Below are 202972 nucleotides of genomic sequence, written 5' to 3'. Positions count from 1 at the left end.
CATCTAATATTTTCATAAGAGTAACAAGTTTCTTTAAACAAAGATTTTAAAAAATTAGGCCCGTAAATATGCATTAAGTGTTTTAGCTACCTATTACGTCATTGTGCAAGAAATATATTTGTTAGTGGTTAGTAAACTACTGAAACAATATTGATGACTATATTAAATACTATTAAGGGCAAGAGTAGCTCGAAGTAAAATTTAAATTTATATTAATTCTCATCTATGATATAAAATGTTTGTTTGTATTTCATACATAGTTTATTGGTTTTATCATCTATCTCAGAATGTAAACAAATATGTAAATAATCGATAGTAAATATCGATTAAGTATCAACAAATCGGTATGAAATAATATTCAACGAACAAGGAACTTGTGATTAATGTGAATGACATTGAAAGGTAATGGGGGTATTAAAACCTACATAATTAATTAAATTGTATGTATAATATCTATTCGATCAATTCTACTGGAAGATAGCTAATGTGTGCGGGAATAACTTAAGCTTTTTTTATTCCGCGCCGACGAAGTCGTGGGCAGTCGCTAGTCTTAACATAATAATGTATGACAGCAAGTTAAGAGGTTATTTCGTAATTATAAAGGAATTTTAATTGTTACACTAACAATAACTTCAATTCATTGATTTAACAATAAAATAACTAACCTAGAACTTAAGACATCAATGATTCTAAACTATAAACATTATTGAAAAATAGTCTAAAATAATTTCGCTAAAGGTCATTACTACTAAACCATTGTTTGACTTCTTGGAATTTTTTTCTTGATATTGATTTTATCAATGTCTGTAGCTTGCTTGTATAGAGTCAAATATTATTATTAAACGCATTAATTTACCCATGTTAAATTCATGCGTATTTTGGATTAAATTATAAATTTTCCGTCACGTATATTACTAATATTTGTCGCAATTACATGAATATTTAATAAGTATTGGCAAAATCTTTGTTTAAAATATGCTCCTACTAGTAATAAATCAACATAGGTACTTAATTGATTGGTCAGCACCGCAAAAATGAACCTACTTCAATTTACCCCATGTATAAAATGCTATTACGATAAAGCTAATATTAACTTATTCATTCTTTATATTCAATAATCAAAACATAAAAGTATAACTTAATTATTAAAGTAACGATTTTGTCAATATCAATACGTAATATAATATCTGAAGTTATGTTTTATTGAAAGCGAAGTATTCAAATTCGATTTCTATGCAATGAGGTGGCGGTATCGAACTCAAGGTCATGTAAAGTCGGTGTGTAAGTGTTTGGGTATAGAGTTATTACCATACAAACAATGATTGCGGTAAGATTAGACAAGCTGTGGAGCCGCCCGGCGTGTGCGTACGGTGCGGTGCGGTGAGCCCGCGTCGGTGTCGATTCGTCCTTCCCCCACGACTCGATGACTCGATTGTAAAAACACCATGTATGTCGAGATTATAGGAATATTACTTTAACACATTCCGTGGTGGCATTGCGATTTTTATTTGAGAATGAACTCATCAGGCGTGTGTACCGATACTTCGAAAGCCAGGCATTAGATTGGCAGATTTATGTAAAATGCGTCAAGTTGAAACGCTTTTGTGAAAGATTATGTATTTTACTTTCTCTTTTAAAGAAAATAAAAGAAGCCAAAGATACACGCACTTTTATTTAGTAATTTTAACAAACTGGAAATCTAATTTGCCAATGTGACGAAGCTTCTGAAACGACGCAGCATTCGTATAGACGTCTAACAAGATCAACAACTCCGGAGTCCATTGGTTAAGAGCAGCGTGGGACCAATCTTAGGAGCAATTCATAGAGTAGGCCATTAGTAGACTTTAGCATGTTAAGTAAATGATTATAATTTTTTTAATGTCCTGGACAGTCTACTGATATCCGGTAGCGTGGTGACCGTATTAGCGAGAGAACGCACGCGGAGCGAGTGCGAGGCACTGACTGCGGCGGCAGGCGGCCGCGGCTCCAGCGGTTAGCTCAGCTAGTGTCAGAGAGGTCGCACTAACGTGAACATCTCGCCGACGCGCTCTCAAATATACACATTACGAAAAAAATCACTCTACCTTTTTTGGCGGGTAATTTTCAACAATGTCGGCCACCGACGAACTGAGCGGCATTCTCTCGAGGCGACAAGAGATAAACGAAAAACTCGAAGAAGGGCTCGAAGTTAAACCTAAATATAAATTTGTGAATGTTTTTACGGAGTTTCATGAATTCTCCAGGAAGGAAATTAAACAGTACGAGGAGACCTTTAACAAGTGAGTGACCTTTTGTGAAATTGATTTATAAGCGTTTTCTGACAGAAAATACTGCATTATGTATTCTTTTTTATAATAATAATTAAGGACTGGTATTTTATTATAAGACCATATTCTACCCTACTTTATAAGAATTCAATAACAAACAGTTGTGGTAAAATTAGCAAAATAAGATATCCACGTAGTGTTTTTATCAGGTTTTACGTTTATTTGTATGTGAACGGTATGTGTTCTGTAGATGTTTATTACTTTTTTCATTATATGGCATGTGTTCTGAACAATTCATTTCCTTAATTCGCAAATATTTTAATGGAATTTAAATAGAAAATGTAGGTATGTAAGTAAAATTACAAAACACATTTATTCGCCAGTATCTAACCATAATCAAATATATTTTTTTTAATTATAATTATTATTTTTTATATATTAGTGAAAGTTACACTGAACATTACCTAATATGAAATTAGTGCAAGTTTAAGACATCATTGTGAAGCGTGGCCGTCGTGGGAGACAAAATGAATACTGAATAGGAGTCTTGTTCATCAGAGAAAAGTGTTATCTCATTAAAAACTTTCATTTATCTATCTTATGAGATTACTCAGGATTCACACGCAGATTGTCACTATTTTACGTAACTGTGTCTTTTCTCAATTATAACTCGTCGAAACACGTGGTTCCCTATCTTAACCTAGAGGGTCTTCAGTATGAAAACATTACACCTATATTTTACTGGAATGTTATTCAAAACTGAAAAAGTATTAAATTATAATTATTGATTACATTATTAAAAATCATTACCATGTAATTGTAATACTATTCGAAATCTATATACATAAAAGAAAGTCGTGTTAGTTACACCATTTATAACTCAAGAACGGCTGAATCGATTTGACTGAAAATTGGTGGGCAGGTAGCTTAGAACCAGGAAACGGACATAGGATAATTTTTACCCCGTGTTCTATTTATTTACTTTTTATTCCGCGCGTACGGAGTCGCGGGAAAAAGCTAGTAAATAATAGTATCAATAAAAAAACATTGAAAAATATCCATAAACAAGTAACCAACTACCCGCATATTTTTTATCTATATCGATTTTGAGTCAGTAAGTTTACTTTTACAACTAAACAATGAATGAAACTGTTTACAAATCGTTAACTATAATAATAATAACAACGATTCAATAAATAAGTATGCGTAACTACCGCGTAATGATTTGTATTGATGAACATTTCCGTCTTAGAACGTGGCTACCATAAAGACATGAATGAAAAGGTGATAAACAACTGAGTATTATTTTACGACCACATTAGATAATTCATGGGACTTTATTAAATCACTATTACTTGATTCGAAACACCCTCTCCGGCTTGGTTCAGGTAAAGCGGAAAAAATGTTTGCGTCTAAATTGTTTTACTCGCCGATAAAAGAGCTTTTAGAGCAAAAAGAAAAATTAGTCACTAATACAGGGTGTCCGCCGGCAGATTTTATACTTAAAGAATGAAAATAAAATAAACCATGAGAACTATCAAAGTTATTTATTGATCATATTACAGAAGAATAACGCGGATTTTATTTTTTAAAGATAACTCCACTTAAATGACGTCCTTCTCGCTGCGCACACTCTTGCAATCTTTCCTTCATGTTGGTGAAAACTCGCTTGCAAAGTTCTGGACTGATAGCCGCAATCTCGCGTTCGATATTGGCTTGTAGGGCCTGTATTGTTGATGGCGAATCACTGTATACGCGAGATTTTAAATATCCCCACAAAAAAAAGTCGCAAGGACTGAGATCGGGAGATCTAGGGGGCCAGGGTATGTCACCAAATCGACTAATTAATTTTCCGGGAAAAAGCTCTTTCACCTTAGTCATTGTGACCCTAGCGGTGTGTGCGGTAGCCCCATCCTGCTGAAAATGAGTCCTATTATTGTAACTGACATGTTGATGCAGCTCCGGTGTAAAAAAGTTGTCCAACATCGCGCAGTAACGTTCAGCGTTGACAGTTTCACCTCTACCGAAAAAATAAGGCCCAATAATCCCATTACCAGAAATGGCGCACCAAACTGTAGTCTTTGGGCAGTGAAGGGGCCTTTCATGGATCTCTTTAGGATTGTATGCGCTCCAATATCGCATATTCTGCTTATTTACGTACCCACCAATATGAAAGTGCGCCTCATCGCTAAAAAAGATGTTACATAATCGAGTAGGAGTGGAAAATCGTTCCAGAATGACTTCAGCATAATTCTTCCTTTTAATGAAATCATCTTCTTTCAACTGCTGGGTAACTTGAAGCTTGTATGGATGGAATTTTAATTGTTTACGAATAATTTTATGAACTGAAGTCTTTTTCACACCCGTTGATGCTGCAATCTTCCGAATAGACTTACGCGGGTTCTGCAAAATTTCCCTTCTTACAAGTTCTGCGTTTTCAGGACTAGTAACAGACGTTGAAGGTCCAGCTCGAGGCTTATTTTGCACTGATCCAGTTTTTCGAAACTTCTTTACCCACGCCCAAATCAATTGGTTCGATGGGCCATCGTTTAATCGTCGGATATCGAAGTGAGAACAAAACTTACGTCTAGCCACATTGACGGAATTATTGTTTGCGAAATACGCCTCGACCGCAAAGGCGCGATGCGCTACTGTTCACTGACTCATGGCTACTAAACAACCCGCAACAATGCCGCGTCGAACGATACCCCTCTCCCCGCTCCACCGCCTTCCCACTCGGCGAAACCGAAATCCAAAGTATAAACTCTTCCGGCGGACACCCTGTATTTGAGTTTATCTTCATTAAGAAAGATCTTTAAAACAAGAGACATAACATTCTCTTTATTATTTTTGTATAGAAGACTGGCTGTCTGAGGGCGACCTCAACTCCGTCATATGTGTTCTTCCAAACTGTGTTCTACATCTATACTATATTTCATCGAGATCCATGCAGCTGTTCCAGAGATACCTTGTAACATAGATCCATATTCCATTCACCTAAGCATTCGCATTTATAATATTAGTAAGAAGTAAGATAAAAAATGCTGAACATCTGATGTATGACTTAAGTTACCGGATATTATTCACACAATCATCATTACCAATGACTAATTGATCAGTAATATGTTTGACAAGTAACTTAATAGTCACATGTATTCAATAACATCAATTCGTGTTAAAATACAACAGTTCGTGTTAAAATTAAATTGACAATGAGTCAACAAAGGGGTAACCCTTGTGACTAATTTACATTACTTTGTTTATTACATTTAATTGCTTTTGCGTTTCTATTTAGCTATTAATTATTTTAGGGCGCAGTTAACAAACGAGGGCCTTTTATTAATTTTACATGCTGGCATACAAAATTTAATTTACTAAAATGTTTCAAAAAATTTCGCGTCATTTAACTGTTTTTAGAATAGCAATTGCATTCCGAGTTATAGAACCTTGACTACAATTTTTATTTGTGGTCGGTAAAATCTTTTAAAATACCGTATCGTATTTCCGACAGGACATATAAGTTTGAATCTTGTTGGTTTGACGAACATTAGGTCTGCACTTTTCACTGTGTTCGAAAGTGTTTTGTAAAAAAGTTGTTTGAGATATTTTAAATACCCTTTTGCCGCTGAATGTAACGTATTAAGGCTTTACAATCGTTATTTCCTTAATTTGTAATTTAATTACATCAAATACATGTAACATGGACCGATTTAAACATAATTATACCTGCAATTTGTATACTTTGATCTATAATACAGAAAGATGACTTTTAATGTAAAAATAAAACGTGTTATATTGAAAAGCGAGTTTTGAAAGTTGTTTTGAGATTATATAATATACAGTATGTTAGTGAATCATTCCTAGGAAGTTACGATAAGGATACGTGCAACAATATGTTGGACATTGCCTGCGTTTTGTTTGGCAGGAAGTGCAATGTTCAGTACAGATATCGCGCGACAAAATCAATGTCCCTTCGACTGAGAGATGAGTCAACGAACTCTACTAACAAGGTATAAAATTTTCTGTCGCGAAACTTTTCTGATTTTCCTACCGGGTAATTTAAAATTCTAATTCTGATTCATATTACTCACCATTATACGTAAATGGCATAAAATATTTTTATATGACGCGTGCAAACATGGTTCGCTGAATCATTCCGTTTTCTTTATGAATCAACACATAAGAACAAATTTAGGATAACTCTGTAATCTTATATACTTATATATTAAACTGGCAAAGATATTTTATTAAAACAGATGACAAAAAACAAAGAAAGGCGTTCCAGATTTGAATTTTCATTCCATTCATTCACTGTAGAAAAGAGGCTACACAACATTTCAATGAAATTATAGAGATGTTCCCTTAATTACTCAACTTATGTACTCAGGTGTACATTCTTGAGCGCTCACCTCGTAAAGGCGTTATCGTTCACACACTAATCTTATCTCTGACATAACGTAAATAATACGGCCATTACAATGTACTGACAAAATTTCGACGAATTTGTTATTTTACGCCTTAGTGTTGTATGTCCACTTATCACTAAATTATAATAAGTGTGACAAATTATTTTAAACGGAAATCGTTAACTATTTTGAAACCACATTGTGCCACATTGACAGTCAATAAGTAACCGAATGGTGGGTTACCAATTCCTACCCTCGTCTTCCACTACTGAAACATCTGCGTCATACAAGATTACAATTTGGGAGATCTTTCTTCTGGTGGGGCCACGTTTCCGCAGTAATTTCGCATAGGTTTCCAAAGACTAGACGTCTAAAAACCTAGAAACTCTTAATGCTGGAGGTGTACAAACCACATTTTGAGGGCTGTGAAAACATAAATTTTTCTTGCATGTCTGTCATGTCAAAAATTTTAAAGAAATACCTTACATTACAATTAAAAAATATGCAAAAGTGCAATATATTTAGCAAGAATAATATGACTGAATTATTGAATTGTTATCAAATACACGTTATTTTACTATATCTGGATTTGTACATTGAAATATGAATAAAAATAATTAGAACTGACTATATTGTTATCGGTTTTTTATCGCCTCGTAGGAAAAAGTTCCACTAGTTAGAATATGCCACGCAATATATTTTTAGGGAAAAAATGTGAGATATTAATTGATCTCAATTGGGTTTTAATAATTACAAATTACTTAGTTTTCAGTGATCCATACTAAAATACTTTACCATCTATTTTTTTTTTCAGACAGAATGAGAGAGATGGTCTCATATAGTCTCTCTCTTCTTGAATTGTTATAGGTTATGATATGGACTATACAACTAATTAAACATTATTTAATGTAACGGAATGTAGAAAGCAAACACCATGAATGTTGGAATTTTTATGTTTTATTTCTTTATGGGAACTGTATTGTCTTGGGGTACCATCACAACAACAAAATTACGTGATTGCTAGATTATTGTATGCAATAAAATGTCTACCGTAATTATACCTTTGTTACAAGATATTCTTTGATCGAACCGTAAATTAGCATCGTTGTGGTTAACTACTACCCTTAAACACAATCCCACCTGATGTAGTCCCATCTGTGCGTATACTTATTATGTCTTGGTCTTATTGTTGAAGGAAACTTTTTATCGTCTACCAGTACCTACATAAAAATTATTTCAAACAAAAAGGACCAAAAACCACTACACCATAATTATTCTCACATACAGAATAAGTTTAAAAAATTGGAGAACGGAAGAAAAGATAGAATGGCAAGGAGGTATTGGGGGTGTTCAAGCCTCTACATAATATCAGGTCTCTTATGTATATAAATACTGTTCGTATTTAAAAAAAATACACATAAATTGTAGATGTAAGAGCGTCGGTGCCGTACTTGTTAAGAGGTTTACTGGTCCAAAATTTATAAAGATTTTCGAATTTCATATTATGTACATTTATTCGATGTTCTGACGGGAAAGGAAAAAATCGTAATGCAGCCTGCACATATAAACGAATAAATTCAAAGATATGTGTAAAGTCAACCAACCCGCACTGGACCAGCCTATTTAACTATGGTTAAACTTAACTTGGGTAGGCCCCGCGCCCCTCGGTACATATTATATGAGCTGACAGACAGACTTTGTAGTGGTGTTATAGTGTACCAATTTATGCAACGATATTTAATCAATGGTGGACAGATCGATGATTGAAGGAGTTAGTCACACGGTACCCAGTCGCAAATTGTTGAAACGTAAATTATTCTGAGTACGTTACATTAGGTGGCGCGTTTATTTCGCCTTCCGTTCGCGTCGCGTTGACCGCGCTCTTATTTTAAGCGACCCCCTCGATCATGACGGAACTGCGACATTGCCACTTTATTAATACAGTCACGTGCAGTTATGTTATAAACGATTTCTATTATTTTGATGAAGGCTACTTAGGTTTGACGAATTTATTTATGAAAATTCCTTTACTTCTTTGCTTATAATAATAGATTTTCTAAAAGTCAATTTTCTGGATATTTTTCCCATTGATCAATTTTATACTTTAAAAAAAGGGCTGAATAAAATCTGTATTCTGCAGGAGTCAAGTCCTTGTTAGTCAACCGCAATCATGTTGTTGGCTACCGTTAGGCTATTGTGACTTCTTGCGGTATCGTCTGTATTACTCACCAGGAATCAGTATTCTTAGTCAATATGTCTACGAGTTTATTTACTAAGTTTATAGTCCAACGTGTATTTGAGGTTCCTTTGTTATAATATTTTTACACAAGAAAATGTAAATATGGAAATCTCTTGATAAATAAATGGACATTAAAATATAATAAACTCATCGGTTGAGTGGCGTGAAAAGATAATGGTCTATTAATGTAACCAAGGGCAAAATTGTTTACTTACAATAATGAAATGTAAGAGATTATCAGGTCAAATATGCGACTCTGATAACTCTATCAGTGTAATGTAAATATCGAAATCTTCCCCAATTCGAATAACCGACTATTGTGCAGAAAATACATCTTACTTCACTAAAGTGAAGCAAAACATGTTATGAGTGTGAAAATGTATTTACCCAGTACAAGTCAATAATTAATAGTCTATTTAAATAAAACAAATGAATTCAACAAATATTGAAGTTCCCACGGCCTCCTAACATTAATTTGTACGCCAGAGATAACAATAAGTTGACTCAACTTCAAATTACCAGTCCTCTTTATGGTATTTTTTTATTATTTAAGGCACTGAAAACAGTCAAGAACAGGGACAATCAGACAACTAAATCCTATACATTTTTTCCAGAATTTATTATGTTTCAGAAAGTGTAAAATGCAATACGGAGGTATTGCTCAACATGACATTTTTAATTATTCACCTAATAAAGAAGGTCAAAATTTGTTTAAAACATCGATAGGCGAAAACCGAAACCATAGATTTAATTAATACGGCTACGCCTTAAATAATGTCGTTGTAATGTAATGTCATAGGAATAATTAATTGAATATTTAGTTACTGCCGGCGAAAGTCATGTAGGTAGGTCGGAATAAAAAGTAGAATTTGGACACGATTATATCATGTTGGATTACGAAATCGGATAGGCGTGTGCTTTGAATGTTATCAATGAAAACATTGCAATGTCTAGATGGGTAACGCTACATCTATTTGTTCCCAGGAGTAAGCAAACATCACAATGTCTTTGAAGACATTATGATAGGAATTCTTGAGTTAGCTTTTAACATTTATACTTTGTTTTGTTTTCATGAGCTCACTAATTTAATATTAGATTAAATAAAAAGGTTTGAAACGATTAAGTTTTTAGTTTCTGAATAAGTATGACTCTAGACTTGATTTCAAACGTGTTTGTAGTATAAAATTTGTCACATATTTTGTTAATTTTTAAAACTTACAGTTTTATGATTACGCTTACAATATTTTTATTGGAAACAACTTATGCAATTTTAATTTGCATTAATTTCTAATGAATCATATCTAATAATGTGTAAAATTTAACAAACTATATTTAAAGAATGACATATCCGAGTTACGTAAATAAAATATCGGGCTTGTTAAAGTATGTGACTGTTCAATTTTTATTTTATTATATGTCACAACACTTGATATTTGACTGTAGATCAGAGTTACTAAAAATTCATTAGAATTCAACATTAAAACTTAAAATTCAATGCTATTACGATAGCTTATTAATTTATCTGCAAGTGTAAGAAGTAAAGATGCGATTTTGATTTGTTAATTTTATAACATTTAGGCAATTTCTTACGAAATAGCACCCAGTAACATTTATTACCAGATTGTATTTCGTTACAAGAAGTGATACTTATATTTTTTATGATACAATAATCTAAAAAGGACTTACCTTCACTGATTTAAAGGTGATCGGGTATAGGTTAGTGGGCGGACAATGCAACGTCGCAACATTTTTAAATACAAAGAATAAAGAATCTAGATTATATACAGATGTACATTTGAAAAACTTTGCTGTCTAAAAATGTTTTAAATGTTCATTAATATTTTGCACACCTTGACATGATTATACAGAAAAGAGATTTGCAAAACAAGCTGAGCACTTTTGAGAGTCTCTCAAACTGTCATGGGTTCAAGTACTGCTTCTGGTGTAGCTTGGTGTCATCCGTGCGGCCTAATTCTTTATCAATTTTTATTATGAGTTAATCTGGCTAACTATATGCTTTAAAATATTCCCAACCTTCTCCTTATCAGATTCGAAAAACATAACCATAAGATGTTGTTCTAGTTACATTTATTAATAAAAAACTAAATTGTATTGCATCATCATGGATTCACTGACAATTAAAACCTAATTTAAAAAGCTTAGTTCAATTAGTGTCTATGACAGATGGTCGAAGGAGCAAAGGTGACGTAGTTTGTTCTGCGATGTTAGTAGGGCGAGGCGTTGCTATTTCATTATCACTGACCTCAATTTACTGCCATTTTATAGACGTGAATTCGAGTTTAGGTCGAACATTAATAAAATAGAACGAGGCATATTAAAAGTTTTATGACTTATCTTGTCTGGAAACAGAATCTGAACACTAAATCGCATAGCTTAAGCCGGGATCGTATAAGGAGTGGTTGGGTTAGGTTTTGTAAAGCGCAAACAACTCTCACTGCGAAAGAAATTGACGGTATACCTTTCCGCATTTTATTGATCGTAACTTGATCCGGTGGCTAGGATGTATATTATTTTTAAGTTATCTTCCTACTATTTATAGTGATATCAGAAATTCCAAATAACTAGACACTCCCATAGACATAGGAATACTAGGAATTAGGAATACATCTGCTATCCGTCCATAATACTCCTTTACAAAATTCCAAAAAGTTGGCACACGTCATAATGAAAAAGTTGAACTTGACGCTGGACAAATTAATATAACTGCTACCATATTAGGTTACGAATACTTTCGGAGGTGAGATTTAGCAGCGATATAACGCCTACACAACAAAATGGATGAAATAAAACAAGAAAAGTTTTAAAAGTAAAGTAACCTTGATAATTTCAAAACCTTTTAACAAATAATTTAATTTTACAATAAAATTCGTACATTATAATTTAAAATTATAATATAATCAGTTTTGCACTAAATCTTGGCTTTAAGTATTAAAAATCAACTTTGTTAATGGAATAAAAATAAACAGAGCGATACTTGAAAATATTAACTCTCGCCTTTTAGGATTATTTCATAAATAAAATATGAATTGCAAGTATATGAAAAAACAAAGCAGTTTAAATGCGCATCGTATTTGATACATGCATAATCTTACTAATATCTTATCTTACTAATATTATAAATGCGAAAGTGTGGTTGGATGGATGGATGTTTGTTTGAAGATATCTTCGGAATGACCAAACGAATCTTGATGAAATGGCACTTACGTTTTTTTTTAATTCCGCGCCGACGGAGTCTCGGGCGACAGCTAGTTTTTACTACAATGCACCTCGGAGAATATAATCCAATTGACGTGAGCTGTAACCCGCGTTCGGTTAACGTAACTCTAAACTCCGTGCCATGCGTGTAATTGTATTTTTTAATTTAAAACAGACCATAAAGCAGGTTTCTAGGCGATTGGCTAAACATTACAGAATACAATGTTCTATTCAATTTCCAGGTCGGAAGTCAGACTTAGTCTCGAAACAATAAAATTTGCTAACCCTAGTTTACTTGCTATGGTGACTGGTGTTACATGTTTTTGCCAGTGAATGCATTTCAATAGCGTATAGTTTGTCGAGGCGTATACCTCTTGAATAGGATGTTGACACCGTACTGAGTATAACTTTACTTTGGATTACAATAGAACCGTTTTGTACTCGTAAAGTTACCCTAAAAGGATGCGATAATATTGTTTGCTATATTTCCTGCGATCAAAGATATCAAAGCCGTGGCGTAGCCCTAACGGATAGAGGGGGATATGTACACGACTAGTTTTAATAAAGATAGACGTGCATAGAAATGTTTTATACAGGATACGTTTCAATACGCTGTAAATATCTTATCAAATAAACTTTGAACACTCAGTGTGATAGTAGGTAGCAATGAGAGATATGTTTATTTTACACTCTTTCGAAATGTATAATTTTAAATAGAAAATGTTACCTAGGTACTGTAAGTTATTTCAGAACTAAATTCTTATTTTGTAGTTACTTAACCGACAGTATCTACGTTGTAAAAACTAAGGAAAACGAGCCATTTGCGTAGACACAGATATTGTTTTAAGAAAAATAAGTAACACATTTGACTTGCAAATTAGCTGTTATGAATCTTCAAGGATACGAGCTTGCTACAAGTAATATGCTACCGCTACTTAGATATTTAGAAATCTTAGTGATTATGTCTTGGTAATTACATTTTTTATGAAACGATGAACCTCTTGATGGTACATAGTAATAAGATATCCATTAGAAGATATGATGATAGCGAGAAAGTGCACTCAAATGCGTTATAATATTTGCATTAAATGTGCAGACACTTTCTTTATGAAACTAAATAACTTCTTATGTAACGGTCCTTCTCACCTCGCAGGCGTCACTAGGCCTATATAATATTGGCTTTATGTACCTAACGTGGACTTATGTGTGAATTCAAAGTCTATGCACATACGTTAACACAGTTATGTACTGTTTTACTTTCTATGTAGGTTGTTCTACGCTTGTACTTCAAAAATGTACCTATTGTACTCTAACGATAATTTATGTAATTGTGGCTCTCACTTAAATCGTAACTAAGGGAGTTGCTTATTATGGTTTTAGTAAAAGAAATCTGCACTAAGCAAAGTAATCTTTAAACGTCTACAGTTAGTAATTCAAAAGAATATCTTTTTCCGTCAAAAATTCATAGTTTTTCGCATAAATATGAAGTCGTCTATTATTTTTCGCTTTTAAAGGAACAGCCTTTTTTTGCTGTGTTCCGACAATTGTAATATATTACGGGCTTTTAAATTAAAGACAAGCCTATTTCCCGCCGAATTTCTACGCACTTCCTAAAGATATTAACGCAACTTTGTCGAAATGATTTCAACACAATACCAGTCGTGAGAGCCGAATATTATATTATTGTTCATTCATGATGATTATCATTTAATTTTATGGATTCTTTTTAAAACTAAACTTTCATAAACATATTCAATGCAAAATATTTCCTGCATATAATTATAAATGAATAATAGTTTTGTCAATTTTTTTATATTTTATTTTTTTATATTAATTAAAAAAAAACCTTTTGTACAATAAACGCAGAGTTTTATATGAAGTTGAAACTTACAATTTAAGCAGTTTTCAAAATATAAATGGTTGATATATTACGCAAGACGAATTTGCTATTAGTGCCTTCTATTAGTAGTTAATCTGTTCAACAATTTTCCGTGAAAGATGATGTTATATCATATTGTAGCCTACACTACGAGATAACCCTAATAGTCCATAGAAAAACAACGATGAATTAGAAGAGATGTTATCAAAAGTGATCCTAAAGGCAAAGATAACAATGTATTTAGATTATGTTTAGTTACTTATTAATAGATCGGTATAAATATAGCAACACCGGCTTTACGGGTTGTTGATGTGCATTACATGTTAACTTGTAACCGGTCTTAATTAACTTAAATACGTCATGTAGCCTCAAGCGCATTTTGTTCTGTTCTTATTTCAAACACTTTTTTTTTCTTCGAACAATGCTTGTTTGTTTTTGGATATAAAATGCTTGAACACAGATTATAAATATTAGTTTACAAAGAAAATTTTAAGGTACAAACTTTCTCTGGAGTTCTAAGAAAATTCTATTAAAGTTTAATCAAAATGCGACCAAAAAAGTATAGGAAGGTTTAAGAGACAAACTTACCTATTTCATTTATACAGATGGCTACTTCGAACACTAAAGGACTAAAAAGATAATTTCTACAAAATAAAGTCTGCAAACTTGTTTTTTGTTATTTTTATGTAACTTAACAAGAACTAATCCTCACAAAACATGAAAATGATGACAAGCATGAAAATAAACTTCAATCTAAAAGTATATTGTTCACCAGGCGTATTTCTTGTTTCATTTTTATGCTTTGTATAGACTATCCAGATAATCTTAGTTATTACAATGTGTTTTAGAAAAACAAGTACATAAAAGCAACATGTTTTGATTTCCAGGTTCGATGAGGGTCGCGATGGTTTCCTCGACCTGACGGAAGTGAAGCGGATGATGGAGCGACTGGGCGCGCCGCAGACGCACCTCGGCCTCAAGGCTATGATCACCGAAGTCGACGAAGACGGCGACAACAAGATCAGCTTTAGAGAATTCTTACTTATATACCGGTTAGTGTGCGTTAGTGTCTGGTTCACACGAGGGCATTACAGTGAGGTAGAACAGTGGGTCTACGACTGTTTGTGACAATCGCCATCGGATGGTTATTGACTATGCGCCTATCGGTCGCAAAGTACACCAAAAACCTTATACTAATTTTGACGTAATTGACGATGATACGAAGGCGAGTGTCCCAAACATTCGTGCTAGGCCCACAGTACTTTTTGGCAGTAAGTATGCGTTTAAACAATAGTAGTACTGCACTGTCTACTACTCTACCTTGGTGTGAACCTAGCATTAAGATTTTATTTCAATGCTAAAAGAAAGCACACGGACCATATTAAGTTTGAATCGAATTTTATACCTGCAATATACATTTATTTGGAATAAAAACTTACTAACATATTATGGAAACCATTTATGTCGAAACTGCAAAACAATAAAGAATTGATTGATGGATGTCGACAATTAATAAAAATCTAGTAGTATGACTTGTGTTACTATTTAAACAGTAGAAACGGTTGATCTTGAGAATAAAATAAACATCTAATTGCCTACCATTTAGCGAGTATTGCGTGACGCTTGGCAATTTATTGATCTTAACTAACACGACACTTCCTTAACCTATTATTTATACCAGCCTCCCGCTTGGTTTGTAAAACGAGTACCTACTTTTATTTTTAAAACTATTTTTTTCTATTGTATTTTTTAAGAGAAAAGCTATTATCTTTATCAAAAGCTATCTCATTTAACTATAATTCTTCGCAAGATTAGAACTACCAAATTCGCTCTTATCTTAAGGTGCCCATGCTCAAATTAAGATACCGCTACATAGAATTAAATTGCAGCTAAATTTGAAATTTATTTTGTTTGTAGGAAGGCTCGATTAGGCGAACTCGAAATGGACTCCGGTTTAGAAGCACTGGCAAGACTAACAGAGATCAACGTCGACCAAGTCGGTGTTAATGGGGCAAAGAATTTCTTCGAAGCCAAAATTGAAGAATTGTCAAAGAAAAACAAATTCCACGATGAAATTATTCAAGAACAGGAAGAGAAACGTCGCGAAGCTGAAGAAAAAGCTCTACGGAGACAACGGTTTAAAGAAAAAACTGCAATCTTTCAACATTGATTTATTTACGGATCGTTTATGTATCTAGTCTGTAAGCTGTTACCTTATGGCTTGGTGTAATACTTATTGTTTACATTGTCGAAACAAGCACATACTAAACATGTTTTATGAGAATGTTTCGAAGCGCGAATTTACACTTAAGCAAATCGCAACATCGAGATTTTAACATCTTTGAATAATTATGGGTTTATTTTAATAATTTTAAGTAAGTTTTAATAGGCCTAGTATAAGTGCGGAGTTATGAAATATAGATAATCTAAGTTTTAATATAATTGATTTATATTTTAGTTATCATTATACGTAATGTTATGATTATGGTATGTTGCAGTTAAATAAAATTATTGATAAAATACATTTTTTTATAAAGTATGTTTGAATTTGTGAATTTAGGTTAGATAATGATCATGTAATGTCATTTTCTTTTTTCAGATATCTTTGATGTTAATGTAATTTAAAAGTCTATAAGCAAATATATAAATATAATAAAATTTAAATGAAACCTGCATTAAAAGGAATTCGCAGGGTATTTTATTTTATTATTATTAATGTGTAAGGCCTTCATATTTATGTTTATGGCACGCATTAAATAACATAATAATAAAAAAAAACAATTTAGAAAAGCAATGTTTTTTTATATAATTTTACAATGAACGGATTTTAAACTTTTTAATATTCAATACTATATAGTTCCTGTCCATTTTTTTTTTTTTGTATTTTAAACAATTGAATTATCTATCATGTTAAACATGTTGCAGATAATGTGATGTGTAATTTTGTTAAGTAGTGTAAAATATATATAAAAATAAAACCTCCATGAAAACTACTTTTCCTTCTTTTATTCAAAACATTAACAGTTATGATATTTTACAACATTATACTATTTGGTCTTCTTAGGGTTTCTTTTAGTTGTGTATAGGCAAAGCTTTTACAACCTCAAGGGTATTTATACTCTGAAACAATTTGATATAATTTTATACAACAATAAATTTGTAAATTTATTCCCATTCAAACATGTAGACCCCATTTAAAATTCCAAATTATAATTATGTCTGTTTATTTTTAAAGCTATGGATTCAAGCTTATTTCACAGCTCAAGGTTAGTGGTTCATTCCACAATGCCATCCCCCGCATCTGTTGACACACCTAAAATTGGATGGCTTTAAACAGGCCTATTCAGTGGAATGAAATGGCAGATTGGCCTAAGGCCTTGTCTAGAGATGCCAGATATTATTAACGGAAGCTGGCTAAATATGTTTAGTGTTATTGTTAACAGACTGAATGTTTATTTAAAATCAGCATTGTAATTTTCAGTTAAATTGTATAGTTGTCAGTTTTTCATGCAGCCATATGTTTTAACTGAACAGTTTGATTATGTGGTTAAAACTGATAGTAAGTTGCTGCCTTTAGAGATCTCAGTAGTACATTATGAATGCAAGAGTTGTGTTGTGATGACTATAAATACCTGAATAATGCTTGCTTCAAGTTCTCCACCAGGTTTAGTAAACTCCTTGAGTTGTAAAATTTGAGCGTGTCTGAAAAAATAAAGTACTTATTATCTATTTCCTAATTTATAAAAACAGAATTTGTACTTAATTAAAATATGGACATGTTAGAAGTATCTTTACTAGTACGCCGAATGGATTGATATTTGTAGAGGCAGAAGCCACTACTTTTGTAAGAACCCTAAAAATATATATATTTTTTAATTCAACTATCAGAAATGATGATTTTTACAAACTTATATATTCAAAATAAATTAAAAAAAAAACCTGCAATAGTACATACAATTCCCACAAGTTTTGACTTGCGGCAGTTAATTCATTTTGTAATTCTTGTTTCAGATTTTGTTGTTGTTGTTGCCCTGTAAAACCAGTTGAAGACATTTTAAAATTCTATTCAGTTGGCTTAAAATTTGAAATACTTTCACAGGTTCTTGATTATTAAACCGTGATAAGCAAATTCAATTGGTTAAATTAACTTCAGTTAATCAGTTATGGACTTTTAATATTAAACAAAATAATAATTTAATTGTTTTTTTATTTAAAAATTAAAAACAACCACAAATCTATTCAGTGCTGCCACCGTTTCAATTTACAGTCAAATACATGATTGCGTTCCGTTCCGCTTTTCGTGTAATGGACAAATTTGTCTTAAAATTTTTGTATTTAAAACGACATGAATTGTTATTCATGTTAGCCTTACTAATTCGGACTAGGAAAAAAGTAATTAAAACTTTTTCATTCATCAACTAATCAAAATTGCGGTTTGATTTATGTTTAGAGATCGACTTCTTCTTCAATCTATCTTATCTGTGGTCTTTGTATTTGAAAACTTGCCTTTGGAAAATAAAAATGGAAGAAAGCGTTGCTGTCAAACACGAAGGCAAAAATATTGATATAAAACAGGAAAAGCAGGACAATCTTGAAAGTTTCAAATATGAGTTTGACTCTGGAAGTCAGGATAGCAGCAAAAGTGGAAGTGGAGGTTATCAGCGTTGGGCACCTAATTTGAATGGTGTACGAAAAAGTGCATTTACGCCATATAAATCTGCTCAGTGTACTGCACTAACTAATTTACAGAGAGGTAATTAATACTTATACTTCTAGTGTTCAAGAGCTTAGGAATCTACTCTATTGATTATATATCAATTTCTTGTTGAATAAGTTTGAAGTGTTCAAGGTCACGATTGTAGGTAATACGCAGGCGCGAGTCCTCGAATTGCCTCAACCCGATTCTAGCTTTCACGCAAAGGCTGGGCGCGGAGAAATAACTCGTGAAGACGTGAAACTGGAGCAATATGTTGATATTACTGATGAACATGGGCTCACTGCATTACATTGGGCCGCAAGCTACGGCCAGTTAAATAGTTGTCAGGACCTTGTTTGGTAAAATTGTCATGTTCTAGTTTCCTTTGTTCTTAAATCTATTCGATTTTCTTTATGCTCCTTATAAGATTATTGACGTCTTTTACTATTATATTTGCTCTTTTTGTTCTTTTCAAAGTTGAATTGATATAATATTCTGTTCATAAATTTGTTTTAAGTGATATTGAGTGTTTAGAAGATTAATTACGAAATATGTCACGACTAATAAACTAATTAATAATTTAGTTTTATTATTTTTATTTTGAAGTATAAAATATTAAAAAACACTCATGGTAATCATTAATTATATTTATAATGTAAATGTGATTGATAGGAGTGGTGCCAATGTTAACATGCGGGGTCCGGAGGGGGAGACGGCATTACACCTGGCTGCAGCCGGGGGGCACCACGAGGTTGTGAAATTTCTTTTGAATGAAGGTGCTGACGCTGACATACAGGATGATGTGAGAAATTTTAATTCTTGTTTATATTCCATCCATCTTGCCACTGAATGTTTGTTTCTCTTAATACAAAACTAAAAAGGATATTCGTTTAACATGAATTTTTAAAAATACAATCTACTTGTAAGTTTTAAATGATTACTCATGTGCACTATGCCTACAGTAATATTTAAAATTGTGAGTGATATCCTAAAATTGAAAAGAAATATTATAGATTCTTATTTGTGTGTAATAAATTATTTACTTTACAGTCTGGTAGTACAGCTCTCATGTATGCAGCGGCAGCAGACTTTCCCTACACTTGCAATGAACTCCTCATCCGAGGTGCTGACCTCACTCTTACCAATGATTATGATCAAGATGCTTACACCTTAACCATTACCAACAACTGCAAACTGGGTATGTAGGTTAATATTTAATTAAATACTGAAAAAAAAAAAATGCTTTGTAAAAATTTACTACTTATGTTCGGAATCAATAAGTACACAATAATTTAAGGTTTAAGTTTTTTACATTAGCTTAACCAAAGTATGTGTTCTTCCAGACTATGTTCTACATCTATGCCAAATTTCAGTGAGATCCATGAAGCCGTTCCGGAGATACCTTCAAACAAACATGCACCCATCTAAACATTTTCATTTATAATATTATTAAGATTTGTTTTATTGTAAAAAAAAAAACTCTTATTGTTTCAGCACAAACTGTGATAGAGAATTTTTTGATTGGATGTCTCAGCAAGATATGAAACCACAACAATGTTAATTTGCTTTGGACAGACAACACAGCAGATTAATTTGCTAACAGAGTTAAAATAATAATACAGGGATTTAGTTTATAAATTGTATTTAATAAATATTTTTAAGTTCACCATATACATACATGTGATGTGACATAAGTAATTCAATTACAGACAATATCAACAAATATACCTGTTTTTTATTTTAAAATATCCCGCTTCCAACAAAAATAATTTTAGAAAAGTAAATAAAAAATTAATTGAAAACAACTTCGCACCAAAAATGTTTTTTATTTCTAAAAGTTGCAGTCATTGAGAAAACTTGAATGAATTAGGAACATCTTTTTCTTTAATAAATGATTACAATTCTAAGGTTTTAAAACCCCATGTTTTTCTAATTCATAATAATATTTCTTCATATTTAAGATAAATCGTATTTCTTCAAAAATATGTGTAAAATATTACGGATCAAAAATTCTTATTTTGCTAATCCCAAATACCCAAAATACCTTTCTCAAATTGTGCAAATTATGTCATTTATCTTTGTCAACAAAAATATCTAGAAATTAAAACAGAAAATATGTTTATAACATTCATATAAAACTTTCTGCTTACAAAAATAATATAAAATTTAGTAAAAAATTATCACAGTTTAGACTCGGTGAGCCAATTAAAAGTTTGTGGCTTCCTGTTGGACTGCGGATTTATCAGGATATTAATGATACTCGGCTTGTCAACTACTGACACAGCTTTTTTGATAGCTGACTCAATTTCTTCCACCGTGCGACAAAGATGTCCTGTCTCTCCGAACATTTCCATCATTTTCTCATAGCGCACTTCAGGACTTAACGCTGTAGGAGGAGTGCTGTAATAATAAACATTAAATTCCAATATCATATATATAAAAAAATAGCTATCGCTTGCAACTTTAGGATGAAATAAAAATATAGCCTATGTTACTCTTGCTTAATACATAAGCTACTTTCCATTAAAAGTCCTGTCAAAATCTATTACAAAGGACAAACAAGGAACTTGCGGGATACCACCAATTTTATTTTTCCTTCTATCTAATACTAGCTTTTACCCGCGACTCCGTCCGCGCGGAAAATAAAATAGAAAACGGGGTAAAAATTATCCTATGTCCTATTCCTGGTTCTAAGCTACCTGCCCACCAATTTTCAGTCAAATCGATTCAGCCGTTCTTGAGTTGTAAATAGTGTAACTAACACGACTTTCTTTTATATATATAGATTTATGTTTTTCCCAAAAGATTAATATGTATGGGTGAGACAGTATCTAATCAGGTCTAATTTTAGTCATCTTTCTCTTTCCACCCCTTTTCTTATAAGGAAAGGATGGGAAGGGGAGGTGGATTTAATGGAGGAGATGCATAGGAAGGTTAAATATTCTCTTTTTGTGCGTCTCCTCCTTCGTCGATTGAGGGTAGGCAACGCATCTGCAATTGTAAATGTCAATGGGCAGCGGTCGCTTCGCCATTTCGGCGAACTCATGTGGCCGCTTGCTCGTTGCCACCTTGTAATATAAAAAAAGTATGTTTTTACAAGTTCTTGGACGTTAAAATAATAAATTTACCTCTGCGTAACATCGCCGTAAGACTGAAATTCTTTCATCGTGTTTTTGTCGAAGCCGCTGTAAATGCCGTTATTGTTCACAATAATTATTATCACCGGTAATTTGTAACGGAACATTGTCTCGATTTCCATACCTATAACAAGAAAGTGCTTTGGTATTGTATAAATCTAAAACAAATTATCAGATTATCAATTTGAAACTTATACTGACCAGAAAATCCAAAAGCCGAGTCTCCCTCTACACAGATGACTCTCTTGTTGGGCGCATGGTCCCGGCACCACATGGCCGCCGCCACCGCGAACCCGGGACCCACCTGAATTATACAATTACATTTCATAAAATATTTACTTTATAATACAAATCAAAAAATCATATTCATAACCACAAAATATCAAAGGCTTGCTACGGTAAAACATGCGGACTTGCCTTGGTAAAACAATACGAACATGACTTTGTAAAACAGTATGGACTTGCCTTTGTAAAATAGTACTAGACTTGTCAGTGTAAAGCAATATGGACTTGCCATGTTAAAACAATACGAACTTGACTTTGTAAAACAGTATGGACTTGCCGTTCTAATACAGTGCGGACTTGCCATTGTAAAACAGCGCGGGCTTGCCTTTGTAAAACAGTATGGACTTACCATTGTAAAACAGCGCGGGCTTGCCTTTGTAAAACAGTATGGACTTACCATTGTAAAACAGCGCGGGCTTGCCTTTGTAAAACAGTATGGACTTACCATTGTAAAACAGCGCGGGCTTGCCTTTGTAAAACAGTATGGACTTACCATTGTAAAACAGCGCGGACTTGCCTTTGTAAAACAGTATGGACTTACCATTGTAAAACAGCGCGGGCTTGCCTTTGTAAAACAGTATGGACTTACCATTGTAAAACAGCGCGGGCTTGCCTTTGTAAAACAGTATGGACTTACCATTGTAAAACAGCGCGGGCTTGCCTTTGTAAAACAGTATGGACTTACCATTGTAAAACAGCGCGGGCTTGCCTTTGTAAAACAGTATGGACTTACCATTGTAAAACAGCGCGGGCTTGCCTTTGTAAAACAGTATGGACTTACCATTGTAAAACAGCGCGGGCTTGCCTTTGTAAAACAGTATGGACTTACCATTGTAAAACAGCGCGGGCTTGCCTTTGTAAAACAGTATGGACTTACCATTGTAAAACAGCGCGGGCTTGCCTTTGTAAAACAGTATGGACTTACCATTGTAAAACAGCGCGGGCTTGCCTTTGTAAAACAGTATGGACTTACCATTGTAAAACAGCGCGGGCTTGCCTTTGTAAAACAGTATGGACTTACCATTGTAAAACAGCGCGGGCTTGCCTTTGTAAAACAGTATGGACTTACCATTGTAAAACAGCGCGGGCTTGCCTTTGTAAAACAGTATGGACTTACCATTGTAAAACAGCGCGGGCTTGCCTTTGTAAAACAGTATGGACTTACCATTGTAAAACAGCGCGGACTTGCCTTTGTAAAACAGTATGGACTTACCATTGTAAAACAGTATTTATAATACTTACGCCCATAGTTCCGAATGTGCCGGCGTCCAGCCGATGTCTGGGCTGATTGTTGAGCAATATCCCGCGTCCGATGTCCATAGTGTTGGCGCCCTCGCTCACTATCACAGAATCTTTGGGAATGTTCGCTTGCACGGTCTTAAACACTGCGTAATAGTTCAGAGGCACTGACTTATCGTTCGCCTGGGCCTGGAAAGATAATATACATGTATTTCTATCTTAAAATAATAGCGTTACATTATATGTATATAAATAATATTACAAATAAGCAATATCTTTAGACCATGTTAAAATTTACCGTAGGTTTCCGTCGACGAATACGGTTATAAAAACATTTAGTCAAATCTGTAATTCTCGGAATTAAAGGAATATAATAGAAATAGAAAGAATGCTTATGTTTCGGTTGTTAAGACATAGGATTGTATGTTACCTCAACAAACTGTGTGTTTTTCTTCTGTTTGTCTTGCAGCGTTTGCCACCATTTGTTCCCAGCTGGCTGCAGGCTGAACTTCTTTTCAGACAACTTCTTTGTTAGTGCTTCAGTGAAGGGCTTGATATCGGAATGTACCGCCACCTCGGATTTTATAGAGTTGTTTAATTCTTCCGCTGATATATCCACCTGGTGAAAAAACATCATAGATTTAAATATACAATCGAAGAAGAAAAATTTAGTAAATTTCGTTTTTTTTTAAATAAAGTCTTTTTATTCTGGTCATTTCAAGCATAGGGAATGAAATATTTAAATTACCCTTTAAACCAAGTTAAGTTTTATTTCTTAACCAATCAATTTCTGGTAAATTTGGCATACTTCGTGAACATTCAATGTTATTGTTTAACATCGCGGCTATTAAAAGTCGAAGTGCAAAGAATTCAATTCGAATTATTACGTGAAAAATACCAGAAACACTTTTTTATTTTATTTAAGACTTTTATCATTCATATTTAACTAGTAAAATATTCAAAATTTATAAAATTAAAAACGTGAGGTACATAATGATATACATATTATGTCCTTGTGACCTAACACCTGCTAAACATTTAACTTGTACTTGAAATAAAATTAAAATAAAAAAAAAACATGAAAGATCATGAAAGTGTATCTCTCTCGCTCTTGTCTTGTGGTAGGAGAAGAGAGAAAGAGAGGGACTATGTAGTACATACCTGTATGACTTTAACATTGGGCGCATACCGCGGCTGCTGTCCGAAGTGCAGCATCCAGTTGAGTCGAGCTCCCAACAACAATATCACATCTGCTTGCAGAAGTGCCTGTGTTCTTGCGGCAGACACACACCACTGCGAGTCATCAGGAACTACGCCCTTACCTAGCAACGAATAAGGCTCAAAATGTCATGCATACCTAAACTAATAGTCGGTCGAAATAAGATGATAAATAATATTTTGATGTGAAACATCTATAGGCTCACTTGTAAACTGAATTGTTGGCGTGGCAAGGCTTGCCGTGGCGACGAGTCGCCATGCTATACTAAGGTATACATATATATATTTCATGTGTAGTAGAGTGTACGGTGTGGCGACGGGTCGCCACGCTATACTGAGGTATACATATATATTTTATTTTAATAATATTATCTTTTATGCATATTACTTGTACACACACGATGTTTCACATCTGCCAGGAGTCCCATGACGGCTCACATTTTTTTTTATTAATAATAGTTTTATGCACTTTTTCTTCACATAACTTTAATTTAGCCATTTCATGTTCATCCGTTTGCGTAATTTCCTTAAAAATTGGTACAAAGATATATTTACTATTCAAGGCTACTTGTAGATATTATGCATTAATGTTTTTTGTATTACTAGTTTTGCATATTTAGTATGTAACTTTAAGTTACTTCGAAGATAGTAAATTTAAAGCGGATACTTTGAAATTAAAATATGTGAGAAAAACTAGAGAATATATAAACTATAAACCTGTAGCCAGTAATTAGAAGCGAACTAAAAAAAATATTACAAAGAGTTATAACCTCGTGTGTATTGTATTTAACCATGAACATTTTAATTTTATTAGGCAACAAATATTCATATCAGATTCCAGTATGAATATTAATAGATTTCTTTTAATTAAATGATATTATGAAGTTCAAAGTACATGCCAAATCCTGATATTTACATAATTCAAGTTTTTTTTTGGATTTATCGCTGTTTGTGTATTTAACAACATGATGTTATGTTACTACATAAAAAATTTAATTAATATCCGTTGAGCCGTTCCGGAGATTCGCATTTATAATATTAGTATATTTCAAATCTTATCATTGTTAAATCCTGTCTTATCTTTATGTATTGATAAATAACTTAGAGAAGATTGATTAAGTGATATTTCGTACTTTATTACTGTCTTAAGAATTAATATCCTCCATTTTTTACTGTCGTTCATTAAAGCCACAACACATATAGAGATTGAGTTTTTGCAACATAAATAAATCATTGTTTATTTAATTCAAGATTAAAAATTATTTTAATTTAACCTTTTTTGTGATTCATAAAATTGCAAGCTTTATCAATACATCTACACATATTAAAAAAAGGAATGTCAGTAACGTCGAAAAAAAATCGTACACATGATGTTTTACGCTATTGATAAGGAAAAACAATTTTTTTTTTTCTGTCTGTCCACTAATCTAATATCCGAAACGGTTGTGCAGATTTTGAGGTAATTCTCGAGTAACTGATGCATGCGGGCATGTTGTAAACTACTTTTTTATTTGTCTGCGTTGACGAAGTCGCGGTCGACCAATAATTGAAAATAATATCAAACTCGACTTATTGCGCCTCATGATACTCCGAAAAGGAATTGCAAAAAAAAAATCTCTAGTTCACTATGGAAAAGAAATGGTTAATACATACATATCTTATAATAAACAGGGTAAAAAAGTCATACATTCTTACCCATTGGAGTAGGCAGGAACGGTATTCTAGTATTATCGACAAGTTGTCTGACAGCTTCCTCCGCTCTGGCGGAGGCTGCTCCCTTGCCCACAATGACTAGTGGTCGTTCAGCTCTGACCAGCAAGTCCGCCGCCTGCTCCACCAATGCTGGGTCAGGGTGGGCAGGCTTTATAGCACCAGCGGTGTAATAGTCTAGTGGGACTTTGTCTTCCTCGGCTTCTGCCTATAACATATTTTAGAGCTATTGAAGTCTCTTGTAACTTTAATTCGGTTTTATTAATATATGCGAAATCAAAATAATTACATATAACAGGGTTTAAAATTACGTATCAACAAAATATATATTATCGTACATATTTTTTGTTATCGTAGCTTGATAATTTTTTTTACTTAATTATGTAACAGAAATATATTGCATATTTATGAATTATGATATCGGCTTAAATCGCCCAAATCATGAAAATTATTTCATAATAAATTTATTTAATATCTGATATCTAAACTGTGTGATTTTCAGCTAAAACATCGTAACGAGGCTTAAGCCCCCTTAACATGGTACAAGCCCATAATATGGTTCCAGTAGTAAATATAGATTTACTGTGAGCAGTGTTGCGGGCATGTCGAGGTAGGAGACGCCGGGCCGGCCTGAGCTGGCCAGCCGCACCGCTTTCTCCACGTGCTGTGGGATGAGGCGCCCAGAGGGTGGCCGTGCCGCGTACTTGCAGTACATACGGCTCGACTCCACCTATATTTAAAAAACTAACCATGTTACAATTCATAATACGAGTGGTAAGAAACCACGATTGGCCTTTTTGATGATAGTTGTTTAACTTATTTGATGTATCTTACCATTCTTAGTCACATTTAGAACTGCTTTGGCATTTCATTAATGCAAATATGAATTTAATTTAACAATTTATTATGGAAAAGTGTGGAAAAAATCATGTTTTTGAAACAATTATTTATCATTTTAGTAAAACATATCAAATGTGCTTATTTGAGTTATCTATATTCGAAAATAAACTGTTTATCCACATTGTAATAACAGTGAACAGGTATCAAAAGTGCTTATCTAATCTTTTAAATGTAGATATAGGTATAAAGTTACATGGATTAAATGTTTGCTAGTGACCTTTTACTTACGATCAATAAGATATTGAAGCCATTTGATCTATCTATCTTTTTTTATTTAAAAAAAATAAATAACATATAATAAAATGGCTTATACTTCCCAATTATTAATTCCCAGAATGCCGAAAATTGTTTAAACAAAGGTGAGAAAGATTTAAAATGTGAGAAAATTAAAGACAATAGAGTATCAAGTTGTTGAAAACATATTTTTGTGGCTTTTAAAGTGTAAATAATAATACCTGAAGCCACTCCTGGAAACCGCCTATACCCTCATGATCTTCTGGGCAAGAGCCAGCAATGACAAGTAACGGCCAACAGTTCACTTGGGCATTTGCCATACCACCAATGCAGTGAAGGAGACCAGGTCCAGATACCACCAGGCAAACCCCAGGTTTACCTGAACAATTAAATGTGAAGCTGAGGATTTATACTAACTGTTTTTGTAACTAATTACAGCCTAAACTCCTTATGTAACATCAAACTCCTAACAACGTAGAAGTTGGCTAACTTTGATTTGTTTACACTCTAAATAATGATGCAAACATTAATCAGATTGCAGTAGAAAATGATTTGAAATGAAGATTTGGTTAATTATTTGTTATAATTATTTCCTACTAAAGGAAAGGCATGACTGTGGAACTACAAATCGAACAATCCTCTCATAATGGCCACATTAATTTTTTTTTTATATAGTTATAATTACCAGTGAGATATCCTACAGCCTGAGCTGCGTAACAAGCTGCTTGTTCATTGCGCATCCCTATGTATTTGAGACCAGCAGCTTGAAACGCTAAAGATGTTTCAATGACTGGTATACCAACAATACCAAAAACATATTCAACACCCTGAAAATACATTTATTATTATTCTAGATTTTGTCCCACGACTCTATCAGTGTAGAATTGTAATTAAAGTTAATTGATAGACCATGTGTTCTTCCAAACTATGTTCTACATCTATGCCAAATTTCAGCAAGATCCATGTAGCCATTCTGGATATACCTTCTAACAAACATCCATCCATCCATTCATCTATACATCCATCAAACATTCACATTTATAAGATATATATTTCTTTAGTATCCTCCTTCAATAAACTCCTTTTTTATTTACTTAACCATTTTCAACTTTAAATATTTGTATTTAGGTGAATAACATTATAAGAGAAACTTTTAAATTAAAATTCAATAAAATTAAAGTTTTCCACTAATTAATTTAGGTTTCAGGTTTAAAAATAATTGCTTACCTGTTTTTTTAAACTCTCCGCCAATATGTTATTGCCGTCTATCCCCATGGCTTGATTTAATTTTGAAGATACGTGAAAAGATCTTCTAAAAGGTAATCGAGCAAGATTTCTTAATAACATTTCTTAAATTACACTTAACAAGTATCAAATACTTATCAACAAACACAATACAATCACAATATTAAATACGTTCAACTTTATCAGAGAACCAGATAAATTACGATAAAACTTTTACAGCTCAAAACTTACTCCAAAGACAATTTGATACTGAAGAAATTCTGTATAATGCTAAGACGAGTATTAAATTATCAATGTCAATGTAACTTTATTAAAGTCATGTATAAATGTTGCTAAAAGATATTAATTCTTCTCACTAACTTCACTGCACGAAGTTACAATTGCTTTTGATAAGTTTTGGGCCGCTTTATTTGTTATCCTATCAAGCTATCAACGTACTTTGACATTTGAACTTTGGAACTGACAAAACATCACAGGGTTGCAAACACCAAAAATGAAAGAAACTGAAAGCGCCAAACAAGCCATCTCGTACCCATAGAGCCATCCTAATATGACTAGAAGACCTACAACTTTTACATACGTCCAAGTATTAAATACTGGATTAGTAATTTTCATTGACTGATAAAGAAGATCGTGGACATTTTTTTCTGTCTTAGTATACTGTACAAAGTATATATAAACTTTCAAAATGTCTATTTTGCTATTTTTATTGAGTAGGAGATTGGGCTGTTAATGTAAATTGTAAAATAAATGGAGTTAGACTAACTCCATTCCTCCCGGTTTGGGGTTTTACGCATATGTACATGCAAGGAGATTCGTTAATAAAGGTTAAATTTGTTAAAATCTTTAACGAGACAGAGAAATAATATGAATGTGTTTTCACACGCATCGCTATTTGTTATTAGTTCCAGAGTGGGTCTTAGCCTCAAAAAATTAAAATTTCCACTTTCCTCGGCCCTATTCTGTCTGAACCCAGTATTACTCGAATTAGTTTGTTATATGTACATTTTTAGCTTAGAATTTATAGATATGTTTCTTTTAAACTAAAAATAAACCTGTTCAATTGTTTCGAACTAAATTAATAGCTCGTTGTATTTTAACCGCAACAAATAGTCTATTCATCTGCCACAACGAGAACAATGTTTAACTGGCACTGGCACCTTCGATCATATGCCAAAATATCATATTCATAATAAGAAACATCTTGTTTTTGCAAGTGACCCGTTTTACGCAGGTAACAGTTAGTCCTCCAAGGCTTTTAAAATACATTACTACATGCTACTTGAATACAAGTATATCTTTGGTGGACTCGACTAATAGAGTTTGTTTTTATTCATGTGGGTTCGTATGAATGTAAATTCCATTATGACGGATTAGAGCCGGAATGACAGAACAGATTTTCACGAGTGAGGTATTATTCGATACGCCTTCTTCCCCGGAATATCATGACAAAAAGTGGCTCACTAGTCTTTGCTTTTTTTAAAATCTATTTTTGGATATTTTCGAGTATGTTCTAAAATGAGTTTTAGAGTGGTAGATCCCGCAACAATAATATTTGTTGGGTGCACGAATTGACCGGGTCGACCGGTGCAATACCACGACCACACAGAAGACAGGCGTGAAGTGGAAGCAATTCCGCGTTTCGTCTGATGAGTGTGGTACCGGAGGCCTAATTTTAGTCCTCTTTCGGAGTCGGAAGTGGATTTGGCGGAAGAGGGGACGCATAGGAAGGAGAAATATCCTCTTTCTGTGCGTCCCCTTCTCCGTTAATTAAAGGTAGGCAAAGCATCTGCATTTGCGGATGTCTATGGGCAACGGTCGCCTCGCTATTGCGGCGAATCCAGGTGGCCGTTTGCTCGTTTGCCACCTTATGATATAAAAAAATGAAAAAGTTTTACGGAGATAACGTTAGAGTTTATTTGGTTTAAATTTTAAAACATTTTAAAATATTTAAGCCACGGCTAATTGGATTTTTGATTTTTTAAATTAAGGTTACGTTATCCTTTGAATGAATCACTATTCTATAATATTCCTCACTATGAGACTAGATTGTGATCAGTATTTTTTCCTAAATATACTTATTTTCTGTTTCTTTGTCTTAAAATATAATTTTTATTCAAGTTAAAAGATACTTAGGCAGCATTCTGTCGCGTCTTCTGTACTTTTAACAATGTGTGTCCAAATGTCATTACGACAGTGTAATTAAGGCATGAAAGTTTAACAATGAAAATAAGTATATGTAAATATGTAAATGTAATTAGTATTACGCCATATGGTGGACTAAATAGATAGATAAATGAAAAAAATAATTAACATAGGTTATTTGCCGACAGATGAGCGAGATGGGCATTCGACACTGGCGAAACAATCTGTGGCCAGTTGGCACACCTAAAAGCCACTGCTTGGAAATTGAATTGAATTGAGATGGGCATTTGACGAGATTTTAAAACAGTTTTTGTTTTTATCGTATAAAAAAATAAAACTTTTTTGTTTTAATAGTATGTAAAACATGTAAGATTAGATTTAGTGACGTGGCGTATGGAGAAAACTTTACATTGATGTAAATCTCTGCCTTAATACAGTAACCCATGTTCGTATGAAGGCAAGGTCTAGTTGTATCATAATAATTGTTTACGTTACTACGTCCGCCGCGGCTGGCTGCAGTGGCTGCTATAGTCGTGGGTTACTCTGGCTCTGCATTCAGTCACCAACTGTCCACGCGTGTTAACTATTCGTTCGATTTAAAAATGAACGCGATATGAGCTGCGTGTAAAACGAGTTAAATTTGCGAACGAATAAAGAAAATCGTTCGAAAATGGCTGTGATTGATTTAAAAGTTTTTGGTAAGTAATTTTTTTTTCGGTTTTTGAATATGGTTATTCGGTTTTTGAGAAATTTTAAACCGATTTAATTGTATTGGTGGTAGTAATTTTATGCGTACCCACAGAATTGTAGACTTAAAATAAAGTGTTTATTGTAAATTTTTCATTTTTAAGTACTAAAGTATTTAAAAGAGAATTTTTGATTTAAGTTTAAAAGTATAAAATTAAAAACGTAAGCAAATGGGGTGAATGAAAATAAATGTACGTTTTTAAAGTCTTACGATTATAGCTTATGTATAAGGAACAGTGCAGTTTTTATAATACGAAGGAAAAATTATTACTTAAATATTTAACGATAAATTTTTAACTCATTTTAAAAGTATAAAACTAAAGCAAATGGAGATTCTAATAAAATAGGTTTACGTTTTTAAAGATTTACAATTATAGCTTTTTTATGGAGGTAAAATATAGTTATAATATAAAAGGAAAGTGCAGTTTTATTTTTAATAAAACGAATGTAAAAAAGTTGAAGTCATTAGTCCCTTCAATAAGTGGCAGTAATTAAAATAAACGTGTCAAGGGAAATTATGGTAGAATTTTATTATATTTTTCATAATTACTTATAGAAAAAAAATGTTTACTTGTAGATAAAGTGAATTCAAATACTTATGAAACGTATAGATAAGAATTCTTAATACACAATAATATGTGAAGCAAAGTCTGGCGACAGAGTTAATTATTCGTAACAATTTTTCTATAGTGTAATCGTGTAAAAGAAAAATTTACCGTTCTTTTAACAAATTAGGTACCATGTCGTAGTTTGGGATAGAATACTTTCCGTTATAATATTGAGTTTAACAGTTACCGTGCATTTCTGATACGCTTGTACAAAAAGATATTGCCATCCCTATCATTATTTTTGAAAATACTGAGATAATTATGCTTTTGTATGTGTTTTTCGGTAGTAAACCTCATTAGTTAGTTGAATATACTGGACTTCATTATCAATGACTGCAATTCAAACATATTCGATCGTCAATTCTTTGTCTTACAGTGGTATCAATCCCCTTGTCTTTAAAAGTCCTACGTACACAAGACAACGTAAATCTTCGACACCCTGCGATTTTAGTCGCTAAGCGATTTACGCAATAATATGTCAGAGTTTCGTACTTAGGCACGCGTCGCCTACATTTTGTTCTTTACTAGCAAAAACTAGTCGCTCGCAATCTGTTTGTTAAAATCGTCGTGAGAAAAGTATTAACTGCGATTTTCAAGATGGCGGACCAAATCTATAAAACAGTTATCATGTAGTCGCTATACTGACCGAATAGACGACTCGAGTCGCCGACTTAACGTTGTGTATAGAGAGCGCGCGCAACTTGACGCACCTGCGATGCAAGGATACAGTGTTAGTTTTGAAAATTTAATTTACTTGTGTACGAAGGGGCTAACTCTAGATTTCGCCTGTAGTGTCCCTTGTGTTAATACATATTGTCTCTGTTTCGTCAAAGAGAATGTGAGATGACAATATTTTTTTTATAGAAGTGACACAGCAGTAGAGTTTTAACGTTATAGGGAAAACTTGCATCTGTAATAAATGCACCTTAACAGGATTATAAGTAACGGAAATCTGACACGGTAAAAAAACCCCGCATTTTACCACGATTTTATATTAAAATTGAATATAGGCAGGCAAGTTTCTATACTGAACCTTTTTATAGGGGACGAGGACGTGTATTCGACGTCATTCTTCTATAAACATAATATTATGTGTTAAAAATAAGGTCATAGGAAAGTTCCTATACAAGCATTATTTACGTAGAAATATAAATAAGTAACATTTCTGTCTTAATCACTTGTTACTGGTACAAAATAAAATATAAATAATGTAATCTATATAAATTTGCTGAGATTTTCGCATCAAGGAGATGTCAATGTATGTAAGTCTAATTTAAGGTATGAATTTGATAGCCTTGATTTTTTTGTATTGGAATTTATATGACGCAAAATGGCACGTCTTTTAGAATAAGATATCTTTAGTTAAACTCTCTACTATCTGTGGTTACGGATTCAATACGAGAGGTGTAGATTTGTAAATTATAGTACTCATCCACTCAGCTGTCGAAACTATTTATAGATTGGGTAAACACGTTATAAAAGTAAGTACTTTATTGTTCATTTGATATTTACTATATCAAGGCTGCCTTTTTAAGTATATTTGTTTAAAGTTTTTATATGTCCCATCACAATTAAATTGTGCGTAATTTTACATCATAATATATCTAGATATCTTTCATATATATATGGATATGTATGGTAATGTTAATGTCAAATTCTGTTATTGGCTAACTAGTTTTGACGATATTAAAAACTGTATGTTCCAATGTTTATTGTTTTAATTTATTAATTAACATACAACAATATTTAGCAAGACTAAAACTAACAAACTAATAACTTTATTTTACTTAGTTTTAAATAAATCTATATTGATTTTATTTTATTTAATTTTTTTGGAAAAACTGGAATGATCGGTTTGTTTCCTCGTATAATTAATGATACCTAGTTTTTCGCCTTGACTGCTTATTTATTTTAATACCGATAATAATATTTATCGATAAATATTTTTCGTAAAAATCCGGTAATCTGTGCCCTTATTCGATGATACGATTTATCAAGACCGTTATTCTCGAACCTAACGGGTAAGGCGATTAATAATCTCAACAGGATAACTGACACACAAATTTAATTCGAAGACCTCTAAATATTTTTTGCAATATTCAAATTCGGTAATTCAAACACTGAATAAATAAAAAAGGAGAGTTAGGTAATGTTTATTATTACGAAGTAAGTAAGGATAAGTTAGAGGATTTTAGTCGTGTAAGAAATTAAATAAGTAGCTTAAACGGTTTTAGTACATTTTATCCCTTTAATCAATCACGAATAAAATTAACACCCAAAACTGAATGGCAGTGTTGGTTGGGGTTGACCCAACAGCTAGACTCTTTGATTGATTTGTCCAGATTAATAAAACATTTAAGAAGGGCGGTATTAAGAGCGACCGAAACCTACATGCATACCTCTTGGGTTACGGGCGTTGGTTTTTGTTATTTTTTAAAGAAGTTCTCAACGTATCGCAAACTTTACAACACACATGATATTTTTGAAAGAAAAAAAGTTGAATTGGGATGTGTATTCTTAAATAAATATAAAATTAAGACATTTCAACAAAGACTCGTGAGTTTAAACTTCGGTTAGAATGTAAATTTTAAACAGAGATGTTTTTAATGTTTTAAGAATTCGACAAACTGGTATTACATGTTTTAAAAGACGTTTTTTATTTTAACAAATATAAAGTAATTAATTACATTAATGTATCAACATAAAGTAATAATAATTCTATAGTATTAACAGCGAAGTGTTATTGACCTAGACGAGGCAGTACCTATTCTTTTATTTTCTTTTTATCAAGATACTTAAGTATAGTTGGTTTTCGCGTTTCTATTTCTTACGATCTATTTTTGTATTACCTACAAACATGTTTGACGGGTTATTAGGGCTTTTAGTTTCTTCTCTTTGCATACTGAGTTTAATGTTTATACTCATATACCGTGTGATAACGGCGCGGCGTTCAAATAAATTGCTGTCTAAGGAAGGAATTTGTATTTTATTCAAATTAAAATTAGGTTTAGTTAATATACTAAAAAATTATAATTTTTCTGTCTATACTAAAGTATAAAAAGTGTCTATTTTTCTGAACTTTTCGTTAGCGAACAGCTTAAACTATTTTTATTGCTAAAACACGTGGTTTGATAAAAAAAAAACTTTCATGCAAATTAATTCAATAGTATGTTGATAACATTTAAAATGAGGAAGACATTTAAAAAGCTATTAATGTGTTTGTTTTTGAAGATGATAAATGATTATAACTGCCTTAAAGAGGTTTTTAATGTACACTAGGTTTAAGTTAAGCTCGCATATTGATGGAGAATTTTTGGCTTTATATATAGTTACTGACTAGCGGTCGCCTGCAACTTTGACAGCGTTACCTTCCAGTACGAATGAAATATGTTTTTTTTTTTAATATTACATACGGCCACAAATTTTTTAAATTGTATAGATTGTAAGTTTTTTCGAGTTCTTCATTTCATGTACTTTTCTAGTAAATTATAAATTATATTGTTAAATAGGAAAAACTATTAATTTTATGTCGTATTTTTTGTCAAGTAATGTCATGTAATGAGTATGCTGGTTTTTGTATCTAAATCTATTGTGCTGGTATAAGTTGTTCCGAGAATTTGATACTTTTTGATCGTGTTTTTTGCAGCATGAGATAAATTGAATATGAATGTTGATCCTCCTTAAAGTCTAACCTCCTTTGAGTTGAAAAATCCAATGTACGCAGCTGTGATAGACGAACAGACCAGAGAACCGGACATGAAGCGAAGTTTGGAAGACAGGAAACTGTCATGGATTTGTTTCGTTTCAGCCAACAGTGCACTAGACACTACGCGAAGCCGAAGTTAATATTTTGTATGAAATTTTCCGTTTCCTCTTTGTTTTCATGTCTCAATTGTCTTGTAGCACACAAGCGTTACGCTTCGCTCTGATTCCGGTTTGCTTTCGCGACTGTGTTACACAGGACTCCTAAACTTTAATTAGTAATCTTTCAAGCCTCTAAATTCTAATACTTCCTGAATCAAAGCCAATGATTAAATATTTATTAATTATGCACTGCTGAAGTTTTGGTTTAGAATTCATCGCAATTGATATTGCCGACTAAAAGAATTGTTATGTGTTTGGGAAACCTGACCGTTTCGTTTCCACCGGCGAGTTTTAACGTCAACAGTTGACGTTGTAACAGTGAAGCAACGGGGTGTTATTAAATACTGGCCGTTGTTGACGCTCGCCGCTGCCACGAAGCGCCGATAAAAGAATGCACAACTCAGTTTCAGTTCGACTTGTACGTGATTTTTATTGGATTCTTATCTCGGTTTGCGTTCAGTATTTGATTTGTTTGCATTTCTTCGATATCATTAATTTCTTTCACGTATTTCTTAGTACTTTATAATGCCTTTATTACTTGGATACATTGAAATTACTTGTAATTTATTATTACAATTTGTCAACAAATAAAAAATGTAAACTAATCGAATTAGCTCAAATTATCAATTTACTAAATTATTATTTATTTAATTCAAAAGTATAACAACTTGATGGGTTTGCCAACGTCGTTCGGTTTACATACGCTTTTCTAAGTTTCTTTTAAACTTAAGATTGCCGTCATCTTATTTAAGTAAACTATTCAACGAAGCATAACTAAAAGGATATCGTATTTAAATTACCACTTTCCGCTTGCTCTTTATTATTAAAATAATAATAATCCTTTATTTTGAAATATCATAGAGAACATTACATCATATGAAGTTACTGAACTTGAATATCTTACTAATATTATAAACACGAAAGTTTGGATGGATGGATGTTCGTAAGAAGGTATCTCCAGAATGGCTTAACGGGTCTTGACGAAATTTGGCATGGATGTAGAACATAGTCTAGAAGAACAAGTAGGATACTAGTAAAGTTTTTCTTTTTAAATTCCGGAGTCACGGCCGATTGCTTATAGTTATAGAAAAAATTCAAAAATTATTGTTTGTTGGGTTGTTAATATATTTTTATATTATATCAAAAAATATCAGATATGCCCGGATGTCCGAGTCAGTTATATGTTATATTTATAATATTAAGTAAGGATTAAATCAGCAAATGGTTCATATCAGATGAATATATCTACGACATGGATTACGTTAATCTATAAAAAATGGGTTTGAAATAATCATCCTCATACCTATCGATTTCAATTGAAGTGACCCTTCTATTAATACATATGGTTGTCTCTGTATTTTAAAATAGAACGTAAGGGATGATAATATGTATCAATGCAAATGTCAGTGCAGTGGAGTTCTGGGGTCACTATGACAATTTTCCGAACAGCTAAACTGAGCACAATGATTTAAACGAGAAGTCGTAGTCGTACTCAAGGTCGTTCTAAAACGTCCCGACAATGAACTATTGTGTTTTGAACACTCATTTCCTCAATAGCAAACGTAAATTTAGTATAAATTGATAATATAAACGCAATTTGTGGTAACGTTTCATAATAATAATATAAAGTTACTATAATAGATTTTATACGTAATTTGTATGAGGTAATGTACGTAGATAGTAAGTAGGTTGTATAACTTATTTCCCTAGTAAATTCCATCCAACTTCTTCAGATTTAACATTACGGTTTTAGTAGGAAATTCATTAGATACGTTTGGATATATTTTTGAAATCATGCGTTTGATTTTTTATCACATAAACAAAAAAAGTAATGAATGTGTATGGCTACAAAGGTAGAAGAAGACCAAAGAAAGTATGGATGAATTTTGTGAAAGAGGATATGCGTAGATGGTACATAGGAAGCTAGGTATAAGGGCAGGTTGATAATGATTGTTTCCATCTAACATTAGCAGAAATATCAATTAAAATTCAATTAGTCATTGCTAATTGTTTCAACATTGTCCAACTAAAGAGATTTAAGAAAATCTTAATATTTTTTTGGTCAAAAAATGTAACTGGTTATCCAATTTTTCAAAACGAGTTCGAAAACTACGCCATCTTATAAGCTATATGTAGCTACCACCAGCAATGATTAAAGTTGTACTGCGCCCTGGGCGAGATTTTCCCGGCACCTTCCTTTTTTACCATGCCTTTGGGAGAAGGGGAGATCAGTAGGGTTATGTACTTCGTAGGAGACTTGTAGCGCCCATTTCTGCTAGCGCCTCTAGTCGGTCGCCCAATCACGCCCTACCCTAACGCAGGCACTGTCAACGACCTCACAAAGAGGCTTGAAAACCTATTTCTGTTCACATTGTAGTGGATTTGGACAGTGATAGATTTAATTATTTTCATTAAGTTATCATCGAAGAGTTGTATCTATATTCCAGTATCTATTGAACACAACGTGATTGTGCGATGATAAACAGTATTCATTTGTGTAACATCACTGTCACGTCTGTACGCGTACGTGTTTACTCTGATTGAATATCGTTTGCAATTAAATTGTTGGTAATACAATTATATATTTAGAAATTTAGATAAAATTTGAATAATATCAAATTAATTAATTAGATTTTAATAGGCATAGGATAGGCTCGCCAGCAAGTGTCAGAAAATATCGTTTGTTTTTGGGATTTTCTTAATCTTTTTCTTATTTAATGTTCTAAAAATATTGCTATCCTAAAATTGTAAATTTTTCTTCACAAGTTATACAAAAAACGAAAAATAATCTCTAATGTCTCTTCATAATAATTTACGTTTTTTGTATTAGTTATGAAGACTAGAAGTATAATGTCCGTACAAACAATAGGAAAAAATGATTCTGAAAACCGCCATAATATTGCAGTGGAACTGTCGAATCAACTATGAAATTATATTGTCATGTCTGTCATTCATTTAAAAAACAGAGGTAAAATATGTCTTTGTACAGGTGATTCGACAGTGGAAACTTACGGTTATATTACGTAGATTTGTGAAGTATTAGGTGCGGTTGGACGATTGACATAATGTGCACTCGCATTATAGTATTTTATAAGATAACGTCACAATAGATTACATGTACGTGACAAGACGATGTACATCTTACAACGGAGGATGTAATTTATTTCATTAAAACGATAGAAAAATAATTATTTTAAAATAACTGTAATTATATCAATTGCAATTTTAATTTTTGAAACATATTTTATTTGATATGGAAACTTGAGAGGTGTCAAGGGACACCCGGATGGAACGAAGTTCCTTTCGATTAATTAGTGAAGGAACCAATGTTTATTCTATGAATAAAAAACTTAAGTCTTCACAAGAAGTACATTTTATTTCTATGAATTTTCGTTATATATTGTCACGTCGTTGCCATGGTGAAGTAGCGCTCATTCGTCGTTAACATACTAACTATAGCAAAAAGTGTCGTGACAACTTTTCGTAAGAATTTTTTCCGTCTAGCCCCCTTTCACAACGCGCGATAAGGAACTTCGTTCCAAAAATCATCTTGGAAAGTAATGAGTTATCCCAATGAACACTTTATATAACTACTTCAACTACTATTTGCCCACTTTTCGTTTGCGAACGAAAAAGAAGTAGTTGAAGGATATTATGTGTTTAATTGTATAATACCTATCGTCCGGGATTTTGTTAACGTGCCGTTTTAGAGTTTATCTGAAACAAACTCGGACTTGCATATAGATATAAGAAAAAATAAAAAAATGATTTTTCGTTATAAGTAACGCAAAAATATAATATGATTTTTTTTTTCAATTTAAACACAGACACTCCATCTTTATTAACAGTTTAGATCAACTATTATCATGATTTCCATAGATTCATTTGAAAAATTATCTTCGCTTCGGGATTTTTTTGATATTTAATTTACATATTTTATTTGTTTGTTTTCAGACGTGATCCCGGCGAGATTGAACTTGGGCTTAATGATATTTACAAGCTGCTGGGTCGTGTACATGCTGCGTGTTAACATGAGTTTAAATCTCATAGCCATGGTGCCACCGACACCAAGAAATGTCTCGTGAGTGTACATACATCTCTAACCTAATATATTTATTTTTTAACTAAAAGATTAAATCGATAGCACTTAATTTGCTAACATTCGTCTCCGATATGGGATAATCTTTGAATTGTGTGATTCGAACCCACAACCGCGAGATCTGTAGACCCGTGCCGTACTCCTAACCATTCGGCTATTACCGTTTAAGAAAAATTATGTTAATAGTAAAAATAAAAAGCAGTTGATATTATGGCTAATATGTCTCTATTAGGTTTCCAAATATTTCACAATTTTACGTCCTTATTATTATGAGTAATGCAGAAAATCTCAAGCTATGACAATTTTTACGTCGTTAAAATTTAAATAGATAAAAAATGGACATAGAAAAACGCTTAACAAATTCATGCGGGTATAAATATTTCGGCGTAAGCTTTGTGCTGAGTAAATGAGGAAAACAAATCGTTTAAAGATAACATAATGATGTATGGTACTTAGAATAGTAGACGCTTCTAATAGTATTTTAATTTATACTGATATTATCGCAAAAACAGGCGTAGAGCTTCCTATTTAAAGGTGAAGGCATTATTGCTTTGACTAAAGAGGTGATTGACTTGCAAGTGGCTTTTTCAACTTTCGCTTATTTTACTTAAGTCTTCTTAACGGCACCGTATCATAAATAAATAACTTGAGCCTGTTATGTATCTGGATATCTGAATGAATCAGATATATATAAAAAGGTATCCGTATACTTAGTTTTAATAGAAAACGCAATGCAGACATAAGTGTAAAATTTTATGCGTAAGGAAAATTCAAAAGCGAATGAGGAAAGTGAAACGAGGAAAAATATATAGTAAAAAATAATCGTGCTATGGGGATGTCCTATTTGGATATTTCTTATTGTAAACAAAGCAAAATTTCTATACTTAGTTGACATACTTATTTTAAGGTAACAAAGAAGAGAAAAATTTTCACATCCGTTTCTGAAATCGCATTTTTCAAGTACCTTTTTATGGGTACGATTAGACTACGACACTATACAAAGTTCACTCAGTGTACTCAGTATACATCGAATATCTCTGTATGAACTCGAGAGTCTATGATTAAAAAAAAATTCCGACACAATAATTAGTATTGCGTCAGCCGCTGTGTAAATATTCGTACAAATGTAAACAGTACGGACATTAATGTCGGACATTTATGTCGGAATTTATGTCGTAGTGTCAACGTACCTTTAGAACTTTAGATAATAATTTAATCTATTGTGGTTATGACTTTTGGATCCTACCTTCTATTAGAGTAGATACAATTAAAAAGTTAAACAACACAAGTTAACCATCGTTAAATTTTAACGGTAATATTAAGCTCTAAGATAATGATTTAGTAATTGTTTTTTGTCTGTAAATAACAGGGTACAATCGCAGTGCGGTTCAAATGACGATGTAATGGTAAACAAGACTATACATAATGAGGACATCGCAGAAATAAGGGAAGCTCCAAGACAGGTATTAATTTAGAACTACTTATGATATGTACTAATGTGTGTACTAACTGACCAATGCGATGCAATGTCAATATCAAAATAACATAAAAATTTTAAAGGTGAATTTCAAATAATATGATAGAGCAAGCAAAATTATCATAAATTATAGATTTAAGTTACTATTAAGTTATGGATAAGTCTCAGACGAAGCATTGTTGAGTGTTGGTCACATAACACCCGATTGTATCGTATATTAAAAGTAAACAGTATACATTTCTTAAAAACTGGATGACTATTTATAGCAGTGGCTATAGAAATTGTTATCAGAAATGAGAGGTAAGAAAATCAATTCCATTTGTGAAATCATGAAATGGCTATCATTTTGCATTAATGACTTAAAACATTAACTGTCGGACTCAAAGACGTAAATTGGTCACTTAGTCTAGATCCCTCACACTTCACTTAAGCGTATCCCTTATACGCTTAGAAGAAGTGAAGTGATACGCTAAGAAGTGCGGCGGTAACTAAATTTTAACACCTAATAAACCTTTACTCAAAAAAACTAATTTAGATTTATTTAAGCATATTTTTCTATTGGCGATATCTCAGCTCGGCACAAAAACAGTTCATAATCCGGTTATCAGTTTTGTGAACTTAAAGCTCACAAGAACTTTGTTTGACTATACATAATATATTTGTGCATCTGATTTGAAGTCAAACCTCACCTTGTTATATATTTGGTAATGTATATGTTTAAGTTTACTTTTAAATATATGTTATTATTATCCGAGTTTTTTTTAATACTGTATAATATTTAAGTACTAGTTATTACGTTATTTAATTGTCGCTGAATTACCACATATGAAATATGACGAATGATATTTTCATTACGTAATGCTGGTAACATATTTATTTATTAGTCAATGTACTATCCCGCGGCTTCGTCTGCGTGGAGGATAAATTTATACTAAGTAATGTTTATATTAATCTTCAAGTGATACTATTAAAGAAAAAATTTTCACACAAACTTTCACTTTTCCACTTGTGACCTTTAGGGAGTGATTTACGAAAATTCCTTTCTTAGTGCTCCCCTATGTAATATTTGGATACTTATAAAGACGTTACCTATATTATAAAACAATTTTACACTTAATATGTTATTAACAAACACCTTCAATTAATTATAAAAATTATAACAACGTAAACAATCTATCAATATAATTTATTTACGTCGTTGAATCCAGATTAAGTGTAAATTGCCCTTTAATAATAATAGAGTCATGATCGTCTGTAACTAACAATATTGCTCGCAGAATCAATATAATGCGTCGTAATTGAATTTCACATACCGTGAAAATGATTAAACTACAATATTGTAGGAATGTTTATAAATTGTTACTCTCACAAAATATGATAATGTATTTGTAGGAAATCACTGCGTAATTTAAGTATCCAAATCATTCGAATAAATTATGTAAATTATTCGTTATGTAATAAATAAATACATTACGTACACTTGTTATATGCTTCGATAATTTAAAGTAGATTTTAAACAAATTTAGCAAGCATTTAGCTAGCATTTTCTTTTGAACTTAGCCGTACATACATCTTAAAAACCCTCTACTGCTATACTATTTCGTTCTGAACCTTTTCCTTCTGTATTCTGCTTTACAGTAAAACCATAACGTTAATTATTGTTAACGTTATAAAAAAAAACAATGAAATGTTTAGGATGTGATCTGTAAATCAATGAGAAAATTAAATTTAAATTATGTTTAGTTTTCCGCCAGTTTGATCCTATTTTCTTTTAAATCATTTAACCACAGGTGGGCACAGTTAATCGAAAAGTTAACTTCGTTAATCGTTAATTCGTTAATTAAAAAATTAACTTCGTTAATCGTTAAAGCGTTAAATTCTCGAAAATTTAACGCAAGTTAAAGTTAATCGTTAACAGTTAATCATACCAAAATTTTACATACTAATTTCACACTTCTGTGGCGACACTTGTTTAAAATAGTATTTTGACTATATATTCTATAATACATTAGTATTAGAGATAAGTATGAATGCATTATAGTATATTTCATTACGAGTGCGGAAAGCCTGTCATTGCAAAGAGTTCCGACAAATGTCTACCCCAGCCGAGGCGCAGCCGATGGTGAGGGTTGACAGTTGGAACAAGTTCTAATGACAGTTCCGCACATGCACTGAACAACTATTTTTAATACAGTTGCGAAAAAATGAAGCAATTTAATAGAATAATAAAAACACAATAAACTCAACTAACTAAAATGTTTGAAAAATGGCGCCAACCGTAAAAGAATACAAACAGAGATTTTTTTTGTTTTCTTCACCCATTCTGGGTAGGCAAAGGGAACTATGCCCAAACGGCCAAGTTTTCAGTAGATTATTTTTATTGATATGCAATGAAAATGAAATTTAATGAGATGAAATAAAATGAAAACTAACCTAATTCATTGAATACAATCATTAAATCTGATATTGTAACAAATTAGGAGCTTCTTTTTAGCAATATTTGCATGAATCATAAAAACTTCAATGATTTTTTTTTTATAAAAACTTCGTGGTTGGTTTTTTCTTTTTAATAAACATTATTTTGACAGTTGGGAAAGAGAACGCACGAGTTTGAAAAAGCTAAAGAAAAAGCACGAGTAAAAAAATGTTTTAATACAGTTGCTCAAAAAGGGATTGGAGGGTATTGCAGGGACGAAGAGCGTTCGGAATGTGGGGTATTACATACTCTTGCTTTTATATACTCGTAATGAAATATACTATTTCGAACCTTTTGATTTTGTCCTGTTGTTCACGTCTTTCACGGACGCTCTGATGCATCATACTTGCACGCAAATTTCACATATATCAATTATCAACTCGTTCGTTCACCATTCGAGTCGCTGACAGTCGCTCAACATAATTCAACTTACGAGCGTGGCGTGGCACGTAATTTAAACAAAATGACAGCACATCTCCAAGTTTCTAATTTAACGATTAACGGACTTTTATTAACGGAAGTTGAGTTTAACGGAAGTTAACAAAAGCGTTAACACTTTTTGAAGTTAACTTAAAAGTTAATCCGTTAAGCAAAATGTTAACTTCGTTAATTAACGATTAACGGATTAACGAGTTAATGCCCAGCTCTGCATTTAACTGTATAACTAGTTAATAACATTATGAAGATTTCATTGCAGCGACTCCTAGACTAGACTCCTAGACCTAGCGACATTAAATTCATGCAATTAAATTCACAGGACAACGGACGCGCACAATTTAATTGGTCTACAGACCAGCAAGCAATGATCCTAGGCGCTTACTTCTGGTGCTACCCTATCACCTCTTTAGTCGGGGGCATGGCTGCAGAACGCTGGGGACCAAGATATGTAGTACTTATCTCCTCACTCGCCAGTGCAATACTCACAGCTCTCGGACCTGTGGCTGCTAGATATGACTACATAGCACTTATCGTCACGAGATTCTTTCTTGGATTTGCTGGTGTAAGTTTATAATTTTAGTTGTGAATAACAGACTTGTAAACAGCTCAATGCAATTAGACAAGATTTACATAGCTATTCTAATGTCGTCTAGATTCTTTGTACGAATATATATATGTATAAAGATTGGGGCTAGTGTGCTCTTTAGGATTCCAAAGGACCACGTTAGCAGTATATGTATAACCACCGAAGGCATGGGCGTCGCCAGACGGTGATCTAGGCTAGCTCTAGAGAGGGGGGGGGCAGCTAACATTATTATGGTCTTATTCGAAGTACTTTTTTTTATTCCTTTTTGCAAATGGCCCCCCCTACACCCTCTGGAGACGCCTATGACCGACGGTATACATCTCTTGTATGCAGGACAGACGACAACGTAGGATAGGTGTGTGTGTGTGTGTGTGTGTGTGTGTGTGTGTGTGTGTATTTAGAGAATATGGAATTCCCCCGATGAAATATGGAAGATTTCCCCTTGCGCAAAAAGGTGATACTGTACATACTGTAAAGGTAGAATCTTTGTCAGTATAACTTGTTCATTTGCAAATATTCATGAAGACTTATTGACGTGACGTCATAACTGTTTGCTCCATAACTTAGCGCTGAGCGAATTGATACAAGCATTGTTTAATGTTAGAGTACTATATTATATGTTCTTCAATGCGGTAATATTCGTCATAAAATGTAATTTTGTTATCAAAATTATAGGTGGGTAAATACTTAAAATCTTTATATTTATATTCGATAGTGTAGCCCATTTTAAAACTCTGCCAGCACGATTTGCCGCTAGTTAAGATCGAACTCAAACTAATTATTTAATAAGCTACATTATTTACCTGGAAACTAATAAAGAATGCCTTCTCACAAGTATTGATCCTAACCTATAAAAAATTTAATCCTTAATTCATGAGACAAACAAGTATTTCTTAATTTATTCATATAAATAATTACCGGTAAGCTTTTATATATAGCCATTAGCTTTATTTTATTATAATTTGATTTTATGATGACAATTCTATGATCAATTTACATTCGTCAAAAGAGACTGTTTTCATACGCTAAGGCATTTTAGTTGGCGAGTAAGTGGCATTTTAAAACATCCTAAAATAAGTTTCCACTTTTTTATCATCATCTTTAAAACATGACAGACACTTGCATTATATATGTGTTCATTACGTCTATGAAGCATGGAAAAATACGGTATGTACATAAAAAGAGCGGGTTATTTTTTCTGTATAAAAATCTAGAACTTGTATTTTTGAATTCGATATTACACTCAGGGCTACTAAAGCTTTAATAAATAATCATTAATAAGGTATTGTGGATACTGATACATATTGGTGTCCATTTAACTACAGGCAAGCTGTTTATTCGGTTATTGCCATCTACCGTATAAATTGAGAACAAGATGAATTAAGCCATATTTTTTTTTGGGATCTCGAGTCCTACTTGAGGATTTTTATTGTATGTCGAAGCGGAGATACTAATTGTACCTACACATGTAATAGGTTACTTAAATTACATTATAGTTCGTGTAGGAAAAATCGTGCTCTGACAGAATCATGATATTCATAATAATACTGTCAGTTAAGGAAATTATTATTGCATTCAGTTTTTTTAGGCGTAGCATTCTAAATGCAAGTTATATTCATGCAGAAATGTGAATATGAAAATTGAACTAAAATAATAATGCAGACTCGTAAGTTTTCTGTTCGTTAATGTACATTCTCGGATTTGACGACGAAATGAGACTATTTAACGACACAACTCACGCCTGTAATCCAGTGGGGTTGGCAGAGATTACAGACCTCCATTTGGTGTGGCCAAAAAAACCTCCGCAATCCATTTTCGCCATTACGGGAGATGGAATGTGACAGGTAGCGAGCCGCGTCGCCGTCTTTCTTTACAACTATTTAACGAATTGTATATATTCAGATAATCGAACACATAGAGATGAGGTATTTGTGAATTACAAATTAAATTATACATTTCCTAATTTCAGGGCTTTATATACCCAGCCTTACATGTTCTTGTGGCGCGTTGGGCACCACCTGCCGAGAAGGGAAAATTTGTTAGCGCTATGATGGGAGGTACTCTTGGCACGGTCGTCACCTGGTCATTAACAGGACCATTGCTAGAGAAGTTCGGATGGGCATCAGCATTTTATGTACCCGCAGCTTTAACTATAATATGGTGCGCTTTCTGGTGGTATTTGGTAGCCGACACACCGAATGAGCATCCGAGAATCTCGGACCAAGAAAGGAAATACATTTTAGATGCCCTCGGAGACAGGGTCACGAATGCGAAGGTTAGTTAAACATTTGATACACATATGAATAAGTATATTTACTATAACAGTGTGGTGCTAATTTTTTAAGTATCTAAACTTATGCTAGGAGTCTAAGCATTAGAATTGAAATGATATTATTGCAGATAATTTTATTTTCATTGATTGTATTAGATTTATATTTTTATATTGTGCCTTAATCGTTGTATAATTAATTCTATGTTACCTAGGTCACTATTTATCTCCAACGCAGTATGCATTCTACGACATATATTGCTATGTTTCTAAGTAATTGATCGAATGACCATAAAATCTTTTTATAATATAGTAGCATGTTTTACGTAATCAGCATTATGTATGTTATAAAATGCCTCTTAGTCCTTGAACGTTGTTAAAAATTAATAAGTTCGGATCAAATTGATATGAGTAAAAAAAACTATTAGCAAATTCGATTTGGTTTTGGCCTTTTGGCACAATTTGAATAAATTCTCTCTTTTAGGAAATTAATATTTGCATAATAGTGTGATTATTATACTATATTGTATTTTTCCTATATTTATTACTTAGGCAATATTTATTATGTTTATATTATCTTATTATTTGAATATCATAATAAAAATACGTAAGCCATTACTTTTGTTTTCCCAAAAAACGTTTCGCCCAATGTGAAGTGATCACTGCCATTTGTCTTGCTGCTTTTTTCTTATTACTGTTTGGATATCTCGGTGCTAATAACATAAAGATAATATTTAAAATACATCTTTTCAGGGTTTGCCGCCATTTAAGAGCATCGTGACGTCATTTCCGTTCTTAGCGATGACAGTCCTCCACTACGGTAACCTGTGGGGTTTATACTTCATTATGACAGTTGGACCAAAGTTCGTATCCAGTGTTCTTGGTTTCGAACTATCTGCAGCTGGAATTATATCTGCATTACCATACCTCGCGAGGTTGTTCTCTGCAACTATCTTCGGGGCAGTTGGTGATTGTATACTTTCGAAAAAATTAATGACCACAACGGCTATAAGGAAATTCTTCTGTTTGTTCTCGCATATTCTGCCAGGGGTTTTACTTATTCTTCTCGTCTACACCGGGTGTTCCACTGCATTGTCTGTGACAATGATAACTATGTCGATGGGTTTCAATGGCGCCGCGACGCTAACCAACCTTCAGAACCATCAAGACTTGGCACCGAATTTCGCTGGGACTTTGTACGGAATCGCAAATTTCGTCGGCAGCACGGCCGGGTTCTTCACACCAATGATTACTGCCTATTTCACAAGGAGCGGGGTAAATATCATTCTTAGGTTTTGTAGAATTTATTTTCCTTTTGACGATTAATGAAGAATTGTTTAATTTTTAAATTTGTGCACATTGCTCATCAAATGAATGGCAAAAGACTATAAAGTACTCAAGAGGAGGCTATATTTAACTTCTAGAATGGTGTTCCTATGTGTCCACTTCTTTTGCTTATAAGGAAAGGGCAGGTAGGAAATAAGGTCTAAAATTAGTCTTGTCTAAAGACGAAGTTGATAAGCCCGGCCCCTATCGCCCAAAAGTGGGTAATCATTAGTAATCATTAGACTCAGGAACTGTCTTTTGATACTAAATATTTTTCTCGTTACAGAATAGCTTCGATCAATGGAGACCGGTATTCTTCGTGGGAGCGTCCGTTTATATCATATCAGCTGTATTCTTCATAGCTTTCGGCACTGGCAATATACAACCTTGGAACTTCATTGATGATGACAAAGAGAAAAATAAATCTAAACCGAACGAAACGAAGGAGATGAATGAAATGACAATTAAAAATGAAAATTATCGAGAACGTAAGGAAACGAGCTTGAGTGTCGTAACATAATTACGCAGTTCACTGTATTACAAGATGTCCATATAAAATTGTTTATCTTTATATCAAGTTCGTTTCTATTTAAGTAGGAATGTTTTAGGTGTAAAGAAAAAAATATATCAATTTGTTTTTCATAAGATTTAACTTAAAATTTAATGTAATTCTAAATGGGTTAAATATGTATTGCAAATATTAGTTTTTGACCAAATTGACAATTTTATTGATGATATTAAATAGTTAGGATAATATATTTTTGCATATTTATGTCACTGTGATTGAGATTACCAAATAAATTGAAATTATAAATCATTTAATTTTTTATCTAGAATACGGCGTTAAAGTTAAATGTTTTAGCTTAAAGTTAAAAGTTAAATCTACGTCCGTCCATTGTAATATTTATAATTTTTACGATAATTAATAGGATTGTATTTTAAATGTTTATATTCTGCAGACTGACAAATAAAACTTAGTTTATTTTATGTAGGTTAATAACTGACTATAATGTTACCTATTTTAATTTTTTTTAGACTAATTCATTATCTGACATTACCTAAATTTATCATATTAATTGTCCCCGAAATAGATAAACCGTTGCCATCAATATTTGTTAAATAAGATTTTTTTTTAATATGATTATCCAAATTAGGTTGACAATCGATGGCCAAAATGAAAACAGTCAGCGATTCTCAAACTTTAGCATTATTTTTATGTTTAAAATCATTTCTATTCCTATATTTTATGTTTTGAATTTTTTTTTATCTCGAGACGAGTGTGTTAGTTAGATATTTCAATGTGTTTAAGAATCATTTTAGTGTAGAAGAAATAATAAACATTGTTAAACTGTGAAATGTTTTTTTTTAAATCAACCGACAAATTTACTAAATCAATGTCCTAAATCAGTGCGGCCGTGACTTGACAAAATTGGACCCTTACTCAAATCAATTTCTTAAAATGCTTAAAATCAGGATACGTGCAATAGTAAGTAATAATCAATCTTGAAATTAATGGTCAATTTAAAAAGAATAGTAGTTGAAGTTGTTTGAAGGTTGGCATTATGATATTTTTAGGTTACTTCTTGATATACGTTGTCCGTTATAACCTAAGTGTGCATCTTGTCGATATGGTCCAAATGTCAAAGAGAGAGATCGAGAGAATAACATTGAAAAGTGGGAGAAATGATTCTATTCGTAAAGTTTTTGATTCTAGAAAAGGGGTCAGTGAATCTGTATTTATTTATAATTTGATTGATATAAACTCATATTAAAATTTTAATAGTACCTAATTGTTGTGCACAGACAATTATAGACGTCATGTTTTGGGACGAAATTAAAATGGCACAACTATTTTCCGCTTACCATATTGGTTATTGCGTTTGTTTTCCTATATTCCACAACATTGGTGATAGGTGAGTTAAAATCTGTTTCATTCATCTGTTTTATCTAGATTTATTTACTTATTAGTTACTTTATTTTTCATACAAAGAGGTAAGAATCGTGAAATAGAAAATGAAAATGGACTCTAGCTATTAAGCAGAACATAATAACACGGAATTTCCCAGAACTTCCTGAGAATTGTAAAATGAGCCTTTTATTGCTACAATTTGAAACTAACAAAGAAAATATTAATCCTCAGAATTGGACCTACATGGGTGGTAGGCATAGCTGGCATGGTGTCAGGTATTCTAAATTGCCTTACGCCTGCCTCTGCTTACCATCACTTCTGGTCATTTTTTCTAGTACGCGTCATAAAGGGATTCTGTGCGGTTAGTTCGACAATATATTAACCCCTAGGTTGATAAATATTTGAGACCTTATCTTTATTGTTGTTTTGTTTTTAAGTTTATAAAATAAAAAAAGCGTTGAATCAATAAATGTAATAAATAATAATATTTAAAATAGTTATACATCAAGATTAAATGTGTACGCTTTTTATTCTTTTACCTTACCTATGCCAGATTTAAGCAATTATGAGTATGTAGTTTTGACTTAAAATCTTTAGGGTGCTATGTTACCCAGCATGGTTCAAGTCCTAAGGCATTGGGTGCCGCCATTCGAACGAAACCATTTCATGTGGGCCTACTGTGGTAAGATTTTAGATAGTATTTTTGAATCCCAAAATAGATTAAATATTACTAAAACTTACAAAAAAGAAAAGCACAGAATAAAATTGTGAAATTGTGTCAGCAACTAATGTTTGCAATGCAAAAGAATATAACATGGACAAAAAGAAAAAAGAAAGAAGAAAAATTCGTGACTCTTTATTTTACTTTTTAAAATAGTGAAAATATTGCATTGTGCAACTAGCAAAGTTGTATGATACGAAAATATCCATCGAGCCATTGATTTATTAACTTACAAACTACAAGGATGTAACTTAAAATAATTATTTCTGTATATTGCATTTGTACAAAAGGAATAACAACTGGTACATGTTCAACATTCTTGATATGTGCTGCTGTCCATTTCTACTCTCGATGGCCAGTGGGCTTCTACGTGTGTGGGACCATGCAGATAATGTGGTCAACCGCTTGGGTTTTTGCCGTCAGTGATTCTCCGAGAAAACATCCCTGCATATCTGATGAGGAATTGGAATATTTAAATAATACAATTGGTAATGTGTTTACGATTAAGGTATGTTTGTATTTTATATAGGAAACATTGCGATGTACTTTGGCAATGTAGATATGTTCATTAAATTGATAGTTAATTCGTTGCCGACTACTAATCATAAAGTGCAGTACTTTACAGACATTCAGACATATTAAGTTTTTCAGTTAACCAATACTCAAGCTCCTTGGAGATTAATTTTAAAATCGGTAGCTTTTTGGGCTTTATGTGTTTTAAATTTTGGATACGCTTGGATAATAATTTCGCTGTGCATACACGGCCCGCTGTATTACACTCAAGTTCTAAAGTACACTTTATATCAAGTAAGTACACATTAAAATATAGTTTGCCAAGCGATATTCACCCTAAGTGAATGGTAAATTAAATTGCTTGATAATTGGTAAAATATGGATTAAAAAAATATTTTTCAAAATTTATTTAACAGGCGTCCGCTCTAACAGCGCTACCTTTTCTATTGAGATTAATACTGGGTACGATTATAATTCAGTTGTTTTACTATTATAAACAAAATGAAAAAATTAAAAGAATTAAATACATACGAAAATATATAATATTTGTTTGTAAGTATGATTTAGCAGTTCTCTTTTATATCAAAGTTAACTTAGGCCCATGTCACATTACGATTTTTCAACCCTTTTTTTTTCAATTCTGCGCTGACGAAATCGCAGGCGACAGCTAATACTACATATTATTGTTTGTTAATAGCTCATGTTATACCTGGCATAATGATATCGATATTGTGGTTATTTCCTGCAATACCCGGACCGACTATTTTGACATTAGCAGTTGCGCTTACTGCTGCAGGAATGGATAGCACTTTTGACATTTGTTATGTATGTATGGTGTGATGTTTTAAGTTAAATAGTTATACATTGCTACGTATGTACTAATTTTGTTTTACAATTGTCAGGAATTAACACCAATGTACGTGAATTCTGTAAATACAGTTATTAAAATTATTGGAAATACATCTGGCATCATCGTTTCTCTATGCGTAGGAGAAGTTACGTATAAATACAAAGTATGTTATATTTTTATTTAAATAAACTTTTGTTTGTATTATTTAATTAATTTAATACAATCTGATTGTATTTTTCAGAACACAGTAACTGTATGGAAGAATATTTGGTGTTTTCATGCCACAATTCTATTACTGTGCGGGATAACATTTTTAATTTGGGGCGAAACAGATGTACAAACTTGGAATTCATTAAAAAATAGGTGTTGTATACCGATATATTATGTATTTTACCGTTATTTAGACTGTATATGTTAAAAAAATTTAATTTTCATTGGCATAACTTATGAAATTTAATTTAATGTTAAAGGCCTCGTCGCAAAGTATTCGCCACAACTGCGAGACCTTCCGCAATGTCGAATATCACCGAAGTGGAGGAAGATGATTCTACGTTTGTATAATTAACATATATTTTAATATTCAAGGAAACATTGAATATGCGACTAAATTAATTATTAGAAATTAACAAAATAGGCATTTTTGGTAAAAATTATTAGGAATCGAAATTGAATAGGATTCGAACATGACACAGGTTTCGGATGAGAATAATCATGAGTTTCCGTTCCTTAAACGCCTGTGCAAAAACATATCGTTATTTCTGTTTGTTCATAGAAAATAAGAAAGACGACTATTTCTTTTGAAAATGCGTTTCAGCAGTTAAATCCCACAATAAATGCACACTGCACTTTGGTTCACAATATGCTTTAATTAAAAATATCAATTAAATTAAAAAAATAAAACATTTTACCTTTACAGATATCAAACAATCCAATCTCAAAATAAAAAAAGCTTTTTATCACAAATCCGTTAAGTTTTTCGCTAAATATTTTACCTAAAAATAAAAATATTTATAAATGCAATTATTGTTTTATTTTAATTGAAAATAGTATTATTAAATATTGCAAGTTAATATTAAATGAATGTATAATTTAATTGAGATACGAAATATTTAATCGAAATACTCTGTTTTTTTAAATATAGATGATTATCATTTTCTGTAAAATGGAACGTAATGACATTTGTCAACAAGACGTATCTGACATTTGATGTAAACCACTTGGAAAATAAATTAAAAAACCACTTTCTTTCTTGCTAACATTACATTGTTTATAAAAATCTTTTTTCCCTGAGTAACTTTGTATTCTGCTTTATTTAGTGTGAAATAAAATGATGTCTCTTAGTATAATTGAGTATTATGCAGAACATGAACGATATAAGTGTGGTTATTGTAAGAAACCTGATACGAGTTACAGTCATGGTAATTTTTAGCTTCTTATTTGAATATTTTATTTTCAAATTTTTGTGTTGATTTAATAGTATTCTTAATATTTTATGACAAAGTAACAAAATTCATTGACATACTACTCAACTATATATAGTGTCTATTGAATGTGTTGCTTTTGATTATTAAAGGTATTTGGGCCCACACAATGACAGTAAGTGATTACCAAGATTTGATAGACAGAGGCTGGAGGCGTTCTGGCAAATATTGTTACAAGCCTACATTAGATGTTACCTGTTGCCCTTCATACACTATAAGGTTTGTATAAATGAACATGTTGGTTGTTGATGGAGAACACTCCAAGCAAAATGATTAACATTTTGATTGTAATTCTGTCCCTTATTGTTTGTTTTGAATAATCTTAACATCATCTTATGTTTCAATATTTATCTACAGTGCCTTAACTATGACGACCTGACAAATTATTGCAACATGATTTTTTCCTTTGTTCCTTTTCATCTATGCATCCTCATTCTTTCAGCAATACTAAATGCAAATATCTTTTCAATCCTCAAACCTTTAATTAGTTTTTTTCATTATTAAATAATTGTTTAAGATGCAAGGCACTTGATTTTAAAGCAACCAAATCCCAGAAGAAAATCTTGAAAAGAATAAACAAGTATCTGTCAGGTGAGACTGAACAGGATAAAGATGACAGGAGGATGTCAACTAGTCAAAGCTATGAACAGATAGAAAACTTAGGAGAACAATTCATAACACCAAAACAAGATCCACAAATTATAAATGTACATAATGTTACATTTACTTCTGGTAACAACGATCAGGATGATTCTGCTATAGGTAAGATGTTAATATCAATTAATTCAATTTTAAACACATGTTTTCGTCATTAATTAATATTTTTTTGTATGTACAATATCATGGGTGATCTAATAATTTACTATATAATTAATATTATTTTATTTTTTATTTTTCATTTCAATCCAAAGCCGAATTTGAGTAGATAGAGAAATGTCAAATTAGTATAAACAGTGGTAGAGCCAGCAATAATAACATCTGTTGTACAAATTTGTCAGCTCAACTGATTATATGGTTTATCCAACCACACAAAAGACAGGTGTGAAATGAAAGAAATTTACTATTTTGGCATATTTAGGTTGCTGCTTACTCATTTGCCACTATATATTATGAAAAAAAAATGTATAGTGGCTATTAAAATGTTTAACTTTTAATATTTTTATTACCCTTACCTTGAGGTAGGCTCCGAGCTCCTCAGTGGGGACGAATAGTGATTATGATGAAATGTGTGACTTTCCTAGCACTACCATCTATATAGAAAATTCACAAACAGCCATGTTATAGTAATCAGAAGAGATTTATATCTTTTTAAAGGTTATGTAATATGTTTTCTATTTATCTTGAGAGTTGTGAAGTAAGTTGTCACTGATAATGATGAAGGAAGATTTGAATGTAAAGTGCATTTGTTATCATCAATCAATTGTATAATATTTAACTCTAGTAACAGGCAGAATTGTAATTTTTTTTCAAATCCAATAAGTGAAAGGTTTATAGATATAATATACATGATATGAAGACTTAAGCAGCAAAAATATTTCACATACTATTGATAGTGATAAAATGTAACAAACAATGATATGTTTATAAATCTTTTAAGATTCTGTATTATTTATTGTATGTTGTTGTGATAATTTTATTGTAATACAATAAAACTACTCTGTTAATTTTTAGTTTTCTATTTTATTACGTGAAGGGACAAGTATTTTTGTATTTAATAATTAAATTCAAAATTACTGGACCAATTTCAAAAATTCTTTTGCCATTTGAAAGCTAAATTATTATTGAATAATATAGGATATATTTAATACTAGTTTTTTATATTTGCGGCCGAAGTCGCCGACAAAGTCTATTATTTATAAATATTTTTTTTTATAGGTGACACATCACCAATTCCTTACATGTGTGATGATGTACCAGAAACCTCTGGTGATTTGATGATGGAAAAAGGTATTTTTTGGTTTAATTTTTAATTAGTAATGAAAAGTGGCCAACTCCTGTGTCCAAAACAAAAAAAAATCATTAATCTATTTTCACTTTGTAGGTGATGAGGCATCTTTGAAAAGATTACAGACTGATTCTGTACCGGGAACTTCTAAAGTGTTATCTGTAAAAAAAGGTAATAAAAAATATTTGGAAAAATATACTTTGGTATTAAAATAATGATGAATTTAAATAATGATTAATGATTTTAGATATGGGTCCTGATCCAAACAAAGCGCCGTGCAAAAAAGCAAAACTATTAAGACGCGAAAGAAGATTGCAAAAACTCAAAGACAAGGGTGTTGACATCACAACATTGTCTGACACAAATAAAAACAAGGAAAAACAAATTGAGGATTTTATTAATGAATTACCGGAAAATGTGAAACACAAACTTGAGGTGACAAAAACTTTAGTTTTAAGATTAATTAATATAAGACATTTTAACTAACTATAAATTACTAATTCAAACTTTAACTTTTGTATAATCTGTGGTTAAATTTTTCGCAGATTAAATTAGTGCGAACAACGCCACCTAGCGGCGAGTGGTTGGCAACAGCTAAACAGACGCACGATGTGTACGTTAAATATCAGATGAAGGTCCATGGAGATACACTTGAAAAGTGCTCCGAGCCCAAATTCAAGGAATTCTTAGTGCATAGTCCATTATTGGTAAGTTATTTTGTCTGCCTATTTAACTGAAGATTATTTTTTTTACAATTATTATTAACTAGCTTTTACCCGCGACTCCGTCCGCGCGGAATAAAAAAAATGCACACAAGATAAAAAAGTTCCTATGTCCGTCTCCTAGTTCTAAGCTACCTCCCCATCAATTTTCAGCTAAATCAGTTCAACCGATCTTGAGTTATAAATAGTGTAACTAACACGACTTTCTTTTATATATATAGATAAGTAATACTTTTACTATAAGAATTGATGTTTTATTTCCGAATCGGGGTGATTTTCAATATTGTACAATAATATTGCCCAATATTGCACTTAAAAACAGTTTTATGGGCATTTTATAGCTCTGTCAGATTCAATATTGTGCAATATTATTGTACAATATGAGACTCACAGATGAGCAAATTTAGTATTGTAAATATCCATGTATTTATAGGAAGAACATTCTGAAGTGGGACCTCCGTCAGGGTACGGTTCCTTCCACCAGCAGTACTGGCTTGACGGCAAGATATTAGCCGTAGGAGTCATTGATATATTGCCCAAGTGTGTCTCATCTGTATACTTCTTTTATGATCCGGATTACATGCATTTAAATCTAGGAACATATGGAGCACTAAGGTAATACATTATACGGTACTATTTCTGTATAATCAATATTGCTTTTTTACTTATAGACAGCATGTTTTTTTTTTCGTGCTTTTACATCCGTTTTTTTTTAAGTACCTACAGTTTTGCTTGTGTCAACATCAACTATATCTAGACATTTTTATTTATTTAGGTTAACTTTAATAATTCAAGTTTTCTATTACAGGGAGATTGCATTTACAAGGAACTTACACACTTTATGTCCCGAACTAAAGTATTATTATTTAGGATTTTATATACATTCGTGTTGTAAAATGAGATATAAGGGTAACTTCCATCCATCAGATTTGCTCTGTCCCGAAACATATAAATGGTTTCCCATAGAAAATTGTTTACCAAAATTAGATCGTTCTCCATACTCACGTTTGGATCCTGACATTGATAGTGTCGATGAAAATTTTCCAAAACAAGGCGACATTAATTACATACCGATACATTACAAAGGCTCAGTATTATTATATAAAGTTTACAAGAAAAAAGTATCAAAGAGCCGACGTAATAGTGAACAGTTAGATGAATATTTAAAGTTAGTTGGTGCGAAAACGGCTAAAAAACTAGTTTTAGTTAGATAAAGTCATGCGTTAAATGAATTACTATTCCCACCAAACAAGGTATTGATTAGTGACGTACTTATGTACCTAGTCACCTTAGTAATAAATCTTATTATCTAGGTAATAAGAACTATTTTAAATGTATTTTCTAGTGTTTAAGAACGATTTAGAACTATTGCACATTCGATCCTAGTTTAATTAACAATGATATGGTATATATGCAGGTCATTATGCCCATATTTAAAAAAAATTGTCTGTAATAAAACTTTATTATTGTTAAAATATTTTTGTGACTTGTAACACTGACACCTCTTCTTCATAATTACTTCATTATTCCAGTCCATTATTTATATACCTTTGAATTATCACTAAAATGCCTACGAATTTGTATTTAGTAAACATCTCTCTTTTTCTCCATACAATGGTACAGTCCTTGTAAAAAGGACCACTTTCACGTGATCTATTAATTTCAAATATTAATATAAATACCTTGTAATGACTTTCAAAATATTGTAATGTTCTAATTATACGTATAATTGTTAAATTTTTTCTTAGTAAAAATCTGTATTAGACTTGCTTTGATGACAAGTAAAGAAATTGCAGTCCAAATGTCATAAGTTTTAATAATATGTAGGTAGTTGTAAAAAAAGTTTGTGAGTCCTAGTGATGCGCTTAATAATAAAATGTTTTACTATTATTTTATTTGTTCTAATTCTTCCTTATTAATAAATCTGTTTAACAGAAACTTGTGTTTAAATGTTCCTATATCCTCAGCATTATTGATCATGTAAGTATGGTATATTTAAGTGAATAAAGTATTCTATCCAAATGGTTTCAAAAATCAATCAGACATGTTGACATCTCTGTCGTTCTCTCGGATAAAATGGATACAACCATGTGATTATGTATGGATAAAGATTAGCGAGAACTTATTTTAAAATAAGAGTACACAAAATAGATTATCTGGTTTAATTAAGTTGTTAACTAGTATATATCAAAACATAAATGTCAATAAGCGTAGGTTATAGCACCTACATATTCTTCATATATCTACCGCATGTTAAATTATTTCTATAGAAATTTCTGCTAACAAATAAAATCAACCTCATCCTGAGTTTACCCGAACGACCGACAATCATGAAAAACATGTGAAAAAAATCTCAAGTCACAAAATGACTACCAGAAAAGTTAATAAAAACTTTACGGAATCCTATTGTTTTTGGTAATTTACTATCAGGTAAATTTAAGCGTTTGTTCTCTGAACTCGTTATTGCAATGCCCAAACAGTCATAAAAATAATATGTAATTATATCTCTCAGTTTGTCCGAAAAACTTAGAAAACTTTATGTTTCTGCAATGCTAACCTGCGGTTAATGATTTGTAACTCCGAAGTATGTGGTACAAAAAAATATCTGCTCTGTTGGACATCAAATAAAAACAATATCTCGGTTGTCTGGTTACGAATAATTCAATTCTCATTACTACATTGAAAAATCTAAATAATTTTACAAGTATAATAAAGTTTGCATTATAAAGTGGGACGATATTGCAGTATTGTAAACCCAGCTACTACAAACCTAAGATGAATTGTATAAACGGAGTACATAGTAAGTAGTTAGACAGCGAAGAGGTAATTATTTAATTACGCCTAATGTTGCTTTGTTTCATTGTAATTAAATTCTCACACACATTTTAACTATATAATGTGTTCTGCAACTAGAGAATATGGTATCTTAACCTCTAACTGCTAAGTTGTTTAATGGTTATTAATGGCGATCCTTAGTAAATATTTATTTACGATCCAACATCATAATTAAGTAAAATTAAGTAAAGAGAGAAACGTCAAACTTGGCGTAAAAAAAACAAAACCATATATGGCGGCCATTACGATATTTTACTTTTTCACTTATTTTATGAAAATCATGACATAGAATGATATTGTAAAATAAGTCTATCCAAAGCTACATACACTTGACCTGCGCATGTGACATTGTTTATCGCGAATGTTGAGTGGACTAGGCTCTGTGATAGAAGTGTCACGCGAGGTGGCTACCGGCTAGGCTTTCATCGTGGAAAGGCACTGGCCCTGTGTCTACGGTAGTCGGAGGAAGGCAGGCGCGCGCGCAAGTCGCCTTACTTTTGGCGCACGCGTATAGAACCTTCGTGTATGTTCTTGTGATTTACGTGTATACTCTATAACAATGAAAGTCCATTTTAAAATATTCGGTAAGTTTTTTATTAGTATTTAAGGATTATTCTTAATGTTGATGTTTGTAACAGTGAAGTGAAGGTAGTTTAAATAAATATTAATGACGTTCTTTATGGTTATTACTATCTTTATTTTAGTAATCTATATGTATTTTAAAATTAAAGCTGAATTGATTAATAAATGTAAAAATATGCATTTAAAATGTAAGGTTGTATATTTAAATTACTTATTGCTAATTTGTGTTGTCTAGTTATCTTGAAATAGTCGTTTATTTTACAGAAAATTAATGTTAATCTGTTTCATTAAATATACAGATACGGTTTTTTCTAAATTATTGGCATGTATGTACGCAACACAATAAGAATAATCTGCATAAATGTCTTAAAGTATTTAATTTTATTTCGTCGTTATACGTCTGACAACAGGTGATGTTTGTTTAACAATGTTTATGACATTATTAATGATGATAAAATGTATTACGTTAAGATGAATCCTAACTCATAACGCTAACTTAAGTAACAACCTAATGCAGTTTTGTTTTTAAACTTTCGATGTATAAAATCGGCAAACCTGTTTGAAACTCGTAGTAATATTTAATATGGGCTTAATATATTCTTTTACAACAAAAACAATAACAAAATGCCTTATATCTTAACATTAACTCTAACAATGTAATAACAAAAAATCCAACAAAATCAGATAACATAATTTTACGAAATAACATCGATTAAAAAAATACATTTCATTTATTTTATTATGATTAGAGTTTCAAAGTATGGGGCCGCGGGTAATAATTTTTGCTGGGAATATTAACCGGATATACAAACCCAACATTGTATAAACTTTTTATGTTATATCTACAAAAAATACTTAACATAATTTTTGCTGAGTGTTGTTTTTTTGAAGACGGAGGATTAGAGTCTTCACCTATTTAAAATATTGAAGCCGACTCAAAACCTCAAAGCCAGAGAAGTTATTTAACTAGAGAAGGATCCGTTTACAGCCAATCAATTTACGATTGTTTACAAAAATCATGTCTGTTTTTGTTGGAGCAAGCTTTGAAAAAGTAAGTTTTGCAAATTCTTTCCACTCCGGTTATCAAACGACGTCTAAATAGACACACATGTTAAAATTAGTGCACAAATTTTCCTTTGTTTATAAAATATGTGTATATATATTTTTGGGACCTTTCGTGTCAATGACTCTCCATTCAAGTTATTTTAAACGTTACATCCCGACTGCCTTCTATATAACAAAATAACAATGATTTTTAATTAGGTACCTTCTGACTGCCTTCTTCTGGTAACAATATAATCGACTACGTTCATATTGATGAAAATGGCATGAAAATCACACGTTCTAAAACTGAGTTAACGCTAATAATCATCAACATTAGAAGCTTTACTTAGGCATTAATGACACTGTTTTGGGAAACTATTAAGTAAATAAAATTTAATAGCATCTTAAAGTGTCAGTATTTTTTATTTATATATTGACTACGGTCTAGTCACCCCTAAATTACGGTAGGCTCCGAGCCCCTCGGTGGGGATGTATGGTGAGCTGATGATGATAAACTCGTACCACCATAGTAACTAAGAAAAATTAAGTTAAAATCAGTCCACATACTTATGAAGAACCTTAAAATTCCTATCTTACTTCTTAATATCACTAAGTTTTAACCAAGTGAAACTAGTTAATGCATCCTAATAGCAAAAGTTGTGAGGATTTAAAACCCGTTAGAATAGACTTTGTTGATTTAAACTCCGAAACACATGTAGAAAACACTATCTCTGTTAATCAAAGCGAGTTAATGGGATGCTCATATGTTTTATACATATGTTTCGTAAATGGAAACTTGAAGTCATGGCTTAGGCGCATCCACCTCGATCATCATGTAAACATTATCTTATCCAATGATAGATTTGGCAAATAAAACATTGGCTAATTTAATATTTTGACAGTGATACTATTACGATAATTAATGGCTTAACTGTTAATTCTTTTTCGTACAATGTTGTTTTAAAGAATCCTTTAAATATAAGAGAACGTAACGCTCAACATGAAAACGTTTGGTTTTGATTTACGAACCGTATGTTTTTGAATCCAAAATCTCCGTTTAAAACATATTGATATCTTTGTGTTGTCAAAGATAATGACAGGGACGACGATATATTTTATACAGAGATTTTGGACTTTTGGAAACCCATGTTGAAAAAGATTGTGAAAATTGTGAGTTTGAAATTATATTTCTATTATATATAAAGCTAAACTAATGCTACTAAAATCTAAATAACAATAATTATGTTAATTATTTTATTCATAGTCACACACAAAGCATGGCAACACATGTACCTTAATGACCACAATAATATGCGTAGGTAACAGAAAACAATGACAATTTAATAGTGATTAATTCAAAAATGCGTACACGTCGTAGATAATTATTAAATCATACTATATCTCACTATTATTATTAATGCGATTGTTTAGATGGATGGATGGATGTTTGTTTGAAAGTATCTCCGGAACGGCTGGATCATGATGAAATTTGGCACAGATGTAGAACATAGTTTGGAAGAACACATAGGCATTTTTATTAATTTCGTGCGGACGGAGTTGCGGGCGACAGCTAATTATAATAACACATACTTACAATTACAGTTAAAATAATAAAATAAAATGTATTTTAATTTACTGATATGTAATTTAATTTGCAAAAATATATGTTTACTTCGTAACGTGATAAATGATAATGAATAATAGAGATTTTCTTTTTAAAATATATCACGATTTTTCATTGTTATAAGTAGGTATAATCCTTTATTGTCGTCTTCGCCCATTTAACTTAGCTAAGTATTAGCTAAGTTGTCCTCACAAATAAATAACAATATGAGTTGTCTGCGGAAAATGTTTATGTCGTTTTAGTTTAACCAACAGAGGTCAACGTTTTTCTTTTCTTTCTAAAACTGGGGTTCGGTTTAAAGAAAACTCGAAAAACAAAAGAGAAAGGGCACTGATATGTACTTTATTATTACCGCTTTCCTTTGCTATAATTTTACGATAAAATGATATATTATCCAAATAAATACAAAAACTTTAATAATACTAAATAACAATAAAAATCATGTCAAAGCATTTTCTCGTTTATTGTGAATTGACCTTTAAATAAAATATATTCAATATATCGGCCTTGATAACGAGTAGAATCTAAACATATCAAGATGTGGAATTTCCCTGTCATTTATAAAATCTTCGTAATTTTATCTTAAACAGATCCATTTGATACGTAATCATGCCTCTGCCGAAACATTATTGTTGCTATTTCATATTTTATAAGAAGAATGAAAGGGATAACACTATGTTTTCACAGATATTGAACAGTCATAATATAATAGATAATTTTCTTTATCACTGGAAAAAGTTGCTTGTTTTTACGCCTTGCGAAGGTTTGTATGTGTTATTTCCTTCTACAAAAGATCTTTCGATAGGATTTGTAATTGTGTTATTGTTGTACTACAACACAATTTAACAATTGCGTTTTGCAAAACGTATTCGTCATAATGTGTTCACTACACCACAACAAATTAATTTGACATGGTGTTCGCAATCGAATGCACATTTTGTATAACCGAGTCTTCACATTGATGAAACATTAACGTAAAAATATTGTTAATACACATTTAATGGATTTTTTAAACTATTTTTAAACTGTATTATAATGTTCGTTTATTGACAGAATATTGGTTTCAAAACGTATTTTTATTAAAATGTTTCGAGGGTTTAAATGCACGATGATAAATCTGTTGTATAAAAAGTATCAGTAAGGTATAGAGGAAAAAAAGAGTGATTATGCAAATATATACGCGAAATTTCAAGGAATGAGGCTCACCTTAACGAATAAAAATATCAAACGAAACAAACAAATACTTATCAGGGTCGTATAAGTAAAATGATTTTCCTTATAAACTGTGACAAGAAAAAGGTGATTTATTTACTTATACATAACGTTTATTTTTAGAGACTTTCAAAAGGATTATTAAACATGTCAAAAATTATTTTCTAACATATCCTGTTTTATTTTTATTTCCCTCAATAATACGTAAAATAATATTGGCCGCCTGAATTCGCTGAAATAGCTAAGCGACCGCTACCCATAGACACCTGTAATTGTAGATACATTGCCTTTAATCAACGGAGGAGCGGACGCACATAAAGAGGATATTTTCCCTTCCTCCGCGTCCCCTCCTCCGCCAAATCCACATACCTTTCCCATCATCTTAGTTTTCTTTGACTTTTTACTTTCTGGCATAGCATTAATTATAGTTAGAGTACATATTATTCTTCTATACATTAAGGTGCTGTACGAGTATTACGATTTCCAATAGTAGGAAAAATAATCTCGAACTATTGAGGCGGAACTATAAAGTATCGAATTTATCACGTGATCTTATAACAAGTATATAGTTATCTAGTCAGGGCAAATAACTAGGCGGAATTAATATTGCAATTTAGATGTTTTAACGACAATACTCCAAGGTGGACTTGTGTTCATGGAAAGACAAATACTGTACTAACATTGAAAATTACTCTCTGATTGAAGTATGAAAAGGACTTCTTTTCGTCAAATTCTCACTCACTCTTAGTGGATCATAGAGATTTTTAACCGCAACTTTTATCATTTCCTGAAAATATGTCAAAAGGATATCTTTTCATATCCCATATCAGAAAGGCTACATACTGCCTGGCCTGGGTGTTTTGTTTGGCCATAATTGTGCTTGTAAAATAAAAATGAATGAATGATCATGTAACATATTTCCATACACTTGTAATTGTGAATTAAAATTTGAAGTGGGCCTCACCGTTAGTGCATTTAATTAGTTTCTTATAAGAATTCGCGTTCGACATCTGTCAGGTAATTGGTGAGTATACAGCGGCGCCGACGGGATGAGATTAACTTCGACTTTTAAGAGACAGGACCTGTCGAGCACGCGCATTCTCTTTTCACATATAAACGAAAAATATGCCCTAAATTTGTTCGGGATGCTAAATGCGTTCATAAAAACAATTTTACGTAAGTGTTGGCACATGTATGATTATCATATATGCCACCAGAAGCAAAAATAGCTGATTTTTTTAAAATTAAAACGTCGGATTGTCTAGTCCGTTTATCTATAGTCGAAGGTGGTGGCTTGTGGTGTGTGGTGTGTGGTGAGCGTGGTCGCGACGGCGCCGGCGCCCGATCAGTTTGCATTCTTCACTTTCACCGGACACCGCCGCCATGACCAACATGTAAACACCGTTATGCAAATATCCGACGTCTCGAGCTCGGATCAGGATGGTCTTAGTTAATTTTCAATTATTTTATAAAAAAGAACGAAGTTCCTTTCGATTAATTAGTGAAGGAACCAATGTTTATTCTATGAATAAAAAACTTCATTACATTTTATTTCTATAAATTTTATTTATATATTGTCACGTCGTTGCCATGGTGAAGTAGCGCTCATTCGTCGTTAACATACTTACTATAGCAAAAAGTGTCGTGACAACTTTTCGTAAGAATTTTTTCCGTCTAGCCCCCTTTAACAACGCGCGATAAGGAACTTCGTTCCAATCGTTCCAAAAACGATTTAGTTATTAATAATCATATTCAGAGTCATTTAAGCAGTCCCTTAGTGTCTACTTCTACTACTTAATCTACATTTAGCAACTCTCTAAACGACGATCATTGTGGGGGTAAGCTTCCGTAATGTAGCTATATTCCTCCTTAACTCTTAAATAGATTTCTTAGTAGACGTAAAAAATATTAGGTTGTTTTTATTTTATACATAATATTTAATCGATCAAAAAATATTTTATAAGATTAAAGCCATGACATTAAAAAGATTACGCGTTTTTTTTTTCACTGAAGACTCAAGCAATTCTGAGAACAGTATCAATAAATGGAATATGGTATGTTTTTACCTCTTTGCAACTGCAAATATAAACATGCGATTCAAATGTCAAAGCTTGTTGCTAAGAAAGGGCATATAAACATTTTTACATTGCTCATTTACTGAGATGGGTGCAAACTAGTTTAAATTCCAAGGACAGAAATAACCTTTGCAAGTATTAAAAATATTCTACGATTACACTTAATATAATCGTCTAAAATAAATTTTACTTAAATGAAACTATACTTAATTTTTTACAAACTATATTCTCAATTTTCAATATGTTTATCTAAGCGGTTACATGCTTATAATTATTACATAAAAGCGATAAAAAATATGTTGTAAAACGGTGTCAATAAACTTTCCTTATTGAGTTTTAATTTGTTTGGGGTCATAAAAAATTCATCATATTATGTACGTGTATCAACACGTAATTCCAATCATTTCGATATTTCCAATAAATAGTGTATTACGATATAGAGTTTTCTTATAATAATTTTATTCTTAGTACGTATACATCGTTTGATATAAATAGCAATAATGTATTTCAAATTGCATTCTATATTGCAAAATACCGCAACAACATATCGCGGACAGGTTAATTTAGACTCCATTATTTATTGTGCTATGTAGGTAGTAGCGAACAGTTAAATAGAGTGGACGTAGGAATATAATCACAGTAAATACCCCAACTGACAATGGCTTTGTTGTGAGATAGATAAACACACTTATCAATGAAAATTAGCGACATTTATTAAATAATTAACTACACTGAATTGAACAAGAGTACATAAGCATAATAGATAAACGTTACGCACAAATTTTTAAATTATATTGCTTTTTTTTATATAGTGATAGAAGGTGACCAAGCAGCTACCTGATACCGCAGATAACGAAGCGACTGCTCCTTATATACATGGCCAATAAGTAATGATTTCTTTGAATATTCTATGTTATATATATTCAATGCAAGAAATAGTTATTAAAGTGATATAATTTAAGTGTTAAGTTATTCATTATTTGTAGGACGTCAGCTTATATACGTCCCCAAAGAGTTGCTATTGCCAACCTTAAATTAAGGGATTTGATTTTTAATTTTGTTTCTATTAATCCGGAAAATTCTAGACATAATTGTAAAGGAACATTTAAATCTCACTACGAATGATTGCGCTATGTTTTTGCGTTATGCAATATTTTGGTCACGGCCACTAGATGTTACGTTCTACGCACGCTATAACATAGCCATCTACGATATTAAAAAAAACATAATTTACAGAATTTTAATTGTTTATAATCATTGTTTTTTAAGAGTTAACGGGATTTTTTTTATATTTATGTTATGATCGACTCTAATCTATTATATTTTGTTAATTATCAATGGGTTTAAATATTAAGTGCATATTATTCGGATCAGTTGATTATAACTAGTCAGAACGTATCTGTGAAGGCGCACTTCCTGCTATAAGAATGCAGTAAAGCATAAAAAACATGCGAATAAAATGATTACGGACTTAGATCGCTAGGGTTACAAAAATTTACTTAACAATTTTTATTAAATAAAAAACTTGAAAGGTGTCAAGGGACACCCGGATGGAACGAAGTTCCTTTCGATTAATTAGTGAAGGAACCAATGTTTATTCTATGAATAAAAAACTTAAGTCTTCACAAGAAGTACATTTTATTTCTATGAATTTTCGTTATATATTGTCACGTCGTTGCCATGGTGAAGTAGCGCTTATTCGTCGTTAACATACTATAGCAAAAAGTGTCGTGACAACTTTTCGTAAGAATTTTTTCCGTCTAGCCCCCTTTCACAACGCGCGATAAGGAACTTCGTTCTAATCGTTCCAATAACTAGTTATTACAAGTTAGGCGAACACCTTATTAAAAGATAGGCGAATTATGGCATGATGAAAAGGATGACAATTTATTGGCAATGAAAAACTTCAGGTAGTGTCAATTGCATGAAATATATTTTAAATGAATATTTTTGTATGTACATTAAGTCGTGGCGTGATTGTTTTAAGGCGACTTTTAGCCTAACCTTCCTCAATAATCGGGATGTGAGAAGGGAAATCAATATTAAAATTCTAATTGATTTTATCCGCAAATTAACATGATTAATCTCTTTAACTTATTACTTATAGATTTCTCTCAAATCAAAACGATATTTGGGCTGACAGAACTAGTCCGTGCGTTTGATCTGTCGATCATCAGCTTTCCCTTTCGCATCGGCAAAGACGTTTAATTACGCGGCTCGTCTCGTATCTGGAGTAAGAGTGCAATGATCTGAAATCAAAGCCGTCAATGTCGTGATATTGACATTGTTTCGAAAGTTCCCATTCCAAGAAAATACTTTCAGATTTTTGTCTAGGTCGTTCATAAGGACGTTAACAAAATAGCTTTATGTTTATTTTTTTATGGAATCATAATCAAATAGTTGATTTTTCTTTCCTCGTTTGTTTTATCTATTTCTATTGTATTTTTTTTTACATAAATGAATGTATATTTGTTGTTGTAGATGTGGTGCCCGCGCGGTTCAGCGTGGCGATCATGTTGTTCTTTGCCTGCTGGGTCAATTACATGATGAGGGTCAACATGAGTGTCAACATCATTGCCATGGTACCGGATGATGCTAAAACTACATCGTAAGTACTTTATAATGATAAGTAATACAGCTGAATATTCCTTGCTGACACGAATGCATTTTTACATCAATCAGTTTTATTTAAACTTAAAATCTAATTGAAAGTTGTTCGACATAATTTAGAGGTGTTTATCATACATAAATTCGTTGTAACAATTTACACAACGTTATCTTTCAAATCAATTTGATTTTGATAATTAACTAAGTGGCAATCACTTAGAATTCATTAAAGAAAAAAATATTAATACTAAATGAAGAAAAATAAAAGACAGGACGTTCACAAATAAGGAAATATTTATCAAACAGTGCGACTTCAAAGAATCAACAATTTGCAAGGTTAGCTGGATCGCAATCTTTTAAGTTTATTAAACATAGTCTATTGCAAAATACGACAGCTTTATGACACAAACGATATCGACAGACAGAAAAACACTTTAAATAATTTGTTAGCGTATTCAATCATCATTCTCGCGTCTTAGAGGTTCTATTACGGTGTCTTCTATTTAAACTAGTGGTCGTCCACGACTTCGTCAGCGCAGAAAAAACTAGCATATAATATGTCCGAATGCATTAGTTGTCTTCCAGTCAAAGTCCCGTCAAAATGCAAATACATATACGCAATTGTAGTTTTAGTTTCACGTCGTAAAACTTGTACCTACATTTAAATATTCTTTTCTTCTTGGCTTTGTCTTACACTTTGTTTTATCAAATGAAACCTGATGAATGATATCACTATATTTATCCACGTTGTAACCTAAGTAATATGTACATTTTGCAACATTAGGTTTTCCCCTTGAAAATAACGTAGACAATAAAAACACGTTTTAATGAAGATGCCTCTTCGGAGGCCTTAAGGAGCGGCGATCATAAAAGATGTTAATGTTTTTTATCTGACGAAATTCAGTTTGATAGCAATTTTTTTAAAACAAAATTGCACTGTTTACTTCGTGACGTTTTACAAATGTATTAATTCATTGTTTATCTTTAATCTTAAAATATATGGACGGGAAAGGGGAGTGAATTTGGCGGAAGGGGGGACGCATAGGAAGGAGAAATATCCTCTTTCTGTGCGTCCCCTTCTCTGTTGATTAAAAGTAGGCAACGCATCTGCATTTTGTGGATGTCTATGGGCAACGGTTGCCTCGCTATTGCGGCGAATCCAGGTGGCCGTTTGCTCGTTTGCCACCTTATGATATAAAAAAAATGTGATCGAAAATGTTTCCATGTATTTTTTTATCAAAGAAATCGTAGATATGCACTTACAACTGTAATATGGTAACTACGATTTGTCACAAACTTTGAACCTTGAAAGTTCAAAGTTTGTAAACAAATGTTAGCATAACACGTTAGTTTCGTTTTTGCGTCTGTTTGTCGAGTGAAGGGTTTAGTATAACGGTCACTTCGGTACAGCCGCCGCGTCATTGCTATGAAGGTCTACATGTTATGACGGAAGGCGTCAGAGGTTAAGCCGTCAAAAGTTATGCTCAATTATTTATACTAGGAAATAATGTAGCAAAATAACTATTTTTTGATGAAATGTTAGATTAACGCGATTACCTCACGACAAAGCTTTTTTGGTCGAGAATGACTTTTGCTTGTTTTTTGTAAAACACATTGTTAACTATCTTAGTTTGATTATAAGCGACTGTAGATGTCTGGTTTGGAAACAAGAAGCGTGGCTGTAAGCAGAGCCGGGTAAACGAACACGCCACGCCGCTTCATTGCATTCACATCTTCAACACAAGCTTCCGATGGATACGGACTTGTTTCATACATTTTCTATTAATCTGATGTCATATTTTTATTTGACTATAACCGTTGGTTTCTGAAACCAAAATCTCCTTTTAAAACATATTGATATCTCTGTTTTGTCAAAGATAATGACAGGGATGACGTTATGTTTTATACAGAGATTTTGGTCTCAGAAATCTACGGCTTACCGTAGATTTCTGAGACCAAAATTACAAAACTACTTATAGTTAATTAATAACTGAAGAGTGAAATACAGTAGAGTAGAATAAAGTCCAACTTTGACAGAAAGAAAAGAGCAACAGAACCTCTACATTCATAAATATATTTCGATAAGAATATTTCGTGTAAATTATTCCAGCTAACATTTAATTACATCAAAAACAACACAATAATTTTCCTCTAACTTTATCGGACATTAGAGGTGGTAATAATATGGTATTAGCAGCACTTTTGTATCGTTGTTATTGTTCGCAGAGTGAAAAGCGAGTGCGAGGCCATCGCCAACAACGACAGCGCAACAAACAACGTCACTACAACGCTGATCGCGAAACATCATCTGCGACAGGTACAATATTATTATACCTACGTTTCAGTTATAATCGACGACCACTGATTTCAATAAATGGATAGGCGATTGGTTGGGAATGACGGCTTTTGTTTCGTGTCGATTTAAACGCGCTTGTTGATGTTACATGATAGTTAATTCTATCATATTATTGATTAGAATCAACACCAACGCTACAAACCACTTGAATTAGCGCAAAAATGGCAAAATGAAATAGGGACATAAAACTATGTCTATTCATAGAAGTCGACGACTCATTTAGGGTCCATAGTCGAATTAAGTAAACAGAGGAACGTCAAAACTTTATATGGCGGCGATTATCATTTTTCACTTTTTCAGTAAAAAATTTTTGTGTCATGAAGTGGGTGTTTCGCGTGTTGCCGGCCTACCAATCAATCGGCCTAATGGGATTTTTTCCCATTTGGCCGATTGCTACCAGAGAATCGAAAAATATCCCATCGGGCCGATTGATCTGTAGGCTAGAGATACATCGTATATTTTATAAATTTACTAAAAGAAAATACATATTGATCTTAAAAGAATTTATCTGCGTCTGTAACATAAAACAATTTAAATAATTTCAAGCTGCGCCAATAACAATTTCATTATTTCAAAACGCATTGCGACCTGAATATTCATATGTACGAGTATTACGACTTTAACAATGGCGCCCCGTGTCGATAATGTTCGCGCCAAGCTCATGTACTCAGCTTACCGTGCGTTTTCACTGCCGTAACACCTGCCACAAAAACATATCCATCTCTCTAATTACCTGTGAAAAAATAGAGATAGTCAAAATATATTTGTATAAGTAAATATGCATTGGAAACACAGGGTTATTGACATACTTTGTGATGAAATATGTAGAGTACACTCATACTTTAAATATTCCAATTTAAACAAATCATTTCTTTCAGTTCATTAGCCTTATTGTAATTTTTTTTATCGTTTTCGTTGATGTTTAGATTCGTATAAAGTGGCCAGTTCTTTTACAGTAATATTTGTTATTTATTGTCCTTGTACTGTTTATAAAGTTGTATTTGTAACCTATTTTAACCTAACCTGAGCAGGGATAGGAATTGTTAATTTTAATTAGCTTTAAATGTATACTTTCCTTTTTTAATTACACGGATTAAACCCAAGCTCAACGAACAACTATGAGATATAAATCACTAACCTAAATGTTTTCTACAGAAGAATTTTGCCCGCCCTAATACAACTTACAATAAAAATGTTCTATTTGGCTACTACAAAAGAAACATCTAGCTTTGATTAAAATCTTAGAGATCACATGGAGAGCAATGATTAAATACCTTTTTACATTTTGACATTGACATAATCTGAAGGTTATTGTTCGCACGTGGTAACCTTTATCAATTTTTTTGACTCGTGATACGCAAGATCAAATAAATTGTCAAGTATTCAAGTGCTGAGTGAATCATGACGTCACAACACTATATTATAGACTTAAGTATTCAAATAAAAGATAAGGTAATCATTGCAAATACTCTGATAGCTACACTTGATGTCAGATGAAGTGATACAAACATTATTTGATACTAGTTGATTCGACTTCCTTATCAAAGATTACTAACTTGTGACACGCTTATTTCTTTTTATCAAAAATGTATACTTCCTTGTTATTATTACATGTAAAGATTCATACATACAACGATATATATACAACCACTGGGTGTAACAATATTTCTAGCGCATTGCCTGGGGTGCTCATTATTCAAATCATGGAATTTTTCATATTAAACACAAACATCGCGTGCTTCTTGCTTGATTATCATTTGTGTATTATGCAATGAATTAATTTAGAAAAAGTCCTTAATAACCGAGTATCTTTTAATGCGGTTTGAATGTTATTTTCCTTTGTTTTAAAGGGGGGTAGACAAGTAGTGTTCAAGGCAAATAATGAGACAATCCACGCAATGTACTTTTTTCCTGAAGTGTATTTTGTTAGTGCAATTTTAACCCGATTTTAACAACAAAAAAATTATATTTCCAGCCTGATGGTGTGGTTACATTCAACTGGACAGCGCAGCAACAGGCTTATGTACTATCAGGTTACTTCTGGGGGTACGCGATCACGTCATTAGTGGGGGGCACGGCGGCCGAGCTATGGGGTCCTCGCAACGTGGTCTTCATCACTATGCTGATCAGCGCGGTCCTGACCACCCTGTCCCCGCAGGCTGCGAGATTACATTTCATGGTCCTGGTCGCAGCTCGCTTCATCATCGGTTTGTCAGCTGTAAGTGTGTTATTTACCTTCTTTTCAATTTGTTTTCTTTTATACTGCACTTTCAGTAATAGTGTTTATACAGCTGTTTCATATCGCATATTGTAGTTTTATTATTCTAAATTTATATTAGTAAAGCGCCTGTTGGTAATCGTGTGTCTGGGTTTTCTATAGCCACAAGAGCCATTCGTTCGTAGGTCAACAATGTTTGTACAGTCAGAACGAGCTCTGTTCTAGGTAATAACGGTGCAGTATGCATTTAATAATATCTAGGTCATATAATAGTGTTGATAACTAAACAAACTATGTTTCGCAAAAGGCAATTTCTAATTAAATACTTTTAAAGACAACTGTTTTAAACAATGCCACCGGTTGTTGTTAAATAATTTGATACGTTTACACGAGAGATAAGATAATTAACAGTTTTTATTCTTCTCGTAGATTACTTATGCGTAGGATTAAATTTAATCTATTTGAAAACACACTACTGATTTTATAAGTTAACAAAGTACAACATGCTTTTATTATCATAATAAACGAGTTTAAATTAGGAAAAGGCGTTGTCAAAACAAATTCGTAAGTTGTAATATAAAATCTTACTTATCTAATATCATAAATGCGAATGTTTGGATGGATGGATGGATGTTTCTTTGTTTGAAGGTATCTCCGGAACAGGTAAACGGATCTTGCTAAATTTGGCACAGATTTAGTGCAGTTTGGAAGAAAACATAGGCTATTAATAAAGTTTTTACTCCGCGCGGATCTAGTCGCGACTGCTAGTTGAAAGCTAAAGGATGGAATTTGATTTACATACTGCTGAAATTGATTTAATAACGGACAGAATTTCAGGTTAGGGCTGCTAATATTTAAGGAACATAGTCCTGAAGCTGAAGCGAAAGTAAACGCCATCTAGTGACATCTTACTGTGTTCATATCTCACTAAACTTTTATTGTCAGTGGGAAAGGCCTACATCGAGTCCCTGTGCCGTTAGTTTAAAATATAAATTTTGAGAATTCATTTATTTCCAGGGTTTCCTGTTTCCGGCTCTACACGCGCTGGTGGCACACTGGGCGCCACCGGCGGAGAAGGGCAAGTTTGTAAGCGCTCTGCTTGGCGGGGCCATCGGTACCGTAGTAACCTGGTCCCTCACCGGACCCGTTATTGAGAACTTTGGCTGGGACTTCGCTTTCTACATACCCGGTGAGTGTTAATACAACTCAAGAGTAAAAAAATAGCAAGTTTTTCGATAACGGTGTGAACCAACGGTATATACGGTAAAATTATAACAATAAGAATTACTTTTACGTTATTTTTTAAATATTACGTTAGTAAGTTTAACTTATATAATCTAGCAAAAATCACTAAAAAAAAAAAAAAAAAGACGGTAGTTCGCCAGTTATATGACATTTTCTGTCTATTGTCTATATTATTGGGATTCTCAAAATAATTTCCATTTTTCTTTTGCTTCCAAATTCGTATAACATCTATTTGTATTCTTTTAGCAATGCGTTATAGTGTAAGTGTTAGGTTGAAGCTTAGGAAACTAATTAGGTATCACAAACAGTTACTGGACTTTCTTTCGTATTTAAATTCAAAACGTATGTATTCAATCGTTTTCTAAATTGCTTCATTTTTCAATCCTGTGTTTTAGATTTCTCAATTAGAAATTTATTCGAAATTAAAAATTATTTTAATACAACATTATATTTTTTAATTTGCCATAGGTGACTTTTTCGTCTTAGTAATCATAGAAATTTTAAAAATACTTGATATTAAGCCAAAAAGGTAGAATTCCAATCAATATAGTCCGATGTTCGTTCGTTTTGTGATTATATTCTGTCGTAGGTTTCATAGCGACGGTGTGGTGCGCCCTTTGGTGGTTCCTCGTGTATGACTCCCCGGTGCAACATCCCCGCATCTCAGACAAGGAGAAGCAATACATTCTTGAAGCGATCGGCGACAAAGTCAATCAAAGTACTAAGGACACTAGGGTAAGACTTGCTAAGTGCTATAAAGATAAACAGGGCCCTATTACTAAGGCCTAATAGATCGCTCGAGAGCCCCCAGTATGGTGTAAGATCTGTGTAATATTAATGAAAAAATTGCAAAAAATCACTCTTTAAGAAATTTTAATGTCCTATACGTTACTTATCGTGGGTTTCTAAGACCAAAATCTCCGTTTAAAATATATTGTTATCTCTGTTTTGTCCAAAATAATGACAAGGATGACGATTTTAGTCTCAGAAACTAACGGTTATTGATATACAGTTCCTACATTCAAACAAGTGATTCGAATTCTCGTTTAACTGGGTAAATGAATAAATATGGATAGTTGATATAATAATAGTACTGAGGCATTTAATAATGAATACTTGTAAGTGAATAGAATATGTATGAAATTTCTGGCTAAGTATATAATTGTTATTAATAAGAATTATAGTCATAGTTTATGAGATATTAGTTACAATTATTTAATTATAAAATCATAAAATAAATTATATTATTTCTATACAGCATTATCCATTTATTTATTGCATAAATATTAAGAGGATTTTTATAATTTCGGTTACCGTCCGATCGACTTTGACCTTCGTTGACGTTGACGTTTGACGAACTAAACAGTTTTTTTAGTTCGACTACCAGGAGGGTAAAGTTTTTCACGGTTAGGTCAATTTAATTGTATGCTGGAGTGTTTTTCTTTAATTAACTATTACTTGTTTTCTGTATTAACAATGACTTTTACATTTAGATCGTGCCGCCTTTCAAAAGTATATTGACATCGTTCCCGTTCCTTGCGATGGTGGTGCTGCACTACGGCAACAACTGGGGGCTGTACTTTGTGATGACCGCCGCGCCCAAGTTCGTGTCGAGCGCGCTCGGCTTCAACCTGACGTCGACGGGCACGCTCTCCTCGCTCCCATATCTGGCTAGGATGATATTCTCGTTGATCTTTGGTGCTATCGGTGACAGGTGAGCAAAGTTATTGTTAAAATTTATTATAATAACGGTGTCTAAAGCAGACTGTTAATTTAGTTAAAAATGGTTGTACGAGTAATTACATGACACAAAGAGGCAGAATATTATATATTGACACCGCTCGCTTTAAATTCGTTATTTAGGCATGTCTCTTTGGTTTAGTAATTTAATACAGTGAATACCAAGTTCTGTTAGCTTTTTATTGTTTTCATTGAAACTATTATCAATTAGGTAGAGAAGATCTCTAAGATAAACCTATTCTTTAATTTCATCTTTTTTTTCAGAATTGTCAAACAAAATGTGGTCTCCACAACATTTATGAGGAAGTTCTTCTGTCTATTCTCTCACGTATTACCTGGTCTCTTGCTGATCGGTCTGGGGTACACTGGCTGCGCTCCTATCCTCTCTGTCGCACTGATCACGTTCTCCATGGGCTCGAATGGTGCCGCGACTCTCACTAACCTCGTCAATCATCAAGACCTGGCGCCGAACTTCGCTGGTACACTGTACGGTATTGCTAATGGTATCGGAAACACCGCAGGCTTTGTCACACCTTTGGTCACCGCGCACTTCACTAAGAACGGGGTAAGTAGAGTTTCTAGTTCGGGCATGTTGAATGTATAAATGGAAATGGATTTAAAATCCATTAAAAGAGTTGGTACGCTGATCTAGATTGATGATAACAAAAACTAATACTATACTAAAATAAAAACAAAATAATTATTTGAAGAACCTTGTTAGGTTTTTAGGCTTAGGTTATAACCGAAGGCTAAAAACAGACAAAGACGAAAGTGTGGAGAGAAGAGAGACAAAAGTGTGTTAGGCTCTTGATAGGTGATCACAGATAACAATTTCAAATCGTCTTTTATTGGAACGAAGTTCCTTATCGCGCGTTGTGAAAGGGGGCTAGACGGAAAAAATTCTTACGAAAAGTTGTCACGACACTTTTTGCTATAGTAACCATGGCAACGACGTGGCAATATATAACGAAAATTCATAGGAACTTCGTTCCATCCGGGTGTCCCTTGACACCTCTCAAGTTTTTTTGTATTTTTTTCTTAGATCGCACATAATCTCAAAACATGGTATGGTTTATCTATGCCATATTTTTAGGCAAGTCTTTCTCTAGACATATAAATACTTTTTTTGTTACAGAATGGTTTCGCAGAATGGCGGCCTGTATTCTTCACTGGTGCATCTTTATACATAGCATCGGCTGTATACTTCATTATATTCGGGACAGGCGTCACTCAGCAGTGGAACTACGTCGCGCCTGCAGAAGAGGAAGAAGACAAAAGACCGAGCGCCAACACAACGGATACCACAGTCACTATTCCTGTTAAGACATAAGCGTATTTCTAAGCTAAATATCGTTTAACACTTTCAGTGACAGTTTTTTTTGTATAAACACGTTCAATGCCACTATTTCTTTTTTTATCAATGTAAGTTCGACAATGGTTGTGGTTTTGAACGTTGTTATAATCCGAAGTATCAATCCGCAGTGTCAACGTCTTCACATAGCGTTTATGTTGTCATCTCTATTCTATTCAAGGAAAATAAGAGAGACCACTATTTTTATTAAGTTGTCAAAACATTTTCGATACTTGAGTTTTAAATTTTACCTAACGATTTTACCTTAATTTATGAAAACATACAAATAACATTATTTCTAGTACTTTTTTAATGACGCATATAATTTCAGTATCTTTTTTATTTTTAAAAGTTGTTATTTTTTTAAAATATCTAGTGAGATTGCATACTAAATAGAATGTATCAGTGACATGAACAATTTTTGTTACGTATTTTAGTTCAAAAAAATTAAATGTAATATGAGTTAGCCTAATATTTTTTTTTAATTTCTACACTATGGTTTAATACAAATGTTGCGGTCAGTAGAATTGCCGTTTGTTGTCATTCGTAAGGATAATTCATACTCGGCCAAATTCTTGCTTCTTGTTAACATGAAGTAAATAGAACGTAATGATAAGATTTTAATTGTTGTATTTACAAATACATATACAATTTACATATACAAATTCGTTTTCATTGCTGAGACAATGGTACAGAAATATATTGTGAACCCTCTCAATCTACTTGAAAAAAGCGAGACAATATAGAAATGATTTTTGTACGGGAATTTTGATAGTGGAGACTAGTTATTTGATAGTGTTGTGTTTAATATTGACTGAGTCAAGATACGATTTGTAAAAGTGATCATTTATAAAAGTGATAAATGGTCATTATTTCGTACTGTTTTTAAAACAGACGAATTATAGGCATTAATGTTCTGTATTAAATATAGTTTAAGTTACAATTTATAATTTTATTATCCAACAAATTATATTGACTGTGATGACATGAGTAAATGAGTTAAAAATATTTTGCCAATTAAATTATTTAATCATGGATAATTTTAGCAATAAAAAGTATTTAAAAATATATTTTAGTTTATTTTTAAGGGTTACCAGAGTGCAAATATTTCCTAACTTCTTCTGTAAGTTGTTTGCAATTTGTGACCGAATTTGTGTAAATTCCTTACTATTTAATTTTCTGGTCACACGTTCAAACAGCAAACGCGTGATATTTTTATGGAATTTCGAAATTATGAAAAAGGCAACACTAAATCGTACAGCTGCCGATTTCCAATGCCTTAATAAATTAAAAAAAAAACAGCTGCCGATCTCCTATTGGTTGAAATATGACGCTGTCTAGATGACAGTGACAGTTCACATATTATCCAACTGCCGTAATATTTTTGTTGAACTATAAATAATAAAACGTTAAAATCAAGTCTACTTCCGGGAAAATATCTCTTCCATACAATGAGGTAATAAAACGGCACTTAGTTATAAAACATAGTTTTAATAAAATTACTTCAGTAGTTATACAGGGAGGTATAAGGTATTTATACACTATGTACATAAAACTTTATTATCTTTATGTCGATACAATATTATATTAAAAACTCTTAATTAATAAATGACACAAATAGATATTGAACAGAGTACTCGCGGAACTCGACCGCGACGAGTTCCGCGGAACCCGTTTAACAACACGTGCTATCGGCAACAACTAATCTGTTAGTAGATTTTTTAAATTTAATAACAAGACTAAGTTACAAAATTCACAAAGAGCGTAATGTTTACACAAAATCTTATCGAGACATCGTTTTATACAATATTACCATTAGTTTGAAAACTATTCTTACGTCTTTGGAATTACATCACCAAAACTAATGTTATGGTCACACACTTTACGAGATTTTTCAGGCGGGATCGACGACACTGCTAACAATTAAATAGAACTAATAACATTCTCAATATATTAATAGTGGTAATTATTAAAAACATTTACGTATCGAGTCGAGTGTGAGGCACATTGAGTCTCACAGCGCGCACTCACACGTAGGACTCGGACTCTGTGTCGGAGTCCGTGCAGTCAAGGGCGAGGGCGGGGGCGGGGGCGGAGGTCTCGCCGGAGGGGGGCTGCCGGTAGTGTGGTGGCACGGAGCGCGCGCGTGCAGCCTTTTCCTCCTTGCCCACGTGCACCGGCTGGAACTTCTTGAGCACGCGCTGGTACACCATCTTGCGCGGGGGCACCGGCGGGGGCACGGGCGGGGGGCCCTGCGGCGGCTTCCTGTTGTTGTTCTGCTCCTTGTCGGCGTTGTAGTCTGGCTGCACCGCGGTCGGCGTCGCCTTGTAAATGTCGCTCGAGAACATGTCGGTCTTCTCCTCGTGGAATATGTCCCTCCTGCGGTTGTAGACGGATGTGTAGAGGGGCTCGATGTACTGCGTGGTGTAGCAGGGGTCGCGGCCCTCTCCCGGGGCCTCCGCCCCCCGCGCGCCGTAGCCCTGCGGCTGATACAGCGTGTCGTTGCTGCTCGAGTCGCTCTGCAACATGATGTTGGCGAGCGACTTCGACTGATTCAACTTGTTGTTGCTGTAGTGGCGTATGCGAGACTTGATGTCCTCGGAGTTGTTCGTCCCTTGTTCCGCGTAGGGGTAAGCGCTCGTCTTGTCCTTGTCGCGGGCAGTGTTGAGGCAGGTGTTGTTGCAGACGTGCGCGGGGTCGTAGCGCCGCTTGCGACAGCAGCCGACCCCCGGCTCGTAGTTCCCGTTGCGGCTCCTCTCCGCGCTCACGCTCACGATGTGCCCCTCCTCGTTCACCTCCAGGCTCTTAGTCCTCGCGGCTTGACGAGACCAGTCATTTCGTGTAAAAATGGTGGCTGCCGGCGTCGACTTGACGTCTATTTTGTTTTGCGAGGACTCGCCCTGCTTCAGCTGCCCGTATATTTTCTCGGAGGCGGCGGAGGTCTTGGCGGCGTAGGCGGCGCTCCTGCTCTCCCAGCCGGCGTAGACGCGGGAGTAGTCCGTACCGAGGTCCTCAGTTCGGGTCCGGTACTGGTTCTGGCGGTGGACGTTCTCCGTGAAGGTGGCCAGGTCGTGGATGTTGCTGTACACGATGTTTTCCTGACTGGAGACGAGGTCGCGCTCGCCGTCGACCGGCTCCTGCTTCGCCTCCAGCAGATTGTCGGAGCTTCGAGCGCGGCCGAAGTTCTTGTTGGAGACATTTTTGTCGACCTCCTGTGCTTCGGCGTACATGCTGTACACCTTGGAGGTGCGCGCCGCTTTGGCCAGGTTGCTGCGCGGCGGCTTCTGCGGCTCGAGGCCGGTGATGTACTTGGCGGGGCTCTGCGCGTAGACGTCTGCGGGGCGCTGCGCGGCCGCCTTCGAGCCGTAAGTGCGCTCGTCGCCGCCGTTCGCGATGCCCACGTTGATGGTATTGTGGACGTAACGCTCGCCCACGTAAGGCATCATGTACAACTCCTCGTTCACCGCGCTGTAGATTTCCGCCTTGTTGGAGTAGATGTTTTGATCCCGCTGCGAGACCTGCGGCAGGCCGTTAACGTTGGGGTTGTTCGCGTACCGCATCATTTTGTTCTCCTGGACGTTGCAGGTGGGAGCGGAGAGGCTGTGCAGGATGTTGCGCGGCGCGGGACTGTTCCCGCCGTTGCTGTTCGAGTCGTCCTCGGACAAGGTCAGGCCCGAGTCTCTGCTGAGAGACAACTTCTCCTTGCGCGGAGTGGACAGCTCCATGGAGTCGAGGGATATCCCAACGGAGTGGAGACTGTCGCTCTCCTCGGCGCCCGAATCTAGTAGCGCGTTCGATGACTCGGGGCTGCCGTTACCGAGCAGGCCCGCGATCTGCGGCCCGAACAGGGCCTCGGCCTTCACGATGAGGAGCTCGACTATCATGGGCACCGCCTTGGGGGCCTTGTCGCAAGGCACGCTGGGCCACAGCAGACTGGGCCCGACGCACACGCCGAGGTTCATGGGACACATGAGGTTGATGTTGGACTTCTTGGCGATGGCCTGCAGCAGGCACACGAAGTACGTCAGCATGTTGTAGTGCGACTTGGGCAGCTTCAGCAGCAGCGACCTAACCGCGGTCACTTTCTCCGCTTGAGGTAGAGCTGCAAGCAACAAATATTTTAATTAGCAAGTACAATTCAAATGTAGCAAAATAATTTGTTAGATTGATACTCGAGAAGGTAGCATGTGTGTATAATGTACCGAGCACGTGCAGCCACGCGGGGTAGAGGTCGGCCAGCAGGAGCGGCTGCGGCAGCGCGCGGAAGAACTCCTTGACGAGCGCGGCCAGCAGCAGCACCGGCGCGCGCTCCAGCTCCGCGCACCCCGCCGCCCACGGGCCCAGCGCGTCCAGCTGCAGAACATCAACAAACATTAATATGGTTATAACATCCTGTAATAGTATCATCAAAACTTTATGTAGGCTAGCAATCGCGCACGAGACAATTTTAGGTAAAGGCGAGACGTTTCATGACGTGTATTGACTCCAAGGCACTAGGCACTTCTAATATAGGATAGGAGTTCCTGCTCCGTGTGTCAATCTCACCTTATCTCTGAGCAATCTGAGCGCTTTAGCGTTAGCGCTCCGGCGGAAGACTCCGTGTGTGAGAGGGGCCAGGACGCGCAGTCTGCGCAGCGCCTGCAGCAGCGCGGGGGGCGGAGTGCCGTTACACAGCCGCGTCAGCGCCACACCGAACAGCCGCCCGCCGCGACGCAGCAAGCGGAGACCTTTGCCACCCGTGTTGCTCACACTGTGACAAATATTGACTTTATAGTGCAGATCAGAATAAGTTTTTAATATACGAATATGCCTGCATTGGTTACATTTGCATAGCAACTTGGAAATAGAGTGATTAAATGATTAAAAAAATATTATCTAACGAAGAAATCAAAGTTTCCTTTGAATTATATTTATCTTCTTAAATATAAAATAGAAATCGAGAAAATCTAAAATAAAATGTTAGCAAAGGTAAACACGAATGTAATTCAGAACCAGTTTGTAAAGCGCTTTCAGATTAGTGATACGGCCGTGCAAGGAACATGGAATATCTGGTATACAACTACATTTTCATACCAGTTTCACTAGATCACGATTACCTTATTGGTTAATTACAACTTTGGTCAAAACATTTTCACTTCCTATACTAGGACAGCGAGTTAAGACAACTATTTATAATTACGTTTTATCTACATTTACTACATTCGTTTCACATTTTATAAGCTGAATTAAATAGCCTTTCTTAATTAAAAATTCTATTCTTAATCTGAAAGTCTGTGCTAATTTCTCCAATAGTGATGTCGCATGTACGAAAGTTATTAATCGATAGATTTCGAATTAAATTTTCTTTAAGTGCAACATAGAACGGCTTTTAATAATTCTTTCATCAAAAGGTTATTCTTATTATAAGAAATATATATTTACCTTTTAAGAACTTGATTTTTCTTTCTCAGCTCAAAGATGAGCCCACATGGATTGTTTTTGGCATTGACGTGTTCTAAGTCGAATCCATCCTCGTTTGATAACGTTTGTCTGATTCGAGACATCTGAAAAGAAAAATATGACATTAGACAAATAAATAAATAAATACAAAAAAATATTTATATAAGAATCTTTTATTTAGAGAATAACATAAGCTGTATTTCTTATTTCACTGTTTATTTAATCGAGTAAAACTTGGCCGTGTTCTAATATGTGAATTAATGAACTAGTGATGTACCTGCACGGCGTGCGGTCTCTCGATACCCTGCAGGGGTGTGGGCGGCGCATCCCTCGCGGTCCTCACGTACAGGGTGAAGTCTGCGGGCGCGCCCAACCTTCCCTCCCCCTCCCCGTCCCTCTCGTCCCCCTCGTGGCCACCGTTCTGCATCACGTGCAGCGCTTGCCGCACCACGCAGCGCGCGTTCATCTCCGGACTTACAGATACCGTTTTACACTGAAATACAACGTTATACTTAATTAGTTTATCTGCGACATTCAATAAAAAATTTAACTACGAAGTTAAAAAAAAAATTTTAAACACGAGAATTATTTGTTATATAGATGTTTTTAAATTGTTATACTTACAAATTCGATGGAACTCGCTAAATCTTTATAAAAGATTTGAATATTTGTTGACTTTGGCTCAGTATTCAGTTGTGAGTTTAAAGCGTTTTGGATTTTCCTGCAAACAATGTAAATATCACGATGAGTGCAAGATTAAGTAAAACAATAAAAAATAAATAAAACATATTCTAATATTCCTCAAGAAGAGATTTTCTATATGTTCAAAAAAATACGAAAATACATTATTTGCTTTTATCTTAATGCTGTTTATTGGAATAGTGATGTCACTTAAGTACAGGATTTATTTTATCGATACTAACTCTGCTACCTACCTAGTAAATAATAATTACAGTTTCATATGCAAATAGAAAAATAGTATAGACATACCTGTACCAAGTATCTCTAGCAGCTTGCGTGGGGTATGTAGCGAGGTAGTTAGCGACACCCATGCTAGTCGGCCAGCCGAGCAGGAAGCCGGTGTCGTCACTGTCAGGTAGCGAGAGCCACACCTCCGCTAGTCTCACGCTCTCCTTCAACTTGAAGCAGTTCGTTCCTCGTGACTTTCCGATTAGGAGGAGGTCGCTGAAGAGGAAAAGGTGGCGGTCGAGCGGTGGGGAGGTTGAACCTAATGGGCATAGTTGCACCGGCGCCTCCATTATAAAGGTGCGCGGTGATAGGGTATTGTTGGTGTTGACTGCACCACCGATGTCCAAGCTCGGCCTCTTACGGAGACTCTTGGATTTCTGAAATCAATGTTATTATTTTTAGAATAGAACACATTTTACTACGGCAAAATTTTTGCTAAAACAGCTAAAGTTTACAATCATACAGTTGGGATCCGTTTTTAGTTTTGTTACCTGTTAATGCGATTTTGATTAAGCGAATTTTCACAATGTTTAGACTCTACAGTAGTAAAAAGAACACTCGCTTAATACGCACATCATTTTTTACCAAGGGTCAAACAAATACAGTCATTGAATCAAAGGACGGAGCTAAGCTCCCGTAGTTACCTGGTGGTGTGAGGCAAGCGCGGCGGGGGCATCCGCATCGTGGAGAGCGAGGAAGTCGTGCGGGAAGAGGTCCTGCACGCGCTCCAGGTCGGAAAGCCTCGCCGCGCGCCTCCGCCCGCACCCGCTGCCCACCAACCGTTCATACTGTGCCAGCCGTTCAATCTGGAACAAGAATTACACATTAATAATATATCGAACAAAGTAAACAAGAAACACCGACGATACATCAATATCTAATAGAGTACCCACTAAACATTGTTACTATTGCCTTGACTTGCAATGCTAGTAACGTGTGACAAAAGCATTAAATTTAACATTGTCAAAGGGTCAAAATATAAAGACAAGCTTCAAGTAGCCGACAGTATTTTTAGAGACGACAACGCTTCCCGCAACACGCCACTTGAAACTGTCTGCAAACTTCGGAACTTACGAAATAAATAACAAAACCTAATAAAACAAAGAAAAAGAGACTATGATTGGTTACATTAGGTTTGTTCAAATTTCAAATGCAAAGAAATTTAAAATTGAAATAAGATATCATATAATTTATAATACTGTTGTATAAATCAGTATATAAGGTAAATATGTTACATTAAGGTTGCAATGCGGAGGTTGGCGGCGTTATGACGTATACAATTACACTACTATGCAGCCGGTCAGGCCTCATGCACCTTAATTACACTGTCAATATACTAATTGAACTAACTTTCCGTTATTTACCCTCCATTCTCACGTCTTCTTTTTGCTAGACTCATAAAGGTTGGAGGGTACGACGAAATAACCTTATTAAACAATTGACTGCCAACCCACTATGAGAATTCGTCAAATCCGATTGGTCAAAAATACATAGAACTGACAATTCGCTTTAACACGATTTGAAAGATCCTTTATTATCTATAGAAGAGAAATAATTTATTTTTTTGTACTCATAAGATTATATTTAAATTATCATAACCAAGAGTTTTATAAGACCTTTAATAGAAGTGTATTGTGTACATCAAAGCGGCCAGTATTACCGGCAAATGCTCACTGGAATAAGAATAAGAATCACGGATATGATATCCATTTCCATTTATAAAATGCTTCATTAAATATAAGCATTGTGAACAGCGATACTAATCAAAATTCTAATAGGATAGTAGGAGTGCGTCCCGAGGGAGCCGATGTACCCGAGCGTGACGACCTCCACACAATGCTCCTGTGTAATAACACAACACCGTGGGATACTCATAATTTCCTTTATTCTCAACTACATTTTTATACTTTTAAGGCAACAGATATGATGTAAAAACGTTGTAAAGAGCGTTATAACTGGAAAACTAGAGCTGTTGTTTTTCTACTTTTACACGTTTTGTAATTGAAATCATTTGATTTTTTTGTTACATTATAAGAAATTTCTGAGAACAAAAGTCCATTTTAAAGTCTAATGATTGTTCTATTTATTATCTATTAAATTAGTAATTATATGAAAATGTGTAAATTTTTATAACAAGCATAGATACTTGGATGAAAACATCTTGAAACTGCAATAAAAATAGATATTTTATTAGTGTTTGTTCTATATAATGGGTGACAAAGGAAGCGGTCATCCAAATGTTTATGGTAATCAGTGTGTCAATAACGTAATCATGCAAATAAGGTAAATTCCTGATTATGATAAAAAATAATCTCGTTAAATAAAAACATGGCACGTAGCGGAAGACGTGTTTACATGTTTATTTGCTTATAAGGTCTTATAAACTGAGCATGTTGATCAATAACTAAGCAAACATGAGCCAACTAGAGTAAATGAGTACCTATTGGTATGTCAAGTGTGGAGGTGTAATACATTTTTAATCTCAGAATGTTAAGAATTTACACAAAATAAAAAATATTTTTTTGGTCCAATTTGTTAAAAAGTAACTAAAAAAATAACCTCAAAACAGTTAAAAACTGTACTTCAATCTTATTACATCATACTGACTCACTAAAAAAGTTACCGGCCTTACGGAATTTTGTAAGTCTATTTTTATTTAAAAAAATGAACGATCGTATGTAAGAAGGGCAAGAAAAAGAGTGAAATATTTCTTTATTAATCACAACGTTGTATTACATTTCACTGTCAAGTCGTAATGATAATACATGAAAGGCAAGAAAACTAAAGCGTCTAATGTATTCAAGGATCAAACCCCCTAGGGCGTGCTTTGACTCTAATTATACAAGAGAGCAACTACAAACCATTACATATCTTGTGATTCATGGTACATCATAACACATCTTGTCTTCCGTAACATATTTTTATCTAGTGTAGAGATTTTTGTGAAGAAAGATGGTAGACGAAATCTTATAAATAAAAAAATTAAGTTTAAAGCTCAACGTAGGTAACTATCTGTTTTATTGGTCTTTAAAAAAAAACAATCTTAAGATGTTTATTGCCTACTAAGACAACGGGTAAGGATTTAAAAGATTTTTAAGGTTCTATAAAAAAAACTAATAGCAAACAAAATGGCTTAGAGATATTAAAACAAAAGAATCTATCGGTATCGAACAAAAAGGTTATACACCGATTGGGATTAGGCATAACTTTGGCAGACAAAAGGCAAACATTTGTCCATTGTTGGAGATAAACAGTGATCGTTTTTAGAGCCGGTTATAGCTTTGTTTATTTGAGCCCGTTCGGCTTCGGCGTACCATTAACAGATCGTGTATTTATTGTTTACCTCCCAATCGACAACTGTGCGCCTATTTTTCACAATATTTGACCAAATACCACGAATTTTGAACGAACGCTCACGTAAGCCTTATCTACCAACTTGTTACACGGAACTGCACTTTCTAACACAAATATTTACCTCCGAGGGGACACTACGTAAGTTTTTAGATAACAAACTGTCCCTAAAACGCAGATAAACCTGATAGGAGTTACTTGCACGTGCTTTATTGCCTCGTGCTTTTTACGAATTTAACTTAAGTTGCCTTTCGGTTTCTAGTTAAGTGGACACGCCCAGGTTAAGTAGATTACTTATCTTTTCGTAATGGTTCATTAAACTATTCGTAGAAAAATTTTCGTAACATTTGTACAATTAGTGAAAAACGTTATAAGACTAAATACTTCTATAGACAAATATTTATCTATAATAAAACTTAATTTCAACAGATTTCAAAATTCGAACACACTTTTTAAATATAAACAAAAAATATTATTAACATTAGGTTAACTGTTTCAATGTGTTTAACAAAAGATTGTTTCTGTAAAAATGTAATAGCAAAGCGTTAAAATATTTTGCCTTTACAATAAAAGGAAATATGCACAAAACATCTTTGACTTAAAACGATAGATGATTCTATGATTAAGTAAGAGTTTGTTAATAATGATTGTATTGATCATTGAAGATTGTAGTTCATTGCTTTCACTTTCACAATCTTTAGCAAAGCCCTTCTAAAACTATGTTTTTTTCACATAACAAGTACGTAAGGAAAGTTAATATATGCTGTTGATACAAGCAAAAATACATTGCTTATATTTGTTACGTAGCCATTTAACAAGTCATTAGAACCAATTAGAAAGTTGTTATCTTTTTAAAATCGCAAATGGTATACGCTATTTTAAAGTCGTGATTACGCTCGTTACACGACCCAATGATTCAATTAGTGAAAAAGGTCAGGAAATTTGATCTCGATTTAAACGCAAATGTTAATTAAGAAACTGCATTTCTTGTATAATTAATTGTAACGCGCATTTAAAAGACATAATATTAACTGAATTACTGAGACTACTTATTTAATGCCAGGGGTTGTCAACTATTTATTGTGACTTTGAGAAAAAATTGTATGTCTTTGTATAGTTCTATAAGTTGTACCATATATCAAAATATTTCTTATGCCTTAAAACACGGTAACGGTTATGGTTAATAAATTAAAAATATAATTTATGTTATTGAGACGCGAGCAATTGTGATGAATGAATATGCCAATATTTCTGAACGTCTGGCATTACCTTAAAAGTTAATTTATCGTTTTAAAGGTTATTAACGGTATGTAATTTAATACGCGGACAAGTTCGCAGAATGCAATCAGGTAATGATTCATCAACGGCCTCACAAGGCAATTCTCGAAATGGGAACAAGAATTCACCTCAGTCGGAATCCAGTTACATAGATAATATTATCTGGATAGATATAGCGGTTCCTTATTTTAGTCTGTAGTTTAATTACCAATGAAAATATAATAATTAAAAAAAAAACAAATAACACGTCTGAATAACTAACACTAACTAAATAACACACTGAGGGTTTAATAGATGAAATTGCGGCCACCCTTTGCGTTTTTGTATTATCTGCGTTTTAAAACACAGATTATATCTTTTATTTAAAGTAAATAAACTGTAATGTTATATGTAACACTATCTTATTATAGAATATACCTACTCTAAAACATCGAACAAAAGTCTTAGCAATGAAAAGGTTATAGCGAGTGGGATTTGGTTTTTTAGGATATGACAGCCAATGACACGACGGAGAAGAAAACGAATTTAATGACACCTCACTCGTCAAAGCTGGTTCATCCGTTTAGGCTCTAAACCGTCATAATGGAATTTGTATACATACAAATCCAGATACATAAAATCAAATTTTCATACCCGCGAGAAACGTTACCCTCTTTCAGTCGGATAATAAAAATATGCATGTCTTGGGAGTTACCGGTTCATAAGCCACTGGCATAATACTTAGTTCTATGTGTTTTTTTATGTCAAAATAGAAGCTGTATGCTCGGTTCAACTTGAATGTCCTGCTTCTAAGTATCCACGGGATCAAAGGTCGAAGCGACGGATCCTTTGTGACATATCCACCATTGTAATTCTGAATTAACTGCATACTCATCTCCAGTGAAAACTGCGGTCACGTTCATTGTAATTTGACTATAGTACTTTCTATTTTTACATGCCTTCATTATAAAAGGATAGGCGGACACAAATATGACGCGAACTCAGACCACAAAATCATCTTCAAATCAATTCTAATTGTTACTTTACAACTATGATTTCTGTTAAATCGTTAACCGTAGGTTTCTGAAACAAAATCACCGTTTAAAGCATGTTGTTATCTCTGTTTTCTCAAAGGTAATGACAGGAATGACGATATGTTTTATAAAGAGATTTTGGTCTTAGAAATCAACGATAAGTGCATTCCCTTTTAGGTCATCTATTCTCTTTTATTTTAAAGTTCTGTTTAGAATGTTATATATTACTAAACTTTGCTGGTATTTTTATTTAACAATCTACTAATAAACACAATTGGCAATTACATTTAGAGTTTTTTTTTTAAAGTAAAAAAGTGGTATAATAAAGAAAGTTAATCCTGCTGTAAAATTAAAGTAAACAATTTCCTTGAAACATGACTTTGTTTTTACTAAAAAAAAACTCGCTTTTATCCGAAATGGTGAAGCTCATTTATCTCTATAAACTAGAATAGCTAACAGTTATTGTTAGAAAAAATATTACCATACTAAAACTAATTACTAATTATTATTTTTAAATAACTAATTATTATTTGCGTTGTGGTGGATATTCAACAGATTCTATTTTGACACACTTTCTCATTCATGTATAATTTACTAATAAACAAACACACACATCATATTTTCGTAAGAGTTACATAAGCGCCAGCTATTTTCCCCTAAGACCATAACGCGCGTTTCTGAGTAAATCATACAAAAGCTCTTTGAGGTGTAAATTGCGTTTAACTAGTTGAGTTACCGCGAATATAGGCGTAACGGAACTAAACAAGTTGATACATTTTAAACTCAATTTAGGAATTAAAAAGAAGCCTGGATAAGCAAAACTGCGACGCCTTATTGTTTCTAAATTCTTTTGTTAAAAACACAGGGCCTTGCCATAAAAAGACTTAGTGTTTTAAATACATTTTAGCTTAAATATACGTCAACCCTTTTATACCGAGACTCTAGCGCTCTGCGCGAATTTTTGACAACCATGGTTATTTTAACATTTTATGTAACAATAAATTAAGAAGTAGGTAAGACACAGAATTGTGTAATCAATATAAAGAGACTATCAGTTCCAGACGAATATTAGTATCTCAATCATATGCCCAAAAATACATCGTAAAGATAGAACACGGAACATTTTAGCAACTGGCTTGTTGCCAGGTCTATCGCGCGTCTGTCATACACGTCTGTCGGCAGTCACAAGTGCCCACTGTTGGCGTAGTGGCTACATGATTTATGTTCCTCGTCTTGGAAGCTGCACAAAATATAAATAACTAATCACCTTGTTTTCTGCGAACTCTACCTGTCTAATGTATTTATGTAAGTTGGACCTTTGTTCTTTACGTAACTTAGTTATTGTAAAATCTTTGTTATAAATATTATAGACATCCGACAGATGTCTCTCTATATATCTCTCCTAAGAACATTTGGATGAATCAATTTATTTGTAAAACCAGATCGTACCGATAACTGATTCAGCTTTAGAAAATCCTTCCTTTATCAAAATAAATCGGATCTCTGTCTCTTCTACTAAAATAGGATTAAGAGACAAAATTTAAATTTACGTTTAATTTTAGTTTACAATATTACCACATCAAACCAATAAAAAAATGCGAACATAAAACAATGTCGGGACAAATAATTATTCAGCGGCGTTCATAAATCAAAAAGAAAGCAGCGCTCTTACCGAGGAAGAGATCAGCCGTGGAATTTTCGATTGGGCATGATGAAGGGCTGCGCCGGCGCAAGCATTCTGGGCCGAATGGGCCGCGGTTTGCGGTCAACGGCCTTCTTACGCACCCCGCCATGTCCCTTGACAATGCTCACTCAACTCAAAATAAGAATAACAAGACCAAAAATACTTAATCGTATTTTAAAACTCTCAAACCCGAACTTTCCACGCTTAAAAAATTTCGAATTAGCTTCAGCCAAAACGATAATAACTTTTTCAAAATGGGATTTTAATATTCAAATAAAAATACCAAATAAATGTTATCGGTATTGTATGTCTTTTATAAACGATTGTATAAAACTTTCTTAACGACATAATTTCGAAATATCTTTTTACAGAAATAAATTGTACTCTTAGGGCCATCATTAAATATAAATTAGCTGGCAAAGGTTAATCTGTTTCAATTTAAACGATATATTTCTATTACACAGGTGGATTATAATAGATTCCACTATTATTAATCCGTCGACGTTTATATCACAAAAAAGTAAGTGCATCTTAATAAATTGAAATAAACGAAATCTACGATTAAACCGAGAGCTTTTATGAATATGTCAGTCCTATAAATGGTCATTTAACTACGAAGAATATAGTTTTTAGAATCAAGAACAGTACAGAAACATGAATCGATTAATTTATTTTACAACTAAAATGTTTCCATCCATGGTAGACAGAGGTCGATAACATTTGCAATAAGTATTATTGATTTGATGCAAGCCTTGAATACTTTAAACATAAGTTTGATCAACTACTAAGTTATAAGCAATAAACAATTATGTAGTCAGTGTTTCGACTACATTAACTACAAAATTAAGCGTTAAAAAATGAATAAACCTACATATTGTTTGCTATAAAACTTAAACATCATTAGTTCTTAAAATGCGGTTCAGTGAGTGTTATTGATGAGTCTGTGCTTTGTTTTCTACTTACGTTAATATAACAACCTGTTTTCTTACGGACGTAGAGAAGGTTCTAGAACAACTATGTAATCATCTGTAACGTGTTAATTTCGAACCGTATTACCAACTTTAGAACAAAGAGCCTACGCAACCGTTCGTAAAGTGCTCTTATTTCGGTTTAATGAAATCTCGTGACCTAGTGATGATTGCAATGATGATGAAAAAGGTATTATGGTCATAATAAGTGTATTTCGAGTGTCATGTTCGAAGAAAATTTATTTTGTAATATTTTCTATCAGCTAGTCTGTCAGAAATTCTCTGCAACTAATATTATTATTTATTTTTTTACTAAAATTACTAAAAAAAAACTAAACTTTGGTAAAACAACCTTTGTAACCAAGTTACTTGCTAAAATGTATACCAAATCGTAATCTTATATTTCCATAGGACCTATAACTGTAAGCAATTGCATTAAATTATGGATATCAAAAGACTTCACACTATACTAAATAATAAATACTTTTACTGGCCAGCATTAACTTACTGATCATTTTGTAATGCTATAAAGCAGTGGGCAATAGAATCGGTATATGATCACATATCGGTGATAGGTGTCAATTACAATGCTATCTGAAGCCGAAGTGAGCGCCTCTATGAATCGAAATAAGTACCAGTTGATTTTGTAACCAAACGGACACGTCTGTTGCCAAACAATTAAATGGCAAGCGTAAAGAATATGCATCATTATAAGTTAACAAAATTGATTCTTTAAATACACACCTATCGAACGAAGCCAGATCAAATTGGATTATGTAATTCCTGTACTTAACAATGGGGCATGTCAATCACATTGGAGACGATTTTAAAATAAGTCAAAGAGAAAGTATGGCGCTTCGTATATGTAATGTCACTGAGTGGCTCCAAATCATCGCTCTATTGGCTTAATTGGAAGATGCGACCCCAAGGGTCAATCAATATAGATGTTGGTAGATTGCGGTTTTAATATCGTAACGCTCTAAATTCTTAATTGTGTAATGAATTCAAAGATGACGTGATTTAATAATAGTGCCCCCAATTCTTAGAGTCCACCTCGAACTGTTTCACAACATATCGATGGGTCCTATGTATAAAGGCCAAAGTAACAAATTACAAACTACCTCTTAGTTAACAACATGCACTAAACAAAAATACAAATAACATTTACAGGTGTAAATGTTATTTTTTTCTACATGGTTGAAACTTTAAGAGCCTCCCCTAAAAATTTGTCCATTTGCACATTGGCCCTTATTCGTAGGAGCCATCGATATTTGTGGTTCATCTCGAAATGAAGTGCTCTTTTGTTAGTAGGATTACCCATGATGTTTGGTAACGATGTAGTTTTAAGCCGTGTAATTAATTCGTTCTACTAAAACACGTCGTTATTTTAAATATACTAGTATTAAAGATCATTTAAGTTAATTGCATTTAAAGCGTTCATTTGTCATCTTTTAGTCTGTAATAAAAGTTAATCCGATTGATTTTAAAATCGCCTTAGCGACACTCTATGTATCTTTATCATTAACTCAACATTAATTCTAAATCATCGGAAGTTTTTTCGTGTTTCGTAACTTGCTGTAACGAAATAGTCGGATTTAAAACATTTTTAGAATAGATAAATTTGACTATTATGCAATATTACTTAATTGGATATAAATTATCTCGTAGATGAGAATTTCGAGAGTCAAATCTGAATACCGTAAAAAATTTGATCGGATTTGCGTCAACTTATAATACATTGAGTGCGATGGGCTGCATGTTGCACCTAATCGCCGGTAAATAATCTTCCAAATGGAACTTAGAACGTGTAAGTTTATTAATTATGTTTAATATATTGTAATAATGTAGAGCCAAAATAATCACTTTTATAACCATGACAAAAAAGTTATAGGGAGATAAACTACAAAATTAACAAATAGTAAAAATCCGTACACACGTTATACGATTGAAACAAAGTTTAATTTTACTTTTCCGCCCCGTTGTCTGAACAGACCCTAAGTTTCTATACTTAAGTTCGAAAAACTTGAAGTTGGGTAAAGAATATACGCCTATAGTATATAACACAATACATATGGAGGTACATTGCATAAGTTTAATATTGACGCGAGTTTACCGAAAAGAATAAATAAATTTAAATCATGTTTAAGTTATTATATAATATAGAAAGTACTTTTTGAAATATGAAAAAATGTTTATACTGTCCATATTGATTTTACGCTCCATTGAAAATAAATATTGAATTTAATTTTACGGAAAATATTTACAGCGTTTAACGTGAAATGTACATAACTATATGTTAAGCATTACTTTCGCTGCAAGTAAAATTCGAACAATTTAGAATGTTTAATTTTTTTCCACTAAAATACTTACATACTAAACGATTGTGTTGTCCAAAGCGGTAATACTTTTGTCACAACAACATACACCTAGGAAACAGAACCACAACTTTAACAGTTAAATCGCAAAACATGTTAACAGTTAACCACGAAGTTGTAAAAAGACAGTAAACTATTGGTAACTTACTGCTTGGCCGCTTTCACCTTGCGTAACAATGTTTTTTTACATCATCGACTGACACACATAATAGTGTAAACTTTGGCGGCCATTGATCGAGACGAGTAATTAAATCAGTTAAATTTGTAATATTACTCATAACACCCTCTTTCCACTAGCGCGATGTGTTGCGCGTGACATCTATTTTAAGCAAAATGTCAATTACAGGAACATATTCCAATACCTGCGTTTCCCGGAACGTTATAAATGTCATCAACTTAAGTGACACCCACGAAATTAGCTTCCCAAATTATCCTACATCACTGTACCCTTTTTTGTTTGATTGATAAAGTTGTAATTTACTATGATTATTTTAATAACAGTAACAATAACTTCTTGGAATTCCACGTTCTCAAAAGCCTTACCGAGTGTTAGATGACTCATGCGAGAGTTAAAAGCAACTCTGCGTTTCTACTTCAATAAATTTAAACATCGATACATAACTATACCAGTAACTTTTAAAGTATTTGAAGCGTACGTTACGTTTTTTATGATGTGCTTTTAAAAATTCTTCATCGCATTTTTACTCAGTAAAATTTAGAATTCGGTTATGCTTTTTTTTATTTAAAAAGAGCAATAGAGCACACAATTCACTTAGTAGAATATTTAAGTAGCTTAATATTTCAGTGTAAAAAATTCCAATCTCATGCAGCAGCATACTAGCAGATGTATTAAGCCATAGCAATGGTACAAAAATATTTTGTCATCTTCCGTATTTCCTTGTGAATAACGCAACTATCAACAAATTACCATACATTCTTTGCATTTTATCTTGCGATTACTGAACAAAAGTAAACATCACTGATTGTTGTTCGGACATCCTTCCAGGTGGGCGCAGTAAACAGTTGAATGTTTCACTTAGTCACGTTCTTTTCTTACGTAAACATTCCCCACTAGTTAGGTGGTAATGTCTCGGCATATTTTAATTTTTTACCACCTAATAGACCTCTTTGGTTTATAGTGACAGATTGATGTTTGTAAGTAGAGTCTATTGGATTGTTTCGTATATTTAACAAATAATTGCGGAACGTGACCATTGGAAGGTCGAGCAAGTTTCTACGAGTACTTATACTAATTTATAATGCTTAAGCTGTCAATGTTAATCGTAAATACAGTAATGGACGGATATTTTTTTCCATTGGTTAATAGTAAATGATGTCACATGTCCACGGCTCTTAGTAGATTTGAATATTAATATCCAAGCTTTTAGTTATTGTATAAAATTTTTCTGCTTACTATGAACTCTGCAATTTTGTGTAGAGTCCAAGAACGCACAACATAAAGCAAGCGTTACACTGAATGCACTTTGTAAAATACTTAAAAACACGAATCAGCGTGAGAACTTTGTTTTTCTTAACACAAGTATTAAGTAAAAGTTACGTGCATTTCCACAGAAAACAAGATACTTCCTTCGTCGATTTTATTAGAATTATTATCTGTGAGAACTGTAAGAGATGAACAATGACGTCGCTTATGTTAGAATCCGTCGATAGTTGGTACGAGGTGTTCCGTGAAGGCAGAACAATGGTGGGTAGTTTTGAAATATCTTCTTATAACACGTACATGACGCAAGTCTCTAGCACACGTATCACACACCTTATTATGCATACGATAGTTAATTTTAAAATTTAATTTAGTACAGTTGAGTATTCACATTCTTGTTGCGTTGTATCTTTAATGTAAGTTTCAACTGCACAGTTTTTGTAAAGGTCTTTTGTTAGCATATTGCTATCACTCTTATTCTCTAAGAAAAAACAGAGATAACAGTATTTTAAGTGTTTCGGTTTAAGATGTGGAAACTCACATTTTGATGTAAGGAATGCTAGATTATGTAGCTGTTTACGTAGCTTATAAGATTACCTTTTACACATACACAGTTAAACATTTGTCTAGTATTAAAGTTAAGCGTATGTGATGCAAGTGGAGTGAAAAAAAATTCATGTTTATGATATAGACAAGTGTCACGACATATGTGAAATACTAAAGTTGGAGATGCAATTTAGAAATAAAAAATATTTCTTGTTTTTTGCAAGATTTGTGCACAAAGTAATCAGTTTACTCTTATTACTGATTTTTTTTACGGATATATTAATTTTTGGCGCCCAATATAAGGTTTAGTAGTTTCCTTTCATTTTTGTGAAGCAAAGTATAAAACTTATGGTAATAATGACATGTGTCGTATCTGCAAGGTGTCCATGAACAAGTGTATTTTTAAAAATAAACAACTTCAAATATACGCCGTAGAGGTAATTAAAGATAAAACAATAACAAACGTAACATCATTCCATCGGTGCAAGTTTTAAAATAGAACCACCGATGAAATATCCAGATACTTGCATACGCAGTACAAAAACTTGAGCAATGTTTCAAACATCAGTCTAGTTTTTGTACCACATATTGCGTGGCTAGACAGCTGTCTGGAACGATATTTGGATATATTCGTCTGCAATAATTTTAATAGTCCAGCAGGACTTTTTTCTTTATGTTATTAAAGCATTATTTCGTCTCCATTAGCGTTGGCGACCTAGAACATACGTCATTATTATTTTTCTTGTCAAACAACAATTCTATATTCGCATTGCAGCTTCACCTTACAGGTGGCCGGTCGCAGGCCTACGCACAATGTGTTAATACACATAGCACTTATAAATGCGAAAGTATACACGAATGTTTATTAGAACGTATCTCCGGCCAATATGCCAATTTTTATAGATGTAGAACATAGTCTGGAAGAATACATAGGCTACTGATTAAGTTTTTTTTGATTCCGCACGGACGGAGTGCGACAGCTAGTTGACACATAGGTATTTGCACAAACCAGCGGACATAAAAATTAGTGATGCAACGGAAGTGTCTTAGCGGAACCAGAAACGGAAACAGATGTCAAAAATAAATTTTAGCAGAAACGGAAACGGAAGCGGATGCGGAAACAGAAGTGTAAATAATATGGAAAAAAAACATATTTACAAACATTTATTTTTTTGATAAAAACAGTTTGTATTCGTTTTTAATTTATTAAGGCATTGGATATCGGTGTCCTTTAGCCTTCAATGTATGTATTTTTACTGTGCTGCAATAAGTTAAAATACGTGTTGACAAACGGAGGCTTTTAAATATTAAAACTTAAAAATAAAGATATTATTAAATAATAAAAATTCACCGTAAAAAGTTTTGGCTCCCAGCTGTTACCTTTTTTATTTTGTAAACAGTGAATGTGTTAAGTATAAAATACACCAAACCTACATAAGAAAAAGATATAATTATTAGGCGTCGGTGGCTCGTGGCACTTGACTTGCAATCTGCAGGGGCTGGGTTCGTATCCCGCCATGTACCAATTTGTTTTTCGATTTACATATGTACATTTATCCGACTTTCTTACGGTGAAGGAAACCATAGTGATGCTGCCTGCACATATCTGAGAAAAAATTCAATGATATGTGTGAAGTCAACTCGCTCTGGGCCTTTGTGGTTGACTATGACCTAGTCACCCCTAATTTGGGGTAGGCTCCGAGCCCCTCACTGGGGATATATAGTGAGCCTATGATAATAATGATGATGATATATTACATGGTTATCACTTATTCAAAAATACATTTAATAACTCGTAAGTATGAAATAGTGACATTTTGAAAGTTGTCAAATTTTATATGGACAACAACTAGACAGTTAACTCCAGCAAGAGAAACTGATTGTTTCAAACAGCAGCAGAAAATATTACACACTTAAATTCACAAAAAAAGTACGTGAACAAACAAATGCGACAAGTGCCGAAAGGCTGCGCACGGACTGCGCGTCTCGCGCCGCGCATTTGGATCTCTCAGCCGTCGTAAAGTTCCGTTTTATCTCCGTTATAAAAGTTGCGGAAACAGAAGCAGAAACGGATGTTGAAAAGCACGCGGAACTTCCGCACTTGCGGAAACGGAAACAGACATCCGTTGCATCACTAATAAAAATATAGATGGCCGCCAAAACATTACTCTTTTTGTTAGTTGTTATCAACAATTATAAATATTAACTGTTTATTTTTTGGTTTAATAATTATTTTGTTGCCGACATGAACTTTAGTTTTTATACTATTTTGGTAGGAATGTTGTAACGATAAGAAAACAATTGCACTCTAAAGATAATTCCTCTTTTTGACATCAGAAGTTATGACTCAGTAGGAAGACGAATGATAGATAAACACAAAGATAAAGTTTTGAATAACGTGCATTCATAATATTAGATATTTTACTTATGCTAGAAATGTACCAATGACGCATAATTTTTATTTAACTTATTCATTAATTTGAAAATAATAATTTTGTGTTATGCATACATTGTCATTCAACATAAATTAGCAATGTTCATTAAATAGCTATGAAGAAATGGCATTGAAAACAATTTAACGAACTAGTTAAGACAAATTAAATTCGACTTGACAAATCAAATAGAGAAATTGGATTCTTATTGCGACAAGACTATGGAAGAATTGCTAAATATTACTTCGATGGAGAAATTCATATTCTGTTTGTAGGTTGATAGTAGAAAGAACAAGAATAAAGTTAAGACATTATAAATTAAATATCGAATCAGTAACAAATATCTGTGTTAAATAAAATAAATTCACGGTCATTTAATCCGGTAATTTTAAAAAGCACTTGTAGCTTCGACTTAATTATCTTTTCAGGGTTAACAAGTCATAAATCTGGTGCGTGTTCCATAATTAGGACATAATTATAAATATAAAATTTTCTTTAGCAATTACGCCCTAATTATGAATGTACTTAATAGATTTTTAAGCCATTAATTCAATATTCAATTAATTAAAACATGTTTAAATTGTGGTTTAGCATGCACAAATTAAAATTTGTTGCTAAATATAAATAAATATAGTTTATAAATATTATTTTGCTTTCATTACTAAGTTTAGCTTACGTTTGTCGGCAACTTGCATTGACCAGAATATTGCAAAATGGAAAAAATTGCATTTACGTATGAATTACATTATTAAAAATAGCAAGTTAATAAGCACGCATACCTATATAAAAAGCTGCCATTTTCTATACGCATGTAACATGTATCCTAACTTAAAAAAATATTAAAAAATTAGTGTGTAAATGATATTTAAATATTTCAGTAACATAAATATAACTTTTTATTTCGTGCAAGTAGTCCAAGCTTCTAAATTTCAAACAAACTTAAGCAATTCGTTACATAAAGCATTAGACAGCGACGGCCGAGATAACCTCTCTGACCAAGTTATGAAAAATTGACTGTCGTCAGTAGATTATAATCTGAGACTGGTCGGAGTAGAGAATAAATATTATGTGACACAATTAACATATTAAATTTGAGTGTAGAGATAAGTAAATACAATGAGAGGCAATGAGAACCTTAGCGTAGGTCATACGATACCAACGGCGGGTCATTAAGCCAACATGTACTCGCTTCAATGAGGTTATTATTTTATAAAGGCGCGTCTTATGTCCGCTATCTGATAGAGGTAATATAATACTTGGTTAATGTGTTTTGTGTACATCGGGGAGATTAGCATCGAGCATTACAGCGTACTGTGCCTACGTGCCTCCACTCGGGTGACAGTTATTCGAATCGGCCAACGAGCGACTAATGCCCATCGTCCCTCAGCCGATATAACGTCCACGACACTTAACATCCACTCACAATTCAATACGATGCAAATGCAAACAGGTAAAGTAGTTAGCATTCATCGCAACGTTGTCGATGCGTATGCGCACGATTTAAGCTCACGAAACTGATCCCTTCAGAATTATAATGGCCAATATTAAACGAAATCCTATTCACTGTTTCGTATTTTAATAAAAAAATTAAAACACATTTAAAAGTATTGAAGGAATTTCCCTTTAAAATAAAAAGCAAAAAGTAATTTTACTTCAAAGCCGGTTTATATAATTAGTTAATTACTATATTTATTACCTAGAGCTACGGCGGTCTAATTTGAGTAGATCATACAATTATGTTACAAAAAATACCATGGGTATAATGATAGCTTACGACCCTAGAACGGAAAGGCATAAAAAACTTACATGCATGATGGATAGTCGTCAGTCACTAGCACGAAAACATCACGTCCTGTGTCACGGGAAAATATTTGTTTGTTTACAATGTCAGAGGAAGCCGGGTGCTCACGCGAGCGGTGCGTCCTCGCGCACAACGCGGACAGGACTGGCGCGCACTGCGCCGGCGCACGCGCACGCGCATTGCCCGCCGCACGCGGCACGCGCGCACCATATTGCAACGATAAAAGTTCGATAAATGCACGATATGAATCTTTACAAATATGATTACTAACTGTTTCTTTAATTAAGTTTAACTTTATTAAATACTGTTTAATACAGATGTAATTAGTTAAATTAATGGATTAACAAAAATTTTACTTTTTATTTTAAAATAATTACGGTAACATTTCGCCAAACAGGTTTTAACAATACCTACCTACGTACTTGGGGTATCTACATACTTGAGTTTAAAAGCCAGCTACATAATATTTAATTTAATTTGTTGATTAAGTATCCATTTTTTTTTACTCTTTTAATTATTGCATCTACAACACCAACATTTCTCTAAAAAAATATCTCGTCTCCAGTTTGCATAGATCTAAGACGACATTCACACCGATAACATGTCATTCTACAATTTAGATACAATCTAAACAGGGACAAATCTGTGAAAGTGTGTTAAAATAATAATATTACGTACATTTATATTCGCATTAGCTAAGTTGGCTACCGAGGATCGCAGTTAAGACAGCTAAATAGCTGCAATAACAGTTAAAATATAAAGCAACATTGTAATGGCTGAATAGCAGAAAACGGGTCGTGCATAGCTCCGCTGCACGGAATATGGCGTCAATTAAAAGTCTCGCTGTTCCTCACAGATAAATTTATTCCATCTGCTTCTCTTATACTTATTTGATTGGCCATTCTACTGCGACCGGTACAATGCAAGCCATCGTAGACAGCTATCTGATAAATTGACCTTTTGTTACGTTTATTATGGACCTTCATGTAAGTATAATTTGTAATTATAATCGCTTTAAATATTAACATAACAAACTCCTATCAACATTTCGATAACAAGTTCGTTTGTTAGTGTTAGCTGGTACGCACATCACATGTAGAGAATGTACGTAAAAAGTATGTATGTAAAGAAAAATAATTATATTTTTCTTAGGGATTGGACAGGTTCGGTTACCCTTTTAGCTTTTTCTAATCAGCTGTACTTGGGCTAATATTCTTAAAAACTTCACTTGAAATTACAAAAGTTCGGGAAAGCATTTTGGACAGAATTCGATTGTAGATAGTACAACCGGTTCGTATCTACTTAAGTTCGTGTCCTTAACAACAATGCGATCATAAATCATTCGTGTAATGAATCAACAATGTAAGAGGTATATCATAATCGCGAGTTATTCGTGATCGGAGATCGTCGAGCGAACACGCGAGCTCAGGCGATTGGGAAGTGGAGTATGTCATGTGTCTTATCAATCAAACAGGCATGAAGAACCAGCACGTCACCCATAACGCTCCGTTAAATCAAAATTGTGGCTTTAAAATTTGAGTGCGGAGTATAGTAGTGGTAGTTATGTTACAAGCAAAGTATTTACTTAATACGGAATAATAAAAAAATCTCATTTAATTAATCTTTATGCAACAGACAATTAAACAAAAACAAAGTAAAATAATAAGTTCGGGTTTTTTTTTTGTTTGACAAATATAGCAGAGTCTTGGAAATAAATACACTTTTATCAGACAAAATAAGTTAATGCAATTTCGAATTTTTCCGTTAATAGATCGCAATTTTATAGGCCGTGATGTAACCGGCGATCATTCAACTTTTTCTGTAGATGTGGGCATTTTATGTAGATGGCGCTGGCGCGTATGCATGTTAATAATCACACGAGCCATAATAACAAGCTGTTACAACACAATCGAGACATCGAGATCGGGAGTCGCAACGGAAGCGATCGGCACATTTGCACGCCGATTAATCGATAACAGCATCGATCACGACAGAATCGAATCCATATCGATTTACATAATACTGGACTCTGTCTTTAATCTGGCCACCGAGTGGCTCATGACGAAACTTCCGACAGCTTATGACATTAATACATATTTGACTATTTGGGTGTTCGTTGGATAACGTATCGTTATGTAACCCTATTAATATATGAAAGCTGTTGATATAAAATCAGGTAATCTAATAATACGTATAAACCCAAGTTTTTATTAAATCATCCCCCCGAATAAATTAATTTTTCATCACAAATGTACTCGTCACAGAAGTGTACAAAAAAGAAGCATTTCACCAAGGAAAAAAATTAAGCGAGAAATAACAATTGAAATGTAAAATTATAGATTTTTAATTAATGTTTACGCTCAATTATTTAATAATGTTTTCAAGAAATTATTAACGCTTGTGTAATCGGTATTAAAACTACTTTCACAGAGCTGACAAATTATGGACTTGTATTATATTAGTCATACTTATTGCAAAAAAATACACAAATAAGGGACATGACGACAATCATTGCTTAAAATTATTATTCAATAAGTTGCTAGCAAGTAATTATGACGCTTGATTTATATTTGGTTCAAATAGAAGCTTGTATATACAAAAGTCGCAGTGAATCATTGATCGAATTGCTGTCAACAGCAAATTATATAATTTAACTGGTTTGATTAATCCGATGAGACGGGGTCGTTGAATTCAGGTTACTTAGCTGAAGAAACAAACCACAAGCAACGTTGTCTCACTTATTAAGGTCGAACGGAAGACAGTAACCAATACCCACTGAGTACACTTTAATAATGAAGTTAATAAAATCTTTTACGAGTATATTATGATCATTGAATTATAAACGTAATAATTTTTTTTAACATAATGTGTTCTTAAAGTATTAGAAAACAAAAAATTAAGAACAATAGGTCTGTCACAATATTGTAACATGATATACGTAACCTGCTGTGTTTTGCAGAAAAAATAATAATCATTTTTTTATCTTAAACTATAGCTTTTAGTATTACATAAACTTTAAGCTCTACTTTGTTCTTTGTAACTAAACGCAATAATATAAATTCTATAGTCCTAGTTATTCGCTTAAGTACATACCGTATAGAAATACAAACAAAAGCGAATAAAAACTATCTTATCTATAGAAGCGTCGATCATAAATCTATTGTATTAAGTGAGTGAACTCTAAAGCATTTCACCGATGTATTAAAATTCCAATCGAGTCCCAGTTGGCTCGCATTGGTGCGTTCAAACATATGTCATAACCGAAACCGTCGTATGATACGTTGAATCACCAATCGGCGATTTATGTAAATTGGCGATGTTAGCAAACCCTTGGCTACTTCAAATCGCTTACTTAGCTGAAAGTAGGCGATTCGAGCTATTTTTTAGTGTCACGGCAATGTCGAAGCGCGTGTAATTCTAAACTAGACAGCGTAATTACAATGTCTAGCGATATCACGTATTTAGTACAGTATTTATGATGAATGAGCTTTATCGATAATCACGTATAAATGCTTAGTTTAGTTCAACTAAAAATAATGAGCCATCATATTATAATTTGGTGCATAGGTGGTGTTAGATTGTAGAATAATTTGATTCAGTTTGTCTAGTAGCTACAGTTTAGGGGGCGTCCATAAATTACGTGAGGTGTTTTTTTTTAATTTTCTGCCCCTCCCTCCCCCCCTGGTGAGATGTCGTGAGATCTCCCAATCTCACGTGAGATTTTTCAAAATGTGAGTTTCTTACGTAAACGCGTTGGATTGTCATTGTAAAAAGAAAAAAACAAATTTGCTTCGTGCTTTTATTTACGACTAGTTATGACTAGTAATCAATGTTGCTGAGAGTTTAATTATAAGTGTAATAAAAATTTAACAATAGAATACTTAAATTGTAACTACTTAGATTAAAAAAGAGTATCTACTCTAATTCAGTCCATGGAGAATCATGCACGGTCTCAAGAGAGACTATTGGAACCAAAATGTCCATTTTTTTTTTGTTTCAATCAGAAAAAAAATTGCGTGATATTTGCCGAGACCCCCCCTCCCTCCAACGTAAGATTAGATGAGATTTGACTCGACCCCCTCCCCCCCTTAAACACCTCACGTAATTTATGGACGCCCCCTTACCATTTATTTATTTTTTGTAATGATATTTGGATTAATGTGATACAATTGACGTCACATAAATGTTCAATAAAAATGTAAAAAATTCCATCTTGTGAGCAATTGTTTAAAAAATATTACACATGCATTACAAATCATAAACATAGCCTGTCCGTTAGACAAGAGTGTTATTTGAAATAGGTACAATTTTACAATTCACATTCATTTCGACGGAATTTGGTCTAGAATGAACTTGCGTGACACCCAACAATCATACGCTGCCCTACGATACTTGTATACTCGCTTGTTACGAAAGTATATGAAAAACAACATCGACAGACAATATGGACTAACATAAGTATATTTTATATCTTTTCTTGTTGCTCAGGACTTATTATGTAGCTTAAAATATATACTTCAACTTCAATTTAACATACAAAATCAATTTACCTTGTACAAAATTTGATTTTTCCAAAATAAAATTCGAGTTACCAGGTAGGTTTTAATATTACAAAAGAATTACAAAATATTTTTTCACATTCCCACTAGTTTTACTCTCATTGTGTTACAACAACATTCTTTTTATACAAATAGGTTTTCATTTAGCGAAAATAAACAACTGCGACCGATAGAAACTATGAATTATATTAAAATGACTCTACTGTCAGCATTACAAGGTTATTATAAATATCAAAAGACAAAGAAAACTTTTTATCTTTAAACAAATCTAATTTATATCCGCGGTTATATTTGACATTATTATTTCTGAGAGTCATTGTTTATCAGTATTGTCTTCATCTCGACTCGATCGTTGGTATTCTAGTGACCCCATTTTAATTCGCAAAGAATCTTTCAGTTCGTTTTTCAGAGGTGCATAAATGTTTTCACTAAATGGCCAAATCGCTTCTTTAATTTTACCTTAAGAAGATATTCCAGAAAGGTTATTTCGACATATAATAATAATGTTTTATATAAAAAAAACTTAAATGTAATAAAGTAAGGTTACTAGTTGTCGGTTTAATCTGGGTAGCGACCCATTGTTTGATGAACTCTGGTTTGAGTCAACGAATGGCGCGCAAATAAAAATAGCGCGTACCGCCGACATTAATTCAAGATTATTCTTTGATTATTGTCTTTTGTTTTTGTTTAAAGAGTTTTTATATCGTCCCACTATCTATGACCTTTCGTTTTCAATAGCCATTCGGGTCTTCCGGCTGCGAATTAAATAGTATTGTAGATGAAAGTCAGGATAAATGTATGAAATCAACACGTGTATACTGTTATTGTGACATGCTGTGAGATATTTCAAAAGTAAAATTGCATGTATTGTTCATTTGAAGCTTAATCGAAATTTGCCTGGCATTCGTTATAGCAGTACCGATGCTAAATTAACATTTACATTTTTTATTTATAGGATTGAAAATTGAAAATCCCACAGGATACATTTTCCCCGATTAACAAATAAGTAAGGTAAGGTATTATTTCCTCAAGTTCGAAGTTTCGTGTGAAACCAGTATTGAATACAAATGCGGTTATAAACCGCGGCGACAAATAAAAATTGATAGTTGAGCTGGCTTAAGGCTTATATTAAAGCCGTTGGTACTCATCGCCATGCAGAGCGGCTGCGCCCGCGCATTAGGGATGCGCGCTGGGTTACCGAGCCGCGCCGGTACCATCGATTGTTTACTGCTACACACTCTAACTATTTACGTTTATCAAGGACGTAAGATAGACAAAGTTCAACCTTAATGCATTCATTATAAGGGTCACAGCGTAACACATAATGTAGCCCTATTGCCTGTGACCACACGAGTAGACATCGATATGTCCATTTGAGGAGTTTTGTCACGATCTTACGCACTCGAGAACGACACTTTAGAAGGGGACTGTCGACGTTGACCGATGCTTATGACGTTAGAATAACTTTGAATAGAGTAATTAAGTCACGAATACCCAGGGCGAATAAGAGTATAAAGAATGTAGGTATTACTAGCACTAATAAATCAGTACAGTCCCGTCGCCTCTGTTTATAGCTTGCTCTGTCATAACGTCGTGAATAGAAAGGAGATCGTGGCATATCGATTAGTCGACAACTTTATTGACGCTTCTATGTTTTATGATTACAAAAAGTCGACTGCTTCTTACATAAGTGACCGAGATCTAAAAACGATCCTACGGCGTCGATCGCAACAGATAAATAAAAAGTTCGCCGGATATTTTATAATAGAGACGTAAGATCGATATGGGTTAATGTTCTTTTTAATTCTTCGTAATTTCCTTGTAATGGAATAGCCATAAAAATCTTTACGCGGACCTATATTGTATATAAGCTTTGTAGATTGAAGCTTAAAAGCGTTGTAGCTGTCCATCAGTCAAATTATAAGTTTGCCAATTTAGCTTTTAAGGCAACAAAGTCGATCCTGGGTAAGCGAGAAAAATTTCTCGGTCCCTTTGACTCTCGTTTATCCAGGTTCGACTGTCGCTCTAATCATGATACTATATTTACATTTATAACAGAACTTTAGAACATTCATTTTATTATCATCTTCACATCACTATCATCTCCTTGTTCTTATCATAACTCTATGTTTGAACAGTACTTCACGCCATGTTCCTGCATTTCTGATCATTTCTCCCTTCACACAATTCGTCTATCTTTTCTAAAGCTTCTTTTATGTTGATTAAATATTTGTACAATTCGTACAAATTGATTTTTCAATTTTAACTGAAAGATGCATAAATCTTTGAGCTCTTGAAACCGATCACTTTCACTCGAGCGAACGACGTGAACTGGTTGAAATCGAGATTGGAATCAATTACTGTTGCATACTCAACCATCCATATGTTTATAACATCCAAATTTTTGTTTTAACGAGACATAAGCCTTGCCAAAAATATATTCATTTTATATTGTAACAACATATTATTTTATTGAATGTTTAACAAAATAATTAATAAATGTCTTGCATAACTTTAATAACTTTTGTCTTAAAAAGTCGTTTGATTGGCAATTTTCTTTTTATTAATTGTCAACAGATGTTAAATAAAAGTATCTATAGTTTCCTATATGACATGAATTGAGAACGAACTAATAGGAAAACAAACACGTTATTACCTGGGAAAAAGTTAAAGTGCAGTGGTACTTAACTATCTTAAGTGAAGGGCCTGCCTACACCATGAACGATAGCCAGCGGGTATCATAGCCTCCTCGCGCGTTATGTAACCCTGGTAATGTGTAATGGATAATACTAATGACAAGTGATATTTGAAATGTATTGGTAGTCGTTATCTCGCGTCCACATGATTGAGTGAGACAAATTAGATAAGCATAGAGATCACAACTCAACTTTCACTTTAGGGACTCTGTAGAACGTTTAAATCTGATTTTGTAATATACATAAAATCAGGCATGGTGGTAGGTGGTACCAAGACAAATTTAATAGGATGATATTCAAAAACTCGTAAGGATTAATAAATATAATGGTTAGAGAAATCAACTTTAATTCAATTTAACCAAAGAAAACCGCGGAATCCTTTTACCACAGTAAGATTTTAAATAAAGTCCGGTTTTCAACTTACATCAGAGATATTCTGGATGACGAAAAAACTCATTTTAAAACTCACGTGTTTACGCATCGCCTACGGTTAGTTGCATGTCACGTTTTAATCGAATTAAAGCATTAACTCAAATCTCCTTAGAACTTTGATCTACCGGGCTTTAGATCTTTACTTATATACACGCTTTAGTGTCCTTAAATCCTCGCTTAATGAGTAGTCAAGCAAAAGGTTGCATAAAAATTATGATTTTTAAGGTATGCGTTAATGAGCTGTCCAGGACGAGTGAATAACTCGTCGTAATGACGTAAATTAAGGTTCGAAGTGCGTTACGTAAGGCACCTTCTTGCCTCGCATTTCATCACCGGGGTGGACAGTTTGCTGGTAATTCGAGCAATTAGCGACGTGTTTGCATCGAGGCCGGCGCGCGCCTCTTGCTACAAAAAACAACGCATTCGCGGCGGTTTCGTGACTCCATTTGCAATTACCCGAGTTGCAGGCGAATTGGAACGTAATGTCGAGCATTTTTATGCCTCCGCCTGATTCCATGAGCTCGTGAAAATTTAACGACGGAATTGTTTTATTGCGTTTTAGCGTTAATTAGTAACAGCGGATGTTTACAACGCAAGAAAGCAGAGTGATTTGGTAAAAGTGTAGGTAGGCTAAATGTATCCAACGTACACTACGTTAACTAATATGTAAATTTAATAATACTGTACACATAATTCTATGTATTGCTCTAGATTTTCTGATTTAACAACTTACGCCAAGTAGTCATAGATTTCTTTTCTCTTCAATCGAATCAATCAATAAAAGAGTGTTTTTTAGTATTTTATTATTATTTAATTAACCCAAACAGATAATAAAAAAGGGCTTAACTCGATATGGCATTTCAGAACATACTCAATACATATTTTACAATGATCATTAATCCGTTCTAAATCATTTATAGGCAATAAAGCCAGCGCTTCGAAAACTATACTAATTATTTAAAACATCATTTGGTATCCACAATTTCTCCGGCGCACTGTTACTATCAAATATGGAAATGTGTGCCTACATAAGCTTTTCTTATCACACACTATTTTATACGAGAGAAACTGGCAGACATCGAAGGTTTATAAAGTACTAGCATATCTACGCTTTCAAATACGAGCGTATCGAAATAATAACCTCTCTCCATATTAATTACGTCCTAGAGCTTTCTAATACGCGAGATAAATGGGCACGGGTCGCGTCACCGATGTAATAGTGGGTCCGTAATTAGACTCAGATGGGATGGACATTTTCTTAGATGGATGGATGCACTCCGCGGCGTTACGACACACTCAGGCGCATTACTTCCAACAGGCACATTTATATCTCAGGCTCGGACCTTAGCTTTGCTTTCTTTATAATTGCTTTGATAGTTTGGAGGACGCTGCCTGTAGCGGTGAGTTCAATGCTCCGACTACGATTATATACAAGACGCAAAATACACTTAGTGTAAGAACTCTTAAGTTGAAATACATGCATTTTATATACTAGCTTTATTTGGGAGACATGGGCGGTCAGACCACAGAGATATAAACATAAATGAAAATTTCCAGAAAAGCGGTAGTAATTTTTTTTTCAAATAGACACGTAAAAAGCGCTAAAAATCTAGCAGTCCATTAGCGGATCAACCGATGAAATACCACGACCACACAGAAGAAAGTCGTGAAGTGGAAGCAATTCCGCTTTTCGTCTGATGTGAGTGCGTGCCTGAGGCCTTTTTTCAGTCTAAGTTCCGATCTCGCCTTATTTTTTTCTTATAACGAAATGATGGAAAGGGAAAGTGGATTTGACGATGGAGAGGACGCATGGGAAGGGGAAATACCTCCTCCTCCGTTGATTAAAGGTAGGTAACGCATCTGAAACTGCAGATGTCTATGAGAAGCGTCCACTTCGTTTTTCTGCGAATTCAGGTAGCCGCTTGCTCTTTTGCCATCTTGTAATATTAAAAAAAATAGTTGTCAGATTCCGGTCAGTTTAAAACCTCTCATATCATAATAAGAGAGTTTATAAAGCGGAAAACAATGCATCGATTTGTTATGTAACACATTATTGGTTTTTAAAAGTAATAGAAAAACGAGAGGCGCGTACTAAATCATTGTGTCGTATTGATTGCCTCACGCTGTACCGCGCGAGAGCCGTGTGAACGTCTCTATTCCTCACATCATATTTACATAATCATTTTATTATATTATTTTAGCTTGTGATTTATTGTCTGTCTTACTTCCTGTAACAACCATGATTTTTATTTTATAGCTTTTTGATTATGAAAACATTCAAATTTTACACGAAAATACGCAGATGGCTTTTTGTTTTTCAACTTTTAATTTCGTACAACTATGAGAGTTGTCTTTAGATCTTCTTACCTATTTCTACAATAGCTTAAGGTCAGCAGATAAGGTATGATTGCTTACCTGAAAAAAAAAAGAAAAAAATCATTATAAATATGGACGTGAAGAGACGTGGGTTATTTAATTTTCCAAAACCAGTCACAGAAAAATATATTGTAAAACATTATTCTTTTCGAAATTTAAAGGAGTAGTTTAAGTTGCGTATAAATAGAATAGAGTTAAATATAAAGAGGCGATAAAATTTTGTATACATTAACTTTCAATGTTTATAGGAGTGCTTGATAAAAATTATAAGCACGTTGTGTTAAAGGAGAACTGTATACATGAAGATCACGTGTTCGATTGTTTACGTTATTAAAGGTAAGTGAGAAATATAACAAGAACTAATCTGCTTTATGTTCTGTGATCGTGCAGTGCTGCAGCGCTTGTTGCAACATCCGTGTATCAGCGCCACGTGACCGACACGTGACGGACACGTGGTCACCATTAACACGTGCCTGTATTAATAATACTTGGTATACAGAAGATTGCATTCTAACTTAGATTATAACTTTATGTTTGTGTGAAACTATTACTTCAATTTACACATACAACTTTTTAAAGGCATTGGCGTTGAGATGCGTAAAATCTATATATTTAAAAGAAAGTCGTGTTAGTTACACTATTTATAACTCAAGATCGGTCGAACTGATTTAGCTGAAAATTGATGGAGAGGTAGCTTAGAACTAGGAGACGGACATAGAAACTTTTTTATCATGTGTTTTTTTTTATTCCGCGCAGACGGAGTCACGGGTAAAAGCTAGTATATAACATTCAAGTTATTTGTACAGTTTACAAATTAATATTTAGCAGTATTTTTAAGACTTGAAATGGCGACAGTCACCCTTTTAACTAGTGTAACACACTAGTTGGTTCAAAAGATGGCATAAATTTGTGTATTCAAAATTAGCGAAAATCAATTCAGTTTCACAGTACAATATCTTCAGTTACCTTACAATTATTAGATTCTACTACATTTCATTAGAAAAAAAGAATATACAAAAATAATTCTAATATCGTATACACAGATGAGAATAGAATACGTGAACTGCAATATGTTATTACATAAGTTGCAGTGTATTGTGTAATAAATAAGTTATCATGATCGCCAGAGCGTGTAATACGTTGTTTCGTACCGGCTAGAGATTTCCGCGCTGCACAGGAATTTTATCAATCAACAAGTTAAAAGCCAACGGCGCCATCGGTCTTCCTAGATTACGCTCCTTAGATTATATCCTACGTTAAACCTGTTTCAACGCGACCTGTTATTTAGATAGATCTTATTGAATAATAACATACACTCGACAACACATTTTGAGATGTGTTGATAACTCGAAGTGGAAAATGAACAATATTAATCAAATTATTTATATATAACAATAATGTCTCGATTCGAGATATAATAGTTTCTGGATTCTTTTATAAATATTGACTTTTAAACCGGCATTTCACTTTTGTTCTTATTTTGCCGTATTTGATGATTGTTAAGTAGTTTTTAATGATGAGTAGGGAGGAGTGGCGGCGCTTAGTACAGCGGGTCACCGATACATGATGACCACGACCAGTCTGAAAAGACTGCAGCGACGAAGAAGAAGAGAGAAGTAGTTTTTATGAAATCAACAGAATTAAATCGATCAAGCTACTAATGGCGGACAGGATATTTTGGATTCTCCAAATACGGTATAAGTTTTATGGATATATCAATATAAAAAAGACAAAAAGAGCTTTCGAAAATTATTAACCCATTGTAATCGTTTAAGAGGTTAGTCACCAATCATTTTTTAGAAATAATATGAAAACGGGTTATTCTGAATAATAATTTAATAAAAATTTAACAGTCGTGACCAAAGATATAATTCGAAAAACTAGAAACATCATTTACAATAACAAAATCGTCTACAACTAGTTTTTGAAATTCAATAATAACATTTAAAAACATTCTTTTTACTTATCAAAATAAGAGTAAAACAAGTTTTAATTTATTGTAACTTGTGCAAATCGATAACCGTGTTCGATGGTAACTTGAACAGTACAAACAAATCAACTTACATTTGGCTTATAAAGTGACTCGGATACTAGCTTTGGGTAAGTTAAATGGTTGTTTGATTTATCGTCGGTCGAAGTGGAAACGCGTGTTATGTGCATTAAAGTGGTAAACATGGTCTGCAGTCTTTCCTGTTCTATAGCTTATGGAAGCTCACTCTCGCCGCGCCAGCGAAAGTAAACTAGCAAGTGGGAAACGCCCGTTGTTTGATGACTAGCGACAACGTAAATCGTTATAACTTTTATAGATGTTTGCTTATACATTCGGGCTGTCTAACTATCGACATCATATATGTCCCCACCTAAGTTAGGAGTGACTAGGCTATAGTCAACTACCCTGACCCAATGAGAGTTGGTTGACTTCACACATATCCTTGCTGATATGTGTGGCATCACGATGTTTAGCTTCATCCTCTAACTGTATTGCAGGTATAAGCTTTTGGAAATATACTGCATCATGTTTAAATCAATAAACGAAAACTCTACCCAAACCTGATTTATGTTGCTATATGAATTCACTAATTTATAGTAGGTATATCGTCTGCATATATAGATTTGTTACATACGAAAGATATCGTAGAGTATATGTAACGTAACGTATTCCTAATGTATGCGTAAAATACTAAACGAGTACTAAATGGAAATCTGTGACCATTTCGTTCTGGCTCGCGTAGGAGATTATTTATTTACTTATCGCCACTTTAGTAAATTAGAAACTTTTAAAATCTGTCGATGGTACAATGGTGCCAAATATTTACGCATCCATCCACATATTTGATGTTACATTTACTGACGATATACGTTTTAAATAGTAAACTAACGTTGTTTTACATACTCTTATCGTTTTAAATCAAAAGGGAAGTAATCATTTGGTGTTTGTGCGCATGTAAACCGGACGTATCTAAAGCAGTTTGTCCGCAAGCAGGGCCCGGTAGCGGTCAGTTACACCGCCGGCTAAAGATAGAGAAATTAGTTGCACTCCCAGTTAATGGACTGGCTAGCTAGCTTCCCCGCTCGGTCAGTGCGAGGCAAAGACGAGATCGATCATGCTAATTGTGCCCTCCGCGCACAACACGCTAACAAAAAAAAAAACTGCGAATACAAAATTGATGTCCTACCTGACTACGCCTTTAGCACTTTATAGTGCAAATGTTCTTACGTTATATTTCTTAATGTGGCAACGTCCTTGGTGTAACATAAATACAACAATAACCCAAGGTTTTTGTGAGTTCATAAGGAAAACAGTTACTTTTTTTCGTGTAAAGAAACTAACTAGAAATTCATATGATTGGAAAACGACAAAGGAAATTAAGGAATCTGACTGCTCAGATTATTTAATAATGTCTCTCCAATTACAATTGAACCTGGATAAGTGAGAAACCTCTATAGTCTCTATAAACCTCTATAGTATACTCTCTATAAGATAGCCTTTGTCTGATCCCGATGGAGGACCTCATAATTAAGATACTCGTGTTAAAGAGAAACCTCTATAAGCGTGAAAAACATCGAAGTCAAAATATTCTATTATAACAACACAATAAATAAATATTAAAACTATAAAATGTGAAGTGTTATTAATGCACTTCAAATTTTACATTTCATATTATATAAGGAAAATCTCACGAAGTAAATCTCTCTTTATCAGTAGCCACATTTTAAATCTCTACCATATGTACACGTACGACTATTTATCATTCTATATTCTGCAAGAGAGCGGTCAGTAAATGGATTATATTAATAACTGGCATATTGAAATAACATCGGCGTAAAATTCAAGCGTTGTCAGTGCTCTATTACTCCCACTTTCTCTCATCTTTACGAGTTCGATTACATATAACTGTTTGCTGATAGCTATTTTAAGATTATTTTATAGTCAATTGATCTCAAACGGTACGATACTAAATTGAATTTACTGTAATTTAAAACGGTTAATAGTTGAGTTAGGTTAGTGATTTAGTTTTATTTAAGTAAACGATATCATTTAAAAGAAAGTTCATAATACGCACATGTCTATTTACTAAGATAATATAATGTACTTTTACATAGTGGCTGAGTACTAAGATTTATTGTAGGTATGCTATAGTATAAAATTACAGTGTCCTTTCTATATAACAAACAGTCTATACTCGCACTGTTAACTTTGAGCGTTAGAGAGACAGGAAAAGTTAACGACTTCCACTCTCGAATAATAGCAATTTGTTTCATAACACCCATTGACGATGGTGATCAGTTATTACAAAGTGTACACGTATACAGGAATAGGTTGTTTATCTGTCGATGTTGAGCGTAACACCATAATCAGTACGACTTTCCACACTTACTGTCCGTAACGATACAGGCGAGAAAGCCGACTGATCCGCACGATAAGCGAACATACACACATGTGAAAACGCACTACGAAGATACTATAACAAGATATAGGTACACATTTACTTTTTTTTGTAAGACAGCAAACGAGTAAGTTGCAGATATAATATGAACACCGCTACTTATCAACATTCCCAACTATCTATCGTAATCCGGACACACTGTTATATGATCGTCGCCAAGGAGGGAGTGTCATCAGCTGCCACCTCTCTACAGAATGGAAAAATCACAGAATGGATATTTAAACTAGGTACTACAAAACATTATGATACCTGCAATCCCTGTTGTTCCACATAGGTAACTCAAAAAGTATTGGTCAGTATTTCGGTAAACAAAATTGGACCGCATGTCGATAGCCGTTTCCTTTGGAATAAAAAAAAATAGTATTAGCCCGGTCAGGCCTAGATCTAGCTTAGGTCATCGGCTTGCTGTTACGTACGGAAGAGAAAAAAAGAATGGGGATAAAGGCATTTCACTCATTAAACGAAATCCAGAAGTAAAACACTTCTGCTTTCCTAATGCTTTTAATAATAAAAAATAATACGCTACGGACATATCGAGTAACTGTACAAGCAAGGGTTTCATATTTAGTTGAAACCGTTTGTAAGCACACCGAATAAACACTCCATTTGTTTACATTAAGAGAAGAGGAGCTTACGAGAGCTTCTGAGAAAACCGAGCTAATGCAAACATGTACATCATCTTACTTCGAAGAAACATTGCTTAACTTCGTGAATTAAAATATTACGAAATAGACACCTTACTTCCTTCACCAAACGATGTGAGAGATTGTTACTTTAATAAAAAAGATACGTCATATTTATATCTCAGAAATAATAGACAGGTCGTGAATAAATGGCAATAAAGATAGAAAGAGTAAATGTTAGACACCGTGGTCTATATTAAAAAAGCACCTAATTCTCTCTCTAATTTCTCTTTACGTCTCTTACCATTGCGAATTGTGCCAGTATTGAATGTTTAAAAACACTTTAACTTCACACAATATTGTCACGTTAGACAGAAGATAATCATACTATTAAGTTTACCGTTCCGTAACTATCATTGTACTTACAAATCCCTTTTGAATGTATTCAGTGATATAGAATATTAAGACATTAACGTCTAAGTACAAGAAAGTCGAAGGCATCGATGTGAGGGTTATAATTGAGTGCGACTCCCGTTACGTTAGCCGTGTTTGCTGCCCTCAATACTCGTACTACTTGAGAAATGCCCCATAACATATTAACCAAACCGCTTTTCATACTGGGAGTATATTGAGTAGTATATTAGATTTAGTATATTGATTTAGAACTATACAATCACTACAAGATACATATTATTTGTTTCGAATTTCGAATATCTTTTTATTATAGTCTGACATACTGATTTTCTAAAAAGGGAGAAGGGGACTGTTGATACTTTTTTACAACTGGCCTATATTAATTTGTCGCGCTTTTTGCCAGGGGAGTTTTACCTATATTCCAACTTTCAGTACTTTTATTGTACAATAAATATTTCTGATTGTCCCTTGCTTTGTAACCTGCAGCGTAAACGCTAGCCGTGATCGAATAATACGCGTAGGTATTAAACGAAAGTTATTGAGATAACAAAGTTTAGAACACTCTGTAGAAACAGATTCACCTGTCTACCCACGTGCCGCTTTCACTGCATTCGCATTCAGAATTCGTCTCCGGTCGACAGTTTCGGCTGATCTGCATTGTCTCGACGGCCACTAACCCACTTTGTTGTTTATTGCCGCATTATTTACCTTGTTCGTAATTTATCAATAGTTTACTGTAACGATGTAGTTTATTTTAATTTGCTGTATTTGAAAGTATTTCTGTTAGAAAAGCAATACTGATTATTTTGTATTATTAAGAAATAGTGACATTATCGCCTTACAAACGCTTTTCATTTTCCATTTCGCTTTTATCCAGCACGTTGGTATGATATTATAAAATATGTTTCCAAAAAAAAATGTAATTTCTTATTCATTCTACATTTACGTACAATAAAATAGGTAAGGATTTTCTAACAGTGAATTTCCACTTTCGAAATCTTCTTACAAACACGTCATACGTCATTATTCTTGATTTTTTTACCACAATATGTTTTTGCATTTGTATTTCTGCAATGGAAATACGGATGTGCAATCCGTGATCTCGTAGTGCACCTGTACTGCATGAAGATGAGCCTTTCACTTGCCGTCGAAAGCGCATCTATGATGCAATGTATACGAACTCTACCCCCCTGAAATGAGCAATGCTTGCTTCATAACATAAATACTTCCTTGTACCATACAAAGAAACTGATATGTCTTACAGTAACCTCAATCAGAGTAATCTACGTAAATAGATTTCTGAAATAAAATATAATTATTAAGATTATTTTACAAATCTCGCAGCAATTTCCTGGTAGAAGCTTACATTTTTAAAATTTTACATTCGATTTTAGGAAAGAAAGGATGGATGTACCCTTCTTATATAGGCTAGTTATATCATAGAAATATTTAGGACGATAATTACATTTTGGTTATGTGGTAATATGCTGTATTCAGACTTAATTTTAGTCTTCCTGGGAAGTTAATTTGACGGAGGACCCATAGGAAGGGGAAATATTCTCTTTCTGTGCGTCCCCTCCTCCGTCGATTAAAACTAAGCAACACAACTGCAATCGGGGATGTCTCTGTGCAGCGATCGCTTCGCTATTTCGGCGAATCGAGGTGGCCGCTTGCTCGTTAACCACCTAATATTATAAAAAACAAAAACGTTGCAATACTAGTTTGATAAATAAATACATTACTCCAAAGCACCATTTGAACACGCGATTAGCAAATAGCAGAAACTATTTGTCAATAGACGGTAACGTACTGTCTAGTTATAATTACTTATCAACGGGAAGCTTTTGAAGAGATACGTATTCCGTTACGTGTGTAAAAACTTGCCGCCATCTCACTATAGTATAAAAGGCTTAACTGATCGCTTCATAGACAAATATGGGAGATAAATGAGAGAGTAAATTATACTAAGGAAGTTTGTAAACAAGATGTATCAATTTGCCGCTCTATCGGCTGTTAAATTGTTAGAAAACGAAGTAAAACATTATTAAGAGTTAACCATTGCCTATTATAATTTTATGATTTGATTTATGGAAAAACATTATTTATTCATCTCGCCATGATATCTTAGGTCAAGTGATGTAGACGTGATCAATAAACTAACATTGGTATCAAGGAATCGAGTGAATTTTCTCGAAGCAATAAAACAAACTATTCTCGTTGCAATGAAATATATTATTACATATTGGACCGCAATAGAGGAAATATAACTCACAGCTCGGGATAAATCGATGTTAAAAGGCATCGAGCACGATAATCGGAATCGGTATTAATGGTGAACCGGCCACCACGGTTAATGGTGTTCGGTTAACCACCTGTCAAGTGGCCACCATTTCGCCGGACAAATCGCACGGGACCACCTACCGAGGCGAATCGTAAACATGCAAATTCATAACTTACGTACTCACGCGCATGACGGAGTATCAATAACTCAACCCTAACAAAACTTGAAGCCGCTTCGTGAAAAAGAAAAATATAATGAAAACGAAGCTCACTTGTACTAAGAAGATTTATATCCCAGGCTCCGTGTCCTATTCGCAAGAGTTAATATCGTATGATTGTACAAATGCATCAATTGTAGACTGAACATAGAACTCTTATTGCGGTTTGACAGATAAAATTATTGGAACCTAGTTCACGCTGGTGGGAATAACAACGAATATTTAACATTCAACTACAACAAGATATTTGGAATTAATTTAATCAAAGAAAGTGTTACGTGTATGTGCTTAATTGTTACTTATATTAAATAAATCTAAACTTATAATTTAATTGATTTTCAGACTAAAATCGCCATGAAAAAGTATGTGAATGATTTAATTTCAATAAAATAATTTTCCACTTTATATATCTACCATCTTAGAGAATGAACTCAACCGTGCGTTGTTTTATGCAAAAAATGCATAGCTTAGCTTACTAAGAAAAAATTATACATAGTAACAAGGAAATATGAAAATGCGAGACAAAAGGCACGCGGGTCCCGTTGTCGCGGAAGGGAATTTGCAATTTTGCTCCCGAGCAATCAGCGGGACTGAATCAGTTTGAATCGTGATCCCGGACGATGAGACCAACATTATGCCTCCATACAACTACTATTACGTCGCACTTTATATAGACACGCGGGAAAACATTCTATTAATTCCTTTTTTATAACCTAAGATCTAACAAGCACACTAGATAAGTTAATATCTTAAAGTTAAAACACCATTGCATTAGTAAATGAATAAAAAACAATAAAGTGCAACAAAATATGAGGGAATTTTTGCAGGGCTTTTGTCCTGTGTCCTTAAGGGTTTTTATTAAATTTTTATCACAAAAATGAATGTACACTTTGCGTGTACGCATTAATAATAACATTGTACGGCCACAAGTGACGTCGAGGCATCACTTTGTCAATCAATCACTTGTCCGAACCGCCTCGCAATCTCAACACAAAACAAAACTAAACTTGTTTTATATTGCTAAATAAAAATTCCATAATTTTAAATTCAATTTACGACACTGGCAGTATATTAAAATTGATTTAAAAAACGTTTTCGTAAGCTCATTTTTGAGGGAATGCTTACAGCCTACGGCGAGAGATAAGGTCAATTTAAACGGACACTCCCACATAGGTACAAAAATTATTTTACTGATTTATTATAATAAGAATCCTTACTTTTTTGGCATGTTATGGTAATATTTTAGATTTATTCATTATGTTTAGATTATAATCACCTAATCGATAGGTCATCTTGAAACAAGAAGATCGTCCATGATGTTCGTACGCTAATCAATATGCTCGACTTTGTATACTAATTGTAAAGCAGTATCCAGCAGCAGATCTAAACAGTAAGATACACTGCCGTACTGCTGTACATACTGATCTGTCTTTGCGTTGTGCATTCAAGCAATAGTAGAACTGCATTCTCCTGCTACACTGTGTTCTGCCCTTGTGTGAAAATTGGGTGATCGGTCAGGTATGTTTTCAGTGTTGCGATACGCCTTACGCATCGACGTAATACAAGTGGATATTAAAATCGTGACTGACTTATTTACGCACTACGTTCGCTTACATAACTAATGTAATGTTTTATTGTGGTTTATAAGTTTTACATAACAATAAAATAATCAAATTGAAATAAACAATATTTTTAAAACTATAACTATAAAGTCATTTACCGACAATGGGTGAAAATGTTTCTTATATTTATATGCTTTACTAATTTCCAAAAATTTAATTGAAATAAAAATGCAAGTCTTACTCGAAATTTCTTGTTTTTTCTTTTTTGTTGTCTTGCGCACGTAAATCAATAAATAAAGTACATAAGAAAAAAGCAAACATAATAATACTAAGGCAGAAAATTTTCTTCAGTCTAACTAACCTTCATTTAAACGTGTTTCCTTATTCATATGAATTTCACAATGGTAAGATTAAAACCTTTTACAAAACTTAAAAAGTATTACCGTCTTGTTATAATAATTAAGATTTAGTTTAAGGGTTCGTTTCTCACGCACGTAGCAACCAGCTCAGCTGCTATTTATGAAGCCTTGAATAACAGAAAAGGTAAAAAAGCATGACGGCTTTTAATACGCAGCGGGTCGTCAGAGACTCATTGTCTAGCAAGAAAACGAGTGAGCCGAAGACAGATGTGCGAATTCGTGAATGCCTTATTCATAATACAATGTTGAGAACACGTGGTGTAAAAGTTGGTCAATACGTACACGTAGTAAATAAACGATTTCTCACGGTTGTTTTATCTGAAGGATAAAAACAACTTGTGAATCTCAAGTAAATATAACAAAGTTTAAGCAAAAAGTTGTTTAAAGTTTGTTGTACTCGAATTTACCTTTACCAATACCATTTGAAAAGAAAAAGATGATGATGATATTATTTCTATCTTAAACAGTCATCATAATCATCAACTTTTCGTCCCCATTGAGATGCTCGGAGCCTACCCTAAGTCAGATGTGACTAGGCCATAATCAACCAGGTAGGCTAAGTGCGGGACTTCACATATATCTTTCTTTGCAGACGCATGCATGTTGCATCATGATGTGTTTCTTTACCGTAAAAACGTCAGATAAATGAACATATTCTGTATAAATTCTTTCATATTAATATATGTATTCATAATCAATGTTATCTTTTCTTGAATCATAGATTACAGAGTGGACTAACAGAGGTGACGTTAAGTAGAAAACTACACGGATGAGGTGGCATGGCCGTAGAAGGCGTCGAGTTGTTTACTAGTGTCGTAACACCGCACGTGGCCCTCCCACAAACATCAGATCTGGCAGCTGGTAAAAGTTACATTATAAAATTAGAAATAGAAACGTAAACATGAGCATTTAGTTCACATTAACGGAAAAATGAATATTTTACAGATTTAAAGTCACATAAAGTTTACATATACATTCATAAATAGAAATAGTTTATTCTTCGTTAGTACAAGTAACATTTATGATTATTGAAATAGCCCTGCAAGTTATTCGATCATCCGGACGAAATAAGTTCGTAATAAGTATTAATATGAAGCAAAACAACCCTGAACCATTAAAAATATTAAAAAGAAAATACGACATCGCCAAACGAAGCAAATTACGTAACAAAACTACACGCTTTCCGCCCAATGATTTCGAAATTATAGAAATTAAAATCGTATACCCTACACGAGGGTACACGAAAGTTTTCCAGTTCACCCAAAATATCGACTACATAAAACATGCGGTGATTATATTAAAGTGCGACGATGAAATTACAGATGTTATGACTCAGCCTCGGGCAAAACGTCAGTGTAAGTGAGCATCGGAGAGTTACAGATGCAGTTTATAAATATTCAAAGACTATTGAACTGATAGACAGGACAATGTACCAAAACCTTTATAGTAAAGGTCTCTGAGATATCTCTTAAGAAAATAGGTTGCGGGAAAAATAGGATATACCTTTTATTTGAAACTTAATAGCTTAAGTAATTAATTTACTTATTTATACCCTACAGATATATTTAAACACGAGTGGTTTCGCTTAAATTTTGCGTATCAAGAACTGTTCTGATCAATAATCAAAATGGTGTTTAATGAAATGCCAACTTACGAAACCCTTGCTCTTTAATTGTGTTATTTTCACTCGGCTTTCAATCGTAACTTACACTTGACCTTTGTATTGAACTTTCATTTAATTGTTATTTATCAAAATGTATAGCCATTTTAACTTATTTTCCCTTTAATCAACCAACTGAACGGATCGTAACTAAAAGGTGAACCAGTTGTTATAAAGTATGGAAAGTATTATGGAAATTCTTATAACTTCATAAGTGTTAATTAAAATAATAATCCTATCAGTATAAAATATTAACAGACGAGAAGATAAACTCCGATTTCATTTCAACTGAAGCGTAAAAAAATTAGCATTATTATTAAGTCGTTTGGTTGAGAAGCTTAAAATGTAAGCACTAACGAGCACAAAACACCATAAAGAGAAATATAACCATCAAATAAAGTAACAGACGATTTCAAAACCAGCTTCCCGGGCGTCATAAAACGAATGGAAATCCACACAAACATATACACACTGCTTACGTAACGTCACACCTGTCACAATGGCTGTAAGCACCGGCGCGCCTTTGCCTCAATGATGGATGTCCATTGTTGTGCCATCCATTCACCCGCCTGTCTTGAGTTGTAATTCACCGTGATTTTTCTATAAGTGTATTTACTTAGTATCTGATAACCATTGTTTGCCTTGAAAATGCCATAATCAGACAGTTTAGGTGTTGAAATAACAAGCTTTTAGATTCAAATTCCAGCTGAGGTAAAGTTTTTTAAATAATAAATCAATCTGTCGTAAACGCGATAAACAGTCTTTAAGAATTTCTCTCATTTGGGTATGGTAGACTGTAATTCAAAACATTGTAATTTTTTCCAATTACTTTGACCTTGAAAACCAGATTCTGTTTATTTAGCTGCTTTAAGAGATTACTGTCCTTGGTGTCCATTACGCAAGAACTGTTAATATTTATATATTAGGTCCTTACATATGAAATTGGTGTTTTGTATGGGAGGAACAAAAAGTCGAATATTTTTTAATATAATATATTTAATTAATCAAAGTATGAACCATTATTTTCTATGCACTTTTGCCATCTCATAGGTAGTTCATTGATCCCTTTACTAAAAAAACCAGTCGGACGGGAATCAATAAAATCTTTGAAGGCGATTTGGACTGCCCCATCGGAGTTGAATTTTTTCCCTTGCAAGAAGTTATCCAAATTTCGAAAAAAATGGTAATCTGTTGGAGCAAGGTCCGGGGAGTACGGAGGATGTCTTAGACTTTCCAATTGAAGCTCTTCTAATTTAGTAGCCGTCTGTTGCGCAGTGTGTGGTCTAGCGTTGTCGTGAAGCAGCAGTGGCGTGGAGCGATTGACCAGCCTAGGTTGTTTAGCCGCTAGCTTTTCCATCATGGTTTGCAATTGCTGACAATAGACATCAGCCGTAATAGTCTGGCCAGATTTGAGAAAACTGTAATGAACAATACCGGCACTAGTCCACCAAACGCTTACAAGTAACTTTTTTGGGGTTAATTTTCGCTTGGGGCAGGATTTGGCTGGCTGGCCAGGATCCAACCATTGCGCTGAGCGCTTCCGATTATCGTAAAGAACCCATTTTTCATCACAGGTAATGATTCGGTTTAAAATACCTTCATTATTGTGCCGGTTTAGTAATGTAACGCAACAGTCGACGCGCGTTTGCCGGTTTGCTTCAGTCAATTCGTGAGGTACCCACCTTTCAAGCTTTTTAATCTTCCCAATTTGCTTCAAGTGAATTAAAACAGTTTTATCACTAACATCGCAGCCTGCAGCTAACTCGGACGTGGTTTGCGATGGATCCGCTTCCACAATAGCCTTCAACTCTTCATTATCAACTTGAGTCTCAGGCCGTCCACGGGGCTTGTTCTGCAGATCCAAATTTCTAGAACGAAAACGTTGGAACCAAAAACGAACTGTGTTTTCTTTTGCAACAAGACCGCCATACACATCATTCACCCTTCGAGTCGTTTCCGCAGCACTAGTGCCACGGCGGAACTCGTACTCGTAAATAATGCGATATTTTAAGTTTTCCATTTTGTAAAATGAGTGACGCAAACAGAAAAAAACAGAAGAAAAAAACAAATGAATGACGGTCATCGAACCACAAATACATGAGTCTATAGCTGTACAAATTTGAATTTGGAATTCCTTACCAAAGAGGAGAAATTCGTGATTAAAGTGACCAGTACGAAAAACGCCAATTTCATATGTAAGGACCTAATATTTACTAGCTGTCGCCCGCGACTCCGTCCGCGCGGAGTAAAAAAAAACTTAATAAGTGGCCTATGTGTTCTTCGCGACCATGTTCTACATCTGTACCAAATTTCATCAAGATCCGTTGAGCCGTTTTGGAGATACCTTCAAACAAATATCCATCCATCTATCTAAACTTTCGCATTTCTAATATTACTATGTTTGTATTTTAGTTTTTTATGAAATAGTAATATATATTTTTACTATTGCAGTATTCGTGGCTTAATGTAGCTGTTGTTGTCGAATACCGTTTTAAAACGTAATATATCCTTGCAAATAATTCCGTATTTTAATTTCAGACAATGGACTACCGCAAGATCGGCCATGCGTAACGCAGTTTAAAACTTACGTTGTAAACTTTAGCACGCGTGACTTTTGATTACTCGTACTAACAATATAATAGTTGTATAATTTTCAAGTTATTAAAACATAATTTGATCACGACGTTGGGCTATCTTGTAATTCTTAAATAAGTTTTTTAACATAGGCCACTAATGAGTTTTTTCTTTCATTCGTGATAATTTATAAGTTAGTACTTAATCATTTTACATATTTTCTTCTCGTATATTATGTATTTGATTGATAATTTAAAAAATATATATTTGAAGTAAAAAATATGATTGAATTGACGTAACAAACCCTTTAGAATAAGTACGACACGACCATAATAACATATCAGTATGAACTTTAACATCCATACTGATTAGTTACCTCAAGCGCCGAGCACAATGATGTGCGTAGCATGCAATGCCCGCGCGCAGATGGATTGCGGGCACCGGGCACCTACCCACCGGGTGTAATAACCTCGGTATGCATCGCGCGTGCGCGGTGAAGGGACGGGGAGAGGAAGGGGATGAAAGGTATGCGGGGGACGGAGTACTCTGAGTGCAAATTCCTCCGCCAAGGAGGACTGGTGTCATGCTCGCCGTTGACATGCCCCATTATGTTCGTCGTAATTGTGCTAAACACATTACCGTCCAATTACTTAGATCGATAACTCGCTCGGTAAATATAACAGTGTGGACAAAAACTTGTTGATTCATCAATGGAATTCATTTTATTGAACGCCAACCCTTAAAGTACACATTCCACTAGACCTGTTCCAAATTATCTAGAACGTTCCATCAAATTAGCATCTATTTCAAAGCTTTCAAAAGTTCCTTGATAACATCTTTAAAGTTCCCTCGTATTACTCTCTTAAATGAATAAGACACTGCGAATGTCAGAATATTATTCGGATGTCTTAATATAGATAACAAACCTATTTTTTAATGTAAGCAACACATACAAATCTAGAAGATAATTTGTACATTAATTTTTAATGTAGTATTCGATGTTTACTTTTCGTTTACAAACGTTTTAGAGATGAATCTCTTGCTTATCAAAGAAAATAATTATTCAAAAATAGCGGCTCCATTAGAATGCACGGGAATTGCCGTTGACCTTTTATGTTTAACCGTAAAAGACTTATTACCATTTTGTAGATAAAAATAATTGATGAAGATGAAACAAATAGGCATACAGTTTTAGTGACTTAATAATGTTTTTTTCATTTTTTATCAAAGAATTTTTTCTTAAAACAAAGGCTGTGATAGTTTTTACAATGTTACTGGTCGATAATAAACAAAGTTCCTTGTTTTGAGTACAAAGTATTCTTTCAATACAAAGTTACGGATGTCAAATAAATAAAGACCTCACGACTGTATTTCTCTTGTCAAGGCTTATCTTGTTCTCTGATCCCATTTTTCACAGGACCATATTCCGCACTTCTTTTTATAATGGACGCATTGCTGTCTTTTTCAACGGTATTTTATCTTGAATACTAAAAATGTCAAAGGTATCATGTTATTCAGCCAACTAAGAATTTAAAAAATGTCTCGGTTAAGTTTAAATTTTAAAATATATTGCGTTTCCAATAAATATAACAGTAAATTTAGAAAAGTAAGCCGAATTTTTGAACTGATTTTCTTTTACATTTTTATTCCTTATAAACCGTATTTCCTTTAAACAGTTGTCGGTTTATTTCCTTATAGCAGAACCCTTAAATACATACTATCAATAATGCAACCAATATAAAAAAGCTATTCAAAGGTGATCCACTCGAATTTTTGAACCATTATTGTATTTAATTTAAATTAAGTAGAAAATTGGATAAGGAGTATCTGGCAAAGTAGAAATATTATGAAGAATAGTATTTTATAAAATTAACAATATATTATTAAATAAAATCCACTGGTCTCTTGCTAGCCAAAGGGCTATCAAGCTCATAAAACTAGATAACTGATGAAGCGGAAAGTTCTTGAAGGTAACCTCGTGCTAGTTGTAATAGAATCGGATGGACCTCGAAAGATGAAGTTTACAACATAGTTTGCAGAATCTTCTTGGATATTTATGGCGCAGTGCCTGGTCTCCAGAGTTGTTTCGTAAGCATATGCGACTCACTGAAAACATTGTTTTCGTAGATAAACTACAGAATACATGCAAAAAATAATAATTTATCGGTTAATTCGATCATCTGAATGTAGGAAAAAACCTTTTATACGAAGATTTATGTCATAAAGATCCTAACACACCAAGTGTGTTTTTTATTCATCAAATGAAAAAAAAAACTAACAATTTACATAACATACATAAGTCTAAAATAAATAACTATATGTTTGGTAACCAATCACGAAGTACTTTGCTGGTTACGTTCGAGAGAAAGACACGTGTTGAGCAAAAAAGATCTAAGTAGCAAGTTTTTTTTCCGTTTGCAAAGCGAAGCGACGCGGTTTCGAATTCCTGGTAGCGATTTGTATTTCCCTGAGTCAGAGCTAACGGAACGACAGGCGTCAGTCAGAGCGAGCACGAGATCAATTAAGTGATGTCATTCGATAGGCACTACGTATTTCTCGACACGAGCTAAGTATGTGCCCCACAGAGTAAAAACTTTTTTATGTGTGAGTTTTTATTTAAGTTTGTTAGAACATAATATTGTTTGAACATTTTCCTATCATTAAACTTAACAAATTCGATTGCATGTTTTTTACAATAGATGTAGAAGTAATACCAAATATATTTGTTTCATGTTTGTAGTTTTTTTTTTTTGTATATATTACGTTACACATTTTTTTAGCAGTAAAAATGAAACAAAAAAGTAACAGTAATAAATAAATGGACATTGTTTACATTAGTTTTTGATTGTGTCGATTTTGATGTGGTCGACATCTAGCGAAACATACGTATCTAAACTCTTAACCAGACTTTAATCACGTTTAAAATGATAAATTCTGTTTGTATTAAGTTTAATATTTTATATTGCATTGAATGGCAATTGAATGAATAATATTCGCAAGAGCAATGTCGTGAATTCATGGCTCAATCGAGCGATTTGTGTCACGTAGCTACGAAACAAGCGATTGTCTATCGCCTTGCCCAACACCCATATTTCATCTGCATCTTGTCCCAACACTTTATTACGTCACTCCTCATTGTATCTAGTTAAATAGGTTACTTTGTACATGTACAAAAAGTGTTATGTTTGCAATACATATTTTGATATTATAAATAGGACTTTCTGAAAGGCAAGTTGTCAAGTTACAGTTTTTCACCTCTCTGTCTAAAGCAAAAATAATTTCCAAGCATAATTTATGTTTTACAATTGTACCCAATTAAAAGATAATCATGCGAGAATCAGTATATACCGAATAAAAATTTAAACGATCATAAGCAACTAAATTATAATTGATATAAACTTCACACTTTGTTATCTATGTACATAAACGACTATTGATTTCTCAATGTAAAACGTCTATTAATACTCGATTGTGTACAAATATGTACACACAAAAATACAATATTTATATGTTGCAATAACAAATACCGATTAGGGTTGTACAGTGTCGATCGAATCGATTATCTTTTTCGTTTCATCTTGTAATTAAATATTTGTACAACTCTTTTTTACTCACTACAACTCTTTCCGTGACCACATTCAAGTGAGACACCCCTAGTGTCGACAATGGTTATTAGACATTTGATATTCATCTGAACATAAACAAAGCAATCAAAGCAAAGGTTCCTCTAGCGTGGCTGCTGCATGTAATTATGGCATGATTATATGCGGTCGGATAATGGCGGGTTTCTTTAGCAGATGTTCTCATTGGCAGACAAAAGGCGACTCGACGCAAGCGAGTGCACAGCGGCAAACAGATGCGTCTTGGTGTGGCATTGGTGTTAATCACACGGGCAAATACCACGCACTACAGGCACGCTGCCAGATTTGACACCGAAACGGCTCACAGGTGTCTAAACATTACTTATTTTCGGGCAGTTTCTTTTATGAAAGCAAGAGCTTTACTTTAAATATGTTTAATGCGAAGTTGTGTCGTATGGTAGTCACGCAATATTTTGGTTAATTTTATTTTTGATTTATTTTTAACCTTTCGAAAAGCTTTACAAGACTTTTTCGCGCTAAAACCGGTTCCTATTTACAACTTGGTTCTACATGGTCAGAAAGTATGCCAAATAAGCTTAGAATTAGATACGTGTAACATACTGTATAATAAGATAGTCAAAGATCTTATCGACCTACTTGTCTTAACACAGCTGTATTAAGCAAATCTGTGGAAGTTAAAAAGTTTTTTTGTATGTACTTTAGTTTACACATTATAATTTTACTAAAATAGTTTAAGTATAGCCTATACTGAGTTTTATAGAGCTTCCATTTGGGCTTACACTTATTAAGGTGGAAGATATGACAAGATCTAGTCGACGTTACAGTACTAAATCGGTGTTCCGAGAACTAAAACAGCAAGGAATTATGTTCCAATGACAGCTGAGCTCTAGGACGTGTACAAAAATCTTAATAGTTTATTTTTAATATTCATACCAGTATTAAACGTGGTAGCTGACAGGTAAGCACTAGTACCTACAGTCAAGGCTGCATACCTGCCTCAAGCTATCTCACATCGCATTCCCGCACTATCTGCGTCTATCGGAAGCCTCACGTCGCGAATAACGGTGCGTTTTATTTCGGCTCTTGCCTTCCTTCTCGGCTTACGTAGCGGATAATTCCATCGGCCTTATTCGTGTTACCAAGAAAATTTGAAAAATAACATTACACAAATTGTCAAGATAAATTAAATATATTATTATAGGCATAACGTCAAGGGTAAGTTTCTAATTCTTAAATAAGAATTTTGAAGAAGCGAATGTGTGGTATCTAAAAATATATGAATTTTCATATATTTTTAGATACCACACATTAACCAAAATGATTGGCATCCCACACAATGCCGACTTTCATATACAACCGCTAACATACATGAAAAACTCGTTCGCTAACCTTTATGACACCAATTAATTAATAGCAAATTTGACGTTCCTAGATAACGTTTATATCTCTAAATTAACATAGGTAACGATTAGTGAATATAAATATAAATTAGTGATTCACACTTCACCAGAAGATACAAAGCACAAGAGCAAGAAAAACGTTTTGGTGTAAGAAAATGATTAACGTATTTACATTTCAGAAACTTTACCAAAGCTAAGCACTGATCATCTAATCACTAAACTTTATTATACGTTCATTATTATAGCATAATAAAGCAATTGAACTTGACAAAATAATACAAGAAGAGATAAATCGCTATAGATTCTGTAACATTATTAAAAGCAGGTCATGGACCACAAGCCTCGATCCTTGGCAGGAAATGGCGACCAAATTATCAATGCAAATTTTAACCATTTCCGATTTCGTTTTCACAACTTAAAGATCGGATATCTTTAAAATCTTATATATAAATCATCTTAATGATTAGTAGTGATTTAAAATATATTTTTAATATACCTCTGTAAGAGATTTAGGTCTTTATAGTTAACCTAGATTAATATTTAATTTTGATCGAATTATGGATTATAGAAATGGAAATTTATTTTATTTTTCGTTATGAATTAACGGAAAAAATACTCCGAAAACTACCCCGTGGATAACAAGGAGTGGATGAAACATATAGCGATAAATTCCTAGACATTATGCATTAAACATTCTCTATCTACAAAGCTATTGCATCAAAACTAGTTAATTGCACTTGAATCGACTGCACCTTGGATCCATTGCATTGTAATTCGGCACCGGCGTACGTCAAAGAATTGACAAGTCATACTTTCAAATGTCGAATCCCTTGTATGTATTGTTTGTATTATCTTTTACATGTCGATGTGATGCCATAGTACGGAGAGCCGTTGGAGGTTTCGCAATTTGATGGACGTGGAGTTGGCTGGACGCAGCGGTTGGTCATTTAATTGAGGGTACTAATCACATTTGAATACCCGTTACAAGCACGTGTTTACGATAAAATCCGAGCCGTCATTCGATACTTATAAAAAGTTCTTTATCTCGCTAACTTTAGTGATGTTCGAGTAATAAAAAATGTAAGAAATTGAATTACGACGTTTTATATACTCGTATCGAAATTTTGGAAAAGAAATCCGGTGATATGTGGGGCGATGAGAACCGTACCAAAATATTTTTAGGAAAGGTTCCGAGATTACTACAGTATAAGATAAAGAGGAAAATTGTATAAAAAAAAATGTACATATACAAGACCAAATCATTGACTGGTGTTGATTGCGTAAGCACGAAGGGTTCAGTGTTGGTGGGGCGCGAAGGCGCGGCCGTACGCGCTAAGGCCACAAGGCCAGATTGTCGTGTCGCAACCAGGTGCTGGAAGCAACAGCAAGTGCCGAGCCAATTTACCAAATACGTTACGTGACTGGTTTTTGATAGCTTGATGAAACCTTTACATCTATCTACAGATGTGCTAACTGAAGGTAAGACAAATTGATGCCATCAATTGCATATTCTTATATGCATTCAAACATTAACAAATAATACCTATTATGAAAATACGTACAATTAAAAATAACACATTAATTAAAATATGGAGTTGAAACTTTTGAAGTCGACATAGGAATGGGGGAATAGGAACAGGCTAAGCCTGGTGACGTATAAAAAATCTTACTAAAGCTCACATATTAAATATTCATAGTTTATTTTAAAACTTAAAATTATTTCCAAAAGTAAATTCATTGAAATATATTTACTGACCTCTTTGAGACCATCGAGCCGGCCGAGGGATTTGGATTGTCGCAATGGCAAGAAGGCCTTGAGCGCCTCGATACGGGAAGACTTTTCTGGCTCGGCATTACCGGCGGTGGTGAGATCGGCACAGGAGAGGCGCGCCTTCCTGCGCTTGTCGAGCAGCTGCTTGGCAGTTCGCGTGCGGCGCTGCACCGGCGCGGCCTCCTCCTCCGGCTCGCTGCACACCTCGCGCGCCGCATGCACTGTGTGCCGGCGGCGCGACACCGTCGGCGACGTCAGCCGCGATACCAGCGACTCGAACATCGCACTAGCCGCTACCGCTACTGCTACTCACTCCCTTTCGTCCCTTACCCATTGTGCGAGCTCCCCCGCGCACCCCTACAACCAAACGAGCCGCTTTACAATGAGCACATGGACCGAGCGGCGAGCCAGACGTACCCGGACTGTTGACACCGAAATTTCCATTGTCATTGAACTATATTCAACGCGAGCACACTCGATATGGTTTTGTTTGGGGCTCATTCAAACGGCGTGCAAACCGTGACGAGCGGCGCGTAATTCCGGATATGGCAAAACGCGCTCACACCGAACGTACTACGAATGCAAACAGATTTTAATTTACATTTTTTTGTGTAGCTATCGTTATATTAAGTGAACAAATTCATGTAAGGCATATTAATTGACAGGTTAAGGTTGTTGCGGTATAAAAATGTTAAATGGAAACATAGAAATAATGCTGTAATGCTTATCAGGTATTAGAAAAACAATTTCTTATATTACCTTAAAGTTATCTTTAAATCTATTGGGTTACGGATTACAAGCCCTTATACATACAATGAAACACTCTGACTTCTCCCTCCACTCCGAGCAAATATTTCGCATAGTCTTGTTAAGTTTTTTCTCATCTGATTCATAATTATTAAAAGTTGAATAGGAAACAAAATAAAAGTGAATGTGTTAAAATTTTCTTTTTCACACGTTCAATGGATAACATGGTATGGGTTCGTTAACCCAGTTTTGTAATTAAGTGAGACCGAGAGCGGTGTGTTCCTAGCCAGCCAGAGAGACTAGGCGAGGCGGGAAAGGAGGTAGGGGAGGGGTAGAAAAGTATGCCGAGTGACATCGAGCGACCAAAACATCACAGCGTGGCAACTTGCCACGCGACTTCCGAACACAAGGTCGGTAGCAAATGAAAAACATCTCACAAACAAAACAAGAACGATAATATTCTGTTGCTTTCTATTACTTCGTGCTCTAACGATTATAACAACTGGCCCGTGTCGCGGATAGTACTCTACTTTGATTGTTTTGATAGAATAGAAGCTTTAAATGGAATTTGTGAAATATGTTTACAACCTTGGAAAACTTCATACATAACTGGGCGGGTTAATATTGTTAACGTACATTAAACACCTTCATATAGGAATATAATCAAAATGTAAACTTATGACATCAACCTAAGAGGTAATTAGCATAATATGTTACAATTGTTAGCCACATTAGATATTCTGCATCTCTAAGAAACAATAACGGTAAGGTACCTTGTGACTTCACAATGTAGCGCGACACAAGACGCATGTGTGAACCGACCTTTACCTCAAATCCTACTAAGAACTGATTAGCATACATTCTGCCATTCATGCATTTGTATCACAAGTCGCACGCATATTGCCTACAATTAATGTAGTTGATTATTCATCGCATTGCAGGCTACTCGTTAGATAATGATATCTTAGTTACCAAGAATTGTAATTATTTCGTAGTTTGATGCTTAACAAGGTTTTTGATACATTCATTTTATATACAAATGCTAATATTATTCTCTATATTTAGATTTTTTGTTGAATTAATCTTTCATTATATTTGATGTAAATTTTAATCTTTGAAATGAACATCGTTACAAGTCGCAAACCGCAACCGCCAACGAACATTAACACCTGTGTCAAGACGATTGTTTTGTTTGACGATTGTATTTCGCGTACAACGTGTGTTGCAAAAGAACCAAACTTTGTGAAACTGTTTACCGATTTTAAAATCATGTTTCGTTTGGACAATACAAGCAATTTATGTCGCCATTCATAACTACTATTACTAAATGCGACAGCTTGATAATAATAGGGGATAGTACGGTCTCTTATAGATCGGGAGTAACAGGTGGCGATTGAATTAGGTTCATGTGGGTGCGGTTTTCAAGGGCTGTGTGCGCCGCGCTGAGCCGCGCCGGTGGGAGCATTTTGTGGAGCAGAGCTGAGGTAATAAAACGGTTAGTCCTAAGACGCACGGCAATGTTGATGCAAACCGGTACGCAGACCGGTCCCCTGCCCCCGCACCGCCGCGCCCCCTCGCGCTCAGCTCACACACCACACTTCTAAAACACACGCATATCACCTTATCGAGCGAGCCGCGGTGGCTAAGCTCGTTCATCCGCTCTTCTATTTCACGGCCCGCTCGCCCCGGGCCTGATCGTATCCGATTCAAGATAAACACGCAATATAATACCGGAGCGTCGGTCTGACAAACCGCAGTTTAGATTAAATGTAATCTCTCTACAAAACAGCTTCCCTGCGACGTGATTCAACGCCGCGCCGGTGCTCCGATGCGTACGAATATTCGCAACGCCAGCGTAACCGTGATGCAAGCCAGTATTACGGTTATATGTTTACGGACGATCAGTCGGAGAAGAAATCTAATGTGGCATGAAAACAATCGGCGAAAGTCTTATAACTAGTTAGCCAATAGGCGAACATAGTGACAAAGGCGTAAATTAGAAAGTGCGTTGTGTGATCGAGCGCCGCGATTGGCGCCCTATCTCCCGCGCCAGCTCGCTACGTGACCGTGCCCGCAGACCTATTTATAACACGGACATAATTTACAATTTTGGCACGGCCACTTCAATAATGAACTCTGAAGACGGTTCAGATTTAGACCGTTTGCTTTGACACGCGCCATTTTATTTTGCAAATTATACGCACGTTGTATTTTTTATCTTCGTTTCTACAGAAATACTGATTATATTTTTGTTACTATAACAGGTAAGCACTAAGTGAAATCAATTGTTTCTCTCTAAGCTATTTTATTTAGAGATGACCCTTTACAAAAAACAAGATAATTGTGATAACTAACCCAACCTAAGCAATAATTTAATTGAATAAAATACAATGTTAATTACGTAGTTTCATGAAACACGAGATAATGTCGTAATAAACATCGTTTAGGATTTGGGTCGCTTTATCTGTTAGCTGAGTTATTGGTGGGTGCTCCGCGTTCAGAAGACACGGAAATAGAAAGATTAGGAGGTCAGGCGATGACCTTGGGCGTAAGTGGGTCGGTCGTGAGATGTGCTATCGGGTGGAAGACGTCACGTCCCGGCCACCGGCCACGACACTACGGTATAGTAATACCATCTTTAATGCCCACTTGACACTGCTTTTAAATTTAAAGCGGCTTTAATCTCTGTTTAAAACTGGAATAGAGGAAGAAAGCTATTATTTTTGTAATAATTTTTATAGTTAACAGTTAAAAAATTGTTAATAAAATAAAATGACAAAATATTTATAAATAACATAAAAATTATAACTAACAAATACCTGAGCTGAATACCCCATACCGTTACTCTACAGAACGTAGTAATCAATTCATAAATGTAAACAATATTTAACTGAGTCACACAATTACAGCCCATATCGTAAAAGCGTTAGGTAAATTTTGAAATGCATCTGATAAAGTGTTGATGCAGATCTGAAGCATGTTTACATTACGGCAGTTCAGTTATGCTAACACACTCACTGTCTATGGTGTGTCAAGTATTAATAAACTTGTCAGACTAAGAAATTAAAGACACACATAAGATTTCTATAGACATGTCTTATTTGAAAATGTAAACTTTTATGTGATCAATAAACATAAAAAACATACATTAGAATTGGAAACCTCCTCCGTTATAAAATTGGTGAAAAAGTGGAATTATCCATGTCCTTCAAACAAAACAGTGTTTAATATTATTTTTTTCAGTTAAATTACAAAGTGCAAATATGTGGCCAGTTATAATTGAAGTCTGACAGCTTTCAAATGACCTTTTACCTCAGATTTATAATCTATGTTGCACTGATGACGTTCGTAATACACCTTGAGAGTGTGAAGTGGTGTGAAGGGCGAGAACCGTTAGTTATGAATAACTTAGTTTATATACTCCGGCGTGTTATTTAAACGGTAACTATTGGATTCTGAGAGAAATATATCCTGGTTTAATTAAAGTACTCAATCATCAAAATGTTTGCTACATAATTGTTTGTCCCGGTTGTGTCCATATTCAACACTAGGTTTCACCCGCGATTTCGGCAGCGCAGAAAAAATTGACTTCAAATTCCCGCATTCATCAGTTACCTATTCGTTAAAGTCCCATCAAAATCAACCCAGTCGTTTCGTAGGTTACTCAGAAAAACGTGGATTTGAGGACAGATAGACAAAAAAAATGGTTTTTCAACAACAGCAAGGCAAATTATACATCTTGTGTACGAAATATGAATTGTTTTTTGTTCGATATTGCATACAGAAACTCCAATTTTATAAATATGTATAGATGTGTCCAATTCAAAAATATGCCATTATTCGTAATATTTTAATTTGATTTTTTTTTTAACTTGAAATAAGTAATTAAGTAGGTTACACTTACACACTTTATTTTTGTACCCATATATTAAGCTAATATCTCCGTTTATCACATGATCAGCTTCACACTTTATACATTTTGTAAACTATTAATTCACGACATCACATTTAATAGTGGATAATGATATAAAATAGTCATGAAAATTATTACTCATTTATTTAGTCGCTCTATCATAAAGTTTACGATGTAAATTAAAGTTCGAACGCAAAAAGCATGTTATAAATCTATTTTATACTAATTTAAAAAAGTAATAAAACAGTCTTCGAATAGAAAATAATATAATTATTAATCGTTGAAATACTAACCAATAAAAATGTCTTAGTAACCATTGAAAGAAAACAGTATGACGTTATTTTCCGTGTTATTTATATCCCGGTGGCCGTCGACCATCTTGTCTTTCTTACCGAAAAGAATTAAATTTTATGTTCACTTTCGGAGGGTAATAAAAATTCTTTCCATACGTTTTCAACAACGTTCTAAAACATGGTTTATTTTCATGAGATGTTAATCCGTTTGAAGTCACCAAGCATAATGAACAATGTGCTTTGACCTTTTTCCCTCGAAAAAAAAAAAACAAACATGACGTTGATTTTTTTAAATCTCTGTATTCCGAAGTAGAGGTTGTGGAACTATTACGAAACGTACCATCGTCAAAGATAAAAAACGCGACAATATTTGTTTTAAGATAAGTAGCAAGAGAAGTGTGAAATTTGATAATTACTTACACCAATTTATCTTATCTAAAACCATTAGCCCCACCCACTTGAACGAAGCATTTGGGTCATGTATGAGTGCTAAGCATTTTAAAAAGTTATAAAATATTTGTGAGTGTATAAGTATAACAGTGTTTTTCACAGCTCTCACATTAACTTCGAAAAAAGAGAGATAACAATATATACTGGAATTTCTTTAGTGGAAATTGACCGTAATAAAATAGATTAATATTGTAATCTTTTTGTATCTAAATTTTAACCTGCCGATATTGGCCTACCGCATTGGAATAAATAAAAATAACTAGTCTCTATATTTTTTTTTTTACAAAATTTGCAGGAGGAGTTGGCAGTCGCGTCCGAAGTTGAATCACATCTTTTTTTAAACATGAAAACGTTACAAAACAATTCCATGGAATTAAGAATCGGAAACAGACCGACATAAACTTAGTTGAGTAACAAAAACATACTTAAATTTGTTTAAATAATAATTAAAATATAAATATACATACATACATACAGTTTTTTATAAAAAAGAAATCACTATTTGTGGATTTGTCTTCTATCCGTTCCTAACTAAACCAGACAGATTGTGCTTAAACTTTGTTAGGATGTTCTGACATCAGAGAAGATAAGTGCCTTTAAACATTACTTTGCTGTGTTCGGCTATATAAATGTACATCTAATAAAGAATGGTAGAGATGAACAGAGATAAATGTATAAGAAACTATTGAATGATTTTAGTAAAAACCGTACAATTACGTAAGACAATCAATTATCCCAGTTCAATAACATTGTACGGCATTTATAATGTCTCATTAATTAGAGAAATCGAATAGGTCAATGACAGATGGTGGACAAAGACTATTAAATTAAATACTCTTTGTAACCATGTTGACGTACATAATATCAATCACCGGAGGTAAAGGTGTTAAACAACAACTAAACAATCTTTTTTTAAGAGTATCGCAAGGATTACAATTTTCATGTTTTTGTGCAAGTGTTTCGGCAGGGGAACAATATTTAGTAGCAAGATAAGATGAAAATTAACATAGAAAAACATCCGTCAGATCTAGATTTTTTACGTATAAATAATCAAAAATCTTAATCTTAACAAACTTTTAGAAAAAAGCTCCGTTCCTATTAAAATGTATGTTGATTTACGCGTATCGTTTGCCAAAAATGTCGATTTCTCCTCCAAATTTGTCCTTCACATGTCGTTAGCTTCAAATTGGAACTTGTTTACTTTATTGCGTATTATATTCAGAGAAAGTTCCATTTAATTTAATGTACTGTCAATTCCGTCAATTTCGTTTCAAAAAGAAACAAATAATGCAATTTTAATTGGATGATTGTAGATACTTGATCGCTTACCTTGCTGTGACAGAACTGCGACGTCTTGCGTAAGAATTTGTTTTCGAAAGTTACGTAATTGGACTACATTCAATTGTCATCTTAATAATTTATACGCTATATATCTTGATATTAAATAAATTATGTAAAAAAATAGCCGACTTCAAAAAAAAAAACAATCTCAAACAAAATGCACTCAAAAGTAACCTAAAAAAACCAATTTCAAACAAAATGCACTCAAAAGTAACCTAAAAAAACCAATTTCAAACAAAATGCACTCAAAAGTAACCTAAAAAAACCAATTTCAAACAAAATGCACTAAAAAGAAACAAAATAATGTCATGAAAACTCTCTAAACTCTAGTAGTAGTAGTTAGTAGTAGGGGCTCAGTTTTCCGCAACTCCACGACAAGCGCGTATTTTGCGTGTCTCTAAACTCTAAAGAAAGTTCTCTTCTTTCTTGTAACATGTCTATATTGTATAATTATTGTTATTTCGCAGTCGGTGTCGGCCGAAGTAAATAGGTGACATTTTATATTTGAGATGTATTAGACATACTTACGTTTATGTCCCTACTTAGGCCGAAACCGACTCCAAAATAACAATAATTATACAATATAGACATGTTACAAGAAAGAAGAGAACTTTCTTTAGAGTTTAGAGACACGCAAAATACGCGCTTGTCGTGGAGTTGCGGAAAACTGAGCCCCTACTACTAACTACTACTACTAGAGTTTAGAGTTTTCATGACATTATTTTGTTTCTTTTTAGTGCATTTTGTTTGAAATTGGTTTTTTTAGGTTACTTTTGAGTGCATTTTGTTTGAAATTGGTTTTTTTAGGTTACTTTTGAGTGCATTTTGTTTGAAATTGGTTTTTTTAGGTTACTTTTGAGTGCATTTTGTTTGAGATTGTTTTTTTTTTTGAAGTCGGCTATTTTTTTTTCTTAAAATTTTTGTTTTATTTCACAATTTTTAGTGAATTTGAAGTTCAATTACAAATTTCCTTAATACATATAAAGACATAAATAAGACAAATAAAGAAAAGGACTTTCCTATTTGATATGTGTGTACTTCAATTCAAAAACTAATTTAGAATGCAGCAGATAACCACTTATCCTTTAAACAATGAAATAATTATCAAAATCGGTATACAAATTGAAAATTACCGAACTAATACATCGTAGCGTGCCTTTAATTTTGTCCAGCCGCGCGCCGCACTAGCATTTTTCGAATGCGCGTAGTTTTTAATTATTTAATATCTCCCAAACTATTGATCAGAATTACATAGTTTAAAGGCTAATGTAATCTGCATTTAATACTCTAGCCATCAAACATATTTATTTGGATAAGGATTCATATCGAATATAATATAATAGCGCCGTAAGCTTACGACGCTGTTTTTCGTGTGCATTTTAATCGAAGTTTGTTCACAATAACATGGTTTTTGTGAGACATCCATAGATGATAGATATATGCCACCGAAGACTGTTATTTAGCAAATTTAAGGATCTATAATTACTCCATACATCATTTTTATGTAAGTCATATAGTTTGACCTACGTAAGCCCAGAAAGCAAAATTGTGCTTTTCGTGTAGTATTTTTCGTATCCGCGTAATTTTATTCTTACGATATCTCCTAAACTATTAGACAGAATGATATAGTTTCAATTGCAAATATAATCTACATTAAATTCTCTTGACAATGAACATGTTTATTTACATAAGGGTTAATACTGAACTCGAATAATAGTGTCGGAAATAGAGCATGAATTTAATTGATGTTTCTGAAGAAAAAAATGGTTATTGTAAGAAAACTATAAAAGATAGATATATGCTATCGCTGACTTTTATTTAGCACATTTAAAGAGCTACAATTCGCCATACATCATTTTTATGTAGGTCCTATAGTTTAGCCTACGTAAGCGCTGAAAGCAAAAATGTCCCTAATTGTCGCAACAAATTTTGAAGCTATATTCAAAATCTACTAGTCTTCTAGTTATTTAAAAAAAAAAACAAAAAAATGGGACCCACCTGCAAGCACTTCCTTTCGATTAAAATATTTTTCATCAAAATCGGACCACCAGGGGCGGAGTTTCGCGGTAACACACATAAAAAAAAAAAAAAAAAAAAAAAAATACAGTCGAATTGATAACCTCCTTCTTTTTGAAGTCGGCTAAAAACTAGCTGTCTCCCGGAACTCTTTCCGCGAGGAATTAGAAATAAAAAAATCTTAAAAAGCCTATGTGTTCTTCCGGACTATGTTCAACGTCTGTGCCAAATTATACGAAGATACCTTCAAACATTCGCATTTATCATATTACTAAAATTTCAAGAATATCAAAAGTTGAATACTGATACTAATATCAGTTGTTGGATTTTACCGCCATATCGAAGCGGTACGATTATTTATGTAAAAAGAAAATTTTCCAACATTTTTATTATTATTAACGATATTATACCATCAGCCTTTATCTGCACTTTGTCATAGGCCTTTCCCAATGCTTATTAAAATAGAAGAAATTAAGTGTCATAAAAGAAAAGCTCAAGCTTAATTTTTTATAATCTATACGTTAAGTCTTAAGCATTAATAAACGGTACGTAAAAACTACAGCTTGAATAACAAGTACTAAACAACATAAATATTTCGTTACATTTGCAATAAAATATAATAGACAGGGTTATAAGTACGCGTGAATAAGCAATATGGTTCAAACGTCTAGGCAATGTACTAGAAGTTTTACAACGCAAACCCTACTACAGTTTATAATACGATAAAGCTACACAAGGCCCATATTCATTTTCATTCATGCGCTTCCGATAAAAAAGGTTTTCGTGATCTGATTGTCTACTTGTACTTAGATATTCATACTTTATGCATTTTATATACATAAATTCCATAGTAAAATATGTCGTTAAAATAAAAACAAATGCGTTTAACAATTATATTAATAACATATTTCTTTTGAAATGTTTCACCTCGTAATGAAGTTATGATTTTCTCAACAATGAACAGCACTACGAAGTAGTTACATACTCTTTGATAGACATTTTTAAAATTAATTTCTTTTTGTAATATACTTTTTCGCAAAAGGTAATGAATATTGCTAACATAAGGTACAATTTGAAGTTCAAAAATTAAATTGAATATTATTCACAACAAAGAAATGTTTTATATGAAATTATAATAAATCATAGATAAAAAAAGCAATGAATTCAGAAGAAACTAGTTTAGTCCAAAGATACTATTTAAGCTAAAAGACACGATATCTACAGTCAAACCTGGATAAGCGAAAATCATTGTACGACCTCCGTAAGCGAGAAATTCGAGTTACAAAGAAACCTATATAAGAGAGAAAAATATCGTTGTCCTTTACTCTCGCTTATCCATCTTCGACTATATATAATTATGTATGTTTACTATGTGATCAATTAAATATATTAATATGTCTTTAAACAGTTATTGAAAGGGAAATGTACTAGTTAGTTTCTCTCGAAACGGCAATGAGGTTGTAATGTGATCATCCGTCCCCGGATGCAAAGAAAACCGGGAGATGAAAGTATCACGGGCCTAGACGTCGCCGGCTGTCTTCACGGATGTTTACACACACCTATACCATAAACAACTCAATTTATTTTAATATAACAAATTGATTTATTTGAACAGTTTATGTAAAATTATTGACACTTTACTTTAAATTAATATATGTATACATTTTAAGATACTGTTTTCATGTGCGTGTTTCACTCTTGTTGTAAGATTCAAGATAGAGAAATAAGAATATTTTAATTTAAGTTGAAATGAAGATATATCGACGTGCATGTTGTATAAAGCATAAGAAATTGCAAAATCCTTCACCTTCAAAGAAATTACATTTTAAAATAACATCTTTGCTTTTAGTAACCTCGCAAACATAAAAATATGAACATTACATACATGTTACTAAAGAAAAAAAGAATAAAAGTTGTCGGTTAAGTGGCTTTTTATGATTATCGATATGTATTTTCACATGATATGAAATATTATTTTAGTCTATACTTTTTGTGATTGACATGTTACTGGACTCTACACACCTGCATAAGACAGTAAATTGTGTGTAGAGACTTTCTGCAATTCGCAGGACTCTAATTGTTGGTGTATGACAAGTTACATTTATTATCTTGATCTTCGTGTTACAACATGTATCGACGTGTCTATTTGTAAGTTTCAATTTATTTTAAAATGCCGACATGTACACATTTATTCGACTATTAATTATCTGCAATGGCCTGTCGAAATATTGGTATTTGCGGATAACCTTTTACCTTTAAATTCTTACCGGTTTTTATTCAAACGAGCTTGATGCGATAGCATAAAAGCCGCATTTTTATTACATTTTGACGTTTTAGTGATAGAAACCTGTCTTATAACTTTACAAAATGAGGTTTTTAGAGACGCCACTTTTATAACCTGTAAAAAGTTGATTCGTAACAAAAATATTTTAAACGCTTTACGAAGTAGGTACGCAAATTATAACCCAAAGTAAACATAACAAGCTAGTTTAAAACTATTTTCACGCTAAAGTTGTAATGTGGATGGGAAGAGAATTGACGCCAGCGGTAACAAAAGTGGCATTTTGTACGCAAAACCGTCAAAACGGTAACTTGGAATAGAACCTTGAGATGTTAGTCAATTAACCCACGAACAATACTCGTATTACAATAACATCTACTTTTTGTATAATTTATGAAACTCTACTTAAGGCTTAAGTTACCTATTGGTAATTGGTTTTATTTGAATACAATTAAAAACATCTATTTATAATTGTTATAATATATAACTTTAGGTAAAACCTAGATACAACTAAAACTTCAAACCAAATCGAGGTGTGCTCTTTTCGCTAGCTTTCTTAATAACACGGTTTCGAGTACTTTAAGTACATCCATACAAATATTTTCAAATAACAATAAATAAAAAAAGAATCGCAAGTTAACGGCGCATGCAAGACGTGGACAATCGAGGCCGCCCGGCTCACCACCCGCAGAGAAACGACAAATTATTACAATAAAGATGTAGTTTCATTAGTTACCGTGAGATCAGGGACATCACCAAATCCATATGAGATTCGTTTATAAATTACGTCAAGGTTTTAATTCACGTCGGCAGTAAAAACAGTCACACACACGGACGCGGCTCCGCGGCTCTCCGCGAGCGTTGCACGCAATCCAAAACAAAAAACACACTGTTCTTAACACTTAGTCTAAACTTAATTAAAATCTTAGTTCTTCTAATATTTCACACTACACAAAAACCAGTTAATATTCGTTATATTCACTAAATAATTTGGCCGTCTACAGCGCAACTCGATAAGTTTGTTGACAGATTAAAATAGACAATCGTCAGAAAAGTAGACGTTCGTGCTGCGCTCGCGCACGCACCGGTGTGAAGTCGGGTGCGGACAGTGCGGCGTTCGGGCAACTTCGCGCTGCCTCGGAACCGCTCGGCTGGAATGCGCGGCACGCAGCAAGCTAACCGCCCGCCGGGGGCTACGGGTTCGGCCGGTAGGTACAATCCGATCTACGCAGCACCCGCTTCGCTTCGCATACTCGAAATAATTAAATTGCAACAGTCGATCGCCATCTCAGCGCTATAATGTACACTTGCCTAAGATCAGGTTCCGTCCAAAGTCGGCATTAAGTCAACGGGAAAGTACTGTTAGGTGCAAGCGCGGGAATGCGTGAGCGAGGTCACGAAACTAGTTGTATATGACATGTCTTCCAAAGAAAAACAATTATGTTTAAATTATAACCCACTTATATCTTCTTACCTTCGCTAGCAGAATTATCCTATTAATGCAGATCAGAATTATAAATACTTACAAGGATAAAATTTTTGGAACTAAATTCAAGTAGGTACGAAAGACTGCACAAACAGTTCAATAGTATATAGTGGTGGTTAGGTCACTTAAAAATTTAGCTTCGGTATAATCAGTTGTTGTTACCTGAATGCGGATCCGCAAGTTTCGCGGGTCATTGACGCATCACCGCCTACACGATTCCTGGTTAAAATACCTTCGAATATCCGATGTTTTAAATGTGCGTTCCGATAAAGTTTGTCTGGAATCGTATTTCAACCGGAGTTTGTAAGCATCGAAGGACTAAGAAGACAATATTCGGACCTTACGTTTGTTTGTATATGACCCAAAATGTTTGCGGACACGTGTGCCGGTTGTCCTTCGTTTCGTGTGTATTCATGGCTCCACTTTGATGGTTCCGATGTGTACTTAAAAACTTGCGATTGTTTGAAGAGAACCGTATTTTTTCCTAACATCTTTTTTCTAAAGTCGAAACGCACGTGCTACGTGTGAACATTTTTGCAGATCGTTTCGTGTCCTACAAATAACCGAAAAGTTTTTTCTCTTATTATCATTCCATTTCTGTGCATTGAATCTACTCTGCATTGGGATTAAGCACTTACAATAAAACGGATGTTGGACAGAACACAGCCGACAATAATCAGAACATACAAACCAACTTCCGCTGTACATGCTTAAAAAAAGCGGTGTAATGCAATTTGGGCGTGGGACGTATAAATGAGTATGATATGATATAGTGTGTAAAAAAGAAGTGCAAGTAAATATGCTAGAGCGAAGAATCAGATTGACAATGCGCGGCCGTCATGGTTTGCCATTCACAATACCAACGCAATCTGACGACTATCTTAACGTGACTGAGCCGCTCGCAACCTGTTTCCGAGACCTTCATACATCTACTATAGTTGAAATAGATATTACCTTGAACACAGAGAATAAAGCTTACTGTAGTGATCATATCATATTAACATGCGTCATACTTACATTAATTTACAGTAACCGAACGACAATCCATAGACTGAGTTACTTTTTTTAAATTAGATCCGGAACATTTAAGTTGGTATAGAGTGAGTCAAACGTGAGTCATCGCTAAGAAAGCTCGGAGTCGAGGCTTCGACACGCCAGGCGCTGAAACGCCCAAAGAATCCTATTGTACCAGCCCCGCTCGATTTATAACCTTATCTTGTATTGCGACTACTGAGTAGAGGCCCTAGTATTGTACTGGTGCATGAATCATTTGGAATACGCGCATTGGAATTCTCGTTCCATTCTCTGACTATGTTATATGGTAGACTATTCAATGAGTTTCATTGATGAAACCCGGAAAGCTTGCACGTGTTCCAATAATAATGATACCACTCGAACGTATATAGAACAATGCATAACATTATTATCTATTACAGAGATGAGTACATAAGCTTTTGGAAATGTTGAGTACTTTTCATTATTTATACCTAAATTAAAATTGAATAAATTGTCTGTAAATACAAGTTAGCAAATTATCATGTAACAATTTCGCTACATTCTATATTGTTGTCGTGTTGTGTTTTATGGCATTCAAAGCAACAATAGAAACAAAGATATGTCTTTAAATTGTTATAAAAAGTATGAAAAAAAAGATTATTTTAGAATATTTATCTAGATTACAATAGTTTTTTCATTTTGGATTCAGTTAATCAAAATAATAATAATTATGAAGTGCAAATAATGGAAGTATGGAAGTATTCTTAGTGTAGTACAAACAGAAACTTCATAAGAATATCTCAATCACGTAACATATACTAAAACATTGGGTATTCGTGAAAAATCGCGCGTGACGGCGTAAAAAGCGGCGCGGCGCCTTCGCAGTGAAATCGCGCGTAGAAAGCAGAACTGCGGGAGAAGGGGGGAGGACAATTCACACACGCACTAACATACCCGCTATGCATTTGTACTTAGCATTCACTAAGATGCATTAAAATGTTATGCCTTTATTATCTTATGCGAACGAGTACATTTCAATTTCTTAAAGGTCATTAAATTCGCAATCAATTAAGTTCTTTTAAATAGTCATGCAATCTTAATATCGGAAGTTATTTTTCAATACGTTCCTCGTCTGTCCATAAATTTAGGCAACGCATCTTAAACCTTCTAACCTCATGCTGATGTCTATGATCGATCTATAGCGAAATTAGATTAAGGCCTTCTACCATTAAAAAAAATTGTTAGTGACGGCTCACATATTTATAACCATAGAGATGCTATAAGATTTTCTATAAGCGTCTCATATTAATAGAAAGGATACGTACATATTTAGGAAAACAACCGCCGCCTCCGTCGTAAGAATTAACAAGTAGAGTAATAGAGAAGTTTTCAAATGAACACGGACACAAACTAAATTATTATTCAACAAGAAACACAAAAAAATAGGATGATAAAGAAAAAGTGAGATCTGTGTTGTGACCAGAATTTACAGACATTGGTCACTAGTTTGGAAATGTTGCTAGCTAAGGCGAAGGAACCACACGTGATAAGACGATTCATCAAATGTATTCGGTAGATTTTTGATATTATAAATCTAAAAATTATCTTATATCATAACACACATATTTTTTTTCCAAATTTGCTTTAAATTACAACTAATGAAAATGAGATAAACATTTACAATATCAATTCAACTAAATTTTGAATTAACTTTTTTTATTCAAGTACGTCAGTATATTTTAAGGTTTTCGTAGAACCTGACAAAGCTAACAGCAATTTGATTGACTAATGACCGGACAAACAGACGAAATTCAACCATTTAAATGTAATAAAAAACAAAGGAGCATTTCATTAAATAAAACTAGCTATAGAGGATGCACGCGTCGTGGATACGTAATATACTAACCCAAAAAAATAACATCATCGTAGAATATTAAATCGATTGTCATTTTTTGACACCCAAATGAATTATTTGAATATTTAATACATTTTTATTTTAAAGATATACTTTTTAATAGATACCTATTTAGAATGTCTTTGAATTAAATCAATAGTGACTGATTGTTTTTTTTAGGGCATAAAGAGCAAAGTAGTTTAAGAGTCACTATAGATTAGTGACCAATGCCGTCAATAAATTTAAAAACAGAGGTAATGCAAAAAAATGTTGACTTTTTAAAAATATGGCATTTCCTTAAAGAATTATAAGTAGTATGGGGGAATACCACTGAAGACAAATTTCATTCAACGATATGTGTGACCTATGCATTTGCTAGCAACCAACTACACTTGCTTTACTACTAATTTAACTATGAATATAATACTATTATACTATTTCTTGCCATAAGCGATACTAGTGATGTTGGTTATAACATGATGGTAAAAACCCCTAAAATAGCTCCTTTCTTTCTACTGAGCAAAGATTTTGAGAGATGATATTTAAAGAACAGTAGCTTACCCTCATTTTGCATGCTGGTAACATTCCTTTACCTTACCGTGCGTTGCTGTTACTGATGCTAAGAAAATGGCGGCAATCGTAACCCACATCTATATGTTTATAGTAATTTTAGATCAACGCATGAGATAAAAAAGAAAATAGTCCTTTATGGTACAGTAAACCACTGATGTTAAAACGTAGCTTGTGACAATCGAAGAGAATGGAGACGAACGTCAGAATCACGAATATATAAAAAGAAATTAGCATGGAAAACTAAAATATTAATTGCTATGAAGATAGTCCGTCATTTTAAACAAAAATTCAGTTTTGACAATGCAAATATGAGAATCAATAGTGTTATTAACCGACTTCAAAAAGAAGGAGGTTATCAATTCGACTGTATTTTTTTATGTGTGTTATCACGATGCTCCGCCCCTGGTGCTCCGATTTTGATAAAAGTGATTTTAATCGAAAGGAAGTGTTTGCAGATGGGTCCCATTTTTTTTTTTTTTTAGCAATCCATTCTTAGATATAGACTTTTTAGTATCAAAAATAATAAATTAAAACCTTTAAGTAATAATAAATGTCACAACATCCTGTTAAATAAAGTGGGCCTATGTTGAAAGGGTTACCTGTATAACTAGTCAGCTTTTAAACGTGTTGGGTTAGTCCGTGAGATTAACATATTTAAAGCAGTCACATCTGAACGCAAATCCGTACATGGAAATGTCGCGAGGCAAGTGAACATAAGACTGTTGGGGAACGCTAATAAAAAGCTTGTTGATACTAAGATTACTTCAGTAGTGAAATAAATTAACTTGAATGACCATACTAACGTAAAAGATTTGACCTGTATTTAGCTAGATAAATTCCACTTCGTTTAATCAGCACGATCTAGAACTTTTTAATTAAGCTCATATTAATCAGATTAATGTCTGAAGACAGCTGTGGTTATGATAATATGACAAGTTTTAAATTAACGGTAATATTGTATTATGATACGTAGATATGTAGAAGAAACAAGAAATAAATAAAATAAAAAAATAACTCAAATATTATTCCAAAAAATTAGAAACTAAAAACATAATCTGTATAACTGACATATGTTTAAGCTAAAACGTAATTACAGTATTATGGCTAGGCCCAATATAAAAAGATTGGCGCAGTATCGATAAGAAAATCCGTAATCTCAGGCTACGCCTCTAAGTTCGAGCATAGCCTGATTTTCAATACAAATTATTGCTATATTTTACTTCACAAAAAGCCCTCATTACAAAATAATCCCACACTTTTGCATAAACGCGGTCAAATTAAAAAAGCTTTCGATTTAACGACTTTTTCAAATAAGATTAACACATTAACAATATCGTTGAATGTTAAAAAAAATAATTTCGATTTTATATGCCACTTAAAAAAGACAAGATAAAAAAATCCTTTTCATTTTTACTTTAAGCGTTTCAAAATCAATAATCAATTTGGGTCACCCAATGTATGTAAATGTTTACAAATATTTAATTCCCTCACATAAATTACTACACATAAAGTACTAAAAGGCAATCTCTACCTTTTTATCTTAATTTCGGAAACGAAAAATAATTTCTGTTATTGGAAAACTTATAAAAAAAAATCTCGATAAACTATAAATTAGACGTCATAAAGCGGATTTTAGTGGTGGCTATCTGTGTGAACATCGTAAGATAGAGGTCGTGGCGAGAATACATAAACGAAAAGGCTTCGAAGGAGCGCGTAGAAGCCGCAACATTCTTTCGAGTATACCTATTCACGGAAACGGTTCTTTGGATTGTCGAGATCACAAAGCTTGCAAATTAGTTTCATAGAGACTTTGATCTAGAAATGGTTTTTTTTATGAATTCTTATGAACTTTACGCTTATAACAACGATTTTGTAGCACTAGGTAATATGCATGTTGTTAACATTTTACTGTATTTTTATGATAGTTAATTTCCTTGTAATTCTGCCACGCAACAACTTTTAGTGTTTTCTATCATCTATATGATATATAGATAGATGTATGATATCATCATCATCATGCTAGGTATTTTGGAGTAATACAACAAGTAAGGTTTTTAATAGAAGTAGCTATAACAAATCAACAGTGTAATAATTTTTGCAACAAAATATTTCAACTTCAACGATAGTTGATCGCAATAATTATTTTTAAAGGATAACGTATTAAATAATATTCTGCCATATTATATCATAAGTAACTAAATAGATAGCATAATATAACATCAAAATAAACAGATTGCTTTAGTGCGTTTCGTTTTAAAATAACCTCTCACCGCTTCCGGATCGGACATTCCAAGCGCGCTGGGACGCCGCTGCATCGCCTCAATACTTTATACTGATTTATTTCTCTTTCACATATAATTACTTAAATCCATACAATCGTTATATCAATCTTAGAACTCACGTCGGTCGAATTAATAACAATATATCAAAGCTTTATGTAAGCCATTTGTTTAATCGCGCTATTATCTAGCAACACTTTAAAATATAATGCCATCACTCTCGTTCCCGTTGAGAAAAATTGAGACAACAATATGTTTTAATACAAGTGTTGCGTCAATGAAATTTAATGGAAATATAACAGAACCACACAACACAGAGTTTCAATAAAAAGTCTTCATAAACTTATACAAAAGTAAATTTAGTAGCTGAATGGTGTTCTGTGAAATTTAAATAATAGATAGGAGGAAAATAAAAACAAAAGGGTAGTATTAAATATTTATCATTCAACATAAAAGACGAGCTACGATTACTATGTCTAAGCTTTTGAAGGAGACTTGCAATTTGTATGCGTACACAGTTCGATAGTGTCACACAAACACGATGTAATTGTAATTTCAAATGGACTATCAATACGTTGACAACGCTTTGAGATGCTGACAAACGAATAGCCCTTTACTGTGAGTTTACACTTCTGTAAAAAGATATTGCCATCCCACTCTGTATCATTGAAATACAGAGACAACAAGAATATTACTGATACGGCAGTGGACGGTTACATTTAAACAAAACATAATATTTAATTATATTTTTATAGTATAAGGTGACAAACAAGCAAGCGGTCACCGGAATTCGCCAAAATAGAAGAGCTGACTTTCTGACTGCTGCCCATAGATATCCGCTATTGCAGATGCATTCCCTACCTTTACATCCCTTTCTTATACGAAAAAGGTGGAAAGGAGAAGAGAACTAAAATAACTTAAGCCTATGTCACCAAAGCAAGTTTGAGCTTGACATAGCTTGTGTTCTTATGGGGTAAACATAATTGTAAAATACAGTATGAAGACATGTCCATTCTGTAATATTTGTAAGCTTTAAACGTATGTACAATAATTGTTTATAATATAAAGCTTAACCACTGATACATTTACGTATTAAGAATCATAAACAATGATGACCGATGAAAGAGCGTGGGTTGTACGTGGGCAGACCCTTGCTACCTGTTCACTGTTCAACTTACTTCGGATTGCATCATAAAGCTACGCATATCTGTCTCTATTTATTCACTGCTTAACATAACTTTGCTACGTTTTTTAATATTCGTTAATTTAATAGATCAACAGCGTGTATTGTATTGTAGAATTTTTTAATCATGTCTGTTACAACTGTAGTTACAATAACTATGTACATCGATTTAATCAATGTATTAGTTGTACGTCATTCTATAGGTTAGTAAGGCTGAACATTGCCAGTCCTTACATAACATGTCATTATCATTACATCATGTCATAGAACCGTCTAATATATATTTTTTAAATTTTAAAGATAATAAAATCCCGGACAATAATCCTTTTCTCTATGTTACATTAATGTACAGAGTACTAAAATGGTTTTCGAAAAACAATTTGCCAGATTTAATCGAAATGCAGACATCCGACAGACATAAAATTGTACGAGATTTCATATGATCGTGTATAAAAACTGTACACAACGGAAGTTTAGCGTTGTGCGGTGCACGCCCTACTAAAGCAACTGCAGTAATTTGTACTAGAAAACTGGCACGCCGGATATCTGTCTACGGATAATGTCTTTCACCATCGACAAAGTGAACATTAAAACATTAAACTGTATAAACACTTTAGCAGTAATTCTGCGTCTCTTGTAAGAAAAAAAACAAGCTGTCTCGATACTTGAATTTCCGTATTCGATCTCTTGATATGTTAATAAGGGTACAAAAATTTTCCGATCACTTCGAAACGTGAACTCGGGAAGACAATGCAAGGCGAGAGAGAGCCGTGCACGTGGAGGGCCATTAGCATTGAATGGCGGCACGGCATGGCGCGTGCGAGACCGCGTATCATTGCAGCAAACTGCGATCTACCCATCGAGCCCTCCATCTAAATCAATCCCGGCACCGTATTGTTCTCATCTCTACGTCGTTTAAATTTAATGACCATATTTAACACGCTCTACGGTCTCGAATACGGAATCTATAGAACTAACAATATAAAAGTGCCTTTATCTATTTAAAATCTTAATACAAATAATTGAGTTCATTCCAGAGTAGAGCTTTCGATGTTATTACTTGTTCGTAATCTAACTATCTGAGTATTAATCCTATTGTTTAGTTATTACTTATTAGCAATTTATATCAATTTTGTGTAAAACTTTCAATATTAATGTTACTTGTTTTTGTTTAATGTGAGAAGAAGTTTACTTTTTCAAGTTTAGTTGCAAAAATAACCTGTTCTCAAAAGCGCGCAGTCAAATACTTGGCTAAAAAAACCATTTAGTAATCTTCAGAGTTGATTTAGACATTTAGATACGAGACTCAATTAAATAACAATGTATTGTGCATCTTCCTAAGATGAAAGTGATGCGAGCATAGATTTACGTATTGAAAGTGTATAATTGTAAAGACTCACCGGTAGCTCGAGGTAGTCGGCTATGGAGTACTTGCCGGCGCCTCTGCGGATGTCTGCGAGCGCTGCGAAGTGGTCATCGCGCCGGGCCTTACGCCGCAGTAGCGCGCGGGCGTGCGGGTACGCCGCCAGGTACTCGCTGTACACGTCCACCAGCTCGCCCATGAACAGCTGCTTCAGCAGGATTGCGCTCTCGCTGACCTCGCCCGCCGTCGGCGGCGTCGGCAGCTCGCGGCTCTTTAAAATTTCTGCACTGCACTTCGGAGCGAAAGTGCTGATACCACTTGTAGATTCGCACGACGTATACGTCGTCGAGTCGCTGGATCCACATTTGGAGAACGGAAAGGCGGACGAGGCGCCGCTCTTGTCACTGCTCGCGGAACTCTGGCGCGTCGCTATCGACTTCTCGTCATAGTCCGGATACTGTGGCTCCGACTGGCTTTCGGTGGAGGGCGACGACTCCACAGCTGCCGCGCTCATGTACGACGAGTTCTTGATACAGTCGTACAAATCCTCTATAGATTCGTATGGCGTCATGCTACCGCATGATTCAGCTTCGTCCCGGAGACTCTCGTAGATTTCGTCGTTTCGCCGTCGGTTGGCCGTTGGAGTGATAGCAGACTCCGAGCGGCTCCGTTTTACACTTGGGATTTGATCGTATCCATAATCTGAAGGGTTGAGAAAATCCCATCTAACATTAGCCCACACATTTTCGGAAGCATCAGCCGATATCCTGTGATCTACGCAGCACTGGCGGCTGTTTCGCAGCGACACGCTTTCGTTTTCGTTCTCTATAACGGAACCGTCCACATCGGGATCATTATTATCTACTGGAATGTCTACAAATATTTTACGAAGACTGACACCTATAGATGACACGCTCGAACAATTATCGGTCTCGTCTAATTTTCGGTTGACGTCGCTTTGGCCCGTGTATTCTGAACTTGTGATTACAGAGGAATTGTCGACATCTTTTCTAGTAAGAACTCCTTCATTTATTAGTTCCGTCAACAAACTTTTGTTGTCATCGTCTTCCATAGTATCTATATTCTCCACTAACGTATCATTATCATCTTTGCGGCTCTCGTTGATCAACAATCCGGAATCAATATACTTTCGCATACGTTCGGCGAGAGCCTCGCTCGCTTCCGACACAGATTCCAAATAATAGAACAGTAAATGATACTCCTCCCGCGTGATGACTGCCGCCCTCAATAACGGCTTGCCGTACAGCTCCAAAGCTGAGAACAATGTTGAAGCTGCAACAAAAGAGAAATTATATATTATTATATCACATTATATAGTGTCATGACTTCACCGATGTAATGACATGTTACGAAAATAATTGTATATGTTCATCTGTATCTCACAGTGGAATAATCAATTGGCACAATAGTTGGAGCCGCGTGGGCGCTGGAAAGGTCAAATCGAATGTCAAATTATTCACCTTGCATTAATTCATGTTACATAAAAGCAACGACCAAGACCTTTTTAATAATATGCATTAATTCTAAATTTAATTATTTACACCTTATCATGTTTATATTAAAACACGTTTAACAATATTAATTAAGTGCACATAATCTTACTAATATTATAATTGCGAATGTTTAGATAGATGGTTGCATGTTTGTTTGAAGATATCTCCGGAACGGATTAAAGGATGTTGATGAAATTTGGCACATATGTAGAACATAGTCTGGAAGAACACATAAGCTATTTATCAAGTATTTTTAATGCCGCGCCGACAGAGTCGCGGGCGACAGCTAGTACGATTATATAATTCAGTTCACCAGTTCACAATATTATCTCTACATATTTATCTATCCGCGTGTGAATGTAGGAAGTGCATTATATTATAAATAAAAAATCCAAAAATATTAACCACATCGCTTTACAATTTATTCCAATAAATCTATCCCGCACCGCTAACGAACCACAAGCCATTACGTTTATTGATCTAGAACTGTATAAGGCAAGCTGCGAGTACGCAACCAAACTAAATCCTATACACGTACAAATAGTTTATTAAATGATGTTTCAGCTTCGATAACGAACGTTACTTCTTATATGGATAGTGGAAGAATTATTAGTATTTTTTTATGTCGCAATACCAACAATAGTCGACGCAACTTAACTAATTAGAACTCTAAAATTGGTTTAAGTTGTAGGTAAAAGACTACATAATTAAGACCAGAGAGAACTCGTTTTAAATGATTTGTCTTCAAGCTGTAACATAAAATCTTCAACTTTAACAATAAACGACGAACTTAAAAAGTAAGTTTTCAAAATAGTCCTAAATTATCTAAATTCATGAAACAAGCGTTATTTTCCTAGCATTTATATTAATAAGACTTTGGAACTTTACATATTATAAAGATTTTTTACCAGAGTTCTTGATTACGTTGATAGTAAATATCTTTAATGTCGTCCAATTCCCTATGTAAGTCACGGTATTTGCGTTCGGTTTGCATACTACGGACCACTTCTGCGAAACATTACCGACACAATGGCGTGCGTACGCGTTTCATTATTGCCAAAGCGCTTTCTACAAACATCGTACGCTATCAGAATACTGAGCGTCTTTGCATTCAAGATATAGAGTCGGAGTGACAGGAGGAAAGTCAGACGTTTTCTCAATTCTACATTTTCATGTGCATATTCAATTGATATATGCTAATATTGAAAATATTGATTGTGAATAGAAAATGTTTGTTGCATGATTGATTCATTCGTTTTTTTCTTTATTCATCTCCAAGTAATTTATTGTTGAGTTCAAATATATCAGGGGTGACCCACTTGATTAGATCCAAATTCTATTGTTTACAAACGAAACGAAACAATGGTAGAGCACCATACTTTTTGAAATCTTTAATGAAACAACATACTTCAGTCCACAATTATGTAGTATTACATTAAAAGGGAAAAATATAGAACAAATTTTCAGTTTTATTGTTTTCGTAGTATGTATTTTTAGTAACTTCTTATTTATATTAGTGTAAGCACTGCGTCAGCATCTTCTGCTACGTTATGTTTTCATATGTTTTTTATTTTTAACTTCCCACAATCAACTGGACACCGATCGAGTCTCGATCGATCGATTGGTCACCCCTGACTTATAGAAATTAAAATTTTTCGCTGACAAATTGAATGCGAATTATTGTATACAAAAAATAAAAATATAAAAACAATAATGTTCATTACCGTATATCTTCTCCCATGCCAGAAACGTCTCCAAGTCCTTGCCGTCCCATTGAGGTGGTTCGTTTTCTACTACAATGACTTCACCTTCTAATGAGAGAGCGGACGCCCTCGGGTCTACCGGAGCTTTTGAACCTCCGAGGAAAAGCAGCACTGCTGGAGGGGCGGAATGAGTCGATGGTGGGGGCAAAGGTGCTGTTAGCGTCAAGACTTGCGGTGATGACAGCGGCCCTGAAGGTAAACCGGCGATCACTGCACCGGCCTCTTGTATAGGCTCCGATACAACTTCTGCTACCGTACTGGTGCCCCATACCATCACCTGGAAATAACATATAGATGTTACAAAGGAGAAATAACAATTACATCTTAACATCATCATTGTCCATTCTCTAACTCTATGTGGAGTTGGTAAAACATGTTTACGTCTAAATTTAAAGCCATCGTTTTATTGTAGAATAACCATAAATATTCCATAATTAAAAACTGAGACAAATCAAATGGTAATACGAAGGTAGGTACTAAAATCGTTAACAGACAATTACAAAGAAAGTAAACTTTTAAAACAATAGTAACAGAATTTCAAAACAAACGAATTAAGAAGTGACGTCTGTTGACTGAGACGTTGGGAATGTTTTCTCGGAATTACCAACCGTTACAATACTTTAGCCACCTCGTACACTCGTACAGTCCGACAAACTTATCTGACCCGGTAGTGAAGCTAAATTACAATAGCTTACCATCTCCCAGTCAATGTTAAAATAGTGGGAGAAGATCCTTGAAGGTCAGACTGCAGCTTTTTATGCCTCGGTAGGTTTTTTGATAAACTAACCAAGTGCTAACACTCACAGAGCCAGAGAAGTTTGTCGCACTGTACACTCTATCAAGTGTAAATGTGCGCTGGTCAAGTGTATGAAACTTGTTTGAGCGTTAACTCTGCGGTGAACAACGAGGTAATTAGAAGCTCACAATTTTAAGATGTAAGCAATAGAATTATGTTGTATTTTGGTTTACATTGAAACTAATTAATATAATTTCTTTTATAAAAGTATATCTCCATCTAAGTTAAATTAAATGAGCAAGGTGAATATTAAAGTTTTGTACAATTTTAAGAAGTAGACCTGAAACCCGAATCAATAAAAAACAACGCGAAAACGATCAAAATATGCAAATTAAATATATAATCATCATTCAAACGAAACGGCGTTTCGAAAAATTACAACGCGATATTAAATACAGATACAACTACAACATATAAATGCAAGTCTTGAAGGCCTTGACTCGGGTTCACGGAGGTTTTACAGGCCCTCGTGACGTCATGTCGGAGATATGCGCACGCGCGGCCCCTCCCCGTCCCCGCCGCCCCGCAGCGCCCAAAACCTCCCGCAGGATATGTCTGATACATCTTCAACGAGGAAAAAAATTAAAACAACTCTCGCTTGATGCATAAGAAACTCAATTTTACACGGCCGACCCGTTTTGTAAGACTGCATGTCGCGGTAAACTCGCTCCATTTTTTAATAACCATAGATAATATAAGATTTATGGATAGATAAATGACACAAATTCATTTTATTTAAGTACGTTAATAATTATCAAGATACTTTATTGTGACGTGGTAATACAGAACAGAGGAAAATTGACATTTAATTCGTATTTGAAATTATTAATGATAAGTTTATTATATTCTGAACTGGCGGTCGCCCGCGACTTCCCCCGCATGCAAATAAGTCTAAATCGGTTCAGCCGTTTCGGGGATTACCCGGAAGAAACCCGGCCATGCGGGAAGACAGACAAATAAAACTTAAAAAATCTAAATTTTAGTTATATGTAACCATAATTCTGTTTTTTTTTTATATATAACATACAGGCACTCCATTTCATATGAATTGGATAGGTTTAATGTAGGATATATAGGTATATATGTTATATGTATTCAACTTGTGTGCCGTATCATAAGCCTATCCTTATATTTTTTGCGAATATTTCGTGATATAAAGAAACAAACGTGACTCAAACGAAACGCGTTTCTCTAGAGATCGACTGTAATCGAATAAAAAAGTCATTGGACCTCTATGAAGCCTTATGTGTCTACATAATTAATTTTATATTAGGTAAGGTTTTATATTTTGCGTAGGTTTTTTATCGCGGTGTCTTAAAATGTCACATCATCTGGTGCCAAAAAAATGTTGCACTTGATTCACATTAATATTTTAAAAAAAATGTTTTGCTGTAAAATGTGAATATTGTTATCTCGAAACGAGATTATATCAGGTATTTGTAATTAAGTAAAGCAAAAAAAGACATTTTCAATATCTAGGAAGAAACCATACGTGAAAAATACGGCACAGAATTAATAAGTTTGTATGACTCAGTGGAGTGGTAAGACTAGAATACCCAAAGAATAAACAAAACAAAACACATCTTGAGATTCACGTAACCAGTACAGATAAAAAAGGTCCATAATAAACTTTAGACCCTCCTTAAAAAACGAATGATTGACAGTTCTAAGAAATTTGAATTCTTTTTCATAGTGTCAAATTACTTTGCCGTCCTTATGTGACCACTTTAAAAGATTATCTGATAATTGCTTTATATTGAGGACTAGCTGTTGCCTGCGACTTCGTCCGCACGGAATTAAAAAATCAAGACAAACAATCCAATCATTGTTTTAGTTTAGATAAGTTTCGTAAAATATAACAGAAATATTCTACTATGATATATATTTTCTTCGGATTCTAATTCCAAAATTTTGTGAGACGATATAAAAGTAAGAATAGTGACCATTCTATTTTATTTAAACTGTGATTTATTATATTACAACAATAACAACATAACTCTCAACCGTAACCTAGAGGGGTAGGCAGAGAGCACGGATTTCCATTGAACGCAGTCCTGACACACTTCACTCGCTTCTTCTACAGTCATACGTTGATTGTGATGATGTTAACAAATATTAATTCAATCAAGAGCATCTAAAGTGATGAGGACAGAGTTATGTAAGCATGTTTATGTCTTACGGCTTTTTATGTTACCCGTCACGACGTTAGTTGTAAGTATGAGTGAAGAATGTTTTTTTTTTTATAAGAGAAGGGGGCACACGAGCAGCGGGTACACCAAAGTGTTCATCGACGCCCATGGACATCTGCAATACCAGAGGAATCGCAGATGCGTTGCCGGCCTTTGAGATGGTGATACGCTCGCTTCTTGAAAGACCCTAACCCTAAGTCGTAACGGTTTGGAAATATCGTCGAGGACAGACTATTCCACAATGTGGTAAAAATGTATTTAAAGGTAAATAAATGTTACTCATCCTTTTAAGAAAATGTGTAAATCTTAACACAAATTAAGTAAAGGCTACAAACTCGAAGAAGAACAATCTATTTCCAGTCTTCTATTACTCCTCAAAATTACAAATTATAGTATTAACTGTACGTTTCCACTTCCTACTGTTGATTCAATAAGAACTTAGCTAGAGGTTGTAAATTCGATTCAAAGTTCAAAGTAGTTCATTAGATCGAAGTTTTTGTCTGATGATCGATGTAGCAAAAAGCCAATCAAAAAATAATGCGTTCAAATGCGATGAAAGTGCGCAAAAACTTATTAGTATAGCTAACTTGATAGATACACATTTATGTGCAAAAAATTGGTGAAACTGTTCTATGACAGACAAGTATACTTGAGATTAGAAGATTGTTTAAAAAAACGCCCTATTTTCTCAATTAGAAATTGAAAAATTTCTATTCACATCCCAATTTCTCAGATTTTTTTTAAATAATTTCTCTAAATGTCTTTAAAGTTCAATTGTTTATTTTTAAGGAAGAGATAAATACAAAACGAAAAATTATTTTTTTTACGCAATAGTAACAAATTATAAACAATAGCTGTCGCCCGCGACTCGGTCCGCGCGGTATTAATAAAAAAACTTAATTAGTAGCCTATGTGGTCTTTATTACTATGTTCTACATCTATGCCAATTTTTATCGAAATCGGTTGAGCCGTTCTAGAGATAACTTTTAACAAACATCCATCCATCCAAACATTGGCATAATAAGATAGGAAACTTCCACATAAAGGCAAAAAAAAATTAGTTTAAAATACTTTTGGGTTTGTTTAAAAATACATGTGTCGCCATCTGTACACTAGCCTTGAAAACTTTTTTAAAGCGCCATCTAACGAGTAGTCTCAAAAACGGATCCTATGATACAGTCTGCTATTTGTATGATTACTTTTGTTGCCGGCAGATGGCAGTACAATAGCAGAAAAAAATCTTTATATGTACTTAATTTTTTTTTAAATAAGCACTTCCATTGTAGTTTTGAATGTTTAAAATCTTTTTAAAATTAACTATTCATTTTTAACTTTTTAATACTAGTATTAATATTAACTTATCATTTTATGTTTTCTGAACATAATTATGGATTAATTAAGACAAGATGTTATACACAAAAAATTCAAAGCAAAAAAATAGAATATTTCACTATGAGATTTGACTGGAAATATTTTCGATCAGATTTAAGGGAACAACGGAACAGGTTTAAAGATGTTTTGATATTATTGCAATTTCATCAACTTTCTTTCTTCTAAAAGTTAATTAGTAACAACAACTAACCTTGTAATCATTTTAAATGATATTAGTAGAAAACATAACCTACTAATTAGGTTTCTTTTTAATTCCATGCGGTTGGAGTCGCGGTCGACAACTAGTGTATAAATAAAAGTAGATAAACAATTTTTAAAAATAATTTTTAATTTAATGTTGGCGTGAAGCGTTAAAATACATGAACCGCGAAAACAACCTTCATGTCGGTATTGAGATTCGATATTCTGAACAAGGTCTTTGGAAGGAAAAGGATATGCTACGTGTATCGCTAGGAAATCTTATTATATATAACATTATATATTGTTAATTTAAAACCAGCTCAGCACATTTGTAAATGTGATATATTTTCATAATTTTTTTCTAATACTAATGAACGAATTTACTTAGTCTTAATTAATTTAATTTAATTTATAAAACTGTCTTAATCCTAAGGCAGTATTGTGGATGCGAGAAAGGCGAATGCCCTAAAAAAATCAACAAATAAAATAAAAACGTTATTAAAAGTTTTTACTTGAACATTATTTGGATTATTTGATCACATCTGGTTCAACTAACCTATATAATAACTTCTAATCCATGTCGTTTAATCTAAATACGTATTTTAAACTATTTCACGTCGGGTTTTTCCAACACTTCGATATAGAAAATATTTTTCTACAAGTACATCTAATAACTGCCAGTTATCAAATGTGAAATTGTACAAGACATATAATTACATTCCACTTAATTTACATTCCATGTCTTAATTAATGAAAACAATGTTATCATGTGTGCAACAAATATTGCAGCAATAAAATCCTTAGCGCCAACAAGCGAAAAATTGTCGGACAAACTCGCCAGATGTTTGACGAATGTTTGAAAGGCATGGCCTGTTAATTTGTAACCCAACTTTCATCCGTACAATGCGTTCGAATTCAATTGTTTTAGTAAGCTCTGACGCCTTTTATTCAAATAGGAATAGGCAGTGATTTTAATTAAATAACAAAACGAACTTAACAATCAATTTTGGTTGAGTTGACATATTTATTTTCGAAAAAGTTAGACTATGTTTCGTTGAATCATGTAGCATTGTGAAATATTAAATTGTACAATACTTTTAACTTTTAATTATTATTATCATACATAATAATAAAAACTTATTTCTATTACGTCTAAATATTTTTCGGTAATTTAAAATTAAGCCAAATTCAAGAAATTGACTGTGACATAATTGTGAGGTAAAATTTTCCAAACCAGACGAAAGATATGCGTACATTATTACACATTTGATATGAAAAATAAAGGAAAGAAGAAAGAATTTAAACGACGACAGAAATGTACATTTCATTAGGGTTACACAACACGAAAATACGGTGAAAAGAGGACACGGCTTGCGCTGAGTGAAAAATCGAGTGAAACGACCGATTTTTTTATGTTTACAGCATATTACGAATACGTATAAACACAATACGTACATTTATAAGTTTACATAATGGAAACATTTACATAGAAACATGTTAATACTTTTATTAAAGTAATTTTTTTTTAATAAAATCAAATCTGCAAAAACGACTGTTATGTAGGTACGTGATATGTGCTCAATTCGGTTAATTTCCGTAGTTTATTTAACGCCCAACAAACACAAAGTAGTTAGATTTTTTTTTGTAATGGTTTTTTAACGTTCTTACATCCAAACAATCAAATGCACGTTGTAAAATGTTTTTTTTTTTTTAAAAAGAACGTGACACGTATATTTGTTTTATACAGGTTCCTCGGCAGTGGAAACCCAGTGATAGATATCCGTTTACATTACATACTTTGTCTGTATAAAAATGGAAACATATGGCTTAGAACGTGTGGGCAGATCACCGACTGACACACTTTCGTGCGATGTTATAATTACTTACATTTTACCAACATCGAAACATACGAACGTATTCGAGTTTCCTAAAATATATGATTTATACGCATTTAATTAATACAACGATTCGAGTTTTCACTTTTACAACACGATATACGATAACGAATTATCAAATCAAAATAAACCCAAAATAAACCTGACTGACATAAATAGCTTTAGAAAGTATCAACATCAACAAATCTCATTACAAATTAATAAACAAGTTCTTGTGATCTCAGATGAACTAAAGGAGTCGGCGTTAATTGCTAATCTAATTCGGGTCAAATGTGAATACTAATCTATAATTTTATAGAAATCAGTAAAGAATAACAACCACAACTTCTTGATACTAGTATAATGGGATTCAAACTTTATGACAGCTTGTGGTTAGCTGCGAGCCCTATTTTCGTAGTTTACCCGGTTGATTACTGCGTGAGGAAGCATGAGCGCACATTGGCATTGCTGTACTTTCCTGGCGTACATACCCCAACCGTTCAGCGTATCGTGCAAAATTGCTAGCCGCCATTAAGTTTGGATGGCACTATACCGTATTGTTATGTTTGTAACGTCATTATTAATATATTAGTCTCATGCAAGGTGCATGTTACATTAAATAAATATAAACAGTCGGCGAATGCGGCCTGTCACTGGAACTCTGTGACTCCTCGTGTTGCTACTGTTTGTTGTTTGAGAGTTAACAGAGCATGCCCACCCAAACAGGACTACACGTGTACTTGTAATAGCGTAAAGATGCTAGGAACAAAGTTATTTGTTTTCCTCATTCCTATGTATGGTAGAAAACTAGCAAAACAAGACATAGTCAATTAGGTATATCATTTTAACACGTTCACTGCCTTCTCGCTTGGCGTGTTCTCTTTCATAACATATAATCGTTATGCCATGAAAAGTGTTAAAAACACAATGAACTCGATTGTCAAAACTGTCATAACAACCGAGGAAGAATTCAAATCTAATGATCTACTCATTAAATCAACGGCCAATCGTATAGTTTATATAAATTTGTTCATCTTGAATAGTTGTTCATTGGTCAATAAATACGGAAATAAATTCGTCAAGGGTTGTTGATCGCTACATAGACGGTGGAAAATCGCATCCGACCTTTGTCACCGTAACGTCACTTTCTACGGCCTCAATCATTGCTCAAAATATCACAATACAAAACGTTCTGCTCCTATTACGATAAGTTTACAGCGAAAATAATTCCATGCATTATTAAACAAAAACAAAACTAAAACTAAAATTATCATATCTAGGCCTTTGAATTGATGTACTCGTACAAGTACAGTGTAATATTTATCTTCTTACAATCGTTCTTACCGTGGGTTTCTGAGACCAAAACAGATCGTCATCCCTGTCATTATCTAATAACAAAACAGATATAGCAATATATTTTAAATGGGCATTTTGATCGGAAACCCGCGATTAGAATTTGTTAGAAATTACATCTCCCAGTAACTCTATCGATAAATTACATAAACAAAGGTATAAAATGTTTTGATATATATAGTTTGAATTACTATCAAATTAAACAAGCTACAATAAAGGACGGATGACAAATACACTTTGTTCTTCAGACTTGTAGTACTAGGAAATCAGAAACCAAGTAGTGTGATTCATCCAAGCGTAATTATTACGCGATCGCATGTTTATATAGAGCCCATACAAACATTGGTAATTTAATAACTGTAATGACTTATTATTTATGATGTCCATAGATTATATGAGGTAAATCTCTTAATACGCTAGAATATGACATAACCCGAAAGTTGCTTGAAAATTTTAAAACTAGCTATTTAAACGTGGCTAAACTATTAAATAAAAAATATAGTTAAAGTATGAGATTCTTTAAGAAGCCTTTTGGAATCATGATTCATGATATGAGAAAAACATTTCATATAAAATTTTACTAATATTATAAACTAGCTATTACCCACGACTCCGTCCGCGCGGAATAAAAAAAAATGCACACAAGATAAAAAAGTTCCTATGTCCGTCTCCTAGTTCTAAGCTACCTCCCCATTAGCTTTCAGCTAAATCAGTTCGACCGATCTTGAGTTATAAATAGTGTAACTAACACAACTTTCTTTTATATATATAGATGCGAATGTTTAGATGGATGGATGTTTGTTTGAAAGTATCTGCAGAAAGGCTTAACGGATTTCGATGAAATTTGGCATAGGTGTAGAGGTCATATTCTGGAAGAACACATAGGCTTTAATATGATTTTTTTATTTCCGCGCGGACGGATTCGCGTGCGACAACTAGTAACACATAAAATCATGACACATCTATATCCAATGATATCCGGATGATTGTTAAAAAGGAACAATCACCGATTTCAAAAATATATTCAAAACATGTATACATCAATAAATATTTAATGACATGAACATTGTATGAATCAGATCGGAGCGCATCAACCTCAATGACCTTCAAAATTATCAATTACCATACTAACGGAATTGCATTGCATTTTATAAACAAGGAAAAATCTAAAAAAACCAAACAGACCGAGACACTTGTAGACAGTGAGCGAGTGTTTAAATATCTATGATTAATCATATTATAAATGCGAATGTTTAAATGGATGGATGGATGGATGGATGTTTGTTTGAAGGTTTGTTTGAACGGCAAAACCGATTTTGATAAAATTTGGCACAGACATAGTCTGGAAGAACAGATAGGCTAATTATTATTTTTTTAATTTGGCACTGACGGAGTCGCGGGCGACAGCTATTATTATTATAAAATCAACGATTATAGTATGGTAAGGTCATTGAACCGAGCGGCATGCAAATACCTCATAAAGTTGGTGGACAATCTTATAATACAACGGAATAGTTGACATTCTCGCTTAAATTGATATAATTTTTGAGAGCAATCTCTATTTACAATAAATTTGGTTCTACGTAATCACAAATAGTGCACGTTAAACGTTGCGTTAAAAGTGCACATTAATATAGAAACAATATATAATTTTAACATTAAAACAAACTAAATCAAAGCTACGGTAACGTAGTTATTATTTCTTTTAACTTTTACTCACAATAGAATACATCAAAAGCAAAATAAAGGTTACTATAAGTTTAAATTTATTACGAGTATTACTTTACAATTTTTCATATCATTAGCTGACTCTATTATACATGCTTTATGAATTTAAATTACAGAAAGTATGTACATAACTTACATTATTTATTTTGAAATAAACAAAAAGCAATATTTTACTATGTTCTTGTTAATTAAAAGAACTAAAAATTATACAAGACAAACTCGTCAAGATTCAAATAAGTCCAAACTCGATGAGCTTACTGATTGACAGTAACCGGGAAGGAAGTGGATCAAATTAAATTTGCAAGATTTGATGACAAACATCTGGACAGGTGAAACTAAATATAAGCTTAAAACAGAACAATAAGTAAAACATAAAATCATTTATATCCTTTATATTAGGATATGATTAGTTGCGGTACAAATTATCGAAACTACTACCTACTTTCACTAGCACAGTAGTGTTCCGTGTTAGTGAAAGTGAGCGTTAAAACTTTGTTAAAAAGATGTCATATGTAAATTATTCTATTAAATCGATAAACTTAATATTATTATTATATTTGTTAACAACTTTAATAATCCAAGTATGGCATCTAAACAATGGAGGTCCTATTTTATTCACGCGACCCCTTTTTTAAGGCCATCAGTGTACGACGTCAATTCGATAGCATGAAACAATGGCTTATTATTTAAACATTGCATTAATTAAAAAATTATAGAATAGTTTTTTTTATAACTTTGGCTTATAATCGGAGGTTTGAATATAGACAATTTTAATATTAATTTGTTACAATTTTAGGACTTTCATATAGCCACTCAGTCCGTAAGTAACTAGTCACCATGTCCGTTCTATTAATCTTTAGATTTTATATAAGAAATCTAACTTAAGCGACTGTATAGTATACGCAACCATAAAGGGGCCTAATTGTAAAAGTTAACCCCTTAAAGAAATTTAAGAATAATAGCTTCTAAAAAGTGGTCTATTAATCTTCTTTCAACTACACAATCTCGTCTCGTGATAATGAATAGTTTATGTTGCGAGTAAAATTCCTCGCCATAGATAAGAAGAGACTAATAATAGATCAGTTGAATTCCAATGAAATTGTTATTGAATACTAACGCACTCAGATTTAAACTTAATATAGCATACCGATGACTATGAGTTGACTAGAACGAGTTGTTCTACAACATATCTCTCCAATATGCTAATTATAAGAGTTTACACTATCAAAATACATACAGGACACTACACATCATAAAATATACATCTTTCTAATATTATAATTGCGAATGTTTAAATGGATGGATGGATGGATATTTGTTTGAAGGTATCTCCGGAACGGCTGAACGAATCTTGATGAAATTTGGCACAGATATAGAACATAGTCTGGAATAACACATAGGCTAGTTTTAAGTTAAGCTCCGTCCGCGCGGAATTAAAAAAAAATTCCGCGCGGACGGAGCTGCGGTCAAAGGCTAGTATATCTTGTATCATAAACAACGAAACTGGCAGTAAAAATTTGTTTTTTAAATATTTAATATGCGTGGTAATGCTAATGACCCGCGTACAGTTTCGCACGCCGCGCTTTCGTTCTCGACATAATATTCTAACCTCATTCGCTGCAACTCCTATTGCTATTGTAAATGCAATCACTATGTGAACGGAATCGTTTGTAAACGGATACAAAATATTTTTACAACATTAATTCGGATAACACTGCTAATACACACAAACAAGAAGTTTGAATTCCCTTACCGATTGCCGGAACTGTGCGTACTTGTTTATACCTCATTTTCTTAGACAGTTGTGTTCACAAAATATAAATTTTTCAAACTTTACATTCATATTTCCATTAAAAACCTGTCTCCAAATTATCGTTGCTTGAAATAAAATAATAATTATTCAAAAGAGATTATGATAATAAACCATTCTAGATTACATATACGTAACGCATACCGTTTTTTTATTTAATATTTTATGTTAATTTTATATGTGCAATAATATATTGCAATATTAGTATCATTTTAGGAAATTATTTGACAGGAAACTGGGATTTTTTTAGGATATAACAGATTATGTCATAACTGCTTATCGTATTCACTTATATCCGTTGAATTACTGATAATGTTCAATTATGGTAAATTATATAAATTGTCATTATTTAAATACTAGCTGTCGCCCGCAACTCCGGCCGCGCGGAATTAAAAAAAACTTTATCAGTAGCCTATGTGTTCTTCCAGACTATGTTCTACATCTATGCCAAATTTCAACAAGATCTGTTGAGCCGTTCCAGAGATACCTTCAAACAAACATCCATCCATCTCAACATTCACATTTATAATATTAGTAAGATTTTAATAGAAATGTAAACATACAAGGACTAAAAAAAGATAGAAGAGTAAGCGAAAGGAATAGATACGTATTTAATGTAAACAAAACATATTTAATCTAAAATTATTTATTTTATAAGTTAATCATAACGTAATATTGTCACATCTCAATTAAAATTACAAAATTACAAATGAAATTGCCGTATTACACAAGGAGTATTATTAACTTAATTGGAGCTAACGATGTACAGACCGTATCCTCAAGCCGTCCCACTCGCCTTTTAGGTTTCTCGGTAAAGCTGAGCGGATTATGAAACGGCAAAACCGGTCCAACGAAACATAACTTATATGTAACATAAGCAATAGACGCAGGACCCCGCAACTTAGATTTACTTCCCGGAATTATTGAAATGAGAGAGAAAAAAATGGTTTCTAATATAAGAGTTGGATTTTGAAATAATTATTTTAAAGAATCAGATGTTTTCAGAAAAAAAATGTAATAAATTCACTAAATCTAGTTCTATTCAGCATTAAAATATAACATAATTTGTAAAATATTATAAAGTGCTTAGTCGATTAAAAAAAACAATTATGCCAAAACAAAACTGCAACATAAAATGAAATGTTCCTCGTAAATACATAACAAATTATTTTTATGTAACAATAAAAGTGAACGTACTGTGTTAACAATAAACCTTGTTAATCTGTGTAAATATTTATGCTTTATCTGTGGGAAGACGAATTATACTATTACTTATTTCCCACACTAATACATCAACTTTAAAGTATGTAACATGGACAATGCGAACCTTTGTTACCTAAACAAGCGACAAGAAAAAAATGTCGTAACGTGTATAAAAAGTCGAATTGAATCAATTGATTTCTATTGTGCCGTATAAGTAAGGTGCGTTTTATGAGTTTCGAAATGACGTAGCTAATAAATGCACGGCGTTACCTTGAATGATAGCAACGTTAAACACGTTATAAATTAATTAAATTGTTATTAGAAAGATTCGTGCCGTGAAATGCGATTTTATTTTATATTTATTAAAGGACAAGATATTTCAGATATTAAAAATACTTCGGGTTATTCCTTTACTAAATTGCTAGTTGTCGTCCGCGACTTCGTCCACGCGGAAGCCGTTCTGGAGATACATTCTAACAAACAACCATCCATTCCTCAAACATTCGCATTTGTAATATTAGTAAGATGGATATGGGTTGTCTAGCCGATAAACGTGGTGGGACAAGACAGGATTTCTTAGCCCTAAAATGGTCATAATTTAACGATAAGATCAAATGTAGCTGATTATAATAAAAATTAATAAATAGCTTAAACTTATAAAGAACTTGTTAAAATTCGTTAATGGTTTTGTACTTTATCTGCGTGCGTAACTAAACATCTAGGAAACTCTTCCGTCCTCGTGAGAACAACATTCGTCGCATGTAAAGTGAGACAGCAAGCGACTATATAATACAAAAGATCTTAAGAACAAAGAGTTCAGGTTTTATACAAACGTCGTCACCTTCGAATTAGTATAAAACATGGAAATGAGCTAACATATTGTAGCAAGTTTTCACTGTCGAAACATTTACAAAAAAAATATATTTTGTGATCTGTCTTTTATTAGCAAACGAACAGCTTCAACTTCTGACGATCAACTATTGCCAAAATTGACATTACCACATGTTTTAAATCTATGTAAAACCAAGATCGAGGGGTAATCGATATGTTTCATATCGTTACCACGAGTATTGAAGCATCGCATGTCACAGTTAGCTATTACGGTAACATTAAGATCGCGTGATCGAGTCTGACCGATGTTTTACACATCAATGTCTTTTTACCAATACACTAGTAACAACCCAACCGTTAGAAGTTACGTTTCCTCATTGCACAACCACTTTCAATAACATGAATTCAATATGGCGGGTAAACAAAAGAAACACAGTCAAATCAATTTAAAAATGTCACGACAATAATGAAGGAAATGACTCGTTTGGTGTAAATTTAATGAACGACGCATTCTCTTGTCGGTTGTGAGACTTAAAAAGGAAGTATTAAAGGTTAATCATAAATATGATTCAAGTACAGAAGCAGTGCACATGCAGGGGTCTAGACTCGAGAACACCTACGTACAGTCCGACAAACGTATCTGGCCTGTGAAGACAAGCGCCTATATCACGTTTAGTTCTGCCAAAAAATATAGACTATACAATTTAGGGCTGTTTAAAAACAGAATAGGACACAAAAGTCAAGACATGTCAAGATATCTACGTTATTGACAATAGTAGTAGGTGCCAATAAGCTACTTTAGTTTAGTTAACCAACCAGTCCATAAAAGTTAGTTGCACTATACAATGTTTAGCAACAGTTAGCGAGTATTAACCAACAGCCAGTTGTCATTGAAACGTGCGATATTTAATCTATTTATGACACACATTCAATATTATTTAAGATAAATGCCAGCACTACTTAATATTCTATCTATGTGTTCTATCTATCTCTATAAATAAATGTCTCATTGCTCAATTTTTAAAACTATGAAATGGCTTTAATTAAAATTATAGTTGCGAAAAAGTTGAAGAGCAAAAACCGACAGGCGCTCAGAAAAATTATAAAGCTGATAATTGATGTTAATTTGAAAATAATTTATTGCTTTACAGTTAATTTATTCAGATGTCGCGTCTAACATTAAAGTATAAGTAGATAAGGATATTTTCAATATACACATATTACAGCACGTACACTAAACTTATTCGTATCCTAATCCCCTCACTAGACGTCTAGACTTAGGAAGTCTAGACTCACAACAAAGTTCTATTTGTCGTAGACGACATAGATTGCTGTCTGTGTACGATATTACAAATATATGAATTAAATATAAACAATACAGGACATAGTTCATAGTATAGAAATACTTTGTATTATGTATAGTAGTCTTACTTACTATATTATAAATACGAAAGTTTAGATGGATGGATGGATGAATGGTATCTCCGGAACGGCTCAACGGATCTTATCGAAATTTGGCTGATGTAGAACATAATCTGGAAAAAAACATAGGCTACTATATACTAACTAACGAATTAACGAACGAACTCAAAAATTACTATACCGTTGTTAAAAATTCTTTTGTTATTTGAAAGTTATAATGTCACTGAGTAACTTAGGCTATATTTATCACTACACATTATTTTTTTTTTATTCAGCACGAACAAAATCTAGTTTAAAATATGTTAAAGTACTAGCTGTCGCCCGTGACTCTGTCCGCGCAACTTAAAAAAACTTTACAAGTAGCCTATGTGTTCTTCCAGACTATGTTCTACAACCGTGCCAAATTTCATCAAGATCCGATGAGCCCTTCTGGAGATACCTTCAAAGAAACATCCATCCATGCATCCACCCAAAATTTGGATTTATAATATAAGCAAGATTGAATAACTACAGGATGCTATTGATTTAAAAGAAAGTATGCTCTACTTACAAGTAATTATTTGTCATAGGCACTTATTACACTAATGATACGCGTTATATTACTATTCTTCTACTGTATAGTTCAAAACAATTTCACTTCTTTTATGAGTAATCACCGACTGTTGTGGACGGATTTCTTTTTCATTAATGCGTAGAAAGTAGAGAACATTTAAGTATCATGCTCAAGCCCTTGCTAATTTAACGTTAGTACTTATTACGTTAGTACGAGTACATATCTTGTATATTAGTTGTCTATGCCTTCAGGGTCGAGAATATTTGTTCACGCACAACACAGCACTTTTAACACACCAATGTATTAATGAATAAAACCACATGTACTCAGAACGAAGACATTTATTACAAATTAATCAAAATCACTTATTGACAATACAAAAACGTAACCATACCACGCATTTAAATCAAACAACGCCATCTAGGCAAAGCAAGTGTAATCGTTGTACAATAATTAAAGTGATACAGTTTGTTAAGACGTGAACATTCCGCCCACCAAGGACCGAGTCCTTCCAAACCGCCCACCATGACATTTTTTAACAATATATTTATTACTATAATCTTGGGTGATCGGAGATGACAATATTCATAGATCAAAACATTTTCTAAAAATTTAAATATACTAACAAAATAAATTCTAATTGTAATTACTATCGCAGTGGACTGTATATAAAGTAAAAAAAATAAGAACAAAAAAAAATAACAATTCAGAAACTTCTACCTTAAAGTATTGAGTGAAAGAGTTAAGAAAAAATCAAGTTACATATTCTACTACTAATCAACTAATTAACAACTAACTAACTAATAATTCTACTAATCATTCATCATTAACAGGCAAAATACACAATTTCGAAGTTGGACGTTTGACTCGGGAATCCTTACATTGCAGGGTAACTACGCGAACTAAATTATCTTTACCAGGGTGTACTTCAATTACTCTCCCATATAACCATTTGGCAGGGGGTAAATTGTCTTCTTTTACCAACACAATATCCCCAACCTTTGGATCGCGGATACGTTTAGCCCACTTATGTCGTTGAAAGAACATAGTTAAATACTCCTGAGACCAACGTTTCCAAAAAGCCTGAATCATTCTTTGTGTCAATTGCCAACGTCTCAAGCTACTCACTGTCGTATGCTCATAGTTATAGTCTGGTGCTATCACCAGTGGCTGACCGACCAAGAAATGTCCTGGTGTCAAAGGGTTTGGATCTGTCGAGTTGGCACTATTCTGTGACAGAGGTCTTGAGTTCAGACACGCCTCAATTTGTGACAAAACTGTACTCAACTCCTCGAAAGTCAAAGTAGAATCACCAATAACTCGTCTAAGGTGATGTTTTGTACTTTTTATCCCAGCTTCCCACAGACCTCCGAAGTTAGGAGAGTGAGGCGGGATGAAATGCCATTCTGTTCCATTGTTGGCCAATAAAGCCGCTATTTCTCGAGGAAGAGAAGCACATTCATTGTGAAACATTGCCGTAAGCTCCTTTGAAGCTCCAACGAAGTTGGTGCCGTTGTCACTGTAAAGATGACTGCAGTGACCACGTCTGGCGACAAAACGTTTAAAGGCTGAAAGAAAGCCTTCAGATGTCAAGTCAGAGACCGCTTCGATGTGCACAGCACGAGTTGCCATGCAAACAAAAAGACATATATATCCTTTGTAGGACTTATGGCCGCGACCCTTAGCTGTTCTCATTTGAATTGGACCCGCATAATCGACGCCCGAATGAAGAAAAAGTTTACTCGGTGTCACCCTACATGACGGCAACTGCCCCATCAGTTGATTTCTTGTTACAGCTGCATGACGAATACATGGTACACAGTTGTGGATATGAGCTTTAATCAACTGCTTACCTCGCACAATCCAATATTTTGACCGAAGGAAATTTAATGTCAATTGTGGCCCGCCGTGCAGTACGCGTTGATGAGCGTCCGATATGAGCAGTTTCGTCAAATGAGACTGATAAGGAACAATGATAGGGTGCTTCATATTGTCATCTAACTGAGAATTTTGGATTCTTCCTCCCACTCTCATGAGGCCCCTATCATCCAAATAAGGATTCAAAGAAATCAAACCGCTGTTCTTGCTAACAGTTTTACCAGCTCGTATTGCCTCTATTTCTGTCTCAAACCACACTATTTGGCAGAGCATGAGACAGCGATGGATGGTATCTGCAATTTCAGAAGCTGTTAGGTAAGGCGGTAACTGTGTCCGTAATGCTTTAGCCACCTTTAAATTCAAAAATCGTCTGCAATAGGCTAACGTCCTGGTTAACTTACGAAAAGATGAAAATCTGGACCATATCAATTCGATCGAATTGTCGGTTACCTCTGCCGCATGAACCTTAACAGATCTCTGTTCCAGTTTGGTCATTATAGCTTTAGGTCTGCAATATGCTATAGTGTCAGCTAGCAACCACGGTGGTCCGTGTTTCCAAAGCGAATCATTTAATAAAGATGTGGGTGTTGTTCCCCTCGAAGCAATATCTGCAGGATTATTTTTTGTGTCCACATAATGCCATTGAGTGGAGTCGAGGGCAGTAAGGATTTCAGATGTCCGATTTGCAACGAAGGTTTTCCACCGACTCGGATGATCGCTCAACCATGCTAGCACGACTGTTGAATCCGTCCATGCATGTAAGTCTGATTTTTGAACATTCAAAACTCGAGCTACTTCTAACAGTAATTTGGTAACTAAAACTGCTCCACATAACTCCAGTTTTGGAATTGAAACCTGTTTTATGGGAGCCACCTTTGTTTTTGCAGTTACCAGATTGCAGTTTATTTGGCCTTCACTATCGATAACTCTCATGTAAACAACCGCGGCGTACGCCACACTTGATGCATCAGAGAAACCATGTAATTCTACTGTTTGATCATTGTTTTTTCTTTGCAGCCATCGCGGAATCCTAAATTCATTGAGTTTTTGTAACTCGCAACGGTAAAACTGCCATTCAGCTAGAAGCTCTGCAGATAGTTCGTCATCCCAATCTAAACCACTGATCCATAGTTTTTGGATGAAGATCTTTGCGGTAATTATACATGGTGCGATCCAACCTAATGGGTCATATAAACGTGATATCTCTGATATGACACTTCTTTTAGTTTCAGATGCCGATGACGACGGTGTTGAAAAAGGTAAGTTTACAGTGTAATGGAATTCATCAGAATTACGGTTCCAGGTAAGTCCTAAAATTCTTGTAGTTTCATCTTCCTTAATTTCTAGATTTCTTCCAGTATCCAGTTCTATTTGTTTAAGTAGTTCTTCTCGGTTACTTGTCCATTTCTGTAAAGTGAAACCGGTTTTATTTAAAAGCTCATTAAACTCGTGATAGATTTTTACAGCTTCTTCTTCAGTCTGGCAACCCGTCATGAGATCATCCATATAAAAGTCAGTCATGATTCTACTAGCAGCATATGGATATGATTCGCCTTCATCAAAAGCAGTTTGCTGCAATGCCTTCACTGCCAGGTAAGGTGCACTAGATATTCCAAATGTAACTCTCAAAAGTCTATATTCCTTTACGTTAGAATGAACGTCTTCTCGCCATAAAATCCTTTGATAGTCTACGTGATCACCAGCCACCTTCACTTGCCGATACATTTTTATTATATCGGCTACTAGACATATAGGGTGTAGTCGCCATCGCATAACAGTATGGCGTAAGTCAGCTTGTAAGGGTGGTCCAACCATTAAAGTGTCGTTCAAAGCAACACCATCGGATCCTTTAGCTGATGCGTCAAATACCACCCTTAATTTTGTGGTCGACTTATTTTCGCGGATTACACCATGATGCGGTAAGTAAACAGCGCCAATTTTATTCTTTTCTATTTCATTAGTAATTTCTTCCATATGACCTTGTGATAAATAATCATTAATTACTGTTGTATATTGGGATTTAAGCTCACTATTTTTAGATAGCTTCCGTTCAAGACTATACAATCTTTTTAATGCTATTTCCTTTGTGTTACAGGGTGTCTTACTTGACCGAAATGGCAGCTTTACAATGTAGCGACCATTTTCATCCCTGCGCGTTGTGGCAGCGAAGTAATCTTCGCATGCTTGTTCTTCAAGACTAAGTATTGATGATTCAGAGTTTGTTGGCTCTGCCTCTAACTCCCAAAATCTTTTTAGGATTTGATCTGTTTCGACCTTTGCATGCATGCTAATAGTTAACTTATGATGCGACTGCCCTTCATCCTCAACTTCTCCAGACACTATCCAACCAAGGTAAGTATCTTGAGCCATTGTTTTACCTCTAGGGTCCTTAATTAAGCCTTCTTTTAAAATTTTAGTATAGGCTTCTGAACCTAGCAAAATATCAATTTTGCTGGGCTTATTGAAATTTGGATCAGCCAACTCAACACTATGAAGTTCTGGCCAATCCACCAATGTAAACTTTCTTTCTGGTAAAATAGAAGTTACCCTACTCAGCACATAAGCTTTTATTTGAAAATTGAAGTTAGGATCAATTAAAGATTGAATGTTAACTTGAACCATGTATTTTGAAGTCAGGTCACTATGACCTCCCCCCAATCCTGAAATAGTAGTTTTAACGGCTATTTTTTTTAACTTCAATAACTGAACTGCAGATTCTGTTATAAAGGAAGCTTGAGAGCCTTGGTCTAATAAGGCTCTCAAAACTTGAGAATACCCATTTCTCGACCTAGCCTTAACAACGGCGGTAGCTAGTAAAACCTGACTATGTACATTTTTCGCGAAATGGATTGAAATATGAGGTTCAGCCTTGGACTCGTTCTGTGGTGGTTCCTTATTAGCACTGGTGAGGGGTGCGGAAGAGTCCGCCTCCGTATTAGGATCGAATTTTTTGTGCAAAAGAGTGTGATGCTTCCTGTTACAAGTTTTACATTTCATATTCATCCGACAATTAATATTCAAGTGACTTGAGCGAAGGCAATTAAAACACAAACCGTGATTTTTAGCTATCTGGCGACGCTGATCGACTGATTCCTGAATAAACCTCTTACAACGGCACAAGAGATGCTCTTCAGAACAAAGTGGACAGGATATTTTTGAAACTACATGCAATGCTTTAGTACTGCTACTGGACTTGCTACTCTGTGGTTCTAAAAATTCAAGAGCTCGAAAACGTTTTTCCAAGAAGTCCCGAAAAGTTTTGAAGCTAGGAAGTTCATCGCAAGATTGACTAACCTGGAGTTCCCACTGCTTCCTAGTCTCAACGTCCAACTTGGAGCCAATCAAATAAATAACAATAATATCCCAAGCGTCCACTTGAACCCCTAGATTTGATAACTCGTGTAAGCAATCGGTTGTTGTGTCTAAAAGTTGCTTGAGAGTTATAGATGACTCAATAGTCATTTGTTTTTGGTTCAGTAAACGCTTGAGAATGCAATTCGCCAAGAACCTTTTATTGTTGTAACGGCTATTTAATAGGGACCAACATTTTTTATAGTTTGCATGCGTAATAGGAATGTGCTTTATGAGCTGTGCGGCTTCACCTGACAACTGAGATCTTAAATAGTGTAGTCGTTGTACATCATCAAGAGTTTCATTACCATCAATTAATGACAAAAACAAATCCCTAAATGTTGACCACTCTTGGTATTTACCGCTAAAAATGGGAATGGTTATTTTAGGCAATTTAGCAATCGATTTTGTTTTCGTATCGTTATCTGGTGAAGCCTCACTTTTATTACATGACTGTAAACTATTAGATAAAGCATTTTTTAATTCTACCTTATAAGTTATAAAAATATCCGTGACCGTTTCAAACACGTCATTTTTGATATAACTTGTTGAGTTTAAATCCGCTTCAGTGTATTTCATTAAAAGATCTTCATGTTTTCTTGTAAAATCTTCGAATTGTTTATCCAAAATTTCCAATCGAGATTCTACATATGCTTGATTTACCCTCTCTTTTGGAGACTTTTTGAAATTAATAAGTCCCTTATGAATACGACATTTAATGTCTTCCAATAATCTTAACTGCGCCTCCATGTTATTTAACTTTTACGTGCACTTTGATCACTATTAATAACTTCTCTTACTTGCTCCGATCCGTTCCGCCGAACGCAATCCGTTCGGCTCAGCACAGCCGACCCGCTCAGCACGGCTTCGTTGCCGTACAGCTCCGTTGACCACTCAGCTCCGTCGCTGTAGACCGCTATCCCCGCTCAGTTCGGAAATCCGGCTCGAAGGACCTTATGTCTATGCCTTCAGGGTCGAGAATATTTGTTCACGCACAACACAGCACTTTTAACACACCAATGTATTAATGAATAAAACCACATGTACTCAGAACGAAGACATTTATTACAAATTAATCAAAATCACTTATTGACAATACAAAAACGTAACCATACCACGCATTTAAATCAAACAACGCCATCTAGGCAAAGCAAGTGTAATCGTTGTACAATAATTAAAGTGATACAGTTTGTTAAGACGTGAACATTAGTTTCAAACGCTTGTTTGTATCAATCCACTTGATTACGCTAAAATAGCAAAGTGATCACTTTCCATGGACATCTGAAATGTACCTCTATATGTCTGACCTAAACTGTATATGTCATTTTTATTTAGCTAAAGAATTTAATTAAAGAAAAAAAGTTCTAGAACAAAAGGAAAAGCACAAAACTGAAAATCAGCAACTTTAATTTATGACCATACAAAATTTTATAATCTGTTGAATGAATGGTTTACACTTGGTTTATAAAAGTGGATTAAAATTGATTTCAATCAGTCGCTGACGTGACGCCGCGCCGTTACCTCGCTTGTACGTAGGCTGAAAACAATACACTATCGCTATGATTCGCGTAATTGATTTACATATTGTCCGACATACAAGGACAATGATCTCACGCGAACTGTAATAAAAATATGTTTTTTTAAAACACCGCTACATAATACATATTGAATGAATGTTGTTTGACAACAGAATTATTGTGCAGCTATTATTTGATATTAGTTTTTTTTTTGTTTATATTTAATTCAAGAAATTCCTATCAGATGCATTATATCTAAAAACATCGAGGCTTATTACCAACCAGCTGCAAATATTCAATGCGTTTGATAAAAAAGATGCATTCACACAAAGCAAAACTAATCGTCATTAATTAAAAGTAGTACGTTGATTGCAAGGTAGAAATTATAATTTGGTCAAAAATAATTAACATTATATAATTATTAACATGGTTACACTCTTTGTATTTAACCAATTCAAAAGACTGCAGTAATAACCTTATTTTAAGTAAAAAAAAATTTGTCATCAGCTCACTATACGTTCCCACTGAGGGGCTAGGCGCCTATCCTAAGTTAGGGGTGAACTAGGCCATAGTCAACCACGCTGGCCCAGCGCAGGTTGGTTGACTTCACACATATCATTGAATATCTTCTCAGATATGTGATATATATATATATGTAAATCGAAAAACACATTGGTACATGGTGGGATTCGAACCCAGGAACTGCAGATTGCAGCAAGTCATGTGCTTAATCGCTGAGCCACCGACGCTTTAAAAAATATTAAACAAGAAAAATCCAAGGCACGCCTACATTATTCCTTACAATTGTTAACCTGTTGATTATTTTATATCTTTTTGAAATAACGGAATAGCTATTTACATTAGAGTAAAGGATGTTACCGCCCACTCATACATTTGTTCCACTTTACGAGACGACGAAAAAGGTACTTTACACGTAAGTAGGCTGATTAAGCAAGACACACTCTATCTGTAAGGACTTGAAAAGGAAACTTGCATCATTTATTAAATCTTGACTAAAGAGGTTATAAGTATTTTAAAATTATTCGAATAGAGTATGAACGATTTCATATTTTATTCGAATAATTACCACTTATCGATATAAATGGTAAGAATCGTTGCATTAACCTGGACTTTAACATCTAGCAAGTTGATATTACTTATAGACATATCGCTTTTATACGTAAATGTATCATTACATTAAACATTTAAACGAAATAACAAAAAAACGCGTTTAATTTTACTCGCAAAACACTTGAAAAATGTGTACTTATGTCATTCTTTCGTTATTAATGAAGTTATTTTTGTGTCAAGGTCTTATAAACATACATTTGAACGGTCACTGACCCTTTCTTTCATTCGGATCTTCAAAGTACACTGATTTACGCAATATTTACGTAACGAAACATTGTTTTGTCCTTTAGAATTGCTTAAACTTTTTTTGCAGAGCAAGCTCACATTCTTTACGAAATTGTAACCGCGACGACGACCAGACTGTGATTAAATTTTTCAAATGTTTTTTCAAAAATTACTAGAGCTAGCTACATTATCGCTGAGTTGGCTTACGTAGGTTAAAGCGATCTATTAAAATATAAACGACGTTTGAGCATTTTGCCGATCTCAAAAACCACAAAAAATTATCGTAACTGAAAATACAGCTCGTGGGCCAGGTGCGCCCGTGTTTACAACTTATTAAAGGGAACATCAATGGGAAGGGTACTGATATGACAGAAAAGAGATCAGACGTTATACACTTTGTTCTTTGGCAACCGGGTGAAGCCAGGGCGGGTCACAAGTATCAAATTAATTAAATATACAATTTATACTCGTTGTATTAGTATGCTTCAAGAAATCACTCTTTCTTAATCGACCTTAGAAGTCTTTTAATATAAATGGAAGTCGTTAAATTTTTATTGCCTTTCATTCGTACGTCTAATATGTACCGAATTAAATATTAAAGTGATCCATAAAGATATTTTTAGTGCGTGTAAGCTGTCATTAATTTTTAAACGTAAACATTGTATAAATTTATGCGACCAAACTCGGTATTGACCTCCATCAGTAAAAATTGGAACGTGACGAATATAATAAAAATCCGATCGCGTTTCGCCTTCGAATGTTTCTTAATATTTAACCATATCACAAAAAATAATTGAAAAATATTAATTAAGCAACTTGTATGCGTCTTTAAATGATTAGAGACCCTTACGAATAATTCTTATAGAGTTGTCATTTGTCATTTTTGAGCTTTTTATTTCAAACTCTATTGACAAATCAATTCCAGTATTTTGCGCAAAATTAATTAAAATTAGGTTTTTGTACATAAAATACAGCCTTTTGCAAAATAACATCGGTATTTAAAATATTCTTGTCAATTTCCCAAGTACATAATCCAAATAATACGGGAATATATATGTTATTATTTTATAGATATTGTACAATCAATTGTCTTTGAGTGCAGTGAGATGATTAGTATGTTATAGTGTAAAATAACAAAAAATAAATATGCTTTCTAACCCGTTAAAGACGCGTTTAACAGAACAATTATAGAAATTATCGAATTGTGTTCAACATAAGGTACATTAGTTGTATTTGTAATAACACAGTCATGTTGGACCATTGTTATTATAGTGAATAATGAGTAATGCTGACTTACTCTGTTCTTATTGTTATCGGAATTGGCGGTCTGTGCTCAGTAGGTCAGTCGAGCGTACACTTTTCGATGCTTAGACCGCTTATCCACGCGAATAGACGTACGACTTCGGCGATGCGACTTCTATTAGTATGAGCAGCCAGATAAAATGGTACATACATTGCATATAGGCAGCAATCTAGCACGGAGTTTCACGGTTAGTCGCGAAAGTGGAAAAGGGTCTTAGCTGAACAACTTTTTACTTTAAACTATATCTAATCACGTGTTATCTAAGTAAACATACTTCAAATTATACAAACATTGACTCTCTTTACGAACTAGCTTTTATTTGGGACTATTAATAAATAAACTTTAAAATATTAACGATAATTATAGGTTGTATTTTTAAAAGGGTGAATCGTAACCGATAGCTCAATTCAATCATAAAAAATTGCGAACTTGAACACAGTCTAAATATAATTCGTTCATGTTTACAATTATTCCGCGTGTTTCAATTTTTCGCTACAAAAGATTATAATGTAAACACAATGGTACTGCCAAGCCGCAACTTTCAGATTAACAGATTGTTATTTAGACATTGTTAGTATCAAAGTTTTGCGTCATGCTCTCTCACATCTCTACGCGTATTTTTGAAGATTATTTATAGTTTAAATATACATAAAAATATTAATAGCTTATTCGGATCTTAATTAATTCATCGTAAAATAGAACGTAAAGCTTTTTATTACGAAATTCTCCAAAGTTTAATAAGAGATGGTTTATGTTTTGCGACGATAAGAAAGGTTAAAATCACTTTTATTTAAAATCAAAGGTCAAAGTTTATTATTTAAACCTTTTTATTGAAGCCATTTCCTAAAAAGTTTAAAACAAACACAATACAAAAGTGGTAATAATTTTATGCTGAAGAGGATTTTTTTTATTGTAACGTACTTTTATAAGAATATATATTTATAGAGAAGGAATCACAGATGTCGTGAAGAGAAAGTGATCGCACAATATGAATCCTGCGCACATATCAATATGACATTTACTTTCACCTATATCGATGTCAGTGTAGTTTGAAAACAACAATCGCGATGCAATATAAAAATATTGCTTCTAAATGTTATTATTATTCAAATAATAAATATTAAAATACAAATTAATTCCGAATTAATAAATCATTGTGGATTTGTGCATCATTTTATTGCATTTTTAGAAATAAATAATTTATGTTTAAACAACATTGATTATTTGTATGGGTTTAAAAATAAGTGTCACTCAAATAACTTTAGATTTCGATATTATATGTTTTAGATTTTAGATTAATATATATTTCATTATATTTGGTAATTTTCCATATCACCTAATATACAGAACCAACTGTCGCCCGAGAATCCGTACGCGCGCAAGTTAAAATAAAAAGTAATAAGTAGCCTACGTTTTCTTCTAGACTATGTTCTACATATTTGCCAAATTTTATCAAGATCCGTTCATTTACATTACCTTCAACCGTACATCCAACGATCCATCCATCCATCTAAACTTTCGCATTTATAATATTAGTACGTGTGAGTAAAATAAATGGTTGTAAACGAATATTACGACTGTACTTTTCTAAATAAACCTACAAATGTTTAACAGGCCTGCTGGTTCGAGAAAAAAGTTGAGTAAGTTTTGAAGTTAACTTCGATTTGCAATAATTTTTAGCTTCGATCAGCAAAAATAATTGGTATTTCTAATCAAAGTCTAAGAACCAGGTAATTACCACCAGTTAATATAACGAAACCATGTTTACCTGCAACAAAAAAATTATGACTTAGTTGAGATCTTACACATAAAATAGAGGTAGCCCGCTAAATCATCAACGCAGAATTAAAAAAAAAAAGCTAGCATATAATGCCCATACATCAGCTACTTTCCCATCAAAATCCGGTCAAAATCGGTCCAGGCGATCCCGAGATTATCCGGAACAATCGAGGCCTTGCGAAGTGACAAACAAACAAAAATTTTAAAAATTGGTTTTTCGCTCTCAGCAACGCGTGTACGAAATATGAGTTTTTTTTCGATATTACATACAAATACTCCAATTTTTATATGTGCAAATAAATGCAGCTAGTATTTGTTATGGTTAAATATTAGTTACCATATGGTCATAATTATGTTAAATGTTAGTAATACTTTTATTATAAACCTCAATCAAAAAAACATTACATAATTGTTGATCGAAGATTTTATATATTTTTTATATATCGTGTTTACATGAATCAGGTAAAATAAGTTGTGTCGTTTGATAGGATATTTACAATCACGCGGACTATTGTTAGGGCTAGGGTTTTCAACTTTCATTATATGTTGACTCGAATCATGGTGAAAAATGTTACCAGACATCACTTGACAGTAGTCAACACTTGACTCCTTATAAAACAAACGACATCCACCATGTTTTTTGTTTCGTGGCCAATACAAAACCGAAAACATCGATATTGAATCCGTAACCAGAATGCACCACGCAACCTGGAAGAATTAAGTCAATACCGAAGAGTTAGCAGCCCTAGTTAGGGCCCGAATAAACAAGTGACGTCATTTTAACGTAACTAGTAAGAACGTCATTGTGGTTACTGCGTTACCACAAAAACGAACAATGGTTCATTTTACCTAATCATTATAAAATAACCTATAATGTATGACTTTAGTTTAACGCTATAGAAGTACTTGCATGTGGATTTCTTAAAACGTGAGTTCACACAAGCAAAACGTACACATAAAATATAATGCAATACACGATAAAATATATACACGATAAATGAGATAAATTTTAGAAAGCTATAGTCAATATCTCTTTTGAAACTATTCTTTTTAAGGGAGGCGAATAAACGCTGATCTGACGTCTGAACTAAATGACGTTCTGAAAACGGACTCAGATATCTTTTTAAGTAAATCTTTCTTTCGTTATTGTTTTGTTTTGATTACTTCACTGAATCCGGTTTGAAATCTGAATAAATTACATCGGCTCTCTATCGGACACAGTGGTGAGTCCTTTGTCCTTGTTTGCACTGACGATTAAGCAATAATGACGCAATGTCGAATGCACTGATTGTAACCGAAAGAAGAAACGGTTACGAAACTGAACGAGTATCAAATAAGGCAAATGTAGGTTTACTAAGAATGATTTCAAAAGGTCCTAATTATTTTATTAGTGGTATAAAATATGTTATACAAATGTATAGGAAGTCAATGCTCTTTAGTATTTTTAACTCAATATAGAAAACATTAACTTTCATCAACTTCAACTTGTCACAAAGAAGTTTGATAGGAGTTACCTAATCGCCAGACACTGGACGATCTTTTACAAATTTTTCATAAGCTAGACAGCTTTAATTATATAATCTATAAAAACTCTCCGCTACTAGTTGATAAAATATACATAATATTTTAAAATAGCTTTTAAATTAAATTGTTTTCAATTTTATTGATACAAGCTCCGTATTAAATTACAAATTAATATGTTAAAACTTTTTATTGTTAATGGAAATAAACAGAAAGAGAAAACTTGATTGAAAGTAATTTGCTTGAATCAGCAAAACCTAGTTATTTTCTAATCGTTAGAGGAATCTTAGAGAAAAACTAGAGATGGTACAGCAGCCACTTTCCTATAGTAACAATATCAAGAGAGTTGCCATTAAGAACACCGTTATGCGTAAGTATTTAGACATTTTAAAGTAATTCTATTCTATCATCTTCCATTCCCTAATCTATACTCTTTTAAATCAATATTTGTATGTCCTGAATACATTCCCATACCGTTGACCAGATTTTAATGAACCTTTGATAATATAGAAATCGCGAGTGTCTGAACGTTACAATGATGCTTATTCGTTTTTAAACAATTGCGCCGTTTGAAAATATGTCTGAAAACAACATCAACTATTTTTATAACCTTTGGGTAAAACCCTAAAATCATAAACGAGATTATAGACAGTTTAAAATACAAGGAGCTCGATATTTATTCCAAACAAAATTTTGCCTACAAGTTTAAGTAATTCCGCATCATGTTCCTTCATTTGCTTTACTTATTCGTTCTTTTTATTGCCATTTAATAAAAGTTTATAATTTCTAGTTAAACACAACACACTTTTTGTAATGACGTTAGTAGTCAAACTTGACAGATACAAATACACGTTCTAAATTTAAAAAGTTTGCTCGTCATCGTTGGAAATCGCCGCGTACGTGCCGTATAACGTTTCTGATGCAAACACCGATGCAGATAAGCAATTTCCCATCGAATGTGTATTCATTAGAATTGAAAAAATTATAGCTATCATAGAAGATGAGAAGTTAAGATAACAGACGCTTTGATTGAATAACGGGCTGACAAGGCAATCAAAATTCTAGGTTACAATCACAGGTCCGATTTTTTCAAAGTTACAGAAATCTATCGGATAAGGAAGGAATCTATTGGTAAGTAATCCTTTGTCCATCCATCGATTTCTTGCCAAATTAATTAATGGTGTTGGACAAAAGTTATATGTTTAAATCTTTGGTAAGATTTTGGCAATATTCTGTTTCGGTACCCACGGTTGGTATTGTGTGGCCTCGATGGTGCAGTTCATTGTTCGATGAACGTCCGGAAACTTTTTGTTAATCCGCTGATAGCAAAAAAAGTACATACTCTAAATACAAATGTAGAGTTGCGTGGGAATCACAGTCAAATTATTCTTAACTATATAATTTTATGTTTTCATTAAAATATGTTTAAACAAAATAAACTTAAACTTTGAACAATAGTTATTTATTTATTGAATAAATTAGAAATATAACTTCCAGTACCACATAACATAAATAATTAAATTTAACCTTTGTTAGTAAATACAGAAATATTTTTGCCGTCATAGAAAAATCACGAAGGATCATGCGTCGGAAAACATTACAACCCAGTAAAATGATTACCAGTTTCCGCAGCAGTGACATGTTACATTACTTGTGTATTTTTCCATACAAGTACTGTTAAATCAATTCATACAAGGTCATATTTACTGAAATATGAAGAAAAAACATTTATTATATAAAACAAATCGTAACATAACTTTAGCCTACCAAAATTTGTTATTAAATAGTCGGAACTCATATAAATATTATTAAAATTCCCTTTTTACCGATATATTGTAAGTATGTTAATAATGTTAGTTTAGTAAAATAACTCCAAGTCGTCCGTTCAGTCGAGAGATTGATACATATTTATTTATTTATTTTTCTATTTACATACAATATATACAATGATACGAGTAGGAAACTCGTAATTGAGAATGTATTTAGACAATTTACGATTCAATGTTCAGTGATAAGGTAACGGGGTTGTAATAGCTTGCTTTTTTAATATCGATTCGTGTTAAACATACAATTAAGTCGTTTATTTGATTTATAACTACGTATTGTTGGAATTTCACTGCAAACGTATTAAAAAGTGAAATCAAATCATTCTCTTTATGTGATAATAAACCTATATTAACTTCCAAACAGCTGTGCGCCGAGTCTCATAAACGAGAACAAAATTATAGCAAAGAATATGCCTTACGAGCGTGATTATGGCTTGTTAGTTACAAAACTATTTATAAAGATATTTTAGTTGTTTTATACGAAATTTAACTGTCGCCTATATTACACGAATTCGGTTAACAAAACAACGTAATAGCTAAACAATACGCTTCATATCTATTTTAAATTATAAAGTAATAGTGTAACTCCAGATTGCGTACTTACTAATATTTTCGCTTAAGTAGGATCAGAACTTAGATCTAACGTGATTACCCATGCATTTCAATCACAACACCTTAATACAATAGTCCACAAAACATCATTACAACACGTATCTATTGAATTTGCTACGTGGGATTTAATCACTTACAACATACTTACATAAGCATACATCGACACTATCGTATGTTTCAATCGAAGCAATGTTTATAACATATTTTTAAACAATTAGAGATACGGAGAAGAACTATGTTACTATCTAGACGACTCGCCCACTTCCGTTGTTATAAGATAAACGCGTTTTGCTGTGCACACGTGCCTTAACAAAACACTGGCCATTTCGCAGAATGTATACATACGAAAAAGAAATAATAACCACAGATACGTAATAATACGTCTTTGTCGCTGCACTGTTATTTAAAAAAGTTTCATTATAAGTTTAATATAAGTAACACATTCTATCTTGATTCGATGAAATAATATTTTATTTTTATAAAATTCAATATGTTAATTATTGCGATCTAGAATGACTTTGGACTTATTATATATTCTAAGATCTTTAGATCTATTTTTTTTTTTCATAATAGCCTAGTCTTTATATCGACTTTTCTCACTAAAGTTCCTGTCACAATTTTACTACAATCTATATATATATAAAAGAAAGTCGTGTTAGTTACACCATTTATAACTCAAGAACAGCTGAATCGATTTGACTGAAAATTGGTGGGCAGGTAGCTTAGAACCAGGAAAAGGACATAGGATAATTTTTACCCCGTTTTCTTTATCTTTTTTTTTTATTCCGTGCGAACGGGTCGCGGGTAAAAGCTAGTATTATATAATAACATTTATATACATTTTGTTTTTATTATCTTATCACTTAATGCATGTAATTTTATTACGATTTCACTTTCTAACGTGTCGTAATTTACAGAAAATCGATTTCATCACAAGTTATCTACAATACGTATAGCAAAGTGATTGTTCACAAATACCTTATGTAAAGTTCATCCATAAACTTATGTGAATGATAACTGTATTGCTCAAATACATAAGCGTACCTTATCCAGATTCAAAAATCTATAGAACATAATTGACGAAGTAAATATAACATAATTATGGTAAAACTAGCTTTCGCAACTCCGTCCGCGCGGAATTAAAAAAACAACTTAATTAGTAGCCTATGTGTTCTTCCAGACTGTGTTCTACATCTATACCAATTTTCAAATCCATGAAGCAGTTCCGGAGATACCTTATAACAAACATCCATCCATCTAAACATTCGCATTTATAATATTAGTAAGATTAAAAATACTGAAACGTTTTCAGGATTTAAAAAGCGCATTAATGGTTGGTTTCTGAGATAAAAATCTTCGTTTAAAAGATACTGTTATCCTGTTTTTCAAAGATCATGACGGGGACGGCGATATGTTTTATACAGAGATTATGGTCTCAGAAACCAATGGTAAATAATCAAGAATTATAAGTAAAGCATACAATTCATTCAAAAACATAATACTACCTATATAAAGTTTAAAACGACTTTACAGAAGCCTTAAAACGTCGAAGAAATACTTATAGTGTACATTTAATTCTTCATATAATCACATTAGAAATTATAACTAGTGAAAAATAAAAAAATAAAACAGAATTCATGCTTAGTATTTACGGAAAAGGTTTTAAGTAATTGAGGTCAGATGGCGTACACTGGCAACTGAACATACTGTTACAGTTATGTTTTCTTTTCGCAACTTATTGGCCGTATCGACCTACTGCCAGTTATACCTAAAGCGAGGAAAAAAATCATCTGCTATTACCGTTGGTGATTGCTTTTTCGTAACTTATATAATGAGAATAACATCATTGAGTTCATAACTTGCATTGAAACATATTGTCGTCTCTGTTTTGTTCAAAGAGAGCGACGGAGTTGACGATATGTTTTATACAATTGTTTCGTTAGTGGGAATTAACATAATGTTACTTACCTATCATTTATGTTGGGTCATTTTAGTATTATACGTTAACGTAATATAACCTATATGTATTGTTCGTAACCTTTAAACTTGTTATTTTTTAATAATTATTAAAATCGATTTAGTACTATTAAATCGAATTTGGTATTTTTTCATACCGAATTGTATACATAGCGTAACTGAAAAGCGATTTTGTTTAGAAAGTAAATAAAATAACACATAATCCATACACGAACATTTATTTTCTCATAAACCTATACTAAACAAGAATAGCCACTAGAAAGTATGAAGTTGGTCACAGAATGACGTGAAAAGTGAACGACTACTGACAATCGAAAATTACATACAAAATGGTAATTTCTTCCACATTTGATATACATATAATTTTAAAGACACATATAAGTTTAAAAAAGTCACAAAACCACTGTCAAAATACAACAAAAATTAAAATAAATCAAACAAAAATGCTACTGTTTTCAATTCAATGTTTTTGCGTACAATATTTCTACCAAATTAGATCAGTAGTTCACATCTAATACGTAAACAGACAAAAGTTCCTTAAAATAGAAATAACGCATTCCAATATATGTACATTTTAGATGAAGATTTTAGCCACCAAAATTATAAAGCTATCGAAGAAAAAACTCTTACAAATAAGCACTGACTAGAAAAAAAACAAAGACAAAAATAACAAAAGAACTGAGTAAAAATAATTTTAATGAGTCGCACGTCGTCATTATCAAAGCTGGAAAAGTCGGGAGTTGCGGCTGGCGTTGGCAACTTTCCTGCAATTAGACTGGTCGTTACTGGGTCGAGGGAGCTGGGACGTTATTGTCTCTCCCCTAATGAACACCACATCGATTGTGAGGGGAACGAGAGGAAAAAATAATACCTTTAATCTTTCAAGCGTATGATTCGACGGATTTTTATAGAGCATAGGTTGTATTTAAAATATAAAATAGTTAAATACCAAAACTTTTTGTCGCGAACTTTTTTTTCTATGTTTTTATTTTTATGATTTCAATAAAATTGTTAACATTTTCTTTGTTATTAAAGTCGTAAAAGTTTCAACCGCTACTTAATTCCATCAACACGTATCTAATTAAAACTCCAAATTAATTAGACGCTGCTCTTTCATGTAAGGATGTTAAATCGTAGTAATTGTTCCCCTGGCCCAATTCTTAATGTTCACGACCTTGTTCATTGACCATATTGCACTCACAGGCTATTCCATTATGCAAATGCCCAAACTCAGTTACGGCCAAGAACATTTGTTTACTGATTTTTAAGTCTGAATTCATTGACTTGAAACATACACAAATCAAATAAGTTTTTGATTGTACGTTCAAAGATTCATTTCAAATCGCTTTCAAATCGGTACATGTGTATACTTTGATACGTAAAGACAATATTAATCTCAATATTTCAATGTTTGGAATTATTTATTCAAGTTTCCTCAGTATTAAACAATTTCTTTAAGCATTACAAAATTACTTTCGTAGAAAGAGCATTATTTTAAATATTGTGCAATATTAATAAAGACGAGACCAGGTTATAGAAACTAGTAATTTATATCTGTAAACGCAAATGTAATAAAGTATTCCAACAGAACATTTCCAGGTCAACTATACAACACACGTCCGGTAAACTGTTTCTTTAATCGTTTATATGAAAACGAAGAATTTGACAAAAATAAATCGTTTCACTTTATACCTTTCACATGTCAACTTGACACATAGTTGATTAGTAACACATTTGTGGCGGTTCCAAAGCGTCAACATTTGGGTTTTGAAAAAGTAAAAAGTAATTTGGAATTCGGGACTATTACTCGAATGACCTAAAAACGCCGCTTTCAATTTTCGTCTTGTCAAACCTGTCCCGTAAGAGTGTCATTACTTACATAAGGTTAATTTTATGTTTTCATATAATCTTAACTCATTTAGTGTCGACAGAGATTGCAACCTTCGTACCATGGAATATTTTTACGATACTTTGACAAGAATTGACTATCTTTTTAGATGTAGCTCCAGTCTAAATGTTTTACAACGATTTGACGAGAAAGATAAAAGGGAACCTACTGAATAGTAATAGGTTATGGAACATTTAAAGCAGACACTCCAAAATATTATAACATAAAATATAGAATTTAAAAAATATAATGTAAGATACTCTGTATTTGTCGATGTATCCATTGTTTTAGCTATAAAAGATTACGTACAAGTACATTTAAAATGTATGTAGCTATTCTTCATTTATAAGACAAAAATAAATCCACCAAGCTAAACGCTTGCTCGATTTATTTACATTATCATCGGCATAAAATTGTGCGAAACTCATAAATCTTTACGAAATTTAAAGTGTGCGTAAAAGTATGTACAGCAAAAAAAAATATAAACATTTAACGTTCGATAGCCATATGTTAGATTGGTTAGCCTCAAATTTTAAGATCATTAGACATTTAGGCATTTCCTTCACCGTTTCACAGACAAATCGTAGCATATCGTAAGCATACATGTATATGAAGCCATCTATAGCCTCCAATTATCGTTTCGACGGACTGTTTTTCTACAGCTATATTGTATTCTGGCAGCTTTCTTAACTGGACAGCTGATGGTAATTGACAGTTTGGCGGAGGAGAGAAAGAATTGGAAAGCGAAATATCCTTTTACTGTGCGTTTCCTCCTCCGTTAATTAAAAGTAGGCAAGGCATCTGCAATTGTAGATGTCCAAGGGTAGCGGTCGGCTCGCTATTTCGGCGAATTCAAGTGGCCGCTTGCTCGTTTGACAAATTATAATATAAAAAATATATCACTGCTGCACACTCTGGCTCATTCAAACCTAAAAGTTATGACATTAGTGGCAACTTTTTATCAAACTTTGACGTTTAAGTTTATACGTAGCATTAACGCCGGTTTAATTTAAGTGATATCCCACAGTCAAATTAGAATCTTTAAAATAAAGACCAGCTCAACAATATCTGATATGAGAAAATGTAAACTGTCTAGAAGATTCTGTCCTTGAGAATCGATGTATAACATCGATTTCACGATTCAATTATCATCAAAGAGTTTCCATTACGATGGATAATAGATGGTTATTCTTGGCAACCCCACCCTGTATACTTTTTACAGTACAATGAAAGTAATCTTACTAATAACTACGAATTTGGATGGATGTTTGTTAGAAGGTATCTCCTTAACGTCTCAACGGATCTTGATGAAGTTTAGCACTGATGTAGGACATAGCCTGCGAACAAATAGGCTACCTATTAAGTTTTTTCTTAATTTCGCACGGACGGAGTCGCGGTCGACACCTAGTGATAGAATGCCGCTAATGTACACCAACATCCAGTAGTTTAAAAACTAAACCTACTTTGGAGATGTAGTTCTTTTGAAAGAGAATGAAAGGAAACAAAGGTTGTGATGTGTAGCTTTGGAAATCGATGATTAGATGACTTCTGAGAGCAATCAAAAAGTAAATGTGTACTTATTATATTTGCATCATACCAGTAACTGTACTTACATTTTGTCACGCAACTTCATTAGGTAATAATATCAAGTATGTTTCGTTTTGATTCCTGAAGTTTTAGCCATTATATAAATAGAAACCGATCATTAATTAAGTGGATAGACGACTTAAAGATAATTACAAAGTAAAATTTTATACGTAATGTTTAACAAAAATAATTATGCTCATTTCAGTGTTGTCATTTTCAAACATTACTATTATACAATCAACCAATATCAAAACGAATAATGAGAATTTTAAATTACAGTTTGTATAAAAATGGCTTAAAAACTTGTATTGCAGAATAACGTAACCGTCCCGCTTGGCAGACCAAACGGCAATGCCGCATGATTTGCTAATCACCTCACGCTATCCATCATCAGATTGACTTTTATAATTAACTAGCTGTCGCCCGCGACTCCGTCCGCGCGGAATTCAAAAAAATATTAGTAGCCTATGTGTTCTTCCAGACTATGCTCTACATCCCTGCCAAATTTCGTCAAGATCCGTTAAGCCGTTCGGGAGATACCTTCAAACAAACATCCATCCATCCAAACATTTACATTTATAATATTAGTAACATTTAACATAACATACTTTAAATGATGAATTCTATTAAATGATCTAATGACTAATTTTTTTGTTATATACATGAACATAATTGACATGACAAAATGTGACAATTTTTTGACAGTTAATAGCTTGGTCTGAACAACCAACTGAACAAATTGGCGAAGTTCGTTAACAGTCGGTGGCATATACATTTAGGCATTATATTTACAAGTAGCATGGAGGCTAGTGACGACAAAGGCAGTTAGGTACGGTTCATTGCACAGTCGAAGGTCCGTTGTTTATGTCAATGGAGGTTGGACGAAACCAGAAACTCGTTTTTATCAATACATTGCCTTGTTATTTACATATCGTTTTGTGAATGTTTAAATATTGTCAATAACATTTGATAATACTTTAGATTTCAAATAGTAGATCTTAGGATTTTTGTTTATTTTTCTGATAAGTCGAATTAAAAACGAATACATTAATTATAATATTGGTTTGACTTCTTGTGGGTATTTAGAATCTTTTATTAGTACTGCCGGTAAACTAAAAATTGGTATTCCCTCTCTCTCTCTCTCCTTCGTTCTCTCTCCCGCTCTCTCTCTGTCTCTCTCTCTCTCTCTCTTTCCCTCCCTGCGTTTCCTTATTCCTAGAGTCGCGACCTCTCTTCTTGACCATCTCATACGGTTACGTCCACATGTTGAATCTTTTACTTATATTATTCTATATATTGATTCCAAGGTCAAAAGTTTTAAGATCAACTTCAGTGTGTGACTTTAATACCGAGAAACAATGAAAAGACTTGATAGATTTCGAGAGCAGCTTATCGTAACGACCTTGAGCCATTTCAATTTGTTTAACCATTTGGCTTTGGGCGTAGAAAGTAGATGAATGAGAGTGGATTGGTAACTTTAAACATTTTTTTAATTAAGAAACATATTTTAGTATATGATCAAAATCTTTTGTGGAATTAAGATAATAATGAATTAAAGCAGCAGATTTCTATTATTTTATTACATATCTTTTCGTTTTTTATAATATCTACTAGCTGTCGCCCGCGACTCTATCCGCTATGTTCTACAACCATGCCAAATTCATCAAGATTGTCTGGGTTACAAGCGTGAGTTATGTTGTTGTTGTCGATAAGCATGTATTCAAATTACATTCATCATATTACAGTAACATTATCCGATGTATTTTATTTATATCTATTATCATATACGCCCACATTTACAACACGACAAACTTCAAATGCAACGATTGGAGATAGGCGACTAATTTTTATTGCATTGAATAGGTTATGGTAACATAGTTTTGATTATTTAAGTTAATTAGTGCCCACGTCCAATAAATAAATGTATAAATGTTATGCAACATTATTTTTAATTAATACGATGTATTCTTTACTAATAATGTTGCATAAAATTTTATATAACTAGAAATTTTATTTCCTTCCTCTAAATTACAATGATTCACTAATATTGTTTTGTTATTGTTACAATTCTCTTAACTTCAATGATTTACCGTCTATTATTTCAGGAAATTTATAAACATAAGTATATTTTAACAACACAACGTATTACAAGTAAAGATCTAGAAATTATCAATTAAAAAATAATTGATGTAAAACTTGTTTAAAGATAAAAATATTGATTATCTATTGTTATCTATATTTAAATTACATTATCTTTAACAGATGATTATTCAGAAGTTAGACAAATAATTAAACAAATCAATTGTGCTAATTAATTATCTACAATATAATTTTTAAAAAAATTATATCATCATTTCCTACCAAAATCTACTCGATACGATTGTTCCGACACAAAATACTCTGATTTTTAAAACGCAATAATGTTGAAAATCTCAGTGACTGAGAGAAGATGCACACACATGCAGAATGTTGAATAAAAAACTGGTCGATCTCGAGCTGAACTATCTTGATCCTTTAGCAAAAAATTCCAATGAACGATGACCAGTACGGCGATACCGCTGGTACGGCCTAGGACCGGTTCCTGATGCAAAAGTGATAGTCACAGTACTGGGACCTCGACTAGACTCGATCACTTGTTCTAGTTCAAAACTGCATTATTCACATACTATTATATATTTCGTGTTTATATTTGTTTGGAAAATAATTGACAATGGTAATGATTGATTTTATCGCTACAAACACTTGAACATATTAAGTGTTATGGTCGATAAAGAAAGTTAGTTCACTAATCAATTTCTGGATTATAAACATCTGAAGATATAAAAGATTTTATATAATTGATATGTTAAGAATATGCTTATCTGAGAGACGTGTGTACTTAGTGTACGAAATGTTTGTGTTGTGCCAATTTTATGCCAAAATTTTTTTAGCTTTATAGAAACTTCACTAAATACATATTGTATTTTTGTTGTTTACATTGTATAAGTTCGAATGTAAATATGTGACTACACTGCTGTTAAAGATACGTTGATACGAATAATATTTTATTAAAGTGTTGGAAAAGTTTACAGCCCGATAAACACCAGATTTTAACAAAAAAATTTTACAACGCCTACTTCGGCTAAACTTCGAATGATCTAATAACTAAGCATCTTAATTAAGAACTAATACATTTCTTCGTAATTACGCAAGTCATTATTAATATTTATGATGACGTTATGAGAAAGTACTTTTATCCGTTGTTGAACAAACTATAAATAGTAAACATGTACGTACATATTTGTCGACCGTCGTATATCAATGGAAATGGCACCCGTCCAATTACAATGGTGTTATGTTTACAAACACCTAGTAGACACCACTCAAAACATATACTATCACACCTATTTCAAACACCAAACATGTCACATGAGTGATTAGGAATTAAAACAAAAATGTGCGCAAGGGCGAGGGAGAAAATCTCATAACCACAAAATTTTCATGAACTTTGCATGATGATTTTTTGATGATTTGAGATGAGAGTCTCACATGTAAGTCTCAATGTTCTCGCTAAACGTGACGAGTTCTTGACATTTCGCTCTCGTCTAGTCTATTTTTTTGCGTTAACCTAGGAAGTTTTAATTTTCCATCGATATTAACTAGAACAGAATACCTATGTATCACATGCATGTCACATGAATAGTGTTTAGTGAAAAAAAACCAAGGTGAGATCATGTTTATTTTAAACTTGGTTTGAAGTCGATTATGTAATTTTGATAGGAATCGATCCCTACTTAGGATTAACAGGATGAGGTGCAGTAGTTTTCAGATATTTTGACGGCTCTTAAATTCGCGCGAGTCGCTGTGAAAAACACAATTTTAGATGGAGCACTGCGCATCATGCTAATACCTTGGGCCATCAAGATATTTGAAAAAAACTATAACACAGTTGTAATAGTCAATGAAAGAGTGAACATCTTTGTATGTTCCAACATAGAACTGTTTTTTGAAACTAAATAACAATGCACAAATGCGTAAATTTAAGTTTAACAAACCTATCGTCGATCAATAGATACAACGAAACAAATTGAATATATAAGTTTTATCATATATTTCAAAGCAATTTTTAATTACAATTTGTTAGGGTAAATATAGTAGCATTGTGCCAAATATTTTAATACTACTACGTCGAATCAGAGGTAATAGTTTTTGGATATATCTGTACGTAAACGAAGTTAATGTATCAAATATTTTATAACCCACCGTTACATTGATTGCAGCCTTGTGAAATTCGGCTAACTACACAATTCCGTTACAGCAATTAAAAAAAGCAACAGAAGCCTTTCCTCTAGTATTCTATTCAGGTTATAAATCTATTTTCAAAATGTTTATTTCGACCATTTTAAAGTCAACAGTAGTCATAAATGCCTAAATACATAATGTATTACAATCAACCTCACAGTAAATTAACGCGATGCGTTGAACACTATCACGACCTTTTCCCCTTGAATTCTGTTTTAATAATTCGGTGAAGGAAAACATCATGCAACAAGATATCTGCGAAGAAAAAAGCCAGCGTGCCTGACGCACACCTGAATTGAGTAGGTTCCGAGCCCCTCGGTGGGGACACATCTGATGACGACGAATTTGGCGACTTAGGTGATGCAATCAACAAAATTATATCTTCTTTTTACATAGTTTCGCACTATAATTTATATATATGTATAGCAGAGTTTAGAAATAGAGTTGGCTCCGCAAACGTTTCTCACACGCGCCAAGTTAACTAAGTACCGATTGCGACATCACTTTCACTTGCAATCGGTTCGTTAGCTGCTTCAGTACATAGAACCTTGGGATTCTTACATCAAATATTTGCAGGACGTTCCGAAGATTCTTACGGATATTTTACGTTACATAATAATAACAGTATGCAGTCCTCCTCTTTCTACATCCAGTGACTGATCGTCTACACACTGTGGAAGGCATTTGTGAAGGCCTATTTTCAGAAGTAGACTGACACAGGCTAATTAATGATGACAACAATAGCTTATCAATTAATTCAAGTCTCACAGCTATCGATGAGTAAATACTATCGTTTGGTTAAGACAGATTAATATGCGGTTTTTCTTTTGTTTTTTTAATCAAAAATGTTTTCACGTCATGATCAATCGAGTAGTCGATTTAATTAAATTTTCGTGTCTGATTCCATATTTATAAACAAGATTCGGGTCGATGTTAACTGCATACAAAAATAAATGTCCATCGGGGTGAATTATTGAGGTTGAAATAATAAAATACCGTAACAGAGAAATAGAATTTGCGATTTAGAGGTCGGCCAATTGTGCGTTAAAATATGACAACACTGTCTCGTTAGAGCGATCGATAAAACCTACGACCTTGACTGGAATTATCTTTAATTCAATTTAATTAATGACGACATATCAAGATCTCATAGAAAATAGACGCATATTCCTCATGAAAACTATTCTTAAACTATTCAATTTTATTTCGGTAAGGTTCTGTGCATGCCTAAATCAACGTCATTAAATCTTACGCTAAGCTTGCTCCTTAATTATTTATATTGCAATAATATCAAGTAATAATTCTCTTTAAAGTAATCAGCAAATTACACCGAACTTATTTAATTTAATTAGAGATAACAATTAATTAACAAATTATCTAATGATTAGTAGCAGTTTTTGTACACATGTTTGTCAATGGAAGCTCACGGTAAAAAACGAATCAATATATATAGTATACATCTTTTCAAATATTTTGGCGGCTCGGTGCATCGCATGAGTCGCTGTGCAGAACATAATTTTAGGTGTACCGGGGCTTAAAGGGATACGGGGGTAGGCCATTGCATAGCGTGCAGGCTAACCTTGAACCGCAAATATATGTCAAAAAACGTATACTAGTACAAATACAACGACAATAAGGAAGAACGCCCACTTGATGTGACACGTTTTTTTCAAAATCAGGAAATTGCGCATAAAGACATGAACTCGATGTATTAACGTTGTCGACAGACATTTAGTTTATCTTCTAACAAGACTGTTGCAATAAATGCAATCGTAAAGAAATCTTGCAGAAATCTTGCATTTTATTGAATGTTTTTTTTTTTTTGTAAAATTTATAACAGACTTCATTGTTGCATATAAATCATAAAAGACTGCATTATTAGAAATTTAAACGACTTCCAACTGACACATTATTTTTGCCTTACTGCTTTTGCAAATTTAACGTTTAACTTTTGTAAGTGTAATTATCTATCAATTACGTTTTATAATTAGCAAATTGTTGAGTTCCTAATTCGTAATAATAAAGTAAAGAAATAATTTTCTATTACACATAAAAAACGATACCTATATATATTATATAGGTATATTATATTATATATAGGTATATTTCTACGTAAGTATTCATTTAATACAACATTACTTTTGATATTACAACCTATACAAAGTGAAATATTCAATGGCATATTATTATTTTGTTGTTTAATTAACAACGTAAAAGTAAAAATAATTTGATAACCTTCAAAAATTAGATCATTAAATGATCATTTAATTTGTCTTAATATTAATTTCTATAATTTTGTTCTCACTTAACCACACTGTTATATTAGATTTTTTTTCAAGGATAGTCAGTGAGATGACAAAAGGTTATATCTCGCTTATAGAGATTTCTCGCTTATCCAGTTTCCACTGTACCTATTGAGGTTATTGTATTTAGGTGATAAATATCCAAATACTGTTTTATATTTTTTTAAGGAAGTGACGTTTAAAAAACTTCTAAGCTTAACCCTGACCTTTATGTACAAGGCATGACGGCGACAAATGACTTTAAAGCGTCATTGTGACATCTTAGCGCCTTCAATTTAAATACAGATTTTTTATGTCTCTGTTCCTATAATGGCCAGTTTGTAAACTGCTTACTGCCTTTTATCTATAACTAGCTTTTACCCACGACTCCGTCCGCGCGGAATAAAAAATAGAAAACGGGGTAAAAATTATCCTATGTCCGTTTACTGGTTCTAAGCTACCTGCCCACCAATTTTCAGTCAAATCGATTCAACCGTTCTTGAGTTATAAATGGTGTAACTAACACAACTTTCTTTTATATATATAGATGAATTATAACTAAAATCTAAAATATTCCGCAAAAGAAACATTATAAGTAAATAATAAACTCACGATACATGAGACTGTTATTTTAAATGCCTTGTGACTATTATGAATAAGAATATGAATCATTAACGTAATATGATCAAAAGATCGTTATTAAATAAATGGGCTGCTGAAACTGACAGACAATATAGTTATAAAGAACGCGCGATATGCCGGCAATAACAAACGTAAACAATGGCCAACTGTACAGAGGCGCACCTCATTGAATGGAGAAATCCGCAGAGTAACCGACGTGACACAGCAGAGAAACGTCCGATAAAATTGCAATGACTAGCCAAACATTTGCATGCGATACATAGCACATCGCACGCGTAGCGCCTAACTCCAACGAAACCTTTTACATGCAGTGAATTCATAAATCGCAAGTCTCTACAAATATTTTAAAATTGTAATTATTACTATAATATTAAAAGCGAAACTAATATTCTGGAAATAGAGTTGTATTAACCCTAGATACATCCTTTACGATAAAAATCACTAAATTGAATAATGAATTTCTTTCATAACTGAAAGATAGTACATCTTCAAGCATATAAAAAATTATGTATCCAAATCATAATTTCATAGTCATTGGACTAAATTGGACAGTTTCAAACCTTGTTTCACAGTGAGCAAACTATGTTGGAGAGATGTAATGAAATCGCTAAGTAGTCGTAAAATGTTTTTGTTGTGTTTTTGTTAGAAGTAATATAAACGTGATGAAGAACACACAAAAGCAGCACCTAATCCAGTGTCGACTGTAAACAGTATCAAAACATTACCACGGTGACTGAATGAATGTGACACGCCTATACAAGATTCGACAACGGATATAGTATAACAATAACGTGTCCAAAAGTTTATTATGTACCATATAAAATTTTTAGCGTGACCACCGAGATGACTGGCCTTCGTAACTACGATTTATTTGCAAATATAACTAGCATATTTAATAATACTAGCGTACCTAACTACTCATAATAAAAACATTCGCGATGTTACACACAATTGAAAATTGTTTTATCAACTCATCTGTCATCTGTTGATTGTTGATTGGTTGATTGTTTTTGTTATCATTTGCCATTGATGTATTTTTAAGTATGTACTTGCGTTTCTTAATTAATAAACATTAATTACCTGTTTTTGCGTCTTGTCTGGTAGTATTATCGAAAGCTCAAAGGATCTGTTCTTCTTATCACGGCTACCAGATTTCATTAGCTTGGATGATGAACGAGTTATACTTTGCGCCTTTTCTGGTAATTTGAGCGCAACAATGGACATACTGCGCGAAAGGCGCCTTCCAAGTTTGCGGGTCCTGAGCGACATTGACCCGCTTAAACCTCGCTTGCGGCCCTCCGCGGCAGGAGATGCCGTCTCCTCTACAGACACACCTTCCTCACTTGCACCAGCCATCGCACTATCCCGATATCGCCACTAGTACGATAATCACAACGTCAACAATCACATCTCCGATAAAGTAATCCTCGAATTGGGGCTATCGTTTAGCACTTTTTCTTCACTTATGACCTAATTATCCTTTTACCGCTGCACTTTCAGTTGATCCGCAAAACTTTTATCGATATCTGAGATGAACGCACAGTCAGATGCGAATCATATGGTCGCAGCGGATACAAAAACCGGCCTATCGACCTATTACACGTTTGAAACTGTCGATGTATATTGAATTGTACAAAGCACAAGTTCGTTGATGTGAATGGAGTACGCGGGATTACGTTTGATTTAAATGGGTAACGTTATCGCAGAGCGACGCGAATGAATGCGAACAAAACGCGACGTGCGCGCGGGCTGCCGCGGGCGAGGCGACTAAAGTTGTTACCATCGCGGATCGCGGCGCAGCGCTGTACCGCCCCCGCTGAACCTCGCAGCTGCGGCTAGACCGAAATCCCAATTACTTATCGAAGACACAATAACTAAAGGCGACACTAAACAAATGCTTCTTTTGTCAGTCGCAACAAGCCTACTTCATCGCTCCCACGATGTTTTTGACACCGAATCAGGACGTTCTTAACTGTCCTAACGGCATCTGACAATTGTACTATTGCGCCTCATTTTACGAGCAGTTTTCATCTAGAGAAATTCTGCATGTTATCAGTGTTCATATATTTTTTGCGTTATTCTTGACTAGCTGTCGCCCGTGACTCCTTCCGCGCGGAATTAAAAAAGAACTTAATAAGATCCATTTAGCCGTTCCGGAGATACCTTCAAACAAACATCCATCCATCTAAACATTCGCATTTATAATTAGTAAGATATTTTATGTTCATTTGTTTATTTTCTTCATTATGATATTAAGAAAGATTAAGTTGTGCATAAGACATTTCTTATGTGCTCAAAACAAGTTTAAGTAACAAAGAATGTTGTTGCATAAGGCCAACCTTCGTTAATATTTCAGGGTCTGTATACGCTCTAATTCATACTATTTCCAACTAAATTTTACAGCATATATAGAAACCCTAATCAGAATAGCTAGCATCAGGACCATATTCTCTTTTCGTTTGTTAAATTAGAAAACACAATGATTATTATACATTGGTCTCAAATTTTTAAGCAATGCAACATTTAACAAAGTTTACAAAAAAGCTTTATCGTACATTTTGTTATTCAAATTCGTACTCTTGTTTTGGTTGATAATGTTTTCGGAACAATGTTGTTTATGGGTGTAGTTTTAGGGACTCAATCCTCGATGATAACTTTCGTGACCATTTTTTGGTCGATTTAATCAGAAATACAGTACAAGTTACTAATAGAAAAAGTATTTATATCCTTACGATAGCCTTTTGTTAGGCATTCACTACATTTAATTAAGTAAGGTTTATCGTGCGTTTCTGAGACCACAATCTCTGATTAAAAAATATAGTCATATCCTTATCTTAGGCAAAACAGATATAATAATATATTTTAAACGAAGTTTTGCTCTCAGAAATCCACGGTTAGTGAAGCGTACTAATTGATTAATCACACCTACAAAAAACGAACTTTAAAAAATATAACAGTGTACAATTTAATTACTTATTGAGTAAAACGTTGAAACTTTAACAACAAATGACACTTTATACATTTTAGTTGTAAAATAAAAACGTTTCTAATTTACGTGTGGCAGCGTAGAGTTCAAGGCAGGGCGATCTCTTTAATATTTAATTCGCAATATACATGACCTCTAAGGTCGATGTTCCAAGCGAGCGTAGGTTTTAATGAAAAATGTAAATTTTTAAAAGCAATTACTCCGTTATCTTGAAACGTAGTATCATCACAGACTCGAGGCACGGTAATTACAATTTTAATATCAATCTTCTCACCGAGATTTCGTAGTATTGTTAAGTCGAATATTTTAATATTCCCGGACAACAGTGGTAATTTAATACTATTGTGAGTTTCCGCCGTGGAGATATCTTCATAAAGACGACGACAGAGGCGAAAATAGTGCTTCATAAATGTTCAGTCGAAACTCTAGGTTAGAGTAACTGTTTAACAGTGGTAGAGCCCGTAACAACATTGTGAAATGAGCGGACTCAAGCAGTGAAAATTACAACTGCTAATTTGATTCCTATAAAAGGTTTCCTTTACCTAGAACCCTATCTTTGGATCAGCCTAAGAGATCGTTTTACAAAATTTGTTTGAATAGAGTTCTAGGTAAGATAAGACATGAGTGAATGCCAAGTCTCAGAAGAAGATGTCGAGGATAAAGCGAAATGGAAGAGACTGATTAGGAAAGCCGACA

At 33.7% G+C, this 202972-nt stretch overlaps 8 protein-coding genes across 10 annotated transcripts; 6 read left to right on the top strand and 2 right to left on the bottom strand.

Moving 5' to 3' along the window:
* The first annotated feature begins 1928 nt into the window (after window positions 1-1928).
* LOC106712183 (EF-hand domain-containing protein D2 homolog) lies at window positions 1929-16409 on the top strand. The gene is made up of 3 exons (XM_014504665.2): window positions 1929-2279; window positions 14895-15059; window positions 15925-16409. The coding sequence occupies exons 1-3, from the start codon at window positions 2110-2112 to the stop codon at window positions 16175-16177; spliced, it is 588 nt and encodes a 195-aa protein (XP_014360151.1). The 5' UTR covers window positions 1929-2109; the 3' UTR covers window positions 16178-16409.
* Window positions 16410-18501: 2092 nt separating this feature from the next.
* LOC106712135 (DNA-binding protein RFXANK) lies at window positions 18502-20420 on the top strand. Its single transcript, XM_014504588.2, has 5 exons — window positions 18502-18760; window positions 18870-19062; window positions 19376-19505; window positions 19754-19901; window positions 20198-20420. Exons 1-5 carry the CDS (start codon window positions 18529-18531, stop codon window positions 20245-20247), a joined length of 753 nt encoding a protein of 250 aa, XP_014360074.1. The 5' UTR covers window positions 18502-18528; the 3' UTR covers window positions 20248-20420.
* A 420-nt stretch (window positions 20421-20840) lies between these two features.
* Window positions 20841-29095, bottom strand: LOC106707335 (2-hydroxyacyl-CoA lyase 1). 2 transcript variants are annotated; one of them, XM_045681205.1, is made up of 12 exons: window positions 28903-29095; window positions 28654-28738; window positions 28112-28253; window positions 27648-27805; window positions 26876-27022; window positions 26278-26500; window positions 24526-24686; window positions 23795-23983; window positions 23368-23553; window positions 22042-22144; window positions 21832-21964; window positions 20841-21103 (listed from the first exon to the last, which is right to left on the bottom strand). In XM_045681205.1, the coding sequence occupies exons 2-12, from the start codon at window positions 28699-28701 to the stop codon at window positions 20884-20886; spliced, it is 1710 nt and encodes a 569-aa protein (XP_045537161.1). In that variant the 5' UTR covers window positions 28702-28738; window positions 28903-29095; the 3' UTR covers window positions 20841-20883. The 2 variants fall into 2 exon arrangements, with proteins under 2 accessions (XP_045537161.1, XP_045537160.1); XM_045681204.1 differs by lacking the exon at window positions 28903-29095 and having other exon boundaries at window positions 28654-28895.
* Window positions 29096-31325: 2230 nt separating this feature from the next.
* On the top strand, window positions 31326-49285 carry LOC106712099 (uncharacterized transporter slc-17.2). The gene is made up of 7 exons (XM_045681231.1): window positions 31326-31514; window positions 39990-40116; window positions 41504-41597; window positions 44845-45087; window positions 47081-47386; window positions 48134-48655; window positions 48993-49285. Exons 1-7 carry the CDS (start codon window positions 31487-31489, stop codon window positions 49224-49226), a joined length of 1554 nt encoding a protein of 517 aa, XP_045537187.1. The 5' UTR covers window positions 31326-31486; the 3' UTR covers window positions 49227-49285.
* Window positions 49286-50268: 983 nt separating this feature from the next.
* On the top strand, window positions 50269-53117 carry LOC106712122 (sialin). The gene is made up of 10 exons (XM_045681372.1): window positions 50269-50427; window positions 50510-50619; window positions 50847-50976; window positions 51213-51297; window positions 51627-51844; window positions 51988-52143; window positions 52266-52401; window positions 52547-52674; window positions 52752-52862; window positions 52941-53117. Exons 1-10 carry the CDS (start codon window positions 50269-50271, stop codon window positions 53115-53117), a joined length of 1410 nt encoding a protein of 469 aa, XP_045537328.1.
* A 790-nt stretch (window positions 53118-53907) lies between these two features.
* LOC106712120 (arginyl-tRNA--protein transferase 1) lies at window positions 53908-58402 on the top strand. Its single transcript, XM_014504570.2, has 9 exons — window positions 53908-54117; window positions 54273-54399; window positions 54698-54942; window positions 56056-56127; window positions 56222-56296; window positions 56373-56560; window positions 56671-56832; window positions 57281-57462; window positions 57656-58402. The coding sequence occupies exons 1-9, from the start codon at window positions 54027-54029 to the stop codon at window positions 58059-58061; spliced, it is 1548 nt and encodes a 515-aa protein (XP_014360056.2). The 5' UTR covers window positions 53908-54026; the 3' UTR covers window positions 58062-58402.
* Window positions 58403-60110: 1708 nt separating this feature from the next.
* LOC106712123 (uncharacterized transporter slc-17.2) lies at window positions 60111-77950 on the top strand. The gene is made up of 9 exons (XM_014504572.2): window positions 60111-60266; window positions 68701-68827; window positions 71053-71143; window positions 73158-73400; window positions 74418-74589; window positions 75235-75380; window positions 76139-76359; window positions 76650-76950; window positions 77521-77950. The coding sequence occupies exons 1-9, from the start codon at window positions 60242-60244 to the stop codon at window positions 77713-77715; spliced, it is 1521 nt and encodes a 506-aa protein (XP_014360058.2). The 5' UTR covers window positions 60111-60241; the 3' UTR covers window positions 77716-77950.
* A 1294-nt stretch (window positions 77951-79244) lies between these two features.
* On the bottom strand, window positions 79245-201054 carry LOC106712159. 2 transcript variants are annotated; one of them, XM_014504620.2, is made up of 11 exons: window positions 200371-201054; window positions 156121-156436; window positions 152920-154175; window positions 84789-84950; window positions 84166-84521; window positions 83800-83896; window positions 83453-83668; window positions 83158-83279; window positions 82282-82486; window positions 81939-82089; window positions 79245-81838 (listed from the first exon to the last, which is right to left on the bottom strand). In XM_014504620.2, the coding sequence occupies exons 1-11, from the start codon at window positions 200644-200646 to the stop codon at window positions 79764-79766; spliced, it is 5232 nt and encodes a 1743-aa protein (XP_014360106.2). In that variant the 5' UTR covers window positions 200647-201054; the 3' UTR covers window positions 79245-79763. The 2 variants fall into 2 exon arrangements, with proteins under 2 accessions (XP_014360106.2, XP_014360107.2); XM_014504621.2 differs by lacking the exons at window positions 152920-154175; window positions 156121-156436; window positions 200371-201054 and adding exons at window positions 132053-132424; window positions 143845-144204.
* Window positions 201055-202972: the final 1918 nt, after the last annotated feature.

The sequence above is a fragment of the Papilio machaon genome, chromosome 15 (genome assembly GCF_912999745.1).
Source record: "Papilio machaon chromosome 15, ilPapMach1.1, whole genome shotgun sequence".
In the NCBI taxonomy this organism is placed as follows: Eukaryota; Metazoa; Arthropoda; class Insecta; order Lepidoptera; family Papilionidae; genus Papilio; species Papilio machaon.
Note: the sequence above shows the minus strand (reverse complement) of the source record. Positions and strands in the feature narration are given on the sequence as shown.

Excerpts from the sequence above, each read along its gene's own strand:
- LOC106712120 (XM_014504570.2), top strand. The coding sequence starts at position 54,027 with ATGATGTCTCTTAGTATAATTGAGTATTATGCAGAACATGAACGATAT. Across the intron at positions 54,943-56,055 it reads TCAGGATGATTCTGCTATAG|GTGACACATCACCAATTCCT; the intron begins GTAAGATGTTAA and ends TTTTTTTTATAG. Across the intron at positions 56,833-57,280 it reads TAGTGCATAGTCCATTATTG|GAAGAACATTCTGAAGTGGG; the intron begins GTAAGTTATTTT and ends ATGTATTTATAG.
- LOC106712159 (XM_014504620.2), bottom strand. The coding sequence starts at position 200,646 with ATGGCTGGTGCAAGTGAGGAAGGTGTGTCTGTAGAGGAGACGGCATCT. Across the intron at positions 83,669-83,799 it reads TAGCGAGTTCCATCGAATTT|TGTAAAACGGTATCTGTAAG; the intron begins GTAAGTATAACA and ends GTTGTATTTCAG. Across the intron at positions 82,487-83,157 it reads AAAAATCAAGTTCTTAAAAG|TGTGAGCAACACGGGTGGCA; the intron begins GTAAATATATAT and ends TATTTGTCACAG.
- LOC106712183 (XM_014504665.2), top strand. The coding sequence starts at position 2,110 with ATGTCGGCCACCGACGAACTGAGCGGCATTCTCTCGAGGCGACAAGAG. Across the intron at positions 2,280-14,894 it reads TACGAGGAGACCTTTAACAA|GTTCGATGAGGGTCGCGATG; the intron begins GTGAGTGACCTT and ends TTTGATTTCCAG. Across the intron at positions 15,060-15,924 it reads GAATTCTTACTTATATACCG|GAAGGCTCGATTAGGCGAAC; the intron begins GTTAGTGTGCGT and ends TTTTGTTTGTAG.
- LOC106712123 (XM_014504572.2), top strand. The coding sequence starts at position 60,242 with ATGAAAGTCCATTTTAAAATATTCG. Across the intron at positions 73,401-74,417 it reads TCATCATCGGTTTGTCAGCT|GGTTTCCTGTTTCCGGCTCT; the intron begins GTAAGTGTGTTA and ends ATTTATTTCCAG. Across the intron at positions 75,381-76,138 it reads AAAGTACTAAGGACACTAGG|ATCGTGCCGCCTTTCAAAAG; the intron begins GTAAGACTTGCT and ends TTTTACATTTAG.
- LOC106707335 (XM_045681204.1), bottom strand. The coding sequence starts at position 28,773 with ATGTTATTAAGAAATCTTGCTCGATTACCTTTTAGAAGATCTTTTCAC. Across the intron at positions 26,501-26,875 it reads TGCCCGCAACACTGCTCACA|GCAGAAGCCGAGGAAGACAA; the intron begins GTAAATCTATAT and ends AATATGTTATAG. Across the intron at positions 21,104-21,831 it reads TACGGCGATGTTACGCAGAG|CACTCCTCCTACAGCGTTAA; the intron begins GTAAATTTATTA and ends TTATTATTACAG.
- LOC106712122 (XM_045681372.1), top strand. The coding sequence starts at position 50,269 with ATGATATTTTTAGGTTACTTCTTGATATACGTTGTCCGTTATAACCTA. Across the intron at positions 51,298-51,626 it reads TTTCATGTGGGCCTACTGTG|GAATAACAACTGGTACATGT; the intron begins GTAAGATTTTAG and ends TTTGTACAAAAG. Across the intron at positions 51,845-51,987 it reads GTAATGTGTTTACGATTAAG|TTAACCAATACTCAAGCTCC; the intron begins GTATGTTTGTAT and ends TAAGTTTTTCAG.
- LOC106712135 (XM_014504588.2), top strand. The coding sequence starts at position 18,529 with ATGGAAGAAAGCGTTGCTGTCAAACACGAAGGCAAAAATATTGATATA. Across the intron at positions 19,506-19,753 it reads ACGCTGACATACAGGATGAT|TCTGGTAGTACAGCTCTCAT; the intron begins GTGAGAAATTTT and ends TTTACTTTACAG. Across the intron at positions 19,902-20,197 it reads TACCAACAACTGCAAACTGG|CACAAACTGTGATAGAGAAT; the intron begins GTATGTAGGTTA and ends TTATTGTTTCAG.
- LOC106712099 (XM_045681231.1), top strand. The coding sequence starts at position 31,487 with ATGGCTGTGATTGATTTAAAAGTTTTTG. Across the intron at positions 41,598-44,844 it reads TAAGGGAAGCTCCAAGACAG|GACAACGGACGCGCACAATT; the intron begins GTATTAATTTAG and ends TTAAATTCACAG. Across the intron at positions 45,088-47,080 it reads TCTTTCTTGGATTTGCTGGT|GGCTTTATATACCCAGCCTT; the intron begins GTAAGTTTATAA and ends TCCTAATTTCAG.